Source organism: Pezoporus flaviventris, unplaced genomic scaffold (genome assembly GCF_033815535.1).
Source record: "Pezoporus flaviventris isolate CSIRO_AGI_PZ_B2104156 unplaced genomic scaffold, CSIRO_AGI_Pfla_v1 ptg000015l, whole genome shotgun sequence".
Taxonomy (NCBI): Eukaryota; Metazoa; Chordata; class Aves; order Psittaciformes; family Psittacidae; genus Pezoporus; species Pezoporus flaviventris.
Window position 1 is genome coordinate 16,421,439 of NW_026892563.1, and position 288,358 is coordinate 16,709,796.

At 40.4% G+C, this 288,358-nt stretch overlaps 5 protein-coding genes and 1 long non-coding RNA gene across 21 annotated transcripts; 1 reads left to right on the forward strand and 5 right to left on the reverse strand.

Moving 5' to 3' along the window:
- Window positions 1-5,882: 5,882 nt before the first annotated feature.
- CHAF1B (chromatin assembly factor 1 subunit B) lies at window positions 5,883-23,764 on the reverse strand. 4 transcript variants are annotated; one of them, XM_061453585.1, is made up of 14 exons: window positions 23,656-23,764; window positions 22,771-22,901; window positions 19,542-19,674; window positions 19,308-19,425; window positions 17,700-17,803; window positions 16,002-16,098; window positions 14,234-14,318; window positions 13,127-13,220; window positions 12,435-12,504; window positions 12,256-12,347; window positions 10,656-10,818; window positions 9,114-9,536; window positions 7,770-7,855; window positions 5,883-6,445 (listed from the first exon to the last, which is right to left on the reverse strand). In XM_061453585.1, exons 2-14 carry the CDS (start codon window positions 22,894-22,896, stop codon window positions 6,324-6,326), a joined length of 1,713 nt encoding a protein of 570 aa, XP_061309569.1. In that variant the 5' UTR covers window positions 22,897-22,901; window positions 23,656-23,764; the 3' UTR covers window positions 5,883-6,323. The 4 variants fall into 4 exon arrangements, with proteins under 4 accessions (XP_061309569.1, XP_061309570.1, XP_061309572.1 ...); XM_061453586.1 differs by lacking the exon at window positions 23,656-23,764 and adding an exon at window positions 23,439-23,461; XM_061453588.1 differs by lacking the exons at window positions 5,883-6,445; window positions 23,656-23,764 and having other exon boundaries at window positions 7,800-7,883; window positions 22,771-23,066.
- Window positions 23,765-24,081: 317 nt separating this feature from the next.
- LOC133269151 (uncharacterized) lies at window positions 24,082-25,846 on the reverse strand. The gene is made up of 2 exons (XR_009743336.1): window positions 25,600-25,846; window positions 24,082-24,449 (listed from the first exon to the last, which is right to left on the reverse strand). It is a non-coding gene; the product is annotated as an uncharacterized LOC133269151 (long non-coding RNA).
- Window positions 25,847-26,285: 439 nt separating this feature from the next.
- Window positions 26,286-54,964, reverse strand: MORC3 (MORC family CW-type zinc finger 3). Of its 5 annotated transcripts, none has more exons than XM_061453590.1 (17): window positions 54,831-54,964; window positions 50,723-50,795; window positions 46,136-46,268; window positions 44,817-45,031; window positions 44,388-44,535; window positions 43,991-44,138; window positions 42,696-42,827; window positions 42,320-42,439; window positions 41,779-41,876; window positions 37,490-37,594; window positions 37,257-37,379; window positions 37,061-37,135; window positions 36,186-36,228; window positions 33,287-33,474; window positions 31,876-32,686; window positions 31,256-31,419; window positions 26,286-28,114 (listed from the first exon to the last, which is right to left on the reverse strand). In XM_061453590.1, the coding sequence occupies exons 1-17, from the start codon at window positions 54,867-54,869 to the stop codon at window positions 27,961-27,963; spliced, it is 2,769 nt and encodes a 922-aa protein (XP_061309574.1). In that variant the 5' UTR covers window positions 54,870-54,964; the 3' UTR covers window positions 26,286-27,960. The 5 variants fall into 5 exon arrangements, 4 of the variants coding, with proteins under 4 accessions (XP_061309574.1, XP_061309573.1, XP_061309575.1 ...); XM_061453589.1 differs by lacking the exon at window positions 54,831-54,964 and adding an exon at window positions 52,716-52,739; XM_061453591.1 differs by lacking the exon at window positions 54,831-54,964 and adding an exon at window positions 51,206-51,224.
- Window positions 54,965-58,234: 3,270 nt separating this feature from the next.
- Window positions 58,235-108,307, reverse strand: DOP1B (DOP1 leucine zipper like protein B). Of its 3 annotated transcripts, none has more exons than XM_061453642.1 (37): window positions 107,869-108,307; window positions 105,032-105,206; window positions 93,694-93,875; window positions 93,439-93,609; window positions 90,397-90,586; window positions 89,793-89,891; window positions 88,929-89,052; window positions 88,114-88,214; window positions 87,545-87,659; window positions 85,055-85,175; window positions 84,430-84,549; window positions 83,732-83,837; window positions 83,015-83,206; window positions 81,485-82,178; window positions 79,748-80,019; window positions 78,810-78,962; window positions 77,692-77,792; window positions 76,870-77,060; window positions 73,506-75,120; window positions 72,763-72,874; window positions 71,956-72,144; window positions 71,362-71,487; window positions 70,626-70,760; window positions 69,920-69,975; window positions 67,936-68,040; window positions 67,783-67,849; window positions 65,872-66,013; window positions 65,389-65,471; window positions 65,050-65,159; window positions 63,650-63,796; window positions 63,169-63,230; window positions 62,346-62,474; window positions 61,708-61,844; window positions 61,320-61,375; window positions 60,665-60,814; window positions 60,048-60,177; window positions 58,235-59,398 (listed from the first exon to the last, which is right to left on the reverse strand). In XM_061453642.1, exons 2-37 carry the CDS (start codon window positions 105,167-105,169, stop codon window positions 59,138-59,140), a joined length of 6,882 nt encoding a protein of 2,293 aa, XP_061309626.1. In that variant the 5' UTR covers window positions 105,170-105,206; window positions 107,869-108,307; the 3' UTR covers window positions 58,235-59,137. The 3 variants fall into 3 exon arrangements, with proteins under 3 accessions (XP_061309626.1, XP_061309627.1, XP_061309628.1); XM_061453643.1 differs by having other exon boundaries at window positions 79,748-80,016; window positions 107,869-108,306; XM_061453644.1 differs by lacking the exons at window positions 105,032-105,206; window positions 107,869-108,307 and having other exon boundaries at window positions 93,439-93,577; window positions 93,694-93,848.
- Window positions 108,308-112,802: 4,495 nt separating this feature from the next.
- Window positions 112,803-119,491, reverse strand: LOC133269430 (carbonyl reductase [NADPH] 1-like). The gene is made up of 3 exons (XM_061453718.1): window positions 119,036-119,491; window positions 114,821-114,928; window positions 112,803-113,983 (listed from the first exon to the last, which is right to left on the reverse strand). The coding sequence occupies exons 1-3, from the start codon at window positions 119,319-119,321 to the stop codon at window positions 113,547-113,549; spliced, it is 831 nt and encodes a 276-aa protein (XP_061309702.1). The 5' UTR covers window positions 119,322-119,491; the 3' UTR covers window positions 112,803-113,546.
- A 1,023-nt stretch (window positions 119,492-120,514) lies between these two features.
- SETD4 (SET domain containing 4) lies at window positions 120,515-147,742 on the forward strand. Of its 7 annotated transcripts, none has more exons than XM_061453699.1 (11): window positions 120,515-120,815; window positions 122,636-122,736; window positions 123,339-123,434; window positions 124,369-124,406; window positions 125,901-125,989; window positions 126,609-127,038; window positions 127,806-127,980; window positions 128,654-128,735; window positions 129,076-129,156; window positions 136,287-136,386; window positions 147,237-147,252. In XM_061453699.1, coding segments are annotated over exons 1-10 (1,191 nt in total). In that variant the 5' UTR covers window positions 120,515-120,813; the 3' UTR covers window positions 136,384-136,386; window positions 147,237-147,252. The 7 variants fall into 7 exon arrangements, with proteins under 7 accessions (XP_061309683.1, XP_061309682.1, XP_061309679.1 ...); XM_061453698.1 differs by lacking the exon at window positions 147,237-147,252 and adding an exon at window positions 139,448-139,654; XM_061453695.1 differs by lacking the exons at window positions 136,287-136,386; window positions 147,237-147,252 and adding exons at window positions 130,077-130,245; window positions 131,026-132,141.
- The last annotated feature ends 140,616 nt before the right edge of the window (window positions 147,743-288,358 follow it).

The following is a 288,358-nucleotide window of genomic DNA, read 5'->3' on the forward strand; positions in this document are numbered from 1 at the left end:
GGGCAGGACCTGCTGGTCACACTCCTTTTGATGCAGCCCAGGATACAGTTGGCTTTCTGGGCTGCAAGTGCACGCTGCCAGCTCATGTTCATTTTCTCATCAACCAGCACCCCCAAGTCCTTCTCCACAGGACTGCTCTGAATCTCTTCTCTGCCCAACCTGTAGCTGTGCCTGGGATTGCTCCGACCTAGGTGTAGGACCTTGCACTTGGCATGGTTAAACTTCATGGGGTTGGCATCAGCCCACCTCACAAGTGTGTCAAGGTCCCTCTGGATGGCATTCCTTCCCTCCAGCGTATCAACCGAACCACACAGCTTGGTGTCATCGGCAAACTTGCTGAGGGTGCACTCAATCCCACTGTCCATGTCACTGACAAAGATGTTGAACAAGACCAGTCCCAACACCGATCCCTGAAGGACACCACTAATTACTGGTCTCCAGCTGGACATTGAGTCATTGACCACAACTCTCTGTGTGCGGCCATCCAGCCAGTTCTTTATCCACCGAGTGGTCCACCTATCAAATTGATGTCTCTCCAATTTAGAGACAAGGATGTCGTGTGGGACAGTGTCGAACGCTTTGCACAAGTCCAGGTAGATGACATCAACTGCTCTACCCCTGTCCATCAGTTCTGTAGCCCCATCATAGAAGGCCACCAAATTGGTCAGGCAGGATTTCCCCTTAGTGAAGCCATGCTGGCTGTCACCAAGCACCTTGTTGATTTTCATGTGCCTTAGCATGCCTTCCAGGAGAATCTGCTCCAAGATATTGCCAGGCACAGAGGTGAGACTGACTGGTCTGTAATTCCCCAGGTCATCCATTTTCCCCTTCTTGAAAATGGGGGTTATATTTCCCATTTTCCAGTCATTGGGAACTTCACCTGACTGCCAGGATTTCTCAAATATGGACAGTGGCTTAGCAACTTCATTCTCCAGCTCCTTCAGGACCCACAGATGGATTTCATCAGGTCCCATGGCTTGTGCACGTTCAGATTTTTAAAATGGTCTTGAACCAGTTCCTCTCCTACAGTGTGCCCAAGGTCTTCATTCTCACAGTCCCTGTGTCTGCCTTCCAAGACTTGGGTGATTTGGTCAGAGCCTTTGCCAGTGAAGACTGAGGCAAAGAAGTCATTCAGAGCCTCAGCCTTCTCCAAATTCTGTGTCACTAGTTCTCCCGAGAGCTTCCTGAGGGGGCCTACATTCTCCCTAGTCTGTTTTTTATTTGCTATGTACCTGTAGAATCCCTTCCTGTTATCTTTAATATCCCTAGCCAAGTTTAATTCTAACTGTGCCTTAGCTTTCCTAACCTGGTCCCTAGCTTCCTGGAAAACATCACTGTATTCTTCCTAGGCAGCCTGTCCTTGCTTCCACTTTTTATAAGCCTCTTTTTTCCTTATGATTTTCCTCAGCAGCTCCTTATCCATCCAAGGAGGTCTCCTGGCCCTCCTGCTGCACTTCCTTCTGGTTGGGATGCAACACTCCTGAGCTTGTAGCAGGTGATCCCTGAATATCAACCAAGTCTTGGGCCCCTCTGCCCTCTAGGGCTGTATCCTATGGAACCTTCCGAAGCAGGTTCCTGAAGAGGCCAAAGTCTGCTCTCTTGAAGTCCAGGGCAGTGAGCTTGCTGCACGCTCTTCTCACTGTCCTGAGGATCTCAAATTCGACCATCTCATGATCACTGCATCCAAGGCTGCACTGGAGCAGCCCAGCATTCCCAAACAGCCCCTCCCTGTTGGTGAGCATGAGGTCAAGCATGGCACCTCTCCTTGTTGGCTCCTCTATTACTTGCAGAAGGAAGTTGTCTTTCACACAATCGAGGAACCTCCTGGATTGCTTATGCCAGGCCGTACAGTCCTTCCAACAGATGTCAGGGTGGTTGAAGTCACCCATGAGAACAAGGGCCTGCGAGCGCGAGGCTTCTTTTCCTATCTGTCTATAGAGTGCTTCATCTGCAGGTTCTCCTTGATCATGCGGTCTGTAACAGATCCCCACAGTAATGTCTCCCATAGCTATATTCCCTTTAACCCTGGCCCACAAACTCTGTTAACTGCTCACCTGTCCCCAGACAGAGTTTCATACTCTCCAGCCTATCCCTAACATAAAGGGCAACTCCCCCTCCCCACCTGCCAGGCCTGTCTTTTCTAAAAAGCCTGTAACTTTCCATTCCAACACTTCAGTCGTAGGACCCATCCCACCATGTTTCTGCGATGCCTATTATATCATACCCCTCTAGACGTGCACATATCTCTAATTCCTCTTGTTTGTTTCCCATGCTATGGACATTTGTATAGGGGCATCTGAGCCGAGCTCCAACTGAAGCCGGCTCATTGGCTGGAGCGGCTGGGATATCTCTGCATTGCTCCAAGCATTTATTATAGGTTCTGGCAACTGACTGGGAGTGTTGGGATGGATCAATGCCCCGTTCCCCCAACACATCTAGTTTAAAGCCTCCTTGACCATTCTGGCAAGCCTCCTACCAAAACTGCTCTTTCCCTTCTTTATCAGAGCAGCTCCACCAGCCCCCACTAGACCTGGCCTACAACCTTGGGTCCTGTGTTCAAGACACCCAAACCCCTGACTATGACACCACCCTTTTAACCATTTATTAACCTGGCCAATCCTCCTAGCTTTTTTTGGGTCCTCCCCTGTATCCTGGAGGATTGACAAAAAGACTATCTGAGCTCCAGAGCCCCTAACCACCTCTCCCAGGGCTCTGTAGTCCTTTATGTTCCCCAGGCTACTACTATCTATATCCCTAGCACCCACATGTATCACCAGGAGTGGGTGATAGTCCGTGGGACTTACTAGAGCAAGCAGGCTCTCTGCCACATCCCTGATCCGTGTCCCTGGTAGGCAACACACCCCCCTTGAGATGGGGTCTGGCCGGCAGACGAGTGCTTCTGTGCCTTTCAAAGTAGAGTCCCCTACTACTATGACCTGCTGCTTTTTACTGGCAGCACCAGTAGAGATCTTCTTTACCAGTGCATCAGCCGGCTGTTTCTGGCGCGAGTGCGTTTCCTCATTAGCCCCCTGCAACACAGCAAAGCAGGGGGTTTAGGGGGAAGCCCCTTGCTTTTGATTGTCCTTTTCCTCCTTCTTTCTGTAGGTTTTTTTTTGTCACTAATTCCCAGCTTCCCAGGTTAACGGCTTCCTTCTTTCCTTCATGAGCTAGAGGGGAAGCTTGAGGTCCCTGCACAGTTTGGGCCTGGAGCAAGCATTCCTGCTTCCTCTCAGCTTCCCTGACGTCTCGCAGTCTATTAACAGCATCCCGCAGCTCAGCCCCTGCTGCAGGAGGACCTCCACCAGGGAGCCCCGAGTGCAGCCCTGCCCATTGTGCACCCTCCCCTCACCAGACCAGTGCAGGCACGCTCTACACCCCGAGCTCTGCCCTGCAGCCTCCCCTCTCATCGGCTCTGTCGGGGTGCCCAGGCTGGCCACCGCCGGGGCAGCCAGAGCAGAGCTCCCGGACCGGGCCCTGCTCATACGCCGAGCGCTCACCGTCCCGCTCGAACTGCCGCACAAACCGCCTCGACCCGCTCAGTTCGCCGCGCTCCCTGAGGCAGGTTTTTCCCCAGCCAGGGCTGGTGCCGCTGCTCCTGGCTCCGCTCCCTGTGAGTCAGCTGCTCGCTCTCGTCAGCTGAGCCGCCGGTTCCTGGGCAGGTCCTGTCGAGGACTTGAGGCTCCCTCGGTGGCTCTTGTCGCTCGGAGTTGAGGCTCCTGGGCGCTGATCTGCCCCCGCTCCGGTGTTGAAGGCGTCCTCTCTCGAGCTGCTCACCTCAGCAATTGGCAAACCTGGGCTGAAGAGCACCCTTGAAAGAATGTCTATGCTGTACTTCACCTTATGAAGCAATGAGTTTAAATAGGACTGGGCATGTTCTGTTTTGAAGCAGAAATTAGTGCATGACAGAAAAAAACCATGAAACCACTTTCTATAAACACTGCTAGAATAGCTTTCAATGTCTTAAATATGAATGATGTGCGGGGATGGCCCTTTGGAGACTGAAATAGATTACAAAAACTAGAAATCTACAATTCTGACCGTCACGGTGTTAAAGTAGTAATTTATTATACAAAAGATGGCATCCATTTATAGATAAAGTTTAAAAACCGAGTACCGTATAAATTTGACAAATAGCCAGCAAGTAACAAAATGAACAGGGAAACAGGAAATCATAGTGACAAGAGACAACTAGTACTAGAAAGGGAATTCCTATTAGGGAAGTTGAAATATCAGGTATCGCATTCTGACAGAGATCAGATATGAAAGTAGTCTCCAGCAGTGAAAGCCCCGTTATCTTTACAGCTCCAATTACATTGTAAGGCAGAGTGAAAATAAGCTGAGCAACCACAGAAAACCAAAACAAAACACGTAGATGTTGCCTGAATGGCTATGGCATGAAACAAAGATGAATACTCTGGCAATTATTTGCATCTGAAGACTCAAGACTCCAGAGACCAGGTATGCCAGTAACACTATAATAATGTACCCAACCTACTTGTTTTCAGCAGAAAGAGCAGAGAGTAGTTTACATTGAAATGTAGTGTAACACCCCCCCCCCCAAACAAAAACAACAAATCAAACAAACAAACAACCCCCCCCAAAAAAACCTTACCAAAACAAGATTTCAAAATATGCATCAGGATAGCTTTGCAATTAGCATTTACAAGTGTAAATTTCAATTCAGAGGATTGTTTGCAGTGCACAAAGACCACTGCAGTACTGTAGTAACGGGTCACTGTCTTACAGAAAGATGAAATAGCAATCTCAATCTGGGCAAAACATAAAACAGCAAGTGCAGCAATGCATATTAGTCACAATTATTTGCTTTGGCTATCAATTTTCAGGTATCTCTAAAAACTTCAATTTAGGTATCTCTTTAATTTTTTTTCCGCGAAAACTGTTTTAGATGTGGCTTTGCTTGGTAATTTCATTTACATTCCTCACTAGAAGAAAACCCAGGTTTGGGTAAATTTACTGAATCTCCATCCTCTTCTCAGTGGTTGAAGGCAAAGATACAGTTAATGTCTTACAACTCTCTGCTTATTAATTTGCTGAAATCTAATTGTAGGCAATGTACTTCATCTGCCTGAAACACTTAACACAAGTTATTATTTCCTTTCTGTGAAATTTTTGTGAATCACTTCTGAAACATTTCTATTTCTGTTTTTCTAAAGTACTAGTCTATTTTCTTAGAAACTGACAGAAAATAAACAATAAGTAACTTATACACCTTAAAGCCAACCATATCCAGGGAAGAATGAAAGTCAAAGAGCTTTAAAATGAATTCCAGCTTTTCCCTCCTGTGCATTGTGGAACTTCAAATAATAGCCTAAATTATGAGAAAAAAAAAATCTGCTTAAAACTTCCACACGCTAGCATCAACCAGAATGACTATCCACATTTTAACAATTATCTTTTTAAAATCAAGTCCATGATGTTAAGGAAAATTCAGTGGATGAGTTCAGAATACTGTGGATGAGCATTGTACTTGGGAAGGCTAAGTCTGCACACCACAGGAAATCCAGTGTAGTCATTTTCAGATACTTTGGTCTCACTGTTTTCAATCTGCAGGTCTTAGTCCAGTTTTTAAATGCTTAATCCAAGCATGAAATGCAAAAAAGAAACCAACTTTTACAAGTCTAACATAACTGGATTTGTATTGTATTGACTGAATAAGTTAAGATTTGGAAAAAAGGAAAGGGGGGAAACGTCTAATGTATGTGCTCAAATCCTGCTGCCTCAGGGAAATCTCATGTCTGTGCTTTGTTTTTTTTTAATACAAAAACTAAACAATTCAGAACTTTCTTCTACTGTTTAATGCTTGTAACAGGTCTTCAGAGGGTTTCTTTCGTTTTCTTCTTGCAGTTACAAGTTGTTTGGGGGGGGGGAGGGGTGGGCTTAAACCACAACGAATCATTATGAATGTGTTTAAGTCCTTAGAAACTTAATTCTTTTGCCAGAGAGGATACTGGCAAATGTGACAATTTATAAACACCAACTTTGGGAGTTTGATGTAGACTCTTCAGTTACTGTAATCAATAGCCAGATTTTCCTCGATTTCCTCAAGCACTGCCATTTCTTGAAGAACGCTTTCTTCAAGAAGTAGAAAAACTTAAAAGTCACTTCCCAATTAATTCTTCCTCAGCAAAGCTACCTTCCAGAACCCTGTATCTTCTACTGATACTTTCTTCAAAGCACTACATCAAATACACAAATGGTACTCTAATCAGGAACTGAGGATTTAACATTTGCAAAAAGAAATGCACTCTCAGATACGGCTGCATCTCCTTCAGACTGTGAAGAGTCTACTAAAAGCTTAGTCTTTATTTGTTTGAATTACAGACGATTTCATCTTCAGTAGATGTAGAAAGAGCCACATCCTCAGTTCTAGGACGTTTCGATGCTGGGGACTTTTGAAGGCTGTCATCAGATGGTAATGACCTCTCTGAAACAGAAGATAGCAAAATCATTAAGCTAAGTAAATGCAGATTGAGAAAGTAAATTGGTCTGCTGAACAATTCACCACCATTCACCAGAAAAAAATCCAACCAAAAGAAAAAAACCCCAACAACAAAAAAACCCCAAACACACACAAAAATAAAATCAAAAAAACAACCAACAAACAAAAAACCCAACATAAAAACCACACCAACCCAACCCCGGCCTGAGAGTCCAGCACATGAAACTATGGTGTGCTGAAAACTTAAGTCTTTAAAACTCACGTGTAGAACCTGGAGAACACTACAACCAAGTGAATTTACTCTCCTCAGTTTCAGTGTCATCTAATCATAGACTCATAAAATAGTTAGGGTGGAAAGGACATTAAGATCATCTAGTTCCAACCCCCCTGCCATGGGCAGGGACACCTTGCACTAAACCCTGCCACCCAAGACTCCATCCAGCCTGCCCTTGAACACTGCCAGGGATGGAGCATTCACAGCTTCTCTGGGCAACCCATTCCAGTGCCTCACCACCCTTATAGGAAAAAAACTTCTTCCTTATATCTAACCTAAACGTCCTCAGTTTAAGTTTGAACCCATTACCTCTTGTCCTGTCACTACAGTCTCTAATGAAAAGTCCCTCCCCAGCATCCTTGTAGGCCCCCTTCAGATACTGGGAGGCTGCTATGAGGTCTCCACGCAGCCTTCTCTTCTCCAGGCTAAACAGCCCCAACCTTCTCAGCCTGTCTTCATGCAGGATGTGTTCCAGCCCCCTTATCATCCCCATGGCCCTCCTCTGAACTTGCTCCAACAGCTCCAGGTCCTTTTTATGTTGAGGGCACCAGAACTGTACACAATACTCCAAGTGAGGTCTCACGAGAGCAGAGTAGAGGGGCAGGATCACCTCCTTCGACCTGCTGGTCACGCTCATTTTGATACAGCCCAGGATACAGTTGGCTTTCTGGGCTGCAAGTGTACACTGAAGCTGGATCATGTTCAGTTTCTCATCCACCAACACCCCCAAGTCCTTCTTTGCAGGGCTGCTCTGAATCTCTTCTCCACCCAATATGCAGGTGTGCCTGGAATTACCCAAAAACTGTAGTGACATACTGTCACGCAGCTGCCCAAGAGCAACCACAGTGAGAACACACCATATTATCAAAAGCTTTCAAATACTCCAGGGCAACAATGAAGCTTTAGAATCTGCAACTAGGTTTAGGTTTGTCTTGACTATGCTTGTGTTACAGGCTTATAAGTCTATAATAAAAAGAATGACTGGCAAAAGACTGCTGCGTATTAGTAGCCACAAATGCAAATAACAGAACTTACCATGTTCTTGTTCTGAGGAAGGAAGTATAGGAACTGCATCTGCAGGGGCTGGCGTATCTGCCTTCAGTGGAATCAAGTTTACTCTCCTTTAAAAGAGTAGCAACAGTTCAATCGCTTTAAAGGCATTATTTCCATAAATGATTTATTTAAAGGTTTACTTCATATAGAATCAGTTTAATTTAAATGTAGTTTAGATACATTATACCTTTTTTCCTCTTGCTATATGATAAATAGAACATTTTTCAGAAGTATTTTGAATACCACTAGTGATTCTTCTCATTAGAAAGTACTTTTGCATGTTTTATATGGCGCTCTGCTTGATATTCACCTTCAGAGCACAGTATCCTGGTCAAATATTTTAAAATTAAGACCGTCTGCACCTACTATTCCCTAGCCCTGTCCACTTTAGATTCATAAAACTGCATCTCTTTTGGATGGCACTTAAAAATTAAGCACAAAAGTGGCAGAGGATTGAACCATTAAAAAAAAAAGAAAAAAAAAGCCTTGCAAGTAACACCATACATTCCAGTACAAGATGACACTCATGGCACAATCAGTTGATAGGATTAAATATCGTTTCTCTCTCTTAAAATGGTTAGCTCCATTAGTCACCCCACCCTCCAGGAAAAAAAGTTGCTTAGATCTACCTACAGCCCTTTGACTTGTTAGTTCCAGTACAGATGAACACTGCTGTGTAGAAAGCCATCATCTCCAAGATTTTCCTTGCAGCTGTTGATGAAATCCACTATTCTGCTTTCTTGTTCACCACTTCCTCTCTAGCCACCTACTAATTAAAACATTCCTATGAGAAGCTACAATAATCTCCTTCAACACTAAAATAGCCTTGTTTTGCATGTCTGTCCCCTCACTGATGCACACCAGTTCAGGGTCTTACATTGCAGGCTGTTTGACAATCAGTACACGGATTACAAGTAATTTCTAAAAACCTAGGAAGTGACCTCAATCAATACATGAAGTCCCACACCCATGACTGAGTACACTGAGGGACTGTTTAGACTTGCACTCTTCATAAAATATTTCCTGTCAGAAGAGTCTTTAAATGATTCTCATCAACTGAACACTTCAGGTACCATCCTCATACTGAAAATGGAACCTGAAGACAGACACCTGTTACTGCCATATGGACAGGGCATAAGGGTCAGGTTAACTTTGCTACTAGGATTCAGGAGACATTTTGACCTTCCAGTTGCAATACAACTGGAACAAAAAATACCATGTCAAGAAAGCTACCACCAAGACACCATCTCAACCTTTAAATGTAGCACAAGCACAGCTTGTCTCAGCCTTCATATTTATAACTGGAAACGGCAATATAAATCTCACCTTGGAGTCCTGCTCCATGCTTGTAAAGTGTTGAGAGTAATTCTCCTGGGCTGGTTTGCTTTAGCGCTCTGGCTGGCTGACTGGCCGATTTTCCTCTCATCTGGGGATGAGACTGGAATGTTTTTTACGACAACAGGTGTGGAAGGCAAGTCCTTACCAGCAGCTGTGGGTGTTCTAGGTTGGAGAGTGACAGTGCTGGGATCAGTGACCCTGCTGGGAGTCATTGCTTCTGTCAGTCTAGAACCTGGGGAAATGACTTTGTGTGGCTGGCTCTTTTTCACTTTCTTCTCTGTTACACCAGAAGTCCTGACATTTATCTGTGGCTTCTCCTTCAGTGGTATTCCAAGTTCATCCTTCTCAAAGGTAACAAATGAACAGTATCCATCCATGGAGGAGATAGCAAGAAAGGCTCCATCGCTGGACCTATTTGGGATTTTTTTTTGCCATTAAGAGTAAAGGTCAGAAATTTCCTTCAGTCCTCATCCCTGCACCTGTAACACATGCTGTACCTGTCTTTTCCTCCCCCCATCCCCAAATACATGCATACATTTTAATAAAACTGCAGTCAAGTGAAAGACATCCAATTCAACTGAACAAAGATCTTCAATTCTGGCTTTTGCCTGTGATCTAATCTCTCTGGTGTCATCTGTGAGCACCTGTAACATGCTGCTGCCAGCACCTGTATGCACAGGTACACAAATCTTTAGTCACGGTTTCTGAAATACTGCTGAACTGTTCTCTTCAGACCAGCAGAGCAATTCAAGCTCTTTGGCTCTGCTCCTAGCACTAAGGAGAGGCAATGCTCAAATCACCATGGTGCTCACCTGAATGGGCTCTTCTTGCTTATTTCACCAAGCAATGTCTATCACCGATTACAACCACTTGATTTTCTGTTCTCTTCCACTGCCCCTTTCCTGACACACCATGATTTTGACAGTGTTGAGCATCAATTAGAACTCTGAAAGAGAGGCCTCCGTGTGGTCCTCAGCTTACTTATACTGGCTGGGAAGGCATGAGAAAAGAAGCCTTCTCCAGCAGAGGGGTGTGTCCTGATTATAAGACTGGTTCAATTTTCAGCTTCAGTTCTGATCTGCCACATCAAGTCAGATGAATTATTTCATCCATTAAATGAATAACCACTGAGCAGAACTGTCCTGATAAAGCAGAATTTGGCCAGGATACAGACACCTGAACTCAGAGAGATGACTTCCAAAACCTCCAAATAACTTTACTAATGCCAGTTACACTGCCTGAACAATGATTGCTTCCCATGAACACCTAGAACAATAGCTTTCATAAAAATTTCCATCTGCTTGTCCTCAGGATTTGCACCTTGCTTCTCAGCAGATAAAGAACCACAGTTCCCTGGTTTACAGGGAAAAAAAGAAGCAGCTTGCTCTTCACACACTGCAATGACAGTGACCACACGTGCATCATAAATTAAACAAAAATACAAGACACAAGATGCTGTGCAGAACTTCAACATACAAAAAGGACATTTCCCGCATCACAACAGATCTTAGGAATATAATAATTGCCTACCATGAAATGTCACTCAGGGTGTGATAATGTATGTTAGAAACATAACCAAAGGGGAAGGACTGCTCAGTATCATAAAAAAGCACAGAATCTTCTGAAGCAACAGCAAACACCAGTCGATAGGGCAGATCAAACAGAGCAGGAGACGATTTCTGACCAATTCCATCTAGAATGCAAAGGAATGAACACACTGAGAACTTTTTGCATTCATTGAAAGGTAGTAACTGCAGTAGCTTAGCCATGAACCTAAAGATTACATTATTAATCAGTATCAAGATAACAGCTCAGAAGACAGCACTTCTATAAAAAGTAAAGTTTAACGTCAAGTACTAACATTTCTCTTGTCTGAAGTTTTCCCTCTATTGTCTTAGCTGAAGAGAGAGAAATCAGCAGCTTTGTCCACGTGGATTCTTATTGCTTTGTTTTGTGAAGTTTGTCATATATATTCCAGCTGGAATTTTTCAGCATATTCACAACAACTTTAAGACTAAAGTCCAAACAAACACACCTCAGAATATAGTGTAAATCAAGGTCACAACAAATTTATACCGCTGTGTTATATTCTGTACAACTCAGTCAAAACAATGGATTTAGCACTATTTATGTTACCTTGGGTTCAGCTCCTAGCTAGTCTTTTTAAGGCCAGATTATTCCAGCTTTCAATGGAAGCTGCATGCTAGCTAGCTGCTTTCAGAAATTTCCAGTATATAGGGCTCCTGTTCAGTTCTATGATGATTATGGAAGCTATGCACTAAGGCCATTAACAGTAATATAACTTAAGGTTGTCGCATCTCTAGATTTCTAGGCTACCAAAAACTTTCACTTTTCTGAGTATACGTTGCAGAAACTAAGCATTCCATTTAGATGTGTCACAGAGGCCTACACCGGACACTCACCTCCTTTCTTTGCAACACACCATTACAACAAATCTAAAGATTATGATGAAAATAGAGAACACAACAACTGGTAATCTCTAAATCCTTTAAGGAATACCGGAAAATGATCCTGTAAAGAAAGACGCAAAGCTCTGCCTTTTGGTCAAAGACTAGTCTTCAAAATATAAACACTCCTGGACACACTGGACTCACAGTAAGGCTGGATTTCAATTTTCAGGTAAGTTTTCATGCAACTTCATACAATCCTTTCCCATCCTCAGAACTCCTGTTCTGGCCAAAAATACCAGCACTGCTTTGGGTTTGGCTTTCTTGAATAAACATTAATGGTTGTTGCAAACTACACTAACTCTCTGGTGCTTCTGTGATGTGGGTAGTTGAGACTAACAGAAAATATTTCAGCGGGTCACTCCTTTAGTGCTAAGCCAAGTTATTTACTTTTACTTAACACTAAACAGTAGAAGTTTAATATTAAGCAGTGTTAGTGTAGCCTAAGAGGCTAAGTAAGAACATTTATCCACTATATCAAAAGCTACTCACAAGGTACTTAAGGTGAAGTCAGCGTCTTAGAGTCAAGAAAAAGCTTCTAAGATGTGGTAAACACTATCTTAATGGAGTGTTAAAAGGCTAGGGTATAAAATAGTAAACAGCCACACTGGCCTCTTCACGTATTTGCTGCAAAATCATACTCCCTAAAGGATTTACAGTACCTTTATTAAATGCTCGTCTCAACTCAAAGTAGACTGGGCAGCAGCGAACAGCAAGAGTTGCTTTTCCAGGACATGGCAGGTGACCCACAGGCCTTTTATAAAGAATCAGTATTTTAAAAATCAACATTGCAATTTTATTTCTTATATAAAAAGATATTTTTCATCTTATTAATCTCTACCTTTTAAGATTGTTTCTGGAGAAAACATATGTGGTGTTTGTTACATTTTCTCCTGATTCAACACAGCCAGCTGCAAAAATAAAGGTTAAAACATTACTCATCTACTCAAAAGGGTACTGGGTACACACTTTATGTCCATAAATATTCTACTTCTCAGGAATTAGGCTTGTCAGCTGGGCAAGAGCTGTGCAACCTGAACACAACTTAAAAATATCCTAAATATTTATTTAGTGCTGTTTTTGTTTTCCTTACATAGTTTCCCCTCAAAGCTTCTTTTTGATGTTGTCAGACATCTATAAAAGCAATGCTTATATGGGAAAACTAATCCCCTCCTTGCAATGTTATTTTTACTATGACTGCAGTGCTCTTAAGAAAGGATACAAAGAGAGACCAGTCAAAAAGAACTACTCATTATTCTTCACTTCTCTTTTAACAGAGCTGTATTATTGCAATTTACATGTTTCAGTACAGAAAAATGCCATAAATATTATTTTTATCACAGCAGAAAGTTGACATTCTGAACTGCTAACAGAAGAGTATTGTGAAGGCTCTATTTTCTTCAATAAGAAGACTGAGGAATGGCTTAATTAAGATAAATAAGCTTTCCCTAGCAGTTTGAAACCAATCCTGATGTATGTTCGAACTAGAGCATAATGGACACAATGCAAGTTATAGTGTACGTTCTCACATACCTGGAGTGAGTAAATAGGAGCCATCAGGAGTAAAACTGAGCCTGCGGAAAAATGACTTCATGCTGTCATCGTGGAACATCCGATAGCTCCTAGCCTGTAACATTGAAAATAGATTGTGTAAAACGCCATGAATGTTTCAGCTGGAATTCAAGTGAGACAAACCATCCAGTTGTACAGTAACTCAACTGAACTTCTAAAATAAATGTTTTAAAAAACACTGGCTCCTTCAAACTCACTTTCTGCTGTGCTATAAATTCTTCACAGCTAAGAAAAATAGTTCTTGATCCCTTTTCAGCTACTAATCAAAACACCCTACAAGCAGTCACATTAGACCAGCGAGTAAAAAATAGTAGTGACCTGGAAAACAACATTTTTTAACAGTCAATGTAAAAGCCTGTTCCTTAAGCATTTAATTTTAACTCTAGTATTAGAGGTTTAAAGAGACCTTATATCAAAATGCTCTCTCTCAGGCCTGTTCTTCAGTCTCTATAACACTGTTACAAATGTTTTTTACAAAAAAGAGAAAAGGAATAGAAGGAATTTAAAAAGTTATAGCTAGCTTGGTGGTGTATTTTACTGTTACTTAAAACTGGTTTGGACAAAACAGCTCTTTGGTTTACCTCCTTGAGTAAGACAGAATTTCCTAAATTTTCCAGAGTTCATATTTTTCCTAAAAAATCCAACTACCTTTTTAAAAACTTCAGGCTGCTGATTTTAAAATACTATTGCTATATCATATCCATTAATAAACTTACAGCTTCTGCAAGACATATTTTAAGTTTTCCCCATAAGAATTCACTATACATACTATTTTTCCACGCTATTTTTAATATTTACAAAGACATTTTGTTACTACTTTAAACCACTGAACTTGCACAAGATCAATAGCAGCAGGCAGTGCACTTTCTGAGTCATTTCTGTAATGTTCCAGGAAACCTGTATCGGTCTCTATCTATAACATGCAAAAATGAGACAGAGACAAAAACGTCTGATATACAGATTACCTGAATGGAAAACATTTGTGCCTTTGGTTTCACAGAAAAGAACAACTCATATAAAACAGCACCCAACACGTTCTCCAGAACCATTAGTAGCAGAACAACGTACCTCTCCTTCAGCTCCTGATCCAGATACAATCTTGGTAATATTGAACGCTACACGCTTGGTCTGCGTGTTGTATACCCGCAGGACCCTACACAATAGAGAGTACAGTTAGTGAGGAACATCTTCCTTTCTCCCCAAATTTCACACAACACTGCAGGATCTCACTTCTCAGTCAGAACCGTCAAATATAAATGATAATCACACATCAATTATAACTGTTCATGAGACACTACCAGAGGGACATGTTTTGATGGCTAAATAATCAAGGCATTGCTAGCAATTATTTGACTCAATAAGGTTTGTGAAGTAGTGGCTTATGCATTCAGGGAGGAATGGGGAAATTAGGAGACAGTGAATTGCCACCCCATTCCTACCTCTGTTGTAATAGCCAGTATGTTTCTGCAGAGTGAAAACTCTCCTCAAAGACTATTAGCTACATCTCTATGCTTTGGTTTCCTTTGGAATAAATGTAAACTGGAGTACATCTCTGTACAGAACATTGGAACTCCCTGACTTCATCTCACTAAGACAGCAGGTAGCCTACGCGAATGCAACTGCTCGTCTCACCACCCCCTCTTTTCCGTCAGCTCTGACCTTCACTAAATTATGTTGGCTTGGCAGAAAACCAACCTAACACAAAAACTGGACAGCTTTCTGCCAACTTAATGTGCTGATACAGAAAGAATACTGTATAGAGTAAGGAATAGAAAATAGAAGGTAAGGCTGTGGCATGCAGCTTGAGACATTTGTGGAACTACCAGTTTCTGGATGTCACACAGATAAGCTGGTCTGGCAAAAGGGGGAAAAGGTCTCCCCAGCCTGGACTGATGAGTACCCAGACTTGGCAACTGGCCTGGCTCCTGTTAGATCCCCACTGAGCCAAAGCTATTCACTATCCTTGCACAGAAAAGCATCTGAAACCTCAAGAGGTGGGAAATCTCCCCTCTTCAGATTAGTTCTTGTCCTTGCTTGCAACTTCACTCCAAGACAAAAACTTGTGTATCATTCTATTATTTGTGTTTCACTGCTGTTCATTTTAACAAAAGCACAGAAATCTCAAGAGATTATTAGAGGACCAAGACTCATAATGACCTAGTTGGCATTAACGTACAATTTTTCTGACCCTATTGCAAATCTTACATCAAGACTACTTTTTTATTATTATAGCAATTTTCTTTGCATTGGGTGCCAGATGACATGCATTTATTAGACAGCTGTGAACCCCTTCAGAGCAGCACACATGCCCTAAACAGTTTAAGCTTATTTAAAGTTCTGATAAGGGCCAAGTTTATAATGTGCATGTTTAGATTTCCCAATGACATCACTTACAAAACTGTTGGGGATGAAGGGAGGGAGAGGGTGAAAGAAAGATACCAGTGGAAAACAATTTTAACTTATTTCTTAACCTGTTTATATCTTTCTGTAAAACAAGGATGAACTTATTAGCTCATTAACAACCAGAGAATGCAGCACTCTCTTAAGAAATATTTGGTATCTATAATGATCAAACTCATGAAAGCTTATTTTGTGAAGAAAAATTTCTACAGAAGTTTACACAATCTTATTTGCCGCTTAGAGACACCAGACTTCAGAAATCATTTACTGTAAGCAAAAGATGAACTAAATTACCATTTTACTTTCACATCAAATTTCTTCAGGAACAATCTGAATAAAACTAAAATAGAAGTCAGATTTATCCTGTACATTTGCTTTTAATTCATCCTCAAGTAAGAAAGAATACTAAGGCAAAACACATAGATCAATAGCTCACCTATCACAACTCAGAGTTGTAATGTACTGGCCTAGAGGATCCCATGTTATTCCTTGGACATAACTCTTGTGTTCATTTAATATTGAAACCTTCTGTCCTGCAATTACAAACAGTTTTCAGATTCTAAAATCAAATCTTTTTCAAAAGATTTCTTCATATCAAGAAAGAAAACAAAACATTTAAACATGTAGAGAAAACACTTTTTAAGGAAACTTTTAACTTGATAGCACCTGATATCAGAACTAGCTGCTTTATTTCTAGAATCTTCACAACTACAGTAAATTGTGAGATGCCAGTTTAAGGCTTGTTCCCTACAAACTTACTCACATAAGCAGTTTGGCTTAGGCCTTAAATAAGCAAGGTAAGTATATTTCAAAACAGAAGTATTTCAAAACCTTTGTCATTTAGTACCTCAAGGACTTAAGCCAGTGATGCTCTCTTTGTACTGAACAGCCCTATGGATTTTTACTATTAATTTTCTTCCAGCCATTTTTTAAAAAACCATGCAAGCTCTGAGCTTGGGTATTACTGGAAGCTATCCCTGAATCTCTTTCCTTTCATGTATAATACAATTTCCGATTACAGAGCCTACATTTTCCAGTAATGGATTCTTACTTCCAACTTCCTAGTTGTGTCTCTGCCTAGAAGACACAAAATGCCCTCTATGGCATTAGCTGCATGCTAAAAGAAAGCAGTGAGAATGGAAGACATTACACATAAATAACATACCAGCTTAAAAGGCTACTGAGCTTTTTTTAGTAATAATTCTAATAGATACGTGCCTTTAGTTGTTACAAGCAGTCTGAGAGGCAAGAGACATTTGGTCACAATGCCACTACACATATGATCTAAGCACACATTCTCTTAAGTGTATATTCATGTATTTATTAAAGACAATTGAAAAGGAGTATATGTAACTGTTTAGATGGGAGCAACATTAAACACCCAAACCAAGAACGCAGCATGTCAGCAGCGGAACATTGTATTTTCATGTGTGTGTGCACTGAAAAATTAACCTGGATTCTACTTTATTTTTCTTAATTAGACACTAAATAGTAGAAATATGAGAGAAAAGGTTAACTTCAGAGAAAGTTAAGTATTTTCACATTAAATTAAAAGTGAATGTAACAATAACACTGCTAATAAGAGAACATCAAGCCATCGTAAAGCAACCTAACCTAAGTGTTACTACCAGAACTTCTATAGACTGGCCTTTGTGGAAAATATAAGCAATCTCACTCCACTAGGATGAGAATGAATAGAATTGTTTTGCCTAATGTAGCCTAAAAAAATAAGTCATATTGTGTAAAACAAAGACTTCATCCTATACTCACTTCCCATTTTTTACATAGGGAGGTAGTTACCTGATGCCAGTCAAGTTTTATTTCTTTGTAGGGGCTTGGGGTGGAGTAACTAATATACAAGCTGCTTGTATAGGAGTTTATATTATTGTATTGTGTAGGAGTTTATTTTAGAGGGAAACTGGGTGGCTTATTTCCCAAATACTCCAAGGTGAAGAGATTACCTATGTGTAAGTTTTGCTGGCCTGACGATATGTCTGTATGTTAGGCTATCGGCCTCACAACCCTAGAAATATAGCAGTCACAAAAAAAAGGACACTTTCAACTCTTTTGGTAAATACCATCAGGCACTTCCACCAGGACTGAAGACACAGAAGTGATAAGATGTAGCATTTACCTTTATTGACATCCCACATTATAGCTGTGTTATCTACAGAAGCAGATGCCATGTAATTTCCATCTGAGGTCCAACAGATATCATACACATCTTCTAAGTGGCCTCTTGAAGGCAGAAGAGAAGAAACCAATTTTTAACCAAAAAATTAACAGCTACATGTAAACATGAGTTTTATGCATTTTTAGGTTAAAAGCAATCAGAGGCAAACGAAGCACCACTGAAGTAAAATGAACATCATGACCTTCAGCTTTTAAAAAGTGCTTCCACATGCAGAAGGTAGAAGAACATTTTAAAAAAGCACATCCTACTATTTAAAATAAGCCTGCCTTTTAAACAGGTCTTTTTCAAAGATAATGAAAACCCCATATTTGAAGTTATTTATGAATTTATATCTACAGATCCAGAAACAAACATTGCTAGGATTTGTACAAACAGAAGATAAAATACTACACCAAAGCAATTAGGAAATGCTGCTACTCAAGAAAATTTCCTGCATTTTTATGGGTTTCATAAAAGCAGTAAACAAACATTCATACTCAGTGGAATCATGTGAAACATGGAAAGTTAAGATTAATTTAGATACAGTTGAGCAAACGTTGCAACATATTCAGAAGCACCCAGAAGGGCTCCATCCAAACAATTTTTATTTCTTGTCATTTGAAGACTTATCATGCAGTACGGTAACTTCAATAATAAATATTTGGAACACTAAGTTTAGAGAAGGGGGACTAGGTTTGTTTGCTTTAAGAGATTAACTCTAATGTTCCTAAAGGATCACACTGGTGCTTCAAGCAATCCCACTAGCACTTTCAAAATTACTCTCACGTAAACCTCAGCAGTTGCTATGAAAATATCAGTTGTGGATAGCAGAGTTACTTATAAATCTGTAATGATTTTATCAGTATAGACAGGTACAGAACAAACCTTTTAACAGATACTACACAGAAAGTAAGGCAGTGTCATACATACTGCTCATTCAAAATGCATTTCTGAGTCCAGAACCACTAATTTCTTTCAGACTTACCTGAGAGTGAGAACAGAACACTCTCGTAATTCACCTGCCAATGCTGGTTTGATGCCTTACCGTTATCAGCTAATAATTAGTCTTAGGCACAGTGTGTATATTCTATTAATCATCGTACACTTGCAACAGAAGCTGTATAATGCAGTAGATTTAACTACTAATGTGAATTAGTTGAAAAACTAGTCAACCCTCACAGCTACCATCTGGCAAAATTTCATGAATCATCTGACACTTTTTGCTTTAATAATGATCAAAATTTCCACTATAAAGCTAGTAAATAAAACTCCACATTTATTTTATATATCTCTGTGCTAAGCTTTCAGTGACTGTAACCCTCAGGAACCAATTTCAAAGCGCATCAGTTATGTCACACAAATGCCAACTCTGCCTTAAGAGAAGACAGAGGTTGGTGCTCTATCAAAAAAAATAAAAGTTAAATACAATAAAAGGATGAGTATTACAGCAAGAAAATTTTAGAGGGCACTGAAGTTCTACATCCACTGAAGAGAAGTCTGTACCAGATGATAAAAGCCACTGGAGAATCAAAAACACTGAATAGAAAAACTAATAAAATATTAAATTACCTTAAAGTTTTAACGACTGCCCAGTTCTCTTTGTTGAGCTGAGCTTCATCCTCTTCCTGAAAAACCAATGGTTCCAATTCTTTGCTATCATTCAGCTTCCACAATAAAATAACAGCATCTGTAGAAGAAATCATACAGAGCTTCTTTCTTTCCCAGTCACCATTTCATTAATGCATTAGATTTAGTTCAACATTACAATTCTCTCACATAAGACACATGAAAAGCAGTTCTCACCATCTCCTCCAGATGCTAGGATCTCACCACTTGGAGAGAAGCGCACAACATTTACTGCTTTTGTATGGCGGGCAAGGTTGGATAAGAATTCCACAATTGCTTTTCCATCTGGTCCTTTTTCCACTTTCCATATCTAGTTAAAGAAGCATTACAAATAGTTTTCAGGAACAAGATGTAACATATATGCACTACATTAATCCACAATTTATTCCTTGGGTAGTCTTTCTGAACTTGTCTGAAACTTTCATAGCTAAAGCTGCAGCTGAACCACAAATTTTCCCTCTATGAGCTACAGCTGTGTACTAGGTGTATATGACAAGGTTTTGATACATGGGGGAGGCTTCAGAGGTGAGTTCTAGCCAGCTCAAAGACAACACCTTTGTTCCACAGAGATGGCACCTCTGCGATAACATATTTAAGGAAGGGTGAAAAGCACTGCACAACAGCTGTGAGAAAAGAGCAAGAAAAATGTGAGAGAAATAGCTCTGTAAACACCAAGGTCAGAGAAGGAGGGGAGGAGGTGCTCCAGGTGCTGGAGCTGAGATGCCCCTGCTGCCGCTGGAGACCATGGCAACAGAAGCTGTCCACCTGCAGCCTATGGAAGTCCCTAGAGGAGCAGATATCCATACTGCAGCTTGTGGACAACCCCATGCCAGAGCAGGTAGATGTGACCTGAAGGAAGCTGCAGCCTGAGGAAAGCCCACACTGTAGCAGGCTACCAGGAGGAGCTGTGGCATGTGAAGAGAAACCCACACTGCAACAGGTTTGCTGGTAGGACCTGGGACCCCATGGGGGACCCATGCCAGAGCAGCCTGTTCCCGAAGGACTGCTCCCTGTGGAAAGGACCCACACCGGAGCAGTTAATGAAGAACAGCAGCCTGTGGGAAGGACCCATGCTGGAAAAGGTTATGGAGGACTGTGTCCATGGGAGGGACCCCATGCTGGAGCAGGGGAAGAGTGTGAGAAGTACACCCCGGAGGAGGAAACAGAAGAGGGGACAACGTGTGATGAATTGACCACAGCCCCATTCCCCACCTCCGTGTTGCTCAGAGGGAAGAGGCAGAGTCAGGAGTGAAGCTGAACCTGGAAGAAGGGGAGAGATGATGGGAAGGCATTTTTAGTTTTGTTCTTATTTCTCACTACCCTACTCTGCTAAGAATTCGCAATAAATTAAATTTATTTTCCTAAGCTGAGTCTGTTTCACCCATGATAGTAATTAGCAAGTGATCTCCCTGTCCTTACCTTGACCCATTGTATCACTCCCCCAATCCTCTTGAGGAAGGGGAGTGACAGAGCAGCTCGGTGGACACCTGGTGGCCAGCCAAGGTCAACCACCACAAGCTGTAATTATATTGCAGGTTTTTTTAGTGTGATGAAATATATATTACTGAGTATTTTCAATAAATTGAAAAAAAACCAAACAAAACAACAATCCAACAACAGACAACCAAACACCTAGTATCACTGTCTTCATTCATCAACAGTCTCTAGCTTCAAAGGTATCTGACAAGCCTATAAATATATTGTAATTCCATGCTATTGAATCATTGTATTATTAACAGATCTGTCAACCACAAATTGTAACAGTCTGAAAAAAGAAACCCTGATTACTACAGGAGAAAAACACATTAGCTCTCTTCAGAAATCTGAGCTTTGCAGTATATCACAAAGGCCAATAGATTTACTGGTTTCAAACAGATTTGAGCAAGAATTATAATTCCAGTTCCCCACTGATCATAACAACAGCATTATGACAGTTTCATATACAGACACTTTTCCAGCAATGCTGGCTTAAGAATTCCTGATCCCACTTGTTCTCAATTTTGCAGGGCATAATAATGCCACTCCTACTGCTCTACTTGGGCACTGGTTCAGACATGAGATCAGCACTGTTATGCCTCTGTATTGTGGGACTAAGGCACAGATAACTAAATCCCATTAGGTGTTTCAAATAATCTACTCTTGGATGCAGCCTCAGACGCGTAAAACAAACCAAGACAGAAAACAACCTATCAATTAGGCTATGGTAGGAATATACCAAACAATGAAATAGCATGAATTAAAACCTCTGTAACTTTTGCCAGTTTTCCCTCTTCATACAGTGGTCCTCCAAAAGAAGATACAGCAGCAGAATTTTTCATGTCTAAGATGACTGAAAATTTTCAGGCCCTAAAATATGTCTAAGTATGAATATATACTCAGTAAATTACATATAGCCAAAATCCCTGAAATGCATACAGCACCAGTTAAGAAGTCAATTTGCCAGTGAGGGAAGAAAAAATTTTGGCTGCATCTACTGGAATAACCCCCTAATTTTTAATCACATTTATCCTCTTTACCACCTCCAAAAAAAAAGAGGTATTGTAATCATGCACATATCACAGCAGTTATCATTTGTAATAATTTGCTAATATTTAAAAATACTTTAACAAATATTGGCATATTTGTGACCACTATGTCTACCTTCCATACAGAGAAGCTGTTAACTAAATAGACAAATAAATTCAATGTCTTTCTCTGCAAGGAAACTGTCTCACTTGGCCATTAACTTTATTTAAGGAGCTAACCAACATCCAGATAAAAAGAACATGCACTCAATTTCCCAAAGCTTACCAATCAGGGCTTTTACAGAAACCAACAGATCACTGGATGACGGGAAGTCCTTGCATTAAGAATTTGGAAGATAGTAAACAACTGCCTGATTTTGCAAAGGTGAATGCTACAGCCACATGTTTTAAAGCTTATGCTATTCAGCATTTTCATAAGTGATTCTCGAAAGCATGAACAACTGATTACAAAGTTTGCTAGCACCAACACAAATTCACTTAGCAGAGGTGCATTTGAAGCTGAGTGAAAAGGGCTATAGAAAGACCTCATACTGCTGAGTGGCTACTTCTAAAATGCCAGATAGAACTCAAATTTGATGCCCAAAGAAAGAGATTAAACCCAGTTGTTTCTCACTACACATTAGCAGTTTCTACTGAGAGTTATCATCCAAAAATCAACTAAGGCAGTTTTCTAAGAATAACAATGCAACACTCAGAAGCAGAACTCAAGGACAGTATGCAAGGATAACAGGAATCTCCTATGCAGCTGTACAATCTCACACTCTCCTTAAACCATTCACAGCCAGCGTCATGCACTGGTCAACAGCCTAATGTCTTGGATAACCAGCCATTTCACGCTCTGCACAAGCTATAGAACCAAACCAAACGGGTTTAAAACTTACCCGAACGGCTGTGTCCACACCTGCTGAGGCCAGTCGATTGATCTTCCCATCAGCTCCGTGCTGGAAGTCCAAGCTGTAAACAGGCTCCTTATTATGCCACACTATTTCACAAGTGATGACCTTCATGTTTGCTAAAGAAAACAGAGTAAACGCCAAATAAAGCCTTGTTTTTTTATGACTAACTCAATCAAAGTTAATTCAGATTTGGCAAGCGCCGCACACAGATCCCGTGACAATTTCACAGTGGAAACTGACAGGATGGTTTAAGTTAGATAATTTCTAAGTGCTAAAATCTATTACGGCTACAGTTATTGCCTAAGCACCGCGTGAGCATAACCAACCGCGTGTCCCAGCGGAATCAAACATTGTGACTGACGCGTGGGACAGAGTTACAATGAAAGCTCACCGGGGGCACACACCACAGCTTGCCGCTTTCAGCGCCGGAGGGAGCCCGCCCTGCTCCGGGCAGCGCCAGGCGGGACCGGCACTGCGCACATCCTCTTGCCCTCGTAGTACCGCGGCGGTGCAAGCAGCGCTGCACCAAGCAGTCAGGATCACGGAGAGGCGGGAAGGCTCGGGGGGGGGGGGGGGGCAGCGGGAAAGCAGTGGCGCCGCTGCCCACATCCCTACCTCGCGGCCTGGCAGTCGCTCCCTGGGCAGCACCGCACCAAAGCCCCACGGGGCCGTAAAACTGCCGCCGGGGCTGGCGGTACCGGATGCCTGGGGAGGATGCGCCACACGAGACCCAGCGCCGCGAGCACCGAAGCTAACTCCCAGCTCTCTGCTCGCTCCCTTCCTGCCCCGGCTCCCCACAGCACAGCACCAGCCCTAGCCGCCACTAACGGCCGGGGAGGACGGAGGATGCCCCACACTCCCCAGTCCTACCTGCAGCGCCCTGCTGCCGGGCTGGGCTTCAGCGCTAGCGCCAGTTTCCCGCCCCGCGCCTGCGCGCGGCCTCCTCCCCGCTGGCTGCGAGGAGCGTCAGGAGGCCGGCAGCGCCCCCTGGCGGAGGCGGCTGCAAGGCGGCGCCTCAGCCGGCCCAGCCGCGGCCGTCGCCGTCGTGGCGTGTCGCGTTATGTCTCTATATTGCTCTATTCGAGATGTTTTTACATTTAGGCTGGTTAAAGGGCAACCAGTCCCCAAAATCGCCGTTTCTGTCAAATGCAAACCTTTCAGTGTGAAGTAATAATAAAGAAATTACATCCTTAGAAACCAAGGCAGCCAGGATTGCCATGCAAGCACAGCTAGGCTAGAAGCCAGGACAGTGCAAGGCCTCGTGCTGAAGCACGGAATCAAACCCTGCAACTCAGAGAGAGTTATAAAGCAGGTATGTTTATTACAGCGCCGGGTACAAGGGGGATTGCTCCTCCTAACTTGCACACCGAGGGGTTAAGCAAGCAGATATTTATTACACACAAACATGCATATTCATTAGGTTCCCAAGAGTTCGGCAGGGATAATACAGTTAGTTTAGGTACTCATAAGTCTCCTCGCTTTTGGCGCTTGTACACTGCCCTCCGATGGTCGTGGGCAGGGGTCTTCAAGATGAAGTAAGCAGTCTTCCTCAGGGTGCACTTTTCACCTTTGGCACAGTTGGATGCCCCAGTAATCACAAATTAGCTGAAACCAGCCATATCTGCAAGTTCCTGATAGCTGGTAAAGATTTAGAACGGTGTGACCTTTGTAACAGGGTAGGGCAGACAAGGAGTATCCTAAGCTAGCAGATGTTCAGGAGTCACCGTCTTCGAACTGATAATTAGAAGGATGGTAACTCATTAGAAGGATGGAAAGAAATAATGCACTCTTGTTAGTAAGACTACTAAATTCTGTTATCACACCACAGACTTACAACACAAACGTTGTTCTCTATCTTAGACCTAAGTTAAGTTAAAAGTATATTAACCCTATGTTTTCCAGGCACTTGCTTTCCTTTTATCAGTGCTTGACTTGAAATCTCACTTGCAGAGCAGGACACACAAAGGTAAACCATCATATTGAGCCCAGGAACTTGCCTGAAACTCGGTTAATGCACACCGCAAAACAGCACTGCTCTTTCCATACCCAGTGTCTTTTGGTGCAACCCTTTACACAATGCCACCTTGCAGACCACCATCTCTTATTAGTCAGCTGTATTGGACAGTCAACTAGTGGTCAGGGAAGAATGGTCTGCCTCAGCCCCCCAAAACCCCCCAAAAATACCTGAAAGCCCTCAGTCTCCCATGCTGGGGAATCAAACAACTTGCCTAAATGTAAAATTTCATGAGAGCCAAGCCAACCTGAGCCAAGCACCTGAAGTAGGGGGTCCCACCTCCCTGTTGTGTTCCTGTCACTTCTGCCTCAGCACCAGGACAATAGCTCTCTAACAAGGCTTTTGTGAAATACAAACTCACTCTCCTAATCAAGATAACAGGATTTTATTGAGAGACAAATCAATAAATCAAAAGCAACAGTGCCGGGCACGTGAGAGTAGCCAGAGGCACACTGATTAGCATTTGTTACAGATTTATATACTTTAACTATTGCATTAGCCATACACATATTCATAATTCCCACGTATAGGCAGGTAATATTATAACTAGCTCCAGGAACTTATAAGTTTCCTCTTAGTACCTGTGCACTGCTCTCCAGTGATCATGGGCAGGGGTCTTGAGGATGAACTAAGCAGTCTTCCTCACGTGGGCAGGGGTCTTCAAGATGAAGTAAGCAGTCTTCCTCGCAGTGTACTTTTCACCTTTGGCACAGCTGGATGCCCCAGTAATCACAAAACTAGCTGAAACCAGCCATATCTGTAATTTCCTGATAGCTGGCGAAGTTATAGAACAGTGTGACCTTCATACAAAATTTATCGCAAGCAAAACAGGATGGGCAGATGAGTATCCCAAGCTAGCAGATGCTCTGGAGGCACTGTCTCCAAACTAACTGGTAAGTAGAAGGATGGTGTGAAATAATTCACTCATGTTTAGTGGGGCCACTAAATCCTGTCATCTCACCACACACTTAAAACACAAACATTGTTCTTTATCTTCAACCTAAGTTAAGCTAAAAGTACTTTAACCCTGTTTTCCAGGCACTAGATTTCCTCATATCAAGTCTGCCCAGTCCCATCCCCCCCATCCCCCCCCCCCCCCCCCTTTCTTTTACCTTTACAAATTCTTTTGCTATGTGACTCCATTTTGCTCAAGAGTTCTGGCCATTTTCAACTTGTCTAAACTTGTGTCTTTAGTGAGCTTTGTTTCTGTTATTGCGAACTCACAGAGTTATATCCACATAGCAACACCTATGATTTGCAAAAGCCAAAACATTTATGTGTTTATCACACTCTGAAACACAGAGTCCCAAATCCTAGTTGAGGAACAGTCTTGTAACTGAGCACCTGAAGAGGTGCAGGCAGGCAGTGAGCTGCTCTGGGGCCCGGTCAGGACCAAGCATACCAAGTGTGCTTGCATCTTCGGCTCAAAACCAGACTGAGCCAGCCTTCTCTTAAGACCAAATACTTAAAATAAGCCCGAAACATTGGCTATTCTGCATAGTCTTTATTTATAAACAAAACCATTGCATTTGATCACATACCAGCTTTGATCCTGCAAACTCAGGTTTATATGTTGTTTTTATTTTTATATTTTACAAAAAATACATTTTAACAAGTAAATAAAAAACATTTCCATTAGTCCACTGCTCTCCAAATGTAAATGTACAGTGTAAATCTGCCATTTTAAATATAGACATATGCTATATTTTGCCAACTGTCTACAAGAAATTCAACTGCAGAATCTGATGAAGCATAATAAATAATGATTAAAAGGAAAACAAAAACTTTTAAAAAGTCATACAAAGTTATATTACATCCACCTCTTCAAAAATCAAACATTCAATTCATCCTTTATAAACCACAACAGTATTGCATTACCCTTATTGACATTGTAGAACAGCGAGCATCTTAAAACTGAAATACTGTCCATAGCAAGAAACTGACTGAACCACAACTAAAAGGAACAAAATTGAATTAAAACAGGACAGTAGCAGCGCGAAAGCTGAAAACCTTGGGTTTATAAAAAAGACTCCCTAGAAATGAGCATATTGAACACTATCTCATAATTAATTTTTTTTTTTTTTTTAAGCAAGAACCATTTTTTCTTGATTACTGTTTGGATGACAAATACCATCACATAGTAAAAGGTGGATTTGCTGTCTTTGCCACCTTTCTTCTCATTCCTGATGACTTCAAAAGAAAAGCATGCAACTGACTGAAAATACAGTCACTACTGTAACAGCAACTTCTCTTGGTACCACTTCTTCCCGCTTCCTGGGCAGTTTTTGCATGAGCACTACGGTACACATCTGGACTTATGAACCAGCCCTCCTGCATTCTAATGGGAGCTACAGGTACAACCGAAAATCCCTGTGACTGCGCTCAAATAGGCAAGCTCTTGGATGTAGAAAACAACAATCATATAGCAGGGGCGGGACACAAACAGGCGTGTGGTTTCCATCACTGAAACAGCTGAAATATCCTAGCCATATCCCATGGAGTTGTTTATGCTGCAAAGCTATGTACAGGTAATGTTCTTTAGTGACATCAAAGTCTAGAAGGGAGCTAAATATCACCCGTGCTCAGGATAAAACCCTTACAGATTTTTTCTTGCTTTGGTAGTGAAACACAAATACTACCCATATGGCCAAAATTTTAATCTACTAGGTACATTTCCATCCGATTAATGCAACATAACGCAATGAAACAATACTGTAGTATACAAAAATGTTAGGAGGATTTGTTCTGAGACGAAAATCAAGGAAAGTTCTTTTTTGCATTTTCATATAGTCCACTACTTAGATCATCGAAGAGGAAGGAATTGCAAGTATTAATACTTATATAAGATCAAAAGTCAAAACACTTTTGCAGAAAAGTATTAAGATTCCTAATAATAAAAATAGTTGCAAATTTAATTAAAAATACATTTTAAAAGCAAAATCCTTAATTAAGTACATCAGTGTTGGTCAATATTGACAGTGTTCCTTTAAGAGGAAGCAAAGACAACACCCACCCAATGCATCTGTGGGAACATCTGAACGCAGACTATATACACTTACTGATCAAACTATGTCAAATATATAAAGCAGTATATACAATTTTGAACCTAAACAAAGGTTATAACGGAAGATCAAGCAAGAGTCTGCTAAAATCTTAAGATACTAAGTACTACTAATTTCATGCATTTGTTCTACAACTTGTCCTAAAATTTCATCTACTACATCAATATCGTAATTGACTTGCTGCAAGTCTAGATCAGGCATGATCGTAGCCAGAAGCTGTCCAACATTGACTCGAAGAGAACGTAGTTTCAGGCTGTGAAGAAATAATTAGATATGATTAGATGTAGTTTTATATTCAAATACGGAGTACCTTTTTAAACAAAGCTGGAACGGCTCCATACCTGAATTCCGTAAACAAAAAAGTGACACAGTTAAAGCTGCCTCAAGATAACTTCAAAATCTACCAGTTTTTCAAAGCTGAGCCTCTCTAATTTTAATTTTGAAGGTCTATATTCCCTTAGTTTCAAACAAGTACTAAAGGTGAAACTGAATTCTACCTTTCCCAAAAATAATCAGCAGTATTTCTGAATGGTTTTATTTAAGTTAGCAAAAAAATACTGGCACAATCCTTTATTCCACAACACCTTTTTATTTCTCAAAACAACACTAAAACCCCAGTAACTTTATACATTTAGAAGCACAAACTACTATCACCTATGGGAACAAGAGAAAAAGAAGAAAGAAGGTAGCAAGTAAGAGTAGTTTGTCAAAAGGCTTTAAAAGAAAGAGAAGGTAAGGTAAGAGTTACAGTACAGCTAAAATGTTATGTTTCCTCTTTCTGCTTTCTTTCCTGGATCCCCTTGTTCTGTCCTTTTCCTCACTGAATTGCTTCCAAATCACCCATCCCTTCTCTTGAGCATTCCTTTCTACCACCAGTTCTTCCATCCCCTCCAGTAGCCAGTCTTATCCCAAAAGGACTTGTGGTGGAAACTACTTAAAAGTGCTACATATATTTACTAATTCTTTTAGGAAGCACAAGTCAGCTGCTTTAAGAAGAAAATTAAATGCTGGCAGAGAAAGGGGAGATTTATTTGCTCATAATAAAAAATAAGATTTAAAGGACTGTGTGGAAAATGCCCAGTCCATTACCCCCCAACATACTTTCAAAGCAGAGCTAACTCAGATCAGGTTGCTCAGGACCTTCTTGTGTTTTGAAAATGTCCAAATATGGAGATTTCATAGTCTTCCTGGGCCCCTTTCTCCGGATTTGACTACCCTTCTGTTAACACTTTTTTCTCTCAAATATTTGAACAGGATTTCCCTTATCACATATTGTGACTGTTGCCTCTCATCCTATCACTAAGAAGAGGCTAGCTTCATCTTTTCTGTATCCCCTCATGAAGCAGCAGAAGAGAGCAATAGGATTTCAAGGTAACCTACTCTGTGTAAGGCTATTTCCCTCAGCTTCCCCTTCTATATAATATGCTCCAGACCCTTACCCATCTTGGTGGCCCTTCAGTAGGCTGGTCCAATATGCCAGCTGCTCCAATATGCCAGTGCCATTCATATTTCAGGGAGCCCAAAACAGGGAATACTGTGCCCAGTTTGGTCTCACAGTGCCCAACAGCAGGGAAGAATCACTTCCCTCAAACTGCTGGCTCAACTCTTGCCAATATAGCCCAATAGGCACTCAGATTTCCCACCCCAAGAGTGCACTGCCAACTCACATTGAACTTTTAGTTACTAGCATCACAGGCCATCTTCTTCCAAGTTGCTTTCCTATGGGCAGTCTCTAGCTTGTTTAGTTGCATGGGGTATTTCCAACACAGGTGCAGAACTTCACAATTGCCTGTGTTGAATTTCCTGGAGGATTCTTTCAGCCCAGTTTTCCAATTTGTCAAGGTCCCTCAGCTGCAGCCTTACATATCAATCGCTCCTTACAATTTGATGTCTTTGTGAATTTACTGAGTTAATTTTGCTCCCTCATCTAGGTCATTAATAATCACTGGCCTTGATATTGATCCATGAGATCAGCAGTCCAGCCACCTTTACAACCCACCTCCTAGTTTACCTATCTAAAACCATACCTCACAAACTTTTCTATCATGGCATTATGGCAGCCCACACTGAAAGCTTTGCTAAAATGAAGGTCTGCAGAGGTGGTCATCTCACTGTGAACAGCAATGAGGTTGCAAAGTCATAATATGTCCTCACTAATCCATGCTGGTTGTTCCTAATCACCTTGACTATGATGGGGCTGCAGGTGGTTTCCAAGGTAGATTTGCTCCAGTCTTCCCAGGGGCTGAGGCTACACTGACCAGCTTGTAGATCTGCATGTCCAAAATACGGGCACGACAACTGCATTTTTCCAGGTATCAGGAACGTCCAACTGTCACCACCTTTTGGAGATATCATCACAAGGCCAGCTCTTCATCCACTCATCAGCTCCCTCTGGTACATCTCATCTGCTCCTATGGACTTCTGTATACTGAATTTGCTTAAATGGTTGCTTAATTCAGTCACCTTTTATTACAGGTAATGCTTCACTCCCTAAGATTATACTTGGCTTAGGGACCTCAGCAAGCAGACCTTACAAGTAAAAACCAAGATAAAGACAACACTGATTACCTCAGTAGTTTGTACCTCATGCACCTCATATCGTTGGCCACTAAGCACCTGCCCCACTGAGCAGCAGGTCCACACTGTTCTCCAATTGCTGATACTATGCTTACAGAAGCCCTTCTGGTTGCTCTTCCCAGGCCCTGCCTTTGCTTTGAATTCCACCCTACCTGCACAGGTAGCATACCTATATTCCTGCTGGTCTGCTCATCCATGCTTTCATCTATTATGTGTACTTTTTTTGTGTGTTTGCTATTTCTACTAACCAAGAGCTGCCAGCTCTTTTAAAAATAAGTTTAAACCCTTGTTTGGTTCAAAGATACACTGGACACAAACTAGTTCCAGAGAATTGGTCTGCAGTTAGAAGTTCTTACGGAAAAGCAAAAAGTAAGTTTCAAAACTATCCCCAAACTCTTTTCAGTAAAGTACTATTGATCAAGAAAGAAAAACAGAACATAAAAGTGAAGTTCATCTACACAGCATAAGGTAATGATCACCCTCCTTCCTGCCTCCTTTCTCTCTCCTTTTCTGCAAGTTGTGTCAAGAAATTATTTAACATTTGATTTGTGATATTTTAAGACGTGTCAGTGGGGCATTCTACTGTGCAATGGTCAATCCTCACACAAATACCCAAATTATGAAAAAAAAATAAAAATCACTTGATTTTAAAAAATGTTACTGGAGTTACGAGTCACAAGCAGCAGTAGAAAAGAATTCCAAGAACTGCATTTTATTGTATGATTATCAGACATAACCTTCTTCAAAATGTTGCAGATACAATGAGCCAACCAAAATCTTCCTCGAAATAACAGTCTAGAAAGAACAAAATTGATACCTTTCTCCATCAGAAAAATTTACAGAGTCTTCTACATTACTGGTGGTAGAATCATTTGCACGTGCTACTGCTTGTGGAATTGAAGCTTTTAACTGTGCGATTTCTGCTTTCAGTTCTTCACACTGACAAGCAAATTGATTTTTTTCCACTTCTAGTAGTTCAGCCTGGCAAGTAAATAAAAATTCCTTTATATGTTAAAAAAATTGCATCTTATAAATAAATGCATCTTATACAAATTTACACCATTTTAACTTTACTGACTGCTTTTAGTTAACTTTTCAGTGAGATTGTAATATATGACAACCTAGACAAACTCCTTTAAAACAGCCAGCTGTCAGCTGAACAACTGTATCTGTGTGCCCCCTAAGCTTGCTCTCTCTTTTGTCTCAAGTCAAAGCCACTTGGAGCCTTGTAGTCTCTCTCCTAATTTTGCTTATTTCTATCTACGCAAGCAGAACAGGAGATCCTAGGATAATTTAGTATTTCTTCTCACTTTTAGGTAGCTTGATTAGTTAGTGGACTGAAGCACACAACACCTTGTGTATGAGAACTATGAAACACCCATTAAAAATTAGAAATAATTGGTAATTTGAAGGATATCACTGCTTTAACAAACGTACCTCGCTTTTATATCTGTCTCTCTCAATGCTGCACTTGTCCAGTTGCCTGAAAACATCATCCAGTTGCACAGCAATTTCATCTACCTCACTCTTGTTTTCACTATCTGCATATCCAGTTTTTAAATTTTGCAGGGTACTACATTGTTCCTTTAGTTTTGCTATTTCTTCTAAGGCCTGTTCATACAGAATGGTCACTTCAGACAAGCTTCTTTCACAACCACTTTCTTCTTTAAATGAAGGAACTGTCTCAGTCGACTGATGGCACATTTCTTTTTTTACATACTTATTATTCAATTCAAAAATCCTTTGTTCCAGCGTTTCTACTTGTTTGGTTAATACTTCACATTTGTTTTTGTACATTTCTTTTTCTTTGCTTAATAATTGCAGCTGATTTTTCAGTTCATTTCCAAAATCTACAGATGTCTCGGAAGCAGCATTAACATTGTGCTCTTTAGTTTCCATCCCTGCCCTGGGAACTTGAATAGCAATGTCATCTTCCATCTCTTCCTTTTTAACAACTAATTTTGGGAGCTCTGTCTGTGTCGATGAGGTCAACTGTTCAGTTTTTGATTCTGAAGTAGCTGCACTGCAAGGTTCTCCAATGTCACAGTTTTCTTTCTGCTTCACTTCTTGATCCAAATTAATACATTCAGTTTTTACTACAGGAATATCAGAATCTGCTGAAGGCTTTGGAGTACTGCTCTCCTCTAAAATAATGACATCATCATCATGGTTGTTGAATGTTTTGTCATTTAATCGAGGTGTCTTTAAAGACACAGGTGTAACACAAGTAGGTGTCTTCCGTTTAAGACTGAGAAGCAAAGTATTAAACTGTTTATTATATTGCAAAGTCAATTGTTTCAAACTATGTTTAGTGTTTCTATAACCATTATTAAAAGCTACCACTCAGTAACTAGAAAGGGATGTCTCCCTACATAGCATTTTAAGATGTGTAGCCAGAGTAAGTACCTTTCCTGTAAACACAAGTGGCTGACATCCTCACACTGAATTATCACCTTCACACATTATTGAAAAACAGACTAAGATTCAGTATTTGTGGAAACATCCCCCCCCCTCCCATCCTCCATCCCACATGCATTCCTTAACCAACAGAAGTTAAGAAAAACATACTACAGAATGCAGTTAACACAATACAGTCTTTTCCTAAACAAACAAACTACTAAGGAACTTTCCTCACCAGTACACACTACTTTTTGCTGCATTCACTTTTATACTTCACAAGGTTTCTTGGTACCTTTAATCAACCTGCTGCTTTCTATGCTCCCAAAAGTGACATATGAATTTTGGCAGCTATTACCTGAAGACAGGATTACATCAACACCATGATTTTCATTAACAAGTTATTAATTTTAGAAATAAATAGGAATCTACTTTGCACAGGTTCACTAACCTGTTATCAGAATCAGAATGAGGTGAAGATACTGATCTATTTAAAGTAAGCAGAGATCTTTTGACAGAAGCATTTGATGTTTCTGGTAGAAGTGATCTTAGAACAGATTCCTTTCCACTCACAGCTGAGAATGTTCTGAAGTCTTTACTTGAAGAAACAGGTGTTCTTACAAACACTTCATTATTGACCTATAACATAATATTAATTAAGAATTAAAAGAAACAGACATTAGTAGAGTCTTCAGAATAGGTTTAAGCAGTTCTAACTATCTGCCAACACGCGGAATTCTTACCAGCATTTCTTACATATACTACAAATATCTCCTTGAACCTTGCTCAGTATTCTGCAATAACTAAGGCTAACTTGACTCTACAATGCAAACCACAATTTTCTTAAATATTCTACAACCCCTACCCCCAAACTCTACTGATACCTGTGAAGTGTTTCCTTCATGTTGGTTTAAGATATACAACATACTAGAAAGCAGCAAATTCTATACCGTAATTACAGACTTTTACCAGATTTCTTAGAGGACTGTGAACACTGTACACTCCTCTCCGTGCACAGATTTACTGCTGTCAGAAAGCAGCTTTCTGATCTTACAAGTCTTTCTCTAGATAGCTATTTTAAAAGTACTGTGTAGAACCTCAGGCAAGAGCTTTTCCCAAGCTGTATCTGTCTGAAGCTTGACCATGACACACAAACCTGCTCATAATTAATTCAGCTTGTCTAAAGGAACAATACTTTACCCATAGAAATTACTTTTTTACTTGGGTAAACGTAACTGGAGAAAAACTAATACGATGAAGTATATAGATTAAAACGGCACATGTAAAATATCTACAGAAATTGAGTGATCTTCAGATGGCACTTTACTATGAAAGCAACTTAAACCAAAATCATGCTTAGGAAATTTGATTCTGAGTTACAATCTACACACTAATCACTTCACCGTGTTGATCTGCATCTGCATTTAATCTGAATTTAAGTGCCTCCTTGCAAAAGTACAGCTACTACAAGTCTGCCCATCTCCACCCCCTACCCCAGTTTTAAGGGCATCTTCACTATCTCCTCATAATATCTCTCTACAACAAATGCACTTTCAATAATTAGATGTCATTCTCTCCTGGGTTCAGCAGTAGCAGCCATTTTTCTCCTTCTTTGTTGCTGGTGCAGTGCTGTGTGTTTGACTTTCAGCCTGGGAACAACACTGATAACACTGATGTTTTTAGTTGTTGCTGAGTAATGTTTACTCTGACCAAGGACTCTGTGAGTCTCAAGCTCTGCAAGGGAGGAGGGGAAGCCAGGAGGAAGCAGAGACAGGACACCTGACCCAAACTAGCCAAAGAGGTATTCCATACCACAGCATGTCATGCCCAGTATATATACTGGGGGCAGTTACCCAGAAGGGCTAGATCGCGGCTTGGGTTGGGCATAGGTTGGTGGGTGGGGAGCGGTTGTATTCTCTCCCCTTGTTATTTCCCTTTTCATTATTATCATTGGTGGTAGCAGCAGTGGTTTGTGTTATACCTTAGTTACTGGACTGTTCTTATCTCAACCCGTGGGAGTTACATTCTTTCAATTCTTCTCCCCATTCCTCTGGGAGAGGGGGGAGGAAGGGGGAAGGGAGTGAGTGAGTGGCTGTGTGGTTCTGAGTTACCCCTGGGCTTAAACCACGACACGCTGGAAAACTATAACGCTTTTTACAGTGTCCTGGGATTCCTACTGAGGTTGTTAGGCCCTGGTTTGAGCCCTAGATTTCTGTAGAAATCTGGGTGCAAAGGAGGCACACAGTAGGAAGGGGCCATGCTGTTTCCACTGGGTACTGATGAGTAAAATGCCAATTACAAAAACCACCCACCCTAATAAATACGATGAGAGATTAGAAATACAAGGAAAAGTTTCAATACACAGACAATACCCAGAAACTTCTGCAATTGTAAGAGAAGGCTCAACAAAACCTTGACACCCTGCTCCAACCTTAGAGTGGGTGGCTCATTGAATTCACTTTTTACCCCTCCACTGCTCTGCTCTCTCTACTGGCAAACAGAGGGCTCTTGCAATACAAAGGATGTCTCCATTAAAACACATTTTTTTGAAAAATGAATGCAAAACCCGGCAAAGCTAGATCCAGCCACAGCACATCAGATTTCATGTTGCAAGAGCATGCTACCTCTTCTATTAAAGCTGGTGCCAGTGATCACATTCTGCCATTCAGTTCACTCTGTGTGGTTGTATATTTTCTTAATGAGGATCTGAAATCAGCTCCCTTCTCTTAACTTGACAGTCTGCCAGAATTATGCCATTTTACCAAATGCAGAAATCATACGATCCGTCTGTTGTCTGCAGCCATGCAGGGGAAACATTTTCCAAAGAGAAATGTGGGTTGGCCCCATAAGTATGTAATTATCCAAATTCTGAAGTGTTTCAAGGTGCTCTTGGACCTGATGCTGGCCATCTAAGCTCCTATGAAGTCTTTCAGAAGAATGTACACAACTAAGCTATTGAGTTGGCAGGAAATTTTTGGAGTACAGGACCCTGCTTAGCTTCCAGTAATCATTCCAATGCCATAGAAGAGCTAGGAGTGACTGATACATTTTCTAGCATTTTTTTGTAAGAGGGTTTTGTCCCTCTAAAGCTCCTTCTTAAATACTACATACAAAGCAGTGATGCGTTTTCCATCATTGGAGAGCAAAGACAGAATATTGTTGGTTTACTAATAGCGCACATATGCTGTATAGACATATAAACGAAACAGGATGTTGAACCAGTCAGTTGGTCATCAGCTAAAGCAAACTTTAATTCAATGCCTGGCCTATTCAATCAAACTGCACAGTACTGTTGCCAGCAAGAACAATTCCACTACCAAAATCAGTTTCCTATCAACTTCAAGAGTTACCTGGTAGCTGAACTCTAGACGCTTCTTCAGTTTTTCCCTGTCTCTGCCCAGCAGCAAGGAATAAAAAAAAAAAACAAAACACACCAAAAAGCTTAGATTCAACATGTGAATTCATTATAAAAACAAGCCAGCCTCAAAATCTAAAGCAAACACAACACTCCTTTATCTCAGTTACATACAACAGCTTAACGTCAAAAAAAATTCTCTCATAGATTAAGGTTTATTTTAAAAATTTGAAAATAAAAAACAAACCCAAAAATAAACCAACCCCGAAACTCCCAACTCTAGAATACCAGCCAGTATTAGTTAAAATTACCCAAGCTGGTTTTTTTTTAAACACACCTTAGTTAAGAACCCTCTTATTATGAAACAGGTGTATTGAGGTATTCAGCTGGTTCAACACTGAAAAATCCTTGAATTTCAGTCCTTGAAAAATAACAGTTCCTTAGACAAAGTCTCCTAACAGCGCTAGTAGCCCACTTCTGTAACATCTCAAACTATTTTCATCACTTACTACCACAAAACAGTGCCCCTCTAAGAGCTGTACTTGAATACCAATTGCTGCATTGCTCTCCTTAGTAGCTGTTAAATGAAAGGCCCCTTTTGTTACAACTTTCCTAATTTTGATTTAGGAGGGCAAACAGGTATTAAGTCAGAGAGAAATCTGAATGTAATGCCAACATGCTAGTAGCAAAAAAACAGTGCTATTCATCTATTCACTCCTACAGTCAAGTCTTGATTTTAAGGTACTATTTTCTGGCTGGATATATTCCCAGAAGAGATGCAATTACACCACACGTGACAGTAAAGGGCATTTAGTTTTCACATTCCCTTTCTAATGCTGAGACACTTGTAAGAAAGTCTCTACTACTCACTTTTTCTTGTAAGTTTTCTCATATGTAGGATGTATTAAGTCATCATCTTCTGGTTCTTCTGGCACATTACAATTCCTGAGTCAAGGAAGGGGAAGGATTTGAGGGTGGGAAATGAAAAAGAGCTTAACAACCATGTTTATAAGAGGTGATAAGAACTAAAAGCAGTACTGAAATATTCATCGAAATCTAATGTTACCGGAATTGTGGGTCAGGGTTCAGTGAGCAGAACCACTTTTCCGGCAAATGCTCTATTCCATCTGGCAGCTTCCGCCATTTCAGACATGAATCACATTGTACCCATGTCTGATCAGGCTGTTTTCTGTAATGAAAAAAATACCAGCACTTTCACATGAAAAGTTCATTTTCATGACTGAGTGTAGAAGAGTAATAACAGTATGTAAATTTCTTCTATTTAGAAGTGATACTCACTGTATCTCCTCAACTGGCAAAGCTAATGGGTATTCTCCATTTGCCTTTGTTTTCATTTCATTCCAGTAATCATTAAGCTTCTCTCCTAATGCTGCTATTGTAAGTCTGAAAAGTTTTTAAAAGACCACCATAAATAATCAAATCCTAGCACAATAAGAACTTTTATAATCTACAATGAAAGAACAATCATGAACCGCTCTAATATTTCTATTTGCACAACAGTAAGCTTTTTGCTTTGAGAAAAGCCTAGAAATCAGAAATTGTGTGAAGTCATGTTTGCCAATAAATAAATTGCTGAAAATATGAGTTGGAGCACAAAGACTGAAATCAAAGAGTCCTCAATTCAGAAGCACCATGAACGTACAGAGCAAACTCTGAAGCTACATCACCAGTTCAACCTCAGTCGTAGAAGAAACACGTACAAACCCACCTCTGTCAATCCAGTACGTAGCTGTGTATTTAGCTGATATTTCCATACATCCATGGAACTGCAGGTTCATGACTACTCCAAGCTGACATGCAACAATATGACATGAAGACTGCAAACTTACCATTGTAGTATAAAGTCAACATGTTGCTAAAAGGAGCAGGCTAGTCTTACCCTAGGTTAATTTCCAGCTAGTTCCCTGATTAGGGCTCATTGTGCAGCCCAATGACTACCAGAGCCGGCACACAGGAAGGAGCTGTGTGTAACAGCAGCAACAAGCCCCACAAATGAGGCAGAGGTAAGAATGCCTCTTGTAAGCATGCTGAATTTATGTCAGGGTAAAGTGGCTGGGTAACCAGAGTCTGAAAGCCAGTCCATCCCTGCTTGGCTTATTCCAATATTTAAACCACCTTGTGCCTTGAACTAACACAAATGCGTTTGCAGTGAACCAGTATGATGACCAAGAGAGTTCTGATTTAGATCACCTCTGAACCCAAGTCATGAATTTCTGTGCCAAAGAAAAGGGAGTACCACAAAGGCAGAAATGAGCAGCAATACATGGATGGGATCACATCCCTCTTCTGGAGGGGGAAGAAGGGCAGGTCAGTTTACACTGATCATGAAACTGCAGCATCAGTTTTATGTTTCTGGTTTGGGCAGGAAAGTTACCTTTTGAAAACCAGTAGCACTCTGCAGAAAAACATTTATAAAGGAGATCTTTCAAGCATAGTATCCCTCTGTGCCCACATTATATGGTTTTGTTTTTTTTTTTAAAAAGAAACATGTAAAAAGCATTCAGTGCTCACAGTGCCAGTTTGCACAACCTTAGTGCAAACCCTGGTCAACACAGATGACCATTCTATGATGTTCCTAATTCCTCCCTTTCTGCCAAAGGAACTGTTAGTGCCACCACATAAGAAAGGTTCAGGGAACATCTGTATTGAAAAAACTAAGAAGAGCTATTTTCCAGTTTGACTGACTACCTGATCTGCTTTACCATGTGTTTTTGTTAAGGTTTCTGCTAGCACAATGGTGAAAGAAACACGGGAACTTCTTAAAACTGGCAATATCACTGCAAAGAGCAGCACAAACTGTGGGTACCAGTTAAAGGTACAGGCAGATTGAACTGCACTGGCTGTAGCAGCTATTAGGTCTGTTCCTCCTCCAGGGGAACACTGTTTCAACAGCAGGAATGACCAGATTTATCATGCTCCTCAATTGCTGCAATTAGCAGGTCTGTTTATTACAGCCCTCAGGTGTGGTTTCTGGGTTATCTTTATAGGCTGAGCTGAATATAAATTAGCAATTCAGGAAACGCATGGTGGACATGTTGCCAGTGGAAGCTGAACCACAACTGGCTGAAGGGCAAAACATGCAGTTTGAAAGAGGTAATGAATTCTCCTGCCAAAGTTTACCCTACCTATGTTTAAAAGTTAATACCCTAAATTTCTAAGTCTAAGACAAAAGCAAGTGTTAAGGCACACAGAAGGAAAGTACCTGCTTTTTTAAGTGTATATGGTCAAAGGAGCCATCAAGAACAGAAACAAACCTGACTGATGAGGTAGTGATAAGAACAAACCTGGTCAGTATGTAGAGCGTGAGAATGGTTATTTTTTCAGTTGGAAGGATAAGGAAAGGAAAAGAGAGGAGCACGGGCAGTCATAAAACCTGACCAATTAGCATTAGCAAAGACAACAAGAAACAAGTGTAGTAAGTCATGCTAATTGACAGGCTATCAAAAAATACAGGCAAATTAGGATTTTGCAACTGGTAAGGATGCAAACCTGAGGATTCAGGATGCTTGAAACTATGCCAACTGATGAGGCAATGTTCGTGAGCAAGGAGGAGCAGGGAGGAACAAAGAGAGGTTTGACAGAAGAAGGTACAGAAGAAGCAGGTTGCGTGTAAAACAGGTTCAGTCAGTACAGTTGTCTGGACTACAGCTAGCCCTACCTTCTTGTATATTATTTAATAATTTCTTAATTCTCTACATATTCTTTATCCCATGTGTATGGCAAGAACTAAGTTCCAGCTACTGGCGAGAGCTGTGTGTGAGTAGATTTGATGCCAGCTCCTGGAGTCAAGACTGAATGTGTCATGCCAGTTATTGGAACAAGCAGAGGTCTCAGCTGCCACCCACTAAGGCAGGAGGTGCATCCCCCAAAACACAGCTCCTGGGGTGGACCAGTGTGAGTTAGTGTCTCAGCACTGGCAGCTGGAACAGAACTGTGTGTCACAGCTCGTGTGCCTGGTGCTGGGAGGGGGGACAAGCATCTGCATTTTTGCCAGTCCCAGTGTACTGGCATGCATGGAGCGTGCACATGTATTTCCCTCCAAACTGGACTCAGCAGTGAACAGGAGGCCCCAGGTCTGGGCAGCGATATCAGGCATGCAAGGGTTCATGTTGGTATACCCAAGGGAACTTGCAAATATGGAGTGTCTGTGGTATGAGTACCTGAGTACACACACATTTGCTAGCGAACAGCAAACCACTAGCCAGTGCGTAGGGGGCCTTTGAAGCAGGTAAGAGAGCCTGGGTCCAGGCAAGGATGCCAGGAGGACAGAGGGGCCATGCCAGTACTTGGAGGATCCACAAATGTACATGTGCTTGTGAGCCTAGAGTGCCATGTGTGTGCCTTCACAAGTGAGCTTCTATCTCTGCCAGCCTAAGAGAAGGAAGGGGACTTGGCTGTTCATGTTTTATGGGAGTCCTATATGTAACACCTTGTCTGTGGCAGACTCTGTAACAGCCATGTCAGTGTCCTCTGCATGCAGCTCTGGGACATGTGCTCAGCTCTGCTACTGGTTGAACCTGCAAACAGGAGGGTCGTAGCCACATCCTGCAGCCAGGGCAGAGACCCCAGGTCCCCAGGCTGGGCTTCAACAGCCAGGCAGGAGGGAGTCCTGAGACAGAGCTGCTGGAGGAGGCAGCTGTTCCTAATACCCCTTTTAACATGAAGCAGCACAGAAAACAGAATACAGCCAACAGCCCTGTCATCATGAAAGGAAAAAGTAATAAGAGAGTGTAACAATTCTCCAGGCTTCTATTCAGGAAGTTTTTCCTGGACAGTTGTTATGCCTCAGCTTGAAAACTGCTTACACAACTCATGCCCTCTAGCCTGTCTCCTCTCCACACGCTTCCTTTCACAATGCCAGTACAAGCGACTCACAGCAGAGGAGTGTACACAGATTAGGAAACTAGTTTAAAAATTTAAGTCAGACTACATTCCCAACCTGGTTCACAGTTTAACTATAAGAAATATCACATTAGATACTAATTGATGGGATGGATGCAGATATGCGACAAGTGGCAACCCCGAGTTAGAAATAAAAACTGAAACAAAGCAATGTCCCAAATCACCACTACCTTCAGGATGGCAGGTATTTTAAATGCTCTGTCAGGTAGCAGAGGATTTGAGGGCATTCAAGTCCACTCTTTGGAATGAAACCGAAAAGAAGGGCTCAAAATTATCCAGCAAAGCTATTCCAGAAAGGAACCAAACAAGAAATGTTATGAAAAAAGTTAACAGCATGGGATTCGTGTATCACAATTTCAGTCAAGTGCCACACATACCCATATTTTGGCAAGTTATTCTGTGCTCATTTTTACAATCATTGAAGGGCAGAATTGCAACCAACCACTTTTTAGGGCACTTACTTTACAATGAAGTGGACTCTAGACGCTCTAGACTTCACTGACTGAACAATGAATTCAGCATGACGAGTGTACATCTTACCCTTGCTGTTCAGAACAGTCATGCAGTTTAATGATGGCACATAAGCTTTTATTTTTACTACTTAGAAGTCTTTATTGCTAAGTATTTCACAATGAACAGAAAGTCTGCATAAAATGTACAGTTACCTGTATTCATTTGTGTAGTCAAAATCTTGTTTGTTATGAGTTGGTTTTAGAAAATTGCATTCAATGATGCCAACTACACCAACACCCATGTTGTTTGCCTGTAAGGAAACAAGATCTATCAGAAAAAACAACATATATTCTATGCTAATACTGCAAGAGTCTGTCAGAGGTAACCAGCTATGTACGCTAGGTAAGAACAATTTTCTGGCTTACAACTCTTCCCCAAAAACCAAAATCTCGACACAAGCCCACCAAATTATTATTATTACTACTACTAATATCCTCTGTTACACCCCTCTTTTTGTCCTGAAAGATATGCCCAGGCCTATATTTTGCGTATCAAGCTTAGTTTCAAAACCAAACATTAAAACAACCACATACAATTTAGTTTGAGCAGCCATTAAGAATTGTATTAAAAAGGTAGTTTTGTAAATGATGTATCAATATCCTAGTTTGCATTCATATTATTTTTAAAAAAACAGCATCTGAGTGCAAATGATTTTTGAAGATGTTAAAATATTTTTGAGCTTTAATTTCTTACCTTTAACTGACAGCCAACTCTTTCATAAGCTTTGATAAGTCTGTTTTTATGGTACATCATTATTCCATAATGATCTTTGTTTCTGCAGTTAAATCCAAAAGTAATTCTTACTGTTCTAGCCTTTTACCAGATATTAAGGAAAAGTTTGGCTAATCTCATAACCACATAGAGTTACTCTGAGTGTTCATTCTAAACTGGGTCCTGAAACTTTTTTCTATGACAATAATTCCTTCAGTATGTCTTAAAATAAAAATAAATAAATAAATATAATCACATGAGTATAACTGCAATGTACCAAGCAGAATTCAGGTAGTTTACAAAGAAAGTCACATCATTAAATTCAGCATGCAATAATGTAAATATAAGTAAAGGATACATTCAGAAATTTTGGCCTATATATATCACGTTCAATGAAGGCAAGGCTTTTGGACACCAGCTGTGTTTTCACTTTTTGTCCTCGCAGAATGATCTGCATTGTTGGCTTCAGATACAAAATACTGCAATAAGCCTACAAAACAGAGTAACTGCTGTTACTAAAAAAACCCCTCAAACATCAAGGTATGAAAATTTTGCAATACACATTATGTTTAGGAAGACAAACTCAAGCTTTAACTCACTTCTATTAAATGTGGGGCTTTTTTCCAACTTGAATCCAGAAAAACAGGATACGTGTATCACAAATTAAATTAATTGCAATCGAAGGACAACTTTTACACATGACATGTTAATAAGGTATCTGAAGATGCAGTTTTAACACTAAAAGAGCTCTCAAGCACAGAAGCCTCTTATTCCCCTACTGAGAGCTTAAATATTCTACTACAAACTTTAAAATAACAAATAAAAGCATGTTAACTTTGCTCCAAATGACTATATATAGCTTGATAATAGCTACATAGATCTATGAATTTTAATTTGCATTTCATTTACCATTATATTTACAACTTCTCATACTTGAAGCAGATATAGGGCTTCAGCAAGTCAGAATAACTGAAGGTTTTAGTTCAAGTGGAATACTTCTGAGTATTATCCCCCTGCCAAGAAGTGTGCCCAGAACACCTAGAAACTGCAGATGCATTTTCTTACAAAAAGACGACTTCAAAGCTTATGAGAATCAATAGTGGAGAAAGTGGTCATATCAATTAGCTTACAGGAAAGTTTTGTCCCTGTCTGCATGAATGCATTCAAACAATTCTGCTTCCCAGAAAACCTAGAAATTATAATTTTAAAATGGATAGGCTTTGTTTGACAAAGATCCAGATGGGCATATGCATGTATACCTGCACTAAGATGGAATCTTACTCTGCTGAACACCACAGACACACACCCCTATTTAACTTCTGAAGCTACTTATTGCATTTCCTGATTTGCTCCTTAGTGGATAATGATGGCTATATTTAACAGCAGAATATATTTGCAAGACTATATAAACCCCAGTAAGTTTCTTCTAACCAGCAAATGTCTACAGAAGTTCACAAATACATTCCACCTTCAATTTCTAAATAGATGTTGACATACTGCCCTAACATTTAAATTCTGATGTTTGTCTCCCTCCTCAATCAACACATCTATAGTATAAGTACACTATATTACATAGTATTACATTAAAACAAGAACACATACCCTCCAGCTTCAAAAAATGAACAAACAAATTTTAAAGAGCCTTATACATACTCTCAATGAGTAGTCACTTTCTGGAACAATCTGGTCCAGTCTCTCTTGTTTTTTATATCCTCTTTTGCCCGTTTCATCTAAGTCTTCTGGAATTCTGATGTCGTATTTATCCTTGTCAAAGTCAAACTCTGTTTTTTCATTTTTATCTCTGAGAAGTAATATTAAAAAATATCCTTATTATGACAAAAAGGAAGCCAATACAAGATAAGATACTGTAGTGGACCCAGGGGTTATCATAAAGATGCAAGAGAAAGGGAATTCCTTTAAGCCATGGTGGTTTTCCACACAGCCTAGAAAGAACAAAAATACCTGTATGTACAGGCAAGTATTACTGCTCACATACACTGAAAGGTAACAAAGTAAGTGAGGGATACAAGGAGAATGGAATTCATCTTACCTTCTAAGATTCCAAATGATAATTCTTGTTCCTTTTTTCCCTATTATAGCATCTAGCTCTGCCAGTAATTTCTCCTCAGTAGAAAATAAAGAATGTGTTAAGATGGCTTTCAGGCTGTTTTTGGATTCCACTGGATCACTTATCTGTCGTAAGCACTATATTAAGGAGAGTAACTTTGAATGAAGTAGGCTTTCAGAACAGGAGGACATTTCCACAACAGTATCCTGTACTTAACTTCACAGGTTCTTTCATTCCACATCCGAGAGCTCCTACAAATGCAAAGGCCTTAACAAATTATAGCCTTTCTTACATGTTACAATTTATTTAGAGTATCTGTAAGATTAGACAAGGAGATATCCTTTACTGATACTATCATCCAAGTTTTGCATGTATCCACAACTTTTCATTCAGAAATTGTTGAAAGGATATGATGGTTGTTAAATGTCACTATAGGAACCATGACATGTTCTGCTTTCGTGACTTCAAGGAAAGTCTGAGATAACAGGCCGACACTCATGGTTTCTCCATTCTTGGTGAAGACAATTGCATCTTTTCCCAGGCGCATTGACCCTGACTTAAACCCATTTCCATACAGTCCTACCGGAACACGGCCATTCATCACAGACTTCTCACTGAAGCCAAAGCTGAAATATATGAAAACATCAGAAGAGTGTAAAAGGTCCTATAAAACTTGAAAACCCAAAAGATGCATGCAAGGCTTACCAAATTAGATTCAGGTACAAGTTAATAGCTTGCTTTAGAGACCATGAACTACTGTACAATGACAATGTAGAGTTACGCAAATCCTGAAAGTTACTCTGCTAAAACCATACTGCAAGAATCCAGATAAATTTACTTTCATCTTTAAGTATTGAAAAGAAATATAATCTGTCTGGAATTATGCAGTAAGCATTCCTATGGGATTCTAATAGTTATCTTGTGGCTTCACAATAAATACTAAGAAAAGCCCCTAAAGCTCCCCTCTACTTGCTTGAAAATGTGCCATCTACATATCTTCCATTAGTAACTGCACATGACATTTAAAGAAAAACAGGTAACTGTATCTAGAACATGGAATTTAACAAGCAAGCTATTATTTACAGTGGCTAATAGAAAAAGAAATGTAACAGTTTTAATTCCAGCTTGCTCAAGTTTACACCCAGAGATTTATCTGCAGGCAGAGCAATCTTTCATTCTAAAAGAACAATTGAACAGCAACTTCTCAGCTAACTGTAGAAGCTGCAGAAATATAATTTCAAACCCTACAGCACATTTAAAGATAAACAAACCACATCAGTACAATTCCCTTAAATTTTCCACAACACCTTCTATTTTCAATATTCCAGAGGTTTTGAACTGAATCTCTCTTCTTCCCCCTTCTTGCTCACTTAACTTAAACAAAAGCAATCAAATTAAAAATATTAGGAAAACATTAAATTTTCCTTAGCTCCACTATAGGGCACTACAGAGTTTATACAGTACAACCACTGCATAGAAAGTTAAACGGGAAGGATGACAGAAAGGATAAAAGGAAATTAAGATATAAAAACACTGATAAAGTTGTGAGAGAGTTTTATTAGCAACTGCCTATTCTAGAGTCTCACTTGTATAACCGCTCACTTTCAAATATGCAAGTTTATAAACAAAATTATTTGATTATATATGAGAAAAGGAATAACCTTAGCAGTAACAGAACTAGCAGCTGGAATTTTCACAAGGAAATAAAAAATGCAAAAGAGGTTATCCACCTTAGCATTTTGTGCAGCTTCTCTGAGTTCATACCATTTCCATTATCAGTGAATGTCAAGCACATAGTGTCGTTTATCACCGTTTTGTCTATCCATATCTGTTTAGCACTCACATCTGGATCATAAGCATTATCTGAAGAGAAAGAAAGCAAATAAGGGTGAGATACTAAGAAGCAAAAAGTAAACAGTTTAAGTGAGAACATATTTTAAAGTGTTGTAATTCCAGTGAAGATGTCCGATAACTCTTCCAAAGTTACATAAATCCATATGTAACACCCAACACAGCCTTATCTAGTAGGAATACATATATAATCAATCTGCCAAATGTCAGGCTTGCAACACTGCCAAATAGCTATATGGAACAGCTGCTCCTAACCTCACTGTAGTGTTGTGCTTGCACATATGTTTATTTGCTGAATATGGCAGCTTAATGTAGTCCCCCAGTTGTGGGCCCGTGACACTCAAGACACATGTTAAACTAATGAAGCTCTGAAATTGCATCCATTTTTCAGCTCCACAGCTAGGTATGTAATACCAATAAAGAAATTTTGTGCTGGCACTGATACAAATTTCTCAGCTAAGTCACTGAATATTAGTCAACTTTTACACAGAAGCAAGAAACCATAGCTTTTAATAAAGTAAATGTTACACTAAAACCTAAGTCTCCTAAAACACTATCTTCTTTATAGATGACAACACTAAATCAAAACGTTATGACGTTTTAAGAGCTGCATCAAAACTTGGCAAACCTTGCCTGGAAACAACACACAATTTCCCAGCTATTACAAGATGATAGTAATACATAGGCAAAAATTTAGGTGGAGCTGAGCAGCTCAAAAATGAGAGCAGAAAATGAAACCAAGACAAGTTTCTACTTTCATTTCCTGTCTCCCAAACAGTTGTTGCAATATTTACTTTCTCCCAGCCACACAAACACCTTTTCCGGCAGGCTCCTAGGAGGCTACAGTCCAGAATGCAGACAATGTATCACTGATATACATGGCTGCAACAACATCTTACCTACTGCAGGCCTGTGGGCTTTTTAACTGGGAAATAGATTTGAAATATTACCACAACTTCAGATAATAAAATTTGAGATACTAAAAAAGGCAAGAAAAAAACCTGAAGCCCAGCTCCCCATCATCCCACACAGTTCTGTGAAATCTAGAACGCTGACACCACAAGTGCAGGAGATACAGGTGAGAAAACTTGTTGCTGCTCTGTTACCATGTTGCTTCCATATTAACAGAACTGTCACAAATACACCTTTTGCTAGTACAAGTTGGTCAAATTTGAGAAGTCACAACTTCTACAGAAAGCACAAAATGCTTTAGTTTAAACTTCTGCTTACAGGATTTGAAAGAGCTTGCAGCATTGCTACTGCAAGTGAAATAGAAACCATGGCTCCACAAATATTTCTTGTCAGCAAAGCTAGTTTAGATTTCATCTGCCCGCACACCATTTTCTCACATCTCTTTTCCTCCCTTCCCCAGCACTGTGCTACTCATGGAATTTGCAAGGGGGAAAGCACAAGGAAAAGGAGGGGTAGGATGTGATGGCAGAGCAGAGGGCAGTGCCCCTGCCTCACTGCCTGTTTTGCAAGTTCAGCTGAGAGTCATAAATAAACAGCTCTAGTCAACACTGCGGCCTATAAAAAGGAGTCACAGCTCAGCAGCTTGCTTTCTATAAGCATAAAGTACAAATTACATCCACAGTGAAACTGCATCATTACTGTGGATGAAAAGATATTTCAGCAAACGAGGTCATTTCAAGTACAATTGAATGGTTGGAAGCATTCTTCCAAGACCATGATTTATGAAGGTCTCCTGATCTGTCAGTGCTCCAACTCTCTCTAGATGTCCCATTTACTCTCTTCAAAGTATTCATTAGTTTACCTATATTTAATCTGACCGAGTACTAATGGGAGAAGCCAGCAATATAACCATCAAAAACTGGCAGAAGGGGCTAGAGCTTAAAGGCAAATTTCAGCACACACACCATTAATGTTTTAGGCAAGCTCACATAAACTAAAATTCAGATCTCCATAACATAACAATTGGTATTATTTGGCATTTGGCTTACAGTATAGCCTTTCCTAGCATGTGATAGGTGGATTATAAAATTCACTTAAACAAACATGCCTAACTAAAAGCCTTTACAACCAATATGTTGCTACAATGCTTTTGAAGCTTTGTTAAAGCAACACATATAACAAACCTGAGGCAAAGGAAGAAAAGTCTAGATGCCTTGCACAACACATCTACCATCATTCAAGCCAGGTAGGGTGACAAAACAGCTGAAATGCCCAGCCCTTTCTGCAGTCACATGGTTTTGGTTTCCTCCTCTGTGACAGCTCTGGCCTTATCTAGCTGAAAAATTTCTACTTTCTTTTGTTAGGTTAATTTTCAAGATTAACAACAGCAAAATGTGCACATAAGAAGTGAAGGAATGTGGGACCAGAAGAGCTGCTCCCTTTGGCAGTAGCAAACTGCTAGATAAGCTTGGCAAGCCTTTCTAAACCACACCTTTATTTTGAGGAATCAGAAGAAGTCCACTAATCACCCCCTAACTCAGGAAACAAGCAACCCTGAAGATATCCAGTTAATTGCTATTCAAAATCAAAAGCAAGATGATCAGCAGGAGCTAATAAACATATACACAGCCCTAGCTAACAGAGGACAGTAGAGACAATAACATAAGCAGAACTCTTAGAACACTGACAGACCATTAAAAGGAACCACTCTAGCGGCTCTCTTCATCCTGAAGATGTTCAGCCAGTAATTTGGTAATCCAAAAGAAAATTAGGATACTTGAGGAGTATTGTGACTGTGCAAAAAGTACTACTGAACGTTTTGAGGAAGCATTGAAGAAAAGGGAAAAGTCAAAGTGCCTGTACAAAGAATGGTATAATGGGTGGAAGGTTGGGGAGAAGAGGATAATACACACTGATTGTGTGCAAGCTGGCTGCTGGTCAGTATGCTTTTATGGCTGGACTCTGTGCCACTCTGCTCTTACTGAATGCTATTTCTAATGATTTCCTGTGCTAGCATGAGCTCTGTTCTCAGTGTGTGCTTGCACACATTTGTTCTGCTATCAAACATCAGGCTGGACAAGTTGGAAGAAACCAGCAACTGGTGAGATCCAAGGTCTAAACTAGAGACTGGTAAGAAGCCCAGGACAAAGGTACTGGAAAGACTCCCATGTCTTGGCAAAACACCCAGAAACACGAAAAAGAATGAGTGATAAGTGAGTGAGAGTACACATATGTGCCACTACTGAACTTTAAACCCAGTTAGGCAAGAAGCAGGAACAGGGTAAGGCCATATGTACTGTTCATGTTTTGAGCACTGCTTGTGAGCTCTTGCAAAGTTACTGGCCTCCTGTCTGTTACAATCTGTCTGTGGCCAGCCGTGTTTACAGGATGCCAGTATACACACATCTTTGGAATGTGCACTCAGCCTTAATACTCTCTGGGCCTGAGAAGAGAAAAAGGCAGTAGTAGACTTGCATTTGATGGTATAGGAGAGAAGCAACTCACTTGGTTCCACAGTCTTCTATATTTGGCAACCCTTAGAAAACAACTCAGCAAATCATACAAGACACCTGCAACCGATATCAAGAAGTCCAGGTGCAGCTGGACTCAATCCTAGTTCCAGGCTTGGTCAACAGTTTATGCCTAGGTACAAGATGCTGTATGTGGGTCTAGCAGGAGTCTAGATTTTATTCACAGTTCTAAGGTGAACCACAGGACTTCCAACAACACTTTATTATTAACTAATACACACACAGAGAGTCAAATACCTAAACCAAAACACAGAAGAAGCTATATATGTATATGTACATATATATGCATGTAAATAATGTAACATATAAAAGATCCTGTTAAAAATTCCCCTCAGATGCAGCAAAAATACTCACATCAGCTTTTTCAGCATTCCTCACTGGGAAAAGGGTTGAGTATCAGTGAGCAGAAGTAACAGCCCTGATAAACAGTCCTCCTATTTTGTAAACTTGAGAATTTACAAACTTTGAGAGGCTTCCCACTCAGAGGGAGATACCCGGTTGCAGCCAGCTGCAATTCAGGAGAGCCCAAAGTCTCCCTCTCTCTCCCGAGTCCACTATTTATAGGGTCATAAGATGATTTGCTTTAGTCATCAATAAATTTCCATCCTGGCCTCACTTCTATAGCAGTTCCACCAGTTGCACAACTCCAATAGGATATTCCAAGTTGGCAGAGAATGACTGATTATCCCAAAAGTTCTCCTTGTACAATCAGGGAGTACTCAACCCCAGCCTGATCTCTGTGTGCCACTCCCTGTCTTTGCCAGGCAACTATCATTCCTGGTACAGCCAACTCCTTGCACTTAACACGAAATCCTGGGGGGGGTGGGGAGGGAAGGGAGGGAGGGATGCACCACCAGAAAAGTCAATCTGATTGTAAAAAAAAAAAACAAAAAAAACAAACCCCAAAAAAGTAAGATTCCCAATGGTAACAGGATCAACTCCTCCCCCCACCTGAAGGAAAGAGGTTTTGTAACAAAAAAAAGTATTACAATCAAGTACTGAGGCAAAATATTGTTCACATACCTATAAGTTCTGCAATTGCACTGAAAGGCCAGGTGTGACTGGTAGAGTTGGTATGCAAGAACTTTGGACAAAGCTGAAATAAACCACAAACAATGATATTAGCTTGCATTTTTTCAGTGATGCCAAACCAGAAGCAGTTTTTTAAATACAGTAACATTAAATGAAGCTGGATTGTACAACACTACCTAAAGGCTGTAATTTAATTTACTTTCAGATATTGGCATTCTAACATCTTTAAAAGGGAACATTAATATAGTTATTGAAGACAAAAAAGCAGTACAAAATTCAGCACAGGGTCATACTATGTTCTGAGCATGGATTATATTGCTATCCTATTTTTATAAAAATGGTTTGATAGAAGGAACTACTCTAGAGGTTACACCAAAGCCTTAGCCCAAATCTAGTAATAGAAGCATATACATATATATGCTCTTAAATGTTAAAAATGTACTAAGATGTATAACCATGAATATTAAACCTTACCTGAAAGGCGAGCAGCACTTAACATACTCAAGTGTCTTACTGTCTGATGTTATTGCTCCTTTTACACATGTCGATCAAATTCACCTGCCAGACTCTCTCAAGTAGTGGTCTGTACTTTTAGCAATTCGATCTCATACATTTTAACCTCACGATATGTACCCAGAGGAATGTAGCCACTACTAGGATTAGATAGGGATATGCAAATAAAGTACCTATTTATGGGATGTATTCAGTGACAAAAAGTATTATCAAGTGATTTATGAAAGTCTGGGTTCAGGTATATTCACCTTGATCAAAATACTAGAAAATCAGAACTAAATATCCATATAAAAGTTAACTATTTGTCAATGCAATGTCTGGAGAAATGTACCTATTAAGCCAGATACAGTTGGCATTCACCTTATCACTGACGTTATCTGTAATTACACTTTTACAAGGCCTTTAACACAACCCACTGCACATATATGCTTAAGCCTCACTGGCATAATTATGTTGATGTAAAAAGCGGTGCCTATGAATACATAACACTGGAACTAGTCCTTTTACAGTGCAGTTACTTCAAAAAACATAATCCATACAATATATATAAAATTGAAAAACATTTGAAAATAGCATGTATGTACCCATATTTCATAAATTTTACAGAACTACTACACTGACAAACACTTATGTAGTTAGTAAAGTCTAAATTAAAGCAAATAACCACTTCAAGTTCATGTAGCAGTGAAAGCGAATAATGCTGCAAGTTCTAGAGCTGTGAGTCAGGTACTGGAGCAGGAATAAAGCAACAGCCTTAGTTCTGATCAACATAAATTACCACCAAATCTCACCTCTATTCTAAGGTTGTAAGAGCACAGGACACACTTTCGGACTGCAACTTAATCCCTGTATTTCTCCAATGAGCTACAAGTATGGACAGACAACACATTCTTCATTGCCATCTGTGCTTTAAAACTCAAGTTTCATAAAGCTAAGGCGCTGTGCCCCTTTCAAATGCTTAACAGATACGTACAAATAATTTAGAATCCAGGAAGAAAATGATATCAAGTCTACTAATGGAAATCTCACATATGCCATGGCATGTGGTTAAAAGGACCTTCAATTTTCTTCCTCTGCCGTACAGTAACTCAGTAGATATGAAGATCTCTGTACCATTTTCTTCACTTCAACCTTTAACAGCGCTGGCATCAGTTGCTGCTTTGCTTTCTAAGCTTCATGATCACAACACACAAGAAACAACTGGGGATTTTTCCACCTGAAATTCCTTCTCGTCAAGCCATAAAACCTAACACTAAAACAACCTCAACAGCACACAAATGGACATTCAAGCATTCAGCATCTACTCAACTTGCTGCTAAAGCATTTCTCTGCTACTAGCCAGTGAAAAAAATCCAACCATATATAAGGTAGACTACTTCAACCTCTGGAGTTAATTGCTGGCATTGAAGCCTCAGCAATATGGATTTGGTGAAAAGTCCTGTCTGTACTTTTGACAAAGGCATAAACTCACAGTTGCAAGACTCCCTTGGTCATCAGCCAATGCTGATGTAGGAAGGAATCTCAGTTTCATCAACACTGACATAATCACAAGTAAGTGTCCTTGTTTGCTGTGAAGCAAAAAGCGTGCATGTCCATGGCAAGAAAATCTTAATGTGTTGTCTGTGTAATGCAAAGCTTCTTCACCTGTCCTTTCACTGCTGCATACCAGTGATAAACCTCAAAAAAACCCCAGCACCTTAAAGAAACAGCATCTTCTATAAACAAACACCAGAATCATCCTGATCTCTAGATCACTGTTTCAAGCAGTAAAGTTTTGAGAAAGGCTTGAAGGTGGTACACAGAAGTGTGAACTTGTCAACACATGTAAGAAATGAGAACACTGGAGTTGGAACATGGGAACTGTAATAAACTGTCTCTAATATCCATTTCCCCTTCCTCCCCCCAGCAAAAGGTGACCAACTATCCCACAGAGTAGTTCACAGGAAAGCACCTCATAGCACCTTTTGTTCATGTAAAGCACAAAAAAAAGGGCACACAAGAAAGTAAAATTAAAAATCCCCAGAGAATAGTGGTTTAAGGCCATTATCTTTTTAGTCTGCTTCAGAACACATCCAGCTACCAGCAACAACTCACCATTTCCTGATGAACTCACCAGGAAATACTTAATCCCAGAATACTTAATCCCATTTTGTTTCCTTATACTTCATTCAAAGCACCACTTTAATTAGCTCACGAATAACTGGAGTTCAGTAAGTACAGTAAGAAAGAGTTAGTTCCCTGGTGAGCACTCCCTTTTAGCTATGTTAGGATGACTGGGCCTAATATATTTTGTGACTAAGTGAGTTTTGTTAGTGGTTCCACTTTCCCTCCTGAGCCCAAATGCAGCCAAATTCCTTTCGGAAGTACAACTAAACCTCCCGCTCCTTCAAACTGCATATACAGTGCATATTATAAGCTGCACTAAGAGGAGCATCTCCTACAATTAAGACCAGCAAATATTTAAGAATAGGCAGCTTAACTCTTAAAAACAACATGCAGTGTTGAGAATTATAGCTTTCCAAGAAAACTGGAGCTCTTCCATCCTTGGCAGATGATAAGGCATGCACAGATCGAATTACCACTGAAAAATATATCTTATCTTATGAAAGCATTTCACAACTTCTTGGGGAACAACCCCACTGCCACTTTCTTCCTCTCCCTCCCAGTTATGCAGCCTGGTTACATGACTGTATGATGAACCCCATCAGGGAGCCTATCCAAATTAAAACCCATTTTTAAGTTCTTATTTTTAACCTGGACCACCTCCCTGATCCGTCTCATCATACAGCTGAGCAAAAGTGAGATAATGCCAGCATGGGAACGGGTTACCAGGCCTGCTCACCCTGCCTGCGTTGTTTACACATGCTTCTGAAACTAATGAAAATATTTTGGGGAAACCCAACCTATTTCCAAAGGACAGAAGCCGACAGAAGAGACTGCGACCATCAGCTCTCTATTGCTCCCTAGAAAACAGAGCCTTTTACACTGTAGGACACAACCTGTTTAGAAGCTGTATTATCTGCTTCCCTATAGCAGGCCATGAAATCCCGCCCCCAGTACCCGAGCCAACCTACCCGCACAAGAGAACTTCCCCGCCCGCTCAGCCCGAGCTAACCGAGCCGAGTTTGTGCCGCGACGGAAGGCGAGCAGCCCGCCGGCCTCTCCCCCCGCCCGGCCAGTGCTGCTGCCAACGGCTTCCCTCGCCAGTGCAGTGCCCGGGGCTGGGTAAGCAGCTGCCGGGAGCGGCACACGGCGAGGAGGACGGTGCTGGCTTATTTTAGGCGGAACCAGATCTTCCTGATCCTTGGCCGACAACTTTTTACCCCCCAGAGAGGCCGAGGCGCCACTCCCAACCCGGGTGGACTCCGCTCCCTGCTTTCCCTGGGGGAAAACGACGAGCTGTTTCTCAGCAGCGGCACGGCAGCTCCCCCCTCCCCAAAGCGGCCTTCCCCCAGCCCGCCCCTCAGCCACCGCGCTCATCGCACCGGTGCCCCGGCGCCGACGGAGGCCGAGAGGAAGAGAGCCCGTCCGCTGAAGTGCCCGTCAAGCCCCCCGGGCTGGCCGCCTCTGGCCCAGCACCACTCACCGCGCTGAAGCGGATGCCGCCCTGTGTTTTCGCCGCCATCTTTTGTGCCACAGCGAGAGCCGGGGAGGGCGCGAGAGCCTGTAACCCGCACTTCCGCCTCGCCCCCTCCACTCACGCTTCCGGCACCGAGCGCGCCGTCTCGCGGAGAGGTGCGGGCCCGGCTGTGGTGTGGCGGCGGCAGCTGCCGGTGGGGCCGGGGGGGCTCGGCTCTGCCGGCCTTTGGGCTGACACCCGGAGCTGTGGTGGCGTTGGCACTGCCCCGCGGACACGCAGCGGGTACTGGGGGCTTTCAGCGCTGGGAGCCTCTGAGGTGCGGGGTACATCGCACAGCGCTACAAAGGAGGGACGGACTGCGGAGAAAGGGTGAAATATGAAAAGCAGTTTTCACAAAATCACAGCATGGTTTGGGTTGGGAGAGACCTTAAAGACCATCCAGTTTCAACCGCTTGCCACGGCAGGGACACCTTCCGCTGCTACTCGAAAGCCCCATCTAACCTGGCCTTGAACACTGCCAGGGATGTGACAGTCCCTTCGTGGGGCAATCCCTGTGCCAGTGTCTCAACCACCCTTTAAATCTACACTATTATACCTACTCTAAATCTAATCTAAAATCCATCAACCCACGCTCCTCTGCCCATAGGTCTTCAAGATCAGGTGTACTGAAGAGTGTCCTTCCAAATGAAAAGGTTACACTTCCAGGGCACTTTCCCTAAACATACAGAAACGCAGAGAATGTTTTTTGGAAAGCCATGCATACCAAGAAAGACTTACGGAGCAGCAGTCCTGAATTTCTCAGGGGCAGGCACTCCCTCCATGATGGCGGGTCATCAGTGCCTCTCAGTCAGTCAATGACACCCCACCCACCATTCTGCAGCACCCGCAGCTTCCTCCACCTGCTCCATGCAGCTCTTCCGTACACACAAACCCAGAAAACTCATCCTGAGACCACAGAGCTGGGATCCCAGGGTGGAAGGTTCAGGGATGCAAAAGGTAAGGACGTAGGAGTGAGAGCAGTAGGGGCACACCGTGAAAGGATGATGAAGGCAGGGACGCAGTCTGTCCTCCAGCAAGCATGGGGCTTAGCACAGAGCTGCTGCTGCTAGGGTTTGAACTGTGGTCTTCAGGGTTCTGTACAGAGCCCTCATCCATTGAAACAGCATTTGAGAGCTTTTAGAGAGTCAGGTAAAAGTTGATGAGTGAGCAGTAAAAGTAATTTGAAAAACGAGGCTTGCATTTGAAAAGGTATTTCAAAGTAACATTTAATATTATTAGAAGAGTTGCATTCAAATAATACATTTAACCATTACTTAATGATCTGCATTTCAAGCTCTGCTGTTCTATGGCAGTCACCTTGGTTGTACCTACTAGCTTTTTCCTTCAGGAAAATGAAATCCCTTTGAATATGTTGCCCTCTGCATATCATGCATTGTGGCTATGCTGTCTCAAAGCTGAAGTATCCAAAAGAGAAAGCTTGGTTATCCTGAAAACAACCAAAGAACTACACAGTAAAGCAAAAGCATTTTCTCTACTGTTCTTGATACTGAGTTCTAGGCAAAAGTTTTTCAGATTCATCTACAGTCACCCTGCCTTGGCAGTACCAGCATTAAAGCAGTACAACCCTCCTTCACATGGATTTAACAGCAGTAGCATAAGAAGTAAAATGACTACAGTTAGTCCCATATAGAAAAGGTATAAAGTTACACTGCTAGAGATACCTTTAGGCCTATGTAAGTGTGTCCCTCCACCACCCAAGGAGGACTTGTCCTTTCCCCTTATTCACATGCTATTTATACTGATAAAAGATCTGCTTATATACTAAATTTTAAAGAACTTTTTCTTCTTCAGAATTAGATTCTGCTGCAGTGAAAGGATTCTGCAAGTCACAAGTATCTAAGGCCATTTAAAGCAGCCATCTGCAGAACCACAGGACAGAACTAAATGTCTGTATGAAGGCAGGAGTTCAAAGCAGTTTGTGGAAAGTAAGATCAGCTTAGAAGTTAGACAGTTAGACCTAAGTCACAGATTCTGTGATTAAAATGCACCACCACAGCCAAGGAGGAAGTGACTAATGTCTGATCCCCTGCACATCTGAAGTACAGGCAGCCAGAATGGGACATTCCCTTTTGAGGGGAAGGATGACAAACCCCTCCATCTAAGTAACTAGTTCACCACCTCCAGTTTGCAAGGAAACTACGTGAAGACATGGGTTTACAGCTTATGGGAGAACGTAAAAATAGAAGGTTTGATGGCAGAAAGTTGTCTTAGGTTTTAATAGCCCATTTGACAGCATCTTATCAGTATTTTAAGGGAAACACCCAAGTATCAAATGTAACCATCAGAAAGCTGAAAGTAAAAATATCAAATCACCCTGAGTATTAGCAATTTCTCTTTAAGAATTATTGAAGATGTGTAAGTAATGAACACAAATATTTTAAAAACATTCTGCTCCAATTTTCCAGTAATGCTTTAAAAGGATAACTTTTAACTTGTGCTCATTCCAGTACCATTGGAGAACATTAATAAATTATATTAATACATTCACATTCTTAGTGACTACAGTTTTATGCTTCAGTCTATCACTTTCCTTAACTAAAAAAAGAATCAAAGTAGCTGTAAGAATTCAAATTTAAGTTTAAGCATAAGCCTGTTGCAGTATCACCTTCATAGAGCATTACAGTATTAACACAGTAAACCATGATCAGTGTTTCATTATTTTAGTTTATAATACAAAGATGAAATTCATATTATCTGTAGATAAAATACACTGCAGAATAGCCTTCCACGTTTTGAAAAAAAGAAGATGAAACAAAACCATCCCTGACCTCACAACCTGGGGACATCAAACCACACATTTTGTATGTCCTGTTTTAATTAGCAAAAACAAGAGTGGTGAATTTCAGTACCCAACACATTTACCTCAGCTGCAGTGTCCAAATAACTCTAGTAGCATGTAAGAGTCCAGGTTATATCTTACAAAACCAATTTTTTGAAGGCAAAGGTGTATCAAAAAAAACAACCTAAACAAAAGCAGACAAAGCTTCTCACCATGAAAAATGATAAACATCCCTGCCCAGAAAAACCAGTATTGCAAATCGAGTCAGACAGTCCACTAAGTATGAAAATTCAATGTAGTCCATCTTCTCATTTAAAAAATATTCTACTAAACCTTTTGTTGTAGGCGTTGCTACAATGGTGCTTATCCATTGGCCATCAGAAGTGTCCTTTAGACATGCAGCTGTACTGTTTGGTGGTAGAACTAATCCCTATCTCCCACGTCCTGGGTGGTGGCAGCAGTGCAATTCTGAAATAACCTGCACCTTGAACATTACTGTAGTCATGGCATGGTGATGATCTTCCTACCTCTTTTAACACCTAGGAACAGCCAAATACATTCTTTTGTATCAAAAAAAAAAAAAAAAGGTAATTTTATTTTCATTTAATTAGGCTGTTATATGCAGCAATTTATATTTATACAGAATTATCTTCATTTAGTTGTATTTCAGAAGTTTCAAAGTGGCCTTAGTCCCTGAAAGAACAGTTTTTTAATTAAAAGAAAAAAAGAAATTAGAATATTTTTAGTCAAGTAATTAAAATTAAAAACCCTCAAGTAAATTACAAAATATTACTGCATAGGTTTGTCTTTTATGAGTGTTTATCTTTTATTTAGGAATTGCTAATCCTGAAGAATGCTATTATAGTACAGAGTTGAAATTACAAACATGATTAAGTCTGCAGTTATTTGCACAGTGCTGAGACTTATAAAATACATCTGTTTGAAATTTAGGTGATTTGTATAGAATAGATAAGTTTTAGGGCAAGTTAAAGAAAGGAGAAGTAGGAGCAGGCTTTAACTTCAGGAAATGGCTTATCTGCAAACTGATTGTATACTGACATGCAGTATTGGCTTTTTCTTAAATTTACTTTCAGAAGACAATTCCAAAAGCAGTTTAAAATCCTTACTTGAGAAGTTACTGAATAAATGGTACAATTGCTACTTTCACCAAGTCAAAAATATTCTTCCTCTATGTACAAAATCTCTTTAATCCTTCACATTGAGAAAAAGTAAAATAATACAGTAACTATGATAATTGCCACTAAACTGTACTTTTTTCTTTTCCCCCACAGGAGCTGAAGAATCCTGCTTTTTAACCCCACTCAGAAGCCCGGGTTACTGAAGAGCACTCCATAACAGCAGGAAGAAAACCCAAAATGTAGTTTCAAAACTGGGGAAAAAAGAATAATTGCAGTAAAGTTTTCCCTTTTTTTTTGCTGTTTGTTCACCACGACTCAAGGGTCTGACATATGGCTTAACTTTCCATGTTTTCAAGGAAGTCACATTCAACATTCTCTTCAAGCTGTTGCAAGACCTTTACGCCATTACTGCTGCCAGCACAGTCCACAGGAGGAGATGCAGGAGTATGTGAATTCTGGGACTCACTCCTGTTTGTTGTAAATGCACAACACAGAGTCTTGAAGAAGGGCATAAGCTGCGTGATGTGGGATATGGAGCGGAAGTTCAAAAGAGGAAACTTCTGCTTCTTGAAAATTGTCTCAGTGCTATTCATTTCCTGTAAGCAAACAAGTTGAGGTTTACTAAAGGTTTTGCACTAAGACACAATTTTATGGCTTGTCTGAACTCCTGTGCTATACTGTTTTTTATGCTAAGAGATCCACAGCCTACAACTGTATCACGATAAAAATAGTATAGGTGGCATACAGAGTTACTTCCATAGTTGGATTCAAGGTTCCATTATATGAAAGTCTCATAAATTCAGAAAACTGCAAATTTGGACTAGCCTTAAGAATCAAACAACAACCAGATTATGTCTGAGAAATACTAATGCCCGTATTTTTTTTCTGGAAGAATTAAAATGAAACCTTGATGGTAATTTATGGTAAAGTTTTTTTGGCAAAGTATGGCATGCGCTTTTTTATGAATACTAGTCCTGTCTGAGACAAATTGTTTTCACTGGGTGGTGTGGGAAGATTTAAGGTAACAATAGGAAAACTGCCTCTTGTTCCGTCACATTCAAATGCAATCATACATCTTCAAGATCTACATGCGAAAGCAGGGAGATAATTTTTAAAAGCCTCATGAATTTTATTAGACTATCTAAAACCCTCTTGCCTAACTTAAAATCTTGTCACTTGTTTAGAAAAGTAAGTTAATGGACTAAAAAAAAAAAAAAAGATTCAAGTGAAGCATTCTTTCTTTACCCCATATTTCATCTTCAGCAAATCCATGATTCTTATAATGTGTGGTCTGCATTCCTGATGATTTTCTACCAGGTGAGAAGTCACAGTAGATGACTCTGTGTCCACCTCTGGGACAAATGCCCATTTGTACCTGAAACAAATGGATTATTTATTTGATAAGAAGACAGGCAGAAAAAGATCCTTGCTTGGACCATACGTAGTTTAGTAGAACACTGGTTTGTTTACAGAAAGGGCAGTCATAACTACAATTTTATGCTATTACAAGAGATTAATTTAATGAACAAGGATATTACTATCATGTCAGTATTTAAATGCAACGAGGTCCAAAAAAATCCCAAGTGCATGCAAAGGGAAAATGAGGAACAGTCTCTGTCTTTTTCTTCTCCCAATTTCTCCAAGTTAAAGAATCTTCTAAGGAGGGTGTTGAAATCCTCCTGCACTGACAAGACCAAATTGTTTTTCAAAATACCCCAAATTACATTTGTCTGAGTAACAACATCTACAACTGTAAAAAGAACTGGTGGCAAAATTATGTCTACCAGAAAATAGATCTGGGTTACTTTAAAGGATAAGAGTGGTAGCAACCCAGAAAACAGATAAGTAATTAGAGTACTTACATCTGAAACAATTGCATCCTATCAGGTGGAAATGAAAGCGCTGTGTCCAAAAACTTACAAGCTGATAAGTACAAAGACAGCTCATTCTGGTGTATGTCAGATCCACTGCCATCACTTGAGACTTTCTGTTTGCTGATCTTGCTGTTGGTCCTGTGTTAGTTACAATTAGGAAACATACCATTAAAACCTGAATCTACTAAATGTTTTTCATTCAGCAAACCAGAAATGTACATGTTGACACAAATAAGCACTCATACCTGTGCACAACAAAAACTACTCTTATTCTGTATGAGCATTGTGATTAATATAAAAGGCTGCAGAAGAAAAAGTAATCAAAAATATTCAGAAAAAATGGCAACACATTAAAATATTCAAATGCTGACTTAGCATCTCTTCTATTTTTGTATGCAACTAGTAAGTGGCACTGACTTTTTGAACTTATCACTATTTTAGCTGCTGAAAAGGGAAGTCCTAAACTGTGACTCATCAGTACCAGAAATACACAAGTAGAATAACAAAGAAATCCCCATTGTCTCCTCCCTATCTTAGAAAATTATGTAAATAAATAAATAATTAAATAAATAAGCAAATCCAGAATAAGCACAATCATTATCTGCTTCCACAAGTACTCTGTCAGATGAATGGTAATTCTTACTTTGATGGTTCATCTTCCTCAGTTAAATCTTCTTCAAGCTGTAGGAATGTCTGAATCTTTAAAGAAATAAATTATTTTTTCAGGGATGCTGAAACATTCATACAACTCAATCACAAAAGAGATATCCTTCACATAGTATAAGGAACCACAGACTCCTAGCTTACTCTTATGACTTGCCACAAAATAGCAAGTCATGCAAGAGATTTCATTTGCAGCAACAACAAAATTAATGAAAAAGGTATTTCCTAATGTAAAACTATTGTACATTAATGTAAAACTATTAAAACATTTCCTTTTTTCAAACAGGGAGTCTATTTTGGAGGAAGAGAAAGACAAAACGGGAAAAAAACACACACTAATTAGTTTCAAATTATTACTTATTCCTTACCAATTCAGTTACCATAATTGGCCACAATGAGGTTAGATGCTGAGGTGAAATCCTTAACAGAAGAACTCTGAAGAAGAGAAACATTTGTGCAGCAACTATAGAAGTCTGCCCAATACGGAGGTTCTCAGTCAGTCGTTCTGAAGTAAACATGAAAAGTAAACAAACAAAGAGTAATATTTTTCTGAAAATGTGTTGTTTTGGGAAATAAAAAATGCAGGCAGTCACAAAACAAAATTTGTGCTTTATCACCTGTTTTGGGTTGAATCCCTTGCACTGTACTAACAAAATTGTGATTCAGGGGAAGTCTGAAGACACGGTGGTTTTATATTGGAAATTTTTTTGTCAAAACTGACATTTAAGGAGAACAACAACTCAAGAGTGGCTGGAAAAGTGGCTGCCACAAAATAATCACATTTTCTGTTATATTACCAGACCAAAGTCTGGAACACAGATTCCTGTCCCCCTTGTAATGAGATTATTTATTTGTTAGAATTCAGAGATTCACAGCACTATAACTTTTGTTAAAATCTTTTTAAAAATGGATGTGTTGGAAAATAGGTGACATTCCTTTCCTAAACAATTTATATATGTGTTACAGCTTAAAAAAAAAAAAAGGCAGGTGAAATTACAAATCTTACCTTGTATTAAGGGAAGATAGAGATGATACTGATCAATCTCTCCACTAAAGACAGCGAAAGCTTGCCGCTTTAGCAACATTGCTTTCTGCTCAAAACTTGGGTACAATTTTAAGGCGCTGCTCTGCATATCTGTAATAGAGATAACAATTATCTACCACGTAAAAACTTCTTGAGGTTTGGGCAGAAAATAAATCCTATGTCCTGAAATGCCTTAAAAAGAAAAACTCACTTTGGTTCTAGTGATTGGTGAACTAGTCTTGCATTGTAAACCTTCAGCTGTTCTTTTAGAAAATCTGAAAAAGGGACTAAAGCTGCTTTTTCTTTTGAAGCTCTAGGCAAATTTATGAGGTCCTATCTCACTCTTTCCCCCAGAGCTTACTCCCCTGCACTCTCATGAAGCCTGAAGAGGTCAAAGCCTATTGCTCAAAGGTTTACTGTACTGGTGCACCACACTCCCACAGCTCAATGCCAATATAGAGACACCTTCAAAATTAGCCAAAGCCTTCTTGCTTTCTAACAGGGAACGTCTGCAAAAGGTGTTTCAGCAACTTAAAATTATGGTGAAATGTGAATTCAGGAGTACAGCATTAGCACTTCCAGAACAAAAATACTTGTGGTGTGTTTTAGACATGACCAAAACACAGAATTAACTTAGCACAGTCTTATTATCTGTGAATAAAATTGGCAATATAATCAATTATGCAGATGCAGCATTGTCTGTATTTTATTGATACATTAATATGTTAAAAAGTCACCCAATAGCTCAAAAAGCAAATAGATTTCAAATTAATATAGAAATAAGTTATCAGTAGCTGATACTTACTCATCAAATCTTTAAACATAGTTTTCTCATGTGTCAGAAGATGATCAACAATGGATCTCCAGCTGAGTAAGATACAGAAGGAATTAGATACCCAGAGAAAACTTTGGTACAGATTCACAGAAAAGATTCTGGTCAAGCCTTTCATACAATAAAGAGTTTCCAAACAGTATTCAATATGCAGACTCTTAGCTGGTTTAACACCTATTGCATTCTAGGTCCTCCAGCTCTACTGTACACAGTTCCCTAATCATTAAGGGGAGTATCAGCATAAGTTTTTACTTATGAACTATAACGTAGTTACACTAATTATAACTAATATACTCACTAGTAGAATTAGTAGTCAAGACCCATTTCTAACATTATTGCATTCTGTAAGAAAGTACTAAACAGAAATTTCCTTCCAGTATTAGCCATTCTCCTTTAAAGCCTTTCTTTGTGAATTCAGAATAGAATCTTGTAGTGCTACAGCCTCATGTCTTACTGAGTGCATGAAGTGTCCATCTGGAAAAAAGCTGGATCCATATACAGCTCGAGAACTTCTTTTTTCCAGGCTCGCTTGGTGTAGGCGTATCCGCTCAATGAGCTGAGCAACTGAGCACCAGCACGAAAACTAGGAATGTTGTAGGCACTGGGAGAAGAGAATAATAATTATATATATATATATATATATATATATATATATATATATAAAGTTAAGTTTATATGAACAGAAAATAAACTTCAGGGCTCCCCACAACTTCTAACCAAATTCTCCCAGTAATAGGCTATGTCTACAGGAGCTCATAGAGCAGCAGCAGATCAGCAGAAGCTCCTCACATTTTTTGTGTACCTTGTCAGGGGAGATATTTTCGGATGAGATGTGTCACAGCACAATACTGCCTGTTTCCACTACAGGTGTGTTTCAAAACTTCCCTGAAAAAAATTTCCAATAGAATTTTGTATCCCTGTCAGCAGACCCCTTTAGAAAGTACCACAGTAGGCTTCACCCAAATAACAAGTGTATATGTCGGTTCTCATGTCATTATCACCTGTATAAAAATCTCACACACAAGCCTTTTTCTCCTTGTGCTGCCCTATACAACATCCCATGCTAAATTTGGACACCATGTTCTGCAAGATGCAGCAGCACATTAAGAATCTGACTGATTTGGTTAGGGGTGAAGCAGGCAGAAAACACTGTAATAGACACAATGGAAAATGCACAAATGAATAGAAAATAGTATTTTCCCAAAAATTCTCTGCATCATTTTTAAACCAACCCTCCCCATCCCTGAGAGGGAGCATGGAAATGTCTTCAAACCCTGCTGCACCCTGAGGCTTGCTGGCTTTAATGCTTACTTCCCATTGACTCTCAACCTATCATCCCTTTTAGGCACGGCTGGTTGTATCTTCCCTGACCCTCTATACCCTGTTTTGCCCTCCACTGTATACTGGCTAGTGGTTTTGACTGTGGCCTAAGTAACACTTGTGACAAAAATCCTCACTTCCCCTTCCCTGCCATCCATGAGCGGTGGCTGGTGAAGTGCCCTCCCACACTTCAGTATAGATTAGTCTGCTCAGACAAACGTAGTAGCCAAAAGGTAAAAGCCAGGAAGAGGGGAAGCTTGGCAGCAGCTAAAGCAGAAAAAGCTGGAGCTCAGAAAAATGGAACTGGTAGCAAACAGGGAAGAGAAGGGGAGAGTTGCTTCCTTTCACTTGGCAGAGCGGCAGGAAGCAACCCTCAACAAACAAAAGGTTTCAGTTCCTGGGTGAAATACAGTTCATACCGCATTAGAATGGAAACAGAGGAGAGGACAAACAGACGAAAAAGCAAAAGTGTTACAGTGTGGCCAAAAAAACAATTAGTCTTAAAAAAATCACATGTGCAGAGAGGGGAGTCACCTGTGGTTGCGTAGGTAAGGAAATACGTAATAAAGCAAACGTGAAATCAATGGCACAGCTTTCTCCTTCTCGTCACTCCGGTAAACCATGTCCAAAAGAGAAGCAAGAACCTTAAAAAGGAAAAGAATATCCCTTTAAACCTCCAATTGGTATTTCTGACAAAAAGGGAAAGCATGCTGTATTTCAGGCTAGAATGCGTGTGCACATAGGATGTCTCAATAAAGTTTTAAGCTCCCATTTAATCTATCAGGAAAACCTACGTATTCTCCTGCTCAATGATATCAATAAACAACCACCCCACAGATGAAAGCAGCAACTACAAAACCTTTTCCTACTTACTTCTGCAAGGAGGGAAAGAGCTTGGACACTGTATATTGAAGGAGCAGAGGCAGAAACCATTGAAGATGGTACCACTGATGTATCTGAAAGAGGCAAAAATAATTAGTTTTCCCTTCAGACATGCTTAAATTTTGCTGTTTCCTATTTTTCTTCCCAAACAAAACCGTTAATTGCATACTGGTATTAAAGTGAAATGCTTCTGGGTATGTTGCCACAATGACATAACTCATGCTGCATGCTGTTCTGTCCTATATATTGCATGCATCGCTAGTAAGTTTTCCTCTGTATTATACACAATATGCAGATATTTACTAAACCCATTGAGGCTAACATTGTTATTGGAGGAGAATGTATTTTTTTTTGTTGTTTTGCTTTGTGTGTGTTACTCCCACATCACACAAACTACACACTATTTAACACCTTGTATTTTTCACTTAAATAGAAGAGAGGAAGCAGCAGAAAAGTCAGACAAAACCACATTACCGTTCACATCTTCAATGTTGAAGTCGTCTGGTAAAATCTGAGGCCGAGCTTTCACTTCTAAGTTCCGGCTCAGCCAGCTAGTCTGTTCCAGAGAAGAACCAGCAACAGTTCCTACAGCCTCCAAGATTTTTTGGGCCACTTCCTATAACATAACCAGGTAACACAGGATCAGATGAAAGCTATTATCACTTAGCAGATCCAGCAAAGTCCTTTTTATATGGAACATCTCAGGATAACCAGAAGTAGTCACTTTTATCTCTTAGAAACATAAATACTTCTCTGATTTAACAATCTGTGCTCTAAAGATAACTAACTACTGCTCACTTCAAATAAGATCAGGCAAGAAAATGAGAAGCAGGAAAAACTTTAAGTTAGCTTAAGATGAAGGTTTTAGTCATGATTTGCCATGCAGGCCATTACCATTAACACAGTATCAATTTGGCATCAGTCCTACCACAATTTACATATTAGCTGTCATCTCTCAAAGACATGATCTGAATTGTTCATCCCCTCAGAAATGGCATATCAATGCCTTTATTGTTTTGAATACTGTTCCTTTTTATTCCTTTCACATTTGGAGACTATCAAGTGAGGCAGGGCTTTATTTTATGACAATACATCTGCTCCTATTTCAGTCTTTCCATTAGGTGTAAGCAAGACAGCATCAAACTATGAGCACAGTCACTTCAGCATATTTCATTCCCAGAGAAATGAAAAGCTGGTCACTCTATCAAAACCAAATCCCAAGTATCCAAAGCAAAGCAGAGGTCACTTTTGAAGAGGCTGTAAGATGGCAAGATGGCAAAACTGTCTTCTTATTATCATTATTGTTTTCTGGCAAGCCTCTAAAATGGAAGTGGAGATTCAATTTCTCTGTTGGCATATTAAAGTACTGTAACTGTAACACTGTCTAACCTCATACACAGCATTACTTTGGCTCAGACCTAAAGCTGCACTCGTGTAGGTATTGCTTTAAGTGTTCTGGTGAAATCACTATCGGTATCGGAACAGAATCCTGCTCTAGCCCACCTCTCCTTTACATAAAAGGTGAGCTGACAGTCTTTTACATTGCCAAACACAGCTATGAGCTTTAAGGATAATTATGCTCCTAATTTTCCTAGATAGTTTTGAGATTTCAATGCTTACTCATACGACATAGAATCATAGAATAATTAGGGTGGAAAGGACCTTAAGATCATCAAGTTCCAACCCCCCTGCCCACCTCCCACTAAACCATGTCACCCAAGGCTCTGTCCAACCTGGCCTTGAACACCCCCAGGAATGGAGCATTCACAACCTCCCTGGGCAACCCATTCCAGTGCCTCACCACCCTTACAGTAAAGAACTTCTTCCTCATATCCAATCTAAACTTCCCCTGTTTAAGTTTGAACCCATTACCCCTTGTCCTGTCACTACAGTCCCTAATGAGGAGTCCCTCCCCAGCATCCTTATAGCCCCCCTTCAGATACTGGAAGCTGCTATGAGGCCTCCACGCAGCCTTCTCTTCTCCAGGCTGAGCAGCCGCAACTTTCTCAGCCTGTCTTCATACAGGAGGTGCTCCAGTCCCCTGATCATCCTCATGGCCATGAGCTCATGACGTCATACTTGTGTTATGATTTAAATTCTGATAAAAATCATAAAATTAAACAGGGAAACAGCTTTGAGAATTCCATAGTTACCACTGCGATTTCATTCATTTTTGACAAAATTTTGTTAGAGACATTCTGTGTATGTCTCTATTTGAGTCTCCCATATTTACCAGACCTGAGTTAAAACATGTGGATGCACATTCACATATTATATAAGCATAGGTGAATTCAGAGACAAAATACGGATCAAGTCATCTTCACTTTTACTTAGATGTACAGTGCCAGACTTATGAATTAAAAGGAATACATGTATACACTGTACCTGCAAGTCTTTTTGGTCTTTTTTGTTTTCTAGAGTAGGTGTCCTAGTCACAAAGTCATTCAGTGTGCTGTGGGAAAATCAAGTCACTCCAAGTTAGTAATTGGACAGGTCTACTCAATGCACCTACAAACCTTCTTCTCTCTTATGCAGTACCTGAGAAGAAGAAAGTGTCCAGGAGGAGCCAAGTTCAACTGCACAGACTCTTTGAGAAGTCCTAATAAGGACTGGAAGTTCTCCTGCAGGGCTGAGACAGGCAGTCTGTCAAAACCAAAACAAAACCAAAACACATAAAAAGTCTTAGGTCAGTTAAGGGAAAAACAATAAAAAACCCTGCAACATACATGGGTAACATCATGGCCTAAAAGCTTCCATCAGGATCAGATCAGTACTTTAGATCCTGCCCCTTTCTAATAGGAATATGCTGGTTTGAATATACTCCAGATATTCCTCTCAAGAGCTATTGTAATTAGCCTGAGGGAGAAGAGGAAGGGACACAAGATGTCTCCTCCCATAGATTGGCTCTCTGAGGAGAATAGCTGAAAGGTGTAATTATTAATACTTCTGACAGATGTCTCCTGAAGTACAGCGATAACAGCAATGCTGAGAACACATACCAGATTAGGTCTCACAACCAGCAATTTTATCATATCGTAAACCAGTGTAACCCAACACAGCAAAATGATAACTTTAACCCAGCGCCCAGAGGTGATAAAAAGCACCAGAGGGAACATACACAGCAAGCAAGGTGTGACATAATGCAACCCTGAGAAAACCAATTCAGAGCAAATAAAGCTACATTGTGACCAGAGACTGTTGAACTAACACAGTGAACGCTTATAACACATTTGTTTTAACATGCTCTGGTAAGATCTGTCCTTATCTCAACCCTCTTCAAGAGTGCCAAAAAGGACTCTGGTGATTTAAGCCAGCTGGCAGCTAAACACCACACAGCCACTCACTCACTGCCCCTGGTGGGATGGGGGAGAGAATTGGGACAAAAAAAATAAGAAAGTTAAAATTAATGAGTTGAGATAAAGACACTTTAATAGGACAGAAAAAGAAGGGGAAATAATAATAATAATGATGATAAAAGAATTAGAATATACAAAACAAGTGATGCACAATGCAATTGCTCACCACCCACTGACCAATGCCCAGCCAGCTCCTGAGCAGCAGCCCCTGGCCAGCTTTCCCCCTGGTTTATATACTGAGCATGATGTCATATGGTATGGGATAGCCCTTTGGCCAGTTGGGGTCAGCTGTTTCAGCTGTGTCCCCTCCCAGCTTCTTGTGCACCCACAGCCTCTTTGCTGGTGGGGTGGTGTGAGAAGTTCAAAAGTCCTTGAGTTCATGTAAGCACTGATCAGCAGTAACTAACACATCAGTGTTATCAACATTATTTTCAACCTAAATCCAAAACACAGCACTGTACCATCTACTAGGAAGAAAATTAACTCTATCCCTGCCAAAACTGGGACACTGATCCAACAACATGGTATAAATATCCCTAAGCATAGGCAATATGCATACATCTGTAAATGCTAGCAGCACATGCAGTATGCCAGTCAGAGGGCTGTGTCTTCAGGAGGAAGAAAAGGAATAGTTTAGCCTACCAATCCACGGCATGTAATAGCTTACTGAATACAGTATATTGTACAGTCTGATATATTGCAAGGCTTCTGTGAGGAAAGCCAAGTACATGAAGAGTTTTGATCAAAGGAGTGTTTCCAGTCAACTGCCTGACCCACTACATGTCCAGCAAAAACTGCACCCATAGCAGTTTTATTGAATTTTTAAGTTCTCTATCCATTCATCTGGCAACATAGAACAGATAAGAAGAAAGATCGTAACAAATTATACAAGTTTCTTGCTAATGAGAGGCCTGAAGTACCGTGCAGTATTGGTATGAAATGAGGCTTTCAGACTGGCATTATCAACAGATCAAATGGAACATAATTTCATAGCCCAGTTACTTTGTGTCTATCTGTCACCTAACAATGAAGTAGCAATAATCATTTCTGATATTGTGTTCTGTGACACTGGGACACAAAGATCAAAGTAAAGCACAAACAGTGATGCTGGCTGTTATCCTAACTACAGTAAACCAGAAAGTTTCTTTTTATAATGGCTGAATTACCTTTGAATGAAAGCATAACTGAACTGCAGCACTGGAATATCTACAAGAGAAGATTTCTGAAAAATAAAAGCAAAACCACAATTATCTGCCAGAAGATTAAAAAAAAAAAAAAAAAGTTCCAAACTGTTGAATATTTGTGTTCAATGCTTTCTTCTTAGAAATCACTTGTACTCCAACAGGTGACCAACTATGTCTATACAGCAGTATGAAGGAATTCACAGCCTTAATAGAGGACCCTAGTCAGAAGCAGACACATCACTTTGGAACATCTGTTACAGTTTATTTAGAGCTGTAGGAGCTCCTGTAATGGTGTGCACAGTAGCTAAACTGACTTCCTTGAAAACCAACTGGAAGACAGCAGACACAATGTGAAGCACTGTTCAGGTAAGGGTAGAAAAATAGAAGTACATCATTAAGTTGTATATCTGCAGCAACTTCATGAAAATTGTCAGTGTCTTTGGTACTGGAGGACCCTATACTTTTTCATCACCAGTAACTTCTCTAGCAGAACATTCTGAAGAACGGACTTACACTGATGGATAAAAACACAGAAACGTATATTCTGGAAAAACTTACTTATTCAGGTGCAAAAGAGAATCATACATTTAGAAAAACCCAAACTTTCCTTCTAGCAATATTTAGATGACACATTGGAATAGGTCCAGAATAGAATATATTAAGAAAATGGGATTATCTTAATGGTTACCTCTTCGCCCTTGATTTGTGATGGTTTCTTGACTACCTCTTTGATTAGATGTAATATAGTGTCAATTTTCAATGTGTTAAGTGCACATATTAAGTCCACAAGAATAAGCTGAGACGCACTAGCCACTGGAACAATCTGACAAAACAAAAGACACAGCCCTCAGATCACTGTAGCAGGCAAAACATGAAGTTGAAAAAAAAAGCTTTTTGTGTGATTACTCAAATATCAATACTTATACAAAACATAAATTGGACAAGTTAAATCAAGCATGCAATAATTTGCCATATATGGATCTTCTCCCAACACCTTCATGAAAACAACTTCATTATGCTCAAATGAAAGCAGGAAAGAGGTGTTCTATGCCAAATAAATGCTAGTTTTATGGACTACAGCTCTAACCTTTCTATGGAAATAGAGCTGGTTCAAGGTCTTTAAAATACAATTGGAAAATTGCAATCTTAAGATTACAAACCAGCACTGAATAAAAAAAATGCCTGTTACTATCAGACTTAAACTGCTACACTGTCATTTTTATTTGATTATTTATCTAGTTTTAACTGTAGTCCTGATGCTTTATGGAATTACATGTAAATAGGAGTGTTTCAGATTTTTCAGTGACTTGCCACGTCACATGTAAAAAGCCCCAAAGAATCTGTAAACAAACGCAGAGTTTAGAACTGATCATATAAATGTAACATTCATCTAGAAAACTAAGCGTGCCTTTCTTCAGTTTCACCTTGCTTTTACTTTGATTCCTATGAGGTTTCTTGCTATTCCATACTGCTGCAACTGCTGCCATCAACTGGATTCCAAGTTGTGGTGTCAATGGATTTATGAAGTCCAGTATTTTAGTTCTTAATGTCTATAGAGGGGGAAAAACAACTGTCAATGCTCAACTTTGTAAGGCAAAGGCTGTCTCATAGTCTGTAAACATTCTTCCTTTTCCCAAAATATTCATAAAATATCAAAGAATCTCTTGATATACTTGGTAGTTAGACTAGTTTTAATATCTTGAGTTAGTTAGTGTATCCTCCTTACATATGGAAGGTGCATTTGTTGTAAAACATTGCAAAATAGAAAAAAATAATTTCTGTGTTCTATTCTCTCTTCTCCTACAGATATTTTCACTACATTTTATCAATATCCACAAACAAGAAGGGAAAGTCTAGTATTTTTATTCCTGCAGCTATATGTTCTACTGCCTGTGGAAGGTGCTGACAATTCAGGGGCGGTTAGCTCTACAGCAGTTATTAACAGAAGCTCACAGAAAGACCAAAACATTAAACAGATCAGGATGGTGAGATACACAGCAGTTTAAAAGGACTCCTACTTTAGTTGCTTTAAAGTAGACTGAAGAAGAGCCTTTAGTTGTTCCAAAGAAGTCAGTTGGTCTTTTTTGAGAGTCTTCCCTCTTTATAACACTCCAGAGAAGAGACATGGTATTAATAATGCGAGGTAATTCTTCCAAAATGGCATTCCTAGCGTTTCTCAAGTTTGCAGGTTCAACTAAACAAGAGGACTAGAAAAAAAAAAAAAAGAATATTGAAATACCTTATATTATGCACCACAGAGTAACTACTCTTAGGAGAGTTATAGACAACTAGGAGAATTATAGACAACTTTTCTAATGACAACTTTAAAAATAATTCAACTATTCTATTTCTGAAATATACTGCTGCTATTAGAATCTACTGAATTTGTTGTTCACTATTTTGGCACTGAGAATTGATTTGTCTAGTGAATTATTAGTAGTATAACATCCTCTTCTGACAAATGCTATAGAAAATAAAAATTGTGGAGAACACATCAGCATGTTATAAACTCAAAAGAAAATAGAAGACTTTGTTAATGACAGAGCAACTGTAGACAAGCTACATGGGAGTAATACTTGCGTGATCAAGATCATAATGAACATCTTGTACTTAGGATTAACTTCCCTGTCTTCAAATAAAAAAATAAGTTCAGTTCCTCTCCGTTACCCTTTTACTTTGTTTACTTCTTTTGGTTTACTGTGAGGCTTCTTTAAGGTTATCTTCTCGTATAAAACCTGCTTTACTATGTATATTCACCTCTGAATGGAAAAGTTTGATGAACTGCTGCCAAGGCATCAAATAAGTGGTAGGCATTAAGCACATACCTTTTTATTTTGAGTAGGGTGATCCAGAAGGCAGAAGTGACCAATGGTTGTCAGGCCTTCCAAAAGGGTTAGTGGGTAATCAGGTGTAACATTTTCTCTTTTAGAAGTTAAGCTTTGAATGAAAAAAAAAAACAACAAAGCAAAACAAAACCCAAACCAGTTATCAGGCCAAGTGTTATTTCCTTGATTAAAAATTCCAGTAGAAATCTGCTTCTGTTCAATAGTTAAAAGAATACTGGAATGACCAGACAGGACTACCAAAACAAAGGATTCACAAACTACATTTGAACAACCCTGTTTACTTGTCTAGATCTTTCAGAATGACCACAAAACTTTAGCTTTCAATTATATTTTCCTACTCCTTTCACTTACTGCCTGTTCTGAACAGTATCACTGTATTTTTCTACTTCACTGTATCCCTCCTCAATTAGTCCTCCAAAATCCTCAGTCTTGTCAAAACTGGGAACTTCTTTTTCACTTGGATAGCAAGCAGAGAGGGATAAGAAGTATCACAGCTGCCAGTCATCCTTGCTGCTGGCCTCCTTTCTTCTCTTCCTCCAACTGCAGTGAGCCTGGCTGCAACAATACGTCCTCTGCCCCACCCAGCCTCGATGCCTGTATATGCAGCAGGGCTTAAAGATCAAGCTCTGGGAGCCACAGTGCTAAACCAGTAAGTTACTATGCACTACTCTGTAGCAAGGGGAACTCTTCAGCATAACAAATCACACATTGCAGACTCTTACCTTGCAAATGCTTTTGCAGATGTTTTCACAGCTTCATTTTCATACTGTTTGACAAGCTCATCCAGGTTTTTACATATCTGTACAACAAATGGTGCCACAGTCCAGCCTAAGGACTTCCCAAAATAGGGCAGGGAACCTGTCACTAAGGCTACCCAAGTGGGATGCATCCCGTGGCCATACTCTGGTTGCAATCCTCTAACCACAGCGGAGACAAATAATCCCTGTGAGGTTATTGGGTGTGGATACACATATTGCATTGCACCAATAGACTGCTGGAAATTAAGAGCCTGCTGCCATTCCTTAGAGAGGTCTGGTTGATTCTCCTGCTCCCCATGAGTCTGTCCAAGATGGTGCTCCAAGACAATCAATACCTGCAAAAGCTTCAGCAACTCAATCTGGAGTGGGTGTTCACTCCATATTTGATCATGCCCAAAATTTATTAGGTTCTCTTCAAAGAGCTCTTCTTCAGGAACATTATTAGCTCCATCTGCCATAAGAAACTCATACCGCTTCTGACTTATATACATAGATGCAGACAAAGAAAGAAGAACAAACTCCTGAATTTTGCATCTTCCTAGCAAATTGCATATGAACTCTACATTCTTATTTTCTGCTGCCTTTGCCATAGTAGCTAGCTGCGTCATCATTCTAATCAGTACTTCCACACTTTTAACCTGAACATCTCTGTTGCCAAGCACATCTCGGTGTGTGACCTTCAAGTAGCATGGATAATATGAGCGCAGAAAACTGAGACAGAGGTAAGTGAGCAGTTCTATTAGAAGAGAATGGGGACACATGGTTGGGGACTGAGTCTGGAGCTTGCCATAAAAACTCTGCCCTACAAGAGCTTCCTGATGGCGAGCTAAGAGGTTGTAAATAAGATTCAAATGTGCTGTGGAGCTGGTATCCATGCTTGTAGTAGCTACAGCTTCAATAAATTCTTTAGGGTTTGTTTTAAGCACTGCCTCCAGAACAGAAAAAGCATACAATACCCTCTTAGAATCATAAGGCTGCAAATATAGCAGCATGTGTTTGAACAGAGCTTCAATCATCTCCTGTTTTTCCTTCTGTTGCTTGAGCAACCTAGAATTGGTAATTTCCTGGAGCTCCAAGTCCACCTCTTCATCACTTGACAGAGACTCCGATGCCTGAGTCCTCTCAGAGTCAGCACGTACAAGGTTTAACGCTGCACTGGATTTGGAGCTTTCAGGAAGGAATGCACTGAGCAGACTCACATGATTTGTGGTCTCTTTGCCATCAGTTGCAGCACTGTCATTGTCCTCATTGCTCACTTCTTGCAGCTCCAGAGAAGGAGAAAAAGAGGATGTATTTTCACTGTCATGGCCTGTGCTGGTGTCTGCTGATTCTGTGTGCTCACTATTATCTTGGTCACCATCTGCTTCATGTAAGATAACTGGATTATAAGAGCCATCATTTTCAGGCTGTTCAGCTTTTAACTCCAGCTTCTCTGGGTCTTTTTCCACTTCTGCCCAAATTGCTTCTCGGTCCACAGTAGTAAACTGACTCAATGGAAGGTTTTCCTCAGAACTGCTCTCAGAGATGCCAGACTCTTTCAAAGAGGCCTTTTTCTTGCAAAGCAAATCACGTATATCTTCTGGAAAAAAAATTACTTGTTTTGGGGTTTGTTTTTCAAAAAGAGCATGTAATTGTCAATTTCACATACAGAAACATAGAACAGTTTGGGTTGTAGATTACCTTTAAAGATCATATAGAACAAAACATGCTTTATATTGAAGACATCGTTGTAAGAAAAAAGAAAAGGTTACAAAGCTCTCTGCTCTGGTATTAATTGTAACGAGTTAAGCTAAAAGAAAAATTAAAAGAAGTAATTGGTTAAGGCAAGAATTATCTATTTTATTTTTAAGTGCTTGAGCAGTGCTAACCTATTGTATGTGCAAGAGAACAGGATCAAAACATTAAGCTGTTTCACTTATGCTATGACTCCCTAGATGTGACAAATTTTTTTTATGCTTCCTGAGCATAAAGTGTTTGCTGAGATCAGAAGGGAAACGAGAAGGGTAGCAACAGAGGAACCGTGTTTGTATAGCATCTAATAAACAGGTCCTTTTGGATGCTATAAATGTTTGTCATCTAACTATTTGCCAATCAAGACAGAAAACCAATTATGTAAGCTGACAGCTAGATTAACAGTAATCAGACAGACAGTGACAAGGAAGTTTCTTTACACAAAGCTACCAGACACTTCTCCACCGACTTCCTGCTCTGCTCCAGGAACAACCCTGGCTACTTGAGCCAAATGGTGCAGCATCTCATATCCATACCATTCTCAGCAATCCCAAACCTGAACACATTGACAGCCTTCACAGGACTTTGAACTTGGAGCAAACCCTGGCTCCATGCCTGTCTTGGTCTTCCTCAGCTGCTCCCCACAGGTGTCTGTCACACTTGTCACACACATTGTGAATCACATATGACACACAGATCATATGTGGTTCACAGTGGGTCTTATTATGGGTCTTAAAATGGACATCTTCCAGCTGTCAAATTCAGCTTGTCCACATAAAGACTCCCTGCCACATTCTTAACTTTAGGTGGCTGAAGGTCATCTTCCATTCCAAACATCTGTCTTTGCTTCTACATCCTAGCTCTGGGGATCCTTGAGACATATGCCACAAGGGCTCAGCTCTCCTCTTGAATCAAGGCAGATCTTTGGACAAATACATTTTAATTTTCAGAATTCAGCAGAATTAGAAGGGAGGTTTTGTGTGCTGTGACCTAGACAGCAAGATGTTCCTCACAACCTCTGGTTATTAACACAATGCTGAAGGAATCATTAGCAAAATATTCTGAAAAAAATAATTTGATACGAGGGTGCATTGTGTTCAAGGGCAAGACTGGGTGGAGAGAGTAAGATTTGCCTGTCCATCCTACCGAGAGAGGTATCCTGTCATCCTACTGAGACAGTTCGTGGACTGACACAGTCACCAAACTGCTCCTGGATTTCATTTGGTTGCAGACCTAGTTTTGCTCGAGAAGGGATCCTGTACACAGTGAACACACATGCAGTGTGGATCATCTGGGAATGGCAACGAGAAGTGTGGCACAAGATCCCAAAGCAAAGCAGGGAGCAATCCAAACTAAGAGTGTAGGTGCAGTCACCATAACAGAAATGATCATTAGGCCTTCAAGTAGCATAACTTACTCCTGAACTCTGTTTTAGGCATCGCTATAGGTACTAGGATGAGGAGGAATCCATGGAACTGATGCAAGACAACTCAGGGTAACAGCATGCCACTGTATTTCAGAGACTGCCTTCAGTCGGTGTTCAGGAGTATGCAGTGCTATATTAGCACTTACAATTTTAGTCCAAGAACAGTTTTACCTGCTGAATTTTTCTGTTTGATGTAGTGGATGGACGTGCGCTGTGTCTTTGGATGAAGCAGCAGCAGCAGGACTGGTTCAAGAATCCGTGCAACATCATTAAGTGAAAGAGCACGGATCAGCCAGCCCTGTGCTGCAGCACCAATTGCGCCATCTGAACAATTGAGACTGTCCAGTACCACAAACAGAGACCTGAGTGAAGAAATCAGAATGAAGAAATACAGTTGAAATCCCTAAAAAGGTTAATTCAAACAACAAAATAGTGGCAGGGAACAGACATAGTGCATGTTCAAGTAAGCACCGGTCAATGGCTCATGTCTTCTAATGACAGCTTGATCATGCACATTTTCTGGAACTGAGGTCAAGTACTCATGCGTTTGTAAAAGCAAGGCCAGACACATACTCACACTCTAGAAGAGCAGCATATTTTAAAGTTCTTTCACATATTCATTTAGACAGATTCTTAATGCTTTTGTCCCATTTTATACAAGGTTATGGTCTTGTAAATAGGAAGTAAAACTGTGAGATTTTTCATAAGTAGCTGGTTCTATTTTCTTTGGAAATAAAAATGCGTTATGCAGAAACTTGTCTACAAGCTACTCATATGAAGCTCTTTCTATAGAAACTTTCTTCATACAAGAAAATGCACCACGCGTACAAGGTCCCCCATGCTTTGCAAATGTAGTAAGATCTTCCTTTTGTTCTTGTTTCTCTTTTTGTCTCTACAGAGAACTTTTTCCTACCTCAGAAAAAAAGAACATAATAAAGCTTGATACAGTTAAACATATAAATGTAAGTCCAAGACAGTGGAAATGGAAAATACCTATCAAAGGACCGATTGTGAGAAGTCACTCTGCTGCCTTGGATCTCTCTGGTCAGGTGCCACATGACAGAGAATCTGAACAGTGCTTCCAGCCTTGTCCCCTGTGCAAGAAAACAAGACAGATACATATTTTTTACAGCATTCATCTTTAAGTAAAGTTTTAGTGATTTTTAAACCTTTAGCAGAACAATAGCTATTGTGTAGGTGACTGCTAATCCTTCTCAGGTAGTTTTCTGTCTTGCAATAGACTAAATCAAAATGCCATATACCCATGAATGCACAACCAAAACAGCCACAGTGTTAATAGGAGCAAGAAAAGATGTGCTGATACACCGAAAATGTATTTCAGGGCTCTGGTGTATAAACACTTAAGTATTGGTTTGGTGCTAGGGAGGTTTAAAAGTTGGATGACAAATGGGAAGACACTCGTATATTAGGTAGTGTTTGTTATTGGTAATTTTGTTTGAAAGCTTTTAAAAGATTTCCAAACTCTTAAGTTGCAAAATTGTAAGAGCAAATGTATGAAAACAATACGGAAGACTGAAGGTGGCTGTTTTAAGTTTTATTGTGCAAGGCACTTCTCACAAATACATTGTAAGCTATTAAGTAACTATTCTGACTTACTATTAAACTTAGTCATTAAACTAGGTAATTAAAATAATTAATAACTGGGTCACTTAAAATACAGCTAACTTATTATGAGAACTAAATGCTGAGCCAACATTACATTGACATACATTTATAAAGCAATAAAATCTTTTGTTGGAATATGCAGTTTACAATATGAACATAAAATAAAATTGGTTTAGAGTTTTTGGTGGAGCTAGGTCAGTTTGGAAACACTGACAAAAACTGCAGGCTTTTAGAAACTACATGATTTGGGCTGAAACTAAAAAGCTCCAGTGACTGAACTTGTATCCAGGGATTAAGTTTAGCAGTATTCCTGTGATGAATAAATTCCAGGAAATTGTAAAGTCATGAACAGAGTCTGTCAGACTCTTGGAAGATACAGAGACCATGGAAGTGAAGACATGGAGTGGAAGGGAACTGGAAGCAGACTGAGAAGCACTGGAATAATTCTACAGTGATGAAGGGACTTCAATGAATAAAGAACTTACTTTATCATGATCCAAAAGTGCATGGCAGATAATGTCTTCGCAGATATTTGCTGATGGTGCCAAGCAGTGTAGCCTGTAGAACAGCTCCACACATGCAATATGATGCTCTCGTGTCTCTTTGTTCAGCTGATTCCAGAGCACACAGGCTACTCTCTAGGGAAAAATAGCATCAACAAGTAATTTATATTAATAATAGTAATTTATTCCCTAACTTAAAAGCTTTCCATTGCGCAAATCCCCTCTACTACCAAAAGACATTTCCAAATCACCTTAGTTTAGCAAGGAGCAAAAATTCAGGTTATACATTCAGACCTAAAGGAATGTAACTCTCCTACCCTAGTAGGACAGATAATTCAAATGTATGTGCATGAGAAGGTAAGAAAAGCATTTCTGCTTCTATTTTCTGGGTCAAAACTTAATAGATTGTTCATGTGTCAAGCACAGCAATTGGCAACACGGTAATTAAGAAAAAGATCTTGGAACCAACACTCATACCAACACTAATATCAAAAAATGTTCAGGAGAAGAAAAGAATCTTTGAAATGTGTATACTAAAACCAAGGAGGATTACTCAGCCATTAACATTTTCTCTTATCTGAAAATTTAGAGTGGTATCAAAGTTTTCCAAAGCATAGTTTTCAACATAATGAAACCAAACCCTTCAAGTCAGAAATCAAATATATCTACCTCCAAGAATTTGGGCACAAAACCCAAATAGCAATTTGAAAATAACCTTTCACTTTTGAACATTCTGTTGAGAAACACATGCAGAAGAATGGAATTGCTTTGCAATACTTGTGGAAGCAAAAAAAAAGCAGTGTGTCATTGTTACACAAACATCCTGCCCCCAACATCCATTCAAATAACATTTGCTTTCCCCCACCATCCTTAGAGGTTCAATCTAGTTGGGCAGTAAAAAAGGAAAAGCAAATTGACACCTGGTAGAAATCTGTTTTCTCTGAGATGATCTTTAGGACTCCAGGAGCAATGGGAGGAAGGGTGACCATCTGTAGCTTTCCAAAGAAGGGGTTGTGGCCAGACACTTTGTATCTCTTCATTCTATCTTCTATCACAAGCGCCAGTGACTGGGAATGGTTGATCACCTCCAGCAGCGTGAAGATGGACACATTCTGCACATAGCAGTCATTTATGCAACAGCATATTGTCATTAAGGACTTCAGCCACAGAGGGAAGCTGGCATCACAACCTTCTCAGAGGATAAGTGAAAAAACAAAGAAAAAAACTTTTTTTTTAATAATCACAAGGTTGTGGTCATATTTCCAAGAATCCTTCAACCAAGCTCAGAGGACCAAGAGTCAAAAATGACTACCTAAATCCAACTGCCATGTTGGATATCATCAAGTCCCTTACTTCATGAAGGACTTGCTTCAGAGCAAGTTATATTCTTTTCCCTATTTCTCCCAGCAGAAAGCTCTTGCAGGACCTTGGTAACCCAGTAACTAATGGATTTCTGCTTTCCATTTTATGCTTACTCACACCTAGTTTTTACAGCTGCTGCTTTCCAGCTCTCATTGTCAAAAACCACAGTGGTCTGCTGATCCAAGGATGCTCTTTCACATAGCATTGAGGCATATCATTTCAGAAACGGTGAAGCACCCAAAGAACTGATATGGCTAACATCAAGTCAAGTCATCTTTGCCTATCCTGAGTGAATAATCAGATACATTTTTATTAAGGCTAGACTGGAAACAGTCTGAAGTACGAGTTTTGGCTTCAAACCCAAATGCTTTAACTGCTTTACTATCACAGCTACTCTTCCTTCTCCACATCAGACAACTTCTGTATCACATTTAGTCCAGAACTTCATTATCAGAGGTCTTTTCTTTCTGTCTTTAAACCTTACTGTGCTCTCCAGGATGTGCAGTTGAAAAGAATTTTGAAAATAAAACTTCTATAACCCTAGGCTGATATTTCAAAGAAACATAATTATGAAAGCAAGCCTTGTAAGTCGAGCTACACTGCTGACCACATGCAAGGCACTGCAAATATGCAAATGTCCGTGTCAGGGAGACAACTCGCCCATGTAGATGATGGGCATATCATCACATTGCTGAGGAAGACATCAGAAATTTCTAGTGAGGTGAGGATAAGAACTCAATTTATCCAGTTTCTCACCTTTCTATACACTATAAGCCTATCTTGTCAACTGGTCTTCAGGCCAATAACTGCTTCTGTTAAAGCTAATGAATGAAATTGAACTCCCAGAACAAACAGACCCACCAGTTATACAAGATTATTCTTTCTTAGTTTACATTGGACTGGACTCCTTTGAATTCTGAGGTTTATGGAAAGAGATTATTTTGCTTCTGGTATGGTTGAGAGCTCCAGTTTTCTACCTACACCCATCTTCCTCTAACATAGCAGATTTCCTGAAAGCCCTGAACCATGCCGCAAGGCTACAGGCCAGAAGGTCTTTGCATCCCTTCAGCTACAAGTTTTGTAGTGAAAGCTTTCAAAAGAATGTGAATTATAAAGCTTGGGAAAAATTGTTCCTCAGATGCAAGACAAAAACCACATGCTGATGTGGGGAAGTCTTTAATTCACATGCAACTTGCCTTCAGCCCTGTCAAAAGACATTACTACTGGCCCATGTCACACAGCTCACACCGCTATTCTCTAATGTTCAAGTTTCCTAGTAAAGAATCTTTTCTTACCAGGAACATGAAACAGAGAGAGATACAACTGTTCCATTTCTTCCTCCGAAAGATAGACTGGGAATGTGGTACAATCCAACAAAAGGTGACAAGCTGCAGAGAAAGCTTCCTTGCAGTCACCCCTAAGGGGTCCCAAGACAAGCATCACTTGTTCAAAGTCCCACTCTTCTTCTTCCTTTTCCTTTTTATTACCAGAGTTGTGGTCAGAAGGAAGAGGATTAGAACTCTTGTTCTTGAATGGTGACCCTCGAACTGAGAACAAGTCTGAAAGCATTCGTTTAAACTGAGGTACAGTGATTTGCTTCGTATCCCATGGGCTCTTCTTCTTGCTACCACTTTCAGGCAATCTGTAGCCATTCTCTTTTTTCTCTTTTCCACTCAGATTCATTGCTGAGATGCTTTCGTTATTTGTTTCTTGAAATCGCATCCCAAAAATGTATTTACTGGAAAACTTGGCAACCAGCTCTTGGATGCAATATAAAGTCTTCTGAATGCTTCCCCCTTTCTTCCATACATCATCTCTCTCAAGGGTCACAGTTGGCACCCCCAAGTGCTGAGAGAGCTCTGGAGAGGAAGTGCTTAGACCAATTCCACTGTCTTCTGACTTCAGGGGAGGGAATGATGTCTCATCCTCCTCCTGCAGCACAGACTTAGTCTCCAAGGTTATGTCCACATTTTCCTTTTTCACTGGGCTCTAAAACAGAAATGTTAATGTGGTTAATGTTGCACTGCATAGATCATTTTAAACTACACAGAACTGTGGCAGGCACTAGGGAAGACCAACGACAGAAAAAAACCCCAAACCCTAGTATTTGCAATTTCCAGATTACTTTTACAAAATCATGAGACACAGTTATTTGTATGCAACTAATTTCAATTGCATTTAAAACCTAACAAATGTTTGTATAATCCTCACACCTTGATTCATCAAACACCAACAGATCCACAGCTACAAATGGAAATGTTTCCTTAAAATCAATTCACCACTAGAACAGTATTACATATGTTGGATTATTTCTACTCAAATGCATGTATCTGTTCTACTGAAAAATTCTGGCAGGCTGTGCTTGTGTGATTGCTTTATGCCATCTATTCCTCACTCCCTATCATGGTCTTTTCACACAAATAATACCACATTGTGTTAAACTAAAATATTAATTGAAAACCTTGCAAACCCAACCAGCTGTAAAGCTGGGCTTGATTTGCAACTTGAATCTTTAGCAACTGCATTATACTGAGTACTTTTCAAAATCATTGAGATCACATTCTTCTGAAGAGGTAAGATTATAGCTCCAGTTTCAGACAAGACTATATACTCCTTCACAGTCACAAATAATTCACACAAGTCAGAACTTAAAACCCAGTAAGTCTAACAAGGCAGCAGATAGCTCTGGAAGGGGTGAAAGAAGGTAGGTTCAAAAATCTTTATTGCTGCAGTTATTATGCAGGTTTAAGTTAAGAGAATTAGCATTTTAAAATGTTATGTCACTAACAATTTCAAACATTTAGAAGTAGCTGAAAACCACCTACCCCATTTCCACTTCCTGTCTCAATGTCCAAGTAGGAAGGAGGCATTTGCACTTTGCTAAGCACCTTAAAACAGGTCTTTAAGGCATGAGTGAGTTCTGGTAAACCTAATACTTCCATATTTTCCAGGAGAGACTGCACCATATAACTGAGCATCTGTGGAAGATACTGAGTCTGCACTTCAGAGTAGAGCTCCTAAAATAAATAAACGTCATTTAAGATAGCTATCACATATTACTGTCTATATTCATATTTCTGTCTATATTCAATATTGTCATATTCAGCTGTCTAACAACACAGGTCAGTGATTGATAAAGTCAGTTCATGAATTGTTAACCTGTACAAACCTACTTAAGCACTATTCCGCCTTTCTTCATTCTACATGATGAACACCAAATCATACTCCAAAAATCTTATTATAGCTAGCCAGCTACTAAGAGACCCAAAAGCCCCAGGAAATTATTTCTCAAGATGCAAAAGGTACACTTTTTCTTTCCCTTGACAGAATCACCATATTTTAAAATGCAAATAGTTTTTATTTTGCTAGGCAAATAGCATGGGTAGCCATACATAAGTCAGCACATAAAACTATACTTTGCAGGGCATAGCATGCATATGTACACATATGTCAATTTGCCCATTTTCATCTTAGGTAATCACAATATGAATTATTTGATTTTAAGTTTCTTAAGACTTCAAAGCAGCTTAATGTTGCCTTACCAAAGGAATCACATCAAGAAGAAACACCAACAGCGTGCAGAGCTCTGAAATTGTGGGAGGAGTGCTAATATTTTCAAGAAGATATCTCGTCTGTGTGGATTTGTTTCTGGATGGAGAGAAACATTATTATGTAAGCTTTTTTCTTCTCAAAATTCGTATTATAATAAAAAGCTTCATTAAACCCAGCACAAAACACTGAACAGCCAGGCTTTTTGAAGCAAAGTAAAATGGAACTTCTAATATAGCAAGATAAAAAATTCTGTCAAAACCACTTTATTGTAGCTTGCATGTGGGATACTACAGTACTTCTAATTTTCAGATTGAATCTCTATGCAATCTTACTGAAGTATAATCTTCTCCATTGTATTTAGAAACCAATAGAATGATAGATATCTCTATTTTTCTTGAAAACCCACTTGTTCTTCCAAGAAAGACCTCTCAGCCTCCCTTTCCAAAACTTTTTCTCCTCTGTCATTTTAAAAATAATTTCTTTTGTTCTCAGGTTGCTACTTTACATCTAATCATTTACCTGTTTGCATTTTTAATTACTTTAGGATTCAACTTGCATACCTGTCTAATTCTAACATGTGTTTTGTCCCTTCCAGAATTTAAATGTTTCAGTAAACACTATTATCTTACACAAATAGCTCTTAAGTGGCATTTCTAAGAGGAACACTACTGTTTGACAACATAAACACCTGAAACATTCTTCAAAACATTTGGTCATGTAATCCCAAAGAAAATCTGTGCTTAAGGATGTGATCAACAAATTGACTGTCTTGACGATTTCTGAAGCATTTTTGTTCTCTTTTATTGCACTGTATGAAAGGAAAAAGAAAAAAAAAACAAACCAAAAACAAATGTTAGTGAAGATTCCAAGAGCATGCACATTACAGTACTAGCTGATGTGTTCTGAAAACTTCCCCCCCTTTCTCTACAGGCTAAATGATATTGATTGGTTTAGATCAAGGACTAAGTCATTCTGGAACAGCTAGAGTTTAAGCATCTTTCTCCCAGATGAAAGAAGTCAAGTCTTCAACTTTGAAAATCAAAAGGCTAAGAGTTCTGCCACCAGACTGATTTTTGGCCAATATTAAGTGGGTTTAATCAACGCAAATCATGTGCAGTGTACTTTATTTTCTTCTCTGCTAACGAAGAGAAATCAATTGTGTGTGGGGAAAAAAGGAAGTAATAGAAAATCTGATTTTCCATACAGAAGGTCACTTTAACAACCTGACCTTCCTTAAATTGGTCAGATTTTAGTAATTCAGTTTAATATAACTGATAGAGTTTCAGTTCATAATTGAAAAGTTGTAGCTATACCTTGTAAGTATGTTGCCACTTTGATTGTAGCTGAGTTCAAGATCAGAACCAAGTGCATCCTTGCAGTAGGAATAAAAGGCTCTAATAACTTCAAGGAAGAGATCCCCAACAACCTGTGGCCCTACAAATGAAGGAAAAAAGAATCTGGTAGTTGCACCAAAGTGATTGCTAGGCAGCTCAGTTGCAAACTTGTATAGGCTTAAATTAGGGGTAGGTAGATGAAAAAACAAAACATTCACCCAAGCAGGAGAAAAATGCTTTTTAAAACGACAGATTTTCCAGTTACAATAAAATTAAATATGTGGCTAAATATATATATATATATGCATGCATTAATTCTACTTAAATGTCACCTGTTGTTCATTTTAGGAAATTTAATTAAGTGATGCTTGGAAAGCCATAGTACTGGTTCTACATTAGACTTAAGTCACTTCAGTAAGACACCTACACTGCAATCATTTATAAGTGGCCACAACCATAACCATGAATCTGCAGTTCATGCGCCAAAAATACTCTCCATGTCTGTAACCATAAGAAAAACAATCAGATTAACCTATATATGTTTAACATAGCAGCCTTGATTAAATTTCCAGGGACAGAAGATGGAAAAATAAGCAAAACGAGACAGTTTAAATGCTGAAATATATCAAAAATGCATATTTATACACAGTTTTAAGAGTAAGGTACAAAAGTTAGGTGTGTGGGGACAACTGCATCTAATTTTCAAGGGTCACTTTTATTATTTTATCTGAAATTGTCTATAAAGGAGGTGAACCAATAATAAGTACAATACCCTAAACATGGAAGCATTTAAAGTGGCATAAAAGGATTCCAATGAGTACTTCTAAAAAGGAAAAGTGAGGTGAAAGGTTCCTGTTGCGTTTTAGTTTGCTACCTTTAAGAAGCTGTGCTGCTGAATCCGTTTCAAAAGGAAGTGAAAGTCATATTGACTTAAGGCTTAATAAGTTATATTTTGTGTGCTGATTGCATCAGAAAGTTTAAACTATGCAATGCAGCTCAGCTAAATAACCCTGATTTGTAGTTCCGATTAACACTGGTTGTCAGCCAAATAAAACACACAACAGTTAAAATATTTGTCATCTACTTTCTAAATTAAACTAATCCATAAATTTCTAATGCAACAACCCTAGTGTCTTCTTCAGCATTTTTGTCAGGAAATAAAAGTGCTCTATATAAGAAACTTCAATTACAATAAATTTTGGGTTTGGGGTTTGTTTTTTGTTTGTTTGTTTGTTTGTTTGTTTTTTAAACAGCTAAAACCAGTGGAAGGAAACATTAGCACCACTGTCTTACAAACAGACTAACAATTGCTTCTACTAAGGTAGCATTCATTTGTTAGATAAGAAATAGAGAATCCTTATTTTTCCTGGCAGTGCTTTGATAATTCTTTAACAGGAAATGTGCTTAAAAGTACTTGCCTGACCCATGAAAGAGGATAAGCCTACCACATACAAGATCCTAGGAAACAAACTGCCACCCAAGGGTTTAGTCTCAGTACATGAGTTTTGTTCTAAATCTACGCTTAGAACATAATTTCAAAGACTTGTCCGCACATACACAGCTCTTACAGAATACTATTAAATCCTAAAACTCTGTCAAGTCATTTTGGTTTAGTTTTCACACAGAGAAAGGAGAACTTGACCTTTAAAACAAGGGCCAGCAGAGCCTCACCCTTCTGGCACTGACAACTTCATGTACACAACAGGACAGACATGTGACAGGGAAGAGGAGAAAATTCTTCATAGCTCAGTCATAAGGTCTAAAACTATAGCTCCCACAGCAGCATCAGGCTAGCACTAGCAAGCAGTGCCACTGAAAGAGGTATCCCTACCTCCTCACACACATAACAGGTTATTTCCAGTTGGAATACCTGCAGGTAAGTGGTACTGTCCACTCTGGCAGCAGTACCATCACACACTAGTTGCTGTGGGACTACACTGTCTGGAAAAGCAACAGAGTCATGAGAGTCTGATGCATGCATCTAGGGAGTCCTGCAAGCACAATCAAGCACTGGAAACACCCAGGCAAAAGCAGCAGTTTTCTGCAAAGGAGCCTCTTTATAAGACAGAACAAAAAGAGGTCTAACAGTGTTTTTAGAAAATAAGCTCCAAGGAATGAATTGAGTAAAATATTGAGACTAGGGCAGAAGTAGTTCTTTTTAACAGGTCCCCCAAATTGCAATTATGGGCACAGAAGAGTGTTATCCTCCCTAGGATAAATCCATCCTACAATGGAGTGCTCTGCAGAAGAGCCAGAGGTAACCTGGAGGGGATGCTTGCTCCAAAGCACCATTCTGAATGAGGTCCAAGGCAGGGAACACAGCTCCCTGCACACTAATAAACAATGCATGCATATTCAGAATTAGGAAGAACTGTGCAGGGTGTGTCTTAAATCCTGCTGTCAAAGGCAACTGACAGCCAAGTTCTAACAGGCATTAGCAGTCATAAGAGAAGTGACAAGCTACATTACCTATTTCAGGTTTGTCAAGGAGACTAACTAGGATGCGGAAGGGTTTCAAATAAGCTTGATGCTGTTCCTCTGTATCAGGCTCTGGGAATTTCTGCTGTAAAATTTCAATCAAACTCTAGTAAAAAGAAAACATCAAATTGTTATGGAGAGAAGAGAGACTGCTATTTTACTAATACCTGAAGTGTTTCTAAATTTGATTTTGTTTTGTACCGACTACAATTGAATTTCAATTTTCCATTAAGGGTAAACAAATCAATGACATCTTTTCATCATCTGTACTCAAGAGCTGTTGTTATTCAGAGAAGCATTTTTAAATAATTCAGGCAGTTCATCAAAGATGCTACATTTTGGTTTTGTTAGATTCCATTTGTATTATAAGCGCATCCAATATTTGGATAAATACAGCAGAGCAGGCATCCAGGTAGATGAAAATACAACCACCAAAATGGCACTATCTATAGGGACAGAAAGTGAAGGACAAACCAAGGAGCACAGTGAACAATTCTAGATTCAGTTTGCACTAACATTTGAGAGGATCACAAATACATCTGTATGCAGCAAACACCAACCTCAACTAAAAGATCTTTAGAGTATTTTCCAAAGAAATAAATAGCATGGTCTTCTGAAGTTGTTGAGTCTGGAGCAAAAGTACCACCTTTAATATCAGAGCCTACAAGATAAACAGAGGCATCAGGAGTACACAGAAACGCTACAGTACAGAGCACTACACAGATGCCATTTATACAAATACTGAAATTATACCGCATATTTAACCTCTGTTGTTTCAACACTTTGCTTGAAACAAACTCACATACTTCCCAAAGACAACCCACATATCACAGCTTGAGGTATCCTGATGTGCTATACTGGACATAAATGAAAACCAAGGCCTGGTCCACACATGGGGTTAGCAAGGAATGCCTTCATACAGCTACTTGGCTGCAGCTCTTGCCCTGATCACTTTTAGCATCTTCATGCTAAAAAGAGGCAGATGAGGAGAAGCTTTAGCTCTCTTATAGCCTCTCCTTTACAATTAAGCCCATGGGGGAATTAATAGACTATTACTTCCAGAAAAGCAAGGTTAAAATAGCACCCACTCTTCTTAGTCCAATGAATCACTTCAGAATAAATTGACTAGAGACTAGAAATAATCAGATACCCTGTGATTCAGGACAGCGAAACGAATTAATCTGTGAAGAGTAGACTTATTTGCCAAATAAATGCTTAATTTTACTAATCAGATACTTAATAAATGGCAACTAAACAACACTTTATTTTATCATCATTCATTAACTGCTGAAAAGGTGTATTGCAATTTTAAGCACTGACTTTTTTTTCTCTTAGGTATTCAGAATATTTGATATCACTGTATATTGTACAGTACCTAGCAACCATGCATATAATCTTCTATTGAGTGACATGTCTCTTCTCAACAATGTTTGTGTAGCAGCTGACAGAATATAGACTAAATCAGTCCTGTGCAATAGAATAGTGCTTTCATTGCAGTCCTAGGATGAAAAACAAAGGCATTTCAGCTGCTTATGAACACTGAAACAAGTCAAAGAGGTAATGAGTTGGTTTGGGTGTTTTGTTGTTTTTTTTTTAACAGGTGATATTAATGCTTTGGGAAAAAAAAACAACAACAAAAAAAGCAACAAAGTGTCAACAACAAAATATTCTGTAGAGAAAAAATCTCAAGAAAGGGCATCTGATTCAATTGTGATAATATTCATATTTAAGGTATAGAGCTACAAGTTAAGCTAAAAGTACTAAAGACTTCATTATGTTATAACTGCATGCCTAAAATTACTTGCTACTTTCAAAACACTGGCTATACTACCAGGTAAATTAGAAAATGATGGAGAACAACTCTAGTTTCAAGCAATATTTTCTCTCTAGTCTTTAACAGAAGTATCTTCGCTTAGCACAGACAGTTCTAAATGCTGAAATCCTAGTTGAAAAGAAGCTTGATATTTTTTGCACATGCCTTTTCTCAGGCCTGAATACTTCAAGAACATTCCAAATATCATGCAATTATCACTGTGAAAGCATGAGTCTGAGAAGCAGCAGAGTCTCCTCTACTATTAAAACTGATGCAGGAACAAGAAACTGCAGTATCTGTTTGATGACTTTGAAGGTACAAAATTCAGACTTTTGGCAATGACAGAGGTAGAAGCTGGATTGGTTTCACAGCAGACACTTTCTTACACAAAGTGTGCATGCGACTATACTAAAACAGTCCTCTTACCAAAGCTGTAGAAAATGGAAAGAAGAAGAGAATCACTTCTAGAGTGTTTCTTTGCACAAGGACATTTGAATCCAATACTGATACACACAAAGACTTTATCTGTTAAAGAAAGCACAACAGAGTTTACTTCATGATAGCACCTGAAGTGCAATCACTGCTAATAATCATAAGAAAGAAAGAAAGAAAACTTGCCTACATGTGAGCACTGTTTTTTGTAAGAAGCCATTTAACTCCTACCCACAAAGTGGGTTAAAAAAAAGAACAGGTAGAGAATAAATGTCAGGTTTATCTTCGGAATTGAAACACAGTCTTTTAAGGTTGTATGCAGTACCGATTACCAAAAACTACAGAAGCTTCAGAAGACTTACATTCTACAGGCTAACCAAAATCTGTATGGGAGAGTCTCTCCTATGTTTCAGAAAAGATGCTCCCATGAAGTAACAATATAAAGCAATTCTGAAGTGTGGACCTTTCAGCCTCTCTTTCTCTCCCTCCAAAACGTTAAGAGCAGGTTATTCAAATTTAATACAGAGAAGGCATAATTTGCTAGTATGCTTGTATTGTGGTAGATAAAACTGTTCTATGAGGAGCTCAATGAACTTACTGTGAGCCTATAATCGGTGCCAAGCATGTACTTCTGCTGTTTTCCAGACAGCTCTCTGTTGATGTGACTGACAACAAAAAGAGAAGCAGGCAGCCTGATGGATGGGCCAACCAGGACACTGCCCCAGAGTGCTCCATAGAACACTTCCTGGCCCATCAATAAGGAGAGCTTCAAAAGCAGAGCATCTGTTCTGTACGGAAATATAGTTTGCATGGGAAAACAGATTTTTGTTAGATCAGTTTGGTATCATAAAAAGGCAATTATACACAGAATTAATATTGACATCATTTATTTGTTTTTCTCATCTTGTATTATCAGTATTTCCCATTTCACATGAAGATGTCTGCATCTAATTATACAAAACCAGTAAAAAATCTTTTGTCACTGTGCACACTTATTGAGACAAAGCTTCTGTGGATACTTTAGAAACTTTGCCAGTAATTACCTGCAAGCATTTAGCTCTGACCAAATTACTGTAGAGGTGTGCAATAATGAACTGGAAATAATTTAAGATGGTGCAAGATTCTGGAAGCCAATTTAATCAATCTGGGATCTGGAAGATACCCTACAAATTTGTGCTTAAAAATGAATGGGCTTAATCTGTAAGTAACTGTATGAAGAAAAACATGAGATAAAATAACACAGTCAGCTACTGCACACATACTGAAATTAGTTTACTGGTAATAGATATGAAATATATATATATACTTATATATAATAAATATGGAATGTATATTGAAATTAGTTTACAAGTAATCACATTGGAGGTCCTGTGACTGAAGCCACATTTTCTGCTTTTGCCACTCTGTCAGTACTCCAGTGGTTAAATCACAATATTTACTATAATGTAGGAATTAAAACCTCACATGAGGAATGTAGAAGTGAGAAAAGAGGAAGATGTCCAGCACAGAAGAGGGTACACCACCATCCCCCACCCCTTGCAATGTGATGTTCTTTTCCATTTCTTTATGAAGTAGCCCTCAAGCCAATTTCCTTTTATATTTCGTGTAGGTGTGTGTGCAAACTCATGCATATGCATATGTCTAAGAAGGGAATAGTGTCCAGGCTGAAGCATGACCCGAGCTAGTACTTCCACCACTTTCAGGAACAGCACATGATGTATTACTGTTAGTCCTCAGTGTTGAAGATTCTGAAAACTTTCAGTGGAAAGCCTCTTGTTAAGTCAAATTTAAAATTAACCTGACACATGTTCTGAGAAGACATCTTGATCTACCTTTCCTGCTCCAGAATCATTATGATAAGTAAACTAAAGACTTTCTCATGTAAATTTATATTTCACAAAATTATATATTAATTTTATCATGAATCTTTCACAGGGAAACATACAGTCAGTTCCTGTCTGTGGTGCTGTCTGTTCAAAGTAAAGAGGAAAACAGTGCCATTAACAATAGGGGAAAAGGCATAAAAAACACAACTCAGATGTTGGAAGTTAATCTGCACTTCCCATTAACTCATGGCTTCAAATTTAGGCAGTTTCAAAATAGGTTCAGTCTCCCTAAAGAGACTTCAGATGACAGGAGACTTAGTTCCAAGGGAACACCTTTCTCCCTCACATCCCCAGCAACTAGTAGGGGAAAAAAGAAAACTATACACCATCACTTATAAGCCGCCTGACAAAAAGCACATACTAAAATTTATGTTTCTGCAGGAGATATGCAAGAGGTATATACTTGTCCATCGATCTGGTATTCCAGAATTGGCAACTAAATGCTATTCACCAAGTTGGGATCACATGCAATCTACTTTTAGCCACTCCACCAATTAATATGAGCCTTCAATTTAATACTTGTTTGTAAAAAGAGGCACTAGATGTAGAACTAGTTCTCCTTTCCACTGTAATCTTTGCAGCCTAGCATATCTCTCTCTGTGTTTTCGGGTTTTTTTTCCCATAAAGAGGAGAGAGAACAGCCAATACATCCAGACTAGTAGTACAGAAGGAAGCACATTACCACTGCAACATTAAGTAACCTCTTTAAACAAAGAAACATTTGGATGAAACCTAAGGTGTCCAAGTTCTTAAACAATCTTACAAAACAGTTATGGTAAGTGAAGAACAGTCAGTCTCACCTCTGTGCCTGGCAAAATCTTGGAGCAGTTTCTCCTGGAAGGCATGCTAAGGCACATGATAAACAACAAGGTGCTTGGTGACAGCCTTCACTAAGGGGAAATCCTGCCTGACCAATTTGGTGGCCTTCTATGATGGGGCTACAGAACTGATGGACAAGGGTAGAGCAGTTGATGTCATCTACCTGGACTTGTGTAAAGCACTCGACACTGTGCCACGTGACATCCTTGTCTCTAAATTGGAGAGACATCAATTTGCTAGGTGGACCACAGGTTCATAGGCATGGTTTAGCGTGAGGTGTCCCTGCCCATGGCGTGGGGGTTGGAACTTGATTATCTTAAGGTCCTTTCCAACCCTAACTACTCTATGATTCTATGATGCTAAGTAAAACCACTATACAAATGAGTGTAGAGTTGCTCTTGTCAGCACACTTCCTGATCCTGACTTTATCATACTAAATGCCACTGTCATTACTGCCAGGGCACCCAAAAGTGAAATAGACACTTTTTTCCACAACAGATTTTCTAAGAGTTTCCTCTTGCTTGTGTTTTCAGAACCTGAGGGTAAATATATGATACAGAAGTACAGGAAAAAATTCAGCTGCTCTCTTGTGTTACAATATTTAAATAGAATTTATCGATAAGGCAGTGGTTCGGGAATTCAGGTTAATTATTTAGGAGTTCAGAGGAGTTTTAAGAAATAAGTTTTTTTTTGTTTCTCTCAGCACTTCTATTTTTAACCCTCCCTTTCCTCTTCTCCTCCTGAGATAAAAACAGAGGGGGAAAAGATTTTTCTGCTTTAGCACTATCTACTGCATCTTTCATGGACTCATCATTTCTCCACCTTTAGAAGCTCTTTTATCAAGCCTTATATCTAGAGAGCTAAGAGAATTTTCTTGAGAATTCCTTAAAAAAGCAAAATACTGGCTATTATTTTTCATTAGCATTAGTTCTCACCTATCATAAATTTCTGATCCTTCTTCCAGTCCAGGCAGCAGTCCAATTACAAAGGCTTGAAGACCAGGCAGGAGGGACTTTTGGAGGGGAAGGAAATATTTCTCATACAAACCAAGGAGAACAGGCCTCACTGACATTGCTGCATTTGCCAGCAGAGGGAACAAACCAGAGCTTTATTAAAAACAAACAAACAAAAGAAATATTAGTTAATTAAAATAGACTGTGAAATGCATATGCTTTTAAAGAAAAGCTTACCTGTACAAGAATAAATCCTTGGCAAGCCATTTTGTCCCAATAATTTTAAAGATTATTTCATAGGTTTCTAATGCCTTTAAATGCACTCCACTGGGTAGTGCTGGATGCAAACACTGAGATAATCTTTTACTGATGATCAGCCGTCTTGGCAATAGAGAGTACTTCAGGTTACTCTGAAGAGCCTGTGGAAGAAAGAAGATGAGAATAAGTAGTTATAATGTAACAGAAAATGCATATGATGACTCTGTGTCAAAGGCTTCCTACTAGCACATTGAAAAGAGCTAAATACATTCAAGAGTTTTCTCTCATAAATGCACTTTGTTACACTGAAACAGGAGAATCCTGCAATTGAGTTTTCATTTGGAATCAGTCATAAACAATCTAGAAAAGTCTGATCTTACTTTGCTTATAGGCTGGAAAAGGAAGTTAAAGGACAGGACAGGGTACCCTCATAGTACCTCCAGGGGAACCAGGGAAGTGACAAGAAATGCATTTCAGCTTTTAAGGACAGAGAATAAAGCAACAAAGAACTACCTTTTCTCATAAATTTTAATTTCACTTGTACCTGAAATACAAACAAGAAACCTTCTGACCAAAGCTGGCATGATTAAATGGGACAATAGCATCTTAGAGTTATTTGTAGTTCTCCGTGGCTACATTTAGTAAGCTTTATTAACTATACCCACTGTACTGAGAAATATAAGTAAAAGATCTTCACAACAGGAAACAGTTAACTAAGTAGTGCAGACAGGCCAGGTCTCTGGAAAAAAAACAAACTAGCACTTCTTTGGAAAGGTTACTCTTTTCCTTTAATCATGCATGCATTTCAGTGAGGTTAAGAAGTATGTCTCATCAATTCAGAGACAATTAAAAAAAGATGTTGCAAGCAAATGGCACTTTAGCCTTTGATTGCTTCCTGCTAATGCAAACAGATGTTTCACTGTGGATTGACATTTGTGATATTTTCAGGATTAGGTAGATTCTTGACTCTCCTAAAGGTTAAGTCATTGTCTTCTACATAGCGGTTTTAAACTTGAGGTTCTTCTATCCTGCCTGAAAAAAGGTTTTGAAAAAGCAGCAGACAAATGAACCAGCACTTCTTTGCTCATTTCCAAGGAAAAAACAAACGCAGTTCAGCAATGATCGTGGCATTCACTTGAATGATGAATACTCTCGTTGGCAGTAAGAGGAAGAGAAAAAACCCACCATCTTTCAAAGGTGTGTGCAACTTATTGTTTAAGATTTTGCAGTTGTTGGACATGAGAATCCAAGACTACAGCAACATTTCACACATGAAACTAAACTAGCTTATACATGTGGAGTTACCTTTAATATCTTATATTTGAGAGATTTACTTATATATTACATGAGTAATATTAATTCAATGGTAAAGATTGAAATCCTTAATACTTGTAAGAACTTCAAAGACTGCAGGAAAGCTGGACTTTGAAACATTCTGTTCATATTGGTCAGTATGTATTTGCCTACACCCTCTCTATATATGTAAGAAGGTAATTATAGGAAAGTATGCTAATGGTAAATATTTTTTCTCTCATGATTGAACAAATACCATCTTAATAAGTCTATCAGTTAAAATTTAAATATCAACTAGGTAGAAAATGAAAACATTTACTATTTATAACACCGAGAACCTGATCCATTACAGAAATAATGCCATCTCATAAAAAAAGCCATTTAACTTATATCATTTCCTAAGGATACCAAGCAAATCTGCACCAGTCAAGAAAAACTCCGCTTCACCAAACATCAGGGATAGCCAAGCAAAACATTTAGTCAGAACAGGAAAAAATACTCCAGGCATACTAGGAGTCAAATAGTGGATATTCAGGGATAATTCAATTTTAAGTATTTCTGCTGAGTAACTCTGAAACCTTCACATGTTCAAATTCCACCAGGTGAGACTACCTTAGAACAAGACTACATTCATGTATGTGTGCCAACTATACTGCTTCACCTAAAGAATCAGAATACATCTCTGTACTGGAAGCAAGATTTGAGCAAGATTTGAAGACATTTGTTATGATCCTCACAGATAAGCTGAGGAGAGTTTCAGTCCATCACATCAGAACAATTCCGAGATGAAACTCCCTTCTCAAAGGCATGCAATCTTTTTTTTTCCTGACTTCGGTTGAAGAAATACACAGTTGGACACAAACCACAATTCTTCTCAAGAGTGGGTGTTCCTAGTTAACAGTTGTCTCTGATCTTCCAGCACATGCAAGGAATCTTAAACCCCACTGCAAAATGTGAGATGACTGCGGTTGCACCAAGAGCCTTTCCAGCAGCAGGGTGGGCTGGCTGCTACTTTGCTGAAAGGTAAATTTTCAGATTCTTAACAGCTTCTCTGTTGGGAATGGCAAGGATCAAAGAATTTTGGAAGGGTTGCAAGACATTAATTAGTGGGCTGATCTAAAACTGTTAGTTGAAATAAGAGTGACATGATAATATACATATTTAAAATTGCTAATTAGTTTCTGTGAGCTGACAGGCAAAGCTAAGCTTGATTTTTTAAATCAAGCTTGATTTGTAAATCAAGCTGAGCTCAAACAACTGAAAAAGGGAATCACTTGCCTGTGAGATACAGGACTGCTGAAATGCCGCCATAATTTCAGCTGCTACAGGTAGTTAATGTTCTGGTAGCAAGGCTGGTATCATTGGCACTGCATGCAGACGAAGATCCCATCCCAAACCATTGCTTCCACATTCAGAATCCAGCACAAATGACCACAGATGGACAACTCTAGGTTTCCATATTTATTATTCACCCACTCTTTTAAAGATTCTTGTAAGCTTAATTTGATTGTCTTTGATAGGCTGAAGCCCATTCATGATCTGCTTTCCCTTCATGTCTCCAACTGATTTCCACATGAGCAATTACAGTGGCAGAAGTGTTAAATGTCACTGGAACTGCTAGAAAGGTTTGGCTTAAGAAGCCTGAACTGCAAGCAAGTACTCCACACTTAATATATAATCCCAGGGTTTGATTTTCACAGAGCAATGAGAAATGAACAATCTCAGAAACCCAAGAAGTACTTGACCTACCACTGGCTTTTAGAATAAAAACTTTAATCAGTAAGTCAAGAAAAAATGAGACATGTGAAGTAATAACTTGTGTCCAGGTGCATGTTTAGTTTTCAACTTTTTACAGATTTTTTCTTTATGACTGACTAGAAAACACATTATACACACCAAAACTTTTCTAATGCATAAGCATGCTCAGGTTTTATTTGAATGTGGGCTTTAAAGGATAGAAAGGGAAGACTGTTCTTTACAGCAGTATATACATATGCCTTAAAACAAAACAAACACAGACACACAGAGGAGTATTTGCATTTCCACATTACTGGTTTAAGTCATTCTGCACTGCTTTATAGCACCACTAAAGATGTTGTAACAATTTGCCTAGACATTAAAAAAAAACCAAAACCAAATCAAGTAAATATTTTTATTTATATAACCAGAATTCCAGAAAATAAAGCACATACATATATATATTCATAAGATTCTATGCAACTAGGAGATACTATGATTCATGTTTTAGACAACACTGGTTGGGAGGAGAAGGGAAGAAGGAGAGCCTGTGATTCCATTTTCCTCCAATTAATTATCCAAGTTCAAAAAAAAAAAAAAAATCTAAACAGATTCCCTACATATAGCAGCATGAAGTTCAGACATGGTTGTGAGAAAATTGTAAACAAGGAGCTGGAGTTATATTAAAAAAAGGGGGTGGGGAGGAAGATGTATAAAATATCCCTCGTTCAGCACACTGAATTTGCGCATCGGGTGTGGTGAAGTTCCATAAAGCAATTAGAAGACAAGGCTTTCGCTCTTCTCAGAGATATGAGGCTTGCCTTCAACAGAAGGTAAATGGCGCTTATGTTTGTTATTTGGCCAAAAGATGTTATAAAGCCATGGCAGAGTTTTCATATGAAGCAACTGGTGTAATTAATGACTATGCTCATTAAATCCATGTTTCAGAAGAATCCTTCTCTTCTTTCCCCTCAAGAACAGACATATTGTGACATTAAGTATTACTACTGAAACAAACAATTGCGCAGCTGTACTGATTTTTGGTCTTTCTCTCTCCTTCTGCTCCAAACAGATAGTGTTTAGTTGAGAACTGGCTACCCAGGATTTGGAGAAGGCTGAGGTTCTGAAGGACTTCTTTGCCTCAGTCTTCACTGACAAAGGCTCTGACCACAACACCCAAGTCTTGGAAGGCAGACACAGGGACTGTGAGAATGAAGACCCTAGGCCCACTGTAAGAGAGGATAAGGTTCAAAATTATCTTAAAAACCTGAATGTACAAAAGTCCATGGGACCTGATGAAATCAATCTGCGGGTCCTGAAGGAGCTGGCAAATGAAGTTGCTAAGCCAATGTCCATAATATTTGAAAAATCATGGCAGTCAGGTGAAGTTTGCAACGACTGCAAAAAGGGAAATATAACCCCCATTTTCAAGAAGGGGAAAATGGAAGACCCAGGGAATTACAGACCAGTCAGTCTCACCTCTGTGCCTGGCAAAATCTTGGAGCAGTTTCTCCTGGAAGGCATGCTAAGGCACATGAAAAACAACAAGGTGCTTGGTGACAGCCAGCATGGCTTCACTAAGGGGAAATCCTGCCTGACCAATTTGGTGGCCTTCTATGATGGGGCTACAGAACTGATGGACAGGGGTAGAGCAGTTGATGTCATCTACCTGGACTTGTGCAAAGCGTTCGACACTGTCCCACACAACATCCTTGTCACTGAATTGGAGAGACATCAATTTGATGGATGGACCACTTGGTGGATAAAGAACTGGCCGGATGGCCGCACACAAAGAGTTGTGGTTAATGGGCCCAGTGTCTGGCTGGAGACCAGTAACAAGTGGTGTCCCTCAGGGATCGGTGTTGGGACTGGTCTTGTTTAACATCTTCGTTGCTGACATGGACAGTGGGATTGAGTGCGCCCTCAGCAAGTTTGCTGATGACACCAAGCTGTGTGGTTCAGTTGATACGCTGGAGGGAAGGAATGCCATCCAGAGGGACCTTGACATGCTTGTGAGGTGGGCTGATGCCATCCTCATGAAGTTCAACCATGCCAAGTGCAAGGTCCTACACCTGGGTCAGGGCAATCCCAGGCACAGCTACAGATTGGGCAGAGAAGAGATTCAGAGCAGCCCTGTGGAGAAGGACTTGGGGGTGTTGGTCAATGAGAAAATGAACATGAGCTGGCATTTGCAGCCCAGAAAGCCAATCGTATCCTGGGCTGCATCAAAAAGGAGTGTGACCAGCAGGTCGAAGGAGGTGATCATGCCCCTCTGTTCTCGTGAGACCTCACCTGAATATTGTGTGCAGTTCTGGTGTCCTCAATATAAAAAGGACATGGAACTGCTAGAACAGGTCCAGAGAAGGGCCACAAGGATGATCAGGGGACTGGAGCACCTCCTGAATGAAGATATAGGCTGAGAAAGTTGGGGCTGTTCAGCCTGGAGAAGAGAAGGCTGCGTGGAAACCTAAGAGCAGCCTTCCAGTATCTGAAGGGGGCCTATAGGGATGCTGGGGAGGGACTCTTCATTAGGGACTGTAGTGACAGGACAAGGGCTAACGGGTTAAAATTTAAATGGGGGAAGTTTAGATTGGATATATGGAGGAAATTCTTTACTGTTAGCGTGGTGAGGCACTGGAATGGGTTGCTCAGGGAGGCTGTGAATGCTCCATCCCTGGCAGTGTTCAGGGCCGGCCTGGACAGAGCCTTGGGTGACATGGTTTAGTGGGAGGTGTCCCTGCCCATGGCATGGGGATTGGAACTTGATGATCTTAAGGTCCTTTCCAACCCTAACAATTCTATGATTCTATATTCACCTTGAGGTTTCTGAATCAAGAAAAGCCTGCAGAAACTAGAAGTAACACACTTATTTTCTATTGCAAGTCAAATTAAAAAAAAAAAAAGCAACTTCAAAACTGCAGGCTAAATAGTAAAAATTAATATTGTAAGAACTTATAATCCATGCATTTACACGCTTGTGTTATGATCAAAGATAAAAAGCAGTTTGGAAGTGCTCTTTTAGGGCAAATATTGCTATCATTACTGAGCCTGTTAACCATGCTGTAAGCATAAACTAAATCCCTCTGGAACAATTGATTCCTCAAATGTTACAATATTTGCTTTCATGGTGAACTCTAACTATAAATGAGTATCTTGTTCAGAAAAGGGACGCTGGCCGTCCAGCCAGGCTCAGTGGCAACAGTCACTGGTGAAGCTTATGTACAAGTTATATTCCACCGGATATCCAAAAACTGTTGAAAAATTATTGAACTAAGTATTTCTGCCAATATGTGCAGCAAAATCCTGTCCATTATTGCTGTCAAACAGATGCAGGTTGGTGTTTTTTGGTAGATTGGTTGGCTTTTTCTTTTCTTTTTTAATATATATGGATTAAATGAAGAAACAGGGGAGTTTAAACATGCACTTGCCAAAAACCCAGTAAGATTTGTGCTCTTCTATGAATAAGTAAATTTCAGAGACTTACTGAAAGCCTTCCCTCGTAATTTTCTTACAAAAGCAGACTGCAAAATCCAGTATTTGCTACTGCTCAGTTCTTCATTTTGCAAACTGTGCCACTTATCTACTCTGCCTGCACCCACTGTTAAAATTTCTGAAAATATATATGCCTATAATCCGGATTAAAAATCCCAATGAAAGCTATGAACTTGGATTTTCCTAACTTCACAATATTTTTAGCCTCTTAATTGCCTGAAGTTCTTCCCACATGAACACTTTTATACGTATTTTATGTAATATACATATCTGTTTATACTCTGAATAGACAGCGACAAGTACTTTGGATATAAAAACTGTGTTAAAAGCACCTATTCCTCCAATAAATCCACATGTGCTGAACCACCGGTTACTTCTAGGTTTAAAAAGACAGTACCTCTGCCCCCAGCATTTTTCTATCAACGAGATTTCTCAGAGATTTCTTTTCACAACATTAGAACACACTGGCAAAATCTGCAACAGTGCAATCACATTTTAGCACTAAGACAATTGAGAAGAATTACTGTATTCTGAATGCAGCAGTCTGTAAGAACATCTGAAAACACCAGTCACAAAACGGTGCTTTCCAAACAATGAATATACACAGATTTGCAAAAAGAATAGAAACATGCTTCAAAGCTGTATTTGAAAACAGTGTTGAAAGGACAATAATTGTACTTCCTGAAGCATGTAGTAGCCTATGCTGCAACTACTAATCACTGGTTTACAGTAAATAGAGCTTGAACTGAAGCAAAGCACACAGAGACAGATATTTACAAGTGGAACATGTGTAAATTTTGGGGCAAAGCTGAAGACTCTCTTTAAACCATTAACATCCACGTTTACTGCCTGTTTAATCTACCCAGTTGCATCTGTCTGAATTCTCCTGCAAATATTTGCAAGCATTACTTTCCACTGTTTTGCCTTCACCATGATGCATAATACGCACTATTTAAATTAACCCCCCCCAGAATCTTTCCCTTACAACTTGGGGCGTAGTGTAAGTTAGTAAATTCTGCCAACTCTCCATTCTTCACTCATGTTCACACTTGGTACCTGCAGTTCTGTTCAGAACACTGCAGCAGAGGTTCACCTTACCTAGCCTTAGAAGCCTAGGTCAGCTAAACAACATGGACAAAACAATAGTAACTCACCTCAGGCTTCCTATAAAACCAGTGAGGAACACAAGCAATTTTAGGACAGCATTCATCTGACCTACTTTATATAGCAAGAGACGAGCTACAAAACAAAAAAAAAACAACCAACAATCACACACACAACCCCCCCCCCTCCTTCCCCCCACTTATTTCTGTCCCTGTCTAAAACTGATTCAGGGTGAAGCTGTCTACACTGAAGTCATGTGAAGTTAGATAAGACTCATCTCCCTTAAGTGACAAAAAACCACTGTTTATAGCTCTGCAAACTGACCGGTTTGGCTGCCCATTCAGATTAAAGTCAACCAGTTTCTCTGTTGCTTCCCTGGTTCTAGGGAAGCATAGGACCAGGTTCTTCTATGGTTCTAGAACCACAGAAGCACAAGAAAAACTGAAAAAAAACCTTTCAGTTTAACCTTGGCAGCTAATTAGCAGTGGAAAGAAGTAGTAGAGTTGTCTCTTTTCACCATGAGCAACAGCAGCAAGAGCTCCAAGATCACTTGTTTCAGCCAAGGCCAAAGGGATCTGGATCAGCTCCCTCCATTATTCTTCTCTTAAGTAGCAAAAGCCTGTGCTGCTTCCTCCAGACCTTGTATTGAAAGGGTAATGCCACCAAGCTTCTATAGAAATAAGTGTGTGTGTGTATTAAACTTGTTGGATTCAATAGCGCGAAGTGTTGTTGAAGCCTTCATACAGGAGAGAAAGCCTCAGAAAATATCAGACCTATATAAGCGAGAACACCCACGATTAAAGTAAGCAATACTCTCGAAGCATGAAAGTACTTCTGAAATGCCTTGACTTACACATCCTCTTTCAGCATTTTCACATTTGCTTAATAGGCATCACTGAACACCAGTTACTCACACCCAGATTCCTGAATATAACCATGTGCGGTTTTTAGAAACATTTTTATCATTGAGATACTCTTGATTTCCTCCCTCCTACCCATTCTCAGAACTGACTGTAATAGAAATAAGGCTCTTATGTTAGAAACACGTCCCCCTCCCCGCAACACTAACAGAACTCAACAACAATATTTATGGTTTAGGATGTAAGAAACCAAATAATCATAGCAGTTATGAGAATAGATACTGACATCTAATTCACAATCTTCCTTTTGGCAGCATACTCCCCTGACATATCCTTATGTTCAGATAACAGACAGAAGCAGATAAACACCGTGAATGATTTGCTCTACCAATACTTAAGCTCCTAAAATGATTAAGTCTATAAATACCACAGCAGATGGACTGGTGTAACAGCTAAAAGCTCTTTCGTTTGGCTTCTACTATGCTGCTACATATTTTAGCATTTCTGTACCTGAATAAGAGTTTCAGATGGGTGTTAATCAGTTCAGTGCGTTCATCTAGGTCAAGATAAAAGATCAAAGTCTACCTCCCGCCAAAGGTAGGAAATCTCTCATTAATCTTATTTCTTATTTTCCCTTTTGGGAGCAGCATTCTGAAGGCCTCTAACTCGCCTTAGTGACTCAGCAGGAATCATGATGAAACAGTGAAGGCAGAAATACATAAATCCTATTGCCAGAGTGATATTTAGCTTCTCTCCTCTGAAGAGGAAAGAACATGGCTACCCTTAATTTGGCAAATGTTTTCTCAATTGTCAAGAAGGGTAGGAAGGAAGACCCTGGTAATACAAGCCTGTCAGTTTCACTTCAGCACCTGCTAAAGTAATGAAGAAAGTTATTCTGGAAGTTACTGAAAAACATTTGAGAGACAACACAGTCATTGGGCATAGCCAGTATGGGTTCATGAGGGGTAGGTCACCAATTTAATTTCTGTTTATGACAAGGTCACCTATCTAGTTGACCAAAGGAAGCCAATAGGTGTGGGGGTTTCACATTTTAGCAAAGTTTCAATCGAGTCTCTCACAGTATCCTTCTGCATAAACTGCCCAGGACACAGCTAGACAAGTCCATAATATGCTGGCTGAGCAATTGGCTGATGGGTCGCACTCAGAGGGTTATAGTAAATGAGGTTACATCAGGCTGGCAGCTAGTCAGTTCCCCAGGGCTCAGTTTTAGGGCCAGTGCTCTTTAACGTTTTTATAAATGATCTGGATGCAGGAATTCAGTGTACATTAAGTAAACTTGCTGATGATACCAAACTAGGAGGACCTGTGGATTCCCTCAAGGGTAGAGAGGCCTTACAGAAAGATATAGACCAGAGAGCTGGGCAATCTCCAACCATATGAAATTTAACAGGACCAAGATTTTCTACCTGAGACAGGGTAATCCTGGTAATGCATACAAATTTGGGGATGAGAAGCTGGAAAGCCAGCCCTACTGAGAGAGGTGTGGCGGTTTGTGTTGATGGTAAGTTCAATATGAGTCAACAGTGTGCCCTGGCAGCCAAAAGGGGCTGACTGTGTCCTGGGGTACATCAAGCACAGCATAGCTAGCTGGTTGAGGGAGGAGACTACCCAACTCTACACATCCCTATCTTGAGCACTGTGTGCAGTTTTGGGCGCATCAATGTAAGAAGGACATCAAACTATCAGTGTGTTTGGAGAAGGATGACCAAGATGGCAAAAGGTCTTGAGGGCAAGACTTACAAGGAGTGGCTGAGGTTACTTGTTTTCAGTTTGGAGAAGAGTAAGCTGATAGGTGCCCTCAATGCAGTCTACATGCTCTAGGGGGGCAGTGGAGGAGGAGGAGGAGGTGCTGATCTCCTCTCTCTGGTGACCAACAATAGGACACAAGGAAATGGAATGAAGTTGCATCAGGGGAAGTTCAAATTGGACATTAGGTAAAGGTTCTGTACAGAGAGGATGGATGGCCACTGGAACAGGCTTCTCATGGAAATGGTCATGGGACCAAGCCTGTCAGAGTTCAGGGAGTGCCTGGATGACACTCTTAGTCATATGGTTTAGTTTTAGGTAGTGAGTTGGACTAGATGGCTTTTATGGGTCCCTTCCAACTTGAGATATTCTACGACTCCATAAAATCTATGACTCTCCTGTTTAAACACTCTGTAGAACCAAGGCAAACAGCAACAGCAAAATCATGTGAGGCATCTATCTGGTAACAACAGATGTTTCCTTATGAATTCTGCGGGACTTGACTCCTCCCACCCGTTTCCTTAATGACTGTAACTACTCTTTCCCCACGCAGACTCAGACAGAGCATTATAGGACACAAAACCATATAACTTGTTTCTTGGGCAGGACAGAGGACACTTCCTAAGTGTTTTCCCTTAAAAGTCTTTTTCTTTCTTCCATTATTCAGCATGTTTTCCATGGTCACACAAAAGACAACACCAGTCACAAATCAATTGTTCCCCCAAATACAAAGGAAGGGCATGGTCAAGTAAATGTGATCTTTAAATATAAACTTTGACTCAATATATTCTAAAACTTGTGACCTCCTGTTCTTTTCTAGCTGCTGTAGAGTGAGTAACCAGCATCCTTAAGTGCTCTTTTGCTGCAAAAACTAAATTAACTTAGCTGTAAAAAGGAAACAAATACCATTTGAAGGAAACCTCTGTTGGTTTTACCAGAAATTCTCACATTTATACAAAAGACACAGACTTAGCAGAATGATTTTTCAGTTTTGCTAAGTACTATAAAGTTAATAACAATACAAAGATCATAAACAAATGAAAAATACCCCTATGACACTGTACCTTATTGAGTTTGCCAAGGGAAGATATAAGATCTGCCCATTCACTTGACGATTCAAAGTTTCTCAAAGCTTTCTCAATTGATGAAGAATAATTTCTGTATCTGTAATCACCAAGTAACTCCTGCTCTTCTGGATCCATCTTCGGTTCTCATAGCAAGGTGGAATTGCCTGATAAGCTAAAACATGTACACAGTTACAAAAAGATAACCCACTTTTAAATTCTGGCAAACCTAAAGTACTGTAGGATAGTAAATATGTAGAAGCTGTGATGGACCACAATAAACAGGGCACCTGATCAAGTTTCAACACAATGTTAAAAATAATTTAACACACATGACTCCAACTCCCCACTGTCTGTTTTAGAAGTTTTGCAGTCACATTTTCCTATTTATGAAACATGTTTTTTCCTTCCATGCATGTGGATCTCTCACACAGTAACAATGAGAAGGAATATGAAGTCTCACTCTAGACAGTCAAAGTACTGACAAGGAGATAGGGAGAAACAAGTAGTTTTCATAACCTGTCATCTGTGATTTGAAAGGTTACCAGTAGCTCTGGAATGTGAAACATTTCATATCAAAATACAACTTTCCAAAAGGAATTCCGTTAAAGGACTTCTCAGCCAACAGCAGAAGGAGCTCTCCGAGCTCTGCATGTCAACTTGGCAACAGCAGCTGCTGAAGTACAAGACTAAGGTATTGTGCCAGCATCACCACATGCATTCTGATTTTCCTTTATTTTACCAAAGAGTACCCATATATATTTATGGAGGATAAAAAAGTTATCCAGACCTGATTTTCTCACATTCTGTAATGCATTTAGATTAAAAACCTCAAACACATCTGGTTTAGAACAACTGGAAACAAGCGTGATTGGATTTTATGCACTGAAAAGTCTTATTTTCACTCTATGACACTAGTTCTCCTGTTAGCTAATATAAAAAGATAATAGATGCTTAGGTTTAGGAATGCCAGACTTAGGTCAATTTGTGCTCCATGACTGATAAAGAAGAGAAAGCCAAGTCCCATAACAAAACATTTTATAATGTTTCTGAAAGACATCTTCATTCAATTTCCTACTGTTAGGACACAAAAATAAACCTAAGCTGTCTCTACATTCTTTCAAAGCAGGTCATCTCTCAGAGTGTTAAAAAAAATGAGATCAATAACTGTCTATTGTTGTAAATAATACAATCTTTAATAAATAATCTTTAATAAACAATAATAGCTCCATCAATGGTAGTAAACTCTCAAAACCAAAAACTGCTGGATACACCCAAAAATGAGAAAGGATTTTAAACGCAGGATTAAATACAGGTTTGCACTCCCCAACAGCAGAATTCAACCTCTGCAAATGCAATTGCTCTGTCATCCAACCTAGATCCACGTCTATGGAAAAACATAAAAGTACTATCACACAATGTCATCAGGGCTGGTTTGGGTTGGTTGGTTTTGCTTGTTTGTTTTGCTACAGTAAAGATTTAATTTTATGTTTTCACCAGGGTGTATGCAGTGCTTTTCATAGCAGAGAGAGTAGAAAATCCATGTAGGGTATAACATTCATCAGGCATATTGCTACTCTTGCTCCAACAAGATTTAAAAAGACAATATCAACTCTACCTTAAAACCTAACAGAGCGGCAAACTTGCAATATAATGTCAGCACAAATTGTGAGTAATCTGATATAGACACTGATATATTGCCCTGCCATGGCAATAAATTGAACCCTATTTCCCTCATCTCATGTAAGTACCTTAATCATTGGGCTACTGGATTGTATTCATACTCCTCTGAACAAAGTATGAGCTAGAAAGCATTCTAGCATTTCTCTGCCAAGTCAAGAGTGCTGCCACTTTCATAAATAAGAGATTTGTCCAGATCATTTAGAACCCAGCAGCCGTTTTGCTGGCAGAACACATCAAATTCCTTCACCTCTAAATGCAAACCGGGAGCATGAATCCCTTAGAGGACAGGAATCAATGACATTATCAGCAGCACTTAAAGAGGTTCTAAATATTCTGTGAAAATCATGTCCTAAAGCATTCTCATAGCACTAAAACCTGGTCTCTTTAAGTAAGATTTAGTTAGGTTATGAGTGTAAAATAGGATGTACAACTCAAGAAAAACAAACAAAAAAATCCAAACAAACAACAAAACACAAACAAAACTTCATTTGGAGGGAAAAAAAAAGTGTTATCAAGACACCTTCTCTGGACTGTGCTGCGAAAAGGCAGGTGAATAGTGTATTCCCACCCAGAAAAGCAGTGATGGACGTAATGATTTAGTGTGCATTGATTACTGCTAGCAAGGTTTGAAAAAAAGCCAATAATTAAAATATGGCAAATAGATCGTGTTTGTGCTTATATACAAATGCAGGAAGATTAAAATTATAAGCAAAAAAAATGCCAGTCACCTTCAGATACGTCTTCCAAATCCCGGATTGCAAACTTCCTCACTGAATGGACACGTTCACAGCCTTCCGCATTGTCTGCAGACAGGTGAACGGGACGGACGCTTTGCCTCTGATACCAAGGGACGAGGTTCTGCCTCCCTGGGCTGCGGAACCTCTGCGGGTTCCCCCCGCCCCGGACACCCCCGCCGTCGGCTGCTGGCCGCTCCAGCGCCCAGCTGCGGCTTGGGAGCCCACGGGGCGGACACGCAGCGCCACGCCAGGCCCGGTCGCCGCGGAGCCGGGGCCCCCGTCAGGGGCAGGCATGGGCATCACGGATCCCGCATATGGCACACGGGTTGCCCCCTAACCTCATACCAGACACACGCCCGCCGACTGCGCTCTCCTTCCCCCTCGCTCCCTGCCCCTCTTCCCTCCCCATCCCCGTACCTGCGAAGGGCCCCACAGACCTTCCGCGCCGCCGGCGGCTGCGACGTGTCCCAGCTCGGTGGGGGGACGGGATGGGGGAAGAAATGGGGAGCGACAGTCCGCAGTCTCTATGACAACAGGGGAGAGCAAAAGATGCCCCCCCTTCCGCACGGCCAGGGCCGCTGCGCAGTCGGCAGCTGGGGCGATACCACTGGATGCAGCGCGGGGAAGGGGAAGCCCGTACACTGGGCAGGAGGAATAAGGGCGTCCCCGCCCCTCGGCGGCCGCTCTCGTCTTCACCGGCTGCCAAGCCGCGAAGGGAGGCTGCCAGTGTCGGTGGGCGCTACAGCCCGGAGAGGGTTATCCGTGAACACCCGCCCGGCGGGAAATGGTACGCCCTGGTGGTCAGACCGCGGCGCCAAGCGCCCCCTGGCGGTCTGGACTGAGTACCTCAGCATTCCCGTCCGCCCCTACTCCACCTCCAGCGCTCCGGAGCCCCGCTGCCGGGCGGGCTGCGGGGAAGGGTCGGGGCGGAGGCCTGCCGGCCGGTGACTCCCGGGCCGCTCCCTTCTCTTGGTGCATCAGCAGCGCCCGGGCTGGAAAAGACATGGCGGAAGCACGGAGCCGAAGCCACGCGTGTCCGTGTGACCGCCGCGCTCCGGCGAGGACAGCGAGCGCTGCTACCCGCGTCTGCGGGGAGGGCGAGCTCAGCGCCTCCCGGGCTGTGAAGCCAGTACAGGCGCGTTTAACAGCTTCACTTCTCTTCCGGCTGGTGTAAGCACGAAGCGCTTTCGGCAAACCGTGCAGAGGCGGCTGGCACCGGGATCCCGCTGTCACGTTTGTGGTAGGCTCGAGTTCAGCATAAGCAGCCCTCTGCCCTGTACAACAGGCTGGAAAGAAAGCTCATGTGCTCGGTCTTAGTAGTCCTACGGCAAATTAAAAAAACCAAACCAACCCTAAACTAGCAAAATACCCATGGAAAGTAAAACACTTGATCCTGTCAGGCAAAGATTTATATTATGTGAAAATGTGTTATTTAACCTCAGTTTCTTTTTTCTTTATTTTTTTTTCTTTATTACTTTCTTTTTCCTTCTTTTTCCTTCCCTTCCCCTTTAACATAATCCTGGTAGTTCAAAATGCAACACCCCCCCCCCCCCCCCCAAAAAAAAAAACCAAAAAACCAAACAAAGCAACCAACCAAAAAATCAAGGAAACCCCACCTGTTCAGTTATTAAAGATGAGAGCATAGAAACTGTTGTAAGTTTCTTCTGGATGGATATTGCTGGAATACTCATGGCTGGCATTCTGATGGATGCATTTGAAAATGGATACTGTTTCAACAATGATCTCCAGTAAGTTTTATGTTACTATCTTATGTTTTTTGAGATCACCCGCCTTTCCCTTTCCTAGCCAGATTTTAGTAACATTATTTGGTATGTTATTTCTTCTAACAAATACAAGCCACAGTAAAATGTAAGGAGCTGTTTGCAGGCTTTCCTGTGGCCCCCAGGGCTCCTGTGTATGTCTTCAGTTTGGGAAGCTGGCATTTGCAGTGCTGATGAGATCAGTGTGGGTGCCCAAAAGGCTGGGTAACCTCAGAGAAATGCCTAGCAGGTGTGGGAAATGTGTGTCACAGAACATCAGAATGTCCTGCAGTGATTTACAGCTGTATTACAGATGTGTCATCATTTTAAAAGACAAATCTTAAGAAATGGGATGGTATTAGAGCACACAGTCAACCAGGTTGCAAATTCAGGTGGGGGTTCCTCCTACTGCAACAAACACTTGAATATAACATTTCTCTCTAGGTATACACAGCAGTAGGTACATTCAGTGCCATGGGCATCAACGTAGCTTAGCTTTCTAAAATGCAATGCCAAACAAAACAGACAATGCCCATCAGATCAGGGTATCTGACTATGTGGGCATGTACCTGAAGACTCCTTTATTGTCAGCTCCAAAATGAAGTTTTTGCAGAACAAAAAAGAAAACTGAAGAATTTCCATTGTAAAATATCACGATTCTTTTGTTGTTGTTGTTTGCTATTTGAGATTAAAAAGCTAAAAACATTCCTAACATGAGGCTAGAGTTTGAATTATATTCTGCATTTATGCGTTTTAAGTTATACTGAATGGCATATATAATCTAAATTCTCTTGACACATTTTTAGGCTTAGAGGAATACCACAAAGTCAGGACACTACCTACATGTTGGGTTATGCTACTATAAGAGATGGGTTTAATTAAAATTATCAGTGAACATAAATGAATTTTCAAGAGTTCATATCATCTGCATTATTTATATGGCAAGACACTTAAATGGAAAAATTCAATGAAACAACCCGCTGAGCTAGGTATATTCTCCTCAGCATTTTAGATAAACTGGCATTAAACTCTCGAGGAATGTCTACAGTTTTGAAAACAAAAGCACTGTACTACACAGCATTGGAACCATCATGAATCCAAGAGTCTGTCCCACACTACAGTTATCAGCATTGCTGGGGTCCCAGATAGAAATGACCTGGTAGTAATCCCCTTTAGATTCAGAAAGTTTTAGGGCAGACCTATCTCCTTACTGACTACCCCTACACCTTCAGATCATTGGCTTTCCAAAGAAAGCTCTGCTGAACAGCTGGCCTGCTACAGCTTGTGAAAATGCTGGCTGTGCTGTTAACCAGTACACTGGGAGCTTCTCCTTCAGAAAGTCCTGAAGGGCTTGCACACAGTTTATACCAGCTGATGCGGCGGCAGCAGGTACAGCTTCTACTCCCAAAGCTTAGCCACTGCTGCTATGTCATTCCCAGGAAACTGCCTCCACTAAGCTCTCACAATTGTGAATCCAATTCCTTTATAGTCCCATGTCACCACAGCTACTGCACAGCCAAGCATTTTCTTTGGCTAATAAATTCCAAAGCACAAATGGTAGTGACATGCTGTGAAAAGAAAACCAGTAAACCATGCGTAAAAGTTTTATACAGTGCAACAGATCATTATTACTTTATCCCTTTCCTAACCCTTAAACTTTGAACAATTAACCACTCAGCAAGTGTGCCAGCATCTGAAAGCAGAAAAATACTTCCGAGAAAATGGACATGGGAGAGAAGCAGGGAGGTAGCTTAAAAAGAAAAAAGAAACAAAAAACCACACCCAAAGCAAACCCCCCACCGTTTTGGTTGAACAACATAAGCTCTGTCCAAAGATCCAGCCTGCCACACACGCAGCACAGCCTGTCCTCCAATGCTGCTCTCAGCAAATAGCCCTCCTGTGCCAGTCTTCCTGTGCTCAGGGACTCTTGCACTCTCTCTGTGCAGAGTCTCAGCTCTCTTCCCAGGACACAGCCTCCTTCATACCAGTGTCACCTCACGGGGGTACGTGCTCCTCCTGCATAAGCTCCTTCCCAGCTCTGACTGGTCCTGTCAACAGCCAGTATTTTCTGCTTCTTGTTCCCACCTCCTAGAGCTGAGGTTGTACCCATCCACACAGCTGATTCTCCTTCCACAGCTGCAAAGGTTTGAAAGGATGTGTCCTCTGCTCTTCTTTTTGTTCGTATCAGGAGAAAATGTCTGTACTATAATCAGTTTCACCATGAGAAATAAATTCCTGCAGATGACAACTTAGCCATCACCTTCCATTTCACTTTCTTCCCCTGAAACAGGGTAAGAAAGTTGAACAAAGAACAAGCGCTGTGAAAGGGCTTAATATGAGAATTTGAAATACAACTTTTGAAAAAACTTTCAAACTTATGGTTTGTTTGGCTTGAATATAAAAAGCAGAACCAAAACCAAACCAAAACCAACCAACCAACCAACTAACCAAGAACACCCCCTCCCCAAAAGATCCAGAGCTAGGCCTAAGAAGGAGCCTTATAGACCACAGGGGGTACTTAGAAACTTACCTGAATTTAACAATGGATGCTACCCAGCAACAATAAACATACACAGGACTCTTACAGTGTGGTCTTCACACAAACCACACAAAAGCTGGGGCACAGTTTGTTTGAAACGTTTGTACGTGACAATCAGAAGGCCATGCAACTTTTGAAATTTAATGGCTCAAGCAACATTTCAAGTATGAAGAACAAGGGATGATTCACCGTCGGATTACATCTCTCATAGTTGTGCACAAATTACTACAATACCAGAACAGCCCTATTCTATTTTGTTGAAATACCATTAACACAACTAGAAAAGCATACACATGGCTGTATTAACTGGATGGCTCTTGGAGCCATCATACTGCAGGCAGCCTGCGGGTAGCACATAAAATGCATTAAGAACTGTACAGTGATTTTGAACAAGTCTGTTGCCCTTAAACTAAAGGCCTCTGAGATTTTTTTCCTCATGGAGAATAGACTATCAGGAGAACATTTGGGGCAGCACTCGCCCTTCTCCAACAAGCTCTGGGGCGTGTCTCATCTGGCAATACTTCAGTCTTCATAAAAACAATAGGTACCATATCCTTAAAGGACCAACTAATAGTCACGCCTTTGTTCTGTGCTTATAAGTGATAACCACAAATTATTTATGTCCAAAGTCTTTCACTCCAAGGCTTCCCAAAACACAAACTGTACTGGGGAAGCTAATATAAACCCCATTCAGCTAAGCCATGTTTGGCACTGTCTTGCCAGCTCCTGATTAAGAACTAACGTGTACACTAGCAATCTGTCATTACTAATAACAGCTTTATAGGCAATTGTTTCCAGCTCCTTTACTTCTCACAGCAAGGAGAAGAGGGCAGTGGCCTCCTGCTGCCCAAAGCAGAGCAGTGTGGGCATCTGCCCTGCAGGGAAGAAGGGACAGGGATCTATTAAAAAGATTTTAATAAGGAAACTTCCAGCTGCGCAATAAATGAACTGGAAGTTCTGAGAAACAGTTTCCTGTATCATATCTGTAGTTTGCTGTCTCTTTATATAATCACACATTCCACCTACAAACTCAGCTGCAGAAAATGAAAGCATACTTTCAAACATAAATTTTTAATAATGGAATAAGCCAGTTGGAGGAATACAAATCAGTAAGTAATCATTTATCATCATACATATTAATAGAGCCAAATGATTAACAGACATATTAAGAGGCAACTGATTAAGTTTTCCTATTAATGGCATATCACAGCTATTTTTATTTTTACCCAATTCAATTTCGATGTCAAGAAATATCTATACAACACTGAGTCCCTTTTGGTCTTCTTAGTCTTCCCCCAGACTGGTTGCTCTGTAGGGCTAAGAAACTCCGTACAATCTCCAGAAGCAACTATAGTCCCCAGAAAGAGCTCTATTGCGCTGAAAAAGCATAAGGCATCCACTCCCTCATCCTAACTTCATGTCAGAAATCTGTCTAGGGGGAGTGGGAGAAGGGTTGGCAATGATATAATTAAGAGTAAATTCAGGTAAACAAGGTCAGGTACCTCTGCATTAGGGCAACATGAAATTAGCCTGTATCATCTGGGCTGGAACACCCACAAACCAGATTCTGGGTTACAGCAATGCTGTAAGCAGGCTAATGAAGGCTATTGCGAAGTGTGCTCTAGTGCAGATTCAACACCAGAAGAGTACTGTAACTGTGAACCTTCAGTGTGGTGGTAAAGGACCCTACTGCTGCAGTGGACAGGATGAGTTGAGTCTACTCTGGCTAAATGCCCTATCAAGGAACAAGCTAATCCACAGTCATATTACCACTTCATGGGTCCACGTACACAAACTTACCAGGTTTGAGTAGTTTTTTCACTAACAAACTGGCCATGAGGACCATCAACATTTGAAGGCAAAAGGGCCAAGTAAACTGGGGTCTCAGCCCCTTCATCTGGTGATTTAGGGGCTTTAGGACCTGCCATGTCTGTTCTCACCCATCCAGGACAGCAGGCATTGAGAAGGATGTGGTCATCTTTTCTTTTCTCATTTAACATCCGGGCTTGAATCCTGGACAAGACTGTGACACCAATTTTGGAGACCCCATAAGCAGTACTTGGCCAACCCTCCTTCTCATGCACACCTTTTTTTGTATCTTCCACAAATTTAGCCATGAGTTCCACTAACTCATCCTCAGTGATAGTGTTGCTGCGAAACTTCTGCTGTAGTTCTCCGCTGCACTTTCCCAGCGCTGATTTACTTAACATACTAGAGACATTCACCACTCTACCTGCCAAAAGACAGTAAACACCAGTTACTTTTACACACATTAAACAAGCCAAGGCACTGAAGTGGGCTTGCTCTACAGCTATATATTCACTATTTAGGTGAACACCTGTAAAATATTTTGTGTGGGCTATTTTGCAGAGCTTCTGCCAGATCACTGTGTTGACAAGTGTTTCTAGTGAATTTCATTACAGAGGGTAAGTTAAGGTATGAACCTGCAATAACTTTCTATCAGACTTCAGGTATGCCTCCAGGAAATTGCCTGGTACAATCTGTAGGACATTCAAGGTAGGAAGTGGTTTTCTCATTAATGGCAGCCAGACTTCACTCTCAAAGTGCTGTGGGAAAATGTTCTCGCTTCTGCAAGAGCTCAAATAAAGTGCTGTGAGAATATACCTCAAAACCCCCAGAATATAGAATTCAACAACAGCAATCTAGTTCTTAATGCAGAGACCCCATCAGCTTCTTTACAGAATACATGAGGATTTACAAATGTCAGCATGCAAAACTGCAGTAAGCTATTTACCTTGCAGCACTTCAGTACAGAATGATGAGTCAGCTGAGTCAGTAATTCACTTATCTCCAAACTTATGTTGTGCTGCTTCCCTGTTTCTTGCTAGTTTACAGTCATTCAGGTGAATGAACAAGAGGATTTACATCTTAAAAGCCACAAAAATGAATCCTTTCTATTAACGACTTTATTAACACACCCATACAATACAGCAAGATACAGTCCTCTTGCTATGGGGCAGTGTGTATCTGAGACTGAACAGGATTTACCACCTAATGAAGACCAAAATTCACATAAGACTATTTCTCTACTTGTTAATGTTACACTTACCATAAGGCTTCACAAGAGGCAACAATTCTGTACAAACATTTCTTGTTCCAAAGAAGTTTGTCTTCAGTGTAACCTCTGCTTGGACCGCAAATGGAGTTGTGTCATGCACTTACATAAGGGAGGGAAAAAAAAAGAGCAATATTATTAACACTCACATTCTTAGTAACGAAAAGACCTCGCTTTGCAATATTAATAGAATCATAGAATCATAGAATAGTTAGGGTTGGAAAGGACCTTAAGATCATCTAGTTCCACCCCCCCACCATGGGCAGGAACACCTCACACTAAACCACGCCACCCAAGGCTTTGTCCAACCTGGCCCTGAACACTGCCAGGGATGGAGCATTCACAACTTCCTTGGGCAACCCATTCCAGTGCCTCACCACCCTAACAGGAAAGAATTTCTTCCTTATATCCAATCTAAACTTCCCCTGTTTAGATTTCAACCCGTTGCCCCTTGTCCTGTCACTACAGTTCCTAATGAAGAGTCCCTCCCCAATATCCCTATGGGCCTCCTTCAGATACTGGAAGGCTGCTATGAGGTCTTCACGCAGCCTTCTCTTCTCCAGGCTGAACAGCCCCAACTTTCTCAGCCTATCTTCATATGGGAGGTGCTCCAGCCCCTTGATCATCGTCATCCTCGTGGCCCTCCTCTGGACTTGCTCCAACAGTTCCATGTCCTTTTTATGTTGAGGACACCAGAACTGCACACAATACTCCAGGTGAGGTCTCACAAGAGCAGAGCAGAGGGGCAGGATCATCTCCTTGGACCTGCCGGTCACGCTCCTTTTGATGCAGGCCAGAAGACACGGTTGGCTTTCAAGGTTGCGAGTGCACACTGAAGCCAGCTCATGTTCATTTTCCCATCGACCAACACCCCCATGTCCTTCTCTGCAGGGCTGCTCTGAATCTCTTCTCTGCTCAACCTGTAGCTGGGCCTGGGATTGCTCCCACCCAGGTGTAGGAACTTGCACTTGGCATGGTTGAACTTCATGAGGATGGCATCAGCCCACCTCACAAGCATGTCAAGGTCCCTCTGGATGGCATTCCTTCCCTCCAGCGTATCAACAGAACCACACAGCTTGGTGTCATCGTCAAACTTGCTGAGGGCGCACTCAATCCCACTGTCCATGTCAGCAACGAAGATGTTGAACAAGACCAGTCCCAACACCGATCCCTGAGGGACACCACTCGTTACTGGTCTCCAGCTGGACACTGAGCCATTGACCACAACTCTTTGTGTGTGGCCATCCAGCCAGTTCTTTATCCACCGAGTGGTCCACCCATCAAATTGATGTCTCTCCAATTTAGAGACAAAGATGTTGCGTGGGACAGTGTCGAATGCTTTGCACAAGTCCAGGTAGATGACATCAACTGCTCTACCCCTGTCCATCAGTTCCGTAGCCCCATCATAGAAGGCCACCAAATTGGTCAGGCAGGATTTCCCCTTAGTGAGGCCATGCTGGCTGTCACCAAGCACCTTGTTGTTTTCCATGTGCCTTAGCATGCCTTCCAGGAGAAACTGCTCCAAGATTTTGCCAGGCACAGAGGTGAGACTGACTGGTCTGTAATTCCCTGGGTCTTCCATTTTCCCTTCCTGAAATTGGGGGCTATATTTCCCTTTTTCCAGTTGTTGGGAACTTTACCTGACTGCCATGATTTTTCAAATGTAATGAGCAGTGGCTTAGCAACTTAATTTGCCAGCTCCTTCAGGACCTGCAGATGGATTTCATCAGGTCCCATGGACTTGTGTACGTTTGGGTTTTTAAGATGGTCTCGAACCAGATCCTCTCCGACAGTGGGCACAAGGTCTTCATTCTCACAGTAAGAATGAGCTAATGCTGTTTTCACCTCTCCGTAGCTGAAGGTTTTAGCTTTGGCCCAGGAAAGCTAATTGCATCACTCTGTAGAGTCATTTGCAAACTCACAGGACATTTGTCTTTCTGCCTTTCATATGGAAGAGACAAGGAAAGACTGTTATCACAGGATGTTCTGCCCAACCTGCTCCCTGACCTGCCTGTATCTAGCAGAGTCTGCGCTGCTACCATCACATGCAAGTAAACTTAGAGGTGCCCTCTCCTCTTAAACGCATAGCACAACACTTTGCCACAATCCTAACATATCAGGCAAGGGAAGACCAAAAAGGCAAATCCTCAATTTAGGATGCTGCCACTAAAGGTACAAAAGTTAGACTATCACCCTAGTACTAACATCCAGCAACAAGGCAGACAACTGCTTCTATATCCCAATTCTTATGTTGTCACATCTTGGGTTCTTAGCTGGGGCTTGAAGATGGAGCAGTGTCACACAACAACAAACACTGTACAAGCTTCTATAAAGACTGCAGGGGTAAGATTTGGTGCATTTTGGAAAAACAAAACAAAACACCCTTCTCCCCTCCCCCCCAACCAAAACCAATCACCCTAAATCAAAACCCAAACAAACAAAAAGAACCCCAACCAATCCCAAAACTGATAGTCATGTCATAAACCACCCCCTGAACTGACAGATCTGTGCTAATACAACAAAAGGAGTACGAATTAGCAGCTAGGAAAGGGAGCTAACTTAGGTAAGCATAAGGAGATATAGAACTGCACAGTAAAGGCATGATTTCATCAGATAGAATTGACAGCTTGCCACCACCAAAAGTGTGGTAGTATGTGCCACCACCTGACAATCTGGTTTAGCAATAAGCCATATGCATTTTCCACCTTGAGGGGGAAGTAAGAGTTAAAGTAACAGCACTCCTCCTCTTCTGTTACACTGCTCTCTTTCTGGCAAGAGGAAGGCCACCTACACAGATTAGGCAGGTCTTCACTTGTCTTCATAGCCCAGACCTATGTTAACTCAGAAAAGCAGTGACAGATCATTTAGTATTTAACATACTTGTGGTTTTATTGCAAAACACACGAGTGTGCTTTAACAACTCAGTCATTCATACTCTCAAGCAATGGGCACTGATGGCATCAAGTTTTGCAAATCACTTGCATTTAAATCTGTGACATGATGCCAGATCATGACCTACTGCAAGAGTTAACAACAGTGGGAGAAGAAACTAAAAACCTACACAACTTCAAACTTATTCTGTATCCACCTTGGAAGAAGACAAAAAGCTTCCCTTTATTCCAAAACTTACTCATTTGTTTAACAAGATACATTGCTTGTAACATCTAATAAATACACCCCTGATTTAACAAACGTTACTACAGTAACTGTTCTCACAGAAGCTCATCCAGAAGGCAACCCACATGTACATAATCATCTTGTAAAGGAACAGTTTTTGCTGGACTATCTGTAGCACAGCACAGAACCAGAATGATAAATTAAATGTAATGGAATCCAATCTTTGACAGCCAGCAATAACACATAATGCTACAATAAAGAAAGGAAAGCATAAATTCTGGGATGATAGCAGAAACTTGGCGAGGCTTGCATAGAAAAGCCAATCTCAGAAGCTAGAATTAAAACCAAAATGAGATAACCATCACAGCAAGTAAGAACTTTAACACACAGGTATTAAGCCCTCTAGCCTCTGTGCTAGATGCTTACACAGCAGTTACGATTAAGAAATGTGATAGTCAGTTGTATGAGCTACTGTTGACTCAGTGAGTTGTCAGCTTGAAGAAAGTCTAGGCTAAACATCTAGAAGGAAGTTATGAACAAAAAAATCCACAATGTAGTAAAGGAGCTAACAGAAATGCCACTGCTCACACTATTTTACATATTTACCTGTTACATGTCCTAACTGGAGATTTGGAAAGCAAACCTAAAAAATCCAAACAAACCAGAAAATATGAAAAGAACAAGTTTGTACTAGTAGGGAAATGAACTAGTAGCCATGCTTCTGATCTGCTCTATCTGGAGTTAACTCTCAACTTGTTTTCATAAACATATACAAGGATAATGCACTCTTCTACCTTACAACTGCTGTGTCTTCCTCACTTTCCCTCCCTTCCTGTTTACTAGTTGAAAGGGTTACATTCTCGCTCAGCACAGCAAAGTTTAGGTTTAACAGATCCATAGGAAAAGCCATTTCACATTGCTCTCTCAGCATGCTTAAGAAGGTAGGCAGCTTGCCCAGCCAAAAAAGTAGCATGCCACTGGCACAGAAGTCCCATATAATAATAAGCTTTGTAAAATCCCTTATGAATCTACTATACTTCTCCACATAGCTTTGCAGCATATTGTACTATCCCAGACAGCCTGCTTCCTTACCTTTGAAAGCGATCCCTGCATTGTTAACCAGCACGTCCAGCCCTCCATATTTCTCCTTTAGGAAGTCACGGAGAGCTCTGATGCTCTGCAGATCATCAATATCCAGCTGATGGAAGAGCGCATGCAGTCCTTCCTCCTGGAGCTTTTTCACTGCTTCCTGGCCACGGCCGGGGTCTCGGGCTGTCAGGTACACGTCCCCTGGGAACTGGTGGCATAGAGCCCGAACAATTGAGAATCCGATTCCTTTGTTGGATCCGGTCACCACAGCCACTGGTACGTTACACATAGCTCCTCTCTGAATGTATGTCAAAGTGACAGTAACTGCAAATAGCAAAGAAGAAAATTTCACATTCAGATGGACAAAGATGGTTATCTGAAAATGGATGAAAGTGTTTTTTCTTTAAAATTTTATACAGAATTACCCTTTGATTTATGTGAAACTACATTAGAGTGCACACTAACATACTAAAGTAGCATGAGAAAGCCACTTTTGGCTTTAGCATTTTGAAGAAGGCCCAGTCAATAACTGGGTTAATAAAAAGCAAAGTCAATGACTGATCTGGAGTGCTAAGTTAACTTTTGATGGGAGTAAACTCTCCTGCACATACACCTTACAGCAACAGCATTTCCTCCTTCTGACCATATTCAGCTGGCTAGTTCAAGCAGTGATGCAGCCAAAGCTGAAAAACCCAGGGTCAGATACAGGGGGGAGTGGCTTGATCTTCAAGTGTCAGGCAGGAGAAGCAATTCTGGCGTTTCAGAGAAAGAGGACCACAGATCGACTACATATATTTATTATGTTCAACATCAGACAACTCTAGATACAAAGTCTGCTTGCCCTTTCTTCCCCCCCCCCCCCCCCCCCCGAAATAGCACATTTAAAGACGTACTTCCCCCATAAAAGTTTTAAATACTGGGTTTGCTCAGTTTTGACCTAAGTACTACCTCCCTTGCAAATTAACTTGTACCTATTAGTAGTAGGCATCCAACGAAATACGAACCAGCTCCTGGCCAGCTACCGACTGCACCAGGACGAGAAGCGACCCTCCCGCTTCACCCTCGCACGGGCACATTTCACTCACTGCCCCTGCCTCAGGACCGGTTTTTCCCCCTAACGGGAACGCAAAGCACACCCGCCAGCCGCGATGAAGCCCGGCTCCTCAGGCGGCCCTCCGCGGGATGGGAAAGACCCTGAACGTTCCGCGCCCCGCAAAGGAGCTGAACGCAGCGAGGTGCTGCGGAGCAAGCCCGGCGGGGCAGCCGACACTCCCTCACCCACCTCCAGTACACTAGCTTGGCCTTTGCTCCTCGGCTCTGCGCCGCGGCAGAAGAACGAGCTCACAGCAAGCAGTCGCACACCGAGGGCGGGGACGCGAACGCGGTTAAAATGGCGGCGGGGCAGGCCCGCCTCCCGCGGCCGGGTCCAGTTGAGTAGAGTCAGGGTGGTGCGGCGGCGGTGGTGGGCAACGGTACGGCAAGGAGGTGGCCCCTGCGGCCTCTACAGTAGGTGGGCCGGCGGCGGGCGGGGGACTTGGGGCGGCGGGCAGCGTGTCCACCTTTGCTCTCTGCCGCGTCGTTGTTCTAGCCCGGGAGGGAGTCGGGGGAGTCGGAGCCCCTGCAGGTGTCCTCCAGTGTGCCGGTAGCTGGGGAAGGTGGGCCTTGGCCGCAGGAACCTGTGTGCCGACCGGTGACCCCGGTGAGGGGCAGCACTCCCGGTCTCAGGCAGCGCCTCTGCGTGTGGAGTTCAGCTAAAAGCGGTATTGATAAGGGGAGCTTAAATGTACGTTCCAGCAACAGATTGAAGCGTGAAGAGTCAGGCTGATGCTGTTCATCTATAACATGTGCTGGAAGTGTTGAGGTGCAGTGTCACGGCACTGTATGGAACTGGGGTGTTTGGTGCTGTTGATGTGGGGTAAGATTGTTTCCTGCAGTGCATGTGGTCAGGAAGCTCCATTTTGCTTTTATTTGTATCCAAAGAAATAAGTCATGGGATGATTTGGGTTGGAAGGGACCTTAAAAATATCTTGGTGCACCCCCCTTCCATGGGCAGGGACACCTTCCACTAGACCAGGTTGCTTAAAGCCCTGTCCATCCTGGCCTTAAACACTTACAGGCATGGGGCATCCACAATGTGAAATACGAACTCACTCCTCTAAGCGAGATAACAAGGTTTTATTGAGGGACAAAATCAATAAAGCAAAAGCAACAGGCTGGGTGTATGACCGTAGCCGGAGGCGCAAGTGATTAGCATTTGTTGCAAGTTTATATACTTTAACTATTACATTAGTTACATACGTATTCATAATTCCCGCATATAGGCGGGGAATATTATAACTAACTTCTGGAACTTACAAGTCCCCTCCTCTTGGCGTCTGCGCACTGCTCTCTGGTGATTGTGGGCAGGGGTCTTGAGGATGAAGTAAGCAGTCTTCCTCACAGTGTACTTTTCACCTTTGGCACAGTTGGACCCCCCAGTAATCACAAAACTAGCTGAAACCAGCCATATCTGTAACTTTGCTTATAACTAGCAAAGATTTAAAACAGTGTGACCTTCCTGCAAAATTTATTGCAGGATGGGCAGACAAGGAGTATCCCAAGCTAGCAGATGTTTGGGAGGCTCTGCCTCTAAACTAACTGATAATTAGAAGGATGGTGTGAAATAACTCATTCATGTTTAGTGGGGCCACTAAATCCTCTTATCTCACCACAGATTTACAACGCAAACATTGTTCTTTAAAACTAAAGATACTTTAGAAGACTAGTATGAAACAACTCATGTTTAGTGGGGTCACTACATTCCACAGACTTAAAACATAAACTTTGTTCTCTTTCTACAACCTAAGTTAAGCTAAAAAGTACTTTATGTTTTTCAGGCACTAGCTTTTCATATATGAAGCCCCCCCCCCCCCCCCCCCCCCCATCTTTTACCTTTACAAATTCTGCTATGTGACTCCATTTTGCTCAAAGAGTTCTGGCCCTTTTTAACTTGTGTCTTTAGTGAGCTTTGTTTCTGTTCTTGTAAACTCCTACAGTTATACCCACATAACCACACCTATGGTTTGCGAAAGCCAATACATTTATGTGTTTATCATCACACAGAGCTTATTTGGAAAACCCATGTCAGTGCCTCACCATCCTCACTGTAAAGAACTTCCAAATGTTTACTCTAAATCTAACCTTTTTCAGTTTAAAGCCATTCCTCCTTGTCCTGTCACTACATCCCATGTAAAAAGTCCCTCTCCAGATTTCTTGAAGGCTGTCAAGCTGCAAAGGCTGCTTATGCTAATGAATTTTCAAAAAGCAAATGTATGCAAGGATAGAAAAGGTTTAGTTCTGTGCACATCAACTCTAGTGTCTCTTTTCCTGTAGAAGATTATGGATGTGCCTTGGCAAAAGTGATGTTTGAAGGTAAAGGCTTCTCATCTTCCCTCAACCGTATCACCCACCCTTGTTTAGAGACTTGCTTGTAGTACGTTTTCTAAACTTTAAAGAGGCAATTTATTAAGCAGGCAATGTTCTGATTTGTCTTACTGAGATTAACATGCAGTATTTGAAAGGGACTTTACGTATGTGCAAGTAACTTTTTTCTTTTTCATTTAGGTTGTCTAAAAAAGGTAAAATCTGTTACTTAATTATGAAGAAAAGTAGAGGTCGGACAGGCCGAAAGAGAAGAAGAAAACACTTGCAGATTTTGGGTGGAGGTATTATCTCCAGAAGTACTGTAAATAATAAAATAATCAATTGTCTGTCAAAGTGTCATTTTAGGGTATATATTTGTCAAACATTTTTGCTTTAAAAATAACATGCATAAATGTTAGCTTTTTTTATGCCAGTATTCTAACACTAGTTTACAATCCCAAGAAGAGCGTGAGAATATTGTGAGCTCTCTTTTCTGGCTAATGTCAAGTACTACATTATTCTTAAATTCCTTGACTCTTAAATAAGCTGTATAACTCCTGCAGTTCTAAGAACTCCTAGTGCCCAAGGGCACAGAACTTAGTAAGCTAGTTTGAGGGGAGCCTTTCTTGCTATTCTGTTATCATAGAATCATGGAATAGTTAGGGTTGAAAGGGACCTTAAAGATCATCTAGTTCCAACCCCCTGCCATGGGCAGAGACATCTTCCAGTAGAGCAGTTTGCTCAAAACTCCATCCAGCCTGGCCTTGAACACTGCCAGGCATGGGCCATCCATAATACTATGTTACAATGCTTTTCTGACTATACAGTAAGATTTTTTAATTTCCTTTATTTTCTAAGCTAGTCTTATTTAATAGCATGACTCTCATCTTTTTTTTATTTTTAGTCAGCTGCAGTCACAAGCTGGAATACGTTAAACTTAAGAAGTGGCTGAAAGACAGAGGATTTGAAGACAGTAATTTAAGGCCAGCGGAGTTCTGGGGTAATGTTTTAATTATTCATTGCGGCAACAAAGTTCTGATTCTTCTAAGAATCTTAGATTTCTGCTTTCATTTTGAATCACACATGTGGCTGGCATAAGGAAAAATGCCAGTTACCATTAGTCTTTTGAGGACTTCTGCCAAATGCACGTGAATGTCATTTAGCATAAACAAGTAGATATTGGAGGCCTGAAGTAGTGTAAACTGTTTCTTGTAGAAAGATAATGTGTAAAACTCTTGTGTGAGAATACTCTGGTATACTGCAAAACATGTTCACATATGCCAAATTCATTGTAGAAATCAAGATTTTTTTAACTGTTAGCAGCACAGTTTCAAAGAAGAAGTAATATCTCTTTAAGCATTTCCAGTATCAGACTCTAACCCTGTTATAATTTCTTCATCTTTTTTTCCCATGTGAACTCAGCAAATCTGGTGATACACATAAGTAAATGATATTAGAGGTGGGATTCACTTAGTACTGTTTACAGAGAAGGTATATACGTGTTTTTTTTCTCTTTAAGTAGATTATGTTTCAAAAACTTTTAAAGAGAGAGATAATAGGATGAATCAGAGAAAAATATTATGAATAGAAATTGTAAGGTTTAGTTAAAACTCTGAAACCAAGGACAGCAGCCAGTGATGAAAGATGAGTTTAAAGAAGAAAATGGGAAAAAGAAGTTGAGTAACTGCTAGAATTGGACAGCAAATGTTGCAAGGGAGGAGTGTTCGCAGGCTTCTGTAAGGTGAAAAGAGAATCCAAGAACAAAGAAATGTGTCTAGAATAACCCAAAATTGTCTTTTATGATTTGTAAGAGGTAATTTATGTTCCTTTAGAGCTTTTGCTTGCTGAGCTGTTAATTTATTGCAGGTTATCAGAGTCTCCTGTATTTTACAAATGTACATGCATTTAAGCAGTTCTCTTTGTTCCTGTTTCAGGTACAGGAAGAGGACTGATGACAACAAAAGCTCTTCAGGTTAGTAATGTTAATTCTATTGAAAGAGTTCCTCAGGTTCTTTTGAGATGTAATGACTTTTGCAACAAGTAAAGCTCAAAATTCCAGACAAGGTCTTCACAGTTCCTGTTGTCAGTGTAAATTCTGGCCTAGTATCAGAATTTGCAATGTTGGCATATCTGTAGGATGATGTCCTATGTACCCTGAGTGCTTGTTGGATGAAAATATTCCTGTACTCATTTACAGAGATTTAGTGTGTAGTCTAATGTTTCAGTTTAAGGCAATCAGTGGCTAACTGAAACCAGAAGGAGCTGGCCCCTTCCCTCCTGTATGCCTTCTCCCTCAGCCTTGGCTCTCACAGCTTCCTTTGCACTTGCTGTAGCAATCTTCCCCACTCATGTGATAGGTTGCAAGCTAGACAGAAACCTTTTCAAAATAATTATTAGCTTTGCTCCTTCAAGTCTCCCATCTTGGTTAGTGCTGGTACAAGGAGGAATGGCATATCAGGGAGGGGGACGGAGAAAAGGGACAGGTCTTTAGACAGCATTTATCTTTAGATTATCTTAGTCGTAATGTAAATCAGCAGCTTTAACCTCACTTTGTTGGAGTCTTCTTTGTTAGTAAACTAGCTAACAGAAACGTAATTTCTCAGATATGCCCAGCAGAAAAAGGGAATGATAGAAAAAATACTTTGCACTTTAGATACTGGCACAGAAAGATCAAACTCTTGACTTAAAAGTGCCTCTCAGAAAATAGGCTTCTTAGAGAAGTTTCCTAACTGGTACGAGAACAGTATATCAAATAATGGGGAATCAGACCAGAGCCTTTTGCAAATTAGAGTATAGCAGGAAGTATGAAGGAGATGCATGTAGAGAACAGTGTATGTTATCATGCTGGCTCAGGGCTAGAGGCAGCTGTTGAAGCCAGAGGCTCAGCTTATCCACAGTGCTGTGAGTCTACTGTAAATTAAATGAGAGCTGGACTCAGCTGAAATGAGAGCAAGATATGGAAACTCAGGAGAGAAACTGGAAGGGGAGAGTGTTGACTTGATTCATGTCCTCTCTTTACAGGCATGGAGATATATGGCTCAAGCAAGGCATGAAAGCTAATTTACATGCACATAGCAGCTTGGCAAACAAGGTCACGATAGACATGACCTAAAATATCCCTAGCCCATGCTGCTGTGTTGATAGAAGCACAGCTGTTTATGAGATCTACTTTAAAATATATCTCAGTACAAAGAAAATCAGTAGCCAGGCAACAAACTTTTTGTGAGCAGCTTTTTGCAGGTGACAGTTCCTACTGACTGCGTCATCCTCCTTCGCTGGACTGTGACTGTCTTAAAACTATGCTAGTTTCCATCAAGTTCAACATCACTTCTCTTTGCTTCTTGACATTAGTGTTCTCTGGGGAGCGTCTCTCTGTTCAGAAGTCATGTAGTAGATGAGTCATGTACAATTGACCTTTACTATTCTTTGTGTGTATGTTGTTTTTTCTTCTCTCCCTCAAAGGCAGGCAGGGGATCTGATTATTTCATTGCCTGAGAAATGCTTACTCACCACAGGCACTGTCCTTAATAGCTGCTTGGGAGAATACATTATGAAGTAAGTAAAAAGTGACGCTTCATGGGTAAGCTGGCCTTTACTGCTGGTTGCTCATTAATCATCTTAAGTGGTAGTAAGGCTTTAAACTGCATACTTAAACTTGTATGACTGTTGTGCATGTGGAATCATCAGATAAGTAAGGTTTTGACACAGCAGAGTTGGAGTGATGGTACAGGCTTGAACTTGACCTGTGCCTAGAGACAGCTTGGACCTAAATGTCAGATATGAATGGTTTCTTAGGAATTTGAAAATGTGATTCAATAGGAGAAGGATGATAAAATGGGATTGCAAAGCAGTCATGCAAGCATAGCCTTTTAGGAAATTTGGAACAAAGACCTACGCTGGACATTGAGTACTTGTTATGTATCCTAAAAAAACCTGCCACCCCCCAAAAAACCCCAACCCAACAGGTGACTCTGAAGTCGTTACTAAAAACCAGCTTTTATAGACCCTTTGAAATCATCAAAAGGGCTTAGAGATGAACTACAAAAAAGTTTAAAGTAGAAGCTATTTATAACATTTAAAAGAACTAGCAGAGACATAAAATACTGCTGCATCCATTTCCTATCTCACCTCTTTGTATCTGCTGTGTTGGTATTTTTATTCTGTTTTCTAATAGATGGAAGCCTCCTGTATCTCCTTTGATAGCACTGTGCACATTTTTAATAGCAGAGAAACATGCTGGTGAAAAATCTCCATGGAAGCCATATATTGATGTTTTACCGAAGACATATACTTGCCCTGTTTTTTTTGAGCATGATGCAGTAAGCCTTCTCCCTGAACCTCTAAGAATGAAGGCTCAGGAGCAGAGAACGATGGTCCATGAGTTGTACATGTCTTCCAAGGCTTTCTTCTCTTCCCTGCAGCCTTTGTTTGCCGAGAACACAGAAACTGTATTTAACTACAGAGCTCTAGAGTGGGCTTGGTGCACTGTTAATACCAGGACAATATATATGAAACATTCACAGAGGGAATGTTTTTCTATTGAGCCAGATGTTTATGCTTTGGCACCATATTTAGATTTGCTAAACCACAGTCCAAATGTTCAGGTAAGAAACTAAAAACAGATCACTTAATTTCTTTATTTGTAAATGCATTCTTTATTTGTAAATGCACTACCACAGTACAGTATGAAATTAGGTGATGGATTAGGAGGGTCAGTGAGGGAAAAATGTCTACTGGGGACATGTACAGGCTGAGTACTCATGGTTATAGTATGTACCCTGGAGCTTGTTTTTCAGCCCAAGGTAGTTGAATAAAGATGATTCAAATGTTTCAGTTTATGTAGCAAAGCGAAGTTAAAGGGAGAGCCCACAACGGCTGAGTGAGATCTGCATCCAGAGCAGCTATATGGAAGAGCTACTGGTAAATATAACCCTACCCTGCTCTTCCAAAAGGCTCAGCTCCTGGATCTGAAGTTATGTGGTCCCTGAGTTACTTCACCTCTGGCTGAAGCCTTTGAACAGCTTTACGAAAGTGTATAGAGCAGTCCTAGCTCATGTCAGGGACTGCGTGCCAGCTCAGAGTTGGGACAGCACAAAAGCGGCCAACTCTGCCTGAAGCCATGTTTATTTGTGGATTTGGGGCCTCTGTAATAAGTCTACAGAGTTGGTGATACACCCTGTGGTTTAAGGGTTTGATGTATGTTCTTCATACTAATGGGTTGCCTTTTCAGACATCTGTAACACTATCTGTTTTTTCTTCCAGTGTTAGAGAAGTGTTCATTACTGTTGGATTTTAATATTCAAGGTCTGATTCCTTTTTTCACCCTGTCCTTCTGCCAAGAGTAAGACCTTTTATTTTTACCTTTGTGAAGGTAAAGGCTGCATTTAATGAGCAGACAAGAAGCTATGAAATTTGGACAAATTCACAGTGCAAAAGATATGAAGAAGTATTTATCTGCTATGGGCCTCATGATAATCAGCGACTGCTACTAGAATATGGATTTGTTGCCATGGATAACCCTCATAGCAGTGTTTATGTCTCATCAGGTTGGATTTATAGATTGTCCTGACATTAAAAGGCACAATAGTAGAGAACAGAGCATCTGAGCATATTAATACTGTCTGCATTCAACAGGAGATGTCAGTGAAAAAGGAAAACTAAAGAATAACGAAGAAATTCGCACACGTCCATATACATAATTGCACAACATGGACAATGCATATTAAGGCATTGTTGGTTTTCTTTTTTAGGTACCATGAAAATATTTGTATTTCTAAGAAGTGGAATAGGCCTCGGTACCACTTTTAACTGCGTAGTATTGGAGTTTTAAAATTGAAAGTGTCTTTGGTAACTTTTCCTTTTGTAAAATTGCAATTCTTAGCAGCATATATGTAGAGATTCCAACTGGATGTCTTAGATTGCACCATCGACTTGAGGATTGAAGTCCTGATCCTCACAAACTAAAGTTACTGACAGTGGTTCATAACTTCAGCTTCAGTCAGGATTTCCATTATAAGGATACAATCCTGGAGATTGCTGATGGCTTTTGAGTAATAGAGACATTTTTGATTATGTTAAAGTTCACCAACATTGTCCAGGTTTTAATTTTTGGCCTATAGCTACTTGAAAAATATGACTGAAATGTCATTTCAGAATTGGGGCTTATGGGTTTCTTCTACATACCATGTATTTAAATATCTAAAATGTGTTTTTTTGCAGATATTCTTCTCAAATATTTTCCACCACTGGACAAGCAGAGAAATGCAAAACTTTCCATTCTGAGGGATAATGATTTCTTAGAGTAGGTATCTGAAGTTTTTTTGTTTCCCTATGAGCTTTCTTTTCATTTTTTTCTGGGAGTCAAATTTTGCTTCTAGTAAAATAATATTTTTTTTTTAAACAAACTGATTTACTTTCTATTTGTGAGAGAATGTAGAAGTAGTAAACACCAATATCAAAGCTTGAGATAGGTTTCAAGATGCAGCCTGTCACCTGTCTGTGGATAACAGCAGAGTAAGGGGAGTCAAGGAGTCCTCGAGTTCCAAAGAGCAGATCTCTTCCTGACACTTATCAATAAGAAAGCTATCATTCTGTCAAAGATCACCTATACTTTCTGAATCTAGTTGCTTTTGACCTTTTAGAAACCTGACCTTTGGATGGGATGGACCATCTTGGAGACTCCTTACTGCTCTCAAGTTGTTAAATCTTGGTGCAGATGAATTGTAAGTTTCAGTACTCGGAATATTTAGACAATGTGCATGTGTCATTTTCCTTTATTTGCTCTTTGCTGGCTGTATGTGAGATACTGGGACAATTGTTTGGTATCTTCTCTATCTCATTGACTTCAGGTGAGAAGAGAAAAGAGGAAAGGCAGAGAACACCATAGAATATAAAGTCATTGTCTATTTGCTGCTTTGGTCTTCTGCTTTCTTCAAACACCCCGTTGTTTTCCCTTTCTATTTTGAGAACCAGATATTACTTTAAGGTTCAGGTTCCGGACCTTTTCTCTGTTGGTTTGATGGGACTTTAAATGCTATTGACCTTTCTTGATTTCTTTGAAGCATGTGTTCCACAGACTGCTTCTTAAATTTTAAGGCCAAGTAAGTTGCTGAACTTCATCTCCAGTGACTGTCAGTGCAAGTTTGATCATTTGTTCCCAATAGCAAACCTGCCTCAAAAACATTTACCTGGGATTTGCTTGTAATAGTAAATAAAACCAAACAATTTCTCTTGTCCAAAGCTGTTTATGCTTTGAAGATTCACTGCTGAGTGGAATAAGTTGATTATAAGAACTGAAAATAAATTGCCATGATACTGATTACAAGCCTAGGTGGCATGAAGTTTAGCATGCTAATAAGTTCTGTGTGAATAGCTTTTCCTCCTCACTAGTGCTGCTGAAGTTGGTGGCAGCATGGCAGAGCAGTGAAGACCGGAAGCATTGGCCTAATTGCAGGCTGTGTCTTTAGCTGAAAGGGTAGGGTGGAGGGTTGGTATCACTGCTCCAGATCATTAAATCTCTCTTCCCTTTTACATGCCTCATCACTCTCATAGCTGAATGTTGTGTGCCTTTTTCACGTATGCTAACCTTACTTGCCTGTGCCAGTGATGTTATTCTTATATTAACCATATGTTTATCATTCAGCTGGGGAATACAGCAAATGATTGTGTTTAAACATTTTGGTTCTAGTACTTGCTGGAGGAGAACACTCCTTGGTGATGTAATTTCAGCCAGAAATGAACAGCAGACTTTGAATATAACAGCAAAAATATGCCATTTTTTAATAGAGGAGACACAGCATGTCCTTCTCCAGGTAATTTCACTGGAAGAGCAAAGTAGTCCAGATTGCTTTCTTTCCTAACATAAATGTACAGCAGTGTAATTTTTGGGGTGCGAGAATAGCAAGTGACAGAGGGAATTGACTACACTGAGGTGCTGTAGGATTTGTTTCCAGGCTGACTGACAGAATTTGTGGCTGCAGCAAAGAAAGGAACCATATTAGAAAGCCCTGTGAACAAGTGAAAAGTATTTAACTTTTCTCTGCCTATGTTATCATTGAGTTTGTTGAGGTTACCTCTTAAAAGAAAATGCAGACTTGTATGAGGTGGGTACGTAAGATATTGCAGACCTGCCACAAGTGCCTTGTTGCAGAAAGTGAAGTCTGTGTTCATTAAAGCCAAATGAACTACTTCTGTGAGGGGGGTCTGTGCTCTTAGAAAAACAGTCTCTCCTTCCTTTCTGAATTCTGGCAATGAAATGTGTACTTAATGTCAAGTCGGATAGCTATCATGGAAAAAGGTTATTAAAACCAAACTTTCGTAAAGGACACGCATCTATGCAGAGAGTATGAGGTGAACCTGGTCTTGTGCAACATCTTGAGGATAGGATGGGTTTAAGAACAGGGTATCAGTTAAACATTACCCTTCCCTTCTTCTCCTTGTTTTCCATCTGCTTCCTTTATTAATAAAAATACTATTTTGACATAGTTCATGAAATCATTAAGAGGGATAAGCTTTCCACAAATGTTATATTCATGTCCAGTATTAAAGAATCTAAATTTCTGGTAATTTCATCTCATTTGTATAAAATTCAGGTTTCCCAGTTGAAAAGGAGCAAAGAGAACTTGCAAATGCACCTGGCTTTGGTAGAAGCGTTGCACTTGGAAAACCTGAAGATACTACAAAAATCAGCTGAGAGTCTTTGTAGCTTGCGTATGGCAACAACTTGACGCATCTGGACCTGTGGCTGATTGGAGGTCATTTGCCATGGATGTGCCTTGCTGAACTGTTTTAATGGTCCTGAGCAGCAAAGAATAATGTACAAATCATCAAAATATGCTTAGTTTTGATTACAGGGTCACAGAGGATCCGCTATTTATTTTGTTCTTTGCTGACCTTCTTCAGTAATACAAAAGGTTAGCCCAAAAGGTAGGGGAGAGCACAGGTGGCTTTCATCATATCTCACTGAAATTATGGCTGCTGTGAGCAAAACAGTTTCTGAGGTAATTTGAGCAGCCCTAGGATTGTGGGCTCGAGCAGTCCTAGACTTTACAGCTGCCTCTGTGACTAAAGCATGGATCACAGGGTCAAGCAGATACTCCTCAGCATGTATTTGAGCTCTGGCACTTGGCAGAGAGGAAGAGGACAGAGCCATTTATATTTGTCTTGTTCCTGTCCTTTACCTTTCCACTGTGTGAATTTCCCTCCTTTACTCAAACCTCCTTCCAGACTCACTGGTTCGTATTCTGGCTCCTCCTGCTGAGAATGAGAATTGAAAGGATATATCACTTTGAACTCTGTTTCTTGTTTGGAAGACCACCCAGGCAATTAGTTCTATTTCCATTTGTTTCTGATGATCACATTGAGAAATGTTCGTATCCTGTTTATAAGGGGATAGTTTCATGTGCTCCCTTTCAGCATTGGTTCTACTTAAGTAGGGAGCTTGAGCTCCCTACGTCGTTCAGAGAAGAGAGACTTCTTCAAAAGACATTTGAGGGCAGGAGCCTTATTTTAGCTGTACGAACTTACTTTGTGGTTGTGTTGTGATTATTTTCCGTTTTGTGGGGAATCACATTTCGTAGAATTTTTCATTACTGTTTTTAGCATTTGTTAAGAGCTATGTTTGTGTGTGTTTATTTTTGTATGTATATTGCTTCATTTTCTACAAGACCTCTGTTTTTGAAATAAATGAAATTGTATACAACAGTAAAGGCATTCTAGATAATCTAACTTAAGGAAAAAATACAGGTGAAAACTTACGTATTCACATGCACTTGCAGACTTTCTTTGGTATCTTGTGAACAAGAATGTTATTGTGTAAACTTGCTTGGATTTGAGTATTCCATGTTTTTTTTTTTCTGTCTCTGTTGGGACAGGAAATGCTGTGATACTTGGAGCTCTGAGAAGGGTTCTTCCTTACCTACAGGGGTATGTTGGTTCAGCTTCAAAATTCTGTCGGAACTGAAAAGTGTAACTGTTTGCTGTTTACTCAGTTTCCAAACCCAGAAGTTCTTGGTTTTCAGGTTTCATCTTCATAAGCTCTTCCTAGGATTAGGAAGTTCTGAAAATAAGCTTTTTTTTCTGCCTTGTTTACCCCCAGTGCACCGAGACTTCTCTGCAATGTCAGGCTTTCTTATATTGTTCATATGGAGATGCTTGACAGTGTGTTGGTGCTTTACATTTCAGAGCAGAGGGCAGGGTGAATGGGTTGGGAGAGGAGCTGATGTATTTTCTGGAGGTAGGTTCATATTTATTCCATCTTTTGGGCCAACTTACTTTCATATTTGCCTAAACTGTGGTTTTAATCCCTGCAAGTTACTTAGCACCATGTTTTATAGTCTAGTCACTTCCATTCTGAAGTACTTCTTGGGGTGAGATGCCTTTCTAGATTTGGGGATGCAGTCTCTAATAATCTCACCAAGAGCAATTCCATCCTCTTAATGAAGGTCCTTCTGTACCACTGAACCTGTCTACAGCAGAGATAAGGGCTGAGGCTTGCCCATTCATTTTGATTAGATCTGCAAAAAGGTCTACCGAAGTCACGGGTGACATGGAGAGGGGTGGATTGTGACTGAACATTCATAGTGCAAGAAGTAAGGGTTTTCAAAGGAAGATGGAAGAACTCGGGTTCAAAACTACCAGAATGTGGTAACAAATCCATTGATTTTAATAAGGGATATGGATATAAAAGTTGACATGGGTACAGAGCACGTAATACGCAGAACAAGCAGCTATTGGCAGTTACCAGCCAGCCAGGCAATTTTGGTCTTATGTAGTCCCCTGATCTCAAAACAGTTCAAGGTTGGGAGGATATTGATGTCAAGTCTTGTAAATGCTTGACCTGTACTTGCTCTTTTAAGGTCTTCAAGGATGGACAATGTGGGAAACAGGGCACTGGGCTAGTGGGATGTGTTTTTGAACATGTCCTGCAATTTTGTTGAACTGCTTGACCTCTCACTTTTTTTGATAAGAACTCTTTCATTCTGTAAGAACATGTGTTTCACATGTAATATTTTTATAATGAGATGGTGCTAGAGTTAAAGAAGATAAGGATATTTGGTTGTTGGATTTTTTTGTTTGTGTTTGGTTTTTCTTTTTATCCTGGAGATGGCTGTTTTAAGAAAAACTTATGTACATTGTGTCTTGCAAGATGGATACTAGTTTATTTGCTTCAGTATAGCATTACACACTACGCATTTATACCAGCTGGTTTGAATATGCACTCTACTTGTGTAACTCCTACACACACTCCAGAGGGTGTAGGGAGGGGATCTGGCAGTGCAGGAGAGCAGGCAGTATGACCTGCTTGTCTGTCTCTTGCGTGAAAGCACAGCAGTAAGCCCCTAGCTTTACCTTAAGCAATGTAGCAAGTGTTCTGAATAGACCCATGTGTGTTTAATGTCAAAGGCAAAATCCTGCTTGAATAAACTATGGAACTGGAACTAGTGCTTTCGTAACACACATCAATAACAACAGAGTTTTAACAGGAATAAACCAGAGTAACAGGTCCTGATTCAGCATTTATGTGTATATATGCCCAGTAAGAAAAAGCTTAAATTCTTTTTTGAATCAAACCTAAACTATGTGCAAGACGGGACATCCTAAGGTGGGCTAAGAGCCTGAGGACGTAACTGCATTGGGAGTGTTCTCCAGCTGTCTTACAAGAACACTAAATCAAGTTTTCAAAGAGTGAAGATGCTTCCTCTCAGCCTCTAATTTAACTAGAGCCCCACTGAGCTGCAAATATGTTAATTGCTTAGTTTTAGTGATGTGCTGTTAATGTTTGACTCTGGCTCTCTGTTAGTCTAAGAAGGGACTTAGCTGTGATCTCATTGTGGAAAGACATACTTTATTTCCCTCTGTATAAACTTCCTTTCAGATTGTATCTGCAAATCTTGGCAATAGTAAGAATAAAACCCAGCTTTTTATCGTTAGGGATATGAACTTGGCATGGGCCATGGCAGTGAGCTAGATTCTCTTCCAGCTTATGCAGTGTTACTAAAAAAGAGCTAAAGTAGGAATTCATTCTGTGACTGCAGTGAACACACTGGGCTTAGGCAAGTGCAATGAGAAGTTTCATTTCTTGTAACAAGAGAGTGAGACAGGAATAGCACAGCTTGATTATTTTTTTTTTTTGGGGGGGGGGAGGAGGTGGAGTTGATTTAGTGCAGTCTGAAGTCATTGAAAAATGACAAACATGAAACCTCACGACAGCATCTTTCCTGTGTCAATTTATGTAAATACAGCATGGATTTTCTTTGATCTTCTAGAGAGAGTGGCTTCCAGTTTACAGTTTTCTTCAGCTGTAGTGAATGGAGATCATCCATCATTGCTAAGTGCCTTCAGACCTGTCTGTTTCAGGACAAGATAAGGGAGTATCAGCTCTCATACCCTGATAATTAAAGCTTTTAGGTACACTATGAAAACATTTCAAAGATGACATTCCCAAAGAAAGGAGCTTTTAAAAATTATGTCTCAAAGGGTATGTAGCCCTCCATGCCTAGAAGGTAAAGAATACCCTTTTCAAAGTGCCACGCACTAGCATACTTTGAAGTGTTTGTTTGTACTCAGCACATCTGTGGCTACAGCAATGAAGACTATGAATTCTAGGACAGAGGGAAACAGAACTTTATGGGTTTCCTTATGCAATAAATAGAAATAGAAGTTGTTGCAAGATTTTTGAGGGAAGGATGAAGGAAGATGAGGGAAGTTGTTTCCCTCATTTTTGACCAGCAGTTGGAACTGAACTGTGTGAAATTCATAATTTTTATAATTTCAGTACAAAAGCAGAGAAATCACAGCTCAGTGGCTGAATTCAACTAGAAGAACTTGATTTTATCCCTATCTAACAAAGCTTAAGTAACATCAATCTGCTGTAGGTTGGAGGGGAAAGGAAAAAAACCCAAACATTTCCAGTTCATTCCACTGAATGTTTTAGTGGATATCTATAATTACAGAATTAAGTTTGTGAGAGTGCTGCAATGAGCTATGTTTAGTGGGAAGGCAAAGATACTCAATGAATCCTAAACTAAATTGTGTAAAACTAGTGTAAAACTAATGCAGTCTCTGTGTTGTCCACTAGATGATGCAACTGTACTACAGAGAGGTAAATTACAGTATACACACGCAATTATAATCCTATGTAATGTATTATATTTTCAGTAGTAAAAAGCATTGTCTTCAATAATACACCATGGTTTGTGTTGGATAAATAGTTGAAAATGTTTTCTTTCTGCTGGTTTGAAGTGAAATTTGAAGCTTTGTAAACTTTTTTCAGTTTTATTGTATTTTAACTTTGTTGGAGTTGCTCCTCTCTCAAGTTGAATCATGTCATTCTCTTAAACTATCAGCTGAGACATAATAGTTCAAATCATCTTTGTTACATTAACTTGACCCTAATGGTGTAGCTAGTGGGGTTGCAGTGGAGAACTGTCCACTCCTGTGTTTTTCCCTTCAGAGATTAGGGGCTACATTCATCTTCTGCATAGATGTCTTTCCATAATGTACTTTGATGTGGCAGATAGAACTCTGGAACATTTCCTCTGACTAGGGCTATTCTGTGGACTTTCCCTTATGTTAGTTCTCTAGTGTCTAATAGTAATAAGCTAATGTTTGACCCTTTCATTTGCTGGGGATTTCTTCACTGCCCATTTTCATTGCTTGTGTCTGCTTAGTACTTTTGATGTGTGTGTTTGTTGCCTTGCTGAGTTTCCCAGGGGCTTCTGAAACGGCCAATGTGTGTGTACTCTTCATGTGCTTAGAGCCCCTTCAGATTGTCCCAGTTGCCCTACAGCTGAAAACAAAGCTGCTTGCAAAGCTGCTCTTTTCTCCTGAAGCCCTCTCTCCTGTTCCTTAGCTCTTTCTGCTGCCTCCACTGCTGGACCATACTGCAACAGGCTAGTCTTGAGAGCACTGAAGTGGACTGGACTCTAGTACCACTCTGTGCATGGTAGGAGGTAGGTATTTGCAGTGTACTTTTAATGTAAGAATGTTTTTCCTCCTTACATACACCTGTACTTGCTCCAAGAGTGGCAAGGCTAGCTGTGTTCAGTGTTGTACCTCTCCATTAGGGTGCCAGAGTTGGGCTGGAGAAACTTGGATGAGCACTGTATTCCTTTCAGATTCATTCAGCTGGCACTGGATTTGATATTTTAGTAGCTCCTTCCTGCTGAGGCAACTCTAGAAGGAGCTGGCAGAGGCAGTTTGGCTCTTTTGACCCTTGGCAGGCAATGATGACTATGGAGAGGACAGAGGGACATTCTCAGCATGGGGCTGGTGCCAAGGCTATCTGTACCACCCTGCTTGGGCTCACATCCAGATCCTGTATCTCTACCCTTAAGAAGCCAGCGCTCTTTGCAGCAAGAAAGTGCATTTGTGCATCCTTCCCACGAGATGAACTTTGCATGGACAGAGAGAGATGCTTGGTGTGGGTGGGTCAGTCTGCAGAAGATGTTGGCAAGAGATCAAAAGGGACCATGCCATCTTAACATGACTCATGCTGCTCTGAACCATTTCTGATGCGTACTTAGATGGTGGGCTAGCCAGTGCCCGTCTCAGGAATGAGAAAACACTGTACATCGTGGGAGACTCCTAAAGGCCTGCTAGGAGTGCAGTGTGGGCTGGGCTGCAGAGGTGTAAGGGGAAGAGTGAGCTAGGACAGCAAGGGTGGAGTGATCCCACTTGATAGGGTATGCGCTAATAAGGAGCACACAAGCCTCTTCTGCCTTTTCTCTGCCTGTAAGTTCACGTAGATAACTGGGCAGTCCTGCTGCTCGGTCAGAAATGGTGTGCTGGTCAGGGTGGCCATTTCTGTGCAGGGCATGAAGGCGAGAAGGGTAAACATACAGTCTGGACAGTAACCCTTAAAAAACATATACCGTCAGGCAAGTACGTATGTGTGTGTCTGTGTGCCAGTGCTATCCTAGCTTCACGAGAGACGGGCTCTATGGTTTACTCAGCTGTGTAACCCTGGTTTGGCATTTTTTTCTGCAGGGGAGAAAGAACACTGGTTTTGCTAGAGGGAACCTTTTGGTTGTGCTGGTTTGTCTGGGTGTCTCACTGCTCCATGCTGTCATGCACAGGTGGAGATGGGTGTGGAACCCTCAGTGTTGCCAGGTGGGAAATCTCTCATATTAGGCTTTTGATACAGCACTGTAGTTTGCCTCTTTGTCATGGACACCCACGTCATGCCTCCCACAATCACCCACTGGTGGGGTTGTCCTGATGTGTGGAATAGGATTTAGAGGATGTGAGGTGCTCTGGCTGGGATACACTTGGGTGTGGAGCTGTCTGGTGAGGTAGAGAATATGTATTGGAGGAAAAAAAGCAATGAGCTTTTTTCTCTGGCAGTTCAAATGGGGTGCTCTCATGATCACTCCTTTGAACATGCTCCAAGGGTAAGATGGTGTGGATGCTCAAAGAGCTGGGCTTTGTGCATACAGCCAACAGCATTAGCAAAGGCAGTGTAGATATGGTGGTTGACTGTTCTTTTGTGTCACATTTGCTAGAAATTGGCTAATGTGCTCAGAAAATGCATGAGAGGGGAAGGGAAGAGTAGCATATTGAGATATACAGAGATATGTTTTCTCTTGCATCCAGGCTAAAGTCACAACAGAAAGTCAGAAATTTTGAACCCAACCTTAAGCTTAATCATGCTGGAAACAATTGGCTATGATGGGTGCTTGTACACATCCAAAGAAGTCCCTGCCTATGGGGGAATGACCATTCCCATTCCAGATACAGTCAGAGAACCATGTATGCTTGGCACAGGCTCTGAGGAACGCAGCAGATCAGTCTGATGTGAACCTCAGGAGACTTAACATGGTCTCTGTCCCTGGCTGCTTCCAGCAATAACTGTGAAAAATCAGTTCATCACAAGTCTATTTTATGCTGATTTAATTCCACTTGGCTCAAATGGAGTTACACCTTGCCTTTGATACCTGGCCTCAGGGCTTCATTAGGCATAGTCCAAAGACTGCTGACAGAAGTTTTTATGTGAGTTCAAGCTTTCTTTTTTCTTTTCTTTTTTTTTTTTTTTCCCTAAGAAAAGAACAAAATGCATTGCAATTACAGGGGAGTTACTACAGCCTGATAGGAGGATCAGAGAGCACAACTCCTCTTCCAACCTGCTGTTTGCACAGGAAGCACCAGGGTGTAGGCTGAACTCTTGCACTTGAGGAAAGCTGAGTGTGTTTGTGTGAGAGAGAGTGAGCTCAAACTCCCCTCTGTGCAATGTGGCTGGATGGGGTGAGAGGTGGCCAGGCATGGTATGGCTCAGTCTGTCAGCAGATATACCCCAGTCATGGCACTCCAAGTGCACTGCAATTGAGTCGTGACTTGGGATAACATCCTGCAGTGTGGGTGGATGTCTCACGGTCACAGGTTTGCACCACTTCAATCTAATAACTCTTGAAATAGCTCTTAATCTCTCCTGGTGCAAGCGCAAAGGCAAAGCCATGGAGGACCAGCACGTGGCACAGCTGCAGTGCCATGGTCAGGCTGACATATACCTGACTTTTTACTGAAAGGAGTGTTGTTCAGGTGGGAAAAGCTGAATTTGGTTCTTACTCTGGGACATGCAGAAGGCAGAGAGCTCCTTTAGCACATCAGTGCCTGGAGTGTGCCTGACCAGCCACATCTATGCAGTTGAGCAGTGCAGGAAAGGCTTCTTATGTCCCACAAGAGCAGCACAGGCTGGTCTTAATGTATGTGTGCCAGGCAATCAATCGATCTGCCCCTGCACACAGTCTGATACATGTCACCTGCACATCCTCTGAATACCTGATCCTTCATAAATAAAGTCATGTGCAAGTAAAGCCACCCCATTTATGCCTGTGGGGCTTGCTGACAAGGGATTCCCTGGTTTATACCTCCCTGGGAATAATCAGGGATCTTGGGGCAGGACTCCTTTCCTAAAGTCTGAAGGAACATCCCTGCTGAATTTTGAGCTGTAACATCAAGTGTAGGTGGAAACTCTTATCACAGCATTGGTTATTTTTATTAACATATTTTTTTCAGAATTCTTGGGTGAATCACTTGATGAGGATAAACCCCCTCACCTTAAAAAAAAAAGAGAAGCAGTGCTGGAAAACCGATGGGTTAAACATTCCTAATTTCAAAATAGAATTTTTCTGTTAAAGAAAACATGCAGAGAATTGTGAAACAAAGAAACCCAGACCATTGCAAAATGAAACAGCATGAAAAATGTTCTTAATGTACCACATTCTCTAGAGCCCCCCCCTCCCCCCCCCCCCCCCCCAGCTTTCCCCACTCTTTCAAGATGAAAGTGAGATTTGAATCTAATAACAAGATGCAACTGTTGAATGTCAAGTAGAGGGGGAAATGTAAGCATTACTTGGGTAATTCAGAAAACAGCTGCTGCAGCTACGCGATGATGTACTAGTTAGAAGAGGATGCTACTCCCCTTGGGAGGAAGAGGCAAATTTCTGGTAACTCAGTGTCCTAGGGACAACAGGCAACGTGGTTATGATGCTGTGGGAGCCCAGGCCAGGCAGGGGTTGGGGTGGGGATACTTCTGAGGGTCTGGGCTTTGGGGTTTCTGTGCTACGTTTCCTCCCATCTAAACACTAACCTGCCTCTGGTGGGGTGTAAAGTTAGAGATGGTGTGGTGAGCAGATACCATGATGCAAGAACCTGAGTCAAATAACCTTGACGGTCTTAGGTAGTAAATTTATTGCTAAATAGACCACAATCCTTTGTTTAAAAGGAGAAAAGGTCAAAAGAGGACTACTAGTCTGTTATTGACATAATTCATTAAACGCCTCTTCCAGCCATAAACTTTGAGCTACTTTTGCTTGTCTTGAAGCCCCCCATGACTGATAAATATTTTTAAAAGTATATGCTGACTGTTACTGGCTGCAGGTTGCAGCTTACATGTAAATCAAGTGCTGCTGACAGAGAGTTCCACTGTACACCCGCTTTGCACTCTGACCACTTCAATATTGGAGAATCATTCTCTCCATTAGTGCACTTCTTATATTATGAAGAACAATGTGGAACAAAGGTACTAGCAACTCCTCCTTTGTTTATAGCTAGAAAATATCTGACTGCTTAAAAGAACATGAAAACGAGTTCCTTTCCTATTACTGTCGAGCAAACTTCACCTCTGCGCTCAGCTTCACATGGAATTTGTCACTGGCAGGAAGCGTAAAGCCTACCTTGTGAATATATAACTTACAGTCACTTCACAGGGAGAAAAAAAAATCCTTTCATCATGTTCGTTTTTCCTCACTGTTTTATTTCACTTAAAACATCACTCACGACCAAATGGTATTTGTCAGTAGTAATTGGCAAATGCTGGAGGCGGTTTTCAAGGCTGTCTGAATGGAAAATCTCAAAGCAGTTGTCTGCACTGAAAGAAAATATTACATTTGATCTTTTTATGAATCCTGCAGACATGATGAATGTCTGCATTCCTTCGCTTGAAGAATTCTTGGTGTTTGGGTTTAAATGACGGGAAGTAACACTTCACTCTTATTTTGCACTATTGTCTGAGAATTAACCACAACATAATGGTAATGTACATTTTTTTATGCTTTACAGAGATTCGTTTTTATTAGACATTTATTGTGGGTTTGCTTGTTGGCAAGGTTCAGATCCTCTGAATGATAACTGCGACTATTGCATTTCATCTGCATTTGTATTTAGTTGTGTATTTCTTCTGATGTCTTCTTTCTAAGTAATGTCTCCCTCAAAGATTGCCTTGCAATAAATCAGCTTTCCCCTAATGCAATTGTATGAATGTATTATTGCTCTTGTCACCTCTGCCCCTGCACTTTTTGGTCATCAAGACAAAGGTTAGATAGCATGTAACATTAACCTCATGGTACGAGTCTGCAAAGCTGGGATATTCCTAGTGCCAGGTGAAGCCCAATTCTGGTGAGTGGAGGACACAATAGCAGGTGAACAGTAACTTTCAGAGCCACTGACAGCCTCGGTCACTGCTTAAAAAATGCACTGCTGGGCTTCTCAGCATTTAAAAACCTACTGGCATGTGAAGTGAAACTGATTCCCACCTTTCAGTAATTTTAACTTTGGTTTTATATATAGCAAAATGTCCATTGAGGAGTTCTTTTACTTCCATTGTTGATGATGGCTAATTCTGCAGCATGCTAACAGCCTGGTAGCACAGATCAGGCATGTAAAATATACCTCTATCCAGAGGTGAGCATGTTGTTACTGGCTGCAGACCTGCTGCCTTGCATCTGGAAAAGTCACTAATGTGCTGGCCAAGCAACTTCCAAGCATCTGAAATCCCAACCTGATGCCTGAGCTTCCTCAGCACAGTTGCAAAGCTCTGACTTCTCTGCAGTAAATGAGACCTCCTCCAGCAATGACTTGGTGGTACCATGGTGTTCTCAACAAAAAGAGACAAGTGAGCATCTGGCTTTTCCTGGGATGCTGCTCCCATGCAGGGTGGCTGCCTGACCCGTCCTCTGCTCCCACACCATTGAGGACCTCTGCTGTCAAGGTCTGCATGACAGGAAGGGCTCTTTTCTGCTGTCACTTGCTGACTACTGGACCAGAAAGTATCACTTTTAGGTTTTTCTAGAAAAGGCAACATTGCTGAAAACTTCAGAGAGCACCTTTACTGTCACCTAAGGACCTGACATCTGCCTTTCCCTGCCATCATAAGGCTGGCATGAAAAAACCATGTGCTGATTTCTGGTAGTGTTTTACTTGCATTCTGGTTTCCAGCTGTACTGAATTCAAATTTTCTTTGCAGTAATTGCAAGAAGCAAAGAATGATTTTCACATGCAAGCTAGAAGCTTGATTCCACAAATGCAGGCTTTCAGCTTTGCAACAAGCAGGGGTTGTGGGCAGTTCTGAGGTGCAGCATCTTGGTTATACCACCAGAAATTAATGAAATACTGAAATCCTGGCCATCTCATGTGAGAAAACTGTGCTATGTGGCTTGGTTTTTTGCTGTCACTCATACAGAAACAGTGCTCCTAGTGAGATGTGTGTGTGTGCAATATATAAACAAACGTACATGGATATGCATATAGTTTCCTTTTAAATGTCAACACACCCTCCAAAACATAGTGTAATACCATGGGAGAGAAATGACAGCTTATTTGCAAACATGCTGTGTTTGTTTTATTTTGACCCAGAAATGAATTAAGCTGTGTTTCCTCCATGAAGGATTGTGGGTTTCGCACTGACTCATTGTGGGACTATTGGCCAGGAGAGGTCAGATAAGGCTTGTGTGGTTGCAATGAGAGACTTGGTAAGACAAATTAGGTGTCTGGGGGGGTCCCTCTTGGGGTGCCTGTGGGATATGCAGGGGGCTGCAAGTGGGGAGGGTCAGCTCGCAGGTTGGGAGAGGGGACTGAAGGTGTTAACCAAGGTCGTGGCTGCTCCTCAAAGTGCTAAAAACACGGCAGGGAGCTTGGGGAGTGTCACCCTGCAGCCATGCTGCCTCTGCCCCCACCCCTCCACCTGTTCTCAGGGGTGCTGCCACACTGTTCCTTCCAGGCTGCAGTGCAAAGCACACAGAGCCAGGATGCTTCATACCCAGCCATTCCCCCTGCATGGAGGGCACCAGGCTGCTGGGTGTGGTGGATTCAGACTCATAGGAAATGGGGGTTGTTACTTTTGCTGCCTATGGAATAACTTGGGGTGTATTACTTGGTATTTTATCTCTCTTGTTCATCTGCGGTGGGACCTCACCCTCTCCTGTGTGTAGGGATGGGCTTCCACTCTTCTTGGGCAGAATTCAATGAGAAATACCAATTATTTTTTTTTTGTATCCTTGTTACTATTCAGCCACATCTGCTGTATTCCGACGATCGTCGCTTTTCCGCAGTTCCCAAATTAATGCCGCATCACAGATGCCTGAGCCAATAGCACAGTTACTTAACAAAATTACGCGAGATCATGAGCAAAATTAAAGACAAACTGCGACAGTCTTCTATCCCCAAAAGTTTTGTGGGCCTTGTGTAGTTAGTATCCTCAGGCAGTTGCTGTTGTCTTCTTGTAAATCTTGTGTGACAGTATTCAGGAATGTTTTGCTTTATTTTTGTCATCAATCAGCAGAACAATAAATGCACAAGGAACCCTTAATTTTTCTCCCCTCTGCTGACACATGGAGCCAAGGACCCGGTGATGTGTGTGAGAAATGATCAGTCTTCCACAAAAAGTGTCAGTGAAATGTTTTCACCAGAAGGAGAGGGTGTGATGCCGGACCCAGCAGAATAACTCTGCCTTATGGCACTTAAGGTCTTACATTATGTGCAACGCGTGTAGGGCTTCGTGGTCAGTGAAAAGGCATGAGAAACCGCAGAAATCCATGGAGATGTTAGAAAATCCTTAAGGTGGGAACGCAGGCAGGAAGGAAGGAAAAGAAAGAAATCCTTGTGCTGAAAACATGGGCAACACAGGACCACAGACTGGTTCTCCATAGTAAGAAAGACATAGATGTGACTGTGAGGCATAGGAAAGAGAAGAGTTTATGTAATAACCATAAGGATTTCAGAAGCATTAGTCTTGGTTTTCACATGAATGATCACTTCTGAGTATGCGATGCACTTTTTTACAGCAGAAGCATTCTGCAGAAATGTTAGGCTGCTGTTGTATGGAATCATACAATGGTTTGGGTTGGAAAGGACCTTAAGGTCATCCAGCTCCAACCCCCCTCACCACAGGCAGGGACACATCACACTAGACCATGTTGCCCAAGGCTCTGTCCAACCTGGCCTTGAACACTGCCAGGGATGGAGCATTTATCACTTGTCTGGGCAACCCATTCCAGTGCCTCACCACCCTCACAGTAAAGAACTTCTTCCTTGTATCTAACTTGCGTAGCGCAATATCAGCTTGCTGTGTACCTTTCCCCAGGTGCCAGTCGATGGGATATGTTTTTAAACAGCCTTTTAAACAAAACCTGTAAACTGGGCTGTGATTAATTGATTCATTATATTTGAAAGTACATTCAAGTTCCAACCAAGATCAAGACTACTTTGATTTGAGGCAGCCATTAGAAGTTGTTCTTTCTTTAAGTCAGTTGCTCTAATTTTTACATAATACTTTAAAGCTTAGAAATTCTACAAATGAATATTTTAATGCTTTAATAATTTTTACTATGTTTTGATGGCAAAAATATAATTTTTACCCTTAAGTATGTGTAATTTAAGGGTCTGTTTCCAAGTGTTCATCTCCCTTTCACAATGCATACAACTGAATTCAGATTGAAAAAGTTAATTGATTGAATCAATTAATTTAGTGCCCCTTTCAGATAATATATGTCCATGCTCTGCAATATAATTTCTGTGTTCAAGAGCCATGCAGATCTGCAGAAGTCCATCAGAACAAAAGAAGTGGAGCTAGAAAGTGCTTCCTCCTTTCCTAGAACAGATTTTTTTTATGGTCAGAATGAGCAAAAAGCATTTGTATCTGCCAAATATGCACCGTTTTTGACCCTTTAAGGTTAAAGAAATGGAGCCTTTCTTGATGAAACTAGAACTGGTTGGCAGTTCAAACTGTTTGCGGTTAAATTCAGTTCTATGTAAAATAGCTCTTCTTCCACTTTTCAAATACAAGCTATTTGAATAGGAGCTAAGAGATGTGCGGGCCATATTTTGGCCTTTTCTTCAGGAATAGATTCACTCCATGCACATTTGTTCTTTGATGGAGACCCTTTGAAGTCAATGGGGTTTTTAAATTGGTGATCAGACTACTGTCAGGAATATGGGTGTCACCTTGTGACTGTTAGGTCGTATATGAAAATACTGGTTCAGTTCTCAGCAGCAGTCAAAAAAGGCAAATAGACTATTTGAGATTACTGGGAAAGGGAGAGGGAATGAACTGATTTTCAACCTCTGTATACCTCCTTTTATGTAGGAATAATATAGTATAGTATAATATAATGCATTGTATTATAAATAATATAACACGTGCTTCTTTGGTTATCATTTCCTGGTTACAGCAAAACTAGTGAAGGTAAAGAGAAGAGCAGAGGCTGAACTGATCCCTGCAGAGAGTAAGTTTAAACACACCAATTTGCATCAGTTTGGGAAAACAGACAAAAGGGACAGGAAAGGGTTATTATAGGAAACTATAAAATCCTGAATAGCATGGAGAAGGCAGATAGGGAAAGATTAAATATTCTTTCTCAAAACACAAGCAGTAGGGGGTGCCTGGTGGGATTATAGAGCAAAAGACAAAAGGGAGAAGTTTTTCACAGTAGTGCGCAATCAGTTTATTGGGCTTATTGCTGCAAGATGTCCTCAAAGCCAAAAAGAGAAATGGTTTCCAAAAGGGTCAAGACAAGGACAGAGCTGATGATCTGGATGCAAACTGGAACAAGACCATCGTGCTTGTTCTTGTGTTATGCTTTTTCCCTTGAGCATCTGTCCTGTCTGCCATCAAAGACTGGACATTGGAATGATTTATCTTAGTTCCCATACAGAACTGCCATTTCTTTCTCTGTATTTATATTCAGAAACTGCCAGATGGTAGCTTCACCAATGTATGTTTTGCTGATCACCTTCTTCTATAAGTATGAAAGGTGTGTTATATGTCTGTAAACCACAAATGGGGCACAGGAGGTAATTTCAGCTTTTTGAATGGGTAATCTATGTGCTAAACTCTTATCCAAAGCAGCTGAAAATGTGAGTATGCCATTCTATTTGTCAGTAATGCAGCTCACAATAGAGCTGGCTCATCACAGCTAATTTCTGAAAGGTGTCCATGAGGTTGGACTAGCACAGTGCTGAAAGAGCACTGTGAGATTGAGTGTGGTAAAACAGCTTGTTTCCGATTTTGAGAGTATTAACTTGAGAGAGAAGTCTGACTAACAAATGAACTTATACGTGGCAGAATGAAAGGAAATGATAATATAGCTTCCGAGAATGATGAACTAATACTGTGGTACTGCAATAAACACGTGAAAGTTGAAACAAAAAGGAACTGGCATGGATCTGCAGTTGTTTCCAAAGGACCAAAAATGCAGTGCAGGGCCCACATGTTAGCAGGTGATAGAGTTGCTTTTTCGGAAACTTGAAATGTCTACTCCTTTACCTAGACAAATGTGGCTATTAAACTGTACAAGTCTCCTGTGTTTACGCTAAGCTGTCTCACTTTGTTACTTACAAACAGACTTCAGAATTGCTCAACGTTTTTATTATTTAAGTATTAAGGAGTCTTTCTTTGGCAAATCCTTTCTGGGTTACTGATTTTATTTAGTCAGGGTAAACTGGGGAAAGCACTGGCACTGTAACAGTGTCCTGCTCCTTCTTAAACTGTGCATAGTTTTAAATCCTATAATGTTTAAAGGAGAAATGTGAACTGTTTAGTGGATTTCTGTGGCATTTCAGGATGCTAGTCTATATCAAAACAAAGTGATGTTTTATTTCTGCCTTCTAGTTCTCATCAAAATGTATTGAGACCTAAATGGAAGTTTTTAAAAACTGAATTAGTAACCTTGGCTTACTGTGTCTTTTAGGCAAATTTTCATTTCTTCATTTAAAATTATTTAAAATAAGAAATGCTAACGGATAGCTGGTTTAAGCTTCTATGGCTTGGATTTGGTGCTTCATCACTTAACTGCAGACAAGCGTATTTTGAAGAAGCTCTTGTAAGGAAATATATATTGAGGTTTAAATGTCAGATCCCAAGGGAGCTGAGAACTATGCACAATTGTTTTTAGGCTTGGACGTGTGTGATGTTACTTAATGACGTGAATGATGTTTTTTGCCTTTTTCTGCTCTTTCCAAGATGCTTTTGCAATGAGATGCTTTTCTGAAATAAGATTCTCCTGTTTGTGTTGTCCATATATTATTTTAGGAAGAAACCAAATGAACAATTATGGAAATGTAACTCTGGGGTGCTAGTGACAAGGAAGTTAGGGTGCCCCTGTTAAACAGGGAAGAGGAATCAGACCAGCTGACTTCGAGGTCCCCTTTACCTGTCTTTTGCCTGTTTCCCTGCCTGTGAGAACTGGCACAAAATCAGTACAGGATTTTCTGGATGCTATGTTGGCTGTAGGGAGAGCAAATGCTCACTCTCTGCCCCTAGCAATCTCTGTATGGGATACCCCCATGTTTGTTCATATTTGTTGTTCGTTTTGGGGAGGAATAAAAACACTTGCAACACCTGTTCTCATGTAATGATTACTCTGTCCTGTATTCAGCAGTGAGGTATGAATCACAACATTACACAGTGCTGTTTGCTTTCATAAAACATACATGATGCAAGAGGGCTCACATCAGATATTTGCTTATCTTTCGGCTTGTTTGAAAACCAAACCACAGCCATGTTGGGATAAAACAACTGAGGTTAGATAGTGCTAGTAGCATGCTGTTAACTCTTCTCCCAGCTTACCACGAAAACCTCAGCGTTGATACACTCTTGCAATGTGTTCAGACCAGCAGAGTAATTAAAAAAAGTAGCTTACTATAATATTGCAGTTGGCTCTCACTGAATGGGGTAAGGGAACTGCAAGGACATAGTAAAATGTCCCTACAGCTACTCCGCTGGGACAGCAAAAGGTGTAATGCCAGTGCCTTTCCTAGCACAGCCGCACTCCCAGGGGGACACATCTGCTTGAGAAAGCACAACAGCTGGGGTTTTCAAAGGTGTGCCCAAAGAAAATCAATCTGTGTCAAGTGCTTGATTGCCTTAGGCATCTTTGAGAGTCCAAAGTAAATGTGATTATCACAGCTTACTGTTCCAATGTATGTACAGAGCCAAAGAAATGTCTTAAAGACGAGAAGTTTACAGCTTTTTCACTGTAATAATATTTTTTTATTACACTTCTGATGGATTTATAGAGGACTGTATCAAGGAAACAAGACATGGGCTATGTGTTATGACAGTTCCTGCAAACATACCTGGGGTGGTGCAGTGCTGGTTCCAGTGCTGACTGGAGTGCAAGGAAGTGTCAGTCACTGGTCTGAGATGTTGGTCACTTCTCTGATGATTAGGAATACTAAAGATCTCATTGATTCACAGGTTATTAGAGCTCCCTCATGTTTAGCCATCCAATTAATCAGAAAGGCATTTAGCTATCTGGCAATCATTTTGATTAAGAGGAACCAAGTGCAATTATTTGTAAGCAGTATGCATGCAACAATGCATAGACACATCTTTTGACTGCAGTATCAATGTACTTGCCATAAGTTGTACTGACACAAGCTGCTGCTTTTTGATCATACTGCCCTGAGCCTCACAGTGCCTTGTGTAACTTGTGCAGGGTTAAAATCTACCAGATGAGGATAGTTGCATTTCATTCCTGTGTTGCACACCTAGAGGTCTTTGTGAATCACAAAACCACTACCTCAGTGTCCCTCATATTACTAGGGCATCTTTGCTCTATGACATGTTTTAATGTGAGGCCTGTAGGATTTGAGCACTCTCTGGATTCAGCTGGCAGCTGAGCACTGCTCAGACCATGGTCTCAGTCCACCATGCAGTTATATATTTCAGTTGGATGTTAACATAACAAATTTCTGTATGAAACTTTAGCCATTTGTCTTTGTACCACTAAATGGTGAGAGACAGACCCCTGCCTTAGCTCTGCTTACACATGAGATATTTTGAACCCACTAGTCTCCTGAGCTAATTGCTTCCTATGTCACATGCAAAATACAACAGCAGTAGGACAGATACATTCGACATGCCCTCAGGTGTGTATGTTGTAATTCTTAACCAGGATTTTTAGCATCTGCAAGGGCTTTGCTGATGTTTCTTGCAAAGCTCGCTCTGTGAAGAGAAGATGCTGAGCTTTTCAGGGTGTAACACTGGTCTTGGGACCTTCAAATGTGAACTTCTTCAGCCTGAGCTAAAAAATCAAAATCCTGACTCTTGAAGTAGTAGCAGACAGTCATGTGGCCCACCCACTGTGTAATGTTGCCAGAGCACCACACTGAACATGTGTGTCTGGATGAGAAAAATCCACTCTGGCAAGTGCTTCTCTTCCCGTGTTGAGGTTTCCATCTGTTTTCACTCATTCTGAAGGGATGTGGGCAACACGCCTCTTGAATATTTGAATAGAACTGCACACTTCCGCTCTGAAGAGCAAAAACTCCTTGATGATAAGATCTTTGATGACATACTGTAGTTTTCTGCAGTGAAGGATTGCCCATGTCCTGTGCTATGAGGCGCTGCACATGGAAGAGCTGCTGTTGTGGCTGATAATCTGCTCACTGGAGATGACATGCCAATAGCCTCCTTCTTCCCAAGGCAGGGATGGAGAGCTGTACATCCCAGTGCTGAGGAAAATGGCAGCAGGTGGCAGAAAAGACAGCCAGGGTGAGTTCCTATGCTGAGATATTAGCTGTGCTTTGGCAACAGTGCTATTCACTTAAAAAGGCAGTGTGCTTTTTTCTTTTCTGTTTTTGTATTGTAATGTTGAACGTGGAATTTAGCACAGCACTTTCCAAAACAAACACACCCTCCCTTTTGCGTCAAATGAATTTTCTGTGCCTGCTGCAATATAAAACATGATAAAGAATTAGCTCAAACAGATCGTAGGGCAAATTGTGGCTAGGGTTAAGAAAGATAGCTGCTGCTGTTCTGCTGAAGTCTTCCTGGAGCTGGATGTTCCAATATAAGCCACATTTTATAATTTTACTCACTTTGAACACCAGATTCCTAATGCACAAATACTTCTCCTGGATTCTGTGAAACGATCTTCTACATCTTCCCCAGGATAATCTAATTTGTAAACACAAGGTTAATCTTCATGCTGATGAGTCAGAGGTACACCTCTGTAATCCAGGCCATCACCTTCTGTCCAAACAAAAATCTTGCTGCCTGTTGGCAGTCTTCTTATAGGTGTCTAGCTGTTAGCTCAACAGCACCATGACTGTAAGTGTACAGTAGCAACATTTTGCCTGTCATTCAGTTTATAATCTGCATATTGATCCAGGACAAACTATTGTCCAATTCAAACAATGGCAAAATTCCCTTCCCCCCCAAAAAAAAGCCAAAAAGCCCCAAAGACAACTTCTGTACCTTTCTCTGACTTTAATAGGTCTTTATCTGTTAACTGCAAAATAGATTAGGGACAGGATGACAATATTTTCTGAGCCACCTATTTATCACTCCTTTGCCTTACTGTGTACAATTAATTGTACTTGTTCTCCTCATGTTTCTTGCCTGCATGTCTCTTGTTTTGTATTTTAGCTGCAGAGTTTTTGGAGCATGGGGGGATTTTGCATGCTAAGGATTTACAGTATGGAGAACATTTGGGCCCTCGGTCAAAAGAAAGACTTGAGAACACTTACAAACAAAAATCCACACAAAGTCCATAAAGAGAACTGTGGAGTATTGTCTATTAAACCATGGTACATGGTCAAAGCCTGCTCATTTTTAGTTTACTGATCTTTTGCAATTATGTAAAAAAATAGGCCTTGTGTCCTTAATTACTAGTTGAATTGAAGGACTGGGTCTTCTGTGCAGACCCACTGCTGCTATGAAGCCCTTTGAGGTTTCTTGGTGTTGCAGGCACCCATTGACAGCCTTTGTCTGGAAATGTTTAGCTGATTCAATCTACAGTGCTTTATATATCTCTGAAATCTATCTGGGAAACTGTTTTAAAAAATAACCTTTTAGGTTGGCTTTCAACCTAGGGCATTTTTCCTCTGTTCCAAGGCACAGCTGCAGGAAAAGGGCCACTTAATGCTTTTTCTGATGTTTGTAGTTTACAAAAGATCCATTTTGCAATCTGACACTGCTATTTTGTTATTCAGATGGCATATGGCAAAATCAATCTTTTATTTCATTACAAAGCAGTTGATCATGTCAACAAAGGTATCTATAATATCACAACTCAGGCCTTAACCCACACTCTGGACAGCCAAAACTTTGGTGATAGGCACCAGCCTTTGAATCATATTATATGATTTATAGTAAACTGGGCTGGATATTGACTGGTCGGTGTGTGCCCTTGCTCTGGGCCATCACTGAGCTCCTTTATGTGCCTGGGCAGTGTGACTGTCATTAAGCCACAGAGCTGCTGAATCATGTAGTTTAGACTTTCCAAACATCTTCTACTAAGATGTTTTCTGCATCGGAGGCATATCCATTTGTATCCTCTTAGGTTCAAATGACATGAAACTAAGGAATAGCTAGCCTTACTAAAATATTTCTGGATGCATTCACAGTTGAAAAGCAGAAGAAAGAGAGACACAAAAAAATTAATAAACCCCTGAATACAATTCTGCAACTTCTCCTCTGATCATTTCCATGATGATTTAATTGGCACACCTGCTTTGCTCTGTCCCCTATCCTCTCTTAGCAGGGAACAGTCCTGGGGACAGCTGTGAATGCTGTCTCCGTCCATGTTCTTTGCACGATTTCTAAGCTTCTTTTCTCCTTCACTCTTATGCTTTTATTGAAGGTTGTTTCCAGTTTCTGTGGTTTAAAAACTTGGCTCCTTTGCTGGTCTGAAGCCTCCAGCATTGCTGAACCTTGTCTCCCCTGCCACCCTTTCCTGTATTTAGGTTAGTTATTACCTCCCTGTTATGAAACGTATGCTGTAAAGTCATGCTGAAGGTGACTTTTTAAAAGAGGCTGTCGTGGCTTTCTGTAATAAGAATGGCACCCATAATCTGTTGCAATCATTTCCTTCATTCTTCACATGTGGGAATAGCATAACCATGTTGGCTTATCAGAGAGTCGACCTCAAGGCACAGGAAGTCAGAGAACACTTACTGGAGGTTTGATGTTGCTGCTTGGACTGTTTCTCATGTTCATTCGATTATTAGGAAAACATCCCCTAGACCACAGTCTGCTGCTGTGGATTTCAAAATGCAACTTTTTCTTGGGCACATAAAAGAGTTCAAAGGAAGGGAGTCCCCTCTTGTGGTTGGGGTACACAATCACTTTCTGGAAGTACTGAGGTTCGGGCAGAGGAAGAAACCAGCCAAGTTTATTTTCATTGTTGGGAATGAGTTGCGGTAGCTCAGCAACGAAAGCTGGAAACACAAAAGATAGGACGGCTGCCCGCCCGCTTTGTAAACTCAGTGCAGGTGGCTGAAAATAATACCTGAGCAAATATCACCAGTCACTTCTGAAACTTTCATTGTATGAACATTTGCTGTAGGTGGTTCACACATCTATTGGCGTTTGCTTGGCAAACAACCTGCTTGGGAACAAAAGAAAAAGGCTTCCAAGGGACAATTATGCATTAATTAACCTTATAGATAATGTTATCGGCATTACTTTTTCTGCCATTATGAACTGTAATGCTGTTCTCCATTTTAATCTTAACATTAGCACTGCTTGACTAACTTCAGTATTTAAAGGTGGTAAATTTTTTGGCCTGAATGCTTTGGAGACCTCTTGACAACTTCTCCTTGTTCCCTTATCCCTGAGACTGCATTTTCCTAGGAAGGAAGAGTCCAGTGATCAAGTAGCAAACTCTGCAGTGTCTACTCAGCTCCCTGTTTCTCCTTTTTGGATATGAGCAACCTTTTAATGTTTGCAGATCTCAGTTTTCCTCTGCACAATTGAAAAACTCCATTTTTCTAGCCTCTGAGGACTGCAGAATTATCCATAGAGAGATACATGTACTGTGGATACATATTTCTGCCTGTAGGTAGGTTTTATTCAGATAGGGAATTCACAGTTTTGCAAGCTCCATTTTAGATAAAAATTCATTCATATTACATGAAGTGGGGAAAGCTTTCTGTAACTAAAAAATCTGGCCTTCAGACTCACCATGGATAAGGTGGGTATTTGGAGACGGAATTACCAATTGCATATTTTCATAAAGAAAGGTGCCACAGCCTATTTAGATTGTTTTATTTTTCACTGTTCAAGTTCAGCCTTGAGTGATCAGGTCTGGAGTTTTGGTGTGAGCCTGTCTAATGTATTAATCAGCTCAGAATGTTTAATTAAGATCTTCAGGAAGAAAATGTTTTCCAGCTTGATTTTGAGAAGGCCACCAACAATTTCTTTTAGCCCTATTATATAGGAAGATAATTTGAAATATACAATCACAGAATGGTTTGGGTTGGAAGGGGCTTTAAGATCATCTATGCAGTTCCAACCTCCTGCCATGGGCAGGGACACCTTCCACTAGACCATGTTGCTCAAAGCCCCATCCAACCTGGCCCTGAGCACTGCCACAACTTCCTTGGGCGCCTGTTCCAGTGCCTCATATGGCAGATGCTTCAGAACATTTTAGAATGATATACATTTCCTTGTACTGCCCTTTGAGTTACTTTTAGGGCTTGCTTGAAGTGATGAAGATCCCTGTAGAATCAAACCTCCAAGACCCCCTCCCTCCTTGCTTCTTACACCAGAGGGAAGGTGCCCTGTACGGTTTGGGCGCCTGTGCCTGTACCCATGGGCTAAAGAGGCAGGTGTCTTCCTCCTCCTCTTGTGCCTGCGGCTGCAACCTTCCAACTCCCTGTCACACCAGCGTTGTATGTGTCCCTCATTTGGCTGCTGTGGCCAGTAAGATTAGGAGAGGACAGAGCCAAGCCTCCTTGGTGCCCAGGTCATAAGTAATAAAAAGGGAAACCTTTCCCTCCTGCTCTGACTAGTGCCACAGAGTGATATTCCCACAAGATGATGTTCTGCCTTTAAAATAACTTTGTTACGCATCTGACAAATAACCAGAGCTTCATGCTCACAGATGTGAAAAGCGATATTTTTTTTTAATGGGAGAAATACAGCTCCTCTGGGGCTAATTTAATCTCTGTTGGCTAAAGCACTGCCTGCGCCTGTGTTTAGAGATGCTCTCACTCCCTTTTTTTTAGAATAAGAAAAAACAGCTCCTCAGGCTCCTTCCCCCAAGGCTGAAAGCACTTGAAACTGCAGGGCTCTTCTTGTCTAACTGATAAATATTTTAAGGTTTGAGCTTCCTTTCAAAAACACATTCACAGAAGCAAACGTAGAGCTCCAAACACAGTGGATCTCACTTCTGAGGAAAGCTTCCTGCTTTGCCCTGGTGTTTGGTGTTGTGGGATGAGTGTGAGCCCAAAACAATGGACATGGCCTGTGGCACTGGCTGGAGGCTCCAGCTTGCAGAAAGTCTGGTATCCTCGGTTGGGGCATGTCAGCACAGTAGGGAATGAGGAACGCTCCAATGCATGGGGTCTGTACTCACACAGGTACAATGTTGGCAGCAACAACAACCCCAAAACTTCAGTATCTCTATAGGATTCAAGGAAGATGTTAACGCTCATAAGTGGAATAAACCCCAACAACATAGCAAAAACCAGTTCTAGCTCCACAGAATTGTGGGGCTTTTTTGTTGAGTTTTTTGTATGGGTTTTGGTTTTTTTGTTGTTTTTTTTTTCAGAAATTTAATTTTTGAAAATACACTGAGTAGTTTTAGTTTATTGGTTTATTAGAGGTCAGAGGTTTGTACTTAGTATTTATATTTGTCTTGGTTGGTAAAGCCCCAAAACATGATAGTTCTATCTTTCTCTTTTAGCATATGTCTCTGTGACTACTGGAAATACTCACCCTGGTAAACCTCCTCTGTTAAAAAACCTTCTAGAAGTCCTCGGGAAAGGACCAGTGTGATTGTTGAGACAACTGCTAGTGCATGCTCCTTTTTCTTTGGAGACCAAAAGTGTATGGACTTTGCCGCACCATCAGCTTTTCCCAGAAAATCACATGCTAGTAGTTATGATAAAGTAAATATTTTGGTGGAAATTATTTCTTGATCTCTTTGTTACATTTTTCTGGTGCTTTTGGTCTTGGTGGCTGATCCATAGCAGCCGCCTGTGTGAAGAGGGCTCTGTTTACCATGGTTATCCTGGTGACATCATGGCAAACCTGGGCCTGGGGCCATGCCTTGCTCTAGCAGTAGAAATTAGACCTCAGACCTGCCAATGCTGTGTCCTTCCTTCCTAAGTCCCCTCCAAAGCTGGCTTCCTTTGGCTGTAGGTGGGGTTAGTGCTGCTGCATTGTTCTCAAAGTCCTGAGCCCTATTTACCCAGCTGGTGTCAGTTCAGAGTGCTGTTTGGATTGCTCCGTAGAAAGATTTGCCTGAAAGGTTTGCATATTCCAAGAAACCACAATGATTAAGTACACATGAAAGAAAGCATTATGATGAATAATCAGGACATAATCAATGATACCCTTTTTGCATTATAAATGATGACGCTTATACTCAACAGCTTTTAGGCAGAGTGTGGGTGTGACAGTTTGAAAAACAGCATATAGCATGACATGAGACCTGTCAACTCTTAAATGAAGTAATTAATGACCTGCTAAGCATGCAGATTTCAAATGTCAGTTATTTTTTTGAAATATCTTAAGAGTAAAAAATTGTTTTCAATTTATCATTCCTATTAGCAAAGTCTCAGAGCACACAAGTGCAATGAGAAATAAAACTGTTATGACAAAACAGCTTTATGCTTTTACACTAAAAAAATAAAATCAAACGTCCTCTGAGATTCCTCTCACTCAACATCCTCTTCAGTGTATCCCGTTAGACATAGACAGTTTTATTTTTGTATACTCTGACTGGCTATAATTTAGGACATTGTTCTCAAGGTCAGAACCAGCTGCTTAAAACTCAGCCTCAAAAGTAAACCATGGCTTATTCTGCCAGATATCTGTTCCTGATCTTGCAATATCTGAATCTGTGTAACCCTTACAGGAGTTGACCGGTATCATAAAAAGGACAGGTTTCAATTTTAAAGGAAGTTTATCAGTTTTCAGCTGTCTGTCAAGTCTCGCAGTGTATGAAGACACACATCTACCGATGTCTCCTTGCTCTGCTCCTGGCTGCAACTTGTTCTGCTAGCTGTGGTTCACTAACCATCGCAGCTCTGTAGGGTTTTTTGTATAATTTCTTTTTTTGGCAGTAACACATGGAAGATGCAAAATGGGCAAATTTCTTCTCCACAGAAGACTTTAAATATCTTCTTCGTGGACTAAACAGGGTTTTTAGCAAAACTCCACATTATAGGCGATGGTGCTTGTACTCAGTACTGGAAGCTGATGGTGTGGGAACTATTCACCCCATACATGCTCAGGGGCAGTTTTCAACTCAGTCTGCCTTCTGTTGATACAACCCACTTTCTGGTGTGTGACCCCTTTTAACAGAAATCCCTCTAAGTATAAACCAAATGTCTCTAAAGCTTGTCTCTTGGTCCCCATTTGCCACGAGACATTAAGAAAGTCTTCCTTCTCTTCAGATGTTTTTCCCTTCTGCCATGCTTTGGAGATTGCTATGGGGGATGTTGGCTAGATAGTGGGGAGGTGTGGGTGTCATCTCCACCTTTACACTTATATTTGGCCTAAAAATGACCATGCAAACAACTTTCTGGAATTTATTTGCATTAGCTGTCTCAAGTCTGGCTGTTTACAACATGCCCTGTTCTTACGAGACAGTTCTCTGCAAATCTCATTGGCCATTTTCTTTGAGCCCTTGTTCAGGTGGCTGTTCTGGTTGTATCACTTGATAATAACAGATGCTGCATCTGATGTACGCATGTCCCTTTCCTGGGAAGCCTGTAAAAAAAAGGAGATCTCAGAGACTCATGATTGCATAAGCAGTGTATGGTATTGTCTGATAAATGTAATACAGAGTCCTCATCCAATGGTTATGTTCTCAGCCTGGGGATATAGTGACTGACCTTGAACGAATTCTTCCATTCCCCAAAATAGCCTTTCCTTAGACCTCATTTCACTGAGCATTACTGTTCTCCTTTCTCTACCTCATTTTTTTAATTCACAGGTTCTCCTTCACATCTTTCAGCTTTATTTGTTAAATCTTTTCTTGCCTTTCTCTGATCTTCCATAATATTTGGGTCCTGAATATTCAGCCTATCCTTATCCATGTAATCTTAGTGCTTTCCTTGAGCTTTTTACCAATCTGTCTGCCAGTTTTCCTTCCATTCTTTAAACTCTTTGCAGTTTTCTCTCACATTCCCATAGTAGTATGTACTTCAGCATCTTCAGGGTTTTTCTGCTTTGGTGGCCAGATCCCTTGCTCTTGTACATCCCACTGCAGAGGGCATGTAGACTGTGTGTCTCTACCAGCATGTGGACATGCATGGTGCGTAAATTGCTAACATTGTTGGAAAGGGAGTGGGGGGTGCTGCAAGCTTGCAGCATCTGTGGAGGAACTGTAATGCAGAGTGACCCTGAGAGTCTAAAATGACCCATGAGAGCACATGAAGGGCAAGCTGTTTTCTCTTAGTGGTAGCCCAGGAAAACGCATGCTGTGAGATGTGTGTGCCCCGTGTTGAAGGCCAGTGGTGTTGCAGTGTGTTTGCAGGGCACTGTCTCCTCCTGGATGGTTTGAAGGGAGGCTGTGAGGCTGAGGTGTCCGAGGGCAGGCACAGGGATATCTGATCTCCCCACCAACTCATGGAACCACCTTTGCAGGGACTGCAGCATGGGCTGCCTGCAGGCAGGGCTGGGGCTTCAGAAAGGGTGCCCTTGGTCTGGGATGATGTCAGGGGAAAGGGTGTGCGTGGTGCCCCAGAAAAGGAGATACAGGTTTGTGTCCTTGAGTACCATGGTGAGGCTGGGATCAGATCATCTCTCTGCCATGATGTTGAAGCACTGTTTTTCACTACTGCACTGTTCAAGTCAGTGACTATAGCCAGTATCTTCTTTGTCTAAATGTTCAGCTAAACTCTGACCTTGCACCAAACCCCCCCCAAAACAAACAAAAAAAAAAAAAAAAGAAAGAAAAAGGCTGGTTAACAAGTGAATTGTTCTTGTAAATTAAGAAGGCTTCTTATGGCTGAAATAAACACTTGGAATACTTCCAAACTGGGGTTAAAGTATCAGTGGCAGTGTATACAGAGACTCCCTACATTGTCTCCCTCAAACAGCACTATGCATTTGTGTTTTGGTACAGTAAATCTTACCTTTTATATGGTTTTGAATCCTGAATGTTTAAAATAAACAAGGCACAGAAGAGGTACACTTTAATCTCTCTAATGACATCTGGAATATAGCATGAAACTCAAGAGATTATAATTTAACACGAAGCATTTCTTAAGTGGTATCTTAAGATTGTGTTTACCCTATGCATGTGTGCATGATAAAATCTCATTTAGATGCTTTAATATAGGAAAGGAAAGAAAATAAGAGCTGATATGGTGCTTGAGGCACTTTGTGCCAGGAATCATAATCACTGAAAACTAATCCTGGTTTAAAAATCAAAATGCCCAATTTTGTTTAGACGTGTGTCTTGTAATGTTCATGTGACCAATAATAGCAGCTTTGCCAACTTATTGTAATAAGAAGATTTCCATAAAGATTAACACCAACATCTTGCAAGGCTAGATGGATATTTTCTTCTCAAGGAAGAAGAAAGGATACAGGTGTGCTTCTTTAGTCTGCTTCCATAAGTACTGTCTGGGGGGCAGAGCTGCCCTGCTCCATCAGGACAGCATGCTAATGGGGTGCCTCTGACTCTGCCAGCTTTTATTACTAGCATAGCACTTAGTTTATTAGTTTGAGTCATACAGAAGAAAAAGGCATCAGCAATAAAATAAAACACAAAAAATATGAAAGCAGTAGTGTCACAGAAAAGATATGTTTTGATAAATATATTTCAGGGGGTTGGTGCTGGCTGCTCGTTGTGGAGATATATGAAACTTTGACTATGCCAATGTTCAGTATTAATGCATTCTAAATTCCTGTCAGCTACAGACCGATCTAAAACTCCACTGAGATGAATAAGAACCTTCCTACATATTTCAGCAGGCCTTATATCAGAATCCACATATCTGCACACAAATAGGCAGGTGTGCACCTTACACAGAAGAGAGCAAAACTAATTTCTTCAGGTGCTGGAAGATGGCTCATATCATACAGTGTGTGAGCCAGAAGGCTGTCAACTCCAGCTAGTTCATTATGACTATCTCCTCAAGTTCCTAACTCTCTATATTAGTAAATGTTGTCTTTTATCTAGTTACTATGTGCACTGGAGAACCTTATCAGGATAATAAAATAATGGTTTTAAGGTATAATAATTTGCCTTGTTAACCCCAGCAATCTTCATTCCTATGTCAGTGCATGTGGTAAACCGATGTATACATCTAACCTAACTTTTTCTTTTCTTTTTATTCCTTTTTTCATGACTTCTCCTGAAACTTTTGCTGCAATTTATGTATCTTCTTGCAATCGCAATCTGGAAAATAATCCCCTGAAGGAGCATACTATATAGTTTAAAATAAAAACAATTATCTCTTATAATGCCAGGGGAGTAATTTTACTTCGAAATAGTTTACAGATGCTTTCCATTGAACTGCATATTCAGATAAACTCACTCTATGCAGAATAACCTGCGCTTCTTAGGGTTAGAACTATAGTGGAACTGACTAACATCTGGGAAAGTCAGGGTACGTCTTTCCAAAGCTTCTAAGTTTGTGGCATCATCACGTACAGGTATTAGCATGAGTGTCTGCATTTATTTTAATGACATTGCCCTCATCAAAAAGATGTGTTTGAGATTCCATTTTATTTAGTATGTCCCAAACCCCCCACCTCAAGCTTTTGGTTGAATGCAGTTGTGCTGAGTTTCTTTGCCCTCTATTCAACATAAATATTTTTGGCTCTTCTCAGCCATCCTGGTTCACATCTGTTTTCTCATGTTAAACCATAGACAAGCCAAAATTAAAGTTCTCTTTAGGATCCTGGTTTTCTCTGAAGCTGACAGGGGCATACTTATTGGGAGATATACTTCATATTTCCTTACAATGTGTAGGAGCCAAGCACTGAGATCTGAATGAAAATCACGGGTACTTCTTTGAAAGATTACTTTGGGTTTCATGGAACTTTATTATTTTTTATTATTTTTTTTTCTCAGTGCTTGCAAATTAAAAAAAAAAAACCAACCCACCAAACAACAAAACAACAGGAACCCCTTCTGGGAATGTGCCTTAGCACTTGGAGAATTCTGTGCTGTGCTATGCTGTGCTTCCTTAGCCTAGCTTGATGCTTCCCTATGTATTTTTCCATATATTTTAATTGCAGAGATATGCTGTTTTGACTTATTCTGGTCTCTTCCGCAGAGTGCTGCTCTGCAGCAATGGTTAGCCTATGTACTGGCCAAAGAACCCATGCTGTTTTCTGTCTCCAGCCTGATATCTAAGCAAAAGGTTGGGCTGGAAGCTCTCAAGGTCCTTCTGAACTGAGTTATTTGAGAAGGTTCTCTTTTTTCCCCCTAGCAGTATTGCAGTAGAACATACTTAACAGCATAATTAGCTGTAAAATGTGGCAACATTAACAATCAAATCTTTATCCTGTTGTAGGCTCAAAGGACTTAGCAGCAGTCTAGGCTGTCTGATCAATTGTTCAAAAAATGGCTGAACTTTGAGGAAGAACCAGTGATTTTTGCACAATGGATTCCGTTTGCTCTTTGGTGAGAAAAGAATGAAATGAAAAATGTCTTTCATTGCAAATCTTGTCAATGACATGTCAAACTGTAACCACAGTGGTATAATAACTGGAACATCATGGGCTGAGTCTCTGCTGAGCTCATTTAGAGCCTATTCAGAGCCTGTCAGTCCCCAGTGACAGTACCAAGAGTATCCAGGGGAGATTAGCTTTCTAACTTTGTCACCTAGCTGAGGTCTAACTCTTTGCTACAATGCCCAGAACAATGTTTTCTGAAGAATAATGCTCTGGAGCGACTCCCAAATGTTGGTAAGAATATCCTGTTATCCCCTTTTTGGACACAAGCATTTGGGAAGTAGTTTGGGCCCCACCAGATGTTTTCCATTAGAGTCTGAGGCTTGTATCAATGTCTTACGTCTTTGGATCAAGCAGGAGTAGCATCTTTGCAACAGATTCAAGCCTTTTCTGACAATGCTTGTCTTAAAACCTCTCTCTCAACTTCTCTGCACTATGCTGCCACAGCTCCTGTGTTTGGTGCTTCCTTGCTGCTGCATTTATTAGCTTTTCTTCCTCAAAATTCCTAGCAAGAAGGCATAAGAAAAGCCAGCTCCACTGATCAGTACCCTAACCTCTCCTTTTTCTGTATTGAAATCAAATGCCTTTAAGCCAGAAGTTTTCTCCTTAGGAGTGGCTCTATGCTGACGCTTTGACCAACAGTGGGTGCTCTCACTCTTTTAGTTGCCTAGTTCCATAAAAGAGCTTAATAGCTTCTTTACAGACCTCTGCATCAAACCTGGGCATTAATTACACTAATCACTGCTTTAACCTGTAACACTATTTTTTAGCATGTCATGGATTTAAAACTGAGAACATTTTCTCTTGCACTAATTGCTGTTTCCAATGTACAAATTGTTGGTGAGTCATTTCGAACATACCAAATCCCGAGCCTGTCTCTGAAGGTATACCAGGGCTGTGGTCATCTGCACTGCTGTCAGTACAAAACCTGTTCTGTAAGAGTGAACCTGTTGCGCTACCAATACTGTCTGGAGAACACTAGAAGACTGTGCAATACAGCTTTGCTGTGTAAAAGGAAGCATATTCACCTGAGAGGTTTCAGCAGAAAGTCAGTATTCCAGAAAAAAGCATACTGCTATGTTCTTGCCCTCTAACTTGCACAGTCTTCTTGTTCTAGGATGGAGCAGATATTCTCCAGAGGGTTGCTGAGATGATGTAGCCCCATGCTGGCTGGTGTGGTAGGGGGGTGGGAGCTCTGTCCAGAGCAATGGGAGCAGCTATTCACACAAATTGATTTTGATTTCAAGGCTGGGCATGAACTCGTTTGGATGCCCAAGCTGGTGATGCCGAGGGCTCCATTTTGTGTTTCACTTCAAAGTGTCAGCTGAAACATTTGTTTTTTCTGTCAGTTAGGTGAACTACAAATTAGATGTGTGAGGAACACTGGTTGAAAAGAGAGACTATCACAATGACTTCACAGCAGTGGATTTTATAGAATGCTTCAGTTTGCCAAAATGATTCTGTTTTGCATCTGCTGTAAGCAGCAGTAACCCTATGTAGAAAACAATGCAACATCCTTGAAAACCAAATGAGGCCTCTTTCTTCTAAAGATGACAGCTGACTCTATTTTTTTATGATGTCTTTTAAAGCTGCTAAATTGTTGTCTAATCCTTACCTCAGGGCTAAAAGCCTTTCAAGAGAACAAATACATGTAATATGAAAAAGGAAAGGTCTGTGCTGCACACTCTCCAAAGCAGCTTGTGTGCAGATAACTCCTCAGAGGTTGCATTCAGATGAGCAAATGTGACAGAAGTGCATTCAGTAATAACAATATCCTCAGTCAAAGGCATCGGCTGCACTCATATGCACTAAGCCTGACTACTGAAGTCTTTGAAAGAATGAAAATTGGCACATGTGGATACAGCACGGCATTTGTGAGGAGGCTTGTGAATATACTCACGTTATCAGAGAAGCATCTGTCTGGGAAAATTTGAGATGTTTCACCTTCCTGCCCCCCTCGCCCCCCAATTACAATAATTAACTCATTTTTTCTATGTGGCTGGGTTATACTATTTTGTGGCAGCTATTTTATTTAAATAGGTAGATCAGCAGAGATTTTATCTCAATATACGCAGCAATATTTAGATTCATAGAGCCTGCCTTTTTGCAGAGAACTGCTTAGGGGAATCTTTCTCTCTTCAAAACTGGAGTTTCATCCAGTTTGTTCTGTCAGACAAGTCAGCCTTTGGTTTGGAGTAGTTTGTGGGCAAAGTCACAACAGAAATGCCTCAGAACAACTTCTTTCACATACTTAAAAATTTCTGGAGACTGGGAGAACTCGGACCCCTCGTCAGATGTGCAAAGATGTGTAGAAGGAACCTCTGGGGCTCTTTTTCAAGGCTGGACATCAAAGATGTAATATTAACTAAGACATACAAACAGAGAGTATGTATGAAAGAAATGTGAATTGGGCCTCCAGGATCAGGTGAGCAGACTCCAAACCAAAAGATGTACCTGATTTGATGAAGCATGGTGTGTAGTTGGACCCCTGCATCCCCTGACTGCCTCTCAGATGGGCTCCTGGTGCAGGCACTCTTGGCTGTGGATACAAATTTACTTTCTGCTGTACCCTACAGTGTCCACTGGAGAGCTGCTGTCTTGGTAAGCATTTTTGCCAGTAAAATTATTCATGAGAGCATGTGTTCAAAAGGTCCTAGGAATTTAATTTACATAGACAAATGAATTTTCATGGGAAGTTTCTATTTTATTCATCCAGAATTAAAAAAAAATCAATAATTATCCAATGAGTTGCCCCATGTGTCTGAGAAGGAAAAGGTACTCATGAAATAGGCAATAATCAGATTACACATTCACCTTTTAACATACGTACAGCACACATTATTTGGGAAAATCAGTGCTTCGCCCATGGTGGATGGAGTCCACACATGGTAATGTGAGTCTTTGAAACAGACCCTGAATATTTTCCCTGTCTGTCTCTTGCCATGACAATGCCTGATTTTAAGGATAGCCAGTGCTCTGGCATAAGGTGTCGACTCATCACACAGGACTGACAGACTGACCCGAGACCACCTCCCAAGGTTTCATTTTTCTCCCAGGCTGTCATTTTTTACACCTAGATAAAGAGATGATGCAAACAAATAAGACGTATTTCTAGCAACCATCTGTGGAGAAGCTCACATAACAGAGGCTACTTTGGGTAGCAATACATAGGTTCTTGAGGTGTATCTTCACTATGGCTAAGCAGGCCGTTTTGGATGGTTTTGGAAGCCTGGGGCTGGACTGTGGGCAATCCACGGAAAGCAGGAAGGCTAAACAGAACTCCCCTTCTGTAGATTGTCACGAGATTGCTCAGGTAGCAATCTTGTGACATCAAGCTTTGTACTCTTGAGTGGTTTTGTTTTCCTTTCTACAGTGCAATGAAAAATACCATGGTCAAAACATTTCGGACTCCCTTTTCCCAGGTTTTTGCAGCTATTCCGTTTGGGTGTCCTATTTCCAAGCTTTTCCTGAAGGGAAGTGAGAGAATTTATTTTAAAACACCACGTTCCTTTCTCATCTTGCCTTGCCTTTCAGGTAAGAGTGTGAAAAGGCCTGTACTGCTGGTCTATTCTCTGCTGCCTAGTTCGCTGCTGCTTCCCCTGCCACCGGTGGGGTGCAGGATTTTGGTGGGTGCAGACCTGCCTGGTTGGAATGATTAGACATTTGTTCTTGCCTGATGATACTGGGGCAACCTGAGCTTTTAGTGCTGTTAATGCTACCCCTAGGCAAGTCCAGTGTGTATTTGCCACACAGACAGGTAGGTCCCATGAGTGATGGACAAAAAGGTGGCTCTGCCCCTTCTGGCTGGTGGTATGAGAATCATTTGTTTCATTCCTCTCCTAAGTAAATGTAAACTCTTCCACAGTAGGCTTCTCCTGGTACCCTTAGCACGTTTATACTGTGGAGAAATCTGCTTGTCTTTCAGTGTCTTTGCACAGAAGTAGGACCGAGAAATGAAACATTGTGCAGGGAAAAAGCAGAATCTCACTGAAGGCCAGTAAAAGAAAGCAATGTGAGGGGAGCATTAGCCATGCTAGGAAACTGCTGCTTGGCTCAGCATGTTTGAATTGAAAACCCACTTCTAATTTTTTCACACAAGAAAACAAATAACCACCAAGACCCTCATTTTGCACCTCTGCCTGTCCATCTATTTGAGATATTCAACTCCGTATGTTCTTCCAGCACTGCATTTTGGGATTGATTTGGCAGGAAAAAAAGGGAGTGGAAAAGCCAGCAGACAAGCCGTGCTCATTTATTTGTGGCTTCTAAGCACAGGTAAGAAGCAGTTATCCCTGGGGATATTTGCACCTGACACGGAGGCCTCTGAAGAGACTTAGAAATTTGTATCACTCAGAAGCAGCTTTGTCTTTATGGGGCAAAGTAGCTTTGGGGCCCTCTTAGATATCTCAAAGGCTGAACTGTATCTGTGGTTAGATCTCCAACATTCAGGAGCGCAAAGGAGCAACCAAGCCGGGAGGGAAGAATTTGGCACATGCCGGGAGGAGATTCCCTGTGGCTTCCTCCTGTGATTTTAGTTCAATGTGCCCTGGAGGACTTGCTCCCTGAGTTCTGGTTCCTTCTGGGAGAGCTGTCCTCGAAAGGTTATTGTCATCTAAAAACCACTAATGCATCCAGAACAAGGTGTTGTTATCCTGAGTTAAAAGTTCTGATTTTGCTTTGAGTTTTATTCCTCCCTTTTTTATTATTATTATTATACTTTATTTCAATCATCAAACTGTTCTTATCTGCACCTGTGAGTTCTACCTTTTTCTGATTCCCCTCCCCATCCTACCCAGGTTTGAGAGGGTGGGAGTGGGATGCGTGTGCGATCAGCTGTGTGGTTGCACACACTTAGTTGCATTCTGGGGTTAAACCACAACAGGGATGTAGACCTGGGGTAGCATCCAAGAAGGGTTATTTTGCTTTAAAATTGCATCCTTAGTTGGGATTAATTTGCGCAAGTGGACAAGCTCTCAGGTTTGTGGGTGTGTAACAAATTCAGAATTAGGCCCCAGAGATTTATATCTGAAATCGCTGACGTACGCAGTCACAAATGTGCTACTTTTGTCCTTTTGCCTGTAATTTGTTTACCCAAGGAATTGCATGTTTTTCCCCACTGGTCTTTGGTAAAGTTAATATGGGAAACAGCTGGCCAGTGGAACTGGTTAAAAAAAGCAGAAGAAAGTTTTCTGCCTTCATTTACTTCTTCCATCAAATAAAAGTAATATCTAAAAAGTAAAAAAAAAAAATGAAAAAAGAGAAGAGATATGCTGCTTACATTTAACTCCAGCACCCATACACATAGTCAGGGTAGCCACCATCTGTTAAACATATTGCCTGAAACATCCCATTGCCTGTGTTTTAATAGGTTATATATTAAATTCTGAACTTCTAAATAAAGATACAGTGTAGTTCTCAGTCTGTACCACAGAGATCTCAATGGTTCTACACCAGCAGTGCTGCTTAAAAGTAGGGTGTGGCACACACATTTTGTATTATAGCAACTATTTCCAAGAATTTCATATTCCTTTTTTTGACCTATTTGGTTGTCTAGGATTTTTGGGGGGGGGATTTTTTTCTAGATTGGGGGGGGAATTTTTTTTTTAAGGTGAGTTTAAATCTTGCATTTTATGCAGAAATGACTTGATTTTTATCCAGAACAAAACCTTGATGGAGTGAGAGCATAAAATTAGCATTTTTGCTTACCCTTAACCTCATACTTAAGGGTGTTTGTGTAGGAACTTATTCCTAATATTTTCCTGCATTATCCTGATCTGGTCACTAGATGTTGCTAGGTATCTACGTTAGTAGTCAGTTTGGCCGATTTAACTTCACTGTTCATAAGCGTAAGCAGAGAACATTAATATCTGTAAAAACTTGAAGTTATTTCAATCAGTTTAAAGTGCTATCAATAAAAATAGCTCTCACTTTCCTCATTTCATGTTAAAGTTGTGTCTTTCCTTATTAAGAGACTACTAAGCAAATCAGATTTTCCCATTGCCCCAAACCTGGATTTCATTTTTTAATGCTTCAGATGCTTTGTAAAACATTATTTTCCCTGCAGAAGCCAGGATTTAGGCAAAAAGCCCTTGTCGTTTAGGACCTGAGTGTGGCCTATGAGGAACAACAGGCATGACCTTACTCTGGCTCTGCAATGCGACCAGAAGACCTCTTGACTTCCCCCAGGCTGCTGGAGAGTCATTTATTCATCCCAAGACCTTTCTCCTCAATGGCTTCCCAATTAAACCATGTTTAATATTTGCAGTATGTGACTGCTTCCCAGTGCTGCTGGGTAAAAGCAGTTAAACATATATAAGCTAACAGTACCAAACAGTCTCTTCAATTGCTGATTGCTACCATTTTAGAAAAGGGATTTTGCAAGAATATTGTGGTGTGAGGATTTTTGTCTAACAGGTTACTTTCATGTAAGGAAGATGCACTACCTATCATCTTTCACCTGACTAGTCCTTAGGAAAGGCATAAAGATGGTCACTGTTCTCAGAGTCACCACACATCTGTGGAGATAATATTCAGCTATTCCCTGAACAAGCATGCTCCTTAAATTTTAGTCAGATCTTGAGATCTGAGTCAAAGTTTAAGCAAAGCTTAGTCTCTCAGTTGGCAGCTACCACTGGACTCATATCTGACAAACTTCCTCTTATTTTAACTACTGAGACATGCCCTTTTCTTGAAATATTTCCCATATCAACAGCTTGTATAAAAGTGATGGGTCTTGAACTCAGGGGAGAGCTTCAGTGAATAACAATAAACGAGCAAAATGAATTTTTTTTCAAAATGAAAAAGTAAATTTTATTTCAACCAAATTTTGAATTCTTAACTTTAAACTTAATTTCAAAACAGAGATGAAGACATCACGGTTTCAGGAAAAATGACAGAATAATTAGAAAAAATAGGAAGGGTGAAGAAGAGCATTCATGTGAGTAATTCTGCATTAAATATATTTACAAAGAGTTACCAGTTAAAATGTCTACGTGCTTCACTTAAATGCACTTGAATATTTTGTGGCAAAACCAATGGTATTTTTCAGAATGTGTATATTCACTGTGGATGGAAATCCTCCAGCCAGACTTTGACTACCTCAAGGTTCAGGGCTTAATCTAAGCCAGCAGTTCAGCCTTCCCAACTCTAGCAACTGTGATTCATCCCATCCTAGGTGAGGTGACTAAGACTGGGAGGTTGAATTCACCTGGGCACATGCTTGTCTCTTTTGACTATAGAGGAAGCCCAAATGGCTGGCTCAGTAAATGCCTAACTTCTGGAAGGCTGATATTAGTTGAAGTGAGGCTGAGCCTTTCTATAAAAACATGCCAAAGCATGGCAGGTAGTGCTTTTCTTTCATTCTTGCATGTTCTCATGTTGAAAATATTGAAACAAAATGTTTTGCTTATTTTTTTTGATGAGCATCCTAAACCAAGAAATACTTGAGTGGCCGTTTGCTCTCGAGTGTCAGGAAAAGGAAAGAAGAAAAAGAAAAAACATCTCTGCCCAGGGTAAATTTTGATAGGCAGCAGGGAATTTGGAAAAAAAAAAATAGAAAACAGAAGGACTCTGAGGAAACCATGAGAAAAACAGAAAATACCCAGAATTAACCTGAAAACTTTGAATGAAACTCACTTTTTCATTAAATTGTATCTGCCCAGTGAAAAATAGGTTCTCTATTTTTCTTAAAGCCAGCTATTGTCAGAAAGAGCTTGGCTATCTGAATCTTTCAATTTACCACTGTTCTCTACAAGAGAAATATAATTTATCCCTTCTTTCCTTCACTAGAAATATTTGAATCAATCTGAAAGGAAAGAAAAATGTGAAACCATCTTCTCCATTTTTATAATGTAGATAAGTGCTAAAGACCAGAAGACTAGGAAAACCTATGTATTATAGCACTGATAATCCCAGCATTCAAACACCAGCTATGATCTCCTTCAGAGGATTTGATTATGTGCACTCACATTGCTCTCCTAAGGGGACTGAAAGTAAATGAGCTTCGCATCCCTCCTGGGAATCTCAGGCTCTCTCTTGTAATTGAGTCTGAGACCATATTCAGAAAAAGATCCCCTAAGAAAGTACTTTGCTTCAGGATATAATCTAGGAGCAACTGTTCCTCTTCCATTGTTGGGAGAGAAGGAAACAATGTTGACTAGCATGTGCTTTTAGCCTGTAATGCATAGGCATCTGTGGGCTTCTGTCTTTAAGAGGTCTCCTGAAGGTAGCAGAATCATTCAAGCACAAACAGCTGAAAAACATTTGCCTATGAAGTTGAGTATATTAGTGGGCAACGAAAGAAAATACTTTCCCATTTCATTTTCCCAAACCAATAAAGAGCCTATAAGGTGAGATTTATTATGTATTTTTTACAGTTCTTATATATATTAGTTATCAGTAGGGTGCATGATGTTTTGCAAAGGCGATGTTGCTCTTTTTCTTTCACAGGTGAAGTGACTGAAGGACAGAGAGGCGTACTGTGACTTACCAAATGCTGAAGGAGTCATTCTGTATCTCACATACGGATAGTTGCCTCAGTTCAATGATAGCGTTGGTTCAAAATGGGCAAAACTGGCTAATCTGAGATCCCCCTCTGGGTTTTGGTGCCCAAAATACCTTGGCAAGGATGAGGTGGGGAGGCAGTGTAAGCACAGGATTTAGCTCCTGTTGGAGATGTGGACACAGGGCAGCAGCCTGGCCCAGGGTCATGCCAACTGCTGGGCCATGGGCTGCTGTGGAGCAGGGAGAGGGGCACCTTGGGGAGCCAACCTGCTCCTTCCTGCTGCAATACCAGCAGGTTTCTAGTTTCTCCTCTGCCCAGGCTTTCCACACACCAGTCACTCCTCCTGATGCTCCCTCTCTGGCTCCTGCTGACCCTTTTCAAGAAGGACTGGAGGATGGCAGATTCAAAGGGATGTCCCAGGGAGATGTTAAAATTGTTCTCTCTGGCTGTTCTGATGCTTGGCTGCCCAGTCACTGTCCTCTTGCATTTCCAGACCTCATGTTCCCTGCCTCTGAGCATGGGGTAGAAGAACGCAGCACCTTGGGTAGATTGTGTTGCTGGGAGACCTCTGCCATCACTGGTGCCTGCTTGTAGAGACTCACCGTTTCCTACAGTACAGCTGACAAGTTGTCTAGTCTTCCCCTCAAGGGTATGCTTCCCAAAATTGCTGATGATAACATTTTTTCCTTGACCTCCTGGCTCTTAGGTACAACCACCTTTGCAAATCTGCTTTTCTGCAGTAAGTATGCTGTGTGTAACTATGTACACATGATATTTGTAGTGCTGTTTATTTATTTTTTAGTTCAAAGGAGAAGGAAAAAAGAAAACTTCCATTTTTAACTAAATTTTGCATGCATGGAGAGAACTCTACAGATTCAGATGTGTTAAGTATCCACACAGTTAACAACATGTCACTTCGTGAGAGAATTTTCATAATTAATGAACTGGTTCAATTTGCTCTGCCGCTTGACTTTGATTAATACATTTTTGAGTGTTCCCACTGGGACTCTGTCCAGTTTGTTTAGTAAGCTCTTATGTCTATATCCAGTTCATGTGCATGGATCAAAGTGTAGGCACCAAATACTGGCAATATTAGGCTACGGTGCAGCCGTTCTGACTCCACTTAAAAAGAAGATAGCAATATATCTTAAATCAAGTTCTATGTGACTCATTTACAACATAAAAAAGAAAGAAATTTCACACCATATTGTGTGGAAACGCTGTGATTTAAAAGTTCACCTCACGCAAGCTTTGCCAATTAAAGAGGTATTTATCAATCCAGACAGTAATTGTGTGGCCCCAAACTGGCAATTTGTTCAATATTAAACACTGAGCTGCAAAACTTCCATAATTAACTAACCCAACGAACGTTACCCTTCTTTGCTCAGGTGCTGTGACAGTATTTACACGCTTACCTCACACAAAATGCTTTGCCCCCCCCACCCCCCCAAATCCATCACAGAGCACAAGGATGTGCACCAGGTTTTAGGAAGGGGTCAAACCTGAACTGGTCGAAGGCAGGAGGAGGAACAGGACACAGGTGCAGGGGGCTGCCTGCAGGGGTATCCTGGAGGGGGTGATGTGAGGGGGTGATGTAAGGGGGTGGCTGCTCCCATGCACTCCCAAGGACCCCTCCAGGGATAGATTCTCTCTGCAGCTGCCCCCCTGCCAGCACTGGGTAACCTCCAGCCAGATGGGGCCAGGGGACATTCATTTCAGGAGACTATTTCTGTCTGAACAGGATGGTCCAAGGAAGGAGAAGGATCTCATGGCTATGGGGTGTTAATTCACTCCTTGCTTGGTCAGGTTACAAATAACCTGTTTCTGTCAGAAGCAATATTTAACATCAGTAGGATCCCAACAGGGTGCAAAAGGGGCACAAGTTGCAGGTATGAAAGTTTCTTTTTTAGAAAAACTCCAGTGTTCAGAAGGAAGCAAGCAATTCCTTTGGTTTTCATCTTAAAGGAGATTGTTAAGCATCATTTACCTCCCAAGTGTCATATTATGTTCATTTCTGCATATTCTGTGCTTTGTGTAGGTGCATAAACATCACTTTGCTTGATTAGCATTAATGAGGATGTTGGGGAAAAGGGAGGTTTTGCCACATAGTGCAGAGGGCCAGCCAACTCAACGCTATCCTAGCCTTATTTTGAAGGCTGACATGTAGTGCTGAAGTACTTCTCTGGCTCCGTTTCCTGGGGTAAATGTCACTCCCAGAGAGCTGGAGTCATGAAGAGGATCAATGACAGTGTCAGCCCCCAGAGAAATCCTTTGTAGTAAGAAAATATGAGAAGGCTCAAAACAAGTTTTCAGTGAATGCTTATGTATATCCACATTGCCTCAGGGTTCCCAGCTCTGTGCCCTTGGCTCATGGCACTGTGTTTCCAAATGAAGGCAGTAGGAGAACCATATCTTAAGCCTATATGGTTTAAATTAATTAATAGAATTCCCCTGAGCTCAATCTCTGCTTTCCCTGGAGGTGACGGAGACCAGGCAGTTAATCACCAGCAGTAACAAACTGTCGTGCTTGCTGCAGTGGTTTTGTTCAGATGTTATAAGGCTGAATGATATTGGATAATGAACAATGGGAGACAAGCTGATGGAAACACAGAAAACACTGGCAGATTTAAGTGCACATTGTTTAGCTACTAGTGGGAGAACAGCCTCAGAAAAAAAATGTATTTTGTGAACTTTTCCCATGGGGTTCCTGCTTCCATAATACTCTAGCAGGTTTTATAGCCGTTTATTCCTGCTCTGCGAGGACACCAAAGCAGTGTTTGTATCTACTGGCTCCATTGGCAGCATTTGTTTCACAATTTATGTCTTGTCATTTATGCATTTGCAAGAAGTCTTTGACCCAGCAAAAAAAAACACATGCAACATGCTGCACGTAGCAAATAAGCCTGCAAATACCTTGTAAGGATGGGTCCTTGTTCATTCAGTGCTTTCAGTCAAGCGGTTATTTTCATTACATACATTGCAGGTGACAGCAAACTGTGGGTTGGTTAATGGCCGTTTTCCTCTAGCATATACTGAAAGCACTGTAAAACCAAACCATGCATTAAGCTAAGCATGCTGTCTAATGTGGTATACACACAGATTTGTCTACCAATAGCTTGCACATTTGAGGGACTCCATCCTTTTCCTGTCTTTACCTGCAAGCACTTTCTCTTCTGAAAGAGATGGAGCAACTCTGATAATGCAAGAGTGAAATATAGCTCTTTATTTTCAAAACAGTGTATAATGTAAAAAAGTCCTTTTAGCATTGGATGATTTTTTAAGCCTTCTTTTATACGGAATATATATGACTGCTGAAACAGAGCACAGAATAAGTGCTTTCTCTTTTTCAGTTTATTTGATTTATCTGTTTGGCATATGCTTTTCAGGGGTCCATTTTACTCCTTGCCCTTATGCTTTATCTCACCAAAAAAAGTAATTAAACCAAGACCATTGCGCTGCTGTTGAGTATGTAGGAACTACTGCTTACATGATGACCTTTGAGATACATGCATGGCCCCTGGGGGGAGCAGGGGCTGTGAGGAGCCCAGGCTGTGAGGGACTGTACCATGTGTCCTCCATGAGGTCTATGTCAAATGCATGAAAATTTGATGGTTCCACATTCCAGGTTTTGCCTCACTGTAAATCACTTATATTTGCTTTACTTTGATTCTTTTGTGGCATTCACCACAAGTCCTACACCTTTAACATCCCTTTATTCCAGGCACACCAAAGGCCCAGCTCTGCTCACAGCATGGTCCATGGCCAGCCCCCTTCCCAATGTGGATCAGTTCTGGATCTTTCTGGGCATGTGTATATGCTTTGATAATGTTGCTTTGGGTCAGGTTTCATTCTGTTTTTTTACACCAGGATACATTCACATCTGGCTTTTGTCCTCCTGAGAACTGAAATGTTGAGAGAAGGTTATAGTTGGGAAAATAGTTTGCAACTTTTTGCCTTCCAAAAATATCTGCTGTTGATTTCAGTATTATTGTCACCTTTATTTAGGTTCTTCCTCTGTCAGAAAACATGAGGAGTTAGAGGAGATAAGGTTTTAAAAGGTGGAAATACCAAGTTATTTAAGAGAAGAGGAAAATTGGCATCATTGACTGGAAAAGCCAATGAAGTCCTGGAATGAAAATTAACAAGGCTGCTGTCTCTTCTGGTACAAGAAGCAGGGAGGGAGGAGGGGAACACAAATTAAACTAGCAGATGGAGGACTTACAGTCAACAAAAACATCCCAGTGCAGTGTGGGGTGAAGCTGTAGGTCTCGCTGTGGCAGACCAGAGGTGACTGTAGGAATTTGCTGTGTTCAAAGATACAAACGGCACACACAGGCACCACCTCCATCCCAGCCCCCAGGTGAGACCCTTCATACCCATAGGAACAAACACTTTCTGAATGAGTCAAAAAGGGGTTCTTCCTTGACTAGGGCAGGAGCAGCTAAAATTCTTCTTTGTGCATCTCTGCATCTGGGCTCCAGTTGTGAAGCATCCTAATTTATTTAGATGATTGATCCTTTTTTTTTGTAATAAATTCAAGTGTTCATGTAGCATCATTGTTTCCATCATAATATGATATCATTGTAATGCTTAAGCACCTTTGTTACATGCCCCAGTGAATTCAGCTGTAGGAAAACAAAGAAAAAACAATAGTCCTTACCACCCAGAAGCACAGTGTCCTGTTCAGTCTAATAAGTGTCTTACTACTTCAGGAAAAGCAGTGTGTTAACTTAGAAAATGCTGTGCTAACTTTTCTGGTCTCAGAAGCATGTGCAGAAAAAGTAGTGCTTGATCAAAACAGGATCTGTCACTGTCATCTGCTAATGAAACACTGCAATTGTCATTCTGTGTTTCTAAGAATAAAGGAGAAGGACTGGTGCTATTTCCCTGCATCTTACAGAACACAAAGGTCAGTGACACACCGAAACTGGCATTTCATTAACTATACATTTGTATTATAAACATTATTCCCAGACAAGCAGAAAAGTCCCAAAAATCTGAGTCACTCCTCTTTGAATAGATGTTTTGTAAGGCCAAGAGCAGACCTTTATAAATAAAGCATTGATGAAATAAACAGTCACTTTATATCAAAAAGGGAAAATTTTCTATATACACATGCAGTTTTCATAAAAAAGTGACATGATTTAGAAGCTTTTTTTAAAAAAATGTGTGATTCTATCAGGAGGTTTATTCTGTCTAACCAGCATCTTGTCTGGTTGCTAGCCTGAGATGTGTATTTTTTACTGAGCATGTATCTGCCTCATCTCATACTTGCACCTAGTTTATAATTAACTTCTTAATCTTGCTTCCCCTTGATCTTAGTTACAATCGTGACCCTTAAATGACAATTTTGAGCTACTGCAATGATTCAACCTGTGCCCACTGAAGACAGGTAGATGAATTTCAGGTCTTTCAAACCTGAAGACAGTTTCTGTTGCTTAGAAAGTCACACCAGCCTGTGCCCTCTGACTCCAGGCAAGTTATATCCCATGCAAGACTTCCCTGAGACGCTGTTTATTGAACACTAGCATAACATTGCTTCAAAGCTCAGCAGGCGCAAAAAAGGGACTCTCAGGACTAGGAAAGCAGGTCTAGCTGCCTTTGCTCAGCTGCTGGCCTTCTGAGCTATCTTAGGTTGAGCTTCTTCTGCAGCTTCACTTGGCTTCTGGCTCCTTCATCACTCTTGCTCTTGCTGTGGTTGCAAGCAGAAACTTTGCCCATTCGTTTGAACAAATCCTGATGTCTTATCGCTGAAGGTGTCCCTGAGTGAGGCTTACTCCAGAGAATAAAAAGTGTGAAAAAAGCATTTGAAACATTTCTCTTGTCTATTTTTACAGTGTCTTCATTTTCCCTTGTGCTTATGCCCTGATGAAATTGTCCTGATTCTCTTCTCCCTTGCACAGTACTCTTCTTGTGGCTATGGAAAAGGAACATTATGAGAGCTTTGGTGTCAACCAGATTTTGCTGTGGACAGATGTACTATAGCAGTGGTAGGGATTTCTACTTTTCACTGCAAGAAGTATTGGCAAAAGTTTCTTGATATTTCCTTGAGAATAGGATGATGTTTCTCCCATTGAAATCACACATGAACTCATGAATCCAATTCTGCTCTCATTTGAGACTAAGAAAAAGATCAGAGGGAAGAGCGCTATGTTGGGAATGAAAGCTCTTTGCAACTGCAAAACATGTGACAGTAGCAAATGAAAATGTGTGAAAAGGAAAGAGAACATTAGGTTATAAAAGCTTTAATGTTGGGGGGCTTAAAGTAAACTGCATCTCAGCATTATTTTATGTTTCTTTTCTTTCATTTGTGTACCCCTGGAGAGTAGATGGCAGAGGTACCGCAAGAACAATTCGTTTCTCTGGTAGATCAACTAGGAAGAGTAATTCCTGAAGGGAAACCAAGAGTAGTATGTGCTCATATGATTCCTGTATTGGGACTTTAAATGTCAGGGGTTTGCCTACCCACCTGCCAGGGCAGCGTCAGGAGGCTTGAGAGAAGCATCCTGAGAACAAACAAGATGTTCTGTTTCCTCTATCATGGGAGAGTGTCTTTTCTTTCCTGTTTGTTGGCTTCTTTAATTAATCTTTAATGACAGCAGATGTTTTGCTTTCATGTATAAAGCTAAAGCATGTAAAAAGTTATTGGAGTCATGCAGAGATATAAACTGATACTTGTCTGTCTATCTACCTTTCTTTCTTACATGTTTATACTATTTAGGAACAAAACAGATAACTCCAGGCCCACAAGTGGCTGCTAAAAAGACATTTTCCCAACACTGCTAATGGGAAAGTGTGCTATGGGATGTGGTAACAACCCAAATACTAACAAAACAAAAACAGCCTATTTGCATGGATTTCATTTGCTTGCCTTTTTCTTGATTGAGCAATTTGGGGCTGAGATTTTAGGCACAACTTCAATCAGCTAAGAATAAAAATAAAAACTCCTATCCAGAGGGCAGGAGCAATTAGACAACTGTGGGAAACATCATTTGAAGAAGAACGTTTCCTTTCTTTATAAATTGTACTGAAATTGTGAAAGGGCACTGTGAAAAGATAGGAGGTATGACTAGAGTCTTGGTATGTGTGCTTTCTCCTCCAGGTGAATAGCCTCCCTAGGCTTCCCAGGGCTCTCTCCTGTTTTCCTCTGTGCTGGCCCTCATCATGACACGGCTTGGCTGTGTCGGCAGATACCCAGAGGCGAATGAGAGGGTGAAGATTGTCTTCAGCTCCATTTCAGCTTCCAGGTCCCTGGCAGGAGATTGAGCACTGCAGTGGTATGCGTTTCAGGACTTCTACCCCATACCACAGGGCAGTTTTGACAAGATGATGCCTTATCCTATGCCTTTGTTCCCGCACTGATAATGTCACATCTTTCCCTCCCCAAGTGGGGAGACCTGTTGTTGCTGCTGGGGACATGCAGTGGGTAGCCTCCTTTCCTGAAGGCAGAAGACATGGCTTCAGGACATGCTGGCTACAACTTGTGCCTCTCCTGAGCCTTTGGGAAGTCTTTATTCCCCTCTGCATTTACCCCTGAGACCTGTCCTTGTGCATATTTCATGTTAGAGAAAAGATTCAGTTTATTCTCAAGTTCTGGGAGCTGAAGGAGCTTCGCAAAACACTGTGTGGTCGGAAGAGGAAAAAAGCCGGATATACCCTAAACATCCAAAGACAGACAGCCTGGGGATGGAAAGCCAGGAATGTGGAAATCCTGCCTGCAGTTCCGTGAAACAGCAACTGGCTGGCAGGAACAGCTGATGCAGGTGGTTAAGCAAATGTGCTCGTATTTAAAGGGCACAAAAGGTGGATATCAGAAAGATGCGCAGCTCATGAGAGTGATGTCCTATTGTGGACGGTGGTATTTGGCATGTGAGCATCCTATAACTTGGAGGTGCTGTGGTTCCAGGATGCAGCTCTATTCACTAGGGTGGTTGGCATGTTTCTGTGCTGTTTTGATAGGACTTGCAGTATAACGCCTCTTCTGCTGATTCTCACTAGATGTGCACATTGCCTCACTGCCCAGAAGTGAGTTATTGCACATCTCTTTTCTCAGCTCAAAGCCTGCATTTCAAGCTCAAAGTGCTGCATTTCATCCCTTACCTTGCAACATTTGCACACCACATGAGTGGATGAACATACGGTTTTAAGGAGTTACGTTTATTTCAGAGTGGCTTAATGCAGTGTTTGAAACAGTTTTGATGGATGTAAGTAGGTGAGTTTTCGTAACATGTCTAGAAAGAAAGAGGCTGAGTTAAATAATTGCAATGTGAAAAAGTGAAAAAAGTGGCAAGAGTGCAGATAAGCTGTGCTTTGCTATGGAGTAAGGAACTCTCTCCAACTCATGTGAAATAAACCTCAGTGTTCCTTGATGCAAAGACCATGAATGCCTCCTATCCATGCTTTCCACTCAGCTTGACTTCTTTGCCATGAGTATCCACAATGCATGTTCCTCGTGCACGCTTTGCTGGCATTATCTTCAGCCCTGCAGGAGGGGATGGGAAAGTGGCCAAACATTCCCTTGCCCCTCGTGTCTGCTCATGTCTTGCCCCAGGGATATTTACTGGGATTTCTGCTTTCTAAAATGAGCACTGGGCAACAGTCTCCCTGTTATTTATACACCTGTGAGCTTCCTGGTGCTTAGGCTACAGATGGGGTGAAGGTTTTGGATCTTCTGCTGTGATGTGAGATGGTACCCACAATTCCGGCAGATCATAGAATCACAAGGAGGTGGGATAAGTTACTCTTTAAATATACATAGGGAAATATGGCTTAAGATTCTTCTTATAATACTGAAGTATTTTGCTATTGAAAGTATTGCTTCAGGAGGAAAAGAGCCACATCTTCTTGAATAAAGAATATGTCCTTCAGATAGGTCTGTCTTGTCATTAGGTTAGATCGTTAGAATGGCATTTCTCTCTGAGCTGGGATTCCTAGAGTTTCAGGAGAGATGTTTTGTTCCTCTGTGAGAGGAAATTAGCTCTTACCATCACAATCTTGCCATCACAAATCACATTTCCATTCATTTGGAAAGGTCTAAGTCAAAACAGTGACATGTCACCCATGACATGGGCTGAAATTGTGTGCTCAGCGTGGAGAAACTGACTTGTACAAAACAAAGCCATGGTATGTTTCTCCATAGACTTCATAAGTTCAGACTAAACCTAAACTTATTTTGAATCCTTCTGCCACTTTGTCTTCCACTTTCTTATATGTCTGGGTCCTGCTTGTGGGTTGAAACATATGCCATACTGGAGGAAAAGGGCTGTCACAGCATCTCTGGACCATCTTCAAGGAAAAGTGTCAGAGGAGATGTGCATCTATGAGATCTTCAGTTTTCCTTTCATTCATGTAAGAAGTTAAGCTATCTGCAGTGAAAACTGTGAGCTTTCCCCATGTTACTACTTCCTCTTTTTAAAAAAGAATAGCCAAAAAAGCCTCTGAGCTGAACTGAAGCAACATGGAAGTTGTGCTGGTGGTGCCTCCCTCTCAGAGGAAATGAGCTGATGAACAGTCTGCAGTTTTCTTTGGTCAAAATGACTTACCTCTGTTAGCATAGGAATGTTCTTGATTTCCTGATTCGTTGCTTCTACCCATGAGATAGAAACCTTGGAGGTTTCAGTGAGGAGCACTAAGTCAAATGTAGTGCTTTGGTCTTTGTCTTCAGCACACTCACTGACCTAGACAAGAGATTTTCAAAGTGTTCACTTAAAACTCTGAGAAGCAAACATCTGTGAAGATCTATGTGAAGATGGAGATTTTTGCCATAAATTGTAATTTATGTTTTTTCATGGGCTGGTCTGAGATTTCAGGAGAAATCCTGCAAGAACTGAGAATTATCTTGGGGTTCACTATGTTCAACTATTTCTAATATGCCTTCTCTAACTTAAATCTAAGGTGCGCTGATATTAAGGACAATTTAACCCAAATAAAGCATTGCAAAAGGTGTACAACTTTTGTGTGTAGAGATGATAAGATCAAGAACAAAGCTACATGTGTCAGGTATTATGTTAGACATGATATGAAATACTCTACATGTTCTACTACTGGACTTCAAGTGAGCATTTGCAATTAATTAGAAGCATTAAAATGTTAGTGTTTAGAAAAATTATGGAAAAGATTAAGATGTTTAGCATTTAATATTAACTTGAGGCTGCAGAAGGTATCGTGATTCGATTAGCTCTTAAACCATTACGTTAGCTAAACTTATAAAGCCTGAATAATGAGGAACTATTGCTTTATTTCTGTTTTCTGTTTTTCTTTTTCAAGGACAGCTTCTGGAACCCTGTTGTCTGTCTGTCCATACTGGTCTTGGTTAAACCACAACACTGCCATAAACCTGAATGGATTTCACTTAAATTCATGGAAGAAGTTAACGATTCAAACAGGTGACGTTCTGTAGCTACTTGTGAAAATTTAAGGTTGTGTGAGGGAGAGAGATTTGCATTAACACCCCTCTGAGAGGAGTGCCAAAGCACAAACACCACTGTTATATTATTTGTTTGAATTACCAGATACCTACTCAGCACCACTCAGGCTATAGCCCCTGCTGTGTTGTTGTAAACCAGTAATTACATCATAGGGAGAGCAGATGAATCTAAGGTCTACTGGCATGGAGTGAAGTTACAGATGTGGCAGAAGGAGTAAAGTCAAGGAAGAGAGTGAATGCAATGAGAAATCATGGGGAGCTGTAGGGATGGGTCTGTAAGAAACCATGCCTTATTAGTTCCTCTGCTCAAAGTATGGGTTTCTAAAATTAAATGGCAAGACTCCAAACCTTGCATCTGAGATGTTCAAAGGACCTTAAAGGAACTGGGTATCATATACTCATTGAAATTCATTGATTTTGTGAACTACTCAGGATCTTGTATCAATTGCAGTCAGCAGAAGTGCAGTTGGGCTAGCAATGATGCAACTTGCTGATGACATCACTAAAGGCAATTCTGTAGATAGCATTTTAGTTGGTGACTTCTTCTCAAACTTAGTCAAAAAAAAAAAAAAAAGAAGGTGAAAACTCTGGGGGATTAAATGTGGTTAAATAAGGCATGATGCAGCCACCCTTGAGGCATCAGAAAGACTCCCAGTATTTCCCTAGAAGATGGCTAGCCTGGGCTGGAAAAAAAAATATTAGCAGCTCTTCTGCAGTCTTTTTTCAACATTGCTAATTCCAGTCATGTGTGAGCTTTGATGATCATTATGAGCCACTTTGAAAAGGAGGATAGAGTAATCCCTGCTACCTTCCTACAGATTTCAGTGGATCATGACCACTTCCACTTCCATGCATGACAACAACCCATCCAGGAGCTGGGCTTGCACTGTCATGCTGGCTGTCCCAGGCTGCCTTTTGTACATCTTTAGTTGTGAAACTGGAAGGGGGACTATTGTTTTTTTTGGTTTTTTTCACTTTCTTATTCCTTCAGTTGCCCATAAATGAGCAAGTATGAAGGGAAAGTGGAATGGAATGGTGATATTTGCCATTACCAGTTGTCGTGGTTTAAAACCAGTAAAAACAAGATAATAGAGAATCAGGCCTCACAATATCCTGATATGAATGTCTATGAAAAAAGTAAGAAAAAGAAAAGTGAGCGAGCCAGATTTTCAGGATGTGCAAATCATGGAAGCTTTATTGTTGTCAACAGACCTTCATTCTTTTCACCTCCTTTTGCATGATTTATGTGGCAGAAAAGCAGACACAGCAGCATGCAGAACTTTCTGACCTATCTCTGAAATATTTAGCTTGCCTTAGAGTCGTCTGAAACCATAGATATCAAGAGCTGCCGAGTCTGGAACTTGGATTATGTTAAATGCTGTATTGTTCCCCTTGCAGGGTGGTGTGATTGCTACACTCTCCTCTTTCTTTTACACACCAACAAACTCTAAAGCAGCTTTCGCAGGAACCAGGAGTTTCACTGTAGCCCTGAAATGAAAAAATTGTGTTTCTGCTCAAGCTGTTGCACTTACTGTCAAAAACCTGCGCAGCTTTGCGTCTGTTCATGGCTTCTCCTGATTTACCTTCTCTTGTGCCCGCAACACTGCCAGAACTACATGGTGGGACAGCACCATGATCTCCTTCTCTGCTCCTTCTGCCTGGCTGTCATCTACAAAGTTTTCCATAAAACTCCCTTATGTTCCTTACGTTCTTCATATTCAAATCTGTCCCAGAGGTCTACTACTGCTCTTGTTAGTGATTGACCCATCATTTTTTTCTGCCTTATTTTTCTGGTTGTTTTGATGCTTGTGTGGTAATCTACACTGGGGAAAGGGTCACTGGAAAAAACAGAAAACATACATCTGCTTCTTAAGGGCAGAGCACAAAGTGAAATACCGGAGATGAAAAACAATCTAGAAAAGTACATTCTGAAAAATGAAGTTCAGCTTCTCAAACCAAGTTAGTATTGATGTTTCTCAAGAGAGAACTGTTGTTAGAAACTTGGCCCACTTGCATGTAATTTTAGAATATGATCTACTGATGTTTATCGTCTTCTAACATGGTTCTGTAATTCTGGGACTTATTAACCACTACTCAGTGTTATTTTTTTGGTTAAGATAAGGAAAAATCAGGGTCCTGTAAAGTGAGAGTTGTTATAATTTGACAGAAAGTCTCCTGGTGTCCCCAGTGCATGGATTTCCTACTTGGATATGACAGGAAAAAAAAGGAGCTGTTTGCAAAATGGGTCAGCAGTATTCCTTACACAGTGTGATGCTAGTGTTAACATATATCACAGGCTTTGTTTTTGAATTTGAACAGGAAATCTCTGTTATAAAACTAGAGACATCTCTGTATTTATCAAGGAGCTATTTAGTCCAAGTTGTTAGCTTCTAAAGGCTAATTACTTTTCAAAACCATCAGAACAAGCTGGATTTCTTTTTCTTTCTCTTATTTTCTTCATTGGGCATTGAAATTCATTAGGTTTCAGTGATCAGGACAGACAGAAGTAATCTTTTGCCACAAAACATTATTTATTAATTCAATAGTTACTTTAATGGGTCTCAAAAATCTCATTATAATTCATATGTCTTGCTATGATAGTTTTTAATTCTCTTTTAAAACCAATACAAAGATTGCAAAACATTTTAAAGTTGTTATGTTGATTTTGTTTTTCCTGGAAAATAAAGTATTTTGAAGAAAATCTAATGTAACAGTTGGAGATGGCAATTTTTCTCTGTAATAGAAAAGATACAGTTCCTAGCACTGCCAGCTCCTTGCCTCTAAACATGAATTTGGTATGTATTATAGGTCAAAGATTATAGTTAGGTAGCCTTGACCTCTGTTGCATGATATAAGTAGAAAATATTGAGTATTCATGTTCTTACTAAAGTCCTACGTAAGTCTCCCAATGTGAGCACTTAAAAATTAGAACACCTAAACCCAGTTAAACCAGGCTATATGATCAGTGGGAAGAATAACCTGGTTCTGCGTTACAGTCTGAAAACTGTGTGTTTTTATGTCACCAGATATTGTTATGTATTAGAGGAACTGAGATTTGGTACTGAAAAATAATTGTTACTACTTTATAGCATTCCTGGATTTATGCAAGCAGTAATTTCATGCTGTAGGGGATCAGCAAAAGCATTTTTGTATGATACTTCTTGGGGTGTAGCACTATTTTCTTAAACTAAATATGTAAAGACAGAGAAATATTTGTACCGTATCTATCCCTGGGGCCCAATGTTCTAAAAAGAGACAAAGATATCTCATGGTAAAGTTACTGTGTGAATTCCCACCCCCATACACATTAAGCTTTTCAGTCATTTGTGCAATACGGGGAAGTCTGAGATACAAAGCCCGTGAAAAAGCCTTAGTGTGTGTAGCATTTAGAGTTGCCTTTACAGAAAGTATTATTTATGTTAAAGGTGATGTCACAGGAGCGGCGGGAGAGGGAGGAAGATAGTGGTCTTCCAGTACTTTTACCCATCATTGGTTTTGCTCCAAATTGTTGCCATGTGTGGGAGAATAAAGGTAGAGAGGTATTTGTATTCTGAAAAAATAGACGCACATATTAGTGATGTGATACATGACACCTTAAGAATTGTTTTCAGCCGTAAGTAATCTTTAAAAATGAAATCTAGCTATTGATTTAGATCAATGCTCTTCATTGCTAGGAAAATGTTTGAGTAGATTGCCTCTTTTTCCTGCAAATTCAAGGTTTCCAGCTCAGTTTGAATCAGAATACATTGATCTACCATTTTAATATTAAACTCATCATTTGTTAAGATACTGATAAAATGCATAACTGCTTGCCCAGCAAACTAAAAATTCTACATCATTGAATTTGGAATAGGGCTGATTAAGCTGGTAGAGAGAAGTTATGTAGATTAGTTAAAAGGTGAAAAACTTTAGGATAGAGTGTAGACACAGGCAAGATAAGAGTTTGGATTGAAATAATTTACAGCAAAAAGGAAAGAATGTATGGAATAAGTTAGCCGAGAAAATAATTTCACAAGTGTAAATCAATTTAACGGGTTGCCTTGATTTGTTTCTGAAACAAAGTAAAGGTTAAAAAGCATAGCAATAGACTAAGGAAGATGAATTTACATATTCAGAACATGGCTTTTCTGGAAGACATCTTTTGTACCAGCTTAGGCATAATTGGCTCTGCATTTTTAACTAAATATGTAAAGTACAGATCGCTTTATGCAAAATAATGACTCTTTCCAGAAGGCTACTGACTTAATTATTCCGTGAACAGATGTTATCTATCTAAATTGTGTGTCTGGTTAGTTAACCTAGGTCAAGTCATATCACTCTAAACTTGTGAAGTCAATTATCCAGCTTTCACAAATTAATTCTCCTGCTATTTGAAATGAATTCTATTAGGATAAACAAGCATTCATTTGCTGTTACATACATCTGAAAGATGATTTCTGTAAACTTTCAGGTGACCAAACCTGTGAGCAAATCAAACAAGCTACTGCCAGTATCATTATCAGTTTTAATATGCGAATAACACTAAAAAATACTTTTCCTCTTAAAAGCTTGATCCAAAATGTTTTGATATGTTTGATTTTCTATCCAGATCATTAGATGTGTTTCCCATTAGCTTTAGAAGCTTTGGGTAGGGCCTTTATGCTTATCTTTAATTTCCTGGCTTGCCTGAAGGCATTCGGTGCAAAATGCTCCTTTTCCCTTCCTGGGTTGTAGTAGTGCTGATAAGAAAGTGAAGCTTTTCCCGACATTGCTCATCCTCATCCCTTCTGGTGACCCTTCCATACAGGAATGCTGCAGAGAGAGCACTTGTGGATGATGTTCTACCACTTTAACAAAAATCATATAAAAGATGGATCACACTTAACTTAGCTAAATATGGCAAGTGTGGGTTAAAATACCACTGCAGGCAATACAAGCTGAGTTGCCAAATTGAAGTCACTGCCTCCTTTGGGTCATTAAGTTGAGCTGCTAATTTTGTGGTCAGAATCAAATTTGCTGTGCATATTAGGGAAATGTCTTCTAGCCAGCAAACTCTGTTTTCCTACATTAAATTGTAATTAAGAATTTTATCCACTCTATCACTTAAATCTTTCTAGTAAAACATATTGTACTGTAATGATCTATGTAATGTAACTTGTATGTAAATACATACATGTGAATATGTGCTATATATGTTAAACAGAGCTTGTTCTTGGAAGCTAAAGCTAAACTACACATTGCAAACTTGGAGTGGTGCTTCTTGTCACCCTTTTCATACACAGTAAAGGAGCATATACCCTTTGCCAGGACAGTTGCTGCATTTTACTTTTATGTTATTGAAAGAAAGACTTCCCGGATATGCAAAAGATAAATATTGTCTTTACAAGTGAAACTGATGTGTTACAGGTGATTGGCACTTCAGATGATGGGCTACTCGATTTATTCTGAGGTTTACTGTGTGATATTTCTGAGGCTGACTTGGTTGGAAGCACTTTGACAGATCTCTTAATATTAAGTCTGTTGGAACTGCTTCATTCATGCCTGGGAGCAGCAGTGAGAGCCTGAAATTGCACTTCTTGCTATCTGGATAAGAGCAAGAAATACCAGGTGCCCAGTGGGAAGCATTGTGTGTCTTGGACCTTGGCACCAGATAGGTGAAGGTTATTGGCAGAATTTATTTTGCCAGACCTGAGTTCATCATTGACAATGCCCTGTTCTGGAGTATTAGATGTTGAATAAACATCTAAGAAGTATATAAAAAGGATAGCCTCTTCCCTGTGGGGGTTGATGCAATTCACAGAAGTAGAACAGAAGTCAAAGCAACAAAGATATTTATAAATAGGAAAATGCCAGCTTCCCAAGTGGTCTATCACCAAATTTAAGCATTTTTTTAAACAAACCATGTCTCCTGGTTGAAGACCATTGAATAATACTTTGTCTTCTGCATAGCTCTGCTTCTTTAAAAGATGCTTTATCTCCCAAACTTCTGTTGCTGGAGTCTAGAAGGACAGGATGATTCTGTTCCTTCAGGCTTTCCAATGTTTTACTTTCTCTGCCCCTCTCCACCCCTAAAAAAAAAAAAAAAAAAAAAGATTTAAATGCAGACAATTGTCAATTTGTGCTAGTCATAATACAGCACCCTATATTCTTCTCCTGCATGCAAACAACCAAAATATCAGTATTTCTATTATTACAGTATCATTAGAGTTTGCTGTCTTTAGGCTCTGTGCTACACAAAATGCAAAGGAGGCCTTGCCTCTCTATGAAACTGTTTGTTACGTAGATCTCATAATCCTGGGGTTTTTGAAAGAATTCAGCCTCCACTCAAACATACAAGTAAGGTTCAGGTTTATGGAACTGCTCTGAATCCAACAGCACTTACAAAAATGTTCAGATGAAGGTTTTCTTCTCCCAGAACAGTTCCTCACACAACATGTTAACATTACTCACCGCTAGAGTCCTGGCCTATTATTTTTTTATTACCCAAGTAAAGGCTGAATGTTTTTGTTTTTTTTTAATCTGGCTCATACTCTGTCTACTGAGAATTGCTTTCTTCCACTCATACGGTTTTGGATATTGCTTTTTGTAATACCTTTCTCCACAGCTTTTTGTCAGAGAAAGGCATTTTCCTAGGCCACCCATGCGTAGAAGAGATGGATCGTGTTGCACAGAGGAGATTTTTTCAGGATTTCCACTTGCCATGAGTGTTTGTACATGCCACTTCTGTTGCTTGGTGTCGAAGGGAAGGACCGAAAGGCTCAGAAGCAGAGGATACTCCATTTAGCACCTTACAGCTTTGGGAGAGTGTACATGAGTGTATATTAAGCCCACTGCTAGCTGTCCTCCACATGACTGGCTTTTCCCTCACTCCCTTATCACACATACCTTGCCCACATGGTGAAGCAGGAAAAACTTGGCTTTGAACATCTTGCTTGTGGTGCCTTTACCGAGCCAAGTGTTTGTCAGACTTGTAATTCCCACTAAGTTTCCTCATCCAGACTTTCAGTTTTCAAATAACTTTTTTAAGGCTTGAAATGGAAAGAGAGGCTCACCAAAGATAATGGGAATATCTTTTGGTTTCAATGAGTCCAAGATTTCTGCCCAACATCAAAACTGGGAGGCTATTAATAAAGGGAGTCTTGTGTGAACAGGAAAAATATGGGGATGTGTGTGAAGCTGTAAGCTCTCACAAAATTCAATGCTTGAACTTTGAAGATGATGAATGGCTTTTGAATTTTAAATTTCAGAACATTAATTACTGTTTTCCTAGGAGGTGTGTTCTAAACCATTCAACATGATTCTCAGGCTGCAGCTTTTCATTTCTTTACTTTGGCAATGCAAAAACATCTTAAAATAAAAGATATGGTTGTTCCTGTCTTGCCTTGACTAAGGCAGAGCTTTGGCAGGGTCTGCTCCCAACCATCAAGGCAGATGTGAAGACAAGGAGGTATACGTTGGGTGTCAGAAAATCAGCCTGAATGCTCCACACTGTGGCTCTCCTGTTTTCCATGGATCAGGGTTATCAGACCTGGAAGCAACAGGGGACATACTTACAAGGCAGCAATCTGTGTGGACCAGCCCTTCATGTCACCTGATTAGAGTCCGGGGCTGAACTGGATGTGACTCAGGGATGTTGCTCCTGCAGGTGAACAGCTTAACTCAGTCACAGATGCCAGGCCATAGAGTCACCAGCCAAGTCCTTCCTTCTGTGGGTGCGTCGGTGCCAACAACTACAAGGCATCACCTGACAGTTTATTTTCCTACATTTCTCCTCAGGAATGTGTCTCAGGGCAGCTTGTTTGGCACTTTTATTTCTTTGTATATTGATAGGATATCCTTAAAAAAAGGGAGCATGGTATGCTAATTAAATTTGGTGGTCATGGGACACCAACAGTACGGGCATCACTTTGCTCCATATTTGGTTGGTAAAAGGATATGGGATACATTTTCTGCTTTATTTTTAAGGCAAGTAGAGGAAAAAAAATCCAGTTTATAAATGCATAAAAAACTTATTTTTATATATATATATAAAACCTCCTACTTTAGAATGTCTATTGCAAATAGCTGTCTTTGTGTTACTGAACTTAAACACTGACATAATTGCACAATTTTCAGTGTAGTTGTAACAGGAAAGTAGACAAATAACACTCATTACCAGCCTTACTCAATGAATTCCCTGTTAGGGTGCCCATCTATGAAAATCAGAAATATCTTCATCTTAGTTTGTGAAGTTACTGTTGTGAAACACAGGTGGTTCTCCTGAGTAAAAACCAAGGAATAAAAACCCAGTAAGAATCAGACTGTAGCTCCTGAGCGCACAATCTGTTTTTATGTGCACAGCAGGAAATATTTTGTAGAAATCCTGAGTATTTCCAAATATCTGACTTCTCAGAGGAGTAAAAATGCAATCAAAGTATTTCCTTTCAAAACTGCAGCACTTTATTAATCAAGGGGGTTTTGTAACATGAATTTCATTTTCAGAAATGTTTTCTAATACATCTGTTTATTAATTTTTTTTTTAGCAACCCAATTAGATCACTCTTTCATCAAGATAGTGAAGTTGGTGCTTCTCTTTAAAAAAAAAAATATATATATATTATAGTATGCATGGTTACCATAGAAAATGTTTAAATATTTCCTGGGTTAGCTTTAGCCTGTCAGTGCTAACATAGATCACGATTTGACCACAGCAATTATGACTATCCTTTTCAGAATGTTCTTTGATTCCCTTTCCTTCAAATATAAAAGCTTTGGTATGATACATACAGTGTCACAGATTTTATTAGTCTAAATGATCCCTGGCACATCTGGATGCACAATTTGGATTATCTTGTGATTTAAGATCCTTGTCATTTTTCCTCATATTATGCCTTTTAATGTATGTGCATGTGCTGGCACACTTTCTCTAATACGTTTTAAATACAGACCTTTCAAATAAAAATTATTGCCCCAGTTGCACAATTCAGAAATGTTCCAGTGTTTATGGAATAGTTTTGTCCACATTAAAGGACAGAGATTTACTTTCTTTATTATGGTTACTTTAACATATAAAGAGTCTTGCAATCTTCCCGCTTCTTTTTCCAATCACTCCTGAAAATCTGCCCAGATCATATTGTAAAACGAACATTCTGGGCCTAACCAAGGATTGACACCCCCAGCAGACGTGCCCTGCTCTTTGGTCTCACCATGTGGCTGGAAGGGCTATCTTGCTGCGGCATAACTTCCCTCAGCTGCTTCTCCCTCCCTGCTCCATGAGCCCCATGTGGGAGTTTTGTGGTGAGCCTCATTTTTAACATCACTCATCTGCTGCCCTCTCTCAAGACCACCATGCTTGGGAAGGGACAGCCACATGGGAACATGCTGGGTAGTGAAGCTTTGTTCCCAGTAGGAGAGCACTGTTGCTAAGGGGGTCAACTTTTGGGTGGGTGGTGGAGGCTGGTTGGATATATCATTGTGAATGGTGTATCTGCTGCTTTCTCTGTTGACTGAGGCATGTTGTCCTTCTACATAACAAGTGAAGTAATGATACCAGTATGCAACGAGCCTGGGTTTTTCTTCGTGGCAGGTTATTGCACAGCCAGCCAGTATCTGACCTTTCTCGCAAGACATACTGGCAAAAGAGTAGGTTTATTCTGCTAGTTTGGTCTTATAAAAGAGAGGCCAGGTAAGAGAGGCATAGGTTTGAGGCTTATCATACACAGTAAATGAAAAATTTAATGGGAAATGAGGAGAAACCTCTGAAAGCAGAAGTACTGAATATTTTTGTCCTTGGCTAGGAGCAAAGAGGCTGTATGAACCCCAAAACAAGTATTTGAAATCTTGAAGATCCTTTGGGAAGCTCCTCTCTTGCAGAACAAAGAGCTAGAGGCCATATACCAGGGTCTTGAAGCACACTGCAATCTGCCCCAGAGAAAGCAAATTTCTAAAGCCATTTGCCTCTGGGGGCATTGGTGAGGCTAAAGATGTGCAGTACTGCATGGCAAGACCTTGCCTGGCGGGGTTGATGGTGCAAAGCCATGGAGAACCATATGGAGAACCACCACAGCTGTCCAGTGGCAGCAGAGAGGACCCTGGGTGCCTGCATGGACCCCACAGACTCCTGCTGCGCCACTGCTCTGTGGCACATCTGGAGCCCCCACTTTTCCTGGCATTGATATGCTGACTTTGGCATTTTGCATTCCAGTTTGAAAGGAAAGGCTCACCCAATAGCTGTCTCTGCCAGAACACTTTTGCATGGCATGTCCCTCACCACCTCTTCTCATGTGGATTTGATCCTGCCTCTCAGGCACGCTTGTGGCAGGGCTGTGACTGTCGAGGAGGGCTGAGTGTGTATCTTTGGCTGAGGGGCTGGGAAGCCTGACGTGCAGATGGTCCCATATTTGTTTGAACTGGCTGTAGTTCCTCATGTCACTGGGCAAGAGTGCTGAGCGCTGGCAGCAGCACTGAGCTGTGCTGAGTGGGTTGCAGCCCCACCAAAGGAGGAGCCGGTGCTACTGGGAATGACATCTGCTCTGGGACAGAAGAGAATACTGTAAGCGGCGGAGGAGGAGGAGGAGGAGAACCATCAGGGCTCTCGGAAATTCAGGGCACTTGAGGGAAGTAAAAGAAAAAAAAGATTCAGTAAACCTTTCCCATTGTAAATGTGTTGTTACTGTTGGCAAAATACATGGGTTGCAACATTCTGGTTGCTTCTGCTAAGACATGAGCTGTGTGCACTCTTCTGAGAACACCTTAAAATAAAGGCTGACTTTGGCAATAACAACATGCTTGTAAATAAAGAGGTTTACTTTTGGGAAATGTTATTCCTAACTGGAAGCATTTGAACAGAGCCCCCGAGGCTATTTTGCTTTCTGCTATATGCAAAATAAAGATTCACAAGCGGGTCAATATGCTTTTTGCTTTTGAATTAGAGTGTTTCTCATTAACTGGGTGTAGCTGAAATCACTGTCCTGCAATCCAGTGACACTTCTCCAGCAGAGATCTTTGACAAGCTATGCGTATATTGCAAAAGCACACACTGAGCAACAGGGACCTGCTTCAGAGCTGGCTTAAATGAAAGAGCACATTAGGTACATAAGACAGCATAAGTAGGTATGTATACAAGACGCACCTTGTCTGCTGTGTTGGTAGAAGCAGGGCTGTAGCAAGAAAAGGGGTGGTAGAAATTTGCCAAGTCCTTGGGTGGCTTGATTTGAGAAGCAGTGGCTGCCTTTGTATTTTAATACATGTTTTGTCTCATAACAGCACTGCTGAACGCTGGAACCCTAAGCTGTGAACCTCAGCCTACTGGCAAAATGTCATGGCTACTGCTGGACCGCAATCTCATGTCTTATGCAAAGTCATGGGAAAGAAGATGAAAAAACCACTTTCTAGGGTAGGTTGCCAGCAGACCCAAAGACTTGGCCAGCTTTAACTCCAGGCCAAAAGCTTAGGAGTGACTATCTGAAACTTCGTGAGATAGACACCACTGGTTTAGAGTCTTTAAGCTGCACATCCCAATTAAACCACAACAAAAGCTTAAAGAGGAAAGGTCAGACCTGTGAAGTGCTATTTGTTTTCACTGAAACTTCATCTCCCACTTATCCTCAGCCTAACCAGCAGTGGAATCAATTACCACTTGTCAGACTGAAACCTGACCCCAGAAATGAAAGAAGGACATGACCTCGGGGGGGAGGAAAGAAACCACGAATGAACCACTTTCTCCTGCACCGAAGGGTTAACAGGCCTGATCCTCTTCTCTCCCCCTTTAAGAAAAGATCAATACTGCTGTTCTCTACATTTACTCTTCCTTTCATCGGGGATGGCCAGTAGGACAGTGAGGTTATTGAGATTAGGTTTCATAAATTACTCCATTTAATAATTGAAGACAAAGAGGTTCCATACATTTTAATAGCATTTAGCGTAACTGTTCAAATTTGTAGGACTCGTAATAGATCAATTTCAGCTGCCATTACCACTTGAGGTAATGGCGCTTTCACTTACCAAGCTTCTGTTAAGTATAGAATCAGTTTGTCAAAAAGTGGTCAGGTCTAAGGCAGTATCTCCCACCCTCCCATTTCACACAAGCCTAGAACAGCATTCCCGAAGAGGTATCTACGACACCCTGGGAGCAATGCTGTTAGTTTAGCTTACCTGCAGTCTTTTCAGTATGTAAAATGATGTAAGAGCATTACTTCTGACATCTGGAACCAGCCTGGACTATTCCTGTTAGAGCACCAGAAATGGGTCAAGGCAGGAGAAGAAGAGTACCTTCCTATGTTTCCATTTCTGAATGCAAGAAAATGCAAACCCTTGCTGAAAAACCCTCTCTTCTTGGGAAGGGGAAGGTGTCCCTTTGAGCAGTGGGAGTCAGATAGCTTGTGGTCAACAGTACAAGCTAACACCAGTCTTGCAGGATTAGACACTACTCTTTTTTAAGCACACTCCTCCCCACTCCCCATCAAAACCACCTTCTCTACTTGAGCATTCTGTCATTTGGGTTTTTTGCTGATTTTGGCTGTGTTCCTGCGTCTTTGCAGGCATGCTCCTGGGTGATGTCTATGGACATCTTAGCTTTGCATTTGTTGCATACTGGTGTTGGTCTTGACTTTAATCTGTCTGTACACTTTGCTTCACTATATTTCCCTTCAGTTATGCTATTTCTGCCGCAGACGATTCACATTTTTATGTGTTCAGCTTTATTCCCACAGCCCTGGATTCTTCCAGAGGTGCTCAGGGTCACTAATCATACTCCTTGCTAATTTTCCCTAGGAAAGAGTTACCTACACAAATGTTAGTAATACCTCTACAGCAGATAAGAAGCAGATACTCTTTTTGTGGTATGTGTTGGGTGCCGAGCACAGCCCACAGAGCAGTCTGAAGAAAGAAGGTCTCCCAAAGGGGGTGTTGAATGTACTCGAACATAGTCTGAATTTTTGAAGGCCTGCAGCCAGGACCCTGCTGACACATCAAGCATGAAGAACTGCTTGGCACTAGCCATTTCTCAAGCAACTCCTCCTCCTGTGTGTTATGGAAAATTTTGTCAATTTGGATATTTATTTTATGCTTCAAAGATGTAAACAAAGGGATCTTCAATGTTTCTGTACTTCGGTGTTACATTATCTATTCTTTTCCTACAACAGTCAGCCAGGAAAAGCAGTTTTCTGAATTTTATTGCTCTGCACTTCCCTGAATAAAGCAGCTTTCTTTGCTGCTTCTGCCTCAGGAAAAAAAAAATTTCCTAAGCACATTAATTGTGGAAACACCATCAAATCAAACCAAGTAAATAGAAACAAATTATCTTCTCCCATTCCCACTCCCTTCCCCCATTCCCATTCACTGAAAAGCAAATAAACCAGACTGTATTCTGAAGGAGGCAGGAAATGAAAGCAAAGAGGGACAATTCAAAAAATAAGACATTTTATTGAGCTGCATGGAAAAATGTCTTCTGCAGTCCTGATTTTGCAACCTGCTGCTAATCCAGTGGTGATTTAGAAAAGACTTTATGCATAGTGCTACAGAGGGGAACCTCTCTGGTTCCCTATTAAATCAGAAGACTGCGCCAAACATGAACAAGCAAATACAATAAGGTGGCCCATGGGGTCTCTGCTCTTTGGCTGAACAATATGTGGGATGTGATCTGGCATGGATCAAGTCAGGAAGTAGAAAACCCATGAAATGTATGAAACAGGAGATGTGAGCATCTTACCTTCTTGTGGCCTTCATCCTTCTTGTCTGCATTTGTGAGAGAGGTCATGTGTCTCAGAAACCTTTACCCTTGCTATGATTTCTTGAAGACAATGGATTAACCCCACAACCTGGAATTTCTTATGGACTCATGGAGAAGTGTTACATACACCATAATTAATCAAGCATACCAAAAAATGATTGCTTTCCACCTGAACCTGGCATGACTTCTAATTAAAATTGTGAGTGAAAAGTCACTGTGGAGAGATTAAAATGCTTAACATTTGTCAGCTACACCCTGCTAAACACATAAATTTACAGAATATGTCTGCAAACAGATCTGTGAGAGTCTACGAGATGTAAAAATAAAGCTCTTGGGGGAAACATTTTAAAACTTTTTGACTTTTAAAAAACATTAACTGTTTTTCAAAGGAAATGTCTGAAAATTCTACAAAACCCATGTTTTTCTAAATAGCTGAGATTTTTGGCATAAAAGGATAAAGACAGAAGAAAAGTCTTAGACTTGATACCTACTTGGCCCAACAGCCCATTCTGTGATGCATGGATCCTTCAACAGGGCTCTTTAGGCCCCAAGTTTCCCTCCTCCAAGAATCCTGTATCCAGAGTTGGATGTACTCCTCTCTTTTTTATGTCTCCAGAGTCTGAGCTCTACTTCTCTTGCTTTTTGCTCAACTTTACAAGGCTAAGCCCCTTCCAGGCTTCTGTAAACCCTTTCTTCCCGGTTGATGGAGAAGGCTGTGGAGAGACCATATCTGGGGTGCTCTGCACTTTCCCTTACTCTCACATCTGCTTTTGGCCCATGGCTGGCTCTTTAGCTGCCTGCCAGCTGGATCTGGGTTTTGGCAATGGGTTGTTATTGCGGCCTTGCCTGGAGCCTGACCTTGAGTCTCTCCTCATGATGCCCTTAACCAGGGCACTTCAAAGAGAATAAATATGACAGGGGAATCACTGCACTCACACAGCTGTTCCTTTTCCATGGATGCTATCACCACTTCTCAGCAGGACCCAGAAGCAGACCATCGCTTTCCATTTTCCACCCAGTACTAATGCTGAATTTCAGCAGTACCTGTTCCCTATCTTTTTCCCTGCACACTCCAGACAGCAGACTTTATCATCTGTCCAAATCCGTCGGTTTGGTTTATGGAATACTTACAAACTGATACAGATTTTTCTCAAAGCTATACATTGCTTACAGGCCTTTTTGTCCAATAATTATTTTTTGGCTTGTAGGTTGCTGAAAAGCAATCTCATGAAAATAGGAGTTGGACTTGATGATCCTTATGGGTCCTTTCCAATTCAAGATACTCTGTGATCCTACTGGGGCATTTACCCTAGATCCTTGTGTGCTTTCTTTTCATGTTAAAACCTTTTGGTATCTCACGCTTCATCAACCAGGCAAGACTGGAATCACGTTTGTCTCACATAAGGATTTGAAATTTCCTCTAAAAATGTTCTGTGATATTCTTTCTGAATTTTTGTGTTTGGGAATTATTTTCCTGCCTATGGAGATCCCTGCTAGAATATTTACCAGCAGTGAATCCAAAACCTGTGTGAGCAGAACTGGAGTATGGACTTCATATTCACTAAGGTTTCTTTTGCCAGCATTTGTCTTGTTCTGCTTTTGTCTTGTCACATGTCTGGGTAGTCAAGTGACTGCCCAGTCATGATTACTTATCCTGATTTATTTAATCTCAGGCAGATGGAGGCACAGGGATTGCAATTTAGGAAGGCTTTTGAGCATGTGGCTTTCTCTGTTTCTGTTGCAAAGCAAGACCAATTTCCTGAGCGGGACATAGGGATTGGTGGAACTTCTCACAGATCTCCCCATTGCCTACAAAAAAGAAAGCACTTCTGCCATCCTCTGCAGATGCTCATATGCCTAAATTAAGGTTAGGTTTAACATTTGTTAGATCTGTGGGGAACAGATGATACTAAATGATCAACGTGATTTTTGTTAGGTAATTCAATGTGATTTTTGTTAGGTAATCCTTTGCTCAGTGCTTTGTTGCCACTCAAGTTTGTTAAGGAGAGATTATTCAGCTCATCAGCCACTGCCTTTTCCGTATCCTCATTAGATATACTAGGGACAGGCTGATCCCCAGTGCTGAGGACAAGTCAAGTGGATTGGCTGTATTCATGCTGCTGAGCACTGAGCATCCTTTGTCAGAAGCTTTGGCTTTGAGAGAGCTTGCTAGAGTGGTTCATAAAGAGAACCAGAGAACAAGTTAATATTTACGTAGTGAGGGCTAGCATAGCCCTGGTGCTCCAGCTCCCTCTTAGGCTCTCTCTTGCCCTCTGGTATAGATACATGTGAGCACCTCGCTAAGGAGGGCCTCTGGATAATGTTGAAAACCTAGAAGTAGTCTCTGGCTCTGTCTAACACAGTGCTTTTGTGCTGAAGATGAGGGAGTGACAGCAATATGTATTGGGTGAGTACTTGTGTAGCATAGTCAATAATTGTCAGCTAATTCTTGGCAATATGAGCAACTTGCATTTCTGCAAAGTACTTTTCCTTTTATTTGGTGAAGCATTCTAGCTGAGAAAAGATTGCCATGGTATGCAGAGTACAAAAGTAGTGAGATGTAAACATGTCCAAAGTGTAATTCCATAATCCTGACCAGAAACAGGAAAGATTTTAATTTTCATGGAAATTAATATTTTACAAATGGAGTGAATAGTCTTTCCATCTGTAGAGCTACAAACTTTCCAGGGCTGCATGGTGGGTCATGAGTTTGAGAGCAAGCTCCTCCTGCAATCGCTAGGATTAACTTTGTGAAAATAATCTTGGCCACCTGTGGATTCAGCCCATGTTATAACTGTTGTGGGAATGAATGTAAAATAAGTGAATTTGTATTTCTTGTCTTCAAGGTGCATGCAGAACCTGTATGGCAAGAAGCTGTTTTCAGGATGGAGGTGTTAGGTTTGGCTCTGCAGCTCGTGCTTGTCAAACTGCCAGTTTTGTGAGGTCCTGACTGGGAGGGTGAAAGGTATCTCCCTGCTCAGTCCTATTCATGGGCTGTTTATTGTATTTGGCCAGGAAATATTCAACTAGGTAAGCTGAATGAAGCAAATTACCTCAGTGCCTTAATGTCTATTGATGAATCCAAGTGGTGTTTAAAGAGAGCCAGCTGACTACAGCACTGATGTTTTCTGTTGTGTTTTCTGATTATCAGATGTATTTATAGACAAATACCAGTTACAGAAGTAATATAGAATATATCTTAGAGGACAAACAGCATTTCTAATAGATGTTATTTCGTACAGTTAATATTAAAAGTCTGAATTCAAATTATGTCTGACTAAAAATCTCACCGGAGGGATGATTTTTAATTAGTGTTCGCCTTTCATCTTCTGTCATGATTTAAATTTCCACATTGATTATCGTAATCAATTCACATGCATTCCTTTCCTCCTCTGAAACCATGTGGGTCTTTAGCATAAACGAGATGATGTGATAGAGGCAACGCGGTGGCCTTTGATCCCCATTATGATTTAGATAACAGGTTTTGTTCATGGCTTCCTATATTATGCAGATGACTGAGTTCTGAAACTGGAAGGGTTAACTCTCAAAATATGAGCTTCAAATTTGTTTGAAATTTTTTTTTTCCCCTTTGCTTGTGGGGAAATAGGAAATAGGCTTATTAGTAGGAAGCCTATTGTAGCAAGTTGGTTGGATTTAGGTAGGGTAGGATTTAAATCTCTTGAAGGGGTCTAGAATGTAGACTTGCATACATCATTAACCCCCATGAGGGCACCTTCCCAGTCAGTGAGGAGAAAGGAGCCCTGTCAGAGTGCTATTCAGACTGATGCCCAAAATAGATGAATTAGAAGGGAAGATGAACTGTACTTTAAAAGTGTAGGGTTTCACTGAGTGTAAAGGGGGTATGGACATGAGCCTCAATAAATCCCACACCTGATGTCTGTTACTGTTCCAGGCTGTCATTAGTGGGGAGCATTTGCATTGTTGTCAAAATGCCTGCTACACTGTCGTAGCAAAGGAATGTGCTTAATAAACTCTCTGCAAGGCATTATTTCTGGAAATACTGTCTAGGAGAGAATTATATTATCGAACTTGCTCTTTGGTACCGTTTAATATTTTTGCCCTATTTTTACCATGTAAATGAATTAATCCTCACAGCCTCCTGCTTTTACCTCCCCTTTAGAGATGGTGAAACTAGAGCAGAGGCACATCGGAAACTGGAGATGCTGAGCTTCCTCAGATTTCAAGGGAAAGGATGTCCCAGAGTGACTCAATCAGTGTTTTGAATGTTCCAGCATAATTTCTGGCGATATCTCTGTGGTAATACTTGGGATGATACAAAATGCACCCTTCTCCATTTGGAAGAAGGTGATGAAACCACATCCTCAGGCTTAAACTAGAAGCACATATATTTGTGCATATTATCTCATTTCCTCTGTGCAATTTTTGAGGCTATGCGTGGAGGTCATTTCCTAGCGAGCAAGCACTAGTTCCACCCTTGAAGGCAGTACTGTTTATTAATTTGTTTGCCCTAAAGTGACCACGGATTCCTATCACCCTCTACTCCAGTCCCCTGGGAATAACCAGACCTTGCAAAAGCAAAGATCTGAAGAATATTTTCAATAGTAGCTGGCTTTTTTGAAGACTATTTCTATGTCTCACGGCCATAGCTGTATAGAAAGTCTTCACAAGAGAGCACATCACTGCCTACAAGAACTTTTAGTGTGAGTTTGAATCCTTGAACATCTCAATTTATACTTTGTTTGATATTAAAACAGTGCTGAGAAGTTGATATCTACATGCCTAGATAGACAATATCAATTATAGTATGGTTTTGATTTCCCCCCCTGAAGAATGCACAATCTAAATAGACAAGCAATAGAAAGGAAACATTGAATTGCATGGGGCTTTTTGGTCAAAGTCATATTTGCAAAAAAAAAAGCTGAATAAAATCCACTAAAGCTGTGTGTACATCCATGTCACATCAGGGTAAGAGTTTCAGGCAAAAAGTCCATAATTCCATTCTGATGGTAAAACTGTTTGTAACATTCATTCTGAAATATTTTTTCACTTCAAAACTTGTCTAGGGTCAATTTAAAAGAGGCAAAATAAAGAATGCAACTAAAACCTCCTAAAAGAAAATGCACTTGATTTTCTTTTCAAGAAAGTGATGTTTAAAAATTTTCAGTGAAATATTAAGCATGAAGTTCATGTTTCTTTCTTGGGTTTACAGGTTACTTCTGAGTTAAGTGACAATTATTCATACATCTCTTTTCACTACCATTTTATGGATGGGGAAATGAAAGAGAGAAGAAATGACTTGTCTTAATCACATGGGAAGTCTGTGGCCATTCTGGGTAGGGAGCTTTGAGTCCCACATCCCAGTGTAGCAGTTCAAAGCTTCAACCACAAAATAAACAGAACAGTCAAGTTCTTTTTATAGCTGGAAACCATTGATGACATATGTCGAAAGACCCATGTGGAGTCTCACACTTCAAGTGTATAAAAATGCTCCTAGTATGCTCTTTAGCCAGATAGCAGTCTCTTGCACTGGATTAGAAATACCAATTTTAATGTAAAATGTATGTTTTATGTAGTTTGTTCATGATCAGGACCTTGTATCACTCAAATCTAAGTATTTCTCTGGCCACTGGACTGAGTGCAGGGGTGATGCTCTCCTTCCATGAAAGCTCATTTCTGCAGCAAGAAGCATATGCCAGCCCAAAGCCTCATCTGATCTGTGGTAACAGGAAGTGGTGGTTACCTCTGGTAAACATGGTCGTCTTCTGAGGTCTGTGATGGGAGCAGCACCCATGCAGACTCTGAGTGTCCCAAGCATGTAACATCACCTTGCCAGGAAGTGACATCAGGACTGAATGACAGAGTGTCAATCCTATGCATTATTTAGTGTGTGATATTGTTGTGGGGAGGGACTGCACACTGAAGATGATATTTTCTGAAGGAAAATAAAGGAAGGCAGAACAGCTGATTAGTTACTATTATCAGACGCTAATGGGTGTCGTGTTGATAAGACAGTAACCAGATAGCATGTAGAAAGGGTTTTAGTGCTAAGTACTCCATTGCCTTTGCGTGATGCCTCATTACTGCACTTGGATCCCCTTCTCTATAAATTTTTAATGACCTCACCATTTTTCATGTAACTCTGACTCCTTGCTTTGCTCTCCTTTTCATCCTGTCCAGGTCCTGAGCTGAAGTGGAAATGTGCTGTGTGATAGTTATTGAAACTTCAGCTTATGGTCTCGCAGCACACACCCCTCTTGAGAAGATGGGAAAGAGAATAAATTTTCAAAACCCAGCTTCAAATGTTCATTGCATTACACTGACAGTAATCCAATTTTATTGTCTGTTCTGTGGTGGGTAAAAATTTCTTTATACAAGCTATGGAATAGATACAGCACAATTATGAGGACACGTGTTTGTAAAGGGGCCCCCAAAGTCTTCTTCACTGAGGAGTGTGTGAGACACATTCTCACTTTTCTATGCTCTCTCCTTTGCAAGGAGCAGAGCATAACCTTAGGGTGGCTTGCAGGAGGAAGACAGCAGGTAAAAGGAGGAAAGGCACAGACAGTACAGTCTCCTTCTCCTGGCCAAGGCTCAGAGAGGTCCCAAGAACCCAGGATGAAAATGACAACACCTTTGTTCTTGCTGTAGTCCAAGAAAGGCTGAATTAGCCCAATAAGGGAGGGGGGAGTTACACCATTTCCTCATTGCCTTGTGCCAGCACTGGAGAAGAGGCAAAATTCCTTACTTGGATGACCCACATTCAGCGTCTCCTAAAAACAGAGATACACATATATTTTTTTTATATATATGACAAGTGTGTGCTAATTAGAGGCACTTCAATCCATGCCAACTAGCAAGAGTCAGTAAACTCTGTTAAGATACGCTGGAAATGGCTAAACTCTATATGGTCTTATTTATCGCCCTTGATACAGCATATGAGGACGCAGGTCTTTGAAATGGGAAGGATAGAGTGGCTGAAAAAGTATCTCAAGTCTTTCAGATGATATGTTGTGCTTTCAGTTTTGTTTATAAACTAGGAGATCTTGGAGAGAGCCTCCTTTGGACCCCCCATCTGACACCAGCTGGAGGAAAACCCTTTGGCTTTCAGCTAGTTTTGGCTGTGCTCCTGCCCTGCACATGAAAGTCCTCAGCCCAAGGGTCTGGCTTGGCAAGTGCAGCCTTGAGTCATGAAACCCACAACTGAGAGCAGAGCAGCTTCTCCCAAGCATTTCTCGAGTGAGTAAGACCTGATTAGGATTTCTGAAGGAGTTTCTGCTATCTCAGGTTTGCACCATCTGCTGAGGAAGGAGTTTTCCTTGTGGTATTATCATAAATTTTCTACAGATCCATGATCAGCACTGTTGGTTCCTCTGTAAATAATGCATGTCTCAGAACAAAGTTCCTCAGGGCTGCTACCCTGACTTTCCTCTTTTTCAAGGGTCTTTTCTGAGAAATGAGACACAGGGTCTCACATCTTATTTTTTTTCTCTGAAAACATCTGTGTCACACTTCCACAAATAAGAGGACAAAAGGCGAGGAACAAATGGTGTGTCTGGTACAAATGAGCTCACTGTCGCAGCTTGCTAGACAAATGTTTATACACTCAAATAAGCAGCACATTCAGCTCCTCTGCTGATCCACATGTGATGCCCGATGTGCTCATTGATTATGTCATGATGGTGCTGATGATAACATAGGGAGAGAAAAACTATAGAGCAAATCCAGGCAGCAAAGTTTGTGGAGTGTGATAAGGCACTGTGCACTTGAGGAATCTGACTACCAGAAGCAGGAGACCAAACAAAACCAAACCAAAAAGGATGTTGGTGGGCTAAAATTTAGCTCCAGAATTCCAGTCACTGTATTTGAACAATCTGTAAGCATAAGCTTTTTTACAGGATCTCCCTTTATAAAAGCTTTCTAATCATAATAAAAATCACATAATAGCTTGGAGACAAAACTCTTATTTTTTGTCCTGCATACAAGTGAAAAATTATTTTGTTTTCCCCTTTGGAATAGTCTCTACCTCACCTTTGTGCTAGAAAACTGGACAAGTACGTGTGCAAACACAGAGCAAGAAGATAGCTTTTACCTGAGAAAGCTAAAGAAAGTGTGGTAGATTTTGAGAATAACCTTGTTCTTGTGTTCTCCTCCCTCTTTTTTGCATTATGGATTTTTTATACAAGAATATCAAAGACTAAATATTGAGTATCACTTGATCCTAATTTTCGGGAGTAGGAGGGTGTTCATGTGGTTTTTGTTGTTTGTTTCTTTTTTGTATTAAAATTCACAAAGAAATTACAGCCATTTTAAATTACCTGATCATCGAAGGACTTGGAAACCATGGGATCTCTTGAATACTTAAATTAATACTTTTCAAAGTAACATTACACTTTTCCCTCTTTCTCTCCACCCTTTTCATTTACTAGTCAGCAGTGTCAGCTAAATCCTCCTCTATAATTCCTGTTGAGCAGAGATCTTAGTGCAAAATTTAATCTGCTTGCCTTTACCAATTTCTATGAGCAACTTAGTGGTCTTGTTTCAAAGCTGACAACAATGTTCTTAGAGTCACGTTGTCAGAGGCCAGATTCAATTTGAGAATCTGCTTTTCAAATTCTTAGTTGGTCACTGATGTCAAGCTGGAAGTGAAATTCTAGGAAATGAAACTCTTATGAATATTTTAAACCTACAAAACATTATGGAAAAATCAAACATTTACTAAAACAGAACATGCAGACGTCTGCACTGCTAAAAGCTGCAATGCCAAGTACAGAAAGGAATCAGCCCTTCATAAAATACTTGTGACCTTAAAGATCTGATGTGAAACTCCAAGATTTTCTAGATCAGTGACAAAACTGCATAAAACTATGGAAAAATGTGTACTCCCGCCAATGTCCTCATGCAGTCGGGGGTAGCTATAGATCTGCCTGGCCAGCTGAAGTGAGCTTTGTTTTATGCCCAACATGGGATTTTACCCCCTTTGTCTGACACTTGGGTGTTCTCAGGAGGAGAATGATCATTCACATGCCAGTGTCATCAGCATGCCCCAATGCTCAAATATAAACCAGCTGGGTAGGACTCTGGGGAGCCCTATAAAAGAGGTGAAGAATCCTCCTACAAAGACATGGAGTGGCTCCAAGGAGACTCCTTTTCTAATTCTCCTGCCTTTCACTGCTAAAGAGCATCTCTCTGGCTACTTTAATCTGCAAGATTCATCTTACTTTAACCGTACTGAAAAGGACTGATGTTTTGGGGTTGTGCTGTGCTATATTAAAATCCATATTTCAAACAATAAATGCTTTCCATTTATCCAGGCTAGTCTCTTTTCTATTGAGCCAAACTTTCAGGCAGTTAGCTAAACCTTTCAGTAATATGAAGCACCTTTTTCATCTTGTGCCAACACTGTAATGCCTCCAATAATTTATGTTTAATTTTTAATACAGTTATCTATCATGAGTAATTATGTGGGCTGCTCACAATATTCCATTTTCTGTTATGTGGTTTTTCTAAAGATCGTGGATTTAAAAAAAATACCACAGTACTACTATTTTTCTGCTAAATTTCCTCTGAAAAAGAAATATTGAGGCATACTTGAAGATACTGTATGTCAGACCCAGAGAAGTTCTTTGCTCTGTCTTCAGATATACTGATTCTAATGTGAGGACCAGCATAAGCTGCTGTGATTTAGGCACTCCACAGCCAGAGAAAAGTCTGAGCACAGTACGGGGTTATTTTGCTGGTGTTTGTGTGCAGGGTTCAGGTGCTGGAGGCAAAATTTCCCTGCTGACACTGGTGCTGTTGGTGGTACATGTCAGTGCTGGAAGAGGCTTTCACTGTCATCTCCAATGGGTAGGGAAAAGCTAGGTCTTTCCCAACTTTTCCACACTTTCTATGTAAAAAACTTTCTCCTCTGAGCTTGTGAGAGTAGATAACAGCACCTGATTGTTGTATAGCTCTGATGCTGGGGAAGGAGTCCTGTTGCAGTGTCTGTTGAGGCTACTGAAGTAGCTTGGTTGTGCGGGGAACTTGCTTGGAACTGCAGGCTCTCTCCTGGAAGAGAACTGGAAGGGTATGATGCTTTCCAATGGCACAGTGGAAAATATCACTCTGGGCTCAGAGCTTCTTACACCAGCAACATCCATGAAACATTTGCCTGTCTTGACTGACAGCCTGTTCCACACGTGCAATAGGAGCAGCTGGTTTTGTTAATCTGTATTTGGCAGTAAACATTGATATGAGTACCAGATCTGTCTGAGGGACTGGAAGCTAAACTCCTAGGGGTCATATAAGTTTTCTGTCCAAATCTACACTTTGAGATGTGTGTGTTATTTCTCTCAGACTCGGGAGCTTTCTGTATGAGCACTGCACTTTTGGGAGGGAAAAAATGGCTCTTTCCTATTTTTCCTGGCCAGACCACAGCTTGTCCTGACATGCTCCTTCTCTGGGAATTGGGACTGGGATATGTATGGGACTGTTAACGGAAATCTGTATCAAGGATGCCATTTAAGTGCTGGATACTTGTCAGGGCCATTTCCACCCTCCGTGTTGGTGAAGAGGCCTTGGGGCAGCAGCATTCCTTTGAAATGGCAGTGTTTCATGAGTGAATGACGCATTAGATTCACACAGGTCATCAAAGCTTACAACTGCCTTTGGCCAGTAAAAAAAACCAAAAAGTAAAAAACTCCTCACAGCAGACATGTCTAAGTTTCTGGTTCTTATACAAGTACCTGAATGCTGAATGTAATGGATTTTGTCATATACCCCAGTTATTCGCATAGAGAAGACATGGGTGAAACCAAATGGCCACTCTATTACAGAACTTGCACAGGCAGTTGGTAAGGAGCAAAGACGCTTTCCAAGAAAATATTTTCTGCATACAGTTGCTTCAGTCCTGATCCGCAGAGAAGGCCCAGACAATACCTTCAAATGACAGAAACTTGGAAACTAAAACTAGTAACTGAAGATGCCACACATCATGGGTTCAGTACAGTTGTTGGTGCAGTGCCCCTGACATGCCACCCTGTCCTTTGCTGACGTGAGGTCAGGAGCTTTCTTCCCAAGTGGTGGCACTTCAGCTATACTCAGAAGTGTTGCTACCTGCTTGAACTCATTACATTGCTCTCCGAGTCTTTATCAGACCTAAAGGAGAACTTGTACATCCAAAAATCTATCCTTTTTTCTTTTCTTTTTTTTTTTTTTTAATTATTTGGCCTAATGGAAGCTATTATCTGCCTTTATGAATGCTCTATCATAGGAGAGCTGCAACTCTAACATTGCTATTAAAGGCAAAAGGGCTGCAGGCTTGGCCTCATCAAAGCCTGAAGTAAAACTTCCTTCGACGTCAGTGTCATAAGATTTCACCCACAGAGCAGCACAGTTTATTTTGGTAGCAGTTCAAGATTTGCTCATCATATCAAATGTTTCACCACATATATAGGTAGCAGCGAACAATAGAAGATGCGTAGGTAAATCTAAGGCTGTAATTCAATCTAGGACCTTTGTTGATGTCTTAAACTGAGAGTCAAGCAGCTTAAGTAGTTTATGACCGGCAGTAGAACTCCCTTGATTGAATTACTGCATAGGCATTCAATTGCATAAATGTATTGTTATTTATATGATGTGCCAAAGCCTGATTTTAAGTTAACTGTGTCAGGCTATAACTAATGGAGAAAGAGTGATATGGCATTACAGTGCCCCTTAAGCATGGAAAATGAATGATGTGCACTGTGTTCTGTGCTTATGTAAAAATAATTACTGTAGTACTGTAGGGAATTAGTTCCTTCATATTCATGAAAGGAAGGAGAACTGGAGGTTGTTAGTCAGAAACATGGCCCTATACCAGAATGTAGGACTTGAGCAATTTCCATTATTGTTATATAAAGTCTGAATCCACAAATTTTAAAAATTCTCTTAAAGGAAAAGAGATGAAACAGCTTGCAAACAGGCACAATAGATAAGAATGTTATTGATACCACAAGAGTATGATATTGTGCAAAGGATAACAGAAGACAAGAGTCTTCCCTGGCTCTTAGCACCTCTGTGCATACATAGGGAAAGCATTGAGCTGTAAGCACTGATCCCCATGGAACCACTTAACTGACAGGTGGGAGCTGTTTGCTGGCTGCAGCCCAGCTCTGCTGTATTGCGTCCTCCCAGGGGCTGCAGGATTTTGCTCTCCTGTTTTGCTGGAGAATTGGATAGATTTACCAGCAGCTTTCCAGGGGAGAGACCAGAAAGCGCACACATTCAAACCAACCCTTTTTGGAGATGGTCAAAACTGCTCAATAGCAGTGCAGCCTGCCTGTATCTTGGGCTGTCATGGCAAATTGGAGCTGACAGTTAGAAACTGCTCACATAGATTTCCTATTGCTCCTTTTAACTAGCCTGTATTAAATTGCACCAGAAGGGCTGACAGCCTTAAAATCCATGTCATTATATCACATTAAGGTCTGCAAAAATCTGCCTGCTTTCACAAATTTCAAAGTCAATTGATATATAAGCCCAGTAGACATCCTAGAGCCTAGAGATACAGTAAAACCAGCACACATATGTGAGTGTTCGTTTTGCATCTAGGCCCATGTACAGTTCCCAAGTATTGTCCTATATCAACATTCCTCAAAATCCTATACATAAAGGAAATTCTTTTAATAAAGAAAAAATAACTTCAGGCATGAATATTTCCTTCAGGAAACCTTCTGGCATAGCATGGCTTTTGAAAGCACTGTTACAACTTACCTTTGTCTTGTAATAGCTTGTGTCTGTATGAGCATGGAGGAAAAAGGTGCTACGTGCCTTATCAAGGAGTGAAGGTGAGTATTTACATGTCAGGTAGAATAAGGACTCAGTTCTGCGTGTGATTTTTAACACACAACTTCTGCAAAATTTTTCCTCTAACACATCTCCATCACCTTAGCAAAACCACTGAGCACTACAGATAAATAGTATTCCATAACCAGTTCAGCACAGAAACTCTCATGCCAACATGCTGATCACAAAATCATCTTTTTTCATAAACCTTAGGACACATTGCCATTCTCATTCCCTGTTTAATTGTGGTGGTGGGACTGGAGGGAGATGAATTATGGTTCTGCTTCCTTTTTATATCACGTGTGTTTCTCTTGCTATCCTGACTGTAGACTGGCACTTTTGGGGGAATATTAGCAGAAGATAATTTCCTTTTAGGTCTCTAACTAGCCTCCCTCCAGATTCAAGTGAATATAAATAACGTATATCGAGCACAGGTAGATAAGCTACCTCTCTCACACACATAGACCCTTGGAAACTAATCAAACATCTTTCCTGAAGGGGAGTTTATCAGAAGCCAGACAATGCTTAATTTGACACTCAAGAGGTAAAAGACACTTAAACCATGTTCCTCTTGTCTTCATTCGTCAATACCTAAGAAAGAAAATCATTTGTGTCATCCATGTCACATTTTTAAAAATCCCTTTCACAGTAAACCCTCAACATGTAAAAAATGCTGCACACAAAAAGCAGTTAGCTTTGATGTTGTGTATATTACAGTTTCATCAGTTCCTTTGGTCACTGGACTTGTGAGCAGTCTGCTCCAAATCCTGAGAAGAGCATCGGAACTTCCATAGGTCATCCCAGTCTGTAGCAATGGCAGCTTGACCTTGGCACTACTTGAAAAGCAAGCTAAGATTGGGAAGGCCACTTTGCTAGCCTTCAAAACTCTGTGGCCTAATAAAGCAGACAGACCTTCTGCAGAGGAAAATAAACAACAGAGCTGGCTATGTCCTCAGCTGTGCTAGGGGGATTACATCATAACTTATGCACACAAACGCAGACATTATTTAAAGATGTAGTCTCGATTCATATTTTCTATCCAGATATCTAATTTTTAGCCAAGGTGTGTTGGCCCACTATTTATTTACTTTTAAAATACTGGACTTGGATAGTAATAAGATGTGATTTTACTAACTGCAAAGTTTTCATTGGTTCCATTTATTATCACAATCAAATATGTCTCTTAGAGTCTCTGTTTTGTAAATCTCTGTGTTTGGACTTGGCTTTGAAGGTCTTTGTTGACTTCTTTGGTCTTATGTTATGTCAAGGACTAAAGTTGATTTTATTGGAGTGAGATAATTTCCACTGCTTGGTTCAATACCAGTAACAATGAAGAATCAGGTTGGTTGATTTTAATATTGCTAAACAAAGATTCTTGCATCAAGCAAAAGGGTGAGCCATGGCTTTCCTTCAGACAATTAAAAGGACAATGTCTCAAAAGCAGCCTGGGAGGTAATTTGTGACTCAGAGTCTTGTACCAGGAAGTGCATTGGTTGTCCCTCACCCCTGAGAGCCATCACTCTATCCAGGACATTTAAGAGCATTTCCACTCAAACAGCCAAAATTCTTTGGCGTCCTGTCTTTACACGCCCCACAAGGCACTTGAAATCGGTGTCTGATTTTATGCACCAAGTCAGGTAAACATATTCACTTTTTATATCACTAGCAACTTCAACAAAGATCTAATCCTCAAGTTTCCAGGGAGCGACGAGCCATATATGTTCCAGCTCCAGCTCTGTTACCTTCAGTAGGCCTTCTCCAAATAGATCATGTTGGGTTGATGCCAAAAAAGTGGTTCATCCTTGATTGAATATTGTCCACATAGCTTGGACAAATCTATTACAGCTGGTTCTTTCTACATTAGGATTAACGGGGCATAAACAAACCCATGGCTAGCAACCAGGTTGTTTCAACCAGCCACGACAATAAAAAGCCCTGTAGGAAACATGATTATGAGGCACCTATTATGGAAATGTGAGGAATTGCTAAACAAACTTGCAAGTCTTAGTGAAATAAAACTTTTCTTTACTGCTTTCTGCATTTTTCCAGTCTGAGTGCAGCATCTTTCAACAACAGAATTAAGTATGTTCCAATGCAATTTCACCTTAAACATTATTTTCCCTTTTTTTTTATTATTAACTGTTGGGAACTGCCTGTTTCTATTTTTTCTTCTGAAAATGTTGATCAAATGGATTTGAAGGTTTTGCTGGACCACTGAGGCTGTTGAAAATGTTACAGCCCACAATATGCATAACTGCAGTAATTGTGCTGCCTTCTTTTCTCTCTGAATAAATTAATTCAAAATCTCAAATAATTTTGAGGTAGTAAATACATGACAATTGAGCAGTTTTTGCAGAAGTAAAATGAAGATACTGAAGTAACAGTGATGAACAAAACTTCCGGGCTCTAAACAAACTTGGAGGAGAATGACTAAATCAATGCTGGTTTTAATTTTATTTTTCTTACCAAAGGGAAAAAAAAAGGGGTCATGAATTCTTATCAAGCTTCCTTAAAGGACAGCTTGGCATTGGCTCTGACTTCTTAAAATTAAAATTATATTGATTTTCCATTTTATTAAATAAATGTTCCTCTCTCAGCTTGCTTTAGGAAAAGAAAAATGTTTTCAGTGCAATTTTCTCTTTAGCCATTGCCTGGACTTTGACTCTGGAATGCATATCTACATCCAAATTAAGAGACAAAGGGATTACCCAGAACAGCTTTTGTTTCAAGCCCCTGGTGGCACAGTGCAAGTTTCACACTGTCAGACAAGTAAACAGAATGCAAGTTCTTTCAGGTTACTCTGCAGAATAGTTAATTTTAAAACTGTCCATGAACGTTTACCTTGTTTAGGAAAGAAACTGGTGTGGTACATCAAATGCACTGTAAACCCCATCTTCTCACGTTATCCCCCTGCCAGTGCACCTCACTGGGCACAGCTTGGGGCACTTCTGTCTCTTGTAGCTTATTAAACATGAACCATGCTAGTGCTTGTACTGCATACAGTCTGCTTCCTGCTTTCAAATTTATTCTATAAATGCACTGCTGGAAATGGTAGTTGTATCAAAGTGGGACTTTAACGATGTTGAACCCTTCTGGATTACAACTGTTAATTTCTAAATGAGCGAAGTTACAAATTACATCCATTAGAGCTTGTTGGCTTCTTTTGTATCTTTGTGGTTTAGGAAGACTAGAAAGACCTTTTCTAAATCTGTCAAGTATTTAAATTGTCCCTTGACCTCGGGGGCAAAGACAAATTTTTGAAAGTGAAAGGACTAATGCAGGCTGTTGTTGTACTTTATAGTTAGGATGGAGAATAAGTAGCTGCTGCGGTGAAACATACAATACAGTCTGGTGCAAGATCCCTTATTTCTCTCCCTGGTCTTGCGGCCAGTTTTCCTGTAAGATGAGGGAAGTGCTCCAGACAGGTCAGTATTAAATAAAATGGTCTCCAAAGGAGCTATTAGTACTTTCTGTAATGTTATGTGTGATTGAAAATGAGTAATTTGGTAAGACAGCTCTTGTATTATTTGCATAAAGGATTATAAAACACAGATGCCAAAAACCTTTTCTTTGCTTGAAAAGCCAGATAAGACTGTTAAGCAACATAACATTCTTACCCCATCGCATAATTTACAAAACTCAAGCACTCAAAAGCAAGGAAATTAATAATTTAGAAGGTCATTAATCTCAAACTGCCCACATGATAAACACAATTATCAATCTTGTCAAGCATGGAGAAGTGAATATTTCATCACAACACAAGGACATCACTCTGACTCTAGCTACAAAATGTTTCATTGGGAGACACCAAACCAAAACCAGAATAATACTGTCCTGAGTACATTAGTGCTATGTAGCTATGAGCACATTAGTGACACAGACTGACAGGGCTACATGCGAGCCTAATTTCAGGTAAAACTTAATCTTGCATTCCAGTGTTTCCTGTTTTGCCTCATATATTCCACTTTTAAACACTTTTTTCTTATCAAATTCCTGTGTCAGCTGATAAAATTACTAGATAGCATTTTTAATGAAAAGTGTTCTGGTACCAAACTAAGGATAATGCAATAGAGAAACACTCCAAAGGTAAAAGCCAAGGCAGGTTTTTTGCAATAGCTAATTCCTTGAAGCAGACTTAGTAGTGGATGAGTTACTGAGCTCATTGAAACCAGAAGTGGCAGGACCCTGGTCATTAAACCTCAGAATGGGAACAAGCCTGAATTCTGGTCATGGTAAAACTGGGCTGAAAGCCCGGAGGGTGGGTTTACCATGCCAGCTATTTCTGCCAGAGTGCAGAGGACATTTTGGGATTTAACAAGCTACAGCTATAATCTGCGGGTTATGTTGGGAGCAGGATACTGCTGAAGGGCATATGACAGCATGTTACAGCATGGCTATAACACCATTCACTGAAACAAGCTCTTGCTGAGCTTCCTGGGTGGTTCATGTGGGTAGATAGGTGGTGGGAAATCAGTGCAGATGGTGCTATTTGATAGAATCATATAATCACAGAATGGTTAGGGTTGGAAGGAATCTTAAAGATCATCTAGTTCCAAACCCCTGCCATGGGCAGAGATACCTCCCACTAGACCAGGTTGTTCAAAGCTTCATTCAAAGCCTTGTTGACACATCCCTGCCCACTTCTACAGATGGGGCATCCACAGCTTCTCTGGGCAACCTGTTCCAGTGTCTCACCACACTCACAGTAAAGAATTTCTTACTAATATCTCATCTAAATCTACCCACTTTCAGTTTAAAGCTACCTCCCCCCGTCCTATCCCTACATGCCTTGGTAAAACATCCCTCTGCAGATTTCTTGTAGGCCCCTTTAGGTACTGGAAGCCTTTTTATAAGGTGTCCCCCAAAGCCTTTCTCCAGGCTGAGCAAACCCAGCTCTCTCAGCCTGTCTTCATAGGAGAGGTGCTCCAAGATCTCTGATCATCTTTGTGGCCTCCTCTGCACTCACTTGAGCAGGTCCATGTCCTTCTTGAGGCCCCAGAGCTGAACACAGTACTGCTGGTGGGGTCTCATGAAAGCAGAGCAGAGGGGGGGAATTCCTTGCCTCAGTCTACTGGCTTTTTACATTTACCTACTGGCCAATATAAAATGAGCAACATCCTCATCTGTTCCTTTCCTTACTTTTAAATGCCTAGTTTTTGCAAATGGCATGAGAGGTAAGTATTTCTTCCCTGTTACATATCAGCTTTAACTAGCTTTTGAATCAAAACTATTTTTTTCTATGCTGGTGTGATGGTATTTGAGTATAATGGAAGGTTAGAAATTGCTCCTGGAACTGTGCTCTCCTGCCATATATTTGAGATGATTTTTTTTGGTAAAAGCAAAATAATACCACAAGATCTAATTTTAACTACATTTTAAAAGGGAAATGTAATTCTGGTTTTTGAACAAATAATAATGCCTTTACAGAATCATTCTTCTTCAGTGGAATTACATAAGAAAACACCTTCTTGCTGACATTTTTACAGGAAATACCAGGAAACTGAGCATTCCTTACCTTATGGCAACTCCATAAAAGCAAGTTTTCCTGCTTTATTTTATTTAGAGGTAGTAAAAAATAGCTTTGCTTGTGTTACAGTGTTTTCAGCAAACATCTCAAGAATATCCTTCCCAGACTTTCCAACCATGTGTATACTCCAAATTACACTTAATTTGCTGTGCTTATTGCTTATATGAAGCAGTCATGTCAAGCTTTCATAAATATGCTTCTGATATTATTTGGATAGCAAGGGCTGTGTATATTTTTCACCTGGGCTCACGGGTTCACAAATAGATTTCAGGAGCCCAATGTCTGTGCTTTTCTTGATCACTAAATGAAGATTTTTTTGACAAGTTTCTGCCTTAGACCATACAGAGGAAGTTATGAACCTCTGCTCTGCGTTGACCAGTTAGCATCTCAAATTATGGCAGCTGCCAAGACTTTTGCAGTTTTCTTTCCAGAGCTTCCTTTTTTTTCCAGCTGTTTTCATTTCCCACTGACATTTCAGCTTCTATCATATTTTTCTCTTGTCTTCTTACTTCTGCTCCCTCAACTATAAGACCTTTACCTTGCCCAGAGAAAGCTGCTAATGCTCTAAGGTTGTTGGTCCTTGACTAATGGTCTTGTTTTAGGGGCTTGGATGGAGGTCAAAGATCACAATATCTCAGATCTAAAGACTTACTGTATTTGTGCTTGTTTTCAGTTTCAAACATAGTCTCCTGTGCTCTGAAGAGATTTTATGCAAACTACATTAGATCTGCATGGGAGTCAGTAATAATTGGTAAATTCCAACCCCACTGGGGTCTTTGGAGGTTTTGCTGGAGATGTGAATCTGTCTCCTCACTTGAACTGAGATGCAGAGGGACATAGCTAAGGGTAGGCTCTGAAGAGCAGCTTGAAGATTACTTGGCCTTTCCTGCATCCTTGTGCAAATTAAGGAAAACCACTTGAAGCGAGGTGAGCTTGGAGCAGGGTAGCTTTTCCATCTCCAGTCAGTAGGGCACATCCTGACACCACCCTAGCCAGGAGAAGGGCAGCAGGGAGGCACAGGGGTGAGGCCCCAGCCTCAAGCATTGACCACCTTCCTCAGAATGGGGACAGGTTGAGGCTGTGCCAGCACATGGTCTCATGGGTAACAGACCAGCTGCAGCAAGGACTCTTGACTGGAGATCTGGAAAGCAGTTTTCACCATGTGGGTGGTTGGATGCTGGCAAGGATACAATACCCAGGAATACTGTGAAATTCCTCTGCCTTGCAGTATCCAAAGCACAGGTGAAACAAGACCCTTAGCAACCTCATGTAAGTTCAAAGCTGGTTGTGCTGTGTAGGGGTGTTGGGCCAGTTGACTTCCAAGAGGTCCTTCCCAACCAAACTGTTCAATGATTCAAAGTTGCACTGCTATAAGCATGGAGGGAATCAAAGAATGAGAAGTAGACACCTGCTATTTTTGAGTGGTTTCTTGGAGACAGTATAGATATACAGATGTCTCAGCAGATCTATTTGAAAACAACTGTTTGACCCGCCCTTCTCCGCAGTAGTCCTAAGATTCTTTTCTCCCAGTTGATCTCTGAGATAACTTACGGATTAGAAAGAATAAAGGGCGCAGAGCCTTCTTGTGGCATGGCACGGGCAACTGATAGGTCAGGTGCAGGGGAGCCTTTTCATCTTCATCCAAGCCAATGAGTTTCAGTAGGACTGGAATTCCTCTCTGACTCCTAGCAGAAGGCTCAGCCTTGCAAAGTTCACTTGATCCTCTTCTGACAGCCAGAATGGTATGAAGACTTGTAACATTCATGCTGCAAGGCCATTAGCAATTCTTGTACTTCAGGCGACTTATTAATATCTTACTTGACAAGTCAGATTTAAATGCATGTTGAAAAATGACTTTATACTGTCGGAGCTCATTAGGTTTTATGCACAAAACAAAATCATTATTCAGAGATTTGGAACTGCTTTACTAAAGTGGGTATGTATTGAATATCCCCAATGCAATTCTTCCTTCTAATATGGTAATTCGTTATCTGTATTTAATTATCTGCAAGGTGAAAGGTTGCTGGGCAGAGTTGTTCAGCAATAGCCCAATGGAAATTTTTAAGTACTTTCACTCCAGGCTGACTGTCTTTGCAGATCAATCTTACTGCTAATGACAACCAATACTTTCAGATGTGATTACAGACTAGCTCCATCTTTTCATGAGCCGAGACTCTTTGGAATCATATGTATTGATCTTTTTAATAGAAGTCAAGAAAAATGAAATTACTGTGGCTTCTTTTTGCAAAACTATGATAAATGGGAACTTGGAAAGTTACAGAAGATTTTTTTTTTTCTGTTGTGGATTATTTTAATCTCTAAAAATGATGGTCTTTTTAATAATGTTTGTCTTTCCATTATGCACATTTGCAGCAAGGCCAAAACTTATTTTTGTATTTCTTTATATAACCACATTTAAGCAAAGACATGTCAGAATTGCCTGCTGGTACACTTAGGTAACTACCAAGTAGACTCTGAGCTAAAGGATAAAGATGCTTTTAGATGCTAAGAGATTGTATTTTCCAATAAATTGGTTTAATCCAATTTTTAGAGCAGTGTTTTGGGATGTCTGCAATCAAGTATTCATTTGTTTCTTATATAGAGCTTACCCTTCATTCATGTAATATTGTGACAAGAGACTTTACCTATGTGCATTTTCTTTCTTCCCAGAAATCTCATACTGGCTTTCATTTATCCAATTTTCAATGGCAATATATGTCACATGGCTCTGCCTTTTGCTTCATTCCGTTTTTCATGTTTATAAACCTCTAGTATTTTACAAGGAAAAGTGCCTATTGTACCCTGCCCCTGACGCGTAAAGGACAGTGGTTTTGCTTTATATTATGCTATAAACATCTGTACACCCCACTGGGAATAATATTTGCTAGTTTGACTTCTCATTCTTGTGCCAATAGAATAGAAGAAAAAATGTTTTAGATCTCACATTAATTGTAGTATTCCTCTTGGATAAATTCCACTGCAAAGGTTGTAGGTCTTAGTGACATAGTAGCAGAAGAAAAGTCGTAGGAGTCGTGGAAGACATATACTGGTGGCTCCCACTGGTATTAATGGGAAGATAACACACACATCTTACAGATATTTATAACCAGAGGCACTGGCAAACTCTCCTCAGTTTGAAGGGCAGCGTCATGTTTTCTTATTGCCTGATTGAGCCTCAATTCTTTTCAGTCTTCTATGTTGTAAATCCATGCTCTTTTCAGGCTTATTTCCACGAGGCAATTTCCTTTTTTTCTAATCACACTCCCATAATTTTTAACTTCCCCTTCACTTTTCGTTATGCCTCATGCCACAGCAGTCTTCAAGACACAGTCATTTGGTTTTATTGCTGTCCTTGAAACTCAACATTTTTTAGTGAGATTATTTTCTGAGCACTTTGGCAACCTGCATCTTGCCATTTTTAGAGGTCCAGATTTAATCCCGTTCATGCATATCGTCAACTTCAGAAGTCTGGTGTTTTTAAAGTCTTGATACACAAAATTTATGTTTAGTTCAAGAAGTTCCTAAACTGTACATGATTGGGAGTGTACACTGAGGGTGCTGTATATCTGCCCTGTTTTGTTTCTCCTTGTTTCATAACCTACCTCCTGCTGCTGGCCACTGTTGGAGGCAGATTACTAAAATAGGTTGTTTTGCATAGATCCAGTGTAAAGGTCTTCCACTGACCCCCCTATCCCACAGATTCTTTCTCTAGCTGTTCTTGCTGTGCCTACTTTACTTTGAATATGCTGTTCACAGGAATTATTATGCTTACAATGTTGAAAAAACCTCCCTGATTACAATTTCATACTAAATCCTTTTGTGACAGACTACATCTTTTAAAAGTAAGCTTTTATATTTCATATCGACTGGGGTCTGTCTGTATGGCAGATGGACTAAGCCAGGTGATAAAAACATTTTGTGACATGCTGCACTCAGCTGCAGACAATCCAGTACTTAAATAAGAAGTTTGGGTCAAAAAGTTAAAAAAAAAAAAAAAAAGCAATTATCTAATAATTGCTTTAGGTATACCTTGGTGTTTTCATTAAAAATAGCGAATGATGTTTCAGCATGTCTTGCAACCATTTGTGTTCAGTCAAATGTTTTTCTGTGGCTTTCTTAGACTTTGTTTTACAGACTAGTATCTGACTGATTTTGCATGGGAAGAGTGTCCCTTTATTGTGCAATGAAGATGCAAAATTAACCATGTTGGGAAGAAGACTGTAGAATTTCATCACAATTTATTTCAGTTTATCTGGAAATGTCAAGTTATTCTGCCAGTACAGCTGTAGTGATGAAGAATCCATTTCTTCAGGAAAACAACATTTTTGGCTCAAAGATGCCTTGGTTTGAGCACTAGAATGGAATTTGTTGGCATGTTGAAATAGAGTACACTAAAGTTGCCACCTGAAAGATGATTAATACTGCTTTTGTAGTCTTGTGGAACACTGGTTTTGTGAAAGATTTTGGGTTTTGCCAGTAGATAGCACATGTATAATACATAGACAATATGCATGTGCTGAACTGAATGATCTCTAAGGTCCCTTCCAACCCGAACCAGTCTGTGATCCTTCCATTTTGTTTATATGAGTTCTGAGCTCAGATTAAACACTTTTGTTTTGATTTTTTTAGCAAGCATGGTAAGGTACAGGTACTGAAGTTTTTAATAATACATCCAAAGCAGTCTGTATTAAGTAACTCAAACATTCAGTTTAGTCCACCCAACACGCACATAAGTGGATATGCTTATGTGAATATATACTTTAAGCTCAAAGGTCAAACTACTCCTGTGTTACTCCATCCCTTGAGGAGTCTCCTTGTTTATTCGAATAACCCAAATAAGATCTTTCTTGGTACCTGCATCACTCATATGTCAAAAGAAGAAGGAGCTTGCTATTGCTTCAAGATTTTGAACCCTTTTCTTCTTTAATGAAACCCTTTATGGAATAATCTTGAAGCAAAGGTTAGACGTACAGATAGCGTTTTACCTTTAGAATAGCTTGCAGGGTTAGGCAGGATGTAATTTTATATTTTTTGTTAGAGTTTCTCATCTGGGTAAGAAGAAAGGTGTATTGAGATAGAAAGAGAAACCTAAAATTAAATGAGATGATATAAGCTAGAGACAGTTTTCAGCATTTTTTTCTCAGCTTATCTCATCTCCTTAATATTTTTTTTAAGGCACTCTGCATCTGTTTCAGCCTACCCACTTAAATAGTAAGTGTACTAGGGTTTTTTTTTTGCTACAGCAAGTAACAGAAGGGAATGCACCATTTTTCTGATCATTGAGAAACTTGGCTCTGCATCTCCTTTAAACTCTTTTGCACAACTCAGAGGGGAAATTCATAAGCTTTGGCTGTCTAGAGCTTTATTATCATTCTTTAGCACCACTGCTTTTTGATACGTGCAACACCCACATTGTGTGAAAGCTAGTCGCTGTTCCATTTCTATAAAGACTGCGTGCTATTTTAGACTGACAGATCGTTACCACATCTTATAGCACAGTCCAGTTAAATACACAGCAGTTATCACAAAAAAGTCAGCATTTCTTGCAGTTATCAAGTAATGGCATCAAATACCCATGGTTATTTCTCGTTTGAATGAGAGAGTAAAATAGTTTATCTATCTATCTAACTATCTATCTATCTATATTTATCTATAGTGCTACTTGGTAAATTTTGTCAATTTTAGTGTTTACCAACTTTAGAAAGAAAGATTAATTTGGAAAAGAAGACGGAAAACATGTAACAACCTATGAATAAAGAACGTGAAGGAGGGAAGGAAGAAAAAGAAGGCATTTTGCAGAAAAGAGAAGAAAGACAGGGCTGGGCTGAACATCTGCATCAACAGCTTTGCTAATCTGTGTGTCTCAATGTAGTGAAGAAATAAACTGGTTTCCACTGGGCATCTTGAGTGTTGCTAAACCTTCACAAAGGACTAGATCAAAGAAGAGTATTCACCTCTCGATGCGAGCTCTAGTTCATCATCTGTCATGATTTCTTTCTCCAACTTAAGTGTAAAAATGACTGAAAAGTAGTCAATAAGTTGAGATGGGTTTGAAATGTTCAAGACTAGAATTTTGGTTATATTGGAAAGATCTGTGATATTCTGACATGGCAATGAAACAGTTAAATCTGTACTGGGTATCCCCAGAAGAATAAGTCATACAGTAGTTACTTAAAATGGGAAAATACTTGGGTTGGTAAAGAATTTTTTCCATTCTATTTTTTATGGAAACTTTTTTCCTGATGAAACAATTTTTTTGTTTTTTAAACAAAAAGTCTTTAATGGAAATCAGCTGTCTGATGGGGGGTTTTGGGGTTTGTTTGTTTGTTGTTTTGTTTTGTTTTGTTTTTTTCCTCCAGAAATTAATGGCTTTTTGTTGAAAGAAGAAATTCTAAAGAAGACAAGAAAAGAATACTTCAACAGGATCCCCATATTTGGAACATAGAGTTGGCTACTAATTGGTTAAATATTCTGCTAATGAGTCAAATTACTGACAAATATAAAAGCTGGTGTTCAAAAGAGTTCTTGATCCTGTGCATATGTAAGTGTAAATGGTCAGAAGAGTGCTGAAACGTTTATCTCAGGTGAGGGTTCCAACCCAACTTCCATGCAAATAAATGAAAATATACTTTTTTATCACTGTACGAAGAGAACTGAGACCTAGGATCTAAGGCTTGCAAGAATATGCTGTGTGCTGAGGAAATGAATGCTAGGAGACCTGCTGCATCTGATGGCCAGCAAAGGGAAATTCATGTCTGCAGATGGAAGTATGACAGTTGGTAATGGACTGTAACAGAGATTATTTTCCCTTTGGCATTCGATAACTGTTAATTCTTCATGTACCTAGCTTCCACCAATGAACACAGTACTTTTTACTGATAAGAAATTCATATTGTTAAACTCCACATGAACTCAAAAAATATTAAGGTATAAATGCTTACAGGCAAATACGAACAGAAAATGTCAGAGAAAATTTAATAATTGAGCTTAATAAAATAAGCTTGTTTTGGAATCTTGCTTGATATGTTTCTGAAAGAACAATCGCTCTTAATGAAATAAGTCAAGAATGAAATGTATATGGCTAATTGGGAAAGGATCGATGGATTTAGAAAAGCCATAGGAGTCCTAAAGAAACAGCAGTTTAAACTAGTGTTGATTTAACAGTGTACTCTGTTTATCTGCCCTTCTGCCTTATAAGGGATTAAATATCTAATACAATGGCACAGTACAGGTTGTCCTTGATAGGAGGTATGGTTAGTAAACCAGTCTCTTGTGTGAGGCCTTGAATAAGCCAACATTTTGATTTGAAATGACTGCTGACAAGCCTTCATATCACTGTAACCTACCATCAGATACTTATCCTACACAACTGATTCCCCATTTATTATGTTAGAAATAGTTTGTAGCACTAGAATACATGACTAATATTATTTTCTGTGTCCCTATGTCTGTCAGTCTAAATGAGTCTATGGTGATTCAGTTAGCTCCAGCCTACTCTTATTCCTCATGAAGGAGCAAAGGACAGAGGAATAGCAGCAGCTTCAGCCTTCTACTCCACAGCCAGGCACATTGTGGTAAGCACAGCCCACAGGTACAAGCAGGGTAAGCGAAGTGAGGAAAGAAGGAAAAGGGAAGATAAATATTGCACAACTGAAGCTGTAAATACCACACAACTGGACAAAACAGAGAATAGACAAGGGATACATCAGAAGTCACAGGTATTCGGTTACGCAGATTGAAACAAAGAGACAGAATGAGCGAAAAGGGACAGAAACCATGGAGAGTTAAGTATGGGAGAAAATGGTCGCGTAAGGGACTGGCAGAGAGAGCAACAGAGACAAGCCAGTAAGTATAAAAGCAGCCTGAGCTAGAGACAATTTGCTTGTCAAATTCAGAGGTCCTGTTGCAAATTATGGAGATATGCCTTGAAGATGTCTCCAGAATTTCCTAGCACAGAAGCAAGAGGGAAATGCTGGGCTGCTACTACCCCTTTAGTAAGAGTAAAATTCAACAAACTATCTGCAGCAAAACATGCTTGGACATGATAGTGAGCCATCTTCAGATTCTCGATAAGGACTGCTTCATCTGTTCTGTGCAAGGCTAAAGAAGATTCTGTTTTCATGTTGGTCCCACAGAAGGTCTAGCACAAACTTTGGAAAAGTGAAGACAAAAGTCACACCTATGTCTCTCCTGGTTTTGCACTCATGGCAAGATGAGCAGAGCCACCATCACTGCTATATTTGTGCTAAGATCTTTCATTCTGAGTGGGAAATTATTTTAAGGTGTCCTGTGCTATTTACATGGCATGCACAAATCACCTATCCTGCAATATAAGAAAACACCCACTCTCTTCTCACTTGTCCTGGCCTGGGCTGAAACAATGAGTTACAACTTTTTCATTGGTCTTCTACTCTTGTTGATAACTCAGTTTGGCAGTCTCTTTTTTTCAAGCAATATTCTGATGAAATACATGGCAAATATCAGGAAAGTGTCTGAAAAATGCAATACAAATGAAATCTTCTCTCTTGTAACATCTCATAGTACCTATTAAGAATAAAATTTAATCAGATGATTAAGAAGGGATGGCAAACTTTGCATTTGACATGTTCTCTCGTTGTATTTTCCTTCTAATTATTTCCATATGCCTCTTATCTGAAAAAAAAAAAATATTTCATCTGCTTCTTTGGCTTGAATAATTCTATAGTGTTCTCCAATAAGGATGAGGCAAGTTTAGCCAAAATCATCTGTGTGACAATGCCATGGTGGAGAGCACTTAATTTAGCTGCAAAGTGAGAATTCTGGGGAGAAGTAGAACTAGTTTTGGGGGAGCTGTCCACATTTTCTCTTTATGAACATGAAAATGAAGAAAATAGGGTATGATTGATTTCAGAGTCCCTTCAGTATGTCCTAGTGTGTTATTCCTGAGTGCTGCACAGTTTCTACTCTTCTATTTCTATTTCTATTCTTCACAGAATTTCTGAATAGTAGCAAATTATGCATGTCTTACACAAGAACAAGTTATCACTGGCAACTCTCTTATAGCTGCTTCAGACTTCAATCTTCTGCAGGGTCATAACATCTGCTACACATTTATAGAATTCCTACTAATATATTAAAAAAACAGATTTATTATGTGAGTGTTGAATTGTGGAGATTTTTCCACGTGCTGAAATTGGTTAGTAGGTTACCCTGAAAAGCTAGATATAGCTATTTTTATATTTTAACATATAACAGCATGCTCAATGCTGCTATTTTGGTCACTCAGCCCAAACCAGACTACGTAGCAAACAATGGAAAACTTCCTTTGGTTGCAGGACTGGGCCTCAAGGCTTATTGAAGTACCAGTAAAACCATGTGCAAGGAAATGCTCTCTTGTGCATGTTTCTAGAACCAGAACACAAGTTGCTAGGAAAGGTTTCAAGCAAACATGTCCAAGTCTTAAAATCAGATTTTTTATTTTTTTTTTTTCTTAGAGGGAGAATGGACCAACTTCAAGAAAGCATTTATTATGAGAAAAGTTACCGAGGTCCAGGCTAGACTCTCAGGATCTCAGCTGAAGGGAACAATATGAATCTTCTTTAAGTCCTGTGGATGCATTTTGTATGACGTACCCTGCTATTTCCCTGGGCAGGAGCAGAATTTCTCTCTGCAGCCATGTTTGAGAATCACCTGTGATCCAGGTGAATGAGGAGCGAATAACCGAACTCCCATTCCCTGCATCCTGAGGCTGTGCTGTGTGTGACTGGCTTCTGGCTATTCTGGTGGAGCATCCTCTTCCCACCAGCTCCTCATGAAAGCCTGGGCTCTTTTTGCTTCCTAAAAAGCGTCTGTGGGTCAGGAAAATAACTTCCCATTTGTGCTCTAGTCATAACCCTTAGTGCAAGCAGCAAGGGCTGGTACTCCAGTCTGCTTGTGCCTCTTCTGTTATGATCTTTATTTGCCTAGCGGGTAGGTGGTGATGACATTTCCCTACAGGAAAATATTAACTGCATAACCTTTTCCCTCTCTTGGCTCATCGTCATCAGCATCGTCAACGTTGTCAGACGTCAAGCGCCTTGGTTTGAAGTCAGCAGATACTCCTCCTGTCTGGACACGCAGCACTGCCAGCAACGCCCTGGAGATCCTAGCCTCCTGAGTGCCACTCTTTGTGTGACTGTTAGCCGTTTTTGACAGAGAATGTTTTTCATGAGCGACTGAGGAAATCCTTGGTCAAGAAACACAGCTTCCCCCCTACTTGCCTGCTGCCAGGAAGCTCTAAATAGAGTCTCTGTAGCAGTATTTTTTCTTTTTTTTATTACTTCACATTGGAGTTCAGTCCTGAACTCTAAGCCAGAACATCTAAGCTGTGCTGGAACTGCTGAAAGGCTACAGACCTTTCTAAAAGTTCAGGTACTTCAAAGCCCTGAGAACACATGTTATCGTTTACATCACGTATTTATTTGAGAGAGAGCAGCTCTGCTCAAACATTCTCTCTGCCTCTGATAAGATCATGTTTGCTCGGTGACACATCTTCTGAAAAATACCTTTCACAGTTAGTTCCCACCAAGTCTTTGCCAACTTCCCCGGTACTCACCAGTGCACAGCAAAGCTCATGGCAGCCAGCCCTCCTGTCATTACAAAGGCAGTAGCATTCTAGCCTTGGACATTTGAAGGAGAAAGGGTGAAGAGCCAAGCAAACACTGACTTTTATACTTAAAAATTCAAACCAAATTTAGCTCCTTTGTGAGCTTTCAAGCCTGGTTCATGAATTCTGAGTGCTAATATAATGAAAGAACTTGAAATTCATCTTTGCTGACCAGCCCAGGTGTTTGGGTGTATACAAAAGGTTATAGAACATGTTGAAAGACAAATCATCTTATACTGGAACGTGTGTTGTCCAGCAATATTTTTAGGCAGTTTTCTCTTAAAATTTGGCATTTTTCAACAAATTGGGAAAAGACAAGAAATATGTAGAATAAGACCTTTTTCTTGTTACTTTGAAAATTGATAACTCAAATAGTAATTAGTATGTGAATGACTCTTTGATAATTTCAGGAGCAATAGCTGTGTTAAAAACATGCTGGTGCCCACAACAATGACACGGAGGCAAGATAACATGCAGTAGTGGTGACAGATGCAGAGGTACTGGCCTGTGTTGTGCATTTCTGGTTGTACTGAGGGTACAGATGGCCCCATCATAGCTGTAAGAAGGCAGCAGGACCTGAAAAAGTCCAGGGAATCTGGGAGACAAGATGATGTTGCAAGAACCTAAGAGACAGAAAGCGGAAAAGGCTTAGATGCTCACCGGGGAGTTGTGAGAGAAGGAGCAGTGGAAATGGGTGCAAGGACTGTAATAATGGCAGTAAAGTTGCTGATGGTAATGGGAGCAGCTATGAAAAAGGAATGCGATAAGAAGAAAAGAAGAGCTAGGGGCAAAACACTGAAGTACTGAAGAAACATATAATAACTCAAAAAAAAACATTTTGGAAACCAGTTCATCAGAAGTCCTCAGTTTTTTCTTCCAAAGTTAGTTACTATTAACAGATGTTGCGCAACGTTGCACAATGCCCAGATGTATTTGGTTTTCTCCATGCTATTCGTGGCATAAAGTGTTTACTCCATTGTGTGAGAAAAAACTGCTTTGCTGTCAGCAGATGCCAGGAAGGAGTACTAGAAGTGGTTCCCTAGGAGAGGACTGAGGATACTGTCTTCTCCCCTGCATCAGTCTGTGATCTCTGTTAACATCAGAACCAGGTACTTCTGGGGGATTTATTTAAATTCCTTTGCTAGGATTTTCATCTACAGAGATATTTTCCAATACAAAGCTGGTCCTGCTGTTATAGACTGTCCTAGTCAGATTGTATTGCTTGCAGGTGTCCTGTATTACAGAGACATTTTCTGTCCCACATAATGGTGGAAGACCTCAGGTAAGTTTGCTTTCCCTAAACTCAGCCTTAGGCTGACAGCCCTGTAACTGGGTCAGGACTATACTTTCCATCTTCAGGTGTTTTGCTTTGTTTAACAAAGCAAGTGCTTAGAGAAGGGAAGGATACAAGTCTATCAATTGTACATGATGGAACTGAGCTCACCATCTTCTTGATCCTCTGCTTTGATGTTGTAGAGGATTAACCATACTTCCTACAATGTCTCACACTTGCAAATGCTGACCTGCATGTTTCCATAGAGGACTGAGTGCAGCACAAAAAAAAAAAAAAGAAAAAAAAAGGAAACAGGATGTATGTACGTGCTTACGCGGTTTCATTTTGCCCAAGCAAACAGGTAAAAAATAAAGAAATATGTGAGAGTTTGCAGATAGTTCCTAGAGTGAGGGCTAGGTCCGACACTGGTGGGAAGCAGGACTGGACAAAGCAAGAAAGTGTCAGACAGAAGTATAAGAGAATCTCATGTTTTGGAACTTTTAGTGAATTCTCAAAGGCTCAGTTCAGGTTTTCTTTGTCAGGGCAGGTAATTATCTCCCAAAGCACTCATCAAGTTGCACCATAATACCACAGCCTTCTGGGGAAAACCCAGGTGAACTTTTTCTTGGGAAGGGGCATAAAAAAGCTTCCAACATCATGCTTAGGTTCAAGGATAGCAACAGACGCTGGTCTTGTGGAAACATTTTATTTTAATTCCACAATATCCTCTTATGTAAACACTGAAACACATTGAATCAATTTTTCAAACAAACTTGTAAAGTCAGAAAATACACCAGCCTCTGATAGGCAGAAGCATTAACTGCCAGGAGCACAAAGAGGCATTTAAACATTGAAGCATTCTGGCAAAAATACAAATGACTTATTTTCCTTCCATGCCCTTGAAAACAGCTTTACTAAACTCTGAGCTTCCTATGATGGAGGGTTCACCATTAATCACCTTTATGACATCTCATATGTAGGCTGGGGATAAATTCATAGGCCCTAATCAACCACTTTCCTGAGGAAATTGGCCAAATCCCTACTCTTTGAGGAGGGAAGCGGGGGATGAATCACAACAACTTTTCTATTCAGACAAATCTCTTTTCAAGTGCCCTTAAAGCTTTTTTTCATATACAGCAAAGACAGCCACACAGGAAACAATAATAGTTTAATCTCTTGAAAAATTTCCTTCCTGCACTGCAGCAGCCTTTCAGACAGGTAGTCAAAGCACGCCAAAGAAAATTAGCAACAGCCAATGCCAAAAGCAGGCTGTTACATTAGCCTTTTAGCTCTGTCCCTTTTCCTTCCATGTGGGTAGAGAACAAGAAACTACTCATCTCCCTGACTAAGCACCCTCTGAGCTACATTTTGCTGTGCATTAGTAACACTTACAGGCCTGGGGAACTGATAATGGAGAACAGAAGACACAGAGGGATGGGTCCTGCAAACACTTACTGTGGTACCTCTACAGTGAATAGCCTCACTGATTCACATCCCAGGCCTACAAAGAGAACTGTGTTTGTAGCCTCCCACACGTGTGCATACTTACCAGTAACTATTTGTAGGATTTTTACAACTTGTTTGTTGTGGCATTTTTTTCCTTCTGAGTTTTTCTTCCTTTGACTTGAAATTCTTTGCTTAACGTTGTCTAAGGAGAAAGAAAAAAAAACCTTCATTCTAACACAGAGCTAGGCATGAGTCAGGGCAATACATCATCACATGGAGTTTCATTTTGCTTGGGTTTTTTTCACTTTTTTTGCTTGTATTTTTCCTGTACACATGGCAAACTACATTCTCAATTTGTACTGCAGTGGCATGGCAGGTTAACATGAGTGCTGAGGTAGATAAAGAAGCCCCTAACCAAAAGCTAGTGCTTGCTCCTGTCCTTGTGGACTGGTACCTGCTCTAATTAACACTGCCTGTTAATTTGGTGCTAGTATTGCTGTTTGAACCAGATTTCAATGTCTACACCTCTGCAATACTGTTTAAGGAGGTATGAAATAAAATAATTGGTATAAAGCACTCTGTACACACTTGTCAGAGCTAGAGCATAAAAGGATAGCAGTAAAAGGCTAGAATGGTCAAAAGAATTTTGCATTATGTTTTAAAGGTGTTTTTTTTGCTTCATTGCAGACACCATCATGTGAAATACAAGCATTTGCCTGCTTTCAGTGATGAGTTTCACTTTAAGTCAGCCCTGTGTCACTCAAAGTGTTGATAAGATTTTCATAACATCTATATGTAGAAACATTTTTGTTCTGAGTTCATATTAAAAAGCAGAATAATAAAGTACACATGCTGAAGCCTTTTTCTAGAAATGATTGCATCATGGAACAAGAGTGTGTGCTTGATTGTTTTATGGGGAATCCCCAAAACAGGGCTAAATCCTGTTCACAGAAAATATGGGGATGTAAATGAATTAGAAGTTCTTTAAAGCAAGAGGAAAGATCTCTCCCAAAAAGTGAAATGCCATGCCAGGTGGTGTGGCAAACCAGATGCAACAGCAGTTTCTCTCTCATTTGACTTCCTCTGGAGCAGCAGAAGCAAAGTCCTTACGAAGCTTTTATGGCAGTGCAAAACCCAGCATGTGTCCTAAGACAGCTTCATGATGGCCTTTGGTGTTGCTATGAGGAAAGCTAAAAGACCTCAGCTATGCTCGGTCCACTTACATGTCAGATTAATAAACTCATGGATTCATCCTGTGTTCAGTGCTGGCCATGTTTCCTCTTCCCCCTTATTCTCTGGAGGGTGCCTCCAAGCATGTATGGGGCAAATCTGAACTCAAGAGGTATCTGTGGACACAGGCAAGATAGAGCCAGAGTCTAGAAGTATTCCAACTCCAAATATTCGGTGCCTGCATGCAGAGAGGCTGCTCAACAGTGCAAAGGATAAGGGTAGGAGGGCAAAGAAATTTCTTTGCAAGTGGCTACTGCAAGTGGCTACTACAAGTGGTATAGGTGAAAGGACTCATAAAACAAGCCTTCTGCAGAAAGCCACATTAGATTATCCTATAGAAGTGCTGTCATTTGTAATCAAGGTACCACCTGAAAGTGCAAACCAAAAGCAGGGCAATCCAGAGTGAGAGGCATGGTACATACAACATACTAGAAGAAGGCACCTTCTGGTGTGAGGTTATTGCAGTATAAAGACATCTGAGATACCAGTGGACTCTGGTAACAGAAATTTCTATTTCACCCTATTGTCAGCTTCCTGGGTGCAATCTGGGAAAATTCCATATAGTAACAGAAAGAGGAAAAGCCACGCAAGCTGGGAACCTGAAGTACTTTGGCCTGCCACATAGTTTGTGAGACTTTGAACAGGATGCATTACCTCGTCTGAAAAGTTTTTTCCTTTTTAATCAGATTTTGCAAAAGAACAGATCTGTAGTTACCGCACTATCAGTATCCAGGGATATAGTCCAGGTTCTGAAGCATGTATACCTCAAGAACAGAGTGAGGAAAACCAAGTCCTGATGTAAATCAGAGGACTGATACTGTACTGCTAGGAGCTTTGTTTAAGTTTCTTCATGAAGCCATATGCTGAATAGATATTATTTGCACTTAGTGACAAAGATTATTCCTGTTACTTGCTAGACACAAATGACAAGGATGAATCCTTGCTCCTGAGTGCAAAACTCAGCAGTCCCATGTTGCGTTTTCAAGCCAGTACAGCAAACACTGCGTCAGACATTGGAAGAAATGAGAGAGTGTCTTTGTTTCTTCAGCATCAGTATGTGTAACAGCAGCTTCACATCTGTGCACTTTTTTGCATATTTTAATTACATAATGGCAGCAATGGAATATCTACGTGTAGTTGTTCTTTTTCCCATAATACGTCTAATTGTGCTTCAGTTACATTACGGAAACTGTATATGCTTGCAGTGAAAAACTTGGCAAGTCAGATGAAGTGAGATGTTTTCCACCAGTATTTTTAATGCTTCCTGTTAATAGAGCAAAGTGTTATAAAACTATACTTGTTTTTTCCTGAGCTGCACTTTCTTCTCTTAATAAAACATCAGTTTGATTTTGCAAAATAGTAAGAAGAGGGTAAATAGCTGTACTGGCCATGTCATACAGGAAAACCTTTCCAAAGAGATTGCTTTTTCTTCCCAGAAAGAAAATGTCCTGCTGAGCAGAGGCCGGATCCAGTGCCCACAGAAGTCAGTGGAAGAACTCCCACTGATGACAGTGGATGTTGGATGAAGTCCCATCTCATTCTCATGTTTAAATGCTGAAAAATCAGTTGCCAAGTTCTAATGAGTACAGTGAAAGCCTTGTGTTATATAAGTTACTTACAATAGATTATTACAACCATTAAGAAAAGCTGATTAATTTTATTAAAAGCATATTTTTGCTGGTTCCTTTTAAGCTGTTCCCAAAGTCTACACATATCTTCTTCACTTTGCTCTTTTGAATCTCTGTTTTATAAACAAAACACAAACAAAAACATGATTTCCTGTTCGTTGTTGAAGACTGGATTTATTCTTTACATGGGAAAACGTTTGGTTGTTAAACACATGCAACAGCACATGGTCTTGTTCAAACATCCTATCAAATTAAAAGCAGATTCCAGCTCTAATATTCCAGATGAAGGGCATGGGCCTGGGACAGGCACTCACATGAAATTGCATTGCATTTAAGAAGACAGTGATCAAAGCACTGCATCTCATACAATGAGTGAGTGGCAAATCTGTCTTATCTAAGCATCAAGGAATAATTATAGAGAATTATTTGATCTTCCACTAAGGTAAACCTTGCAATTCTGATGCTGATTGAACAGGTTCTTCTGTTTCAGGAAAGGCAACATTAATACTCAGTGCTATAATGCACTTACCAGATGGTATTAAAGTAGCATCCTAACGCTTCAGTTATTGATGTCTTCTCAGTCTATTTTTTTGTTGATCACTCCCTGCTCAGGTTTGCGCCATCCTGGCAACATGGCAACATGCAAGATATTTTCTGATGACCCAAGGTGAGCAATCCTGAACTGTTTGTGTATCTGGATATGACAAAAGCAGTGCAAATGCCCAGTTAATGGTACTTTGAAACCAAGTGAACAGATCAGACCTTTGACCTTGGTATATGCTTGTCTTTTGAAATACAGTTAACTTTTTGCCAGCTATAGCTTGATTTTGCAGATATATTATGGAGCAGAAAACTTAAAAATAGAATTTACCTCTGTTGTTAACAAGTTTTGACCTTTGTTCACATTTGCTGGGGAAAGTAGCTCATAGTACCAATTAACATGAATTATTAACTCCTACATTAATAATTTATTTATTAGAGGGCTAAAGGCATCAGTCTTTGCCAGCTAACACTATTGAAAGAAAATGAAGAAAACAACACAACCCTAATTATAACAGCTTAATGAGGATGTCTGGAAGCTCTGATGTGATTCACTCACTCTAAATGCTCTTTATTTCCTCTCTGAAACCACACTGGGTGCAAAGAATAAGGCAGTTAACTACAGTTCCTGTAGTGCAGGGTTTCTTACTACTTTCTGAAGAGAGAAAGCCCACTAAGGGGAGCTCAATTTAGACATTATTAAGGAATGATGGAGGATGCCATAGCCTAAACAGTATGAATGCTGTCTCTCTCAGTAATGAACTATTCTAGTGGTGTCTGAATCACTAATGGTTTCGATAGCCACTAGGAAAACTTCTCCACCTCAGAATTGTGCTGTGCAGTGATTTCTTGATTTCACAGGATCCTTCCTTTGTAATCTATTTGGACTTTAACTACAAAGGTTGACTGTAATGTGGTAGCACTGCTTGTGATTCCTCTACACATTTTGGTCAGAATGCAACAGCAGCAACAATAAAATCCAATATAGCTTATCAGGCAACACCACTCAATGGAAAACCATTGAGTTGTTCTCTTGCACAGATGCTGTTTCCCAACCATCCCATCTGAACTATCTCAAGCAATTGTACCCCGTTTCTTGTTAGTGGAACTGGTCACATCTTTTCTCTCCTGTGGCTCTTGCTGTGACACATAGAAACTTTCCTGAGATTCTTTGCTGAAACACTATCTTTGCTAGTTCACACTTTCTCTTTTTTTGTCAACATTGTTCATTAACATACATCTTTTTTCCTTCCTCCTGAAGTTTGTGGACAGTAACTACAGGACTGCACAACCTCCATTTAAGAATATTATAAAGTGAAGGTCTTTTAAATCTGCACTTGTTTCACTGTCTCTCAGTCACCCTGATCATCTTGATAACACTTCTTTGAATATATTCCAGTCTAAGTTCATCTTTCACCATTACTGCTCACATGTTCTTTGAGACTAGTTCATGCTTTGAGGTGATCCTTTGGATACAGGAGTGGAAGTCATGAGATGGAATAATGTTGTGTACTGCTCCTCCTGTCATTTGTTTCTTCAGAAATAAATAGCTGATTTTAAAAAAAGGTAGGGTAAATTCACAACTTTTACCATTTGCATGAGCCTTTATTTTTGAATTTTTGTTGAAAATTCTTCCAGTTTAAAGAATGCTGATCTATGCAATAGTATTTCGCTTTCTTTTAGTCTTTGGCCCACAGACACATCACAAAGGTTTGCTGAGCAGATAAGCAGTATTAAAATGACTTAGAAAGACTAAGATGAACATGAAATTAATCAGACAATGCTCTGGGGGAAAATCACGACTAATTTCAGATTTTTCATCTCCCAGAAATCAATTATTATTATGTTTATTGATATTGTACTTGTCATTACTTTGAGTATTTTTGCTATAGTGACAGAGCCTAAGACAAGAAAGAGGTGAGAAAAGATGGACTAAATAACTTAAAGCTTCTTCCTAAGGTATCAGAACTTAGTAACCAGCTATGTGTGAGTCACTAGGTAAGAGTAGTATGAATGATGGGAAGATTTTACATGTGCACACATCTTTTTGATGAAAAAGATTACACAGCTCTACTCACAAGTTGGGTGGAGTGCAGCTAGGACTTAGAGGTGTTTGTGACATCTATAAATTTCATTGATTTTGGCACATGAAAGATTAAGATTGCAAAACACTTTTTGGGAGCAGACATTTAAGTTCTTTTAATGTCCTCCAGCAGGAGTTCACGAATACTTCCCAAGTAAGAATAAAAATCTTCAAGAAATAAATGGAAGATGCTGAAACTTCAGTTTGATAACTATGACAATAATGTAACTCTGAAAATAGGATGATAAATATGCCAGGGCAAAATACAGTGTCGGTGTGAACCAAGGGAAAGATGCTTTCTAAAGGGCCTGGGTCAGGTCCAACAAGTTTTCACTCACAAATGGTGCCAGGTGCCACACCTCCTTTCTCCCTCTATGAACACCACAAGAGTGGAACACAATAAGTGCTATGGACTGTTTCATCCAGGGAGTTATGCTACCTCATCTGAATTGTTTTCTTTTGAATCATTAAAATTTTCCACTGGAAATTAGTTGGACTCTTTAAACTGTGTAAAAAACTTCAGAATTTGGCATTTTGAAATTAAGACTAATTTAATTTGTGTCAGTAGGGTTCAGGACAAAGAACAGTTAGTGCTACAGTATTACAGTCATGACTTCTCACTAAATCAGGCTTCCCACTTTGCAAACATTAAGTTCAGCTTTGGAATTTAAGAAGAAATTTGACTTTAATCATAAAATATATAAAATATTTCTATGGTTACAGACTGATAACAACCATTATTATGGCAGTCACTGAATACTCCTATAAATCTTGCTAATAAAATCCCAATATTGCAGTCCTCAAATCACAACACAAGAGTTAGTGTTTAACCTTTCCCCAGGATACAAGGTAACTAAAGCCTGCTGCAAGTGAAGATGCACATCTATTAGATTTAGAAATTGTTATTCAATTAAGTTAACATTTTTTGGTTTTAAAAACATTAAATAGATGCCCCAGTGTCACTGGCAGGCTTATGTTCTTGTTTGTCTGTATAATATTTAATTTAGATCATGCCCATACTGTGTGACTGAGATGTGAGAAGTGAAGAAGGGATTATGATCTCATTACAGCTATGACAGAGCCTTCTGCTAACAGGGCTGTATAGAATCTTGGACCCAGAAACTCTACCCTCGTAGCTTTTGCCTAGTACCTCTGCATTGTACATTGTAAGTGTTAGTCGAACTGATTGAGAACAGGCTGCCCAGAGAAACTGTGGCTGCCCCATCTCTGGAAATGTTCAAGGCCATGTTGGACGGGGCTTTGAGCAGCCTGGTCTAGTGGAAGGTGTCCCTGCCTGTGGCAGGGGAATGGAACTGGATGGGCTTTAAGGTTCCTTCCAACCCCAAACCATTCTATGACTGGTACTAGCCTGAGGGATACCATAACCTCATCTTCATGGGTTGAGTCAACATACTTAAGGAGGACAAGCTCCTTACCTTTGTAGTTGGCAGATCAGACAGCTGTGTGCTTACTTGGCATACTGAACAGAATATTTCAGTTGGAAGGAACCTACAATGATCATTTAGTCCAACTGCCTGACCACTTCAGGGCCAACCAGAAGTTAAAGCATGTTATTAAGGGCATTGTCCAAATGTCTCTTAAGCAGGTTTAGTGACAAATTTTGGGCATTGACCACCTCTCTAGGAAGCCTGTTCAAGTGTTTGATCACCTTCTTAGTAAACAAAAGCTTCCTAGTGTCTAGTCTAGGTCTTCTCTGGCACAGCTTTGAGCAGTTCCCACTTGTCCTATCATGGGATACAAGGGAGAAGAGCTCAGCACCTCTCTCTCCACTTCCCTTCCACATGAAGCTGTTGAGAGCAATGGGGTCACCCTTCAGCTTCCTTTTTGCCAAACTAGACAAACCCAGATTCCTTAGCCACTCCTCAAATCCTTCATCCAGGTAGCTGATAAACCCTTAACTATGTAAACAGTGATTCACTGCAGCACCTCCTATCAGTGCCAGAAGTGGATAACAACTGAAAAATAATCTAAGTTATATATCTTTGATGCTAGCTAGACAATACCTGTAAAATAATGTACTGGGCAGAAAAGTTGTCTTTTCATTGGATCCTTAGATCTCAACCATGAAACAGAGACACTAGTTAAGCTTTGCATTAGGCATGCAAAGTTATAGGAGAGGACAGATTTTCTTCCATATTGTAACAACAGAAAAAATGCCAGAACTGAACATTATCTTGTTTGGTCATCAAAATGTCCCAGTTTTTTGGCTCATGGTTATCTCAGAGGTCAGGAATTTTTGATGACAGAAGAATCCAATTACGATCTGAGCAGAGAATAAGAGAATTAAGAGAAACAGAGAAGGAAAAGCTGTCTGTTTGGGTAGAACAGAATGTTGTGCCAGCCACGTGCAAAGAAGAATGAATATTTTCACCTACCTTTTTTTTTTTAGCACAAACTAACACCATGCAAAGAGTTGTCATGCAGTCACCTGATGACAAGCCATACCTGAGTTTCTAAAAAATCCCCAACAAGCTAAGGACATGTAAAGAGATAATGAGGGGCTAGAGAAGATGTTTAAATGCCCCAAAAGAGCAGATGGCAGAATTGTAGAGGTAAGGTTTTCCCTACTTTTTGGTAAGAAGACAAGTTTCAGTATGAAGAAATGCTAAAGCGGAAGACCTTTTCCGACCTTTGCCTTCTGGGTGGAGGAAGAGCCTACATACACCATAAAGGCAAGGGAGGGAGCCCCAAGACAACTTTTCTAGGCCCTGGAAAGCTGAAGTGGAAGTGCATTGCCAGCTGGGGTGGTTCTTCCCCTGGGGTCTCCACGCAGTTGGGCTGCAGCCAAGGGCGGTGGCTGAGCGCATGTTTCAGGGCGACTTCAGCACCGGCCTCCCAGTGGACAGTTCCCACCCGGGACATGCTTGGCTGGGCTGCGGGCTGGGGGCCAGGGGCCAGCTGCTCTTCTTTGCACAAGCAGAGCAGAAGAGACCACCACGGTGTAATCTGAAAGGAGTGTGCAGGGCATAATTGACCACTCTGATCTGCTATTGTGTATGGGTGAAGCAGGGAGATCACAAGTTTAAAGCTGGACTGATGGTTGTGAGGAAAAATCTGGTTTTCCTCACAAAGAGAGGGAGAAGTACAGGAAACCAGACAAAACCTAAGATTTTCTGGGGCACACTTAAGTAAGAAACATCTTATTGAAAGGAAAGGGCAATGCTTGAGCAGTTGAAAGTGAAAGCATTTTGAGATTAAGCTTATTCTGGGGGGAAGAGAATTAGATTCATCATGTGAAGAGGGTGAGGACACAATGGAAAGGGTCTTTTGTATGATCTGTTCCCTCATTCTAATTCATGAGCTTAATATTGCAAACCCTGATTTAGTATTCTTGTCACCATGAGGCTGGGGAGCACTGTTCTAATGGTTTCACCTATAAAAGCTGGGGTGAGGACAGGTCTTCATCTGTACATTCTTCATTACGTGTTATGAGAGATGGCATTTCCTGTGGAAACTGGCAGGAACTAGAGTAAAGGTCAAGCATTCTCTTTCATCAGGATTTCCATAGCTTCTATATATAATCTCTACACAGCCACCATCCTGTAGTGGGTACACAGGGGGAGCTGAATGTGTATATCTAAAAAAATCCAGATTCATTTTACCACCTATAGTGGCTCAAGTAATCTTCCTTCTAGACCCAGTTCAAACCTCCTTGGAGAGCGGGGTCATCTTTCTATACAAATTCCCATAACAAGCTACCAAGTTTTCTCACCCACTGCACACTGCCAGGCTGTGTCTTGATTGCATCTTTCCAATACCTGCCTCAGCTGTCAGGCCCATCCACATGCAACTGGGATGCACATAGAAGGCCAGCTGAGTGTCAATACTGCAGTCGTGCACACTCTCCCTTTCTGGCTCTGAAATCTTTATTGAATTTTCATTCATCATTATGAGGGACTCCTTCAGCACTGCAAAGGTGCAGTTTTGATGCGAGTATATTCAGTCAAAGCAGCTTAAACTCTTAATTTATTGCTTGTTAAACACATTAGCTCTGCTATCAGGGTCACTCTTGCTGAAGTAGTACTGAATAGCTCTCAAAGAAGGCCAGTGCATGAGCCAGAAGTGGAAAGCATGAAAATGGAAAAGTCTACAGACCTTATCTCCTGGCCATGGAAGTAGATGTGCATAGGGACTGTGTGTAGAAGAGCCATGAGACACACTGGTAGATTTCAAAGCCTGTTTCTGATGTAAAGACATGACTGCCCACTTCTAACCCAGATGTCAATTTGCAGGCAGAGCTTCCTCCAAGAATTAGCCCTGGAGAGTAACAATTCCTTTGCCACTGTGGGGTTACTGTTGGAATCCATTTGGCATACACAAAAATACTTCATGGGATTCTAAAGAATGCTTTGGAGACTGTCTCTTAGAAGTATGGTGAATATTACAGCTTTCAATACCATTTTTGTTTTTTTTTTTTTAATAGAGACCCAGAAGTGAACAAAGGCTCTTGAAGATCTTCACTTTAGGATGAAAAAAAAACACACGTGAACTCTGCCGGTAGAAACCGTGGCTGACAGGGACTGTTGTTGTGTTTTATGTGTGAGCCTTGACAGTGGTGGCAGGGTGGTGAGTAAAGGACACTTATTATTTCCAGCACCCACCTGTGACTATTAAAAAGCAGTGGGAAGCAAACCATTGAGTATATTTAACCATTTCTGTGTCTTTTAACTTCAGAGCAGTTATGTTTCTTGCTGGTTTGTGATCACTTTTTATTAGTTTCTCCTATTTTGATTTACAAAATGGAGCTAAGTAGAAATAGTTTTAAAGTAATATCATACTAGCACAGGGAAGAGTCACTCCTTGTGTTTTATTTTTGGTTTTACTTCCCTCAAATGCAAGTGACATTAGAGAAGGTTATGAGAATGTCTTTATTTTAATCAGAAATAGCATGGAGTTATTATAAACAGAAATAATACTGTTAGCTCAGGCTGAAAGATATGAAAATGAAAGCTAAAGGCAAAACCACTGGAAAAAAAAAAAAAAAGGTTTTAATGTCTGCTTTTGAAATAAAAACCTGCTATTAACAACATAGATGGTTTGTGTTTCTTATTCTGAGTTGACTTTACCACGACAGCATCCCTTTAATTTCAGAAATCGTTAATGAAATTAAAAAGAACAACCTCCTTTAAGAAAGTGTGCTGTAATGCACTTCTTTTCATCATAAGTTTCTAGCTCTACAGTAAATTTGTTTTGGACTGTACAAACCCCTGCTTGACACTTGAACTGTGGTGAAGGTATTTGAGTTTACAGTGCCCTGTTCCCTAGACAGAGGTTACTGCTGTCATGGGGTCATTTGCCTGAGTCACATAAACCATTACACCTACTTTGTGAAACTTCTTCAGATATTTCCTTCTAATGACCATTTACAGTTTCCTTTTTCAAGGCATTGTGTCTATTTCCCTCTTCCTTTCAAAGATACCTTTTCATCATTCTGGGGTCAGTAAACGAATGTGGAACTTTTGCTTCTTCAGATGCTTGAAAATCCTTCAGGTGATTGCTTTCCCTGCTCCAGAGATCTCCTAATTCAGACTTTATACACAAACACAGACACACACACAAATTGATCCTCTTCTTCAATGTCATAAATTTTAATGTAGTTTAACATACTGAGTTGTCACCAATTTGATTTTCTAGGTCAAAGAGTTCAACCTCCTTTAATCACTATGTCCATAGCTCTCCATTGTAATCAAAGAGCTCTTCTGTGCAATTTAAAATGCCTACCATTAAGTTACAATCTTTGCCTCAGCTTTTCCTCCAGTGTTGTCTTGGCTGAACTTATTGCAAGTTTCTGCTTAGGGGTTTAAGGAGCCCTAAGCCAATTTATGTCAAATTTGATGCTGTATAAATATTTTCAATGACTATGAAGGAATCCCATTTTTCTAATAGGAAAAAGGATGACAGCTTGCAATATGTGCTATAAAATACTCTGCTGTGTCTGCAGTTGTTTGGCGGTTTTCTTTTTTCTTCTTTATTTTTTTTTTCTTTCTTTCCAGAGATCTCCTTTATGCTAATCCCCTGGATTTTTGGCTCAAAGGCTTTCTGAAGTAAAGACCATATGAGCAGAAACAGGCTTTGCCAAAGTCGCTGGATATACTACAACATAGTGATCTTCCAAGTAGTTTGGAATGGAGTAGCTTGGGCACTAAAAGAAAGCTAGCTTCATTTCACTCTGGTTTGTCTGGCATATAGCTAAGATTTCGTAATGCAGGTGACTTCTTTAGAGGGTTTGATGGATAATAAGCTGAGATTCAGTTCATGCTGAGTTTAACAACTCTGGGCCCAGTTCTGGATCAGCCTGTCTGAGCTTGAAGCTGGTGTCTTTGGAGTCTTCAATCTCCTGTGCACTGCTGATACACTAAGAGTAATTTGACTCCCATCCTTTGAAGCTAAATGTAAGTCACAAAAATCTTTTGTGTATATCAAAGTGAATTGATGTTTGCAGATAGGCAGACAGTGAGGGTTCACAGTAGAAGGGCCAGGTAGAAGGTTCAAGGCCAGGTTGTATGGGGATCTGCGAAACCTGGTCTAGTGGAAAATGTCCCTGACCTTGGACATGGGGTTGGTACTAGATGATCTTTAAGGTCCTTTCCAACCCAAACCATTCTATAAGGAGATGTTTCATCTCTTTGTATAGCTTTTACAAGAGCCAGAAACACTAGAAACCATTAAGCAAGAGAGGGACAGAAACCTTTTTTGACCTGATTTTGTTCCATGAGAATTTTGCAAAGTAGCATGTATAGGAGATTTATATACATAACACTGTATTTGTCTTTTATGGGAACTAATAAGCATCACAAATACTTTTGTAAGTTTTTTTGTTTGTTTGTTTGTTTTTTATTTTTAATACCATTTAGAATGGGTATCCTTCCATCACAAGTTTCAAAAACAGAGCAGCTATGCCAGTTGTATAAATTTAGTTGAGAATCCAGTAATAATCCCTGAAAATCTTAGGGTAAAGCTTGTCATGTCGTTGAAGAAAAGAACCAAACTCCAAGTGATATTGGGTGGTCTAGACTTCCATTTTTAATGAACAAGGCATGGAAAAAAATGCATGATATAATTTTTCCAGCTGTCCAGCTGTATCATTCTAAAATACGTTTTCGTCATTTTTAACTAGTTTGATACCCTGGAATTTAGAATACAAATAAGATTTCTGTGATATGGAGTCCAAACCCCACACGTAACAGCACAGTATATCTTCATTAACAAGAAACATTTCTGTTGATTTCATTTTGCAATGTTTCATGTTACACATAACAAATATGTATGGTCACCTAAATGAATTATTGCAATTCAATTTGGAATGATTGCATAAGGTTATTGTATTATCTCTAGGATGCCCTAGTCTCTGGGTGTCAAAACTGTTTTTATTTAATGGAATAACATGGCAAAGTTAATCAGAGTAGGTTAACCTCTATGGGACTCAAGGTCACAAACACTCCGTTGCAGCTGTAAATGGGGAGCTTGAATTCTTTATTTATTTCTGGTTTTTTGATTTGGAAAAAACATTTATGAGAGACAAAAAGACAAACTGGGAAAAAGACTCACTCCTAGTGAAAGTCTTATTGGGATTTACAGCAGGAAATCTTTTTTTCTGCAGAAAAATCCTGAAAGGTAATTATCATTAGGAGGAAAAGTTGTACTACAATCAAGTCTTTCCCAGAAAATTCCTCATTTTGGCATCTGTCTGAGATTTTACAACACCTTTGAAGGAAATGAAACAAGTGTTTTTAAGAATACCATCAGTGTTATGCTAAGATTGCAACATACTGTGCTAGTCTTCTAATTTTTTCACCAATACTTTGCTTTTATTTTTTTGTCCTGTTTATTTCATCTAGCTTTTTCTCTCATGACAGGCTAATGTTTTTAATTCACTGAGTCAGGAATTGCCTTTTGTGTCTGTGTGGCTGCACAGCCTGCCTAGGTAGGGTCTGCTAAGGTTGCTGGAACAGAAAGCTGAGTGAGTAACTCAAGTTAAGTAACAAGTTGAGTGTGCGCAGCAGGAAAAAAAGCAGTTCCACAAAGACAATAAACTGCCTGTTCAGGGGGCCTTAAGAAATAAATCTGATCTGCAGAGTTTTTAGAGGGCATGTCACTGTGCATGTCAAACACAATGTTGCTTGGTAACAGAGAAGGCGAAAACCCAAAAGATCATCTGAAACACAGCCTACAAACTGAAGCAGATGTCTGCAAAGTGCCTTTGCTCCTAGCTGATCTCCCTAGCATCATCCTCTTGGCTTTTCATACTGTGTTGGCTAGACAATGATGGGGAAAAGGACCATGCAAAAAAAGTTGCTCTCTGTTTCACATAACAGTTTTTTTCAGGTAAATCATTTCCCATCTCCCTGTAGATGAATCTCACTTTGATCCCCAAAACATCATCATTGTCATAGTTAGAACAACAGTTCATCTTAGCTTGCTATTTTGTCTTTTGAGAGCCACCAGTAGCAAACACTTAAGGAAGGATGTCAGAGAGAGTGAGTGGATAGGGCAATACCTCTCTGGCATATCTATCCTCCCATCATCTGGGATCATCCTGGTCATGTGTCCCCCACTCCAAACCAACCAGCTGGGTTTGCCTTGTTTTGTGCATAGTTTGTTGAGCAGAAACCAACAAAGTGCTTCTTGTTCAGACTCAGGCGCTGTCTCTGCCAAGTCTGCAGCTGTGGTACAGCCTCCCCTCTCCAAAGCCACAGAGTTTTGGGTAACCATCAATACCGAGTCCTCAGCTGATGACAATAAATAGACACAGAATCCCTGAGCTCTCTTGCAAACAAAACGGAGCTGCTGCATGTCACTGTCTTGCAACAAATGATTTCCGTTCACCCAGAGTTTTGACTGAATTTCGATCACAGGCTTAAAGAGTCAGCCTTGGTTTACTCAAGGGAACAGGGCTGTTTTCAGTGGTCAGCAAAAGGAAGGCCTATACTGTTCATTAATATTTTAAAAAGCCAAACAGCAAAATGACATAATGAATGATGTATTGTCTCCATTCCCCCTACGTTAAGACGAAGCAATTGTGGGGTTTCTAGCTGACAGCCGATTAAAGGAAAGATCCCTCAGATACCAGCAGTGCTTCTGTGATCACATTTATTTCCCCTAGAACTGGTGGCTGGATCTTGTACTGATTTTCTTCACTCTGGCTGCCTAGGAGCCAGTTTTATTCTGCCTAGCCTTCAAACCTCTTGGAAGTGTGTATTAGCCCTGCCTTTAGAGAACAGATATTGTTTTCATTGCTAAGGCTGTGATGTTTTGAATTAGAGTCCCTATATAGAATAGTAAATTCTCATCCAAAAACTTGCCTATGGATGATGCTGGTGACAGGATCTGTGCTTGAACAGCGCCTAGCTAGGGCTCTCCACGCTACAAGCTCAGCCCCAATAAGCCTGAGTTGGCCTGCCCATGCAGCCCTCAGCTGCACTAACTGTTGTGGAGGGTGCAGTCCCAAGGTCCCTTCACTGTTGCACATTAGGCAACTCCGATGTTACTCAACTCTCCTTCACTCACATAATGACTTCTAGAACCCTAAATCTAGATTCTTTCATAAATGGTATTCTGCATCTTTCTGTACCTTTAAGTACCTAGTTATATTCATGCAGAATCTAACTGGCTGAGAAGATAAAAGCACTTAATGCTCAGATTAGAGGGTTTTTCTGCATGTGTTCGCCATGAGATCTTCTATGATGGAAAATATTAGTGAGAATGATTTAATATCAAATATATGTCTCTGAAGCCACGAATTTAAGTATTTCCCAATTTTCTTTATAAAGTGTGGTCTAGTAGGCAATCACCTCTTCTGTCATAGTAATATAGGGACTACTTCTTATATGCAAGTATAGACTCTGAATATATAACATTTTTACAGAATGAAAATATTGGCTTTGAATTCTTGAAGTGATACTGACATTGTTATGGTAGATGCAGGAGCCTGACACTTCTACATTTGCTTGGTCATTGTGATATATATGGTTAGACATTAAGACAAATGTTTCACACAATTTGAAGGATATTAACGCAATACAATAGTTGATGACTGAAACCCACAGCACACGGATGATGGCACAGAGACCAAATGGAGACGAGTCTCAACTATCCTGGTGTCCACCAGTGTGAGGGCATGTATGAGTGTGATTCCACCTTAGAGTTCCTGCAGAACCTCCTCCACTGACCTTGCTCATTGGTGTGCCTTGCACAGTACTATGAACCACTTCACTGTTCAGTTGACAAAGCTGTTATTTTGGTCTCAGTTTTAAAAGGTGATTTCTCACTTAACCTAAGATCTCATAAAGGGTTCATCTTTAGGAGTTAAACACCTATAGGAGTAATAAAAGTTCTGATTGTCTATTGGTGCTAGTCAAGTAAAAAGGGATTTTATTTTTTGGTGATAAAATATGTATTCATGGTTTTAATTACTAACTTTTCAGGGACTGCATTATGGAAGTAGTTATTAGATGCCACTTAAGAATGCAGATGCACATTTGACACTCAGAGCAGATAGATTTTAGGTGCTTGGTGATTAGACTACTGCTCTGAGAATATTTCCTGGGGACAGAGAGTCTGTGGAAAAAAAGATGCGGATGTAATGCACATTTCTTTGTCACCTTAATTGTGAGGAGGCAATGAGCACTTCATAGCACTAAGTTACACCTTGTTGGTAAAACCTCAGGCAAACGTGAAATACAGTAAGAAGGAAAGGAAGTTATTTGTGAAAAATGGTACCAGGATTTTTCTATTAAGAGAAAGCCAAAAGATTACGAATGGATACAAATGAACTTAATCAAGGCAGGTTGTTTTTCTGGTAAAATAAGTTAAAAAAAAAAAAAAAGAAAAAAAAAGAAAAATTGGCATAAGTCAGCAAGGTAATAGAAATGTCAGCACCAGGTGGAGATTGAGTATAGAGAAGGAACTAATGGAGTGGGGGTTTAGCCTTAGTCTCCTCAGAAAATAAAAATCTAAATTTGAAATTATGCTCATTTATTAATTGAATTTTGTAAGATGCTTATAAAGTCTGGTCCTATTTGTTGGAGAGATTTGTCCTAAACTACTTTTATTTCCTTACTGGAAGTAAGAAGGAGAGTAAACTGTCATCTCGTTATTATAATTAACCCCCTTTTCATAGGTATTCTCTGTGTGCACATATAGTACACAACAGAAAAAAAACAAACTTCTTAGGGAATGTGCTAGACAACTGCAGATACATATCTGTTAATGACAACAGCTTGTATTGCAGCTGATGCATAGATACTTTTTCTCGTCCTCTAAAGTTTTTGTGTGACCACAGTGAAGTTTGGAAGCAGGCTGGCTAAGAGTTTTACTTATTAGTGAATTGCTCCTGTCTTTCACTGGAAGAAAGCTCCACAGAGATCAGAGGTTTGGATCAGACTCATCTGTGGCCTGGAAATCCCCATCTCTTTGGACTGCATGAATTTTTATTCATGAATCTAGATTCAGCTTCTTTCCAAAAATATAAACCGAAAAACAAAACTAGTTTTTATTCGAAGGGATTAAAGAATGATGAATTGCAAATGAAAATATTGCTAAAACCTGTGGATCCTGTAGTTGTCCTTATATAGACATGATACTGGGTGTTGACAAAGTAAACATTCTTCCTCACACCAAAAAACCCACCCAAAGTTGAAAATGGCTTCCTTCGTAGAAATGTAATCTATATTGAATTTCTGCTTTTCTTCAGACTGGCATCTCTGTTTTTTTTTTTTCTTTCCCACCATGTTTATTATCTCTGTCACCACAGATTCTTCTCAGCTCTTCCATTCCTTTTGTTTTAATCCTGGAAATCTCCATTATGCTCCCATTACTTCTTCCATGGGTTAAGAAGAGAGAACTATGTGAAATTCCAGTGGATGAAAAGATGGATGTCTTTGTTCCAGTGTATTTCCTGAGAAATGAATGAAAAGCTTCATTGGGAGGATAAATTGACCAATTAGTAAACATAATGCTTAGAACACTTTTAAGATTACAGACTCTGTAATCTGACGGGAACCGCTCCATCTCAAAACAGGAACATGATGGAATTCTAATTATTCTACATTTGGAAGAATTGATAAATTAAACTGTTCATCCCCAAAATATGCAGAGTATCTAACAGGCATCTGATCCTGAATTTCAAATCAATAGGGTTTAATATTTCACTAGCAACCATACATCTGAAAATCAATGCTGTCAGGGTTAGTAATATTCTCCTACAGAAGCAATAGTTACAAGTCAAGGAGACTGAAGGCAAACTTTCAGGGACAAACTAATGTAAGCTGTTCCAAAAATCTTATCTGCTTGTTTAAAGAAATAAAAACTATTTTACATATTGATTTTAAAATTTTAGATCTTTATTTTCTAACCAATAGAGCAAAGTAGAGCCATTGCAAAACAAGGGAAAAAACAAGAGGCACAGTTAAACATTTGCAGTAACTTGTAATATATAGACTTCTCTGGAAAGGATCTGCTCAGATCCATATTGATATTTACTGCTCGAAAAAACAACCTTGTATAGATATTCAAAACATGTTGTATTGACTAGTACATGCCCATACAATGTAAAACTTTTCTGTGAAACATTGCCATGAAAATGGGTGAAGTATCCAAGGGTCCCTAAGTCTGTACCTTTCTTCAGGCTGTCCTCCTTACAGCCCAGGCATGTCTTTGGTGAGACTTCTCTCCACAACCCCTCTCCTTTAATGTGCACCTTCCATACCCACCATACAAGAGATGGATTTCAACAGCAGTGGAATGTTTTAGTTTGTGTAGAAGGGGCATTGACATGGTGTGATAGGCTGATCCCAAACACTATTCCACCAGTCCAAAACAAAGCTTTCTGGAATGTTTTCTTAATGTCTGGCACTAGCATGTTGTGAAGATTAGGTAGGATTTGCTACTGAGTGCACATCATTTTAGAGCTTGAATGAGCCTGGAATTGAAGGATTAACTTTTTCATGTGTTTTGGCCAAAAGATGAGATCACTGTAGAAGATCCAGCAGGATACTAAAGAAGAGTGCCGTAGAAATGCAGAGCCTAGAAAGCTAAGAACTGTATTACAGCAGGTGCTTCAGCTACTTAGATATATTTCTTAAACACCGTATTCTGGACTGTTGCAAGTCCTCAGAGAGATGATAATTTGCATCTCTGTCATTCTTATTTTCAGATGCTGAACTCTCTGAATTATTCCCAGAGAGCAAAGATGAGCTTCAGGACTCATCCACTTCTTGTTTTCAAAATGACAGAATGCCCATCTCTGGTGGTAACAAAGAAGCTTTGAGAAATGACAATTTGGTTATATTTCTTCAGTAACTATTCTGGGGTCACTTCAGTGCATTGGATTAGGTTTTGGGTTTTTTTTTTTTTGAGTGTGTGTGATGTTTTATTTGATATTTTTAAAAAGCTATTAAAAATAGACAGTTTACAAATTAGCCACTCTTCTGCTGACTTCTGAATGACAAATAACTAGGCTTCATTAACCTAAGGAGGGAACACAAATAAGGCTGCCTTTTTTGGAGAATATTATATATTTGACCTCTCCAGTACAATGTAAATAAGGTTTGCTCAACCGCAAATTATTCCTAGTTTGAGAAATTTCATTTCATGGGTTTCAGCTTATTTTTACATTTAGAATACCCTTAAACTTGATCCTACAACCAGACACCACTATCAGAGGTAGTATGCACATCCTTATCTTCATTTGGGGCTCTCTTGCAGTCTGTGCCTGTGCTGTTCCAAACAGTACAAGTATGAGAATTTCTTCCTCACAGTCCCTATTTCCCAGAAATTGTAAGGTGAGGCAAAGCCCACATCAAGAAAAATTCGAAAATCTTACTCATGGTAAGAGTTTTCCTGAACTCTCACCCTCATTTCCCCACATGAACAGCGCTGTCTTTTTCTTTGCTGGTCAAAAAGAAAGACAAGGTTACAGGTCAAAAGGTACATATCCCTCCCACTGCCTGCCAGTGGCTGTGAGCACTGTTTCTCGTTGTCATGGCTGTGATGTTTAGAACTATTTTGCTAATGTGACTGTTGCAACAATATCATCACAGGGTTTGTAACAACCTAGATATCAGACAAAATAAAATAAAAAGATAAAAGACAGTAAACAACAAACAAGCTTGGTTCTTTCCTTGCTTTGCTTCATTTACTGTGTTTCATTCTTTCAGCTTCCTTCTCAGCTCATAAGTCTTCTGTTTAGCCTGGAAACTTCAAGGCTCATCTGCAGCTAACTGACTGTGACTGTGGTCTGCTAGAGAACAGATAGCATAAGCATATTAATGGCCATGCGGTACTTTCCCCCTGGGAAAAGCCGTTTTTAATATATGTACATTAATAATAATGACCTATTTGTATCCTTGTAGAAAGATATGATAGTCATGATGATTTTGGACATTGTTACATTATGTTTCCAGTTGCAGAGGTAAAAAAATGCAATCATACCTACCTCTATATGCTTATCCTGTGTTAGGCAGTACTCAAAGGAGAAGTACAATGCTATTGCTGAGTCTAAAGGTGGAGAGCACAGAAGACAGTTCACTGAATGATGGAGAGATGCAAGAATAAGTCAAATAAAGGAAAGACTATGTCAAGAAAATACTGCCATATAGCTGTCCTGGGTTCAGCAGTAGCAGTCATTTTTCTCTTTCTTGGTAGCTGGTGCAGTGCTGTGTTTTGACTTTTGGCTCGGGAACAGAGCTGGTAACAGTGATGTTTTGGTTTGGCCAAGGACTTTGTGAGCCTCATGCTCTGCCAGGGAGGAGGGGAAGCCAGGAGGAAGCAGAGACAGGACACCTGACCCAAACTGACCAAAGAGGTATTCCATACCATAGCACGTCATGCCCAGGATGTAAGGGGAGTTAGCTGGAAGGGCTGGGAGACTGCGGGGTTGGAGGAGGTATGGGTTGGTGTTTGGTCGGGCTGGGGGGGCGAGTTATCGGTCGGCTGGTGGTGAGGTGATGTATTCTCTTCCCTTGTTATTTCCTTTATCATTGTTATTATTGGTGGTAGCAGTAGTGGTTTGTGTTATACCTTAGTTACTAAACTGTTCTTATCTCAGCCCGTGGGAGTTGCATTCTTTTCGATTCTCCTTTCTGGGAGTAGGGGGAGGTAAAGAAGGGGGGGAGTGAGTGAACGAGTTTCCTGACTGGGTTTAAACCATGACAATGTCTCATCTGTCTCGTAATGTGTAATGACTGTAGTGTTTGGGCCTCATTCATTCATGAGAAGTTAACAGAGTGACTGCACTTGTAAGCCAAAGCATACTAGGTGGTTCCTGAACACTGAAGTACAATTATCCACAACTGTAAAGCCTGATTGCTGGCATCTTTTCAACTTGGTTCATTATCTGTTTTCCAGGCAATTCATAGCCACAGCTCAGAATTAGCATGGGAAGGGCAATGTTCCTACCTTCTAGTAGACATGAAGCTCTGCCTCTTCTGCACTGGCTTCCTGGTATGGGCCCCAACACCCTCCCAAGAGGCCTGTTAATCTCCTCACACACCTCCCACTAATGCCCTCACTCAGTGTCCAACAAAACCTTTGTGCCATGCTATAGAGTGACCACGAGATGGTGGAATTCAGGATCTTGTGTGGTAGGACTAGTAGAATAGCAAGTAGAATTGCAATCCTGGACTTCAGCAGGGCAAACTTTGGCCTTTTCAAGCAATTGCTAGGGGAAATCCCATGGGCAAGGCTGTTTGAAGGTAAAGGGGCCCAAGATGGTTGGCATTCAAGGATTGCTTTTTCTGAGCTCAAGATCGGAGCATCCCGACACGTAGGAAGTCAAAGAAGAGGGCCAGGAGACCTGCGTGGCTGAATAGGGAATTGCTGGGTATGCTCAAGTGGAAGAGGAGAGTTTACAGGTCATGGAAGGAGGGGCTGGCCACTTGGGAGGAATATAAGACTGCTGCTAGAGGATGTAGGAAGGCAGCTAGGATGACTAAGGCCTCCTTAGAATTAAACCTGGTGAGAAGGGTCAAGGACAGCAAAAAGAACTTTTTCAAATACATGGCAGACAAAATTAACACCAGAGGCAATGTAGGCCCACTGATGAACAGGATGGGTGCCCTGGTGACAGAAGATACAGAGATGGCATAGTTACTGAATGCCTTCTTTGTCTCTGTCTACTCTGCTGCAGGCAGTCCTGAAGAGCCCTGTACCCCTGAGACCTTAGACGAAGTCAGGTCAACGGAGCGGTTTGCCTTAGTCGATGAGGAATGGGTTAGAGACCAGTTGAGCAATCTGGACATCCATAAATCCATGGGTCCAGATGGGATGCACCCGCGGGTGCTGAGGGAACTGGCGGAAGTCATTGCTAGACCACTCTACATCATCTTTACCAAGTCTTGTGAAACGGGAGAGGTGCCTGAGGACTGGAGGAAAGGGAATGTCACTCCAGTCTTCAAAAAGGGCAAGAAGGAGGACCCGGGTAACTAAAGACCGGTCAGCCTTACCTCCGTCCCTGGGGAACTGATGGAACACCTTATCCTTGGTGCCATCTTAAGGCATATCAAGGATAAGAGGGTTATGAGGGGCAGTCAACATGGCTTCACCAAGGGGAAATCATGTTTGACCAATCTCTTAGCCTTTCATGAGGAAATAACACAGTGGATGGATGATGGCAGAGCGGTGGATGTGGTCTACCTTAACTTCAGCAAAGCATTTGACACAGTCTCCCACAGCATCCTCACAGCTAAATTGAGGAAGTGTGGTCTGGATGATCAGGTAGTGAGGTGGACTGTGAACTGGCTGAAGGAGAGAAGCCAGAGAGTTGTAGTCTATGGGGCGGAGTCTAGTTGGAGGCCTGTAACTAGTGGAGTGCCTCAAGGGTCAGTACTGGGACCAGTATTATTTAATATATTCATCAATGATTTAGATGAGGGAATTGAGTGTACTATCAGCAAGTTTGCTGATGACACTAAGCTGGGAGGAGTGGCTGACACACCAGAGGGCTGTGCTGCCATCCAGCGAGATCTGGACAGGCTGAAGAGTTGCGCAGGGAATAACTTAATGAAACATAACAAGGGAAAGTGTAGTCCTGCATCTGGGCAGGAACAACCCCAGGTTCCAGAATAGGTTGGGGAACGACCTGTTAGAGAGCAGTGTAGGGGAGAGGGACCTGGGGGTCCTAGTGGACGACAGGATGACCATGAGCCAACACTGTGCCCTTGTGGCCAAGAAGGCCAATGGCATCCTGGGGTGTATTAGAAGGGGGGTGGTTAGTAGGTCGAGAGAGGTCCTCCTTCCCCTCTACTCTGCCCTGGTGAGACCCCATCTGGAATATTGTGTCCAGTTCTGGGCCCCTCAGTTCAAGAAGGACAGGGACCTGCTGGAGAGAGTCCAGCGCAGGGCAACTAAGATGATTAAGGGAGTGGAGCATCTCCCTTATGAGGAAAGACTGAGGGAGCTGGGTCTCTATAGTTTGGAGAAGAGGAGACTGAGGGGTGACCTTATTAGTGTATATAAATATATAAAGGGGAAGTGTCACAAGGATGGAGCCAGGCTCTACTCAGTGGCAAACAATGATAGGACAAGGGGTAATGGGTACAAACTGGAACACAAGAGGTTCCACTTAAACTTGAGAAGAAACTTCTCAGTGAGGGTGACGGAACACTGGAACAGGCTGCCCAGGGAGGTTGTGGAGTCTCCTTCCCTGGAGACATTCAAAACCCGCCTGGACACATTCCTGTGTAACATTATCTAGGTGTTCCTGCTCCGGCAGGGGGATAGGACTAGATGATCTTTTGAGGTCCCTTCCAATCTCTAACATACTGTGATACTGTGATACTGTGACCACTCTCACCCTGTTTTGGACCTCAGATAAACTAACAAACAAAAGCAAATATTCTAGTGACTGGAAACTGGGGCAGGTACACACAGTCCTGTTAATGGCAACTGTCTGACCATGCCTGATGAGGGACAGGGGAGGATCACAAGGACTGATCTCTGCCCAGATTTGCATTGTTTTGCACAATGAGGTTAGCCAAGCAGGTGACTACAAGAGCATCACCTGATGTGGGTGTGCCATAAAAAATAAACATCAATGGACTATATAAACAGAGCAGGAGAAGAAGTCCTTCAAATGACTCCTCTTCCCTTAATCACCTTCAGTTTTCCAGACTGAGCTAGTCTGTCTTGAACATGAAGGTCATTGGAGATTATAACTCACTAAAAGACCAAAATGTTGCCATAAGAATTTTAGATCTTTTCTGGTAGTGTTTCTCCTCATACATGTTTGGATCACACCTGCCTTTCCACAGACACATCAGCTGGGTGATTTGCAGTTAAATAGCTAATATGTCAAGGTCTCTCATCTGTGTCTTTTCTAACTGACAAGCTCATGATTCTTATCTGAGTCTCTTGGTTTTGGTGTTTACTAATTTTCCTTTTCGTTTGGTTTACAAATCTGATCACTAAATTTCATCTTAACATGGCTACTGTCAAGATAATCCAGTTCTCCCTGGAGAATGTGCTAACCCTCTTACCATTATGTTACTAGCAAATATGTTATATTTTATACCAGTCATTAATGAATAGCAGAGAAGATTGTCTCAGGCTGGACCCTTGTTACATCTCTAGTAATCTCCTAGCTATCCAAACACTCTTCTTTCAGCAGAGTTCGTTATCAGCTCTCTTTAACTAGTTTCTTATGGTTCTCTAATAATCTTTATCTTCTCCTGTTACCTAATAACTTCCCAAACAGCACCAAAGCAAATGTCTTACTGAAATATGAATAGATCTAGCAGACTCCATTGTCTTAAAACTGAATAAATCAGTCATCACGTTATGTGAAAGGTATTAGATTAGTCTGGAATGATAAACTTTTCAAAAACCATGTTGATTTAATAGCAGTTTCTATTTTTGTCCAAGATTCTAATCATTCTTTCCTTCAAAATTTGTTTTAAAGCTTTACGTGCTGCACAGGTCAGACTAACGAGCCCAGAGTTACCTAAGTTAGAAGGGGGGAAACTCCTTAAGTGATGCATTTGTTACTTTCTGAAGATTTCCTAAGATCAATGATTTGACAGTTTTATTGAAAACTTTACCTAACAATGTTCAACTGTATGAAGTTTCACCAGTCTCTTCCTGCTGTATTCTGGGATGAACACTGCAATGTCTCCAGTTGGAGGAAGTGAAGATCTTTGTTTCTTGCTTTCATCTCAATGAGTAGCCATTTCTTCCTGTACCTTCATTCTCATTAGCTAGCTTTCATTTTCCAGTTTCCTGTATTCAATGATCCCTACTGAATGTGAGGCAAATTATTAGTTTAGTTTGGGTTTTGTTTTTTTTCTCCATTACTTTTAATCCTTAATCCATCCTCAACATTGCGAGTAGCTCTGCCTCTCTCCCCATCATCCTTCACTCCTATTTATATAACTGAAGAAGGTTTTGCTGTTCTCCTTCCCTTCACAAAATTGAACTAAACTTGGATTTTGGCAGCTTTCTCTTCCCTGTGCTTCCTGACCTCCAGGATGCAGCTGTTTCTGCTTCAGTTTCTTTTTCCCATCCTTGCCCGAGGGCTGTTCTTGTGCAGTGAAACACATATGCCCTGTGTTGGGCTCTTTGCTGTTTCATGTGCAATCCCCGTGTTCTCAGAAGAAGGAAGTGTGGTTGGATTTCTCCACTTTGCTATTGCTCATCCTGCTTACATGATGTTAGGTCATGTCAGGTTTATACTGATGCAACAGAAAGCAACTATTTTCCAAAAACAAAGCATAACCCTTGTAAGCATGTTCATCTCAGAAATTTCTTACTCAAGCCCTGACACTGACTTCTTTGCTTAAAATGATAACATGTTATTTCAGGTGTGTGACTTAGGTAATTGTATACATATGTGGAATACTGGGATAGAAGCTGTTCAAGCCAATCTGAGTTTCAAACCTTAGAGGAAGAATTAAGGAGTCAGGCTCCATTTTCACTGTGCATTAACATTTTCTTTTTTATTTTTTCCAGAGGTGGGAACTTTTCCACCAGTGTAGTCCAGGCTGAAGCCCAGCAGAACCTTTTTTTTCTTCTTGGGGCAGATCAAGGACAATTCTACAGGGGTTAGCAGAGTCAAAGGTACGTTAAAGTGTTACCATGAGAGAAAACCAAAGCACAGCAGAATGCAACATTTTAAAAGAGCCTTTTTAAAACCTACTTTTTTTTTAAGGACCTTTCCTAGACATAGCGTTTTAAAGCAAGTCCTGGCAGAAAGAGGTAGGGTGTGGACTTCAGAAGAATGCAAATTGTCCTTTCAATTATTGTGGTTGTGGCTGGGCTGGAAGAGACAATATCTGCCTTAGTACAGTTACTGTGTCTTCTGGTTTGACTCCATTTTGGATTAGCAGCCCTTTTGACATATTCAGAAACATTCTACTTTGGAGGCATTATTTAGTAACAAAGTACTGTCTGGAATGTGTTTTGTAGACTCAGAGGGTGAAAAGTTATCTCACATAAAATCTTCCTTCATTTAGAGATACACCCAAGCATACAAGCACCAACTGGCATTCTCTTATTGATCCACAGGTTTCCCTTTCCACAGTGGTTACCAACCATGTCCTTTGCTGCTAACCCCATGTCATCTGTGGCTAGAAAATGAAGACACCCAAGTGTGCTATTGTCAGTCCCAGTCAGACTGTAACATGGGAGCCTGTGGAAGCCTAAGTCCGCAAGCTTCTGATGACCAGGCAGCAAGATGACAAAATGAATTTCTATGATGCAAAAATTAGATCTGATTGATAGGAACATACTTATAAAATGTCATATCTTATAGATGTGGAAGGACCATAGTGCCAGTGATAAAGCGAGATTGGCCAGGTCTGACAAACGTGCATTGGAGCTGCATTATTGACAGTGGGGGATAGTATTGATTGAGCTGCCAAGCTTATCATATTACACAATTATGGTATTAGATTTGCATTTTTAATTCTTTTAGAAGAAATTGGCCCAAGGCAATTACAAGAGAGAAATGCTGTGATGGAGCCTGCTGGTCCAGAATCATAGAATCTTAAGCTTTTAGGAAGAAGCAGCCACTGTCAAAGAAAAATTTTGCCTTCCAGAACCATGACAAGGAAACAATGGAAACACAAAACCAATAAAGCTTTAAAGGATTTGTTCACAACAGGGTTGTCTCAGGAGACAATAAGGCAAAAACAGATGACCATTAAACCTGGGCTAATAAAGATGAGATCTATGGGCTATTTGATTTTTACAGATCACAACACCCATAGATATGCAGCCTATAGAGTCCCTAAGAGTTCACACAATGTCCTCTCTTTCTTACAGCACAGTATGCAAAGGGGTTTCCAAATTCTAGACCTCATCTCGTTGCAGAAGTCACCCAAGTTACTAGCTAGACATGTAGCTCTTTTGCAAGCCAGTGACTCGTGCTCAGTACAATGGATGAGTTGGACATCATAATCTCTTCTCCTCACTGCTCACAGCATGAAGTGGTTGTAAGAGTTAGTTCTCCTGGGATTTTCTCCTCCAAGGAAATTTCTTAAGGACAATCTATTGGTCCAACCCTCTCTTGGCTCACTGCAGGTCTTGTGAATTGGACATGAGACTCCTGTGTCTTTGCTGTTGCACCAGTGAAAAAGACCCTGTTCGTTTTCACTGTTGCTAAATGGAAAGAATAAGGTTTTCAAAGTGTCTCAAGACCAGCAGATGAAATGGTCTGAGTGTTAGGGTTTTGGATTATGTATTTCCTTTTTGGAATACCTGAGTTTTGAAGAAAATTTCTGTGCTGAGGAAGATAAACAGTTTAATCAATGTTATATTAAATGATTCCTCACTCTCTCCAGTCCCAGCTTATCTGCACCAAGCTAGCTCTTTGACTTGTTAACAGCCAAACTTCTGATTTTGAGCTACTGGATGATTTGCATTCAGGGACCACTTTTCATGTTTTCTGGAGACAAGAAATATGAGAGCCTTATGATCTTGTAAAGGCTGGAAAATTTCAATGGTAAATTTTCCTTTCTCAGATCTACAAAAAGGCAGCAAATACTTATTTGGAAGAACAGCCAAGTCAGCAAAATCCTTAAGGTATAAAGGAAAACAAAAACAGATAAAATAAGTATGCAAACTTGCTTTAGAGCTTGATATAATTTTTGTTAGGGTCAGACTTGAGCTGCCAAGGTGAGACCCAGAAGGTTCCCACAGCTTAGGGGTAGTGTCCACAGCTGGGCTATGGCTCTGGCCCACCCTTAACATCGTAGAAAACCTGACAGAGGTATGTCTTTGTAGATCTAGTGAGTCATCAGTGGTTTGAAACAGAAGCAGGAAGCTGGGTTTAGGGTGAGAAAAGGGGCAGGCATGTCAGAGGGATCCCTGGCCTCTCTCCAGCCCTCTGAAACGTCTGCACTAGGCAGAGGGCCTGGGGAGCTATGTCTTGTGCTCACTGGCGGGCCCAGTGAACACTCCCAAGCTGCTCAGTACTTACTAAAGCTAATGTGCTTCTGAGTCGTTATGCTCGTGTGATACTGTGTGTGTGACTGTGGAGTTAGTGTGAGGAGGGGTTGTTGTTACAGATTAAATGAGTCTTCTAACATGGTCAATAGCTTCGATATTTAATGCTGAGATATTGTCCAAAGGATTGGTCAAGGCTTCTGGGTTGTGCTGGTAACAGTTCTGCTCTCCCAATTACAGGAACAAGCACTCTAAATACCCTAAATAAATGCTCTGGAAGAAGCTTTTGTTAGGATCAAAAGAAAGGTGTTACTGAAGTACTTCATAGTGCTGCACCACTGCTATTACAGGCAACTCCTCAAGATAAGGGACAAAGTATATATGACAGCAATATATAACAGAGGTAATTTGGAAGACAATGTAAAAATCAATGCTCTACCAGTTCAATTTTTATTCACTGTTATGACTGAGAAAAAAGGAAGAACTTTTAGAACACATCATACTTTAATACAGAGATGACTTAGACTGGGGAGTGGGTGGGGCAGTGCATTGTGATTAATGAGCTTTATGGTCAGCCTTTCATGGCATATTAGTCTGTTTACCCTTTGGTTTGCATGAGTGTTTCAAAGAGCAGCATGGTGGAAGAACACATTTAAAATAACTCTGATTGTTAAGGGACAAATAAAGGTCCCAGGCATTCAGGAGAAACGGAAGTCCCTGAAACTTACATAATGCTTTCTTTTCCCTTACTGATTTTTTTTTTTCCCCAGTTGATGGCATCCTTTTCTTACGGGTATGTTAACTACTATCACTGTACTGATATACTTTCTAGAGATGGCAACTTGAAAAATATCTAACGTCTGTATATTATACATTTTCCAAAATGTAATAAGCTCCTGGTCCAAATATTTAAGCTTTGAATTGTGCAGGACTTGTGTGGAACAATAGGGTTTATGGTCTTTCTTAAACCATGATCCTTTCTATCCTTTCTAAGCAATGTGATTTTCTTTTGCAGGTACAGCATAGATATTACACATTGCAGAACTGGTTTCTGTTGTCAAGTACACTGAACTTTGCAAAAAAAAAAAATGGAATCAGCAGATCATAATGGATAAACAGCTATGATTGCCCATCAACACGTATCATCTAATGATTTCTCCTGTATCAACTCAGCTATCATAGCATTTTGAGAAGAGTAATTAAAAAAGACCTAACTCAGTGTCATAGATAGCAAAAGACCTCAGATGGCCTACTGGAAGACCCTACCTCAAGTGAAGCATTAATCCTAAGGAACAGTATAGGGGAGGAGTGGGAAGGGATAGGCCTTAAAATAGCCCTCTTTCTTACCCAGTCCTGGAAGGAATATTCTTCTTCTGTCATTCTGTCTTTGACAACTGATCCACAGCAAGACCATAATAAATATCTACAGAAACCAGCTGCCCAAACAAACAAAAGCATAAACAATATAAATTGAACTCATACACACATGCACACATATAGAAGAGACCATTGACACCTGTGAAATAAAGAATTTTCATTCAGAATCAGCTCATATAAAGAGAATTTCTGCTGGAGCTGGCCAAAGTGTAAAAATTCAGTGTCATGAAACTTTTAGGGTTCCGTAAATGTTTTTGTTCCACCCTGGAATGAAAACAAAACTTTAAGAACATTTTTCTTACTTGGAATTTTGTCAAAAATTAATATTTTGAGATTGAAAAACTCCAGGTTTTGGTACAGGCCTCCCTCTGCTTTTAGTCAGAAACCTTGGGCTTCAGAAATCTTTGTCAAAACCAATATGTCTTCACAGGATATTTCAGCTTTGATAAACAACATCTTTTAATGAAACGACGTTTTGTTGAAAATATTCCAGCCAGCTCTAGCGGCGGCCTTTGTGAGATTGGGCAATTGAGTATTATTAATATTGCTAAATCTTTCTTTTCAAAGGCCACCGTGTCTCTTGATGATCACTGGGCATAAGGAATTAATTACTTGGGGTGGGGGGTGAGAAGATGGTGAAGAGGATGAGGGGTTAGTAGTGTGGTTTATTGGACCCAGGCACGGCATAGTAATAAAGCTACCCACAGCCAGGTCGCAAATCATATTTTGTGTTTTCGATGTTATTTAGTTGGAAAAAGAGAAGCACCTGGATGAACACTTGGTCAGCAGGGCTGGAAGAGCCTACCATTGGCCACGGGCCTGATCCTGTCACCGCTCTGCAACACAACGGTCAAGGACATTGCATAGCTGTGAATTCTCTACACACCAAGAGCCCTATCTCTTTGGTACTGTGTCAATGCTTTGTGGAGCTTTTTGGGATGAGACAGGATTAGATGGTGGGAGAAGGCATCATCTCATCTCTTGAGTTGGTGGATATGTCCCTATTTCTCCTCTGCCCTCACCTTTCTGCACTGTCAGAATTTTGGCAGTGGGGAGACGCTTTGCTTTTTTGTAGGGAGGGTGCTTGCTGGGAAACACATCATACATACAGCAAGGGGCTGTTAGGACCCTGGTGCATGAGAAACTCCTGAGAGCTGCCCACAGCCCTGCAAGTACATGCAAGGGTCATAGCGTAAACATACATATAAAGCTGGACTGTGTTACATCTATTGGTTCATGAGCCCAGCATGCTACCAAAAGTATCTGGGTTGGGATGTGTGCTTAATCCCTTCTGTCCTCAGGGTGAAGGGGATAGGAGATAAAAATCATGCCATGTTATACCTGGCCTCTAGCTGCCTGCCCCAGGGGGTACTCTGCTCAATAGCCAAGCGAGAAAGGCAAAGCTGCTGAATATAAGCATAGAGGGGAGAAGGAGGGGAAAAACGAAAAGGATGTTCCTGAAGTTTGTCCATCCCCTGTGAAGAGACCGAATACATGTTCACAGGAGTGAGGATACATGGGAAGAGGCTTTTGTGGAAGGTTTCCCTTGGAAAAACTGGAGCTTTTGGCAAGACTGTGCAATGGACTCAGCTGTCTTCAAGATGCTGTTGGACATAGAAATTAGACTGCATCCATCTTATCCCTCCAGCTTAAGTTTTTGGTCCACTATACAGGGGAAATAAGAGAAAAAACAAGATTTGTCTGTGGCCTTCTTTTCCTTTCTGGTGTAATGGTGTCAGGACACTGAAAGGCCATATGCTTCACTCCTCTCCCAGGATATCACACACTGGCCCTGGTTACAACGTGCCAACAAGTCCTCAGGAGAAGGAGTTTGGGTGTAGAATATAATTGGCAGGTATACCTTTGATTGCCATGTGTTTACATGCAGAATTCATTTCAAGACATTCTTATTAGGTGGCTGTAAAAAAAAGTGTGCTACAAGAACAGTAGGATATTTTCCTCTTCTTATGCACTATAAGTTAATTTGTAGGCAATTACTGCATCTTGAAACACTTTCATTTGCGCTGCAGGAAGCAGAAGATTTTTTTATTATTATTAATTACTGATGATTCAGATCAGGAGCCATTTATCACCTTCTTATTTTACAAAAATAACTGACCGGTTTTCAGTGCAATGATGTCTATGGTGCTTATGAGTACACGTATACACGGGTAAACAATTTACTTGGCCAAGAAATTGGCATGAGGGAAGCAGTTCTGTCAATTACACTTTTGATTTTCAGGAGTAGGGGAGATAGGCTATTGTCAAACCTCATCTGGCTCCAAATTATGTTATTGCAGTGCTCTTCTTGTCAGATGGAGCACACTTATTTCCTGTTGATAGTATATAGCTAATGGCAGATAATTGCACTGACAGATTTAGAGAGATCAGTCAGAGTTAAGAGCCAGAGTGTTATGAAGCAAAAAGGAGGAGGAGACTGTGGTTTCACTGACAAGCAAAAGCCACAGGGAGACAGCCTTTCACTGGGCCTAGGCAGCTAACATCCATTTACACCTTTGGAAAGCTCCTCCACGATTTGTATTAGTTCACACTTCAACCACAGTGCTCATTGATTGTGATATATAGCTTCCGTGACCAAGTTATTTTATCAATCAATCAGCTTTATAACGTCATTCTGCCTGCAGACCATATGATCTTCTCATGACAAAAGATGGCCAACCAGAAAAATCATACCTGCGCCAGCCCTCTTTGCTGTTGATTTCTACACCTGAATATGCAGGTGGGGAAAGGGTGACATAAAATTGTTGCATCTACGGCACTTTTCCATGAGATGAGAGTGGCAGAACCCACAGTTATCTCTATTTGAACTTATCAGATTGAAATTACTTTTAGCACACATTTTATCTATTGTCTATATAAATGTTTTGGCTAAAAATACATACAGGAAAACCTAGATGCAAAGATAAGGCGAAGGAATTTTTGGTTAAGGAGGTAGATTCTGTACTGGAGTCAAGATGGCCACAATGACCACAAGATGACCACAATGACCACAAGATCATCCATCCTCCTTCCCCACTTACCTCCTTTTCTCCTCCCCACAAAAGGAGGAGTGAGGGTTACACAGTGACTCCAAGACTGCAAACCTCTTGCTTCTCACCCTCCTCCCTGTCCAGTCCTTTGGTTTTTATAAGCTTCTCCTGACAATGCTGTAAGGTTACTTGGGTTTTTGCTAAACTTGGAGGTTTTGATGTTCAGCTGAAATTCTACCTGTTTTTTGTTCTTATCAGTCATGCAAGAATGTGTTGGTGAGAAGGTTAAATGAGCTGTTGCTATATACAGAACAAGAATTATGGAAAAAAATACAAGCAATTGTTGAGATAAAAAAATAGATTTATAAAGTGAAGTATTAGACCTTTGCTCTTCAGTTAATGTGCCAGGGATTTGCAGAAGTACTTCTGTGTAAGGTCGATTCTTCTTGAGGGATACTTGAGTCCTTACACAAATATGATTTAGTAAATTGTATTTATGTAAAATACATTAAAGTAAATCATTAAAGTAAATTGGGGTGATGAGATTTTGCATGAAGTACTACATTTTGTTTTGGTGGTGCAAATGGAAACCAGAAAAAATTCAAATTCTATTTAATTAAAATTTTTCTTTGCCACATAAGGTGACAAAAAGGCAATGAACATAGTGTCTTCAGTCATTCAAGTCCTCTAAGTTCCAGTCAATAAGTTTATAGCCTTTCAACTCCTCTGCTCTTAACATAACTTAAAAGCGTTGGAGTGTAAAAGTGGTCTAACAAGTGCTCCTGCTGTAACAAAACTATTAGTTTCATTGATTTTCTAAGAGTAAAACCTCCAGCTAAAATTCAAGAAAGAGATTAATACAACTACCTTTTAATAATATTAACTTTCATGAAATCAATATTTTTCTCATATTACACTATACTTTGCTACATACCAGCCACTATACAAGTGGTGATAATCGATAAAGAGCCTGTGTATTTGCAAGGACCTTTTCAAAGGCTGGTGTAGTGGACAAGGATTAGACAAATCTGGCCTGAAAAATTGATGCCACTTTGATTTCAAATGTCAGCAAACTGTTGCCTGGGGCTCCAAATGATCCAGAGGGCTTTTTTGGTACTAATTGTTGGGTTCATTGTGGTCCTGATGTAATAATGGAAGTTATATTCTTGGCCATGGTGGAGCAACTCTTTCCATAACAGCACTGTGCTGCAGAGGCCAGGTTGTAGAATCTTGTAAAAATCCTGTATGTGCATTGGTAGAAAGTTTGGGGTGATTACCAGTTTATAGGAGACTTCACTGGTGCTCTGAATACAGAATCATAGAAAAAAGGAGCTTGGAAAGGACCTCTGGAGATCATCTGGTTTAGACTGTCTGCTCAAGCAGGGCCATCTACAGACAGCTTCCCAGGATCACGTTCAGACAGCTTTTGAGTATCCCCAAGGAGGGAGACTCCACAACGTCCGTGGGCATCCTGTGCCAGTCCTCCCCACAGTAAAATTGTTTCCTGATGTTCAGACAGAGCCTCCTGTGTTTCACTTAGGCAAGGACAAGTTTCACACACTGCTTAGTTGTATCTGTTAAACCTCTCAATATTTAGCTTATCAGCATGTGTTTGCAACCCACGGATATTAATTACCACTATAGGCTGATGGGAAACCTCAGATTAGGATCCCTAATGTCACCACCCCACAGGGAGGCCAGTGAATCAGGATGTTCTGTGTCTCCTGCCAGATGTCCACAAAGAAACTCAAGGTCCAGGCATGTTTCTTTCACAGACCTTGTGACTGCATGCACGTTGGATAAATCAAGGGGAGTATCACACTCTGGTTTCATCCTTTAGCATGTCTCACTATGTTAAAGTTTGTGCCATCGTCCTAGGGCAAAAATTGCAGTTCTCACTTCAGTGCTTAACCAGGGTGGAGGTGAGGTGGACCTGGAGGCAGGGCCACAGGCCATGTCTAAATAGTAATCATGTGGATTTGGTGTCCATCTGAAATTCCACCTCCAGAGTCCATCTGGTTTTACTGGAAACCGAGCTTTGGAAAAACGGCTGGAAAACTTCAGATCCAGTATATAGTCCCCGCTATGCCTTCTGCCAACATGGACAAAACCACTTTATAATCATCAGTATGGGTTACCATGGGGGCTCCATATACCGTTGCGGTGGACACTACCTACGCCTAATTGTAAAAATAAATATATATGATATCAATAAAAGTTGCGGTCTGTCATTGAATCTCATATTGAATGATTCTGTGTCTTTTCCCTCTTAGTATGAGCTAAATTCAACTAATATTTGGCTGTGGTAAAATATCCCTATGCTCAAATTTAGAGAAGTCTCAGGGATGCTGTGAGAATTTACTGTAGGAGTAATAATGAGGAAACTCCTTATCCACACCCTCTTTCCTTTCCAATAATTAATCTGTGCAAAATATTGATATAAAAGTTTTGCCAAAACAGATAGTCTTCAGAGAATGATGTTTTAAAGAAGGTGAGATTTTCATAAGAGTGATTATGTCAAGTTTGTGAGAAATTACCTTGTATGGCTTTTAAAATTACTGCTTTGTAAAGTTTGTTTTCTGAGAAAAGAATATTTCTGTTCTTTTAATGCTTCTGTATTTTATGAAAGTCATCTTGACAAACAGAATTTTTGAATTTTGATCAATTCTAGTATGAAACTTTGTTAGCTATTAGTTAGGACAGAGTTAGGACAGAGACCTAAATGTCAAAGCATAGAGGATATGAACTGAAATATATTCCTTCTTGTTTGCAGGCATAAGTTATATGCCTGAAAATAAATAGTTATTTTGGATATTGCTAGGATATGCCAAATGTTCCCTCACTTACAATATAAAATTGGCTTTAAGGTATCTTACCTGTTGGAAGAGTAGTGTTAGACACATTATATGGTGAATTTCTGTGCATGGCAGAGTAACTCTCATGTGAAGAGCATTGCCTGCATCATCATGAACTGTCATTAAAATAGGTAGCTAAACTTTAAAAGGGTGAGTTTGTGGTTTTGGGGAACTTCTTGCATTTTGCTGTACCACTGAGTGAACCCTGAGATCAGGGAGTTAAACAATGGTAGCAGGCACAGAGCTGAAAGCAGGGGGTAGCTGCTGCCAGTCCTTCTGCAGTGTGTAACAATCCTTCCCATGCTGGTTTTATGCATGAACAAAAACTGAAGAGAGAACAACAGGGAGGGCATTCATGGCAGGGTTAGGAAAATTTTCTCGGGATCTTGCTTCGGTGTCAATTCCTGCTTTTTCATTCCCGGTTCCAGAGTACTTCCTTCCTTAATACAGCATTGGTATTGCAAATGTTTTTGGAAGGCAAAGTGTGCATATGAAGAAATCAGTTAAGCAGAAAACCCAATTTGTTTCACAAGTGATTCTGATATACGCACTATGAGGATGCCTGGTGATGTTTTCTGTGAGGATGTGTGCTGTTTTCACAACCAATAATCTAGACAAAAAGAAGACAAAGGTAAGTAGAGACTGTTTAAACAGCCATCTGTGAGCCAGAGCCAGTAGTGGTAAATCTCAAAGGCTTTTTTGTTGTTTGTGTTAGTATTTTTATTTATTTTTCCTAGTTTATCATCTGAATTTCTGTGTCTTTCCCTCCACTGTCCTTGCTGCAATAGCAAATACCAGATCCTGGACTGCAAAATCACAAGGACATGACAGGTTCTTTAGGTTTTCTTATTTATTAACTTAATAATAAATCCACACTGTACAGAAGACACATTGCTACAAAAGCCTACCAGCCTGTAGGGGCTGGTGCAGCATAGACCACGGGAGCCCAGCCAGGTGGATGAATGATGCCATGACATGATGTGCAGTAGCCATCTCCCAGTGCCTGTGATGAAGACATGGGTCTCACCTGGGCGATTAGCAGAGCTGCCTTTTCCACACTTGCGAAGGCAAATTGTGGGAGAATTAAAGCTCTGCTAGGCCTCCTTCACAGCCTGAAATCCCAAATCTGTTGCACTTAAGATAGTTCTGCATGCAGGAGAATGTGGCTGTGAATGGCAGGAACTAACGGCAGGCTGGGTTTGATGGGGCTTGTGGCTCTGGCAAAACAATTTTCAGTGCCTGTGGGCACACATGCACACACAGAGAAAGTGAAGTTCTCTATCCAGCTTAGAAAGACACTGTTCCCCAAATGAACGATTAATGCTTAAAAAAAGTCTGAAAAATGGATATCCCTTTGACCTTTCTAAGGTTTGTCATTTAGTTGACATACCCATTACCTAAAAAATCAAATGTGTTTGTCTAAACATTATTCTGATGTTTGGTTTGGGCACCAAAGGTCAGACAGCTGACCACTAACTCGCTGACAGTGATCAATTCAGTCTGAAATCTTGTCACTTTCCCTGTTTATTCTGCTATCCATCTCTGCTTTGCCAGCCTCCACTGCCACTTTCTGCTGTTGAGGCGCTTTTAAACCTAACAATAATCCAATTTAGAATTGATCAATGGGAACGTGTGGTCAGTAAGCAAAATGACAAAGTCTGCATACAACCGCTGACCACAATCTGGTGGTATTTTACATAGGGCTGATTGCAAACTTAATATATGTAAACGGCACTTAACCACAACTGTTCTGGCAAAGAAGAGGTGGTGGGGACATAGGTTTCATGCGCTCAGGGCTGACACTTGTCTCATGCAACAAATCTGTGCGGCCCTCTATTTCCTTATTCAGCTGCTTATGCTTGGTCTGACACGAAAGAATTTACCACAGGCAACAGCAGTGTCCCAGGTTTTGCTGTGGTTCTTTTCCAGCCAAATTTTACTGTAAAATCCAGCCTTGTTACTAGGAGAAGTTTGTGCAATTACTAGGAATATCTCAGAAAAAAAAAAGCCTACAAGCCCACACTGAGCTGTAAGCACAAAGTAACAAGGCAAGAGAAGGAGAGCTTCTAATTCTCAGTGTTTATAGGCTTCTTATTTAAAGGGAAGGAATATGAAGTACCATGGGGTTGTTCTCTTCATTTTAGTCAGGTCACACAGAATGAAAGCGTAACAAAAAGAAAGAACAACTTAAAAACTACTTCTTAGGCTCACACAGAGAACAGCATAATGCCCAAATAAGAGCATCCCACATAGATAAAAAAGGTATTTAGGTAAATGCCTGGAGAAAAAATCCTCCTCTGCTTTCTAGGCACTTTTGAAACACTGTTTTCATCCCTTCTACTTGCCCTGGGAGACCCCTCAGTCTTCAGATTGCAGCTCACAGGCCAGAAATGGTGCATGAAAAATGATCAAAAAGTAAAACACTATTGTATATTGTGTGTTCAGCATTTTTCATTAGCTGCTAAACCAAGCCCTAAATCTGCTTTGCTTGACTGCCCATATGACTATGTGCAGGACAGAAGACTCCAGTCTTGGAAACTACACCTAAGCCTTGACAGGGCAGACTGATTCACAATACATGCTCATAGCGGCTGTTCAAAGTGTGTTCTAGGTTCTGCTGGGAAAGAGAAAAAGACTACTGCAAGTATTTTCACGCACATTAAAATTGTAAGCACACCTATGCCCAAGTGTTCAATACTGGAGATATGTTGTGTTTCATCAGTGTATGCAAATTTTACAGCAATAGTTTGCACAGCCTGTGATACATGGGACAGTGCATGCCACATACACTCATTTACACTGCTGAGATTCAACTTTCTCTGCTATGGCATGACATTTTCTGTCTTCTGTATGCACTTTTCATATTTCTGCTCTGATCTGCTCACTGAGCCTGTGAGATAGGGCTTATTTTGGGAGGAATTTGTGATTCGACTATGTATCAATCCTTCCACTTGTCTTTCAAGGGTTATGTTCCTTGTGAGGGTTGTTTTATGAGGTGCACATGCACTGGTTGTACTCCTTGTATGCAAGTCACCTGCCCAAGCAATGAACTGCAGCTCTCACACCCTTGCTATCCTTGTGGGCCTGTGGCAATCCATCTAGGTGAAGAATAGGCTCTGTCCACAGCATTTTCATCCATCAGCATGTCTCTTGGGAAATGCTTGTTGATGTTCCTGGGACAATACCATGTATTCAGCCAAAGAGCATGGCAAAGATAGCACTAGTGGCTTCTCTTTGCTTTCATTTGGAGGTGGGATAGGCCAATGGACCGATCCTTGGCTGCAGTTTTCACCTTCAGGCCTCCAGGATGCAGGAGGTTCTGGTACTGTGATGTTCCACCTCCTTGTAATAAGGAGGGAAAACACAAATCATAATCTAGGAGAGCTTCTCTCCTGGCAGCTCTGCAAGGAGCACATGAAAACGTAAGCTCTGGGCAGAGCCACAAGTGCAAACAGGTCTTGGAGTCTCTGTTCCAATAGGCATAATACTATCAAGACAAAAGAAGATGGTGTCATTGGTGTCATTTCATCTGCTGTGTTTGGCTTTTGGTGCATTACAGTACTGATCCTTCTTGAGCTGCACCTCCCTCCAGTATGCTGACCAGCTCTGCAAGATACCTCAGGCTGTACCTCACTAACTCCAGACTTGTCACATGGAGATCATTCACTCTTGCAGCATCCTTGTGACTTCATGACACCAATCTTCTGTTGTCAGAGACTTTATATGTCTTGCATCTTACCATGGATTATTTTGATAGGACTTTTTCTAAAGGGTGGTGGGAACAGTTTGGACTTCTCTTGAGAAGGGAACCCAAATTCCCCAGGGTGCTGTGGACCCTTGACCCATTCCTTTCTTCTGAAACTGCCTTTTTATTGTGTCTCTGTTTAATCCTGCAAAATTTATGAGGTGGACTCTAGTCTCAGTGCTGCAGCCAAGTTGAGGGACAGAATTTCAGGCCTGGCAGATTTCCTCTTTTTCTATTGTTTCTCCATCCTTTTTTGTCATGGTGAGGAGCAAAGGGAAAACTGCCCTTTCAACAGGCATGGCAGACTAACTTCAAATAAATCGGTCCTTGAGATAATATTTTAAATCTCTTGTATTCAGTTATTTTTGCCAGACTCAGCTATCCTTTCTCTCCTCATTCTATCTTCTCCTCCTCATTGAGGGAACCTTTCCATGACACCTTGCTTTGTCAAGAGGATGAACATTTTTACCTTTGATGGGATAAAATAAAAATAATTTTTTATTTGAGCATCCTCCTAAGATTTCAACTGCCGATACCCTGGCTTGAGTATGCTGGAAAGCAAATCAGCTGAATATCATTTGGCTAGAGTACAGATATGTTAACTTCACTATTTGAGGATAGGAATTGTCTTTTAGTGTGAAATCGATGTACTTCTGAATTATGTGCGGAAACATTCAAATGCTTCAAAATAGCTCCTGACAGGTGTACATAGCAAAAAAAGACTTAGCTGGGGAACATTTTGAAACAGTTTTAACGAATATTTTAATGAATTTTTAAGTTATCTGTGTAGTCAGGTTTTGTGTGTGCATTTGCATGTATAGACACCTAAGAAAGCATCTTCTCTCATTTTCATGGAACCTTTCATGCTTGTAGACCAGATTCACTGAAACCTGGGTTTATGGCCGGATCCATTGGAACACAATTGAGCTGTCTGCTGTTAGTATCATAAATGCTATTGAAATCACAATTTATGTAGTTCTAGTATCTTTCATATACCAGGACAACTGCCTACCTATAAAGCTGGCTAGACCACAGAACAGGTAAGTAGTTAGTCAGTAGAAGAGGTCTTCTTGGACAGTAGCAGAAGAACTACTTTATTTCCAAATTTGGGGAGGGTTATTAAAAAATAGGAGGAAAAAAAATCATGATTAACAGTTCTTAAACAGAAATAGTTTATTATGTGTTGATTCATACAGATTCTCGACATGCAAGATCCACTGCTAGTACAAATTTACATAGGTTCTTGGAACACCGGGGTATTGCGATAACAGATAATAATGCTCTGGCTCCAATCCCATGTATTTCAGCTGACTACCATGCTCTTACCCCTGGTACCACCTTTTTTGTCTTTAAGAAATTATTTTAAATTGTAATGTTTATTCATTAGAAAAGAACTGGTGATTAATTGTCAGCATTGCCATACCTGTACTAATGTAGCTAGAGATCCAGAGATGGACTAATTGGAAACAATGGCTTTCCAGACATGATTTCTTTCGTTCTTCATTTTTAAGCACATTTCTCTGATTGGTAAGTTCAGATAATGCTTCAGTATAGCAGATTTAAATTTGTATCAGCTGTGCTTATTTAAACTTATGATCAGATCATATTTGCATGCATTCCTCCTACTCAACAGACATTGGTTTGTTTTTAAAATAATAACACGTCTCAGCAATATAATCTTCCTTTGATAGCCTGTTCAATATATTTTTAGAATGTAATTAAACCATATCAGTACAGTGACAGCAAATTGATGACCTTTTAATTATTTCAGGATAGCTGAATGCATAATCATTTCTCATATACCTTGAGAAAGTAGATAATGCTTTGTGAATGAGATATACATTTAACTACGGCAGGGTCTTTTTGGTTTTCACTTTTAAACATATTATCTAGTTCTTGCTGTGCACCACGAGGATGTGAATAGATGTATACTCTGTCCCAACATTTGCTTTACTGGGAGGTTTGAGTAGCTGAATCCTTCAAATCCCAGTAACTTCGTGAACAATACATGTCAGGTGATTAAGATGTGTGTGATGAATGTGGACATTTTTTTTTTTGGCCGCTTCTGGGTTTGTACAGTGAACTTTGGGAGTTCACATGGTCCTTTATGATTGACCTAGCTGAGCCATTGCTGATGAAGTTGTCACCTCCAGCACAGATGTAGCACAGCATGGCCGAAGCAAGCTGCTCATCATCTGCAAGTGCAAGATTTTCACGGCAGGACTTTGGCCATGGTACTTACATTTAGAATCCAAGGTGTCTGCACATTGCAGACAACAGCTATGTCTCCTGGGAAGCTTTACATTTTAGGGGAAGCCCAGGTAACAGTGGATGCTCAGGAGGCTCAGTTCAAATAAATGTCCAAAACTAAAGCAATTGAGGCTGAGCATTTGGTCTTTGTCACCTGCATGGATAAGGATGTGGGAAGATGATGGCCATTAATTTAATTTTTAGTTTGTTACCATTGGTCCGTGCCCATGGCAGGGGGGTTGGAACTAGATGATCTTAAGGTCCTTTCCAACCCTAACTATTCTATGATTCTATGATGCTGATCTGCACAGTTAACTCTCAAAACTCTTGGGAAGATAGTGAGCTCCATACTGACGTGGGAATTACTACAGTAAGAGTAATAGAACAACTCCTTTAAACACTTTGGGGAACAGCATTCCATGAAACAGAGTACTTCTAAAGACTTTGCCTCATCAGCCTTTGACCCAATAACCAAGTACAGAGTGAGGGCTTCTGAAAAAAGCTGAAAAAAGACTGGATGTGGGAGATAATGCTTTTTTCCCCCTAATGAAATTAAGTCAGATATTTAATCTTTAGAAGGATATTTAATGTCATTAATTTGAGAAAAAAGTAGGACTGCTTTGTAACAAAGCAGCTCAAGTAAATTAGCTTGATTTATTATTGTGTATGGGAAACATACACTGTGTCTCAAGTAGCTTTTTGCTTCACAAATGAATCAGGCTTATGATTCCCAGTCATACAGTACACTTCTTTGGTTTTGTTCTTGCTGAGTCTTTTTGGCTTTTCTTTCTCTCTTGGCCATTTCCAGCAGTTTGAGTGTTTCTGCTGCACTGTTCATATAAAAGATTTCCATTAAGAGCATGCCTTTATGATGATATAGACTTTAGCATTCTTTTAACTGGTGGGAAATGGGCAATAGGACTTTCGTGAAGAATGACATCCCTGTACTTTTACACATTTAAAAAGCAGACATAAAGCAGACCCAGAGACGAACAAGATTGGGTGCTTACCATATGACTTCACAGATCACTGCAAGTAAAAGGTGGTCATCTTGCTGCACTTATCCTCAATGAACAAGCTTTGATTAAAACTTTCTCGATGATTGGAAATCCAGGCATTTTTAAGATGAACAACCTAGTTTGTGCCATTTCATACTGGTTATCTAATTCATAAAGTTTCTGCTGTGAGTTTGACCATGCAGCATAATTTTGGCCAACGCAATGCTGTTAACTAAAATGGCTATACAAGAAAAAACATTTTCTTCTTTGTTCCAGAAACTTAGTATTTATTTTCCACCAAAGGCATCAAGCTGTTCACCGCAGCTCCTTGCCCAAACCAAAGGATCTCTACTTCAAACATTATCAGCTGTGCCCTATAGAGTTGCCACAATTCCTAACAGATGGAGGAATGTCTATACGCTGTATTGTTCAGATTAAACTGCATGAGGACTGTATGTGAGTAATATTCCACTATGACTTGGAACCAGCCAATATGGGAAAATTCAGTGGCAGCACTGAAATCCACAGCTCATGTTATGTATTGCAGCCTCTACAGTGTGGTACACTCAACTGAACACCCCTGAAACAGAGAAAATGACATAAAAAAATCATAATATTTTTCCAAACTGCTGAATTTCCTTGCTTTTATTAATGCTTTTTGACCTGAGCTTCTGTGGTTTAATTTCCTGTAGGTATCGAGTAACAGTGAATCAAGCAAAGACCTTAACCTTTAGTCCCTTTTGCGTTTAAAGCTGCCTCATCTTGACAGTGTTTAAACTGCTGTTAATTCCTCTCCTTTTCTTCACCCTACTCACTCAGTGCTTTCTCTTTAGCATTGTAGAATATCAACCACTCTGTATGCTGATCTACTTTCATTAACTGGGTAGCTTTTGAATACCAACACCACGACAGGCAAAGTAAGAAGTTTTCTAGCTACAGTTAAATATGGTTTGTTTTGCCCAAGTGCTCTGGGACTTCTCTGGACAGGAGCTTGCACCCTGCAGTGCAGGGATTGCATTGTCTGGCACAATGGAGTCACAGCACTGATCTTCTGAGCTGTTTCACAGTGATGCTATGAGAGAAACTAGGCACAATATCAGGGCCCTGCATTTGCAGCAGATTTACTCTCCTCTGATATAGGCATGTTTCAGCTGAGATACCTCAAGCTTTCAGCAACATCCCAGGGTGATCAAAGATACACCATCTGTGAGCTGGGGAACCAAGAAACTACTGACTTCAGAAATCACTAAAAGATGAAGGGTTTAACCTACGCTGCAGGAATGAAAAGAATACTTAGCATAGTTGCATCTTGCTTAATTTTCTACTGTTTTCCATGTCTTGCCTTTCCTTACTTTTCTTTTAAACATCTCTCTGTGGAGCTGACAACCTAATCTGTTATCTATGCCATACCCTGCTTACTTTTTATGTTCCTTTTGTTCTAAATAGAACCTGTAAATACCATGACCTGTTACACTGATAACAGAAGTTTTGCCTGATTCTTTGCTTGCTTTCTTGCATCTAAGGCAATACCTCAGGAAAACACATGCCTGCTAAAAGCGGGGCTCAGGTGAGAGAGCAGCCCTTCAAAGCAACTGAGCTTCCACGTGCCAGTATCTGTGCTAACAAACAGCTTTCACTCTCTTTCACATTCTTTCATTTAAGGGTTTCATCTGTCTCAGAAAAGTTTAGCATAAGTGATCAGAGATATGGTTCTACGGAAAATTTGTGAAATAGGAAAAAAATATTTAGGTGTTAGGTTTAATGCAGTTTTTACTTTGTAGCTGAAAGGGTCTTGGGGAAATCTCTGGGTTCTATGTCTAAAGCAGGCTGCTTTAAATAAGGTGAGAGACACTGTGAGGGTTAATAGATACATTTATTTTGTGTGTGGTTGTAGACATGCAGAAAGACTAGTTACGAGTATTGTTCAGTGGGTTAGCATTTTCCTAGCAGAATCCCAAACACTCTCTTAAACTTGTACCCCAGGACTGGGCAGCTTGGAACTGGGATGGTTTCCCAATGAGCAAGAGCAGTTAACAGACAGGGCCCTCTGAGTGGCTGGAACTTCTTTCTTCATCCTGATATTGTGCTGCACTGTAATGCCACATCAGCAAAACACCTCCAGATCAGACTGTCTCAGTCTGGTCACTGACATGTCCCCCTTATAGATCCTTTCTTTAGATTTGTGGAGCCTGCAAGGGAGCCCAAACCCAAGAGCTGTTTCAGGGCTTCCAGGATCAATTTCCTGGGATGGGAGGGCTTTGAGGAATTTGGTTTTTTTTTGAGACTATGGAGTCTGAAATAACCTGGCACCTTCAGGCTACTGGATTTTGTTTGTGGAGCCTGAAAACTATTTTGATGGTTGGTTTCTACAGAACATGTGTATTTTTCCATTTTTTTCTTATATAAATGTGTGGTATTTTCTTTCATAGTACGCTGAAAAGGGATTTGAGGAATTATTCTGGTTTTCTGAAGGAAGTTTCTACCTTTCACAATATTTTGTATCTCTCCTCTTTGCTGCTGTCACACCTATTTTCCCTTTGGTGAGCTAGCTTTTTTTTGATCCCGTTGTTACAGGTTTATACATCTGGAAATGTTACAATTAGAAATTCTCTGAAACTCAGCGTGCTTTGACTCAAACTTTAAGGAGTGGCTGAGGGAGGCTTCTCCATCCCTATCCCTCCACAAGGAACTGTGCATTTTCCTCTGCTGAGGTGGGCAGAGAGATGTGGGGAAATGTGCTCCGAGGCAGCAGAACCGCACCAAAGCTGTTCTCTTTTGGCTGGGTGCTGCCTTTCCGAAGAAGCTTAACACATATTCCCTGCCTGCATTTCTTCTCTTGTCCTTTTGGTGTCATTCTGTTATTAGCAAGGAGAGCAAAGAGCCTCTTAATTGCCTCTCTCCTTTTCAGAGCAAGGCAGTGCTGGTAGCAAATGATGATACTTGCTGAAAAGACATCAAGTACAACTAATCTCATTAACGTAAAGGATGGAGTTAAGCCTGTATATCGAGCCCAGTTCCTACTAAGGTCACTGAAAAAGGTTTACCCATCATTTTCAGTCAGTAAGGTGACTTCATATTCAGGTCAGTGGGGCTCAGCTATAAATGAGATGGGGTAAAAGGTCCAGGGCAGCCCTCCCTGGCCCTGCCTTGGCTCAGCCAGTGCCCTGGAAAGCATCTCTGAGGATTGCGTTGGCCATATGTGGTGTCACAGACAGATGTTCGGTGCTGCCTGGGTGGGGGGGGAAGAGGGCACCAATGTTGCCTGGAAGTGCAGGGCTGGCCTGCAGCAGCATTACTGACACCTTGAGAGGACCAAAAGTGAAAGAGTGCCTGTTCAGTGTATTGCTGTTAAAAAACAGAAGTCTAAAACTGAAGTCTAAGAAATAAGATGGACACGGGAAAGTGCTGTGTGATCAGCTGCTGTAATACATGGTACAGCTGTACTAACACCACGGTATTTTTTAATATACTGGTTGGTCTGGAGGAAAAAGAAATGAGTTGATAGGATGTTTTCCTGGCAATTAAAAAATAAAAAGAAATAAAAAAAGAAAAAGGTCAAATGGACCATTTCCCTTGATCTAAAAGAAGATCTTCCTCCACTCAGGACTGTGTGTTTGTATGGAGGGGTAGTGCAGATTGTTGCAGGATTTTATCTCCTTGATTGAAGGAGGTTTTTAGATTTCTTTAAGCTGTGTAAATTAATAAAGTGCATACGGTGAGTGGGTTGGTGCATGTGTGTCATGGTTGTGTGGATGGACCTGACTGGCCAGTCTCTGCGAACTCAGACTGAAGTCCACTTTGTGCCTGCAGAGGAATTGCACAACACTGTGAGTCTGTTAGGCTGAAACATGTAATAGCTGTTTCATGAGCTACAAAATTGAGAGGCACTTGAGAAACAATAATTCTATCCTGCCAGTCACTTTGAGAGGAATAGTTTCTTTTCTATGGAGCTGTCCTGCAGAAGACAATTTAGTTTGTCATCTTCCTGAAACATACTCTACCATCCAAAGGCATGAAGGAAAGCACTGCATTTATGTAGATCATAAAAAACTGTTTTTAATTTTTCTAATGAGCTCTTTTCAAAAAGTAGTTTTTCTTTCTTTGAGGACAGATATTTATAGCCATTGGTAAGGGCTCTGCTTGAATATGTGTATTAAATAACACCAAGAAGAGCTTCACTTTCCTTCAGACTTTCATAAACTATTCTAGAAAATTGGAAAATATAAAAAAAGTATTAGTTTCTTCCTTTTTTTTCCCATCCTCACTTTGTGAGTAAGTCTGTTTCTAGGAATAGGAAGTAAGTTGATACAGTTGGATACCAGGCATTACATTCTGCAGCACATCAGAAAAAAAAATATTGTGAAAAAAGAAAACTTTAATGAACTTGGACAAATTTGCATTTTTGCTGCCTTTATTTCAGAACCCTGCTGGATTATATTATGCTTTACTTGAAGATCTCAACATGGTAGAAAATAGTTATGAGTGCCCTGGAAAAAATTTATACTGCCACTTCCTGTACAATAACCAAGATGATGAAGAACTGGAGTGTTGATTCTGATGGCAAAGCATTCTGTGACCCAAATATCTGAGCAGAGGGACCACCAATACAAGAAGGCATCAGTCTGCTCCAGAACATACTTGAAATTATTTCCCGAGGCAGGATTGTGCCAGTCTTTCCTTACTCTATAGTAACAGCAATGAGGTTTGAAAACCAAAGGGTTTTAGCACATGTATAAAACCAAGCAAACCCAATGTCCCCAGCCTATCTAGGGCATTAACAAGGCTTTCACTGACTTCCACAGGTTTTGAATCAGCTTTAGTCATCTTGGCTGGTACCTTCACCCTGCACCAGAGTTGTCAGGGGCTGGGCCTGTGAACTCTTCTCCATGGCCATACCAGTTCTGCAAGATTGCTTGTCTTTGCTGAGACCCTGCGAGATGTTGCATTGGGTGTCCCTGTCACCATTGCTTGAACAAGCTGGTGGATGTTTTTTGGGAAGGAGAGGTGTGACAGAGAGGAAAGAGACGTGTGGTATTACCTTGTTCTGCTCAAGTCTTTTTCCCTCTCTATCTCCTAATGCAGGCGATTCAGGATAGAGAGCTTGACAACTCTCATTAGATAAAACTTCTAGATGTATTTGTCCTTTGATTTTGAGGTCTTTCCTCCAACTCTTTGGATCTCCCCATGCTGATAATGTGCTGACAGCCGGTGACTTTAAGAAGAGTGATTTTCAATTTCTTTTCCAGCATGCTTTTGAGTGATGTTCTGTCAGACTGCAGGAAGAAAAAAATATGTGTTGTTTTTTTTTTTTAATCCTGTACCAAGGTGCTGGCCTCTTTCCATAAACCCTATTCTCTACAGAGATAGAAAACAGAAGTACTTTTCTGAACCAATTCTAATCTTGAAATATAGAGTTTGGTTTGAGGTTTCATGCTGAGGTTTGTAGTGACTCATCTTGCAAACAGGTCTACTCAGTCTCTTCTAGTTACACCTCCTATTTAAGGTAGAAATATGCAAGCTAGTACATAATGCATACTGCTTGCACGCTCCAAACCACAAGTTGCTCAAAAAAGCCAGAGCGGTGAATCCTGCTGGGAAAGTTCAAAATAATGAAAGAACACCCACTTCTTTCTCTGTTGCTGTTTATGACAGCTATATTTGTGATGCCAAGGCACATGGGAAATATAAAATTAAAATATAGTTAATAAAAGCCCTCAATCAGTGCTAGTTACTCCAATGTTCTGTCAGTATCTTCTACTGTGATTTCAGTGCTGTTGATCTATAGAAAATATGTAGCTTGTTTAGAAGGAGAGTAGGTATTCTGTTTCCTTTTGCTTAGAGTATCGTTTTATGTCTTACAATTTAAGACATTCTTATTCTGACAGAAACTATCTTTGTTCAAATGTAGATTAATAGATTGTGATCTTTTAGAACAGGTAAGCTCCAAAAGGATGTTTCGCCTTTAAAGAGATGCTTGCTGCATAGCTCTAGAGTTTGCAGAATGACAACAATAAAGTATTAGAAAAACCAAGAGGAAAGTCTAGTGCTAATGGAAACAGATGTATTTTTCCATGCTCCTTAAGAAAAACAAAAGCAGCTGCCACTTTTTGTTGAATGGTGTCTCTGATTGGACTGAATCTGTTCTGTGCTATTCTTTTGCTCTGATGGGGGCAAATAAAATACTCTTCTGTAGAACCCAGGGGAGTAGTTAGCCATCTCCTCTTAATTTGAGTGATCTTTAGATTTCTTATATGAGGTTCTGAATCAGACAGAGTGCTCAGAGTCAGCTCTTATCTCTACATAGTAAATAAGGTTGAAATTTAAAAAAGGCCATTAGCAATCAATACAGCTGGGAGATTTAATTTCCATCACATGCTTGTTTTGTTTTATTGTTATACACCCTAAGAATTCCAAGGGATTATTTCTTTATTATTATATTTGTAACATTTTTCTACATAACCTGCCTTTCTTTGCTCACAGTTTGCTGCTTGACTGGTCAGCTGTTATGGTGTTGCTGCCTTGTTGAAGGGCTAGAGGACAGTGGTCTCACTGGAGCAGGGGCAGGCTGTGCTGACTTGCGGTTAAGATGTCGAGGGAATGATAAAAAAGAGTGGCCAGCCCCCTCCCTCGAGCTAAGAAGTACTCCTCTCCTGATGGCTTGGGACCTGGGGCCAATTTACTACTCTGATCTTTCCCCCTGTGAGAGAAAAGCAGAAACTATTCCAAATGCAGCTCCCTCAAAGCTGTTCTTCAGGATAAAATGCACCTGTTCAATACAATGGTTTAATAATATACTGCATTTTCTGTAACTCAATAGACCAAACATTGTTGGGGCAGACGCTGGAATTGCTCATCCCTGTCATTATCTTTAGTGATAAGAGCAACCTGGCTCAAAACAGAGCAAATAAGTCAGAATTAAAGAATAAAATAAAATAAAATAAAATAAAATAAAATAAATAAAATTGTAGAATACAACAGGAAAACTGGTAGTGAATTTGTGCTGTAAAGTTAGATGTGCTGCTTGCCTGATACTGTGAGGAATCTGTATCTGTTGCAATGAGAAAATGGGTTTGCTATCCCAAGACTAAAAAGCAGAGAAATAAGCTAAATGAACCAAGGAATGAAAGCTGGCTCTTTTCCCCAGAAGTACTTAAAATTGCTTATGGTAGGTCTTGTAGCATCCCCTGTTAAGCAAGATATCTATTTCACCCAGAAAAATCTGAAAGTGATCCCTTGTACAGTCATTTTATCTTTATGCTGGTGGTCTCCATGAGTTTCATAAACAGGATCTGGCTTCAATATCAACTAGCCCATGTTAAAACATTGAACTAAGGGGCAAGTCTAAAAGTAGATAGTAACAAAAGTGTAGTACTTTACTCATTCTTTATTCTGTAATTATGAAAACTAAACAAAATTATCCAAAGTCAGGTCTAGTTCATATTGGATGTCTGTTTCACGTGCTTAAATGTGGATAAGGATTTTTCACATACTCAAAAAAAAAAAAAAAAAATTCTTGGTGTACACTGTACGTTGCAAAATAGTAGAATTTTGATGCAATTCTAGAAGCACTTCTAGAAGTAGTCTTCTAATCAACACAATTTTAAAAGCAAGCTATGTTATATAGTCTACAGAAACAGGTTTAGCTCTGTGTGTTCCTAACACAAGAGTAGAAACGTTTTTCATTCAAATTTTACAGCGCTTTTGAAGCATAAAATTGATGCAACCTAATGTATGAAACCTTTGTTCTGTTTCATTAAGCCTATTGCATCTGTATAGGAATAGTTTAAATTTACTTTGTTTTAAAAAAAGTACATCAACTAGTCCATTATCACCTTAATTTCTGATACTCTGTTAAGACCTGATAATTTAAATATCTAGCTAAGACTGTGGCTGTGCTCTAGTGTAAGCTGGATTTAGGTACTTGCTAGCAGTTATTAAATAATGCAGTAATATATATAGTGCCATATAAGCAGCTGGTAGGTAGACAGCATGTCCTGTCAGGAATGATCCTTTAGTGCGTAAACACAGAAAATTCAATACCTGCTCTGAAAACTGCCTTTTTTGTTGATGTCAGTTATTCTGATCTCCAAAGGGCATTTTTTCTATTTGTAAGCATCACAGACTGTAAGAATCCCAGAGCTTTGAATGAAAGACCTGAACCTATCATAGGAAAGAAGGGACTGAAAGGGCAGGTTTTCTGGATGCTGCTTTGTGAAGTGATGGTAGTGCTGTACATTTCGAATATTTAAAGGACAATGAATGTTTTAGTTGAGGGTTAAAGTGGGTATTAATAGAATCATAGAATCACGGAATAGTTAGGGTTGGAAAGGACTTCATGATCATCCAGTTCCAACCTCCCACTAAACCATGCCACCCAAGGCTCTGTCCAACCTGGCCTTGAACACCGCCAGGGATGGAGCATTCACAGCTTCCCTGGGCAACCCATTCCAGTGCCTCACCACCCTAACAGGAAAGAATTTCTTCCTTATATCCAATCTAAACTTCCCCTGTTTAAGTTTTAACCCATTACCCCTTGTCCTATCACTACAGTCCCTAATCAGTATGGTCAGGACTTTTTTTAAAACAATTCCTAGCAAGAATTCAATTTAGAGTTGATAAACTGGGTGAGGCTGCAAGCACACTTAGTAGTCAGGGTTAAAATTGAATGTGATCCTGATAAATAATATAAATAATTTGAAAAAAAAAAAGGAATATATTTGCTAAGAACAGAGGCAAATGCAATAAAATAAGAGCAATTGTTTGCAAAAGTGCAAGAGGAGAATGGCTGGGCAGAAGTATGGCCAAGCAGCACCTGGGTGGTTGGTGGCAGTCACGAAATGAATACAGGGGTGACTCAGCTCCATCCTTGCCTTGCACCCTGAGGGAGGGTGCTGAGGTTGAGTCCCACTGGTCCATCATGGGAGCTGTCAAGATCCCACATAAACACCCTGGATTCTGTCCGCTTGCCCAAGGACACACAGGAACCCATGGCAGCATGTGGGCTGCAAGCTGCTTCTCAGGTCTGAGGTACATCGTCAGCAAAGGTCTGCCTTCAGATGTAGATCTGAAGATCTGCCCTTTGGCATTTTGGGATATGGACGCTAATATTTTAATGGTTATGAAATACACCTGTTTTCTTCTTTTAAATGAAACATGCTGCTGAGAGGGAAGGCAGCATTAGCTTCAGTTGAGCCCTTTTTCTGCGTACAAATGAGGTAAAATTCCTGGGTTAAAACACTTGCTTATATTATCATTCTCAGCCTCTTCCATGATAAAGTGAATCTTCCTGTCCAGTCTTACCTCCTCAGGCTTAGGGGTACAAGATAGGCCTCCTCAGGGTACAAAGAAGGCCTGCTGGCAGCAATGTTTCAACTAATGACCACCCTGTTGCAAGTTTAGTGTTTGAAACAGGAGAGGCAAACAGATCTACCTATATAACTGAATTCATAATCCTGTATTCTCTCCAGTCTCTGTAATTTTATGATCCAGACTTGTTAATGCTTGTTACAGTTAATTCCATTGCAATTTCTTGCAAAAACAGTTGCCTTTCAAAATTGCTGTTTGTTGTGAAAGTTCAACATGTATCAAGAATTTTGCTGAGTATTTCACAGCTTTCTCAATTTCACTTTATTACCAAGGTATATTTAACACAGACACCAGTGCTGATACCTGACCTAAGGAAAGCATTGTCATGTTCTTGAAAAGAGCAAGGGGACGACAACAATGGCAGTGTGATAAATCTCCATTCTAAGACAAAATAACTTTTCAGGAGCAATTTTCACTGACAGAAGATCCTGCAAGGTAGGACTCCAATGTAGAATAAATGGTCAAAACAGATTTCAGAAGTGGTTATAATACTCATACCTTTCATTCTAATGCTATTTCTCAGCGGTTTGGAGGGTGCTGAAAGAGGTGTACAACTTTTCAGAAGGACAAAGACGCAGCTTCATCCTGGAAACTTAGAGATAGTCCCCCAAAGCCTTTGTTTGCCCTAATATTCCATAATGTTAGGCTTTTAGAGTCAATAACCCATTAGTAATCAAGAGATGTATCATTTATTAATTATGCACCATATTAATATTTAATCTTTTGGGTTGCCGAGCATATTTCTAAATCCACTTTTTAATTACATAAAAAAAAAAATAAATCTTCAAGGCAACCATTAGAAAAGTCATTTTTCTGCGCATTATGACTTCAATTACTTTGAAACAGCTGTCTGTGAACTCTTTGTGATGGTACAGGACTTGGTAAAATGGCCATCTCAGCTCATCCACGCTCTTCACTCATTTGAAAGCTAATTGAATATTAGAGCAAAGGGAACGTTACAAAGAATTTCCTATGAGCACTAAAGTACTCTGGAATTAGACCTGGAAATGTGGTGCCAATTGCCTGCCACCACCCACTTGGCAAGAAGATGCTGGACACTGATAAACAACCATCTGTCTCTAGCCCAGGCTGAGATTTCTGGCTTGGCATACACTGTGAAGCAGGGGTATTGAGGCTTTGTGTCCCTGGGGTTGGAAAGTGCATTGCCTAGACCCATGTTCTTGCCTTGAAAGAGCCAGGAGGAGTCAGGCAGTTGTGTCAGCTCCTCAGAGGTGTGCAGATGCAGGATCTGCCTCAGCCAACTGCAGCAGGGTGCAATTGAGTGGTGGGGACCGTGCACGGGATGGGTCTGGCCACTCCTTTTGTGTCACCCAGGTGAGTGCAGGGTTCTGAGCTCTGTGCAAGCTGCATGAGAAGACAAAGCTGTCCTACACAGGTTTGAAGGGGTGTATTATTAAAAATGATAACAACATTATGGTAGACTGGTGCCTCATCAAGCTAAGCATGTGCAGAGGCAAAACATCAAGTACCTGGTTTTCCAAAAGATGAAGTCTGATAAGCTGTTCCACTTAAGTGACATCTCTCCTTGGCACTCATTGAATCTGCCAGTAGAAGTGACAATTGCAAGTCACTCACTAGAAGAGATACTCTTCCCCCTGCTCACCTCCTCCAGTTGTAAAGTATTTGCTTATATATAATAACCAAACTGCGATTATTTGGGTATCAATAAAGGAGAGAATTTGTTTGAAAGATGTGAATTTTGGAATGAAATTTTCTATACTCATGAAATAATTTTAGAAACACCCTCTAGAAAAAAAATCACTTTATAGGATAATAAGTTATCTATGAAGAAAGAGGTGTAATTATTTTGAACATTGTGTCTGTTGGACTATACAGCTGAATAAGGATGGAGAACTAAGGAAGTTAAGATGGATTACCTGCAGCATTGAAGTCAGTCTACATAAAGAACATACATCAAATCCCAAAGGGCATATTCTCACTAGGAGCATAATGGCCTTAGTTTAGTGGAACTTTTCCTGCTTTATAGTCCAAACCAAGAAAGAGCAGTTCTGCATGTGTTTAAATTAGACAACATGCTCCTGAAATAAAAAGGCGTCTGGAGTCTGACTCTGGCTGGAGCCCTGGATATTGCATGTGACCCTGGCAGCATTTAATAATGGACTCAAAACCAAACAAATTACAACAAAGAAGTCCAGCATTTAATTCTCTGAAAACTTTTACATCCAAATCCAAAGCTGCTGATGATTTACTCTACTTTAAACCTAGATTCTATCTTTTCTTAAAATAAGGCATTATTAGTTTAAAAATATTTTTATAAAGATATTGTCATCTATGACACAAAAGAGAAATATTCTCCTTCGGCAAACATTCTTGTATCAATCTACACAAAATTCAGAAACAAGGAGGAATTTTTGTATTCTTATCACTTGTGTATTCTTAAAATATCTGCTTTTAAAACATTATGTGTATCATAGAATCATAGTGCATGCATATAGTTGTATATGTTTGCATATATATATATTTGGCTTAGAGTAGATTGAACCTGTTGGAAGGTATAAGTTGTCAAAGCTGGATCACACTGCAGTCCCTGAAAAGGACTATATTTGTGGACTCCAGGTCTCCTGGGTTCAATTCTCTTCTCCCAGTCGTTGATGATCTTTATTGCTCTCAACAACTTCTCTTTCCCTCCATTTTCCCATGTGGGCCTATTAATTTATGAAGTGATGGTGAGTCACTTAATGATGCTGATGATGGGAAGAGTGCCATGGAAGTAGCCAAGCATGATTTCCCCAGGGAGAAGGTCAGAATGGGGCCTGGGGGAAGTTTCTGTTGATGGAATTGGGGAACCTTGTCCCAGTGAGTGATCCTTGTGAGGCACTGGTCAGGGAGAACATATTCCTAGAGCCTGGTGGGGAAAGCAGCTCCTTAGGATTGTTAACTTGTCTCCTGACTGGTCCCCTTTTGTCTTCATGTTAATGCTGTGCATACCTAGGAGAGGAAAAAGTTATTAATACTTATCCTCCACTACATACCTGATAAAAATGAAAGCTGATTTTTCCATTAAGCTATGCAGTTGCTGGTTCCTTGAGTTTTCACAAGACATTAAAGGAATGGAGCATTATCAAAAAGACATTCTGTTACAAAAGAACACTAATCAATGCTGAGAACATTGGTTATAAATTATTCAGATTTTGTTGTAAACTACTCAGATCTTAAAATGCCACAAGCTCCAAGCCCTCATGGTGTGCAGCACTGGCAGCTGGATACAACAGTGTGATTTCCTCACCTGGGAAGTTCCAGCACAATACACTGTATCTTGCAGCATCTGAATAGATACAGCACAGAAACGCCTGTTTCAGTAGATTATAAGGAATAAATCACTAAGTGGCCTTGCCCCCAATAGAACTTGATCGCTGTAACTTGTTGTGCATTCTTCCTTCACCACACATTAATTTTTAATGAAACCATTTCAAAATAAAGTCATAATGTGAGTCATAAATCACAAAACAGCGCTAATAAACCACTTTGGTTTATATTAGCTCTGTGCAGATGATACTTAAGCATTTCCACCATTAGCAGGGAATATATAAGCATTCTCCACACAGCATTTCCTCTATTACTTCCATCTTAAATTGTAGAAATGTGGGAAGCAAAGCCAGTTTCAATCAACCTCTGGGTCACTATTTATTCTCTTAATTGAATGATCGTATGCTAACGAGTGAAGATTTTTAGCACGTTTATGACAGCTGATAAGCATTTTTTTTTTGTGACTTAGAGTTATAAAAACAATGCTCCTGAGATGGAAAATAGAAAGAGAAAGGGGGTGGAAGTGGAAGGAAAGGCATGGTTAACTGACACAAGGGCTAGGCAAGGCTGGATATTATTTTATTATAATGTAGTGCACAGGCAGATCAACTGACACTAAAGGACCACCTCGTCTTAAAAGGAGGAGCCATCTTGTAGATCTGTAACACAGAATATTAATTTCATAATTTTTACTAATTTTTTGTATTCCTATAATTACTTTTGCAGGATATGCTGAACAATTCTTGCTGGTCTCCTCCCTGTACTGTGGACCTTAACAGGACATGTAATACATGGTAATCGGGACTAATTCAAAAGAAGACCTAGACTCTGCAACCAACAACTCACATAACACAACTATCTGGGGTCCCATGTGTCTGAAGACCTGCACAGAGCAGCCTTTCTTTGCTGGACCGGCTTTCTTGACACAGATCTGTTTGCAGGACATGTAACAGTCTGGACACATCCAGTGATGTAAGACTGTCCTGACCAAAGCAGGGTCTTATAAAAGACTAATATAGACTATTTCTGCTCACCAGAAACCTCCTCTCTCCTAAACTTGGTAATGTCCCAAAGCTAAGAGAATACACCTGATGCTTTTGTCCAAAGCATAAAGGATCAACACTGGAATAAGTAAGATAACTTGTAGCCATCATCTAGCACTTTATTAATTCTGAGGTTTCAGTAATTTACATAATAATTCCCTTGGCAACATTCATAAGTGTTTTCTTCTCCACTTCCAAGCATGCAAGGATCCTGGGGTCCATAACTTGTGGTGACCCCTTAACTGGCCAAAGTGTATTTTCCAATTAGAGTTATCCTTCTGTGCTTCATGACCCCAAGTAATACATAGTTTTTGTTTGCACCTGCATTCAGAAGTTTCTGAGGGATTTTGGGAATGCTGGAGTATAAATAAATATTAACAATAAGTAAATATATAATTTCTGGATTTGGAGAGGGAGTCATAGCATCAATATAAGAGGAAAGAACAAATAATATGAGTTTAAATACAATCTGAGGAGTGATGACTGATATTCCATAGAAGTTTTGGTTACATGTATTCATTGTGAAAATTACTGCATTTTCATAAAATAATGTTTTGATACCTTAAGAATATGCCTAACATCAGTCAGATCTAGCAAACACCTTGCAAGTTGAGTTAAATGCGCTAACAGCTGAGGAGTCATAGGGGTGTAAGACATTTAAATAGCCTGTCTGCTCAAGTCCAGTGGAGCAGAGCTCATTTCTGTACACAGAGAGCTCAGCCCAGAGGAGCTGGCTGTATCAGCCCACTGACAGCCCCTGTGCCTCCATGGGGTCACTTTATGTGATGCCAGGTTCAGACCAACCAAGCGCTGGCTCCACTGAGGCCGTGTCCTCTCCAGGCAGGAGCTAGAGCAAGTGAAAGCTCTTGGATGGCAGCCCCTCTCAGGGATACCTCTCCAGCCAGCAACAAGGTCTGTGGTCATTAAAGAATCCCTTAGGCAAAAAAAAAATGAAATGTCTCCAGTGGTTTTGTGACAAGCAGTAAATGCAGATTGACGGAGGAGTTTCGCCATCAGACTAAACCTTGCCTTTCATGAAATTGAGGTAGGGGACAAGATATATTTTGAAGGTGCCTTAGGAAGCTATCTGACCCACCATTTGGGAAGAGGAGGAGTGGCTGCACCAAGGCCACTTGCTGAGCAGTCATCTCAGCCTGATAAGGTGTCCCAGCTTCTGCTGGCTTCCCTTTCTCCTGCTTTTGTCTGATGGTGTCTAACAGGCATCTTTCCTTCTGTGTTTATTTTCCTGTGTGCTGTATCAAAAAGAGTGTGAGAATACTGTGTTTTTTGCAACAGCCTTGATATGTACGTACAATTACTATGTCTTCAAATAGCTGTCTCCTCCAGAATAAACAGTTCACTCTTTTTTTTCCCTATGATCTTGAGATGATAATTCTCAACAAGAGATCTCTTTTCAATATTACCCTTCTCTGAACTCATCTCTGGATCTTTCTATGAGCCGGGCCCAGACTGGCTTCATATGTTTACAATTTTTGCAGCAGAACAGTGCTAACGCAGAAAGTCTGCCATGTGCTGTATGCCTTCATTCATACACAAACTAAACACACCGTGCCTACCTGTGAGGAGCAGATGATATAGAACGCTGAGTTTTTGTGACTCACAACTTAAAATGAAAAGTTAGTTTCAAGAGTCTCAAGTACTTGGACTCTAATCAGTCATTGGAACTTCAGCTGTGCAAATTCCACCCTCGATTGTGCTAGGCTGTTATCCTTACCCTGTCTCGCATAAAGGCTTCTTTAAGCCTGCATATAGAGGGTAGGGATTGAAGGACAGACTTTCCAAAGCCAAGCACATAAGTCTGTTTGTGATTTTGAGAGCACCCAGTTAGCAGATGAAGCTCCAAATAAGCCCTGTCAGCACACCCAGGGCTTTCTTCAGTGGTTTGGGATCCGGCTCCTCTGCAAAAAGACAGCTCCATCTCCAGGCTGGCCTCATGGAGTAGGCTTCCTTTCAAGCAGATCCCCAGTGACATGGACTTTCTCTGCACTCTGCATCAGGGGTGAATCTAGCTTACAGGGTTCCTGTAGAATGAAACAGTCTTAAAGAGTGAAAATAAAGATGGAGCAGTAGCTAAAAATGGTTTATTTTTACCTTAGGACAGCAAAGTAGAAGGATGAGACTGTTGAAGTTCTTGATTAAAAGTAGAGAACTCAGTGCTTCCTCTGAGCACTTGCCATCACTGGAAAGTCAAAACCACACTTAAATTTGCCATTTTTACCCTCATTCAACATCCTTCAGAAGAGGGGACAATGACAAATCCATATCAGGTACTGGCAGGAACCAAATGTGGAACTCCTCTTTGCCCTTTTGGCTTGGATTTCTTGTTGCAATAGAAAATTAGTCCTAAGATCACTGTGAAGCGAACCGGTAAGCTCTGTTTGGCTTTCAATCAGGCATGCATAGTAGTATCTCAAGTGTGTGTTATAAAGTTATCAAACATATAAAAATCACCTATTTTTTAGACAGTGGTCTGGATGCATTAACAAAGTCATCTTTTTTTTCAATGTAAACTTTAAGTTACTGATTTAAATGCTAAAGAATGCATACATATTTTACAAAACTCCAAAGCTTCTTATAATCTAGGTGAACACAGATTTATTTCAATGCATTTTCCCTGCCTTTTCTCTTAAAACTGCTTTAAGCAGTACCTACTATGTAGCAGGAAACAGTTTCAGTGAGTATGTGCCTGCACTGCTACAGTTTTGAAGGAGGTTCTTTAAAAATATATATTTTCTCAAGATAACAGTTTTGAAAATGATTGTAGGAAGGAAATATATTAGCAATTAAATTAGCGTTTTTTAGCACAAAAAGCAATAAACTGCTTAACACTGAGCTCCTGTGAATTAAAAGCCAGAACAGCACTGGACAAAAGTCAAGGTTATGCTGACACATTTATTTCTCAGTAAATGAAGACTGTTTAGTTTTAATGCATTTGTGGTTAGCAATAGTTTCAAAAGATCAATGTAAATTCATTTTGAACTAGTAAATAATGTCTTAATGAGACTTCTGACAGCATGCTTTCACACCTTATGGTTCCTTACCTTTAAAAATGCCCAAAGGTGAACCTATTTTTCCTGGCATTTTACAATAAACAAATAACATCATGCAGTATTTTATGACTTCTGTCTGAAGTGTATTTGAGGGAACTGCAGTTTGGTTTTAACAACTACAGAACTGCAGTCGTTCAGTCCACAGTGTGTTACTGTTCTTTTCCTACAAGGGCTTAACTCTGACTTAGGGTAGAAAAGAAGTTAAATGTTCCCTTTTTTTTTTTCCTCTCTGTCACATGGATTAGCTTATATGAAATGAAGTGCAGGATTTTACCATAAACCTCTCATGGCATCATAGAATCATAGAATCATAGAATAGTTAGGGTTGGAAAGGACCTTAAGATCATCTGGTTCCAGCCCCCCTGCCATGGGCAGGGACATCTCACACTAAACCATCTCACCCAAGGCTCTGTCCAACCTGGCCTTGAATACTACCAGGGATGGAGCATTCACAACTTCCTTGGGCAACCCATTCCAGTGCCTCACCCCCCTCACAGTAAAGAACGTATTCCTTATATCCAATCTAAACTTCCCCTGTTTAAGTTTGAACCCATTACCCCTTGTCCTGTCACTACAGTCCCTAATTAGGAGCCACTCCCCAGCATCCCTATAGGCCCCCTTCAGATACTGGAAGCTGCTATGAGGTCTCCACGCAGCCTTCTCTTCTCCAGGCTGAACAGCCCCAACTTTCTCAGCCTGTCTTCATACGGGAGGTGCCCCAGTCCCCTGATCATCATGATGTAAACCACTTGCCATGCAGAAACTTGCTGGTGTTTATAAAAGCATTCCCCCATTTTCTAGCTAGAAACCCAACTCAGTTGCCGTGTAGGTTGGTTTGAGTCCTTCTACTGGTACTTAATAGGTGTGGAATCAGACATATGGTGAATCCATCATGGTAGCCATGAGGATTTTGCAACATGAGTCTGAGGTGCCATCATTGCTCACAGGGGTAAGGCCACAAGGATGTGGTGCAGGCTGTCCCAAAAGAGTCATCAAACTGGTCTTTCTAGCACAGTATTGCTGGATATACAGAATTTGAGTCTAGCAGGAGGGCCCATTTTTTTCAAAAGTGCAGCTTCATGTCAGTCTGTGAAGCCAGGTGATTTGGGTTGCAACCCAGCAGCCCTCCCAGTGATACCAGTGGCTTCTGCAGGGCTGTTCATGTGACTGACAATATGCATCTGCTTTCTGACTCAGGGTGTTAGTTTGAGCCAACACTACAGGTCTTAAGGAAAAACAGGAAACATAAATCTTGCAAAAATTTTAAGAAAGTTCTAAAAATAACTCCTAAGCTTGCATATAATAGATTTTCAAAGTCTGACACCTCACAACTTGCCAGGTCTATAAGGGAGTACTCTGGCAGTCAGACACATAGAAATATTCCCCTTACTAATGATATCCAGCTCCCTTATTCTAGCTCTAATAAAGTGGCAAGAATAATAAACTAGATCTTAAAACTGTCATGTCCTTGTGACTGCTACCCATCCCTGACCTTGAAGTAATGTAATTCAGAGGAAGGGATTACTAAATCTTGGCAGGAAATAAGTATTTCATTGGCTCCTGCCTTCTGATGAAGCAAGTTGCTGTTTCATGAGCCATTCCTCGGGAAAAGCGCAGTCCTCAAATCTACTTCACTGTCAGTTCCTCTTCTCCTTCCTCCACCGGGGGAGGTAGGATGGTGGGGTGAGCACTTCCCAAAGCACCTGCCCTCATTAGGCTACAGATATACTCTGAGGGCTTTATAAAAGCTGGTGTTTTCCTTAACAAGGATGTCAGGGTGTTATTACAGGTATTTTGATAAGATTCTTCATTGCCTTTAATGGATTTGTGATTGGGCCCTTGTTTCTTCAGGTAATCCACCCTAGAGAAGTCTGGTGCTTATTGGCAGAGTGACCCAGAGGCAAAGTAATGAAGGATCTAAGCTCTGCACCTTAAACTGGAAATTTCCTGTGACTATCCATGTCTGATATTTCATTTACTTCCTTGTTTTCTTGATGTAGGACTTTAGAACACCTTCCAATGAAGTCATTCAAATAATCTGTATTTTAGAGCACATCTTGAACAACTTGGTAAAGTCTGTAAGTGTCTGAAGATCTTCAGTGTAAAATGGATGCATCTCATTGGAGCTCCCCTGACTTCACAGGTCTTATAGCTGTACTTGCTTTTGGGACTACAGCTTGAGATATGACCAACCCCTTGTAGAAATGAATGAACTAGGAAGAAGTTATTAATGCACAGGAATTTTAGTTGAGTGGAAAAGCACGTAGAAAGACTGTATGGGTGAAACTATGTGAAATAGTTGTGAGCATGAAGGCCTGAGACAAATCCTCATAGCACACCCCAATCCAGTAGCAGAAAAAAAACAAAGGAGGGAAGAGGAAAGAAAAAAGCAGCCTTGCAAAACTGGAAATAAATGAATCAACCTAATCAACCTAGCAAGGTGAATTAAAATAGAGTCCATAAAACTATAAGGAACTTCTCCAAAAGTATAAAGAGAAGAAAGTTTTGAAAAGTGATCAATTATAACCTGCTCCAGTAATTATACTTAAATAAAACAATTATCCTTCTCAAAGTGAAAATGTCAGACTACCACCAGGGTGTTACAATAACAATAATGCACAGCAAGTCCAGCAGTCTTGCAGTAGATGAAAAGTTAAACAGGAGAAGTGATGTGGAAATGCTGGGTTATTTACCTAGATTGATATTGTTTGAGGGATTTTCTCCATTTGACCCTTAGCAACCTTTGCCTGAGGAGAAGAATTAGGCTGTGTTTAAATTCCTTTTTCACAAATCCTGGGTTTGGGTTTTATTTTGTTTTGGTTTTTTTAATTAGTGAAAAATTCACAACTTCTTCAGAAAAATCATTCTTGAGAGAGTACACAAATACGTCTGTTGTGGTCTCAGCAAATTTTTTATTCATTAAACCAATTCTGCATCTTTGACAAGATTGTCCAAACATGTAACCAAAACTACACAGTGACCTAAGTGGCATAAAAACAGCATAAAACACTAAAAGTGACATTAAGCTATCAGCTGGGTTAAATAAGCATATGAAGCAGCTACACACTAAAGTGTCACAAAGATCTGGCAGTATTATCGCCATTTAAGTTATTTTGTTCAAAAGGAGGATGGGCTGCTAAAGTGTCCAAGCCAGTTTTCATTATTTTCTTTCTGTTGTTTTCAGTGTGACTGATTGCATTCTGTTTGACATCATGATGGTGAGATGTGTCTCTTTCCCCATCTTGACATATCATTGGAGCCCTTACATAGATTATTTTCTATTGGAAGGGATGTAAGCAGCTGCTTGCAAGCTCAGCTCAACAGGCAGGGGTGCAGGCAGGCACTTGGAGAGGAAAAGGTTTGTGTGGCAGCAAAAGGGCAGAGCTCTTTTCAGATGCTCTCTGAAGGTTCTGCTGTGCTGCTCAAGTTGCCTGTATGCAAAACAGAGTACCTGAATTAGACAGTGATGCAAATGCTACTGAAACAAGTCCTACTTTCTGTGGACTTCAGTAGGCTTTGGACCAGGTCCTTTGTTAGCCTTAGTTCTCCAGACCAGCTCTTGGTTTTGGCTGGTTCTGTAAGTTTTACTTGCATCTCTGGAGGCATGCACTTGATCCAAGAGGTCATGTGTTTTTAAGAGCTTTATGACACTCCACCTCTAACCTTGACTTGTAGGGATGTAAGATTGTGAACCTGCACCTGACTGCATAACTGGACCATAGAGTTAACAAGACACCAGTGAATTTGCTAATGAACTTGCCCAGAAGGTACAGGAAAGGGTCAGTTCTGCACTTTCCCCGAGACAAATTGAACCATAAATTTTACAAGTTTTTGTTGACATTAATTGGGTTACACTTGTGTAAGAAATTCTTCTTTCTTACTCATTTGTCTTGCAAATTGTTTGCAGTGCCAAATATTTCTGCCATGCCAGTCACTCAGCCATGTGATTTCCAGGCTTAACAATTTCTCTGAGACACCACAGACTCAAACTTCACTGTAGTTTATTGCTCAATAAAAAACAAAAACTTCAGATATTTCACCAGACTGCCGTTCTCGGAGGGTCAAAGTAAAACTCCCATTTAAAGCAAATTTTCTCCCAGCCTCCTTTTTTTTTTTATTAGTCCTTTATTCACATCTCAAAACCACTGGGCCTTGAACAAAAGGCTCTTTTCAGAACAGTCACTTCTGTTCAAGATTAAGTGAAGTGATTTATTACATTTATGTAGTGTTAGGCAGTGATCATTCAGATGTTAAATTAATGGACGTTTCCTCACCAGTTCCTTGCCAGTTCCTGTGGTACTGTTAATGTACCATTTGATCCAGAATACATGAAATAATCACCTCACTAGCTCTGGAGAAAAAGTTGTCCTTTGTCACTGCTGTTAATCCCCAGTAGGGTGAGCTGCCATGCCCAGGCATAGAGAG

Bases quoted from the DNA above. Each gene is read 5' to 3' on its own strand.
- CHAF1B (XM_061453585.1), bottom strand. From the start codon at position 22,896: ATGAAGGTCATCACTTGTGAAATAGTGTGGCATAATAAGGAGCCTGTT. The intron at 17,804-19,307 runs GTAATTTAATAT...TCTGCCTTCAAG, and splicing joins GCAGTCGTTAAAACTTTAAG to AGGCCACTTAGAAGATGTGT. The intron at 14,319-16,001 runs GTGAGCTATTGA...TCTATTGTGTAG, and splicing joins ACAACTCTGAGTTGTGATAG to GGTCCTGCGGGTATACAACA.
- MORC3 (XM_061453590.1), bottom strand. From the start codon at position 54,869: ATGGCGGCGAAAACACAGGGCGGCATCCGCTTCAGCGCG. The intron at 36,229-37,060 runs GTGAGTAGTAGA...GCTGCTGGGCAG, and splicing joins GAGAAAACTTACAAGAAAAA to AGACAGGGAAAAACTGAAGA. The intron at 31,420-31,875 runs GTACGTTTGTTA...TTTACTTGCCAG, and splicing joins GAGACAGATATAAAAGCGAG to GCTGAACTACTAGAAGTGGA.
- DOP1B (XM_061453642.1), bottom strand. From the start codon at position 105,169: ATGGATCCAGAAGAGCAGGAGTTACTTGGTGATTACAGATACAGAAAT. The intron at 70,761-71,361 runs GTGAAACTGAAG...TTGTTTTGTCAG, and splicing joins GGAATCAAAGTAAAAGCAAG to ATTGTTCCAGTGGCTAGTGC. The intron at 60,178-60,664 runs GTAAGTACTCTA...CATTTGTTTCAG, and splicing joins AGGATGCAATTGTTTCAGAT to GTACAAATGGGCATTTGTCC.
- LOC133269430 (XM_061453718.1), bottom strand. From the start codon at position 119,321: ATGTGTAACGTACCAGTGGCTGTGGTGACCGGATCCAACAAAGGAATC. The intron at 114,929-119,035 runs GTAAGGAAGCAG...CCCTTATGTAAG, and splicing joins TGCAGGGATCGCTTTCAAAG to TGCATGACACAACTCCATTT. The intron at 113,984-114,820 runs GTAAGTGTAACA...GTCTTTTGGCAG, and splicing joins GCCTCTTGTGAAGCCTTATG to GTAGAGTGGTGAATGTCTCT.
- SETD4 (XM_061453695.1), top strand. The intron at 127,981-128,653 runs GTTGGATTTATA...GTTTTTTTGCAG, and splicing joins CAGTGTTTATGTCTCATCAG to ATATTCTTCTCAAATATTTT. The intron at 130,246-131,025 runs GTAATTTCACTG...TATAAAATTCAG, and splicing joins CACAGCATGTCCTTCTCCAG to GTTTCCCAGTTGAAAAGGAG.